General features: G+C 41.8%; 12 protein-coding genes and 2 long non-coding RNA genes across 27 annotated transcripts; 6 read left to right on the top strand and 8 right to left on the bottom strand.

Moving 5' to 3' along the window:
* The first annotated feature begins 3802 nt into the window (after positions 1-3802).
* On the top strand, positions 3803-6882 carry rem1 (RAS (RAD and GEM)-like GTP-binding 1). The gene is made up of 4 exons (XM_076096298.1): positions 3803-4178; positions 5698-5780; positions 6296-6494; positions 6605-6882. The coding sequence occupies exons 1-4, from the start codon at positions 3803-3805 to the stop codon at positions 6880-6882; spliced, it is 936 nt and encodes a 311-aa protein (XP_075952413.1).
* A 5601-nt stretch (positions 6883-12483) lies between these two features.
* Positions 12484-16198, top strand: LOC142955000 (protein SSUH2 homolog). Its single transcript, XM_076096383.1, has 7 exons — positions 12484-12489; positions 12896-12956; positions 13512-13653; positions 14205-14297; positions 14934-15036; positions 15356-15463; positions 16058-16198. The coding sequence occupies exons 1-7, from the start codon at positions 12484-12486 to the stop codon at positions 16196-16198; spliced, it is 654 nt and encodes a 217-aa protein (XP_075952498.1).
* Positions 16199-20417: 4219 nt separating this feature from the next.
* Positions 20418-21694, top strand: LOC142954857 (uncharacterized). 2 transcript variants are annotated; one of them, XR_012955758.1, is made up of 3 exons: positions 20486-20635; positions 21257-21383; positions 21520-21694. It is a non-coding gene; the product is annotated as an uncharacterized LOC142954857 (long non-coding RNA). The 2 variants fall into 2 exon arrangements; XR_012955757.1 differs by having other exon boundaries at positions 20418-20635; positions 21257-21694.
* A 1611-nt stretch (positions 21695-23305) lies between these two features.
* On the top strand, positions 23306-41837 carry st3gal8 (ST3 beta-galactoside alpha-2,3-sialyltransferase 8). The gene is made up of 9 exons (XM_076095697.1): positions 23306-23423; positions 32375-32777; positions 33341-33452; positions 33543-33681; positions 35551-35744; positions 35827-36006; positions 36734-36779; positions 37205-37324; positions 37620-41837. Exons 2-9 carry the CDS (start codon positions 32627-32629, stop codon positions 37785-37787), a joined length of 1110 nt encoding a protein of 369 aa, XP_075951812.1. The 5' UTR covers positions 23306-23423; positions 32375-32626; the 3' UTR covers positions 37788-41837.
* Positions 41838-42965: 1128 nt separating this feature from the next.
* unm_sa1614 (un-named sa1614) lies at positions 42966-60534 on the bottom strand. The gene is made up of 28 exons (XM_076095696.1): positions 59662-60534; positions 55559-55631; positions 55313-55458; positions 54750-54824; positions 54493-54542; positions 53854-53983; positions 53248-53333; positions 53046-53121; positions 51729-51809; positions 51501-51598; positions 51290-51359; positions 51080-51167; positions 50580-50628; positions 50313-50485; positions 49871-50004; positions 49036-49127; positions 48763-48949; positions 47980-48065; positions 47765-47880; positions 47463-47530; positions 47269-47376; positions 46688-46961; positions 46209-46394; positions 45983-46046; positions 44261-44304; positions 43812-43966; positions 43376-43501; positions 42966-43040 (listed from the first exon to the last, which is right to left on the bottom strand). The coding sequence occupies exons 1-28, from the start codon at positions 59785-59787 to the stop codon at positions 42966-42968; spliced, it is 3036 nt and encodes a 1011-aa protein (XP_075951811.1). The 5' UTR covers positions 59788-60534.
* Positions 60535-63023: 2489 nt separating this feature from the next.
* Positions 63024-91371, bottom strand: fer1l4 (fer-1 like family member 4). The gene is made up of 49 exons (XM_076095960.1): positions 91293-91371; positions 90224-90279; positions 87972-88060; positions 87718-87817; positions 87540-87634; positions 86640-86684; positions 86245-86406; positions 86057-86117; positions 84872-85003; positions 83815-83877; positions 83639-83723; positions 83387-83555; positions 82465-82645; positions 81755-81941; positions 81088-81167; positions 79870-79995; positions 79617-79689; positions 78963-79066; positions 78463-78571; positions 77391-77619; positions 76476-76608; positions 76278-76378; positions 76078-76165; positions 75869-75985; positions 75623-75775; positions 75332-75527; positions 74331-74455; positions 73640-73774; positions 73380-73553; positions 72667-72777; positions 72117-72278; positions 71778-71952; positions 71252-71364; positions 71045-71179; positions 70509-70548; positions 69834-69937; positions 69585-69719; positions 69391-69510; positions 68940-69067; positions 68688-68858; positions 68020-68174; positions 67660-67841; positions 66996-67081; positions 66220-66318; positions 65958-66075; positions 65319-65442; positions 64506-64807; positions 64110-64210; positions 63024-63204 (listed from the first exon to the last, which is right to left on the bottom strand). The coding sequence occupies exons 1-49, from the start codon at positions 91369-91371 to the stop codon at positions 63024-63026; spliced, it is 6189 nt and encodes a 2062-aa protein (XP_075952075.1).
* A 2219-nt stretch (positions 91372-93590) lies between these two features.
* On the bottom strand, positions 93591-113287 carry cpne1 (copine I). Of its 5 annotated transcripts, none has more exons than XM_076096075.1 (16): positions 113158-113287; positions 100124-100252; positions 99860-100039; positions 99170-99244; positions 98898-98969; positions 98416-98499; positions 98125-98214; positions 97942-98040; positions 97771-97857; positions 97288-97347; positions 96958-97091; positions 96369-96423; positions 96065-96119; positions 95428-95561; positions 95103-95339; positions 93591-94941 (listed from the first exon to the last, which is right to left on the bottom strand). In XM_076096075.1, the coding sequence occupies exons 2-16, from the start codon at positions 100250-100252 to the stop codon at positions 94822-94824; spliced, it is 1611 nt and encodes a 536-aa protein (XP_075952190.1). In that variant the 5' UTR covers positions 113158-113287; the 3' UTR covers positions 93591-94821. The 5 variants fall into 5 exon arrangements, with proteins under 5 accessions (XP_075952190.1, XP_075952191.1, XP_075952192.1 ...); XM_076096076.1 differs by lacking the exon at positions 113158-113287 and adding an exon at positions 101798-102078; XM_076096077.1 differs by lacking the exon at positions 113158-113287 and adding an exon at positions 101848-102078.
* Positions 113288-114002: 715 nt separating this feature from the next.
* nfs1 (NFS1 cysteine desulfurase) lies at positions 114003-121285 on the bottom strand. The gene is made up of 13 exons (XM_076096079.1): positions 120962-121285; positions 119801-119877; positions 119477-119593; positions 119233-119316; positions 118448-118600; positions 118266-118359; positions 117743-117877; positions 116722-116879; positions 116522-116627; positions 116267-116348; positions 115787-115870; positions 115543-115632; positions 114003-115250 (listed from the first exon to the last, which is right to left on the bottom strand). The coding sequence occupies exons 1-13, from the start codon at positions 121065-121067 to the stop codon at positions 115187-115189; spliced, it is 1350 nt and encodes a 449-aa protein (XP_075952194.1). The 5' UTR covers positions 121068-121285; the 3' UTR covers positions 114003-115186.
* A 2664-nt stretch (positions 121286-123949) lies between these two features.
* Positions 123950-128156, top strand: cunh6orf89 (chromosome unknown C6orf89 homolog). Of its 2 annotated transcripts, XM_076096308.1 has the most exons (8): positions 123950-124108; positions 124864-125133; positions 125636-125801; positions 125964-126112; positions 126246-126397; positions 126554-126689; positions 127346-127469; positions 127705-128156. In XM_076096308.1, exons 2-8 carry the CDS (start codon positions 124945-124947, stop codon positions 127785-127787), a joined length of 999 nt encoding a protein of 332 aa, XP_075952423.1. In that variant the 5' UTR covers positions 123950-124108; positions 124864-124944; the 3' UTR covers positions 127788-128156. The 2 variants fall into 2 exon arrangements, with proteins under 2 accessions (XP_075952423.1, XP_075952422.1); XM_076096307.1 differs by having other exon boundaries at positions 123951-125133.
* An 897-nt stretch (positions 128157-129053) lies between these two features.
* On the bottom strand, positions 129054-134305 carry LOC142954936 (DNA damage-regulated autophagy modulator protein 2-like). 2 transcript variants are annotated; one of them, XM_076096309.1, is made up of 8 exons: positions 133806-134305; positions 132618-132837; positions 132205-132272; positions 131867-132009; positions 131596-131773; positions 131165-131247; positions 130862-130954; positions 129054-130437 (listed from the first exon to the last, which is right to left on the bottom strand). In XM_076096309.1, the coding sequence occupies exons 2-8, from the start codon at positions 132746-132748 to the stop codon at positions 130303-130305; spliced, it is 831 nt and encodes a 276-aa protein (XP_075952424.1). In that variant the 5' UTR covers positions 132749-132837; positions 133806-134305; the 3' UTR covers positions 129054-130302. The 2 variants fall into 2 exon arrangements, with proteins under 2 accessions (XP_075952424.1, XP_075952425.1); XM_076096310.1 differs by lacking the exon at positions 133806-134305 and adding an exon at positions 133388-133787.
* Positions 134306-134461: 156 nt separating this feature from the next.
* Positions 134462-144673, bottom strand: cept1b (choline/ethanolamine phosphotransferase 1b). 3 transcript variants are annotated; one of them, XM_076096306.1, is made up of 10 exons: positions 144467-144673; positions 142801-143109; positions 142037-142211; positions 141082-141229; positions 140864-141005; positions 140263-140347; positions 139246-139377; positions 137546-137704; positions 136851-136976; positions 134462-136581 (listed from the first exon to the last, which is right to left on the bottom strand). In XM_076096306.1, exons 2-10 carry the CDS (start codon positions 142995-142997, stop codon positions 136459-136461), a joined length of 1287 nt encoding a protein of 428 aa, XP_075952421.1. In that variant the 5' UTR covers positions 142998-143109; positions 144467-144673; the 3' UTR covers positions 134462-136458. The 3 variants fall into 3 exon arrangements, with proteins under 3 accessions (XP_075952421.1, XP_075952420.1, XP_075952418.1); XM_076096305.1 differs by lacking the exon at positions 140263-140347 and adding an exon at positions 139672-139756 and having other exon boundaries at positions 144387-144672; XM_076096303.1 differs by lacking the exon at positions 140263-140347 and adding an exon at positions 139672-139756 and having other exon boundaries at positions 144467-144672.
* Positions 144674-146083: 1410 nt separating this feature from the next.
* pth4 (parathyroid hormone 4) lies at positions 146084-148086 on the bottom strand. Its single transcript, XM_076096351.1, has 2 exons — positions 147278-148086; positions 146084-146375 (listed from the first exon to the last, which is right to left on the bottom strand). Exons 1-2 carry the CDS (start codon positions 147361-147363, stop codon positions 146105-146107), a joined length of 357 nt encoding a protein of 118 aa, XP_075952466.1. The 5' UTR covers positions 147364-148086; the 3' UTR covers positions 146084-146104.
* Positions 148087-158801: 10715 nt separating this feature from the next.
* On the bottom strand, positions 158802-238129 carry LOC142954682 (plasma membrane calcium-transporting ATPase 1-like). 5 transcript variants are annotated; one of them, XM_076095854.1, is made up of 22 exons: positions 237661-238129; positions 209470-209900; positions 198154-198351; positions 197215-197466; positions 196853-196978; positions 196254-196409; positions 192751-192786; positions 184779-184961; positions 182754-182968; positions 182324-182566; positions 181951-182192; positions 181617-181854; positions 180408-180587; positions 179659-179746; positions 179345-179451; positions 176773-176964; positions 173473-173686; positions 173124-173335; positions 172130-172237; positions 170240-170422; positions 166849-166938; positions 158802-162606 (listed from the first exon to the last, which is right to left on the bottom strand). In XM_076095854.1, exons 2-22 carry the CDS (start codon positions 209663-209665, stop codon positions 162355-162357), a joined length of 3711 nt encoding a protein of 1236 aa, XP_075951969.1. In that variant the 5' UTR covers positions 209666-209900; positions 237661-238129; the 3' UTR covers positions 158802-162354. The 5 variants fall into 5 exon arrangements, with proteins under 5 accessions (XP_075951969.1, XP_075951967.1, XP_075951965.1 ...); XM_076095852.1 differs by lacking the exon at positions 166849-166938 and adding an exon at positions 235106-235333 and having other exon boundaries at positions 196284-196409; positions 237661-238123; XM_076095850.1 differs by lacking the exon at positions 166849-166938 and having other exon boundaries at positions 196284-196409; positions 237661-238123.
* On the top strand, positions 237976-241601 carry LOC142954683 (uncharacterized). Its single transcript, XR_012955748.1, has 2 exons — positions 237976-238434; positions 239968-241601. It is a non-coding gene; the product is annotated as an uncharacterized LOC142954683 (long non-coding RNA).
* Positions 241602-243560: the final 1959 nt, after the last annotated feature.

Here is a 243560-nt window from a genome sequence, read left to right as displayed (position 1 = left end):
ACGTTGGTGAAGCTCATCCTTAATCTGACTTTAGACTCAGACGGTGACTCTTTATTTTTATTATTATGTTGTGTTTTATATATTGTAATTATTTTATCTGAACTGTTTCATAAAGCCAAACTATGTCTTTTGGTTCAAACAGGAAGTGTCCAAAATGTTCCCGAAACCAACACACACACACACTCACTCCCTCCTCAGTTATCTGTTTCTCCTCTGCTGTCGCTCTGACACACACACTCACACACACACACACACACACACACACACACTCACACAGAGGGGGCTAGATAACTCTGTGATTCCACTGCTGAATTTTTAACGCTGTTGTGGAACTTTTTTTTTCCAGGCGGGTTACTGTGGCACCAGGGTACTGTTACACCGCCGGAGACAGAGAGACAGGGTTCAGTTCAGTTCTGTTGTTTACTGAGGCTGGACCAACACAGGACTGTTGATGGGGTGTACGGTAAGTTTATCTATCTATCTATCTATCCGTCTATCTATCTATCCGTCTAACTATCTGTCTATCTATCTATCTATCTATCCGTCTATCTATCTATCTGTCTATCTATCTATCTATCCGTCTAACTATCTATCTATCTATCTATCCGTCTATCTATCTATCCGTCTAACTATCTGTCTATCTATCTATCTATCTATCCGTCTATCTATCTATCTGTCTATCTATCTATCTATCTATCTATCTATCTATCTATCTATCTATCTGTCTATCTGTCTAACTGTCTATCTATCTGTCTATTTATTTCTTTGTTTTTTAGCTCTCTGTTACAAAAACAGCTTAGTTGTGAAATGTCCAAAAACAAATTCACATTTCACAAAACACATAATTTCCAGATAATAAAATTCACATTTAATATCATGCTATATTTACATCTCGGCACATTTTCAGACATTTTAAGGTATAATTTGTAAATGTTTACCTTTATTACTTGTGCTTTTTTTAATAAGGAGTTTCTGTTTGATCTAATTTTCTTAAAAGCACATGGTGAACTTCATTAACTCTTTTCAACTAACTAGCAGTCATGTACTGTATGACGTTTTACTGTAGACGAGAGACCTCTGACCTTTAACCTTCTGAGTGTCTGGTGCTTCATTCTGTTGTGAAAAGAAGAGAAGATAAAATGTTAAAGCTACATTTATAAGCTGTTACTGTACACCCAGAATAAGTTACAGTAACTAGTTCACTAACTACCCTCAAACACAGGAGCTTTGACTTGGTCTAACGTGCTCTCACTATCACTGACTGTCGTACTTGGCAGCTTTAAATACCTGAATTATTTATCGTAGGAGGTTTGTTTGTGTGTCTGTGCGCTCTTATGCATACTAGAGGTGCATATGATTGGTGCATATACGGTTTCTAGTAACCAGAATTTAATCAAATTCAACATCATGATTAGTCTAATCAGCTTTACTGTTATTTAATTATATGTCAGTTATTTCAACTGATTCTGAGACAGTTTTATTTATTTTTTAAAACAGTAAGTAATGTTAAAAAGCATGAAATCACACTGTACAGATAAAGCTCAGCGCAGCGTCATCATTAATGTAGTCTGTCACAGGAAATGTGTTCCCAATGTAAATATTGGAAAAAAGATTTCTCTGCTCATTAATCTCTCTTATCTCTCTAACATTTTCCATGAAACTCACATTGAGGAATGACTCATACCTGCTCAGAAAGGTTTATTCTATCTAAACGTTACGTCGCAGCTGTCTTGAATAGTGACCTGTTTTTGCTCCCATTCAATCTAAAGCTAAGCTATGTTTGAACACAAAAGAGCTGCATTTAACATTCTGAGCTTTACTATAGCAGCAAGCAGCTATTATCTGTGAGGAGCGAGCGCCACAAAATGACGTAATCACGGCCGGAGTGTGGAGCGAGCAGGCGGCAACCTCCGGTTCTGCCGAGTGAAGCAAATGCGGAAGTGCCTTAAACTTTGCAGTCTCTCTACTGACCAGCAGGGGGCGACTCCTCCGGTTGTATAGAAGTCTATGAGAAAATGACTACCTCTCTCTTCATTTATTCCCTCAGTAAACATTGTAAACATGAGTTTATGGTCTCACTCTCTAGTTTCATGTCTTCTTCAATACAGCATGATGTTCATTTAGTAAATGATGATCCATTTAGAGTCAAACAGACCATAAAGCAGGGTATGATTTAGGGCGAGGCTACCTTGTGATTGACAGGTCGCTGCCACTACCAGAGCCGTACACGTCGTCTCTACGTCACTCCTTCGCATTCCAAATAACTTCTGTTCATCGGTTGCAAAAAAAACATGGCGACGGCTAAAGCTCGGCTAAAACTCAAGTCTTCAAAACGGCAGTCCACAAACCAATGGGTGACGTCGCGATGACTACGTCCACTTCTTATATACAGTCTATGGGTGCGAGTAGGCTCCGTAGGTGGTCGGTGCACTTGATCATACACCTCTAAATTTTTGTAACACGTGACTGTCACAAATAGCTGACAGATAAAATAACTATTTACATGTTAATTGAAGAACGCCAAACAAATTGTACTGTTAGCGCAGTTAGCTCTGTTAGCTATGAGCCGCCGGCTCGCCGTCGACATGTTGAGAGCCGTTGAGAGGCAATCGAAATGCTCCCAATCTTGGATATTGTACCTTTAAACCTAGCTGGTGCAACAGAATGTCAGTTAGTCCTTCATCAGCTAGCTGGTAGACAAATAGTTAATGAATTTGATGCTTCTGCGCCGGCGACGGTTAAGATGATGAAGTGATGACATGTTGGACAGACATGGATGGAAACTGCAACATGACTGGTTGCGGGTTGGCATACAACCTTGAGGTGGTGATTTTAGTTCCAGAGACAGTGTCTTGTACCCCCTGAGGTAGTCTGCTCAAGGCCACTCACTTCTATTGAGATATTAAAACAGAAATCACATGGAATGAGATCTTTACAGAATAATGCCGTTTTCACACAAAACACGCAAGTGAAAGCATAGTTAGTGCGAGGTGGTGTGTAGTGATACACATTTTCTGTCCTGGTATCCAATCCTCTCGGATATTTTCTGCCAGGCTTTTTTTTTTTTACGAAAGTCCCTGAAGGATCAGAGAGTAGATTTAGAGAACTCTGAGAATTCAGCAATGAACTAAATTAACTTTTCTTCTAGTCCAGTAAAATTGTTTTCACTGTAACGTTATAGTGAAAATGCTTAGGGCAAAGTAAGCGTATTTTGGGGGAAATTATGACCCTGGAACCAGGCAGAGAGCATTGGAACTAATTTGATTTATTCTTATTTGTTTAACCTCATTTAAACAGGAAGTCACTTGAGACTAAGACATGGCCGAAATAGCAGTGCACAGTTTAGTGTTGTACCTTCACTGTTGGTGTCCAAACCTTGTGAGCGATCAGTGTTTCAACTGTCCTCTCTGGTTGCAACATTTACAGACTGTTGCACCTGTAAGCACACCTAGTGGTGATGTCACAGTGTACTGACACACCCTGTGGTACACTTCTACGTCACTGCAGCAACCTGAGGGGTTAAACCCATGGAGGGCGGCAGAAGTGATCGCTGCTTTGTCTTGGAAAATGGACGGAAAACGTACCATAATAATACTGAGATTAGATTAGATTAGATTGGAGAGGGGCGGGGCTTCTGCTCTCTATGCCAAAGTAACGCTCTGTGATTGGTCATTTTGGAAGTCAATCAGAAAACCTTTAAAGAATGTTAAAGACCATAGCTAACCAGACTTTTTTCTGATACCTGAATCGTCCCGTCTCCTCCCTCAGGTCTGTCCTGCCCTGATGCCGTTATCGTAGCAACATGACCCTCAACACCCAGAGAGAGAAGGAGCCTCTGCGGCGGCGAGGCAGCACGCCGATTCCTCCCGCCCACTTCTACCGGCACCAGTCCTGGACTCGGGACTTTCAGGACACTCCGCTCCCCGGCGGCACCCAGCCGGAGCCCGAGCAGCCGAACCCCCAGCGCAACCACCTTCCTCTGGGACAGTCGGCGTCCTACCACCCTGGAGACAAGTCCCTCCACTACCGCGCCCAGTGGAGCTCAGACTCGGACGACGACTCGCAGAGCGACTCGGACTGTGTTTACAGAGTGGTGTTGCTCGGCGACCCCGGCGTCGGAAAGACCAGCCTCACAGGAATCTTTGCCGGAATCACAGAGAAAGATGAACAACCCAGAGGTGGGAAGTTAGGTTTTGTTGTTCGATTCATTTATCTAGTTTATCTTAGTTAATACTTAATGTTCTCACTCTAAACAAGAGAAAAGCTTTAAACTAGAAAGAAGTCGATATTGTCTCCTCCACGAAAAGAAAAACTGTTATTCCTCCTACAAATGTTTTTTAAATTTATAATAAACAAAACTGTTGTTTAGTTCAACACACATTTTCTTGGTCTGGTAGCTCGTGGTGGCTAATGTTAGCAAATTCTAGTTAGATACATACTGCTGTAACTGAGTCTGTTTAACAGCTAAAAAGAACCAAGAACTGTTATTGTTTGCAGTTGTTGGATTTCTGTCAACAGCTTCACAAATGTATTGGTTATCATAGTTATATTAGTTATAATACTTTGGGGAGAATGCTTTCTGGGCAGCAGGAGATTTTTGAGCGGGACAAACTTGTGACCGACCTGATAAGATGTGTTAAAGTAAAATTCTGACATTTCGGGAACTGTGCTCAGCAGCTCTCTTGCCATGAGGTTGACGAGAAGATTGATTCTACTCTCATGTCTGTATATTAAATATAAAGCAGCAGCAGCCAGCAGCTAACTTAGCTTTAGCATGAAGACTGAAAACAGCTGTCCAAAGATAACTATTCAGCCTACCAGCACATCAAAAACGTACTAATTATATAATATTATTACGTGTGTCTTGTTTAGTAAGTAGCCAGTTTACCTCCAGGTGTTAAGTTCCTGAACAAGGCACCGAACACTCAAAAACCTCTCCAGGAATGCCGTACTGTGGTTGACACTTTGACCGCTTTGAAAAATACAAAAAGACACACTCCACCTGCACATTGTGTAAAATTAGCTTATTGATTGACGAATAAAGCATCTTTAAACTATTGATGAATAAAGCATCTTTAAAGTACCTCTGCTAAACTAGTCTCTGCTAGTCCGGACCAAGAAATAATCCGGCACTTAACAACACCAACACCACGAACAATGTTAAGGTTAATAAGTGATCTTTAGAGGTGCTGTTGGATTGATTCATATTCAGCGTACAGACATGAGAGGGAAGAACTTCGTCAATGACTTCAGCCATGTTTTCTTTTTTGCGTTCGGTCCTCAGCAGCTCGGTGCTCAGCTTCTGTCTCTGACTTTGTTCTGACAGCACAACCTTGACTGACCCGACATCATTGATCATCGTCTCCTGTGTCACGTGTCGATTGGCCCGAGGCCATGATTGACAACCCGTATTGATCCGGTGACAGTCTGACATGGTGCGAGGGGGCATTTAGCTTTCAGGTCAACTTAACTCAATGTTTGGTTTATCAACTGTGTTGTCATTGTTGTTGACCAGGTGGTTGTTTGTCACTCTATGATCAGAGATACAACAGTTGTTGGTCCATCATGTTGTTTATTGTTTTTAACCGTGCTCGCAACGTTGCTCTAGAGACCAAGATGTTGCTCGTTGTATCTCAACAACTACTGGATGGATTGCCATGACATCGTGAATGTAAGTGTGTTTATTGTTTGTTACAGAGGACTCATACGAGCGGACACTGACGGTAGATGGAGAGGAATCCACACTCATCGTCATGGATACCTGGGAGAACGACAAACTGGTACTGTGTGTGTGTGTGTGTGTGTGTGCGTGTGTGTGTGTGTTGATGAAGTACACTTGTGGAGCAGTAAGAGGTCAGTTGTGAGGCAGACGATTATGGGTACATGGCGTCCTGCAAAGGGACCTCATGATGGATTTCAATTAGATTTCTCTCACTCTTTGCTTTGAATAATTGCGTTGAGATCATCATCATCAGAGAAAATGATCCCAGGAACGTAAGCTTGTTTTGTTGAGATCACAAAATAAAAATGAGTTTCAGGGTTACATTTGCTCAAGTGTTTATCAAGCGATTACATCACCCAATGTGTCCAAATGTTGAAGAGGATCATTATTGACTATTTTGCTCGGTTGCGAACCTGTTTGATCAACGTCCTGTTGCTCCTTCACAATAAATGCCTTCAAAGAACAGGAACATAGTAGGAGAACCAGCTGGTAAAATCTGGATTTTAAAGCTCAGGTGTTTCTTTCTCTCCATCTTTGTGTCCACGACTCTCTACCTGTCAGGAGGAGGAAGAGGACGACTCCTCTCAGGACGACTGTCTGAAGGTCGGGACTGCTTACGTCATCGTCTACTCCGTCACCGACCGCGCCAGCTTCGACGCCGCCGCTGAGCTCCGTATCACGCTGCGACGCACGCGCCAGGCCGAAAACCTTCCCATCATACTCGTGGGCAACAAGAGCGACCTGGTGCGATCCAGAGAAGTAGCTGTGGAAGGTGGGGGGTCAAAGGTCACAAGGTGTACATAAATACAAAATACAAGCAACGTTTGATGGATTCTATTTTGATCATTTGTTCTCTTTCACGCGTGTGTCTTCGTTTCCCAGAGGGCCGAGCGTGTGCAGTGGTGTTTGACTGCAAGTTCATCGAGACGTCGGCGTCTTTGCAGCACAACGTGACCGAGCTGTTCGAGGGCGTCATCCGACAGATCCGCCTCCGTCGGGACGACGCCGAGGCCCTCCAGCGCCGAGGCTCCGTTTACAAGCGCAAAGAGAGCCTCACCCAGAAGGCTCGGCGCTTCCTGGACAGACTGGTGGCACGCAACAACCAGCGCATGGCGGTCAAAGTGCGCTCCAAGAGCTGCCACGACCTGGCCGTCCTCTGAAGACACGTATCCACCAGGAGCGTCAGGTTTAGACCTTCTTTGACTCGTTGACGTTTTTCCTCTGATTGTGACGTCGTGGACGACGGCGTCTGCAGGTTATTCTCACGTTCAGAGAGTCGACAACAAAAATGATTATCAGCGAACGGAGTCAGCGGACAGTTACGTACGTCGCTGTGAACAACTCCGTTTCCTGTTTGGTCTGAACGTTTTTGTGACTTTTCCTTCAGATGACTTAAAGAACCAGACTGTGAAGGATCATCATTGATGGGTTAAAGGTTGGATGACTGTGTGTGTGCGTTTGTTTGCGTGAGAACAGGTGATGTCCTGTAGTTTCCACTGTGTCCACTGTGCTGTTCTCCTGAGGTTATTGTTTTCACTTGCAGAATAAAGTCTAAAAGAAACAGACTCAAAATCATCTTTTAGCAGATGTCTGAAACAGACGACCACCACTATGATGAAACATGGATTCATCCTTTCAGTTCGTTTTATTACTTTTACTTTCCCTCTTTTAATTTTATTATTTACAAGAGCCAGGGATCGAATCGCCGAAGATCGAAGGACGACCCTGCTCTCCACTTAGCCACAGTCGCCCACCCATATTATCTATAATTTACATTTCCCTATTTTGCATTTTTTTTGTTTTGTTTTGTTTGTTTATCATGTGATTTAATGTAAAAATACTCATCAAAACTTTCCTTTCTTTAGTTGTAATCTCCTTTCTGCAGGAGCTGCAGGGATCAAACCTCCGTCTTCCACCAAAACACACAATCATCACAAAACACACAATCATCACAAAACACACAATCACCGGGCCGTAGCTGGATGTTTACTGTTGCCATGGGGACGCGTGGTCCGTTAGCCACAGATGAAGAAGAGGCGGTTTTACTGAGCGGTCGTCATGGTGTCAGGGTTGCATGCTGAACTCCACTGGAGGGTTGACAAAACACAGGCCGAGTGTTTGGCTGATGGATGAGACAGTGTCTCTTAATGGGACTTTCCTGCCCCGAGTTTAGCCTCTCAGGCTGCTTACAGTATACAAAGTGCTGCAGGAATGAGTCCTGAAACGTCAAATGAGTAACATTTTTGCACTACCGGTTCCCTCTTCTTGAAGTCAATGAGTTTTTACAATGGGTAAATAAGGTATGTGGTTACCACAAGCTTAAGATATGTGTCTTGAAAAGCTACATGCAAACAAGTGGCTAAATGAGACGACGTCATGCCGAACATTAGTCCCTGTTTAGCTTTGTGGTGGTGGTGACTGTGGTCTAGTTCCTTTACAGCCTAACGTTAATCTTTTTACTTCTGATGAGTGCACTCGCGCTTCAAAAATCATAAAAGTGGTGTTCATTTGTGAAGATTATCTTGCTGAACAAAACGTGTAAATATCATAAACTTGTGTTTGCCACGGAGCTTATTTTCTGCCATATACCATAATCCAATAGAAAATCCTATTGGCAGCGACTCTATTGGCTTAATTATAGGAATGTTTAATTCTGGAAGTTACATTTGAGCCAGTCTAAAAGTCTTCAGTCTACAGGCTGTACTTTAGGCACAGCGGTGATTTGAGATAGATGTATATTGACTACGTTCACCATCTTTATTTAGCGTGTTAGCATGCTAATATTTGCTAATTTAAAAAACAAACACAAAGTAGCTGATGGAAATGTTTTGCATGTTTTAAGTCATTAACTGAACTATTGGACTAGTTAAGTAAAAAATTCAACCATGACCTGAATCCCTGTTTTAAATGTCATGATATTTCACTCAAAACCACAAATGTCGACCTGTCGGTGGCGTCAGAGGAAACGTTAGGAGACCAAAGTCATTTTTTAATATATACAGTATATAGAATCTGAGCTGCCGTGAAATGACAACAAACTGGTTTAAAATCAGCAGCAGTTTATCTGGAAACCAAATCAGGCACACTGGTTGTCCCAGTTTTTACTGATCAGATATAATCTGCTTATTGATCAGGCGTTTTGGTCACACACATACACACGCACACACACACACACACACACCGTGGTTGTACAGGGGCAAATGGAGGAGGAGTGTTTAACATTGATTTGATGAGGGTAATGGAAAAAATGCATGACTCTGCTTGACCCAGATGACACACACACACACACACAGACAGAGTGATGTGTAAACATCCTCTCAGTGGAGGAGGACCAGAGGCTCAGAGCTGTGAGTTCAACTCCCTCCTGAATCTGAATAGAAACATCAGAAAATCCTCCTCAGAGTTTTCTCTCTGCGGTGTAAAACTTTTGATTTGATGACACCAATTTGTTTTTTACAATACCTGATTGGACCTGCGTTTTATTTCCAGTGGGTGTGATGCATTTTGCATTTTGGCTGATTTTGTTGAGAAGCAGGTCCGGTTACCAGCTTTTGGCTAATGTGGGTACACAGGGACATAGTTTAAACACAATATCAGTAGTAAATTTAGGATTCATTTCTATTAATCTGGTGTGACTCTAAGGTTAGCAGTGAAGTATTTATTTCAGCAGTTCAGTTTACGTGACAAAAGGCCCAATCGGACGGGATTAATTTACAGGAGGAGGTGCGTGGGCCTTTTCCATGGAAGACGTTTTGACTTGTCATAGTTGGAAAAGCACAGGTGTTACTAACAACGCTAACAATGGCTCTGTTCTATTCAAGTGATGAAGTGAAATGAAGAAAAAATTAATACCAAAATAGGTTTTCTTTTTCTCGCCACAGCAAGGCGATTAATGACCAATGGCCGAAAGAATATGTGCCATAATAGCTGATGTTGCACTGTCAGGCTTTGTGAACAGAATATGTTATATTGGATTTTCTAACACAAAATGACTTCACAGTAATAAATCATACCATCCATTAGAGACCCAGGCTGAATGCACATGACTCGTGACACGTAAATTGTTCTTGCATGAGGCCCATTATGTCTTCTGTGTCTCTTGGTTTGGACCAAACGAACCAAACTACAGGTGTGAAAGTGACCTTTGATGATGCAAAGTTAGAAAACATTGTAAACAGCAGCTGTAAAGAAACCTGAAAGCTTCACACAGACTGAGAGAAACTCTCTGCAGCGTCACGGACCTGAACATTATTCTACAGGACATTTTAAACATTTCAAACCCTTTGAGGTGCGTTTGATTTACAGCGAGAGAGCAGAGAACACAGATAATCAAACACCCCTCAGTGTTTATTTGAACTGCAGAGTTTCCTCTCTGACTGTCTGTCAGCACTGTAACTCGGCCTCTTTACTCAACACACTTACACACTCTGACGCTGTCGTGAGAAACAGGAATGTAAACTGAGGCCTCTTTGCCAGCAGCAGTGTGTGTTTGAGTGTGTGACAGACTCTGGCTCCCCCTGCTGGCTGGAGACTGGCTACTCTTTTTTGTATTATTCAAAATAAAATCAATGATACATTACATTAATGAACATAACAAGTACATTTAAAGACATTTAAATATCAATGATACGTGAATGCAACAAAAAATAACAGGTGATGAGCAAAAAATAAAACTAAATGACAATGAGTGTTTTAATTGCAAGACAAAAAAATCAAAGGACAACCGGTTTCCATAATGTATGTGTTTTTTTTCTCTGAAGAGTTTCAACCCACAATCAATGCATGTGCATTCATTCAATGCCTCATTTTCAAGTCACGAGACGGAGGAGGTATTTGAATAGCTGTCATTTCACATTAATTAACAGTCAAAATGATACAGTCACTAGCTACTTGGAAAGTTGTGCAACCAGTGACCAGCAATTCACTGGAAGTGTATAATCAATTTCCTTTGTTGCTTGTGTGTGAAATGGAGCAGAGATTATGGTGTGGTGCGGTGCCTTCAGGCACCTGGTGGAGATATGAAACCCAGAGCTGACAGAACACGCCTTACTCTGCACCCACGCTTTAAAAAATGCTGTCAACAGACGCCCAGCACAGAAATTAATTAATAGACAACGCACCTGATGACCTGTGAAGTATTTACCTCCAGGGGACACAAACCGCCCAAACATGCCTGAGACCGAGAGAGCAGCTCAGGACCTGTTGCACTGATGCCGAAGAATCAATCTGAGATTTGATTAAACACTCACGTGTTGGAACTGATCGTGGGTCAGATCAGTTTCAACCCCATGAGGAGGACAGGAGTTCACATATGCTGCTGCTAAAACGCCACAACACATCTCCACACACAACATTTCTGTCTCAGCAGCAGTTCAATGAATAAAACAATGTTCAGTAAATTCCTCTTATGTTCACTTTGCAGGTGTTCATGTTATTTTGTCCACATACCTGCAGAATCAGTGGCGTCAAGGTACCGGAGCGAAAATCACAGAGGGTACCGTCCGTGTCCTTCAAAATAAAAGCCTGCAGTAATTTCAAATATTGACTCAGTAACCTTTATGTACAGAAGGTGGTCCAGTGTGCACTGTGTGTCCAAGATAATAGATTCTGAGATAATACGTATTGCGATTTTGAGTACAAACAGTAAATTTAATAGAGGTGTTATTTTGTATAACATAATCAACTAATGTGCAGCTTTAAAATGTCAGTGTGCAAATAGTTTCTTCTTTTCCAAATGTTTGATATTAAACGTTTTAGGCCAGGGGAATACAAATCATAACAAAGTAAGCTTGCTTGAATTTAGCAGCTCATTTGTATGTATTGCATTGGTTGTTTTTTTATTGCTTCATCTATTGAGCTGTTTTATCAGTGTTTGAATTTAGTGTTAAAGTTGTCTCTTTAAGCATTGTTATTACAGTAATATGCATGTAATTTGTAACATCAGTGGTAATAATGGTTCAACTTTCTGTCTTGTAATGTGGAACTCTCACTGCTTTATTTATTTAACTTTGAATATATAGGGTGGGATGTAAGCCTGTTTCTATTTTTACAATATTTAAATTTTTAATATATGAGCATATTGAGTACAAAAAAAACGTCTGTATGGTTAAACGCCTGTGTTACTTAAGTAGTAAAAAGTTGGGGTAAAAATAAAATCTGGCCAAGTTAGTTAGACTTTTATTTTTAAAGGATTCCCCGGACGTAGTGTTTTAATTGTCGCTCTCTGGACTGCAGCTTTGAAGTGCGCTGTGAAGCTGACGGAGATTGTCTGGATTCATTACTGGTCAGACAGCAGCAGGATGAGAGACCCAGGTATGATGCGACACACACGACAGAACACAACATTACACGGGTCACCAAACTGACCACAACACCACACAGCTGCTACGATTTTAGTTTCTCAGAGTGAATTTAAACCTGGATTTAATGAGTCTGAGTTTTGGACGCCGTCAAAGACTACAGACTGCTAAACTCTGAGCACAATTCCTTTTGTTCACACTCAAATCAGAAAATCGAAATCAACCAGGACTGAAAGCTGCTGCTGTGATACGTTCACTACACAGTCCATATTGTTTTAAACCAAAGGTTTTCAAAGTTTGACAGTAATCAGCACCAACACCCCTCTATAATTCTTCCCCCCCTCCCCTCTAAATTCTGGATTTACATTCCTGAAAATGCTTTTTGCATTGAGTCAGTTACGTTGCAATGGGCTACAACTTGAGCCGAATTAACTGTTAGCAGTTCTTGTTTGCCACTTACTCATGGATGTACTGACAACTATCACTAGCTTACTTTGATACTGAAGAAAGCTTAAAATGTTATAATTCTCAGGCCAGTTATGAAGACCATCTTTTTTTTTCTGTGTTAAGTGCATTTATGGACATTTATCTGGAGATACTGATATCCTAAAAAACAGTGTAGGTCAAGCTGAATAAAAAATATTCAGAGTGTGATTGGAGAATCAGACTTCTTCTGATTCAGTTTCCTAAATCATTCGATTGTAACACAACCATCGCTGTTACTAATTAGTGTTTATATCAGTATTTGTTTTGTAATGTTGTATTATTGCTGTTACTCTTTTATATTCATACCACTGTTGTCTCTGTCCGCTGACATGTTATTAACACTGCACACACATGTAGCGTCTCTTGAAGTGTGTTTTCTGCTCTGTAGTATCAACTGGAGACGTTCACTGAGACCAGGAAAACTGAGCAGGCCGAAAAACCTTATGAAGGTAAACAAACACACAGACATTTGTGCAACCTGAACCTAATTCTGAGCCTAAAAGGTCCACTGCTTCCTTCACGTTATTTAATTCATGTAAGTGTGGTGACTTTATTGGTACCCTTGCCATAATGTTTTCCAGGAAGTTAAGCTGCCAGTTTCATGGGGCCTTTAAGCCTTAAACTAAGTCTGAACCTTTAAACAGCCCTTTGTTTGTGTGAATTTGATTGTTTCTTGTAATAAAAAGGTTCCCTTCAATAACCAGATCTCACACCCTGGTTGTCGGAGTGTCCTATAGTCCCTACTATAGATCAAAAACTTCAAAACACTGACTCCTACATTTCCCATAATGCAGCTGGAGGGTGTCTTTCATTAGACCCTCTCAGCCTGTTACACACCCACCTCTTGTAGACTTCACACCTGCTTTGTAGTGCAAGTTTTCTGTTATACATCGTAAGTGTCCCAGCCCAAACTGAGATAACTCTTATGACATCACCGAGCCAGCAGGTGTCAGGTGTTTTTTGATTGACAGTTCGCTGTGACGTCTCTTTTGTGTGACTGACAGGTGAGGAAGCTGACTTCAACACCCAGCCAGCCCCCCAGCCCTGGGACATCCCGGCCAAGACTCCCAGCTTCTTCACCAAGCACAAAGAGAAGATCCGCGTGCCCTTCACCTCCTCCATCAAGGTGATTGGTAAACAGAAGTTGTCCGTCAAAGAACGCCTTGTTGCCATGGTTACCTGCAGTTGATTCTACCTTATAATTTACAAACATACAGCTGACAGCCAATCAGAGAGCAGGATTCTCTGAGTTTAGAGTATGGATATTTTTGAGGAGGTTGGAGAGGTCTTTGAGAAGGTTCCAGAGATTCAAGGGTTCACTTTGAGGGTTTTACAGCCTTTTGAGGAGGTTCCAGGAGTCCTTGGGAAGATTCAAAAGACAGGAAAACGTACAACTGTAACAGAAACATGAAACTCACAAAAGTTTATTTTGATTTTCAATTAAAGGAATTGTTGAATAAATGACTCTAGGAGGAAGGAGATCAATCTAAAAAGTGATTTGATACTTTTTCAAATGTTTAGCAGAATATGAAGATAATAAACTATCTAACATTAAAAACAACGGTATGGCCCTTTAAATCACACTGTACAGTGAGTAGCCACCAGATCAGATCACAGTAGAATGTGAAACATGCATCATGTCTGACTGAGTGTGTGTGTGTGTGTGTGTGTGTGTGTGTGTGTGTGTGTGTGTGTAGGTGTATCAAGTGTAATGCTCGGGGAAATATGGATTGTGAAACCTGTGAAGGAAAACGACAAATGCTGTCTTCCATCAAGCTCAAAGTGAAGTGGTGAGTAGGCTGCTGATACTACAGCTGTTACAGTGGTCCTTGAGGAGGTTCCTGGGATCTTTAAGGGGCTTTCAGTGGTCATTGAGTAGGTTCCCTGAGTCCTTGAAGTTGTTTCAGTGGTCCTGGAAAATATAACATTGGTCCTTGAAGAGGAATCATGGGGCCTTAGCTTCCAGAGGGCACTTGGGGTTCCAGAGCTCCTCGAAGACGTACATGCGGTCTTTGAGGAGGTTCAAAGGGTTTCCAAGGTTCTAATAGGCCTTGAAGAGGGTCCAAAATGTATTGAAGATGATCCTTGAGGGTGTTCAACACCTGATCACAAATCTGAACCAGTGACTCTGAGACTGATCAGCTGAAAGCAGCACACACTGAACCATTTTATACACTATTTCTTCAAACAATAATGACATCAAAACAATTTTAATATGATTTAATGGTTAACATTCTTCAAACAGTGGCTTTAATGTAGTTTCATATCAAATGGATTCAGTGGACAGTGGTGTTATGGATCACATCATTGACCTCTGGTGGCATAAAGATAAACTGCATGATGTGAATTTAAATTCATACAAATACGTCTGTACACTGTTTCCAATTTAAATAACTGTGTGTGTGTGTATATATATTTGTGTTTAGGTCTAACCATGAGGAGTACCACGTGGTGCCGCAGAACTCTGGTCTGAAGATCGAACTTGACTCAGTGAGCGGGAAGGAGCTGTTCCAGAACAGCCAGAGCCTGGTACACACACACATACACACACACACACACACACACACACACACTAGTAAACTTCACTTAAATACTCAGTATTTAAGTGAAGTTATATAATATATATTATATAAAAGGGTAGTCATTTCTTCCAATGTAAATGTAGGCACTATTTATTTCAGGCGAGTTGCAGCACCTCCATTATAATATGCTGCAGGACTCTCCTCCGTTTGTTATGTTCCTGAAATAAAACTTTGGGTTTTTGGGGTAATTAAAGGACGTTGCTAATGTTAGCCATCTGTTTTATTGTCAGTACCTTGTGTTAGACTCTCGGTCTGTCTCCTCTCAGCTCTACCTGCTGCTCGGGTTCCCAAACCCGGCCATCTCCGAGGCCTCTCAGCGCATGATCAAAGATCACCAAACCAAATACGGCCAGACCTCCAGGATCCTGCAGCAGGTGAGTCAATCAGACAGATGCATGACTGACGGATTCAAGAGAAACTCAAATACAAGATAAGCATCATTGTAGCTAACATTAAGGCCCTTTCTTTTTTGTAAGTTTTTGTAAATTAAAGCGATTTGTGTAGCTTAAATAACCTAATTAATAATTTAAGTGATTTTGGAGAAATGCAGATATCAAGTCATGGAACATGACTAGGGATGTCAGGATATAACATTTTGATATCATGATTATTGTCAGAGGAAATATCAGTTTTTCCGTTTTCACGATTATTAACCAGAATACTTATAGGCTTCTAGCTTATATACTAAAATATTTATCATTATCATCAACTGTTTCCTTTTACTTTATTAGTCACCTATAGTGGCAATTTGTATGAAACACACAATTCAAATGATAAGGAAATAAAAAATGTGGACATTGGAAGTTTTAATGAAGTAGCTGTTTCCCCCTGCCTCCAGTCTTTATGCTATAAGCTAGGCTAACCACATCCTGAAAGAGAGTTTCCCAAAATGTTGAAACTATTCCTTTAACATTTCTCTCTCTCTCTCTCTCTCTCTCTCTCTCTCTCTCTCTCTCTCTCTCTCTCAGAGGCAGACGGTCGAGTTGATCCCAATCACTAAAGTGAACTACAAGTGGAAGGGCGAAGCTCACCTCTACTACGTCTACGGCAACGAGCACAAAGTCAGCGCCGACAATTACCCAGCAACCTGCTGCTGTGTCATCCAGTAGACACACACACATACACATACACACACACACACACACACACACAAACAGAAACAGTTTTCTTTTTTTATAAAGAATTAATTTATAATTTCTGAAGTAAAAAAAAACCTGAAACTTTCATTCTTCAACATTTTACATACTTAAGTTTCAGTTTTGTAACAAATAACTTTCATAGTACTGGTATTAAAGTATTTGTCTTAATTAGCAGTTAAGTTCGACATTAACTGAACAATTCTGGAGGAATTATTTAATTTCCAAAACTGTCCTCTCACTTCAGACTCTACCTAATAGATAAATAAATAATATCAAGAATTACATTTTATCTAGATACATTTTGAATCTTTCACATCAATAACTGAATATTTGATATCCAAATTTAAGAATGAAAAATGTATATATTTTATGGTTAAACCGGACGGTTTTCTCCCATTATTGTCTCTATGTGTTGACTATCATGTCACATCACAACATGACCACTTAATGGAGATATTTTTTCTGTTACAAAACACTTTTACTGAACCCACATAATGCTAGTAAGTGCCATTTAACGGGCAAATTCAGGTTTTGGTTGGTGTTTTTTTCCAGTCAGCTGTATTGGTCATCTGTGAGTCATTGCTTCATAGGTGCTAGCTGTTAAACCAAAAGTAATTCATAAGTCATAGCGCGTAGCAGGATGTCTTCAAACATGTGCTGTTTAAGGACGTTATGAGATCGAGGGAGAGAAAACAGCATGATTTTGTCTTTGTTTCTGTGCAGGATTTATGCTCATGAATTTAGCAGGATTTCGGTATGTGCAGCGGCTTTAATGCCGGAACTGTAGTTGTGTGCAGACGCCTGTAAACTCCTCTGCGTATCTACACCTAGAAGGGTGTTATGGGTGTGACTGTAGGTCGCAGACGACCCAACGAACACACCACCTGCAGCCTCAACAATGAATTGTGCAGCCCTGCTGCATGAAAGATTTGTTAATCCATCCTCTGAATTCTTTTGTCTTTTCCTTACCAGAAATATACCAAAAAAAATAAACTATGGGCTTGTACATAATCACAACATAGCTACTGATTTAAAAAAAAACTCATCACCTACGTAGATCAGAAGACGCAAATTAAAGTTACTGCTCTTAAAAAAACACTTCTGTTGTGTTTACAGCTGAATTTAGCTTCTGCAGTTTCACCTTACAAGACAAAAATAAACTACCCTTTGCCTTTTAACTGCACTTCTGCAGTACAGCCGAGCTCCAGTAGAGGGCGCTCTGGTGTTTAACACACTCTGCTGACTGCCTTCAGTACAACATGCGTATCTGTGACAAACGAGATAAAGCCACTTTAGATTTGTAAGTTTGTGTGTAAATGACCATATATATTTATATTAGTCCATACTTTCCATTCTGCATTTCATAATATCCATGATGCTTATTGTTTATCTTCGGGGGTGTATCACTGGTACTGTTTATTGTGAGTCTGTGTGTGTCATCGTGGCAAAATGTGGTCATCGAGACGGCCACTGTAACGGGAACTATGACACAGGCGGTTTCGACAGCTGTTGCGGGTCTTTATATTTCTGTCTGTCTGTCTGTGGACAGGTTTAATCGATGCAAAGGTGTCTCACCTGTGCAAGATGCAGTCATGAAACTTTACAGATGTTTAGTTGAGATCAAAAAGAAGGTTGAGTTTTAAGATGGCCGTGGTCCGAGCAAGGGCGCCACAAGGAGGAGGGGAGGAAGTAGGGAAGGGTTCATCGCCCCCCCCTATAACTTTACGCCCTTGGTCCGATTTTAGAGTCGCAGCTGTTGTGATCCCATCGCAAGATGGTCTCTAGTTTAAGTTTCATTTTTTTCTATCCTCAACAATAGTAAAACACTTTTCAGCAGTCAACTGTTTGCTAAATGTTCTTGAAAAACAACAACAATGTGAATTTGCAGTTTATTGTCTCAAACTAAAGTGACGTATGCTGGAACGGGATTGGTTGCTTTATCTGCCATGTAAATGCCTTAAAACCGGGGTTTTCAAAGCCGGAGACTGTGGGCCTCCCCTCAAACAAAGCTTGGAAAAAGGTGCCGCTCATGACTGTTATTTGATCACATAGACTAAGATAGCCTAAAATGTCATTCAGACTACACCAAATACATTTAAAAAAAGTTTGTCCTTAAGAATGTATTAGTTTCTGACTCTAGGAATGTGGGATAAGTTCCCCAACTGTTCAACCAAATCACACACATTCTTTGATCTTGTTTTGATATCTAATGTAATACATTTTCACTTCCATTCACTGAGCCTCTCCGGAATCTGTTAGGAGCGGGCGCCTGTTATTGTTGAAGCTCACCTGCTTCTGTCACATCGCTTCTGTTTACAACTACACATGTGAAAACAGTATGGAGCCACAAAAATGTATCAGTCAAGTCAAAAATATCACTAAATACATGAACAAATACTTGTTAAGTAAATAATTAAAATGGAGTGTATAATGAAATGCAAACCTTTTTACTTTTTCTTTAACCTCCATTCAGATAATAGAAAAATAGCCAATAGCTTTAACTGGTTTCCCTTTACCATCATTCACGTGAAAAATTAATTAAAACTTAATTTTACTTTATTATTTATCTTCCACTAGCTTTATGTTATTTTTAACCCCTTCATATTCCATTCTGTGGACTTCCAAGTAGCATTAGCTAATGTTTTTAGCGTTAGCTTGCCTGATAGTAAGAGGAGCATATAGTTAAAGTGGTTTAATCTGTTTTATTTTACTTAATTGTTTTTACTTGGAGTCTAAATAATGGAATCCTAATCTAATTTTCTCAGTTTTTATATTATTGTTTTGCCGTTGTTGCTGTTGGGCCCTCAATGCCTTCACCATGTGCTCTGAAACAAAGGGATCTGACTTAGGCCTGCTTGTTCAACAAAAGGCCTGATCTGAGTTTGAGATAAGTGCAAACTCCAAGGAATGTTTCACATGGCCTTGGATGCGAAGGCAATAAAACACTGCGACCCCATTGGACAAATAGCCACCGACACCCCAGGACCCCCTGTGGCTCAGCCCTGCTTTCCCTGAAACTACAAAACTCTACCCCAGCTCTCTGCCATTCCACCCACTTCAATTCGCAAGTAAGGAGGCAAGAACAGCTTTGCTTTTAAAAGAACATAGCTTTGCTGCTTTTCAAAGAACACCCTCGGGCAGTCTTACATTTGCTGGACGAATAAAGACTGTTTTGTTTTGTTTTTGGATCCTGAGGCAGAGAACGGATAACTTCTATGCCCGTTAATGTCGACTTTGTGCCGGATATACGGACGAGAATCCCCTTGACTTCCGAAGATATTCTCTGCCACAGAGAGAGTTTATCGCGCACAGCTTGGAGCTGCGTAGCCTGAGTTTAAGAGAGAAACTCAGAAGGACCACTAAGAAGTCATCTCACCGTAACACGTTTAGCTTGGTGTCTGGGCTTAGTTAGGTCATAGTGTTTATTACCTTGTTTGTGTTTTGTTACAAGTTACTGTATTGTTATAACTGACTTTATCATTTAAAAGACCAGAACTGCCGGTTTCTGTGTGATAAGTGAACGGTTTCCGTATTCAACAGCTGCAGTGAGGCTCTGCGAAACTACCCCTCCCCACAACTACATGCATGCACACACACACACACACACACACACACTCTCACCAGATTGTTTGTTGATTTTAGATAGCATGCTCATAAATGTATAGTATTTGTTGTTAGTTTTAGATATTATTTGACCTGATCAATATTATTGGAGTTTAATAAACTCTGTTATACTTTAAAGAGCAGCTTTCTGTGATCACTTTTGTGCATGTGTATTGTGATAATAGCTGGATATGTGGTCTGTTGCTCGAACTCAACCTTCACTTTTCACTCTGAATGTGAAATAGTACTCAGACTATTGACATTGTGAGTGAAAACTAATTATGAGACTTATTTTATAGTTTGGTTATTGGTCCCCGTTCTCAGGGTGGTGCCCCATTAATATTAATAATTGTTAATAATCTTACTGGCATTAATAAATCTATTAATGTCAATAATTTAGTTTTCATGTTTGCTGAAAACTCAAACACGCTCCTTTTCGTTCCCAGCATTGCTATATTTTCAAACACAAGTGGTATATATGTACATGCATGTGCACGTTAGATTGGTAAGAGTCATTCATTGACACATATACTTTATATGTCTTTTAAATATATGGCCTTACAAACACAGAGACTGGTTAGAAATATGTAAGCAGGAAATAAGATATGGAGATATACTGAACCCTGATCTGAAGTTGCTCAGGAAGCTGAAAAAGTGTTCAGAATGTGGAGGTGTTGGAGACTCGAGGAGGAAGCAGATATCGGCTGTCCGTGAAGGAGGAAGTGCAGAGGAGAGACGTAGCCTACTTTCAGTTTTGTTCGCATCCGTGCATGTTTTTATTCTCCTTGTGTTGTAGATTACACAGTAGGTTTCATTTCTCAATACTGTTTTATTTGCAAATACATTTAATTTAGTCCGTTTTTGGAGACGACTCATGTAACAGATGTATTTTGTGTTGTTCAGGGTTGCGATTAAACCCTGTCTGAGCATTAATTTAGCAGCAAACAACTTCATCTATGTAAAGATATAGTGGAGTAATGTCTACTGAGCAGAGAATGAAGTCACTCTCCCTCTGTGTGTGTTATCTGAGCTTCTCTGTGCTTTGCTGAAATAGTCAGGCAAACAGGCGCGCACATGTTAGCACCTGTTAGCGTGCCCCCTGTCAGCACTGTTGCCGTTGTTTCGCTGTTAGCGACGTTAGCTGCGGGCCGACGACTCAGCTGTCATAATGTTGCGAGCCGTGTGGAGGCAATAGATATGCTGTGAATTTCGAATTTAGCACCTTTAAAGTATCAAAAGTAAAAGTAAACAATATGCAGAATGGCTCCTTTTAACAATGCTGTATTATTATAGGATATGATGCTATTTTATTGTCTCTGGTGGTTTGTTTTATTTAACATTCAGGAAATGTAGAGAATAAGGCTGAAAGGTGAGCTGATTCTCATCTCTGTGTCTCTGTTATCTCTTCTCTTCCTGTCTGTGCAGTCTGACATTCTGCAGATGTCACCATCGGATCACTCTGAGATGTCCTTTGTGTCTGCAGCCCATCCCAGCATGCACTGCAGCAACAGTTTGTTGGAGATAAACTACATCATGGTCCTCTTCTCTTATGGTAATTGTCTGCCTGTGTGTTGTTCCTCCTCCCTCTCGCTGCTGAAGGCGAGCGGGTGAGTCTTGTTTCCTGTCAGATAATGAAGACTTGTGTCTCAACTGATCTCTGAGGCTGTTAACCTGTTCACATTTGTCAGATGAAGAACTCCTTCTCATCCATCCCGCGCTTCGCAAGACGTCCAACATGTCCAACGTAGAGGACAACGTCCAATTATCACTGATTTAATTACCCCTGCAAGAAATATTTTTTCATATATTCACTCACATATCTTTTGTTTTCGTTGATTTTAAATAAAATGAATGTTGATCTGCTTGGAGAAATCTCTTCTTTTTATTAAAATGTTCAAGTTTTCTGCCTTAAATTTGGGAGATGACAATGAAGACAGAAATACTGTATGGGATATTGTATCAGACGGCAGCAGCTTTGCTGTAATAGTAGATTTGGGGAAGTGTACGCTGCTGCAACCCCAGCCAATGTTAGCCAAGACTATACTTCACTTTAAGTAGTTCTCATCCTCAAAGGCTTGAAACAAACTGTCAAGCAGGATGACGTTCAAACAAAATAAAATTTAGATTTTTTCCTTATCATGCAATAATACTAGGACAAACTAAGTTTTTGCTTGGGGCTTGTTAGTTTTAGCTTTTAGCTTCTGTCTTTTGGCACAATATCCTGTTTTCTTTAGCTTCTTTCTTTTAGCTCAATATTCTGTTTGCTTTAGCTTTTGTCTTTTAGCACAATATTCTGTTTGGAAATATTAAATAGTCAGCGAGAGACAGCATTTTCAATTACGCATGTTGCTAACGTTAGCCTAATTAGCCTGCTAGCTATTAAATAATAATGTTTGATGCGTATTTGAATCATCCAGTTTAATATCAGTCTGCATCAATGTATGGTGGAAAGTCTTTATTTATGTTAAACACTAAATGCAGGTGCCAGGTGATGGGACATAATGCAGTGAGGCTCTCAAGCGTTCTGTATTGCTTTCAAATATTTATTCTCCTTCAGATCAACTTTTCTCATTTAATGTTATCTCTGCTAAGTCAACACACCGTGTAGGCATTTTCTCTCTTCCCTCCTCTTTTGTGTCTTTAAACCTCTTTAAATGTGCTTGTGGCACCTGTTCACCTCAATGATGAATTAAATTCATCTTTTTTTTTTAATCTATAAAGCTCTGGAATTGATTAGCTCATATGTGTTTCAGCAAGATTCAAGCTCATGCTTAAAACGTTCTTCACATTACAAAAACATATCCCACATATCTGTGTTTTCTGGGAAGTCAGGACATGGTTTAAATATTTCTGTGGAAAAACATTGTTGATATTATGAGAATAAAGTCATAACATTTGAAGAACAAAAGTCGTCCTGCACTATTAAACCCAAACTAACAGAAAATTCTGTCTCTGTGAGCCACATCGGTGACCTCATACTGGCTATATAGTGTCTGCTCCTCTCTCTTTCTCTCTGTTGCGTAGTTCCACTTTAAAGATAATGCAAACATTATATGAGAAATTTGCTCAAATATTGGCATGGGACATGTCCCATACCGTCCATATGCAGACGTATACGCCCTTGTGTGAGTTTGAATCCCAACTGAAGGCGAGGCTCATCTACAGTACAGTGATTGAGAGGTTTGACTAAAACCATTTTCAGATGTGATCCAGTTTTTATTTGTTTATTTATTTTTTTCAGTTGATTGACGGTTGTGATTTATTATAAACTCACGTGAGGCGCCATTTAAAACTGTTTTGGGAATCTGTCAGTTTTTCTTCTTCGCTGAATTTTTTTAAATTTAACTTAATTTATTCATTGGTGAGACACTGCGAACGATTGCGAAACACATGTACACATCTGTACTCCCTCTCTTCCTTCCCCCACATTGTGCCTCCTCTTGCCCCCCCCCCCCCCCCCCCCCCGCCCCGCCCCGCCCCTTCCTCTCCCCCGGTGGGCGGGGCCTCTCAGCCCTGCATCATCAACATGCCCCCACAACTCTGCAGCTTCACAAAGAGAAGAAGGAAAACCATCCAGACGCTGCGTCTTCATGTGAGTCCTCGGTTTGTTCTGAACGAAGCTTTGTACCGTTAAACCGGCTGTTTACCAGGTCACTGTGTGTGTGTGTGTGTGTGTGTGTGTGTGTGTGTGTGTGTGTGTGTGTGTGTGTGTGTGTGTGTGTGTGTGCGCGTATGTGCGTATGTGCGTGTGGACCCGGTACAGCTCAAAGTGAGTGTGTGTGGGTGTGTGTGTGTGTGTGTGTGTGTGTGTGTGTGTGTGTGTGTGTGTGTGTGTGTGTGTGTGTGTGTGTGTGTGTGGTGGAAACTTAAAGACTTGAAAACTTCGGGGAAGTTTCCACCAAACTTCATGCAGGTTTCAGCTGATTTTGTAGCGGGTCGTTCTCGGCTTTGCTCCTCTCTTGTTTGTCGTAGTTTGTTGGGGTTGTTGTGTGTAAAAGATAAATATGGTGGACACCGACAAGAAAAGAGAGAGGGGGGCGTCACAAATTGTCGTCAGACTCTCCGTCTCTCTGACGTTACTTTCTCGAACAACTTCACATGATGTAAAGTGTTTCTACAGTTTGTCTGTTGAGTCTTTGGTGAATGTAACCTCCTATCGTTTCTATACGAGGTGGGACTACTGTACACAGTGCTCCTATGATTGTAAGTTACTTCTACTGTTCCTAAAATACCCGTTGGCTGGTAGCCTGTAATTATCTTATTGGAGCTTATACATAGCGGAGGCTACGGTTTGTTGTAGCCTACTCAGTCTATTTTAACTTTATTTAACTCCTGTAATAATTAGTCAGTCAGTTGTTTACATGTTATTCATTATATTTAAATATTTTTTTATTATATTTATTATTTTTATTATATTTATCAGACATAAATCGTTTGTTCATTCATACTTTTATTTTTTATACTTTTATTTTTCATTAAGAGCTTTGAAATGATACAGTTGAAGTCACGTGAATAAACATGTTTAATTAATTAAAAGAGTATGGACATTTTATTCAATAATATCTTAACAATAGCAATGTCTCCTCTATTCAAACAGCGACTCCCTCTTAAAAGTCTGTGCTTTGTGCAACAATATCATCTTTAATATCACAATCCAAATCATGTCCATAGCTATGGCTGTACTGAATTGACATTCACAATATTAATTTTTTTAAACATTGCGAGCAATAAGCTCGTCCACCTTCCAGTAGCGCCAAGATGTAACTACTTTTCCAACAGCTTATATAGTTCAGGCATGCTGGGCAAGTTAACACGTTATTATCGCGTTAACGCATTAATTAATTAACGCCGACAATTATTTTATCGTGCGTTAACGCAGTTTTTTTATTATTAGGCAGACTTTTTTAACACAAAAACCAGGCAGCTAGCGGTGAACAGCTGTGTTTGTGTGACAATATCAAAATACATATTGTAGTGTTTTTAAATAAACACATAAGCACGAGAGAACAAACTGCTCTTAACTGCAACTCTTTATTAGCTTAACTTCCACGTGCACGTTACTGCCACGGTACAGACTACAGGTTCCATGCTTCACCTACATTCCCCTGGGTCCTAAGTCCCTCCATGTTCAGCTTCTTATCACCGTCTATGTACCAAATACCAGACATATTACGGTAATCAGCGTTACATATGTGTCTGACCAAAATACCAAAAAAAGCAAAAAATAAATGATTCATTTAAATTGTTTTTTTCGAGTTTTTAAAGTGTTTTGTTTGGAATATGTATAATAAGCATATCATTTAGTGATCGCTACTGAGAATTTAACAAACATAAAAACATGACGTAGATAGGTTTGCAGTTTTCAAGGTGTATATTTCAAATTACATCTCTTGGCTGAATATCTATTATCAGAATCATTATAACTACTACTATGCTACTGTGTAAAGGGAATACTGCTGTTAAAAATAACCTTATTCAGCTATAATATTAGTTTCAGGGTACATCAGCAAATACAAAATCACTTTGTCATTTCAAAAGCTTTGCTTATATCTCAACAAGAAAATGGGCGAGATAAAATGGATACATTCCTTTATTTAAGACACTGTGTTGCTTTGTTTACTTTGTCAATAACGTCAGAAAAAAAATACAGTTCCTCAAATGGCCACTTGAGGCTGGCTCCAAAAGCGAATCAATCCCCACAGAGCCCCATGTTAAAATGCCTAACTTCACAGCAGGAATAAACATGTTCACAGCCTGGTACAAAAATGTTTTTGATCTCTGTCGATAATATTCATGACAACTGTACGGGGCAGATTTTTTGTTATAACTCACTTGTGTTTACTAGCTATAGTAGCATGGTTTGAGTTCACAAAATATTTCCTGCCGATATGAAATGACGATGAAGGACGTCGCTCATTTATTGTTTGTCAGATTTTAGATGATCATTTGAGAAAAAGCATCGAGGCAGGATCGAGGTTCAATGACTTCACTGTTTACCATAAATTTGCTGGATTACCTTCACTATCAGTTAAAGAAATAATTCAATAATTAGATTTTGCTTTCCTTATTGAGAAAGAGCATTTATTTCTCGGCTGTCTAAAATATTCCGTTAGTGAGTCAGTTTCTCAGGCCTGTTCACAAATGTTTGAAATTCATTTTTAGTGATAAAACAAGATAAAACAAGATAAAGCTTGAATTGTTTGTCATTCCGAATGAGAGAGAAACAGGGCAATGAACACTGGCTGCTTGACCAGCCCCAAAAAAATGTTATCCGTAGTTTGTCTTCTGCACTTTTTTCCGACAGAAACACTTAAGATAAGATCAAACTATTGATCTTAAGAACTGTTACAACAGCAGCACAAGAAAAAGGGCCGTCGCAGTAAATCTTTACAGACATTTCTAGAATACATCTTCAGTATTTGTTCTGTTTGTTGTACCCAGCTGCTGACAATGGTTAGCCTATCTATCTATCTATCTATCTATCCATCCATCCATCCATCCATCCATCCATCCATCCATCCATCCATCCATCCATCCATCCATCCATCCATCTTTTTGTACTTTTATATATATATTACAGTTTCTCTGTGCTCCTCAGCTGTTCTGTTTAGATTTTATTGTATGTTTTTGTTATTTAATCTCTGACACATTTCCTACAAAAACACTTAAGATAAAATGTATTGATTCCCCGATAAGATGAAGTGTATCGATTCACAGTTAAGATCAAACTTTATTGATCCCAATGAGGGTGCAATTCAACATTACAGCCACACAACAAACAGCAGAGCAGAGAGGTATTAAATATTTGCAGTACTTGTATAATAATTCTTCAGTATTCCCATGATATATTTCTTTTGCACCTTATTAATATACTTCCCTGTTGTCTCCTGTAATATTCTTAAAGTGTTCATATAGAATCACATTCTGTAAAATACTAGTAATAAAACTGGTAATATTTCCATCGCCTGTGGGGTCAATTTTGACTTAACGCTACTCTAACATTTATCTTGTATAACATCTATCTTTTTAACATTTTCTTATAATATCGTTGTGTTATTTGAGGTCTTCTTTATTATACAGTATCTCACAGTTATTAATTTAACTTGGCTGGTAGCAGCTTGTATAGTGATGCCTTCTACTGTTTACTGATATATTTACAGTCTCAGAGTAATGTGTCAATTACTTTCTTTAATTAAATGACAAATCGCTTTGTCTATAAAATATTAAATAAATAGACAAACATGTCCATCACAGTCCAAGGGGACGTCCTCTTGTTTTGTCCAACCAAAAGTCCAAAAGTCAAAGATATTCACTTTTTAATCGTAAACAACAGAAAAAAATACAAATCGTCACATTAGTGAAGCTGAAATCTGAATGTTTGTTTGAAGAAAGACTTTAACGATTACTTGATTATTAAAAGAGTTAAAAATGTAATGTTTTTTTCCATCCAAGGTGATCAATTAATTATCTAAAATAATCATTGCTGCTCTAGTCTGACACAAGACAACATAGTTTGTCTATTTTGATATTCTCTCTGGAACATTTTAACCTTATTGTACTCTTCCATTGTAATACTTTTGTATATTTATCTCTGTTGGGTCTGTTTTAATCTTATTGAGCCCATTTTCTTCTTCCGTATTCTTATAGTTGCTTATAGTGCACACCTCTCCAATGAATAGTGACTTTGTTTTGTATTTAATTTGATCTACTCTTTTGGTCTGTAATGTTCCCATAGTTGCTATCTTGCTTTGTGGTGAATATTTTATTACTTCTGTTTAATATCCTGTAGTATTTATGTAGAAGTATATTTCTGGTCCTTAGTGATGAATTTAGACTATACAGTATATATTTTGCTGTGAGTCTGTAAACATATTTGATTGCTTCCCTGTGTGTTAATAGTAAAGTGCTTGGTGTGACGCTGTGTTTATGATATTTACCTTTGAGGCGAGAACTGAAACCGGATACATGACATAATTATAGATAGTGAGGCTGTGTGTTGGGCTGAGAGTTAAACCTCCACTTCTTTATTTGGAAAGAGATATAATTATAGAGAGCCTGAATCTAAATCTGAAAGACGGCAACGGATTGTTAAAGACTCCAGTCCAGTTTTTATTTCTACAGCTCACAATCACAGAGTTCATTCAGAGCATTTGACCCTTTTTTAAAATCTCTAGAAATCGATTCACGGTATTTAAAAAGTCTACAAAAAACCTTTTTAACAGCGGGAAAAAAGTGAAGCGTCCGAGGAGGGATCCCTCAGACAGGAAGTGGGTGTCGTCTTTACAGAGTAGACGGCTGGATGATGAGAACACTCTAATAAAGTAGAATAAATATTACAGAGGCTCAGACGGGCGTACGAGTCTGACTGTCTGTCTGAGTCAGTATTGTAACTGGAAGTGGAGTGTGTGTTTCTGTGTGTATTTAAAAGTGTGTGTGTGTTACATTTACCCTTTCACAGCTCCACTTGAAGCTTTGAGCTCGACACATTTTCCATTCGGCTTCTGGTCAGCGACACTCGACAGAAATAACAATGTCCTGTTTCTGCCGTCTTCATGGAAACTAAAACATTCATCCATGCCGAGTTAACAATTAAACCTGAAGTCTGCCTGAATAGAAAGACAGGGCTGTGGATTTTGCTTTTGTGTTGTTGTTGTTTTGTTCAAATTTAAAGTTCACCGTTGAACAGGGTGGAGTGATTTGGTCATATCCTTTATATCGAGGTGATGTCTCTTCGTTAATATTCAGTTGAATTTAAAAGGGGCTTTATTGACATGAAAGTTTCAAGAACAATGGACCTCGTGTAAGAACATTTTCGTATTCTTATCATAAGTTTCTCTTACTTTTTTTTAATGCGGTGGGTTCGTACAAGTGTGCCACGTCAGATTCAACAAAAGCTCCTAACGTCAGATAACTGTTTGATCATGAATCCATCTGTGATTAAATGAGCGTGTTCTCATGATAATTGTATATTTGCATAATTAATGGGCCAATAATGCCGCTACACGTCCGGCCCCAGGCGTCGAATATCCATAAAGGAAAGTCTGTCATTTATTAACAGCGTCAGCAGCAGAATTCAGAGACCAGTAATTGGGAAAATAACAAAGGAAATAACGGCTATTGTTATATCATGTTACTTTGTACAGACATTCATGTTAAAAACTAACAGTCTAACAGATAGCAGAGTCTAATTATCGTCTCATCAAACTGTGTGAGCAGATCTAACTAAGTAAGTTGGTAAAAATAGGTTTCAATGTGGTGCATAGCGTGAGAACTGACACCATTCTTCTTCTGTGGTGTCGTTATTTTCCACCTCGTCGCTGTACTCGCTGGAGCAGCTGCTTTCCATTCTGGTGTCAACATAGGTCAGAGGTCACAGAGAAAGAGAGAGAGGAAGAAGGGACTGCCTGGTACTTGGCTTTCTCTGTACAGGAAACCATGTGGCCCCCCACCCCCCTTCCAAACTCTAAGATAACATACAGACACTGACTCAGCAGACAGATAACCCTCCTCTGTCCTCTACTCGTCTCTTACTCCGTAACACTTAACACTCACTATGTTTACATGAAGACTAATATTCCGCTGTTGTACCTTTTTGACTTTTTAATCAAAGAACTACATATTTTCTAACACGGTTGTTTGTCTTTTGTTCTCATGATTCGTGTCCATCCGAGCTTTAAAGTCCTCCGTAGTCCCTCTCAGACATGTGCCTCTTTACATGAATATTCTTTTAACACTCTTTATACCTAGAGTATTTTTAAGTGCATTCTTTTGATAACATAGCCTGAGAGTCCATTTTGTTTTTCTTTTTGTTTTTTGTACGGTTTTATTTAAGAGAAGAAATGAAGGTTTGTTGCTTTTTAAAAGGGCGTACTTGCATTTTTATGCTTTTATATTATCATTATATCAGCGTCGTACAATAATATCGTCTATCGTGATTACTCCTGGGGCAATATAATCTGACAGTCTAACATTTCTCTACCACTTTAAACGCTGCACAAGTTAAATTGATTCAACTATATTATCTCGAAACTAATCAAACTTCTCAAGAGGTGAAGGAGTTTGAATAATGCACAGTAGAACTCATATGTTGACGCCTCGTAAAAAAGCTGTTTGAACTTAAAAACTGGTCTGAGGTGCACGCACGTCTTTGTTTGTCTGATTACGTTCTCGGTACTAAAGAAAATAAAACATCTGTTTAATAAACCAGGAAACGCTGAATGAGCCGATTTGACCCTCGCACACCAGAATATATTAATCAGACCAGCCGTCTCCCTCCTTCATATTTTCAGCTTTCATTCAAGCCACCTGCACGGATGAACACATGAATATTCAGCATTACGCTGTAGATGATGAGTGTGAGCAAACAGGATTGTCTTGTTGCATTGACAAGAATGAGGACATTTGAGTCGACTCTGACGAACTTTGTTTTTATGGTTTTGAGACAGGAAAAAAGTCCAGCGCTCCTCTGTGTACAATGACACAGTAAAAAACCAAAGCATTAGTGTTTCAACTACAATGGGAGTCTCTACTCATGATTTAATCATGTTATGTCGAAATAAAGCTGAAAGGAACATTTAAAAATCACCTCTGTCACTTAAATAGCTTGATGGAGCCACAATGTTGTGTTTTATGGATCTGAAAAGGGCTGAAAACGGGCTACTTACCACTATCTTCAGTTACGGACCTCATACCACTAATTCATTTTTAACAGAGATAGTGATCCATGTGTCCCTGTCTTCTGTGTGGACTTTCACATCCAAACCAAACATCCAGCTGATCACTTTGTTCTGAACTATTTCTGTGTTAAAGCCCTTTGTACCAGGACATGTTTGCACAGTCACCATGACCCACAGGCTGGCTAATCCAGGAGTTTACTGTCAGATAAATGTCACAACTTTTTCTTCTGAGAGCGTTGAACTTTCCCGCCTGGGGAGGATAAACAAAACATGAACAAATATGAGTCAAGTGTGCTGAGGTGTCAGTATCTGTCCTGACTCGTCTGCTCTGGTCTTGTTCCCCCAAATCACGATTACAGTAGTTGTGTACAGTATTGGTAGTACATTTTAGGGTCTTAGCAGTAAGCTAACTGCTATTGTCCGACGATGATTTTGCTTTTTATTGGTTTAAAAGGATCTTGTCAACTGGCTACTTGTGAAACAATCCAGTCGAACACATCGTCTCTGAACTCCAACTCCAGTCTCACATCTCCAGTTGCTAATCGGACTTTAAACAACGAGCAGCACATGGACGATTAAGTCCTGGTCCCGATATCCGTTGGCTATACGGGAACCCCAGAAATATAGACCCTCACCTCCAGAGGCTTGTCCGTCGTCAGAATGAGATTGCTCTTTAGCTAACCCTATTTGAGATACAATATGTAGAAGTGTTAAATCACATCAAGCCAGGTGAAAATGAATATCTCGCATCAAAATACAACATTCATGTTCAGAAGCCAACTTTTCAGTGGTGTCGCTCTATGGATGGTGATGCCGGTCGTTCACGTGTCCCCCAGAATCCCCATCATTTCCTGAAATTGAACCCTCCTTCAGTTTGCTGTACTGTTTATTAAGTTGATTTAATTTGGCCAGAGCACAGGAGGTAACTAAGTGATAAATGTATTTAATCTCTCTCTCTCTCTCTCTGGGTTGAACTGTGTGCTGCAGAAGCCGTTATGTTACCTTGACACATTCAGTTCACACTTGGGTCGTTCTAAAGTGTGACAGAAATGGTAGAGGTCCAGTACAGGTCCAACCTCCTCGTAGACATCACATTTGTGTAACAATGTGCAGGTTTGAAAGGAGATTTAGAGCTGCTAGTTAATGGGAAAGTAAGGCTATTAACTACACACACACACACACACACGGTGAGAGAGAGACAGTGAAGCAGACAGGAGGAGAGCGAGAGCTGAAACAGGAGAAGCTGAACTGAATCCAGATCTGATTGGTATTCAGAGAGTGAGTTTGTCTGCAGCGAGACATTCCTGCATGAGGAGAGGGAGGTTGGGGTGTGGGAGGAGGAGTTTGTTATGGATAAATAGTTTGTCATGAATAGTTTGTTATGGATAATTATTTTGTTAAATTGTTTGTTATAATTAGTTTGTTATAGATAGTTTGTAACAGATCGTTTGTTTTTAAACAGTTTGTTATGGATGATAAGTTTGTCATAAACAGTTTGTTATGCTAACTAGCCTAGTTTACATAGTTGTTTTGGATACTTTGTTATTTTTCTTTATGGATAATACCTGTGTAAAAACACTAAACTTTCTCCCTGTAGCTGCAGACTTTTGGCACTAGTTTAACTCCAAACTCCGCTTGTTCAGTGTTGTTATTGTAATGTTTCAGTAATCATCCATTACAGACATTATGTTCTGAAGCAGGTTTCATGGCGTTAGCTGGATAACAAAGACCTGGTGACCTGGTGTCAGTGTATTGGTCAACGTATATAACATATAACATATATAATTATTAATTTTAAGCCAAAAAAATGTAGTTTCCACTTATTTTTGATGATGCTGATGTCACAGTTTCTTTCTGTTTGAACCAGGTGTGACCATAGATCCTGTCTCCACCAATCGGAAAGCAGCGAGTTGCACCGGACCGAAAGTGCAGGCTTCATGGAGATGAGGCTGAGTGAAGAGATGACAGAACGGTCGAAAATGTCCAGATGACAACAGATGACGCAGTCCAAATATGCTGACATAGCAGGCTGAACGTTTGATTGACAGCTCAACAACGAAAACAACAACAACATCAACACTACCTGTCCTGCTGCCGCCCGCTCATCATCCGTCCAGCCATGTTGTTCAGGAGGAAGATGTGCGTTGCCTTGATAATCGCTGCCATCCTCTTCCTCATGCTCGCCAGTCAGAGCATCCAGAGGAGACACTTCCTGCCTCTGTCATTAGTCCTGCCCATCAGCTGGGCCACGCCCACTGGCAGGGAGACAGGTGAGGAGCTGATGTCGTCATCACTGGGATCGGAAGATCTCCAAACAAACATGTGACAAAACTTAGCAGAAACAGTTTCAATTTACGTTTACGTTAAATTTGTAAAAAAGTAGATTGTCCATAATGTTTTGCTAAACTTCTTTTCCAACCTTTTTTAAATGAGGCATATTTATTAAAAACTGTCAGAAGCAGCTACTAGCACTAGTATAACTAGTAGCAGCATTATAAGTCGTATCCGTAGTAGTCATATTGATAGCAATTGTATTAGCAGAGGTAGTATTAGTCGTAGAAGTAGTACTAGTTGTTGTAGTAGTAGCTGCAGTTGTAGTAGTATTGGTGTTAGCAGCAGTAGTGTGAGGAGTAGCTGCTCTAATAGTAGTAATATTAAAAGTTTCTTTAGTATTAGCAGTACAACACCAGGAGCACTGTCAGTACTAGAAGTACTAGAGCAGTAGTAGTATTAGGAGTTGTAGCTTTGTGATTGATTCATATAGATGCGAACAGTGTTAGCAGAGCTCCAATGACGCAGTGTTCTCTGACTCTCAGTCTGTTTGGGTTTTCAGTAGTTGGACCCACACCGCCTCCTGCTGATCTGAACCCTGACCTTCCCCAGACCCCCCCACCTCCCCACACCACCAAACCTGAAGCCAAGGATAAGCCTGAAGAGAACTCCCAGTATGACCTGCGGTAACATCCAGGAAGTCATGGACTCCGATGATTCCCTTTTCTCTCCATATGTCACTCCTCTGTGTCGTCCTCTTTCAGGTCGTGTGGTTGTACCGAGTCCTGTATTTCTAACTTGGGGGGGTCAGACTGGTTCAGCCGACGCTACGACCCCAAACAGCAGCCTGTCCTCCGAGACACCAACAACAACTTTGACCCTGAGGCGCTCAGATGGTGGCTGGTAAGGACAAAAAGCAAGATTTGTACAATATCTAATAATATTACTGTTGGTGTGACTTTTTAATGTGCAGCACTTGTCTGTACTTGGACGTGGAGCAGGAGAGCTACTCCGGCTGCAACTTGCAGGAGACTTGCATCTCCACCACATGGGAGCGTTTAACAAACGCAGATGTTGATGTCTGCTTTTCAGCCGGTTGACGCAACATATTTTCCGACGCGCACTCTCTGTCCGCTGGTGGGAGTGTGCTCACCTCTGTGTGTGTGTGTGTGTGTGTGTGTGTGTGTGTGTGTGTGTGTGTGTGTGTGTGTGTGTGTGTGTGTGTGTGTGTGTGTGTGTGTGTGTGTGTGTGTGTGTGTGTGTGTGTGTGTGCGCGTGCGCATCGGGGCGGAACTCCATGCCGTGCGCGATACAGAGAGCAGAGGAGAATTGTACACGCGCGACCATGTAGAGACAGAAATGACATGCCGTCTATAAATAAGATAAATAACACGAGGCTATTTAGTTTGTTTAATAAAAGAACACGGTATAGACCTGTGCTATAGGAAAGGGAACCTTAAATGACTTCTGTTGTGATCTGGCTCTATATAGAAAACAAAATTAACTCGACCTTCAAGGGGGGACGGAGGGTGCCGTTGGGCCTATTGGCCTATTATACCATAACGTTATTTTGGCATGCTTTATCATGATTTCTAATGGCATACTATACTATTATATTTTCATGCTATACTATCACTTTTGATTTCATTTTATCAACATACAATTCTATGACTCTTTGTTATATTCTTAGGACATACTATACTATTACATTTGTATCATGTACTAAACTATGTAGTACAAGGGCTACTGAACAGGTGAATCAAAACGGACACAATCAAGTATCTAACAGGAATGGCTTGAAACGCAGACAGACTGAGAAGGAACTCTGATGATGTGGCAGAGCTGTGTCTTTGTAGTGGTGATTATGGGATGCAGCTGGTGAAGCTCTGCTCCCTCTTCGGCACACCCGTCTCCACTGAAGCAATCAACCACACAAAACTTTCTTTATGACACATTATACCATGACTCTTTTGACATTTGTGACATTCTACACTATGGTTTTTTATGGCATTTTTATGACATATTATACTATGACATACTATACTATTGCTTTATTCATGAAATACTATTATGACATTTTTATGATTTTGTACTATTATATTTTCTATCATATACTATGGCTGTACTATAACCTTTTTAGGAAATGTTTTGTGGTATACTGTACTATGATTTTTTTAATGACAGTATAATTTTAAAAATAGTAAATAACAGTAAATAAAGATTTTCAGTTATATTTATTAACATGGTGTTGTACAGAAAATGATTGCAGGCTGCACACTGGAAGTGACTCGTCAGGATTGAATCAATTGTTAAATCAGCTGAATGACACAGATTTTTATTAGAAGACCAAAATATAAATCTGTAATATTCTGGACGATGGTCATCTAATGTGTTTCAGTAAATCGGCAAGACCTTTACAGAAAATAGAAATGTTAAAAGTCTTAAATTTGATTTTGTAACTGTCAGCTGTCTGGATGAAGAGCCAAACGTCTGAGTCGTTTTCCTGCATTTATAGATTATGTCCTGCTGCAGGAACCATTAGTAGATTAAAGGGGGGCAGAGGGGGGTGGAAATGCTGCTAACATCATCGTCTGATCCACAGTACACTGTATACTCTAACATCCAGCTGAAGTTATACTGTAACTGTATGAACCCTTTACAGCCTAAAATAACATGTTTTTTACCAAGCTGTTGGAAAGTGTATTTTTATGGATCTCTACTTAATAAAGCTGTATTAAAAAAATATTGATGATATGCTCCATTTCTCCACAGAGTCTTCAGCGGGCCGGTAACGACCAGTCTCTAGAGGAAGTGATGTCAGAGATGTTTAAGGTAATTTCCCCGCCCACTGTGGACTTCAGGCCCCTCCTCTCCACATGCCGTAGTTGCGCGGTGGTCGGCAACTCCGGCAACCTGCGACAGTCAGGAAACGGCAACCTGATCGACTCCCATAATTCTGTGTACCGGTACGTGTTCACTGTCCACGCACACGTGTGTTACCTTCCTCATCATCATCTTCCTCATCCTCTTTACCTTTCTCCTCCACAGGATGAACAAGGCGGTGACTCGAGGATTTGAGAAAGATGTTGGAAATCGGACAACGTATCACTTCCTGTACCCGGAGAGCGCGGTGGATGTTGCTCGTGGCGTCAGCCTCGTCCTGCTTCCGTTCAAACTCAGAGACCTGGAGTGGCTGACCAGCGCGCTGTCCACCGGCCAAGTCAAGATGTATGAAATACAGATACAAATGTCCTCAAAATCAAGCTGGTATAGAGAGAAATACGCTCAGTTAGGTGTTTCTAATAAACCGATGCAGTCCAATACAACAGCCCTGCAGAAAAATCAAGTAACATTTTTCAGATTGTAGCAATTATTTAGAGAATGTATTTGAAAAAACATCGGGAATATACATAAAGAAAAAATGTATTACAATCCTAAGACACGTATACAACAATATATATTGTACAGAAATGTTGTATGTTACTATGAACACAGATATATATATATGCATGCATATGTATAAATATATACTATATGAATTTGAACCAGATATAAAAACTTGTTAAAACATATTTTTGCATAAAAATACTAATCTGTTCATTGTACGAATGTAAACATACGGTAGATAAATACCTCACAGCTTAAAATGTCTACTCAAAATTATACATATCTACAGAAATAGACCTGAAATGACTGCCGAGTCTGTTTACCTGCACATCTTATTTAAGGTCAAATACAAAATTAATATATGTTTTATATACTCAACAATATGCCTAAATATATTAGCAACAAGTTGAAAATTTACATCAGGCAGGAGAAAATGTGAACTTTTTTGTTTTACTAAACATTAAATTATATACGTGCAAACATATAAAGAGAAACATAAATACTGTATATTCTAATAGGCAAAGCTTGAACTACATTATGAGCTGTTATTATCTCTGTGTGTGTTCAGGACCTACATGAGGGTTAAAGACCGAGTGGAGGCTGATAAAGACAAGGTAGAATAAATGCTCCATCATCTTCTCTGTGTACAGTCTGTTGATGTTATTATAGCTCTCTGCCTCCATTTGTATTCTTATTTTGCTTAATGAAAGAGAAAGTCTTGACTTCACGGTTCAGTCTAGTTTCAGTTCTGGTTTAAATATGTTCGCATTGATTCATTTAAAGGTGTCATGAGTTAATTTTAATATGTTTGATGTTTTAAGCGCACAATGTCTGGAAAAAAAGTAACATTTTAGTTCACATACTGTACATTTTATTACACGCAAATATCCTCATAACAGTTATTGTTTTACAAAGTATCTTTCCTTTGCAACAGTATAGCTAACCCTAAAAAAATATATATAATGCCTCAGTTAAAGAAATTTGATTATTTTCCACAAATATTTTTTTCCATGTTAACACTGTATGTGTGTGTGTGCAGGTTCTGGTGGTGAACCCGGCGTTCTTTAAGTATGCTAATGATCGATGGACTGAGGGTCACGGTCGCTACCCGTCCACTGGCATGCTGGCCATCATCTTCGCTCTGCACACCTGTGACCAGGTAAGGGGGGTGCGGGGGGGGTCTGTATCTTCATCATCTAGGGACACGGAGACATTTAAACGACCAAATTCACATCCTACTTCCATATCCATGTTTTACTATCATTGTCCGAGTATCCCTGAATGAAAACAGTCTTTGCTCTGAAATGCATCATCACGAGAATAGAACGGAAAGTCTTCAGACCTCACTTTAAAATGTACAAACGCAGGACATGTTTAGTGACAGACCTGACAGACATACTTGGTCAAGTAGTGTCTTGCAGTACTTCACGGCATCACTTCCTGTCTGTGTTCAGGTGTCTGTGTTCGGTTATGGCGCCGACCAGCAGGGGAACTGGCATCACTATTGGGAGGAGAATCGCAATGCTGGAGCCTTCAGGAAGACCGGAGTCCACAGCGCCGACTTTGAGACGCAGATCATCCAACAGCTCGCCAAGGAGGGCAAAATCATTCTGCACCTGTGACACAACCACTGACCTACACACCTGGTACTGACTGACCCCCTAACAGGCCTACAGCGCTGATGATCTACTGATGGACTGACCCACATATAGACTTACAGACGAGCCTACCAGCATACAGACCCAAAGACAGAGCTACAGACCTGCTGACTGACCGATAGATCTCCAAACTGACCCGCAGACTGATGGACTGACCTACAGACAAGCCTACAGACCTTTTTGATCCACAGACTAAAGGACTGACCTACATATAGACTTACAGACGTGCTGACCAGCCTACAGACCTAAAGACAGACCTACAGATCTGCTGACTGACGAATTTACCTGTTGACTGACTTACAGGCGGGCCTACCAGCATACAGACACATACAGACCTGCTGACTGACCGATAGACCTCCAGACTGATCAACAGACCTACTGACAGATGAACTGACTGACAGACAGACCTACAGACAGATACATTTACCTACTGACTGAGCGATAGACCTCCAGACAGACCTGCTGACTGATGAACTGACCTACAGACAGACCCGCAGACCTGCTGACTGACGGGCCAATCTACTTCCTGACCAGCAGATCATTCACCTCCTAATTGTTTGTGACCAAGAACCAGTTACATCTCGTCTGGTATCCAGCTGAGTCTGGTTGATTGACTGGTGTCGGCACACGCCGCTGTTGTCTAATTTGAGCCGACAGTGGACCGTGTTCAACTGGCAGCTTGTTTTGGGGAAATCAGACCTGTGTAAAAAATCATCATATTTGCCTTAAGTCAGACATCCAGGAATAGCGGACTGAAGCCGCTGTTGGACAGCCACATTTTTACGCACCTGGATTACCTGTGGACGGTGCCTTCTGGGGATGGGAGGAGCTAAAACCTAGCACCACCTGGTGGGCGGAGCTTAGATATCCTTCCCGTGCAGACTCCTGCTGGTTTAAATGAGTTCCGGCTCAACTTGAACATACAGACTGTTTTTGGGACCCTCCACTATTTAAACAGACAGACTGTCTGCGACTGCAAGGATTGACCACGAAATGTTTGCTGAAAGCGGGAAACAACCACAGCCTTTTAAAATATTTTCTATTGAATTTATAGACATTATACAGGTATAACCTCTTTTTTTGTACTATGAAAGCACTTTGCCCCGAAGAAGAAATGGCACAAAGAGGCCATTTTGTTGCTTCTCTTGTCCAACGAGGTTACAAGACATTTTATATTTTAGACCATTTATAATCCATCCATTTATTTTAACGGACACTTAACGTAATCCGTCCTGATCTGGATTTGAACTGGTTATGGGATGATGTTGTGTAGTTTACTCTCTCGGCTACATTTTTGGAATGTGAGCCGATTCTGTCTTGACCATATATGGAGCTGAAGGAGCCTGTTTTAGGTTTTCATCCTGTGTTTGAGTTTCTACATGTGGTCCATGATGATTCAACAGTCTGCAGGTGTGCAGTTGACTTCACTGATTACAGCAGGGCGATTGTTGTACGTGTAGTAGCAAAAAACGTTAATGGTAAGCGGTAAAGTTAAACTCTACAACGACGACTTTGGATGTAATTCGGTCACAGCTGGTGGGAGCGACAAAGACGAGGAGACCCTGCACGACTTTGAACTAAAGATTTATTTAACAAAACTTTACAGGACAATGTCAAACAATCAGTAACACCACCTGTGTGTGTGTGTGTGTGTGTGTGTGTGTGTGTGTGTGTGTGTGTGTGTGTGTGTGTGTGTGTGTGTGTGTGTGTGTGTGTGTGTGTGTGTGTGTGTGTGTGTGTGTGTGTGTGTCATGGATGAGTGGAAAATGTAGTGCAATGTAAGTCCAACCAAAAAATAACAACCAACCACATGAATGACTGACCAGTCCAGCAGTGTAGTCAGTCAGCTGTCTGCTGGACTTCTTGTTAAAGGGAGACGACAGCATGCAGAGGGCTGTCCCACCTGTACTGTGAATGTACAAAAACTGTTGCTGATTGTCAATCACAGTCAACTGAATGTTCGTTTCAGGACGTTTTCACACTGAGAAAGTTTGAGTCTGAATCTGAGTTTGGTTGTCCGTCCTAGACCACGTTTTACACGATGGCTACTCCACAAATTCTGTGTTTGGAAGAGAAACATATCGGCGTGTCGATCCGAGCATACAGTTTGGCCTGCACATGGATCGTACCCCTCATGGTAGATGATGAAATTTGCATATGGCGAAGGTAAAATTTGGCTTTTAGAACGTATTTAAACAGTAATTAGTTTATTCGTCCATCTTTTCAAACTTTCTTTTCATGCATTTTGTCAGTTTTTCTTTCAAATGTCACTTTTTAATTGTTTTTTACCCAATTTTCACTGTGGAAAAAAAGTCAGAATATTTTGTGGTGGATTTTGTTTTCAACATTACCACAGATATTTATTTTTGGCAAAATCTTAAATTTTGAAGAAAGATATCGCACACTGTCGCTCCTGATTTTGTAGAAGTTATCCTCCGATGCATTGAAGGACCTTTGACCCGTCGCACTAGTAAGCAGCATCTCGTATATCAATGACGTGTTTTTGCTGGTAAAAGTAGGAAGAAACAAAGTAACACAGCTATCGACTAAATGCATCTACAATCTCACTGAAATTTAGATTTGAGATTAACTTTACACAAAAAGTACAACTAAGTTCCCATAGTGTAGAAAGTGAGATTTCCATGTCTGTTTTTGATTATATAGCAGGTCTAGGTGCAACATAAATACTGTGTATTTCTCCGTGGATTGACTGTTTTGATACTTTCAAACAGCCCGTATTTAAACTGTGCCTTTTAAACGAGCCATCATGACGTCAGTATGGTTATGTTATTACTATACATACAGTAACCAGTTGTGTCGCTAAACTCTGTGTCGCTGACGCACACGGCATGTCCTTCAAATGTTTTTTCTCTCTTGTTTTCTTGCTAAAAATGCCACAAATGTGGTCGGGGTTTCCAGTGGGATTACTAATTGTTTTTTCACTGAGCAGACATCGAGCAGATCACCACTTTTCAGGCCGAATCAGGTTAATAAACACCCAAATTTTGCCGCTTTGTTTCCAGATTCAGACCAACTTTCCAGTGTGAAATCGCTCCGTAAAGAGCTCGGTCTGCCTCAAACAAACGTGTTGGTACAACGTCTAATATGAAGCGTTAATAGTTGTTCCCAACAGCCTCACTGGACGGCAGATTGAAAAGCCTCATCATCCTGGCTGCCACCCACCACTTCCCGGAGCTCCGTCCAACAAATCTGTCTTCATGGTGACAAATATGATTAGATGCAGCTGTTGGAAAGGGAGGTTTTAGACGATCCAACAAGCACTTAGTTTGAGGCAGACCAAGCCCTCGATAAATAATCATAAATGCTGAATTTTCACATAGAGGCCGTTGCTCTGGCGGCAACACGGCTGCAGTTTAGAGTTTAACCCGGTTTGTCTGGAACAAGTCCAATAGTCTCTCTTTAAACTGCCGCGTCAACAGAATCGGAAACATCTGCTGCCTGTTTTTACAGGTTTTTTTTGGCTGAGATTTAACACTTTGTTGGCTTCTCCAGAAAAAAAACACTTCCTGCTCGTAAACTGGGAAGTTCTCCGCTTTATGAAGAGAGTTAAGCCATTAAATGACAGAGCAGCAGCCCTCCAGAGGCCTGAGGCGGACTTCACATCCGGATGAAAGGTTTTTGGAATTTGCAAAATGATTTACTTCCTTCACACTGACAAAAGAAATGAAGTTTGATGAAAGTATAAATCCAAAGTTGTGCTTATTATATTCCCTGCAGTCTGGAAATGTTGAGATAATTTCCATTAGGGATGCAGATTAATTCTAATCAACCAATCATGAAGTATGTTCAGTTATTATAGCTTTAATTCAGCTCATCGTGTTTAAACTGACTGTTGATGAAAGAGAAAGAAATGCTTCACTTTTCACTTAAACAACCTGCCGATCATCGATTGATTCCTTTATTCATAGTCACCAAACAGACTGTGATATTTGAAACAAAACATGAAGCCACCGCTGTCACTTTGAATGAAATAAATAAAGAATATTTAAGGTGTTTTTTTGTTGTTTTTAATTAAAAAAAACTCTGGAGGTAAATGTTGACACAATCAAACCCAGGTGAGAAAAAGTTCTGCAGAGAGATTTCTACGTCTATAAAAGTAAAAACGTCGTCATGGCAGTGTATTGCAGCCACCACAATAAAACATTCAGCTCAGTTTCAAGTGAAACTTGTTAAGTTATTACTTTTTTCTACCAAATTATTCTGTTTTGTTATTAACCACAAATCAATTCATTTTTCTATCATGAAACGTCTCGGTATGTTCTCATAACAAACATTTCTTGCTTTAACGAGCTACATTCTGTAAAAACAAGAAAAGATTTGTGATAAGTTACATAAAGGTTTTTTGTATTATTTAGAATGTAGTGATAACAAGAACATATGTCAATATAGCATAAAATGCTATCATGTCAAATATCTTGTTAAATGAGAAACTGAGCAAATACATTTTCGTACCAGTGGCAGTAATTTGCTGCTGTACTTACTCACTGAGGCTCGGTGATATATTTAAGGCAGCTGGAAGCATCAGCTGTGTCCCATTTCAGGCTCCGCCTCCTCTGATGTCACCTGTGTGACTGGTATTTATCCTTTGGTCTTTAGTATCCCACAATCCTTTGTGCTCTGGTCACTTGTTGGACCTTGTTAGCCCCGCCCCTCCAAGGTGGCGGAGCCTGAGATGGGACAGAATCGCTGATTGATCTCCACCAGATCAATTACATTAAAATACGTTACAATGAATTAGAACAGAAGAAAAAATTTGTTTTTTTAATTGAACTTCAAAATAAAAGTACAGTGGATTGTTTTATTTTGAAGTGAAGTGTCTCCAGTGGACTGAGTGCTTTTAATAAAATATTATATTTAATTTTAAATAAATAAATAAAAGTTTTGTCAACATCCTGTGAACTCACAGGATCCTGGAGCTGGTCAGGACCAGATCAGTCCAGTCCTGGGACAAGAACCTGAAAGTCTGACCTGGGGTTCAGCTGCAGCTGCTCAGTACTGATCTGGTGTGGTTCTCCTGCAGCTCCAGGTTCTGGTTCTCCATTCTAACTGATGTGGTCTGGATCTGTACTGGTCCAGGGTCTGCACCGCTCCTGGTCCGGTCTGGTGCAGACCAGGTTCATGTCAGTCTGAGAGGAGCTGGACGAAGGAACACGGAAACAAACCTCTCTGGTCTGGTTCATCCTCTATGTAACCGTGCTGCACACACACACACACACACACACACACACATTTATATTTTTACTGAACATTTAGAGAAACTTGAACACTTCACAACAGATTCTGATTTAGTTTTAGACAAAAATATATTTTGGTTTTAGTCACATTTTGGTAATTTGATTATTTTGTCTCATTTTTAAGGTGTATTTTTTATTTTCATACAGTTTTCTTCAAAGCCTTCTGATGCTTCAGCAGTCGTCATCTTTGTTGTGTACAGTTACATGTTCTTGTCAATTGCAAGGCTTGCAGAAAAAAAGCACCGTTACCTGATAATTGCATTTGCACCAATCACAGAGCAGGATGGTGATACGTACCCACCAATCGCTGTCCTCCTGTCCCAGGACCACCAGCACCTGTCCCTCAGAGAAACTCAGCTCATCGTGGTGGTCGGCCTGGCAGTCGTACAGCGCCTCCACCCGGCGGCTTGTCGTACCCCGAGGCTGATGGACGTGAGCGAATAGTTTGTGTACTTTTACATTACGTAAATAAACTTCAACATAACATACGGTGCATGAAGAGGCAGAAAACATTTGAAGCCTCCACCTAAATAATGTGAAAATGTCCCAATGTTACAGAGAACACAAGATTAAATAGAATAATAAGATTGTGAATAGTGATGGCAAACTATTAAAACAAGACATATATACATATATATCTATATACACATATATACATACATATGCATATAATAACAACAAAATAATTATAATACTAAACACTGAAAAATGTCCTCATGCTACTAGATCTCACCAATGATCTGCGAGGAAGCGGCTGGGGGGCGGGGCGTCGGCTGTCATTCTCAAAGCTCTGAGAGCGCTGATTGGTGGGAGACCCGTTGGGCGGGGCTTTTCTGACAGGGTGCAGGAAGTGGGAGGAGCAACCGTCACTGTCTACTCTCCAAAAACCTCAAAGACAAAGAGACAGAATGGAAATATATTGTGTATGTATTTCAATGTTATTTCAAAGTATTTAATAGAGGAAGTCTAAAAAACACAGCAAACTAAATACATACAACAAACTCATCTGTTTTAAGTATTAAACTAGAGTTTACAATCTAACTTTATCGGCCCCCCAGCTATTCCTCTCCCTCAGTTTAAAGCTCCAGGGCCGACACAGTGAGCTCATCGTAGCTACACATGATAGATTCATCAGGCTCCAGACCGATAAAACAGACGTGTACATTTCTGGATAAGAAGTACCTCTTTCTGGTCGTTCATTCAGCGAGCTGAGAGGAGAAGATGGACTGGAGAGACAAGAAGAAGAGAGGGAGGGAGACAAGTTTAATATCTCAATCTGAATACTCTGAGCTGTAGTTCATCTTCCGTCCACCGGAGGTCAGTAGAGTTTCAGCTGAAGAAGTTTCAGCTTCAACACACACTGATGAGAATAAACTCCTGACTGGTAGGGTTTTCCTACAAACAATGTATTATTATATGTATTATTAAATATCACTTATGACCCTCTAGAATCTGTGTCGTGTCTGTATCTCTGCCTGTATTTTCTTACACTGAGTGAAAGACTAATGTGTTTTTATGGCTCAAACTTTCCATTAAATGAAAATATTTTGAGACACATTTCATCAGAATTCAAGCAGCCATATTTCTGAATCTTTGGACACGTTGGCGTCTCACTAGAATTTAAGATGAAAGTTTGATCGAAGTTTGGACAAACAACACAAGTTTATAAAGTTTATGAAGCCACCGGAGTTTTCTGTCAAGTTTAGAAGAAGTTTTTACAGAGTGGCAGTTCCCCTTTATCGTTTAAATCTTATTTAGGAGGATTTGAAGTAAAAACAGTTGGTTATAAAAGATTAAAGGAACTATTTTAAATATCGTCTCCGCACAAATAATATATGCAAGTAAACAAAATGAAGCCACATTTTGTGACCCAAAAAAAGGAGCTGCTCCCAACTTTGTTCCCTGATGTACCTGAAGAGCAACAGATGAGCTGAAGCTCCTCTTCATAAACACCTGTGTTAATACGTTGACTAAAACCATGAAGAATGTTGATACGGCACAGACACCATTAATAAACACTGACCGTGTTTCTTCTATGGATGGTTTCTGATTGATCTGTTATTGCACAGACCTGCTGTGGTGTCCATAACTTTATATTTAAATAGTGTGAGTTGTGTTTTATGAGTGGACTCAAGGCTAAGAAGGAAGATTGATTTCATAATATGTTATTTTGTTGTAATCCTAGAGAAATCATTCCACTACAGATCCCATTAATGACCTTGTTCCCTTTTATTATAAGTACATTTTTGTTTTAAGTGGCAATCTTAATGATTTTAAATGAATACCTGTTGAGTCCCCGTCTATCCCTGAAGGAGGTAACACAATGGTGATAGAGCCTACGGCCCACTAGGGAATTATTGCGATATTTATATATATTTATATATTTGCAGTTTTATGAACTGGGTGTCTGTGCCGATATTCCAAGAAAAGAAATGCAGTGTTACAGTTTTTCTCCATTTTATACACACATAAAAACTACTAACTACGCACACAATGAAAGCTCATGATTCAACAGAAAGACTGCAAACTCAAACCAATTCAATTGTTTTCACTAGAATAGAAAATGTAAATCAACCAGGACTGAAGTGGTAAGGACTGACACTTTTAGATTTCAGTCCTGGTTGATTTAGAATTCATATTTGAGTGAAAACAATTGATTTGTTTCGAGTGTAGAGCCTTTAATGTTGACACGTGAGCTTCATTTGTGTGGATATTTATTGTGTGTATACAATGGAGCATTAACCCAGTTAGTAATACTGCAAATATATAAATATTGCAATACTTTCATCAGTGGGCTCAATCACCAATATGTTACCTCCTTAACAGACTTAACAGACATCTATTTAAATTAATTTAAATGATTGACAGATTTAAAATCAGTGTGATTGTGTCTCAGATACTCACACACACTTCTTAAAGGAGGAGTCGGGGCCGCTGTAGATCCTGGGACTGGTTGGCAACCCGTAATCTACACACATACACACACACACACACACACACACACACACACACACACACACACACACACACACACACACACACACACACACACACGCACACACACACACGCTTAGTTAATAACACAGCAGCACTTTGACGGATTAATTGCAGCGTGTCTCTCAGATGTTACCGTGCTTGCTGGACTCGGAGCAGCTCCTCTTGTGTCGGACGGCGATGGGAGGGGGAGGCGTTAACTTTCTGTTTCCTATCAGGGGGAAGAAGACCTCCCCTTCTTCCTCCTCTTCCTCCTCTTCCTCCTCTTCCTCCCCTAAACCTTCCCCCCCAGCGGGAGGCGGAGGGGGAGGAACGTTGGGAGCTGGAGGACGAAAAGACAGCAGAGATGGAGGACTGGGTTTTGTCTTCAGAACCTGGTCCTTATTATTGTGGTCTTTATTTATTTAGGAGAGCTATGAGAATAACATGACTTTTTAGTTGTGAACACCATCTTTTATTTGGGAGTTTCAGGTCTAACAGTATCGTACCTAATATCAGCACAAACAACAGAGTGTGAAGGAGAAGAAGAAATGTGTGTTGTTTTTGTAGTCAGGCAGCAAACATTGGACAACAAAAACATTCCAGGTATAATAAATACCTGAGCTCTGAGCTCACCTTTGACCCTGGGGGGCAGTGGAGGCGCAGGTGAGGACGGAGGAGGAGGAGGAGGGCTGGTGGCGCAGCCAGCGGGTCGGCTGTGGAGCTCCATAGCCATGGCGAGCCTCCTCCCGACGCTGAGCAGACCTCCTCCGCCTCCTCCGGCTACTCCAGCGGAGGAAGGGGCGACGGAGGAGGCGGACTGACTGAAGCTGAAGGCACGGGAGGTGAAGGAGAAGGAGGAGGTGAAGGAGGAGGACGAGATGGAGCGCTCCTTCTTCACCGGACCGTTCTGAAACAGAAGAATAAAACTATTGTTAAATGATTATTGTTGCAGTAAAAGGTTTAAACCTCAATGTGAGCAGATGGACTAAACTACATTTTGGTAATCAGAGTACTTTATTGATTAATAAAAGTAAATAAAAGTATTTTTTTGTTTCGATTGTGAGATCTGAGACTCATCATAATAGTAATAATGATAACTATTAACCAGTCGACTGTAGAGACAACACAGGGTGTAATAATCAACAAATATACTCTTTTAGATTTAATAAAGAACAGAGCCGTTAAACCGGCAGGCCGTCAGCTGCCATTGTTACCTTGTCGTCGAAGTCATCGTCACTGTCGTAGAGATCGTCGTGACGAAGCCTCCACTCGTACTCCACGTGGACGTGATGGTCAAACTGGTTGGACTGGGCTTTCTGCAGCTGCTCAAACACAACGCAGTCACAGTTTTAAGCGTATCGCTGACATCAACAGTCACACGAGGAGACGAGTGATCGGAGGAACTCACCAGCGCCTCACACTGGCCGTGCTTCAACCTGCGGCTCACGTCCAGAGCGGTCTCTCCTAACTCGTTCTCTGTTCACACACAAACGGTTAAAGTATGACTGAGACGTCTAAACCATCAGCAGGAGAAGTTAGTGTGTGTTTCTACATTTGTGAGTGAAGATATAAGACTAAAAATGTCTTCACAAAAATGTCCCCACTTTCTAAATTGTTTATGGGTCCTCACATGTACCATGTACAATCGTATGTGTGTGTGTGTGTGTGTGTGTGTGTGTGTATGTGTGTGTGTGTGTGTGTGTGTATTACTCATGTGTGTGTTGGCCCTGGCTCTCAGCAGCAGTCTCACACAGTCGCTCTTGTTGTGCAGACAGCTGTAGTGCAGCGCCGTGTTTCCTGCTGATGTCTGTGCGTCCACGTCGGAGCTGAGGACAAAAACAAACACAAGCAGGTGAACACGCAGGTGAAGACACCAACACACACTGAGATGACATCACTTATAAACGTTGTCAGAGCACACCGACCAGTTCTGAGCTAAGAAGTCCAGGATGTGCAGCGACGTCCTGTCAGCCAATAGGACAGCTAGATGGAGCGCCGTCTCCCCTCTCTCCTGTTGGCATAGAAACAAACAAAAGGTGTGTGTACATGTGTGTGTGTGTGTGTGTGTGTGTGTGTGTGTGTGTGTGTGTGTGTGTGTGTGTGTGTGTGAACCTGTGTGTACCTGCATGTGTGTTTACCTGTGTAAGTTTGTACCTGTATCTGTGTGTGAACCTTTGTGGACCTGCACATGTACCTGTATGTGTGTACATGTGTGTGTGTATCAGTGTGTACCTGTATGTGTGAACCTGTGTGTACCTGTATGTGTGTGAACCTGTGTGTGTACCTGTGTGTACCTGTATGTGTGTGAACCTGTGTGTACCTGTATGTGTGTGAACCTGTGTGTGTACCTGTATGTGTGTGAACCTGTGTGTGTACCTGTATGTGTGTGAACCTGTGTGTGTACCTGTGTGTACCTGTATGTGTGTGAACCTGTGTGAGTGTACCTGTGTGTGCCTGTGTATGTGTGTACCAGGATGTGTGTAAACCTGTATGTGTGTGTACCTGTATATGTGTGTAAACCTGTGTGTACCTGTATGTGTGTGAATCTGTGTGTGTGTACCTGTGTGTACCTGTATGTGTGTGAACCTGTGTGTGTGTACCTGTGTGTACCTGTATGTGTGTGAACCTGTGTGAGTGTGCCTGTGTATGTGTGTACCAGGATGTGTGTAAACCTGTGTGTACCTGTGTGGATCTGTATCAGTGTGTACCTGTATGTGTGCGTGCAGCGGCTGGCTCAGCTCCATCCTCTGAGCGTACAGTTGAATCAGACTGTAGATGTCGCAGCTCTTTGTCGCCTCCTGCAGGCTGAGTCGCAGCGCTGCAGAAGAGCTGTGGCTCCGCCTCACAAAATAAACATCCTGGTACTTTGACAGGATGAAGTCTTTACGCTCCCCCCTGCAAACACACACAACAAATATACAGTATCAACTTTATTAAAAGAAACTATTCTTTACTAGAATAACTAAATCTGTGTGTCTTACATGTGGCTGTGTTGGGAGGGCTTCAGTGATGGACTCAGCAGGTTCGCCTCCAGTATTTCATTAAAACCAGAGTTACCAACATTTCTGGCCAACTGGGAGACAAAGAAGACAGAATTTTCTCTCTACCTGCTCGCTCGTACAAACAGCACATACACTAAAGTTAAGAGCCTTTCAAGAAAGTATCTGTAAGATCTGAATTTAACCTCAAAATTCAGAACTGAAAAGTCAGAACTGACTGAAGAAGAGGGAAACTGCTGACGTAGCTCCATCAGAGGGAAATATAACTTCCTACAACTCCAAATCGTTCTGATTTACATGTTTTGTCTTGTTAGCTGACAAGCTAATCCAACAATAATCCATCCTGTCAGCTGGGTTTATTTAACTGGACCATAATTTACTAAATGAACATCATGCTGTATTTAAGAAGACTTGAAAGTATAAATTGAGACCATAAACTCATGTTTACAATGTTTACTGAGGTAATAAATCAAGAGAGAAGTAGAGTCATTTTCTCATAGACTTCTATACAATCAGACTTCTTTTGTCGCCCCCTGATGGCCAGTAGAGAGAATGCATGTTTAAGGCTTCACTTTACAGAGCCAGAGGTTGCTGCCTGATAAAGAGCCAAAGTTGTGACCGTGGACATTAAATGTAAGGTGAGATGTAAACTACAACTGCTTCAGTAAGAAACATCCAATCACAGAGCTTCAAATGTAGTTGTGTGTGTCACTAACAGCAGGTAGAAGCTAAACATGATGGTGTTTTCTGTCCTAACCCAACTAAACCCAGCTGACTGCAGGATGGATTAGCTTGTTAGCTAACGGGCTGGACCTACCAGCAGGTCTGAGGTCCCCAGACTGTCCAGACTCAGAGACTGGATCCTGGAGACGTGGACCCCCATCTCCCTGTGGATCCCTGAACACTCGATACAGGTCAGGATGCCCAGGTTGGTCGAGAGCCATCCAGGATCTACAGAGAGAGAGAGAGAGAGAGAATTCAGATTTACTGTCGTAGAATAAAATCAGCGCTGCAACTAACAATTACCTTCCATCAACAAATATTCATTTGGTTTATACAATGTGACAAATGACCATCAGAGTTTCCCAGAACCCAAAGTTCAGACTGCTTTTTTTGTGTCACCAACAGTTTTCTGACCGTTAAATAAATCTCAAAATCAATCAAACTTTACATCTGATGTTTTGTATGACGACCCGCTCTACCTCCCAACCCACCGCCGCCGCCCCACGAAAACTAAGATGTATTAATTGATCGATCACCCGGAGCTCCGCAGTCACAGCAGCTGCTGTTTCCTGGCAACCGTCTGATGTCATCAGTGATGGCCCGGGTCAAATCCTCCACGCTGCTCTCACAACCTCCTCCCCCTCTCCTCCCCCCGTCCAGGGCCACGCTGAGAGCCTCCTGCTTACTGTTACTGAGCACCGAGATCCAGCTGAACACACAGATGAACACACATCTCAGTACGTAAAGACAGGACGACACCAGTTATCGGACTTTATCAACAGCTCGTCAGAATAAAGACTCACGCCACACACTCAGCTTCATCCTCTGCCAGGAAGTGGTAGGTCCGATTATCTGGAGGACAAAGTCTTTGTTATATTATATAATTATAGAGCTCTACACAATCGTAACGCGTCTCCCATAACAATCACGGACTGTACAAACATGTCGTGTTTCATCTCTTACATACAAACACAATTATGTGTGTTTTATGAACATATTTACATCACAAAATAATATCATAGAATCATATGTATAGGTATTTGTTAATATTATATTTATACAATTTTGATATTATGTTGAATTTACATTATGATTCTATCAATTATGCAGAAATAAAATGTATATACTAGATCAATATTTCAGATCTACAGCATGTCACTGTGTATGTGTTGTATGTCGTTTTCTCACTTCAATTTCATTATTTTCTATCTGTATTTATGTGTAAAATCTGTGCGTGTGTGTGCGTGTGTTTCTTTGTGTGCGTGTGTTTCTTTGTGTGCGTGCGTGTGCGTGTGTAGCTTACGAGAGATGAGGTCGAAGCATTTCTTGTCCTCCACACTGGGTTTAACCTGACAGGTGAGCAGGTTGAGTCTGGTAGGAGGTTTATTAGGCTGAGAGAGAGAGAGTATAATGATTATAAATTATTATTACTTTAAAGTCAGAGGTTACAGCTAATCACACACACACACACACACACACACACACGCACACACGCACACACAGGTGAACTCACAGTGGCGTGTGCGATCGTCAGGTAACAGTTGTGAACTGAACATTTCCTCTTCTGCCACATTTTCCTCAAACTGAAACACAGACAGAGACACGGGTTTAGTACTACTACAACTACTACTACTACACTACTAATACTACTACTACTAATATTGATGGTCAGTGTTGAGTGTGTCAGTGTGTACATTAGTGTGTTTTTTATTTTATTTTCTTACCCGTCACTCTTCTTGTAGAGGAATCCTGTTCTTTCCGTCCCGTACTGTTTGTCTCCCAGCAGCTGATGCATACTGTACATCTGCTTCGGCAATGAGTCCTACACACACACACATTAACACACACACACACACACACACACATACACACACACACACACACACACATACATTAATTACCAGTACAACAGTATTATAATGTCAGCTGGTGTCAGTGTTTGTGTCTCTGACCTGCTCTGTGTTGACTACCGGCCTCAGCTGATCTCTGAGAGTCACGAGCTGCTTCTTCTCCTCCTCCTGACGCTGCTTCACCTGCAGACAAACAGCAGCAAATCTTTAGATTTAATGTGCTTTTATTTTGAAATAAGGGCAACCTGAGTACGATTGGCTAAGTGCTGGATGCCTCCAAGTAGTAAACCACAGTGTAAAAATACTCTGTTCAAGTAAAAGTCCTGCATGCAACAAGTTACTTAAGTATAAGTACATAAGTATAAGAATCAGACTATATTTTAAGTACCAAAAGTAAAAGTACTCATTATGCAGAATTACTAATTTCATAATGATATTTATTATATTGTTGAATTATAGTTATTGATGCACTAATGAGAACATTACTTACATGTTATTTACTTTATTATACTGTTGGATAGCTTGTGAATTTCACCAAGGGATCAATAAAGTTAATCTTTATGGATTAATGTATTTCTTTCTTACATTGTGTATTATTAATATGAATCTGCAAAGTGACTAAAGGTATCAAATAAATACAGTGGATTAAAAAGTACAATATTTCCCTCTGAATTGTGGTGATGTAGAAGTATAAAGTAGCAGAAAATGGAAATACTCAATCACTAGTACTACCTCAAAACAGTACTTGGGTAAATGTACTTAGTTTCTTTCCATCACTTTATTCTTTTTGTGTGGTTCTGCTTTGTCACTGTTGTTATCTTGTTTTAAATTGTGCTCCACGTTGTTTCACATGCTTCCACACTTCCATTACTTACTAAAAATGATTAAATCAGACAGTGAGTGATGTTGCATGGCCACACATCAGCAGACCATTAATTTATAAACCTGCTCAGATATAAGAATAATAGATCATTTAAATCCTCACAAAGATGCAAGAAGAATTCATACTTTTAGTGTTCTCGTCATAATGTCTCATGAGTCAAGAGATTTTAACTGAGTTTATGTCATTATTGTTATTATCATAACAGATAAGATCAAACTTATTATTATTCTATTGCTTTGTTTTTCACAGGTAACCATTTCATTCTGTAGAGACTTTTATCATATTTAGGTATTTAACTCTTTGTTTTCAGTGATAATTACAGCTACAGATAAAGTCTAGTTTCTCTCTTCTACATCTTCTGTTCTAAAATCATCACACCTCTTTTGTATCTGAGAATTAATTCATATTTGAGGGTTCAGCCTGGAGCCAACATCGTCGCCCACGTCATCAAAATCACAACACCAACAGTCTGCTCGGCCCCCAGAGGCTGCGGTGTGAATTACACACACAATATTAAAGTGTACTTGATGTCGTACCGTGTTCAGAACTCCATTCAGCTCCTCCATGTACTGCTTCAAGCTCTGAGTGGTGGACACACACTCCTGCAGGAAACTACACACACACACACACACACACACACACACACACACACACACACACACAGATACAGTAAATACAGTCATGTCAGTTTACTGCATGCAGGTATGTGTGTGTGTGTGTGTGTGTGTGCGTTCTCACTTGTTGTGGCTGTGGTAGTGTTTGATGAGGTTCTGCAGAAGGTCGACTCCTCTCTTCGTCTTTATCTCGTTGACTTTAATCAGATACTGAGAGACAGAGAGAGGAGTGTAGTCATTAAACAGAGAGAGAGAGAGAGAGAGGGAGGAGGTGCAGAAAGAAGAGGGAGAGAGAAGAGAAAGAGGAGGAGAAGGAAGAAGAAAATGAGGTAGGGGGAAGAGGAGGAAGAAGAAGATGAGGAGGAGGAGGGGGAAGATGAAGGTGCATAAGAGGAAGGAGCAGTGGTCAGATGAAAAGATAACAAGGAGGAGGAGGGGGAAGACAAAGATGGATGAGAGGACAGGAAGAAGAAGAGGAGAAGGAGCAGTGGTCAGAGGAAGAAGAGGTGGAAGAGGAGGGAGAAGTAGAAAAAGTAGAAAAAGAGTTGAAGGAAGAAAAGAAGGATTGAGAAGAAGAGGAAGAGGAAGAGGAAGAAGACAAGGACGACAAAGGGGAGAAGGGGGAAGACGAAGTAGAGAGAAAGAAGGAGGAGTAGAAGGAGGAGGAAAAAGCTGAGGAGGTGAAGGCTAAGAGGCAGGAGGGGTCAAAGATGGAGGCGGAGTCACTGACCTCGCACATGCTTAGTTGGAAGGAGCGCCTCTCCTTCTCCAGCTCCTCTGCAATCTCTCCTCCGCTGACCTCATTCCTCACCATCCCATACTGACGAGCCAACTCCCTCTTCTCCTTCTCCACCTGCTTACTGCGCACACACACACACACACACACACACACACACACACACACACACACACACACACACACACACACACTAGATGTTTTATTGTCTTTTCGAAAGAAGACGTTCAGCATTAAAATAAATACTAAACTTCTTTTTTTATATTATATTTTATTACAAATATTGTTTTTATCCCGATGAAGCCATGCTTTATGTTAAAAACATTCCGTCTCATTGTCCTGTGTGTTGAAGCTCCCAGTTTGAGCTCCCAGTCGGTTGATGGGTGGATTTGTTTTACTATAATTTCACCATGAAGATCATCTTCATATCTTTTATCGTCACATTCTCTTGTTTTCACGACACAGAACTCCAGCAGACATATTCAGGTTCCTCCAAAACATAGAAGAGAACTCATCCTGGTGTTTTGAAACCATAAAGATGATATTTACATGCACAGGCATATAACCAGAATACTGTTGTGCAAGTAAACACTCTCAGTGTGCTTGAGATAATTCAGTGTGATCATCACTCACAATCTGCTCTCGTAGTCCCGCCACGCTTTGTCAAAAGGCTTCTTCAGATCCTACAAAGAGAGACAGTCAGAGGAGGAAACAGGATTTTAGATTCATGGCACTGATGAGGCTGTAAACACTTCAGGGACAGTGACATCCTCGGGCTACCAGGAGCAAATATCATAGTGATAATATGTGGTGAAAGGTTTTATCTGTCCATCCAAAGTCTATATGCATCACCCAGGGGACATGAAAGTAAGTAAAGATAAGGTCCTCACCCCCTTCACCTCCCTCAGGTCTCCTTTAACCACAGAGTCCAGGAAGAAGTTGATGTTGTGGAGCATGCTCTTTAACTGCACACACACATAAAAAAATACAATTATACAAACTTCAACTGTCTACAAACATTAAAAGGGAAATATAATAATGGATAACACCCAGCATGTTGTTAATTCAGCGATGGTAACGTGGGAGGTGGAGACAAACAGCCAGATAGTTTTAAATAGACGTTTTCCCAATGGAGTGTTGAATGGACACGGTAACAACAAATCAAGGGGTTCTTAATTTGAGATATTTTCAATGAAGTTAGAGTGAACCGGTTAAGACCCAATTGGTTTTTAATTAGACGCTGGAATGGACCAGAGCCAACTGGTCTTTAATCAGGTCACTTAGTGTTTGGTAATACCAGCTAAGCTCTTGTTTTAAGGTTTAAATTAGACGTTTTTCCAGTGGATCAGTTGAGGTAATGTCGTCGTGGTTTCAGACTAAACTGGAGGGCGCGGCTGATATCCGGTGCAGGTGTTGTGACCTCTGACCTCTCTGACTGTCACCGGTGACTTACCAGGTTCTTCATGGGCGAGAGGAGCTCTTTGGAGAAGTCGGCCAGTCGGCAGAAGGCAGAGCCGACCTCCGTCTCCCCGTTTGAGTGACAGTTGACCGACATCTTCTCCATCGAATTAATGTACTGCTCCAGGTGAGACACGTGGTCTGAGAGAGAGAGAGATGGTGTTAGTGCAGGAAGTAATGTGTGTGTGTGTGTGTGTGTGTGTGTGTGTGTGTGTGTGTGTGTGTGTGTGTGTGTGTGTACCTTGTCCTGATGTGTATTTGGCTTTAGCAGCTTTCTTCATCTTCTGCAACACCAACCGGTCGCTGTCCAAAACCTGAACACACACACACACACATGCATATTTAATAGTTTGTACATTCAAGTGATGTTTTAAACATCAGTGTGTAAATCTGCTGAATGTGCATGTAGAAGCACTAATTCACCTGCTGACTCAACACACACACACACACACACACACACACACAGAGGACGAGCTTTGTTCTCTGACAACAGGCCGCTACATTCCTGTGTGTGTCAGTTCACAACCAAAATCTCTGTCTTTATTGTTTCTGGGTGAATCAGACCACGGAGGCCTTTTTCACAGCAGACATTTTCACTCTTAGTCATTGTCAAAAAGCACAGCGGTTATTAATAACTGCTAATTAAGGTCTACCAGGACAGTGTGACAGTGGGGCAGCATGCACAATACAAGGACGCTGAAACTGAAGCAGCTAAATGCAATGGAGACATCGTTAATATGTATTATATACACCTGTGATTCACCTGCTGTGACATGCAGTCACAGCAGGTGACATGCAGTGAAACACTGCAGTGAAAAAACATCTGTAGTCTGTAATGTTACAAATAAATCATCAGGTTTGATTCAATCAGATGTTTTCCCGGCGCCTTGCTTTGCAGATTTTCTGGGCACGTCCGTCTGGTAGCAGATCCTCGGGGTCGAGGCAGAACACACTGGAGAGGTTATTTATCTCCTCTGGCCTGGTGACGCCTCGGGATCCCCCAGGAGGAGCTGGACCAGGTTGCTAGGGAGAGGGACGTCTGTGCTCCTTTGTTTAGCCTGTTTCCACCGCGACAAAGCCTGAGCATTTTATCTGTATTGCCCACTCCACTTTCAGACATCAGGGGTTTAATTTATTATTACTGATGTGCTCAAACCACGTGAATCTGATTTATGTGATTGCTTGACGACCCCACAGGTACATAAGTGGAATAGCAGATTAACTAAATCCCAAATTAGATTAGAATTAAAAATAGATTACGTATTTTAATTTTTTATTGTTGTATTTCAGTTTGACGGATAATATATATTTCAGTCGATTGATATTAAATGGTATGAAATAATGGTTCAATGTCACAATCCGATCTTAAGAGTCTAATGCGACAAAACGCAGTGTGAGACTGTATATTTGTGTTATTACCTAATTAATTTATGTGCACTCTTTTTGAAAATGTGAATGTCCCTATGTAGAGGTAGTGTTTGGTTTGTCCTTTCTGGGCTACTGTAGAAACATGGCGGCCGCCTCTGTGAAGACCAACTCCTAAAGATATAAACGGCTCATTCTAAGGACACGAAAACACAACAATTCTTATTTTTAGGTGAATTAAAAAACATATTTAACAATAATATATTCTATTTCTGTCAATAGATTCCCCTAAATGTTTAATTCACTGCACAGCTATTCAACTGTCAAGCATTGCACTGATTTGAACAATAATCAAATTAATAATTTAGGGATTTTATATACATTCTATGGTATTATCTAGGGAAATAGAAGTATCGGATCGGGACACGGTATCAGCAGATACTCAAAGTTGAATGACTCAGATTGGTAATTTCTGTGTATGTGTCCAATCTGTTGTGTTAAATGCAGCTAAATTAAATCATTGTTTCCTCTCCCCATGCTGTATCTTTATCTCTTTATCTTGTGGACGCATCAATGAAACAATTTGATTTAGCTGAGTTTCATAAAGTTCTCAGCTTGGAAACATCTAAAGAGAAAAAGCTTTACAGTGTTTGAAGAGAAGTACAACATTTCAGCTACAAACCTGCACACCGTATCTCTCACAGTCTAACCACATTTCCTCATAATAACTAACTGTATATCAACAAATAAAGTCAGACATAAAACGGGACTTGTGTCCATAAATCCTTTGTCCTGGTGCATGCTGGCAAGCTTTCCTGTACACCTGCTCCTGGACTGTAACGCTATCTTTACCTCATTCTGTGTGTAAAAGAGCCTTTAGGTGCACAAGCAGGTGGATGAAGAACAGGTGAGATGTATTACTGTTCTCTGCGTAAAGCACTTTGTAGAACTTGTTATACGCACGTTGTGATGAATGAGGACTTTGGGATCAGAACAAATGCTCATCAGGGAGCTGGAACCACAGATTCACTGTATCATCATCATGTAACACAATCAGGGTAACGCAGAAAAAGTTTTCTCATAAAAACGTTCTAATGTCCAATTTTCTAGCTTCCCATGAATGCAGCATCTGTGTGCAGGTTGCAGATTAACTCACAAACTTCATTAATATTCATCTCTCTGGCTCCTCCTCATTACCATTACATAACAATAGCAATGAATACTAACGTGGTTTAATCTGTTGGCGGGTAACATATGCCGTCGCTGTTGGGGGTAATGGGGGGGGGGGAGAGGGGGGGAGGAGTTAGAGTCTCTGTTTTTCAGGACAGCCAAGGATCTGAAGTCTTCGGGTCAATGACTCCAGTGACCAACAATTTGTGTATGTGTATGTGTGTGTGTATGTTGGGGGGGGGATTGCTGCCCGCTGGTTTTAAGTGCCCCCCCACCCACACACTCCAACACAGAGAAACAGACATCTCACAGCAGCAGATTGTTCTCAGCTATTAGTCGATTAATTGGTTTGCAGATGGACATAAAATAATTCAACTATTTTGATAATTGATTGTTTCTTGGACTTCAACGTCAACGTGGACTCTGGAGAGGCCGGATTAACACGAGAGGAGACCCCCTGAGGCAGAAATGAGCCATGAAGCGTGTCAGAGTATAATCAGTTCTTACTGGAGGAAAATTCTCAGTGACTCTAACTTGGTGCGACTTTAAAGCCTCTGACGAATTTTATTAACCTTCTTAATTTAGAAAATAACTTTCTATCTCTGGTGATATTTAAAAGAGCTCCAGAGTTCATCGATGACAGTGAGGTCATTAAAAGATTTTTTTTTTTTTTACTCTGTGCAAGATGCAAAAGGAAGATCTGGCTCTTCGCAAACAAACTAAATCCTGACAGCAACAGAGAGAATTCAACTTAACCAACAATTCAAGCAGTTCGAACCAAACTTTTATAGTTTGGTTCGTACCAAACACATACAGCTTTCAGACAACGCTTCCTCAAGCTCCTTCATCAAAATGATGATTCATTATTTATTGCAGCTATTATTACATTTGATTCCCTAACACAGGGCCAGGCCTGAGTCCTGCATGTGGTTTAGTTTAGATTAAACGCTTTGAGTCGTCTAAACAGAACCGTAAAAACCTTCATCGTACAAGTAACAGAAATGCTGCCCATCCCTGATTGTAACTGTAATTATTACCGCTCTAGGGCAGATGACAGCCATTTTGGATTTCCTGGAGTTCAGGTTTTTTACCTTAAAATGAATCATTTCAAAGAGGACACCTTTAGGGAGTTAAGAGTTTATGTTCCATTTTACTTTTTATTTCTGGAACTGTTCTGTAATCTGTGACAGATTACTGGGAAATGTTCTTTATTACAGAAAAAAACTAGTTTGTTTATCATTTGTTGGTGGTTTCTTTATTGGGAAATATTAGATTTTACTATATTTCCAGAAGATGCAAAAGATATTTGTTCAAGAAAGAATATTTTTGTGAATAATAAACTGATTTCCAATGATTGTTACAGGAGAATAAAACAATCACAGGTATAATTTCAATACCGATACGTACATATGTCCCTCACAAGTGTGACTAAACTTTTGACGGCAACTTTAAGTTGTCAGATATTTTCAGTTTCAACTTGTTGCATCTTTTGCAGATATGTTCATAAAAAAAACATTTCTTTAAACAATAATTCAGATTTGTAGAATATAAACTAAATTTCTAGAAGACAGGCTTGATAATCAATCGGATTTGAATGAATAAAAAACTGTATCCTACATAGTGCACACAGAGGGGACGTTAATTGGGGACCCAGCAGCTATTATTTTCTCCAGGGCCACTGAGCAGTTCAGACCGGCCCTGAATAACAAACACAGCTGGTCTCATTCACCAGACAGAACATCTGTTAGTACCGACACTACTACTAACTAGTAACTAGTACTAACTACCGTAACCTCTGTCAGTACTGACCTCCTCCAGCAGGTAGACGGTGTTCCTGCAGCTGATCATCTTGGAGGTGAAGGAGGAGGTGGTGGGCGAGCTCCAGTCCTCCTGAACCTCCTGCAAGAAGTCGGACACCGACACGCACTCCGGCATGGTGCTCCTCAACCCGGGACACACCGGGACAGAACCGGGACAGTCTAACAGAGGTCCTGAAAGATCAATTCCACACAAAAGACCGAGGAAACCGGGCGAGGATCTATAATGATGAATAATAAAATAATGTTAATTCAATAATCCTATTCAAAGGTGAAATAATCCCATCAGCGCTGTATTTACAGTCACGTGAAGAGATATGATCATTAACAGGCTGATACAAAAATAAAAAAAAACGGTAATTAAAGACCTGATCCGGTGATTGTTCCGTCAGTGTGACTTCACCGTGAACCGCAGCATCAGCCGCTTCTTGCTCCGAACAAAAGGTGGTAAAAAAATCCAGCAGGAAAGAAACCCGAACCGCTCCGGTTCTGCAGAAACCTAGAAATATTAAGACGGTCCCGGGTCATTAGCGTGTTAAAAACCACCGAGTCTCTCCCCGGTAGAGCCGCTTCATTCAGAGAGACACCCACAAACCCGCCCGGGTCTCTCCGTGCGTGAACCGGCTGACAAAGAACGGCGCAGCTGAGCGGAGAACCGGAACCTCTGGACACCGGGACCGGCTTCAGATGACGGAATCAAACCGGTCTCTGCTCTCCGCTCCAGAAACAGCTTCAAGCCTTTTCATCATCAGCTGATTATTTTTTTTCCTGCATTTTCCTTCTTTATTCAAACCGCATGGAGAGGCGCGTTCACGGTGCGCGGCGGCGGCGGCGACGGTGCTCTCTGCCGCGGGAGCGCGCCCTGCTGACCGTAATCCCCGTTACACCGGTGTCTGTTTAGTTCATGTCATACCTGCTGACAGTGAGTGAAAACAGGGTTCTACTGTAAATGTTCTAAACCACCTTCAAATTTTACTTTTTTACAATAACAATGAAAGAAAAGATAAACACAAAAATAGGAAAGAAATCTCCATTTAGGGTTTTATTAAGAGACTCTTTAAAGAATAAAGCCTCGGATATACTTTCCACAAGGACGGTCACATGAAAATGAGTTGATGAAGAACCGTGAAGGGGGAAACGTTGGGATATTTTATACTCTCTAACCGACATTCACAAAGCTCCTCAAAGTTCTCCATTTTCTCCGTCAGCGTTCACGTTGTTAGAAAATGTTATATTTGCCCGAACAGTCATCAATCTTCATGGATGTGTGCAGCATGGATCACGCTTTAGGCCCAATTCCCATCCAGTCCCTACTCCCTCTCACTCCGTGACGGGGTAAACACTGTAGTCACACTAACAGCTGAATGAAGCACCCTTCTTCAAGGTGTACATACATACATATATATATATACATATATACATACAGCGGAAAGTTTCGGGACAAACTATCCTGTCTGACTGTGACCAACCTAAGGCTCTGGGGAAAAATAAAACTCCCAAGCATCTTTGGTGGCATTTCTTTTGTTTTGTAAACCTCTTCTCTGAACGGAGTAATGAAGACCGAACCAGTGGGAGGCTGTAGGGGCCCCGGACTGGAACTGGGCCTAAAAGTCGAGACCAATGCAAGCAGCTTTGTGAAGCCTACTTAGACACAGCATCGCTACGAGCTAAATGCTAAAGTGAGCATGCTCACAACGACAACGCTTACATGCTAAGCAGGTATAATGTTCGCCTTCTTACTTTAGCATGTTAACGTTTGCTAATGAGCATTAAATAATGCAGAGCTGAGGTTTCTGGGAATGCTGTTAGTTTTGCAGGTTTTGGGACATAAATCAAAGTATCGTACAAATAAGAATAAAGTTGAATTACTTTAGTTACTTGATGGTCACTTAACCAATTAGAAATAATTTCGTGGGAAAATGTCACAGCAACTCATCCAACAGTTGTTGAGACATTTCACATAAACCCACAAATGTGAACCTCATGGTGGCGCTTGAGTAAAAGGTTCGGAGGATCACCACGGTCCGTGTGGTTCATCCTCTGGGGACCGTGCATGTCAGTACCAAATGTCTCGGCAGTCAATCCAGTAGTTGTTGAGATATCTTAGATTTTAGTTTAGACCAGTGTGGTGTAAAATAACCACCAGTGTTTGTGGCACAAACTGAACCTCGTTCTGGTCGTCTGACATCACTTCCCTTCTGGTCTCCGAGGCGACGAGCCAAAGTTTGTCTCAACATGATCCGACATCATCAGAATCTCACAGGAAACAATCAGAGCGAGACTCTGTAAACACGTTGTTTCCTGTTGAGCAGCCTGAAGACGAGGTTGAAGGCTGACTTTTATTTCACTCCCCTCATCTTTATAAATCAAACTGTGTTGACCCATTATTTCTATTTAATTATCTCAACAGGAGAAAACTGTTTTCTGAAGAAAGAGTCACTTCCTGTGGTCGTTTGTATATTTCTTGGCTCAGGATGCTGATTGGTGACCTGGAGTCCATAGACTCGTATGTCATTATCTTTGCCATGAGATTTCCTGATCGCATTCCTGCTCTCCAGAGGATGATCCCTCTAGATTTGAATGACCACATGACTTGCTAAATCACCAGGATGTTTGTTCATTGTCTGTAATGAGCACTTTATATATGACAAAGTGGTACAAATGAGTAATATCAGCTTCAGATCTGAGTCAGTGCAAAATTCAACCAAAAAAGAGAATGTACTTATTTATTTTATTTACCTTCAAAATATAAAATTTGCAACTACAACTATATTTAATCAACAAAATTAGACTTTTATACAACAGAGTTATGTTTATGTTTAGGAAAGGTGCTGATTTATCCCCTCAGATATATAATTTACATAATAATAAATATGTGATTTAAATCTGCAGTAATAGGTGTCCAGTAATATATTCTTGTGACGGATTAAAACAAAAAATCCCTGATTTTGCTCCCATGACCCAGGATGTGTTTATATAAATGAGGATGCTGGGTAATGTAGTGCAGAGAATCATTCATTGCAACAACTAACCTGATTCTCATGTATTACTGCTTGACAGATCATGTATGCTACTGCCCACTGGTTTCTTTATCCAATTTTTGCTCTCCAAATGTCTTAAAATACACATGTTTAGATCAATTAAAGGCAATTAAAAGCATTTTTAGTAAGCTCAGCTTTTAGACCTCAGTATTTCTAAAACCCTGCATACGACCAGTGTCAACATATAAAATCAAGAGTTTTACTGATCAGCCTTCGTAGTAAATATGACTTCAATCAGCCGTTAAGTGGATCAGTTCAGGATCAGAAGCCTGAGACAGTCTGTGACATCCAGGAGGAGGTGATGAAGATTTCTTCACCCTTTGATGATGAGGGAGGAGATCTGCTGTGGCAGCGTGTAGACGATGAGGCCGAGGAAGAGCGTGAGGATGGCGAGGATGACCAGAGCGATGATGAACTTCTTGAACTTCTTCCAGATGAGGAAGATGAAGGTCTTCATCGGGTTGACGAACCAGGCGAAGCTGGTGGAGGGACGACTAGAGGGAGGACAGGAGACGGTACATTTACTCAAGTATTGTACTTGTACAATTTTGAGTATTTCCATTTTCTGCTACTTTATACTTCCTCCACTTCATTTCAGCAACATAATATAATATAATATAGTTTTCCCTCCTTTATATTTATTTGAATACTTCTATAAAAAGGGGGATTTTTGGGGGGGATTTGACTCACTTTGACATTAAAACGGAATTTTTTCAGACAAATAAATCCTGAGAAAGTAAACTTTGAGACCTTTCTCTGTCTCAACAACACAGATCTTAAAACTAACAACTGACTGTTAGCTGTGTTAATATCTAATGTTAGCAAAAGAAAATACAGAATATAAATAGAATCTGCTTTCATCCATCCACACGGCGTTCGCCACATTTCCAAACGAGGCGGAAGGAGAAGCGAAAACGTCATGACCCTTAGGAGACACTTGGGAGATAGGAAGTGTTTACCATTTCAGACCATTGGCAGAGCTTGTAATGTGGCATCTGTGTTATAGAGCATCTTTGCCTTTAAGTATAAAATCTGAGCACTTCTTCCTCCAATGCAAACAGGTCTTTTGTGTCTGCTCGCTAGCTCAGAGAGCTTTTCTTCCCCCTCTTCAGGATCTCTTTGTTGACTGAAAAGATGTAAAATCCTGAGAATAAAACACCAGAAGGGAGTAAACAGCAGAGAAAGAAGAAGCTTGGAGAGCTTGCATGTTCCCAGCTCGTTAGCGTGATAGCCGTTAGCTGACCAGCTACAGCAGTTTATCAACTAGTGCAGCAGTCACTATGTCACCAAGAACCACATATTTCACAAAGACGCTTTCCCTCTTTCTAGTGTGAAAAAAATGCAAGATCCCATCCTTTAACAGTGTGTGTGTGTGTGTGTGTGTGTGTGTGTGTCGTACTTTGGTTTGTCCAGAGGCTCTGGCTCCTTGCGTGCCCGACCCACAGGGTTGCCCTCCGCCTGCTCTAATGCCACCAGCTGCAGCTCCGCCTCCACCTTCCCCTTCACACACACACACGAACACATACAGGGGTTTAAATTAGAGTTAATATTTAACGTCAGTGCTGTAATAGAAGCCTTTCGACAATGACCAGGACAAACAAATAGAACAACCCTCACCTGAACTCTAATGTCTCACATGTTGAGTTCAGTAGAATGTACATTTCTAAAGCATTAAGTAAGTCAAGACTCATTTCATTCCCATTCCGCGGGGACTTTAAAAGCAAATTTATATTTGCTGTGTCACGGCTTTGTCGTGCAGCATTCGCGTTATTAATATATTGTTTATGTTTTGTACCATTAGCAGGAAAGTGTTGCCGCTGCTGTCAGTGTACTCGATGTCCTCCTTTTTCATGTCACTCCTCTTGTCTTTTGTCTTCTTCTTCTTCTTTCCCTTCTTCTTGGCCTCCTCCTCCTCCTTCTCCTCCCTCTCGAAGTCCTCTGCCGTCTTCAGGCGGGTCAGCGGCCACCAGCCCTTCATCTTCTTGGCGCGAAAGATGGATAACCGAGGGCTGGCCCGCTCCTTCGCCATCTGAATCGTGCATTTACTGGGTGACTTTGCCGCTCGCACCATGTCGTTGAGACGTAGATCTATGGAGCCTGAGGAGGAAGAGGACGTTAGTATCATCAACATTTGCTCTGTAATGTAGAGAGGATACACTGGTGAAGCTGTTGTGTCCCATAATGCACCATGAATCTTGAATAAAAATGCGACGTGAAACATAACTCAGGTCCATGTTAAGGCCACTCTGAAATGTTCAATTTAAAATGTTTTGATTTTATTTGTCCATGTTTGGAGATATGGAGATCTAAGATTTCTGGAGTGAAGTGCCCTTAGAGCTGCTTTTTACGGTGGACCCGAGAGCTCAACGCTCTACAAATTAAAGGAGCAATGTGTAGGATTTAGTAGCATTTAGCACACATGCAAATAGACACAGAAGCAAATTAAGAAAAAACATCTTCGCCGATTTGACAACACATGTGCAGCATTTAGAAAATTGGAGATTGCGCTGAATTTATCAAGACATAAACATGGAGGAAGTGTTTACTTATCATAAGTCTGTTCCAGTAAAGGTAAATATGTGAAATATTTGAGAATTTGTAGTCTAACCCAGGAAGTCGTTGGCAGCGATGCGGTCGTAGTCCCAGACCTGCAGCGTCAGAACAGCCGGCTGTCGAAACTCTGACTCCTCCAGAGAGAAAAAGGACTCCTTCTTCTTAAACACCACCTCTTTCTACGGGACGAGAGGAGCAGATTTACGCTCACTAACAACCAGACTGACTGTTGGCGTCCTCCTAGTGTTCATTACAGCCACATTATGAACACTTATCTATTCTAAAAGTGTAGAGTTTTGTCCTGAGGAAAGATCCTGCGGTCATTAAAATCTAAAAGGTTCATCCTCTGGAGAGCAGGGGTGTGACCAGGAAAGGCGACTCTTGCGGTTGCAAAAAGAAGTCAGATTGTATAGAAGTCTATGAGACAATGACTCTACTTCTCTCTTGATTTATTACCTCAGTAAACATTGTGAACATGAGTTTATGGTCTCAATCTCTAGTTTCAAGTCTTCTTCAATACAGCATGATGTTCATTTGGTAAATTAATTATCCATTTATTAATTTAAAGGTCGCGGTGACTACAGCCACTTCTTATATACAAATCTATTTGACAATGTTCCTGCTGTGGGACTAATAAAGGTTAATCTTATCTTATACAGTCTTTGGGTGTCACCAGGTGTATATGTGTGTGTACCTCAGTGGGAAGGTAGTCGAAGCGGAACACAAATCTCCAGTTGAAGTTTCCTTCTCCGGTCAGAGAGTTGAAGTGGACGTCAGTCTCCTGTTTTTCTCCTTCCAGTCCTTTTATCCATCTGCAGAGATCAGAACAGAATAAAACCCACAGAACGGATTGCAACCGCTGATAGCACCATGACGTTATATCATCCGGGACCGACTCCAGTAATTTTACAACCCTTGTGATTAATCTTGTGTGTTTGTGTGCTCGTGAATCGAACCCTTTCATGTAGATGTCAGAGCTCGGGTCTCCGGTGAACGGGTTGACATCGTCCAGAAACACGTCGTCGGTGTTCCAGATGATCACTCGCAGCTCGTACCTGTCGTCATGGAAACAACAAAGTTTACATCTGTTTTATGTCTACGGGTTACTTATTGTAACTCCTTCTCTACTCTATTCTACTATACTCAAAAGATTAGTTTCCACTCTATTGCACTCTACTGTACTATATAGATTGTATCCGACTCTATGGAGCTCAATAGATTCTATTTGACTCTACTGTATTTGTTAGATTATATTTGACTCTAGTGTACTCAATAGATTCTAATCTACTCTACTGTACTATATATAGATTTTATTCAACTCTACAATACTTGATATATTCTAATCGATTCTACTGTACTATAGTTTCTATTCTTGTCTACAGTACTATATATAGATTTTATTCGACTATACTATGCTTGATAGATTCTAATCGACTCAACAGTACTATATTAAATTAGCCTCTACTGTACTCGATAGATTCTACTTCACTCTACTGTGCTATATAGATTCTACTTCACTCTACTGTGCTATATAGATTCTATTCTTCTCTACTATATAGATTCTCTTTGACTCTACTGTACTATATAGATTATATTCTTCTCTACTCTATAGATTCTCTTTGACTCTACTGTACTATATAGATTATATTCTTCTCTACTGTACTCGATAGATTCTATTTCCCTCTACTGTACTATATAGATTCTATTGGACTACTGTTGGTGTGTGACCTACTGTTCAGGTAGGCGGGGCTTGATGTCAACAGGAGGCGGAGCCGGGATATCAGTTGGAAACATGTCAACCCACATATGAAGGTAACCCTGGGACACACACACATTGCTGATGACGTGCAGTAAACCAGTAGAAGTACAACAACAGCAACATAACAATTTATTTTTCTTTCTTTTTCATGCAGATTACCATATATTTTACATTTCTTTATCGATCACATGAATATGAAACAATGCAAAGGACAGTTTCATTATTAACTGAATTTGTATTGACTGTTCAAAACACAGTGCAGCTGTTTCAAACGCTTTTTATGTAACAGTAACCTACTGTACAACCCTGTGTCAAATACACTATGATACAGTCAAGTACTGTATATAAAACCCAGCTTACTGTAGTTCAAAGTACAGTTAGTCTATAGACTAATTGTACAATGCAACATAGCATTGACTGAGTTGCGGCGAGGTGCAGCAGTACGTGCTTTGGTAGTTCCGTTAGACAATTACTGTAGTTTTAATTTTTTTTATCCCCATGTGTTGTCATGTATGAAAAGACCCAAAATGAACACTGTATGTGGTGTACTTGATTAAAGCACATTACTTAAACAGCATTTGCATGTAAATGATTCTGTCCCGAGCTTTTTGATTCACTAAAAGCGGTTTCACCGTACCTGTGGCAGTCCAGGTTTGTCCTCGTTCAACAGGGACCGGATCTCCACGTGCTCTGGGACCAGAGGAAGGGCTCCGGTGATGAACTCGTTCATCTCCCCCCAGCGCCAGAGCACGCTCAGGGCTGAGTGCTCCTCCATCTCTACCTCCTCCTCGGGAGACCACTGGTTCTTCTTTAACAGACCTGACAACAACAACAACACTCTGGTATAATACAATACTGTTACTGCCGCTGATGCAACTGGAGGTTGCAGAGTATGACGGAAACCCTAGTAGTACTAGTAGTACTGTGTCAGTAGTAGAAGTTGCCTCCTACCTATGACTAGTCTAGTTCTACCTGTCTGTCTGTCTGTGTTAGCTACCTTCAGGTACTGCGTCTGGTGGGATCTTGAAGATTTTGTTGAGTACTTTGACCTCAGACGGTCTGTACTCTGGAGACGGGATGCCGTTGGTCTTGCAGAGCTCAGCCAAAATGGCCGACGGATTCTTCACATCGCGCCATATATTGTAACCCTCACTGTAGAGACACAGTCAAGTAGAGGGACACACAAATAGACATTTAAAGAAACAGGTACTCTAAATCTACTGACAAAGTATTGAACACATACAGCAGTTCCTGTATTAATATTTCATGTTGATACATTTTCATTTAAAATGTCCTCATATTGGTTTTATGGTTTCATAGTTCTTGTTCTAACATGTCATACTGTTTGAGCTCTAGTTCTCACATGTTTTAGTTCTGGTACTAGAGTCACAGTTTTGGTAGTAACATGTTATGTTATGTGGCAGAGGTAGTACTAATGTGTTGTAGTTTTAGTACCAATATGTCCTACTATTTGTACTGTCTTGGTTCTATTTTCACATCTCGTAAAACACACCGTGTCTCATTTTTTAATCATGTCATCGTTCTGGTTCCATCATGTCATCGTTCTGGTGCTCATGTGTGACACTGTTGGTAGTAACGTGTTCTAGTAACTTGTTCTAACACGTTGTAGTTCTGAGACTTTCGTGTTGTAGTTGTGATACTAACGTGTCGTAGTAGAGAGCCAGACCGCAGGCGGCTCTGTGGCGGCTGTAGAATCGGTTCTCTAAGTCGACCCGCGTCTCGCCGATGACGTCATCGGCCCCAATAAGATCGTGGTCCATCACCGTGACAACCAACTCTGTCTCCAGCGGGAAGGACACCGTGAATTCAAACACCCTGAAAGACAGTGTGAGACACGCAGTTGGACAGACAGACAGAGAGTGTTGAACAGGTACAGGTAGCTAGACGGGTACTGACTCTCCGAACGTGGGATTGAGCTGTTTGGGGATGTATCGATCGACGGTGTCCAGACTCTGCTTTCCGGCTCGGACCACCAGATACGGGTCGGCTTTACCGTTCGGGTCTGTGGGAGCCAGAGTGGTGGCCTGCAGGACACAAACAGAGACAGTAGAAGACACAGTAGAATACAAACACTGTAACAACTTTGTTTAAACCCAGTTAACCCATAATGCAGCTGTCGGCAGAGACATTGTGAAAGGCAGAATATGAATTTGGTTGTTTCTGTCATGAAAAGGGTTGATTTTTTGCAACCAAGTCTCACATGTCAGAAGTCTAATCAACGTTGAAGGCCTTGAATGTAACAACCGTTCAAATGTAATCAGTGTAAAGGAGATTTTATAAAATGTTTGGACGGGTTCAAGTGAGTGAGACAAAGACAGTCTGTGGATGGAAACAGAGAGACAAGTACCTTGACGACGTAGACTCTGACCAAGACTTTGAACGGTGAGTTTTTGGGGATTCCCTTGGTGATCTGACAAGTGGTGTCTTCTTCATCTCCTGGATCAATCGGATAAACCAGGAAGGAGCCCTGGAGATGGAGAGTATGGAGTAATGAACACTTCACATCAGAGCTACAAGCAGACAGCTTCCCATCCACAGTACCTTGTATTTTCCCATCAGCCTCTCCTCCTCATCCTCATCGTCATCCTCAATGTTTGCTCTGCCTTTATACAGCGGGAAGGTCTGCAGCCTGTCCTGAAACTGACTGAACTCGGACTCCAGGTCGCCTCCATACAGCTGAACATACGAAAAGACACAGAGGCAGAAACTTAAAATAATGTAACGTTAGTTCAAATCTGTTCTTTGACAGATTTGACAGACTGTAAGCTGTCAATCACAGTGACCTCTCACCGTTAGTGTGGCAATGTTCTTGCGTTTGGGAGGCTTAACCTCCACCACCGCCATTTCCTCCTCCTCATCATCTTCAATATTCGCCATGGTCAGATTAGCCCCATCTGAACAAATACATAAAACACAACTGTTAACATTGTTTTTCATATATTTCTATGTTCATTTTGTAGTATGTCTGTTTTATGGTTCATATATATTTGTTTTGGTTCTCTCCTCATATTTTACCATCTAAAATCTGGTGGAGAGCATTCCCAGAAAAGTGACGGCTCTTAAGGCAGCAGAAGATGCCTTTGGTTTTGGAGTTGCATGTTCAATTATCACATACCAGACACACTACATACATGGCGACATAGTGTACTTGTGTAATTTGAACACTGATTCTAATTATCTGCCCTCAGACTGACATGAGAAGAATGTAAATGATCACCTGAGAGCTTAGCTTTAACTTTTATTAAAACTGTACGTGGTTCCTATTCACTTCAGTACAGCAATAGTGTTATGATTTATCACAGCAGCATCTAGTGGACATTAGAGGAACTGCAGCTGAACACACTTATATCAGCTGTGTGTTGTTGCTCGAAAATAATTAAAATAATAAATAATTTCATATTTTTACTAAATAGAGAAATATGGCAAAATGGGACTGAAATATTAAAGTAGGAGTTATAACTGTACCGGTCTCAGCTTGTTCCTCCTTCTCCTCCTCCTCAGCAGCCTGCAGAGAGCCAACACATCAGACACGGTGATTAAAGAACTGATTTATAAATTATTTTTAGTCTCTTTTTAGAAAACTGTAAAGAAGTTCAGTTTTAACATTTAGTTTGTTCTTCAACTTCTCATTATTCTGTCTTGTTTCACATACTAATTGTTGGAAAAGTCCTGAAACAAGTAATATGCAATTTTCTTGTAATCATGAAACTGAGATAAAGATCTCATAACTACGAGAAAACATCTCCATATTCTTTTTCTTCTTTGTTCTTTTGTGAATGCGGATACTGACCTGAGATCAAATTGATTTATCTCATCATATTCGCTGATTTCTTTAATCTAATTTCTCTTCAGACTTTTTGCACATTGGAAGTAGGTAGTTCTTTATGCTACATGCATTTTACCTCATTCATAAAGTTACCTCTCTAATTTATCCTGTATGTATTCCTGCATTAATGTTTTTAACACATTTATTCAGACAGACAGGTAAATAAGTGTCTCACCTGTCTCTCCATCTCCTCCAGTGAAGCGTAGTATTTCGACCACCAATCCAACTCCTCCTTCTCTGGTGTCTCCTCCTCCAGCTCCCCAACCTTCTCAATCAGCTTATTCAGAGGAATTTTGAGTGTAAACATCAACTCATTCTTTAATCCTTTATGGTTGAATCTGATTGAATCTCTTTTTTTCACAGAGAAGATTAATATACGTACATTAACCAGCTTGATGGGGTTGAAGGGAATCTTTGACTGTTTAATTGACAGGCCGCTGAGTCCGATATTCTTCACTGACATCAGAGGGTTAAGCTTCTTCGTATTCTGCCTCACTGGAGAGACACAGAGAAATCTGTCCATTAAAACTACGAATCCCAGAGAGCATGGTTGTGAGAAACATCACAGAGCTTCTCAGTTATGTGACTGACGGCGTGATGAAGTGACAGATTGATCTTTGTAGGACACATTGGAGGTTTTCAAAACAATTCACATGTGGATTTGGCTCAGTGGTAGAGCAGGGTTGTCATTCAATCAGACAATTAAAATAACCCCAATTAGCCCCCGCAGGCTGTTTCTGCAGTTTGTGAAAGTGTATGAATGATTATACAGTTCTGATGCCTCTGCCATCAGTGTATGAATGGGTGAATGATGATATGTAGTGTTAAAGTCCTTTAAAAGTCTCTATACAAGTACAGTGCATTTACCATTTTACCACTATTATCATGAATACCATCATAGCTCTTACCTTTTGTTTTTGGTTCATCATCTTCCTCTTCTTGCTCCCCCCCGACCTGGCGCGGGGCGTAGTCTATGAGGCTCTGGACCACGTGGGTCCCGACCAGAGCGAGTCGACCGAATGCCCGATGCTCCACCACAAACAGCGTCAGAGGAGGGTGGAGGTATGCCTGCTCCGGCAGCTCCTGATTGGACCGAACACAGGAAGACGAAACAGGAAAGAGAAGGTTAACCATGTCTCTACCCCATATGCATGCAATGGATATTCACCAGATGTGTCCTGCAATTGAGTAAAGGTATTTCTTTAAGCCAAATCTGTGGACTTCAGCGGCCATAACTAGAAACTGACCACGTTGATATAGCGGACCAGCTCTTTGAAGTTGGAGTGAGTCTTGTAGCTCTCGATCTCTTCAGACTCCAGCTGTTCTCCTGCACACTCCACCCTCACCAGGGGGCGCTCCACCTCAAACAGCTGCACCCGCTTCAGCTCCCGCAGACCCCAGAACAGCACCTGAACAAACACACAGGTAGGACCCAGTTACTTCACACACCCAACAGCCTGATGTCCCGAGCATGCATGTCACACAGAGTGTGTGTGTGTGTGTGTGTGTGTGTGTGTGTGTGTGTGTGTGTGTGTGTGTGTGTGTGTGTGTGTGTGTGTGTGTGTATGTGCTTTTCCCATGTTGTGGGGACATTAATCAGTTTACAAAGTCACATTGTGGGGACTCGCCAGCCTTTTGGGGACAAAATGCAAGCTGTGTCCCCAATTTGGAATATCTGATTTGTTTGTCAGTGGTTAATGTTAGGGTAAAGTCTCCAGGAAATTAATGCAAGTCTATGTAATGACCTCAAAAGTGCCCTAAATAAATGTCATATATATATATATGTGTGTTTGTGACCTCGATCCTGAAGGTCTTCAGAACAGGTCGGACTCCTTCTGGGATGATGTAACATTTCTGCTCCTCCAGGTAGGTCAGCTCCTTAGGTTCCACACTGCTGGGGAGACAAGGCTGCAAGGAAAGGAAATGATTTTGTAGTTCACTATCTAGAATGAATTCATAAACACTGTTTTCTTTGTGTGTTATTACAACTCTTTTTGGTTTTGTCCATCATTTCTATCAGTAAACGTAACATCTTATACACCAAGTTAATAGCAGCCATTTGAGAAAACGGCGACATCACTAAAAAGAAATCTGACAAATCAAGAAATACGAGCAGTGAAGTGATCAGTGTGTTGGAAACAAACAACAGTTTATTCAGATTATTTAAACCAGAGCTTGAATGAGTTTTCAAGTCGGGTGGCATCCTGTTTTGGATGACGTAATGCAGTGTTTCCCGTGACAATTTTGTGAGACTGTGTTGGATGTACCTCGGATCCTCTACATTTTGTACGTATTAAAGTGAAAGATATTGGGAGCATTTCAATTGCCTCTCCACGGCTCTCAACATGGCGAAGGCGAGCCGGTAGCTCACAGCTAACGATGCTAACTGCACTAACAGTACAAACTACAGAGCAAGGTGAAACGCCGTAATAACAACGTTATCATTGATAGAAATGATGGACAATGAAGAGGTACAAACAGAGAGACTTTGATTGATCGACAGGTGTCACCTCTCCAAACCCAGAGTAGTCCAGCTCGATGAGCTCGAAGGTGGCCAACAGCTCACCAGCCGGGGCCTTGCCCATGCTGATGTCATAGTAACGGAGGCGGGGCTTCTTGTAGTGCTGCTCCACAAACTTCAACTCCGGCTCGGCAAACGCCCGACCCAGAGGCTTCGGACTGCCCTGCACACACACATACACACAAGCTGTGATGACATCACTGAAACAGCAGCAGAATGTGTGTGGGAGAAGAAGAAGCTCAGCGTCACCATTGCGTTGTAGTCGTAGATGTTGATGATGACGAGAGGCGGGTCTCGTTGGAGTTCCTCCCTCGTCCCCTCCAGCAGAACTCTGTCGAACAACAAACACTCAGACCAGGCTGGAGAGAGAGTCTCATTCAACACCTGAACACACACGCACACACACACACACACACACACACACACACACACACACACACACACACACACACACACAGAATATGTATGAAAACAGTTGTTTAATATTTCTGTGGGCTTTGAGACTACAAATGTAAAACCTGCGTAAAAGCTGGAGATGTGGAGTTTGAAAGACACGTTTCCAGGCAGGAAGGATCTAAAGAAAGACACTATCCCATTGCATTATGGGAAATGTACGATCCAGGGGTATTTGTACCCATACTAGGAATTAAAAGTTATGATATCTCTACCTCTGCTGAACAGATCTTGACCATTTATAATAGAAATGGCAGAATCACTGGAGATATATAAAAAACAGATAAAAAACATCGTTCAAGGTAAATTTTATTGTAAAATAGACAAATACTAGACATCGAAGACTCCTGACTGTTCGACAGCAATCGCAGTTTTATTTTGAAAAACAAATTAGTACAATTGATTTCTTAGAGCAGGTCGAGGCATGTGAATCGTAGGAATGTTTAAACCAATAGGACCTTTTAACCAGCGGGACGGTTGTACCTACCCTGGTGGTCTGGCACTGTGTAGAGAAGAGGACCTTGGCGAAAGGATCTGATAAGCCATTGTCATCGGCAGCAATCAGGCCACGCCCCTGGTACATGTGACATCTTAGCTGGAAGTACCTGCTGTCTGCAGAGAGAGAGAGAAAGAGAGTAAAGGGCCATCCACATCAACAACAATAACTATAATTCAATCAAACCTCATCAAACCTTATATAACTATAAAAACAACAGCAGTGGGGACCGATATTTGATGAATGATAGAAACACTGACAGTCAATCAAAATCTATCAGGGCGTGATGTTCAACAAGGCAGACGACATTGTAAAGAAACTCGCCTCCTTATGATCAATAATCAATTAAAAATCTAGGCTGAATTATCCATATATTTCAAGTGCGGCATAGTGGTGCTGTGCGTCTGTCAGAACCGTCATGGCGGGCGGATGCTGTTGATTTCAACACTTTACTGCTGATAGAAAATATGTTCCGAGACAATTTTACTAATCCACCCCTCTTGTGTGTGAGGAATACAACTTCGTATCCCTGAGTGCAACAGTTCATAAACTAATTAACTTTTTTTTTTTCGATTTTACAAACGAAAAAAGTAAAGTCCTTTATGGATGTTGTATCTGCTGTTTCTGACCAAGAAACCAAAACTAAAGAAATTATGATTATTATAGCCTCCTTGTGATTATAATACAAATAGCTAGCATGTACACGTAGTTCATATAAATGTGTAAAAGTAGGCCGTACATGTCTTGTAACCGTAGATTTTTAACTTCTCTAGGGGACAGAAGTGGACAGCTGGATTGTGCTGCTTTGCGCCACCATTTACAGAACGTTAATCGCTCATCAGCGTGGATACTCCCATCGTTATCGTGAGAGAGGTCTTCCTCCAGCTGACCAGGACAGACTGCTGTTGAGTCCAAGTCAAATTAAAACTAATCTTTTATTTTGAAGGAGAAACGTTTCTCCAATCATTCTGACAACAGATAGAATGACTCACCCTGGCAGGACAGAGTGACAGGAAGCTTCCTCTTCCCCGCGGTGACCAGCCTCCTCTGCCCCTCCTCCTCTTCCTCATAGACCGGCAGAAACTCTTCCGGCAAGCAGTTGGTGACCTCTTTACTGTACTTGGCCAGACCCAGCCACAGGTAGACCTCAAGCTTCGCGAAGATCTCACTTGCTGAACCTCCTGGCGACTGGACATACAGACAGACAGAGAGACGTTTTCAGAGACAGAGCGGAGAATGTCATAGATGATTTTAGAGATGGACTTCAGCATTAGGACCGTTACCTTCATGTAGAGGGTGGTGACTTTGCCGCAGTCCCGCCCCCTCTGCTCCTCCACCAATGAAAAGAGGATGGAGTAGGCGGGGATCCTGACGTAAGCCAACCGCTTGCTTCCACTCAGTAACCACAGAAACGCGTCTGGAATGGTGGTCTGGGGCTGGAGAGAGGGTGGGGTGTCAGACATACTGAACATACTGCAACCTTTGATGTCTTTGTGGTGAGCTATAGAGACCACTTTATGACCTCTGACCTCTTTCGCCAGTCGGCGGAGTTTGCTCAGGAGTTTCCTGCTATCCATCAACCGCTGTTTGACCATCCGCCTGGTGAGCCTCCGCCTGAACCTCACTGCCTGTCTGGCCAGAAAGACCTGGAGACAGGCGGACATTAAGTCAGAAAGACAGACAGGAAGACAGTGAGACAGACAGGCAGGTACATGGAGGCAGGTGAGAGGAGACTCACCAAATTCTTCTTGATAAACTCCTTCCTGCATTTGTCCAGGTTGTTGGGACGAAACGGAGACTTCCTGTCTGCGAAAACATTAAACTGTCTGCAGAGAGACAGACAGGAGGACGGAGAGAGAGACAAACAAGGCAAATCAAATCAAACCAAATCAAACATAATCTATTCTAACAAAAATGATTCAGTAGGAGGAGACTGACTTGCATGAGGCCACCAGCTCCAGCAGCACCTCCACCAAACGCTCCTTCACGTTACTCCTCGGCCTCCTCGAGAGACGTTGTACCTCATCAAGACCGAGCTCCTAAAAGAGGGGAAGGGGAGCAGAAGAGAGGATGAAATGTGACCACAGCTTTTTTAGGCATTGTGTGATAATAAAAAGTAAATTAAAGATCACTCGCCAGCCTGTCGGCCGTCTTGTTGAGCCAGTTCGCCTGATAGAGACGAAAGTTGTGATCTTCAAACTGACTCCAGACAAACAGACAAGGCTTCTGTTTCTCAGAGGGAGGCTGGAGAGGAAGACACTGGAACGACCTGAGAGACAGACAGGTAGACAGGTAGAGAGAAACAGACAGTAGGGCAGACAGACAGCAAGTGGATAGAGTTTGTGGAGTAGTTACTGTAGATCTTACTCCACTAAGAATCGCCACCGTATCATTGTAAATGGTAAATGGACTACATTTATATGTAGTGGCAGTTCACACACATCGATGGCAGCGAGCTACCATGCAAGGTACTGGTCAACCTATTGGGGCCAATTGACCCTTCGCTAAGTCCCGTCCTCGAACACGGACTGGCCAATCATAGCGTAGCATCGTCCATCCAACTTTATGGCTGTGCTCCAGAGACTCTCATGCAGATTTTGTTTTAGACTTCAGATTTGGGAAAACCCAGAGGTAGCTGGATGATGGGGTTTGGGAGAAGGGTGTCTCTTATTTGATGGAAGGATTGTGTCGTAGATAATTTACGTTTTTAGACGTTTATTAAGTCGTGTGCATGGGTAACAAGTACAAAGGTGTCAAAGACACACACAAATCATTTAAACATAACGACATTTAAGTTTTCAGGTTCACTTTAAGTACCATAACAATCTTTCCTTAATTAATATTTCCTCAGTTAGTGTAGCCACAGGAGTTAACCTTGAATGGAGAGGGGACTGAACATATAACTCTGTTCTTGTGATTTGGTGATACGAGAGTTGGGATACACCTTGTTTTATACATGAAAACACTGTACCATACAGCTTTGGCGAGGTTTGCGCCCCCCATGCCCTAACCACATCACGGTTAGTGGTCGTAGGTGCAGTGGTTACATACCTGTCGTACTCAGTGGGCTGGGGTCTGGCGGGAGCAGACAAAGATCTGGACTCGGGTTCGGGACTCAGCACCTCCTCTCTGTCCAGCTCCTCCTCTGACTCCAGCAGGCCCTGCACCTCCTCGGTTAGATCTTCCCTGCTCCTTCTCAGCTCCTCCCTGCTTCTCCTCAGTTCCTCCCTGCTCTGGCTCTTCTTGGATCTCTCAACCTCCACGGCCTTCCCATAATTCCCTGCCAGAAACAAAACAGCTGATGGAGCTCAACGGTTTGATGTTGGAAATGATCTGAACCCCAGGTGGCCAAAAGGGTCCCAAAGCAGGCCCAATGCACTAACTAAAATTGTTTTTGGGGATTTTTTTTATCAGTTATCCCTCGTCCATCCCCCTAAAACTGAGCCAACCTCCAAATGAGCTCCAAATTTAGTCCCCCGGTACCGGAAAAGCATTCTTCATTCACACTCTCTCACAACTACAGTAAGTTTGTTTTTATATTAATTTACAAGTTTTGATTAAATCTCAACAATGTTGTGCTTGAATTTCAATTGCTGCTACAAATAATAATGCCTGCTTGCATTAATACTAGCTATTTTTGTATTAATGCAAGCATGATCCACTTCAAGAACTGTCCTCTTCTCTCTGAACACTTTTATTTATTTTTTTGTCTGTTTTGGGGTTTTTAACCACTTCAGGGTGAAGCTGGGTGAATGTCCTGTTTGACTGTGTTTATGCCAAGTGAAAATATGCAGCAGATCAGGTCAGTTTATACAAACTGGAAGTATAAGGATGTGCTCTGCACAATAATAAATCATATGTCTCTCAATACCATCCAACCGAAAAGCAGTGAAACAGCCCTTTAACTGTGGAGAATAGCCGTTCCAGCTTTTGAAATTGTGAGAGTTTGCCAATTTCCTTAGTCTTGTGTTATAGTAAAAGTAATATCTTTAGGTGCACTGTTGGTCAAGTTTTTAAAGAAAATTACTTTTGGTTTTGGGAAATCGTGATGGATCAGTATTTTCTGACTTAATTTAATAATTGTCCTAGTACAGAAACCCAGGACATAGAATACAATATTTACCTATGGAGAGTTCAAAGGTCAACGGTCTGGTTCCTACAGACGGGTCCATCATAGTGACTTCAAACAGAGACGCAAACAACAGAAAGTCCTCCCGTGGTCCCACGAAACCCTGAGGACGAAAAATAAGAAGAAAATCAGAGAGCTGCAGGACTTCTCTCTCTTTTCTACCTGGAACACCTCCTCTTATGCAACTCTGTCTTGTGGGGTGAAGTCTTGTTCTGCTTCCTCTTGTTTGTCTTGTGTTGTACATCCTTCCACTTGAGCAGGTAATAAGTAGTTTTAAAAGTCTATCTTGTCACTGCTATGCAGATGATATTCAATTATACGTTAGGGATGAGAGGTGAAAATGGAAAATGTTTGTTCAAAAAATAATGAGAGAGCTTTGATATACGGTAGTTGCCTTCAGTCCAAAATGGCGGAGGCGTAGCTGATGTTGCAATGGAACGACCGATTAGATTTCACCTCTTATCAATGTAAGTTTCTTTGCCGGCGGCACTGACCTCAGGGAGTGGGTGGATCTCCTCAATCTCCACGGTAACAGCCTCCGGTACCTCAACTCCAGCCTCCCCAGAATCGTCCACCAATGCGCTGGCAGATGCAGACGCTATGGCAACAACAAGTAAACAAACCAATGAATGAACTACAAACACAATGTGGAGGTCTCCAACCAAGACGTCCAAAATATGCCTGTGGGGCGACTCATGCGAGTCTGTAATAATACGATCAACACTGACAGTGACTGTTTATGCTCACAGGATTTCGTTACTCTGCACTTCTTTAGTAGCTGAAATATCAGACATCACCAACATTTGTACTGTACTATAGCATAATTTCTTCATTTCAACATCCTGGCTTTGAGACAAATCATTTTAAAAGCAACTGCAGTTGGAATAAAACTCAAACATCTGGAAACTCTGTTCTGAGATCCTTCATCTGAGTCAATAAAGGAGATCTCCCCGTGCTTGTGCAAAGCTAAACTAAACATGTCCTTGTCTCTGTACTGGACCCTCGGAGAAGAAACTGATATCCATCCATGTCCTTGAACTAAAACATTAAACTGGTTCTCCTCTCTGTTTCACCAACGTTCTCAAACGACGACTAAAAACCACACCCCCTTTAAAGTCGTTCCTCCTGCTTCTCCTCAGTAGACTGACCTTCCTTATCCTTCCCCTTCTTGATGCTGCTCTTCTTCTTCTTCAGTCCCAGCTTCCCCAGCGCTCCCTTCATCTTCAAAGACACACAATAAAGAGTCGCATAAGAGTCAGTGAGGTCATGTGAGATTCGATGAGGTGATGTGCTGAAATTAGGTGGGTATTATTAAGGTCACATAAATAATGCGACAGGAAAATAGCTGCTGATAAATAGCTGGTTAAAAGACTGCGTTAACATACAATAAGTAGGACGTACCTTTCCTAAGGCGGCAGAGCTTGTTTCTGGGGTGACTGCATCAGGCGAGGAGTAGACTTCTACAAAGAGAGCGAGAAGGATCCGACCGCGGTAGAAGATTCCTTCACCCAGACCCTGGTTCAAGGCCTGGAGAAGAGTGAGGGTTAGTCCAGTTCAGTCTGGATCAGTTTTGTTTAGTTTTTTTCTAATACTGTAGATATTCTATGAATAGGAGGTGGCTTGAAAATGGCAGGTCTAAAACCATAGACTGTATAAAGTATGGTTGAGGTCTCAGTGACGTCACCCATTACTTTCCGAAGAGCTGTTGTGAAGCTCAAAGTTGGTGGCTCCTGGCTGTCACCATCTTGGCAGTGACGACACAGCCAAACTCAGCCTTTGCTAAATGGGCAAAGAGATGGATCGTCGGTTGGCCTGGTGACGCAGCAAAGGACACAGCTAGCAGCTAGCGCCCTCAATTATGCCTGACTTTAAGCCTTAATATAATATATTAAACGGGTGAGTTATCTAAAAATTCATCCCTCTACAGTTGTCAAAAACAGGGATATTGGCTATAGAGACCAAAACAATTTTATTCCAGGCTGTAAACGTGTTTATTTCTGTTATAAAGTTGGGTATTTTAACATGGGGGTCTATGGGGATTGAGTCCTTTTTGGAGCCAGCCTCAGGAAGCCTTTCGAAGAACTGCTGTTTCTGGCAAATCCGCATTGACTTCATTTCTCAGTGCCATAGGTTGCCGCATGGTTACAACCAATGTTACGGGTGGAGAAAAAGCAAAATTTTTAGATTTGACGTATGGCTCAGCCCACACTGGTGCTGACTCCACAAAAGATCTATACCTGCCTTTTGTTTTTCCAGCCCACTTTGGATGAAACCCCGCCCACTCCCATATGATGAAAGCCTCGTCGCAGCATCCATTGTGCAGTGATTGAATGGTACTCATTGCCTCGACGCGTTCTTGTGATTGGATGCAATGCGGAATTATAAGTGACAACTTTGTTCGGCTCCTTTTCCGTAAACAGTGTAACTTTACTATCACAGCACGCGCCTTTTCTGTGAACTTGAAGTTAAGCTATCAGCACATTGCAAAATCTGGTGAATCAGTGTTATTGACTGATTATCTGACGAGGTATCCTCAGAAAGAAAGCAAACAAGGGAATTTTCCAAATTGTTGAATTATTGTTTTAAATGTTAGGTTTGATTTGTTCCTCTCTGGTTTACCTGGTGGACGTCTCCGTGGGTCGAGTTCTTAGGAGATCCGTACAGGTTCAGCCAACTTGGTCCAAAAGTGGGGTTAAACCCTGCAGACAGACAGATATTTTACTGTAAATTCTCAATGAAAAGCTGACGTTCATATAATGGAGTCTGGCTGGTCTCAATTAAAGGCTTATAACACAAATGCAGCATTACATAGAAAATGTACACACACATAATTTCATACCACTCAGCAAAAAAACACTTTCTATTTTGACACCAACACTATTCTCACTTGCTGATTCCAGTTGATTAAACTTACTTTTGATCAAGTTGAATCTACTTCGAATTAAACTCATGCTTCCTTCAGACGTTCTACATTAAAAACCTACCAAGAAAGGAAGGAGTAACTGTACGCCCCTTGAAACACTGAAAGCCTTTTATAGTCAAGTGTTTAAGCAGGAAATGTTGCGTTCATTGAAAAATAACCTCAGCAAAATAGAAGGAACTAGAAATCTGAACAGTAGACAGCATCAAGAGCAAATAAATACAAGAGCAGATCAATTACAGGAAGTCTATTTAAACCTACTTATAAAACAGGGAAATTAGAAATAAAGGCCCGTCTCTGCCTCTGTCAGATGTCTCAGAGTTCCATTAAAGTAAGAATAGTTTGTGTATAAACTGCGGGTCGTACCGTTCCTGGTAGGATCAGAAATCTGCTGCAGGTCCAGGAAGTGCGTTGCCAGGGCGATGTCTCCCATCTTGACGTCATCGAGGACCTGGACTCTGATTCGCTGAGCCAGAGGAGGAAACTGCTCGATGAAGGAGATTTCCTCGTTCCAAACTGGACAGTTGGCGGCGCTGGCAACCGAAGTCTCGCCCTGCAGACACAAACACACAAACACACACTACGATTAGAAAATATCTGACTTGGCGACTCCGAGTTGTAGATTAAAAAAAACATTTTCAAGAACTTTGGAACCAAAGGAACTAAACTAGTAAAAAAAAAGTTCCATTTACGCATTTCGGTTTCGGTTTCCACAACATCTAAAGAATTGTGAAGAAGTTGAAAAAGTACCTTTTTTTGTTCATACTTATGTACTTTAATTAAAGTAGAATTCTGGATGTAGAACTTTTACTTATAATTAAGTATTTCTACACTGTGGTATTGCTACTTTTACTTCAGTAATGGATCTGAGTGCTTCTTCCACCATTGCCAATCAGTGAAGTCCAGCCCTGCAAGCTCCAATCCCAAAGTTCCCCCCAGATTGTTTAGGTAGTCTATGTGGAAATACAGTGCAGGAACTAAATTTAGTTTCCAAGTTTCTCAAAAGTTTCTTGGTACTGGCTGCTACCTGGGGAGAATAAATATAACAGCACATGTATATATACATGTCTGAGTACCTGTTGTCCAGCAAAGGTCACGCGTACGTAGGGATCAATGAAGATCGTCCGGTCAGTGGTCTTTGACATCTTGGCCATTAGCCCCGCCTCCATGGTGGGCAGACCCTCGGCCCTGTAGATCCGAACACGGAACCGAGCCCACGGACGCTCAGAAGCCATACCACGAGGAAGCAGCAGGTTCCTGCAAGAAAAACACAGCGTCAGAACCCAAAGCCAACCGCACCAGCTGTTTAACCTTAGATTCAATATAATGTCATTTGTTAATAAATGCGATGGGGAGGTCAATAGTGGCCCACATCTCATTTTTGTCAAGGCCACAACTATATTTATCTGGCTTTGCCAATTCAACACTGTTATTTGATGTGATAAAAGTAATGATGATTGATGAATGATTTGTATGTGCAGACATGATGTTGACCTCCACCGCTATGCAGATGACACACAACTGTATGTCCCATTAAGGCCTGTCCTGTATTATAATTTTAAATTAAATGTCCTGCAGCTGAATGACTCCAAATCAGAAATAGTCATCATTACCCTCTGTAGCTGCAGCACTAGCAGCATTCATTATCGCTCCTCTAGTCTTGGCACCTTTTCTAACAATGTATTTTAGTATTTTAGTATTGTATAGTATTATAATGTATTTTTAATGTACGCCTCTAACAGTAGAGGCCTTAAACTTAGGTGTCATTTTTGATTCTGACTCGTCTTTTGATGTCTGCTTTGCCAAACTAAGACAGCTTACCGAGATCAGATCACTCCTTTCCTCTGATTCCTGTCTGTGATTTGCTTGAGACCCTTTAGCCGGGACCTACTAAGTACTTTGTAACATTGTTTTTGAAAGGTGCTAAAGGTGTTAAATAAATAAAGTTATCATTATTATTATTATATGACGATGCATTGAAGATGTGTTGTTACTGACTTTTCGATGTCCTCACTGGCTCCAGACAGGGAGGGCGGTGGCAGACTGGGCATGCTCAGAGCCTCTCCCTTCATCAGCACACTGAGGCTGGCCTTGACGTAACCCTTGATCCCTGACCTGGTGTCTGCCGGGTCGGTGAGAGGAGCCCACTTCTGGTAGAAGCGGTGATCTGGAGAAGTCGCAGAGAGGTCAGAGGTCAGTGAGTACTGTGCAGCGTTTGGATCAGTGCTGCAGTGTGAGCCGTTCTGGTACCTGGCTGGTTGTACACGGTGGAGATGTCAATCTTAAAGGTTCCAATGTGGGTCATCAGGAAGGCCAGAGTCCGCCTGTGGAACACCTGAGAGGAGGGGACATTTTGCAGGTGGTCACCAGACCACAGCAGTAGAAACAGAAGAGAAAAAACAAAACAACCAAACAGTAGAACTGACCTTTATCTCTATGACTTTATCCAAGAGGATCTGCGGAGCCTCCTGAAACTCAAACTGGAAGTTCTGAAAGAGAAGAGGAGGTAACCCACAAACTGTACTTCAGAAGCTGTAGCTTTCAGTTATCATGAGAGTGAGAGTGAAGATACTGGAAACATGTGAAACTAGATGACCTTACGAATCCACTTGATCACTGTCCGGCTAGCTTGTCAGGAAGTGGGCTGTACAGTTTTTTTGTATGCAATGCAAATGTGTTATTTTTCTCCTATTCTAAAATGGTGTATTTTAATATTTCTGCATATTGGGTATGACTGGAAAGCTGAGACTCTTATGGATCCAGTTTTAATGTGTGATGATGTAAGTCCACATAGTCACATCGTGAAACCATTTTTTCACATCACTGTAAAAGGCTGACCTGTTGTTACCTATATGATAATCATATGAAAATGTACTACTGAAAACAAGAGACCATGGGTATGTATGGCTTTCCGAGGTTTATTGACGATAAGGTGGTTTCTGAGCACTTTTCGGAACAGAAGCGCTCACCATACAATCGCTAAAAAACATAGTTTTTGCACCAAATTTTAAAAGTTTTTGATATCAAATAACAGCATTATGGTGTTCCTCAAAGTCTTGGTATTATAATGAGATATTTTGTAGGGATTTTTCAGAATTTTGATTAATTCTCGAGTGGTAAGAAATCGTTAAATTTAGCACCAAATCTGTGTAAGATATGGTATCAACTCAAAAACGTATGCAAATGTATGAGACACAAGTGAGCATTGGAATGGCCGTTATATTCTTCCATCATCATGTTCTAAGACCTTTTACACTTTCACAATTTATCCTGATTAACCAATTGATTAACTCAATATACAACAAAGTGCTAAGCTGCATCTCAAATGAATCTTCAGCTTCAAAGCTTTCAGATGATCTATACCACGCCTATGTGATAGATAATGTTATGTGACAGATACCTCTACCCCTCTATTAAAGTACTCTATATTACACTACCCTGTATTGTACTATGCTCTACTGTACTGTCACCTCTCTGCAGTACCTCGTTGTAGAAGGGGCAGTTGGTGGATTTCTGCGTCGCGGTGCGTTTTTTCTGATCCCCCACTCTGATGAAAACTGCAGGGTTGATGTTCACTCCAACCAGCTTCTGAGCCTCCAGGATGTTCACATTCAACTGCACACAAACACAAACACACACACATACACACACACACCCCAATGATGTGAGAAAAGCTTCATGGTTTCCTCTGAATGGCTGTGAAGTTTGTTTGCTAATCATCTCCCCTTGAAGAGCATCAGATAAGTTAGAACTGAGTGAATCCTCGCCACCCAACCCACATCAGAGGAACAGTGCCTGTGGACTGACAGAAGGGGGTCTATCTCTAGAGGGTATTTCATTTAGGCTGCTGGAAAAGAGACTCCTGCTGATTGTTGAACTTCAGCTCAAGGAGACACAATGCAGATTCTGTCCCAGTAGTGGAACAGTAATCAAGGATGCTGCAGGGTTCATGACAGTTTGCACATCCATCTTACATGTTTGGAGAGGGATTATGACTCTCAGGGTGTCTCGCGGGGGATGCTGCAGCTGTACCTCTGTGCTTTCCCTGGTAAACCTGTGTTTAAAGTCACAACGCTATGAATTTTGGGTAACCTAAGTCTGTGAGTCCGTAAATTTGGAGATTGGGATTGGGCTTTACCGTGTCTATCTGCTGTTTGGTGCTGAGCAGGTATAGTGTACAGTTGGTTTTTACAGATTTTTCTCTTAACCCTTTTTAAAAAATCATTCTAACCCCATCATTCGAAGCATTGTAGATCAACATTTACCCCTGAGCCTCTGGGGGTTTTAAGAGGTTAATACCGCCGCCTGTTGCAGAAACGTGGTGAGAGTGAACCAACACAGTAAAGTTGTGGGTCAGAGAGCTAAACAATGAGCTGAAACTCACTTTAAAGCTCCAATAAGTCGAGGTGAGCTGCAGATTCATCTGATAATTTTCTGCAGGTTCATCCTCTCACATAAAGATAAATAAAGATTTAGGTTATAGTCACTTTAATTAAAGGGTTTCAGGGCATGCTGGAGGGATTACACATCACCTCAGGAGCCTTCCAGGAGTAGCTCGAGGATGTGGCCGGAGAACAGGATGTCTGGGCTGCCTTGATTAGCCGGTATGCCACGATAACATGGACCAGCATAGACGCCTCAAAAAAAGGAATACAGGAATAAACTCACCTGGAAGCTCTGAACTCTGGGCATCGCTGCAGCAACACTTCTGTACATCGGCCTGTAACGGCTACAAACACACACACACACACACGCACACACACACACACACACAAACAAACATTATTGACAGCAGATCATGAGATGACAGAACTCAGGTAAACAGACAGACAAGACAGACAGTAAAGTAACCAGACCTCAGCAGAGGAGTGAAGATGACGTCGGAAGCCTCCAAGTCCATAATGTCATCATCAAAATCATCATCGTCATCATCATCTTCATCCTCGGTCCGGACCAGGCTCCGCCCAAGATGCCGAGCCTCTCTATCCAGCTGACCTGAGCGAGCGACAGTCAGCTGACTGACAGGAGAGAAAGAGAGAGAGAGAGTAGTTAATACTGTGTGTACGTTGTTGTTCTGTCAGAAGTAGAGGGGCAGGAGGAATATTTAGTTCCAGGGGATGAGGATCACAATTGGATGTTCAGTCTAGAGTCCCACTGATAGTTCTGCACGTCTAATATTTTGGCAGATGGTATCAGTATCCAGTAACGCTCCAGCTAAGAGGATGAACGTGTGAGTCGTGTAACTTCTCACCTTTCAGGGTCATTAAATCCATCATTCCTGATGACCAGAGCTGATCTGAGGATCAAGGAAGAGAAAAGAATCATGTGTTCAGTCTGGTCAGATCTAGAGGCCTCACACTAATTTTGTTTGTTTTTTTCTAGTTTCCCCTGCTTCCAATATTTGCGTTAAGTTAAGATAAACACGTCCTGGTGCCGCTTTCACAACGACAGACTTTGACTACGGTAAATGGTAAACTTTTTGTAGAACACCTTTCTAGTTTTCCGACCACTCAAAGCACTTTTACACTACATGTCATTCATATGTTGATGGCAGGGGATACCATGTCCTACCATCAGGACTAATCATTCACACACTGAAGGCACAGTCCTCGGAGCAATTTGGGGTTAAGTGTTCTTAACCAACATGGAGCCGGGGAACGAACTGCCGAAATCTTCTGATTGGAAGAAGACTTTAAATGCTGCCAATTTGCCAAAATGTAAACAAATATAGGCTAATATATATATTGATAACTCAGCAGCCAGGCTCAGGGTAGTTTCTTTGGACAAATGAGAAGGACTGACAATATTAATAATGGGTTAATAATCCACTATATTGTTAGCAAAGCACCAACTATGACAATTTCTGAGTTAGCCTGGCAGTTGTCAAAACTGTCCAACTTCCATTTGACTGATCTAAAGGTCTCTGTGAAACCAGTGGATCTATCTCAGCACTGGACACACAGAAATCTTCTCATGCGACTCTGGAGAAGACAGGAAAGAAGACGATTTAAATGAACGTGGGAGTTTGTCTTTAGTGTGCAAATGATAACTAAAAAGTTCTGTTTCCCTCATTTAAACAACGACCAGAGAGTTGTTCTTCAGATATGTGGAAAAATATGTGTTCCGGTTCAGTTTGGACACGATGTCTTACTCATCATTGTCTTCGACTTTCAGGAAGTCAAGTCCCTCCCAGCTTCCTGCTGCTCCCTCAACTGGATGATATCGAATGTCCAACTCGATATAAATCTGCAGAGAGAGAAGAAGAACCCAGATAGATGTCAACCGACGACAAGTCTTAAATATGCGTGTGTTTATTTGTGTGTCCTCACATCAGTCAGGGAGTAGTTGGCATCAGTGAGCGGTTCCCGCAGCAACAGCCTCCCCGCTGTAACGACATGCTGGAGGCTGACGACCAGCTTACCGAGCAGTCTACACACACACACACACACACACACAGACACACACATTTTATATTTGACAGACATGAAAACAATGTGTGTGTGTGTGTGTGTGTGTGTGTGTGTGTGTGTGTGTGTGTGTGTGTGTGTGTGAGAGAGAGAGTGTGTGTGTGTGTGTGTGTTACCTGTTGGAGAAGACTTTACTGCAGTTGTAAACACTGATGGACAAAACTTCATCTCTGATCACTTTACCATAGTGAGGCCACCGGAAATGCTGTGCACACACACACACACACACACACACACACGGGTTACTTTCGTTGTAGAATTGCTCTGTGTATGTCTTATGATAGCAAAGGGTCTCTGGTGTCTGATGTGAATGTCCTCATTGATATTTTTCTCCACCTTTGACTTCTCCCATATATTGTCTCATGTGAAGTAAATACACAGACATTTCACTTCAGTTTCTTGCTCAAAGACACTTCAGAGCCGGGGATTGAACCACCAACCCTGTGATTGACGGCCAACGCATTGAGATACAGCCACTATATATTAACGTCAATATCAGGCAAACTGCTAACTTTTATTAACAACAAAGAAACACTAAGAAGGGAGAGACCATTTCTGTCTTGACTGTGGATATTTCCCATCACAACCATTAATCATCATGTGCTACAGTAGGTTTAGTCACACACACACACACACACACACACACACACACACACACACACACACACAGACACACTCCTGGTCACACCTGAAGAACAAACACAAGCCTTACTCAGAGGCTGCACAGAGAAAAATAACTAAACCTAGATACTAACTGCTGCGTTCACGTCAGTCTGAGCTGTGGGCAGTGATTATGTCAACAAACAAATGCCGATGTAGTAAAGTGTGGAAGCTTCGGTTCAACAAATGTGTTCTCCCTTTGTAAAATCACACAGTGTAATGAAATTTATTTTTTAAGAAAGTCCCGTTGACTTCTGTTCTGATTGAGAAATGTTTTATTTACATTTGTACATCTCTAGACACTACAGCACCCATGAGCCTCAGCGGCTGTCGTGTGGTTCACCCCATCGAGTCACGGACGGTACACCCATTGAAGTACACTGCGGCTTTATGGACGATTTTATGGTCGGTCGGCCACTTTGGTTGAGGCTAAATTATCTCAACAACTATACAATGTATTGCCATAAACTTTGGTTCACACATTCATGTCGCCTTCAGAACGAATTGTATTAAATTCCCTCCTCTTTTCATCTACTGTAGTCTTGTTTAACAAGACTATAAAGCTGTGTCCGAATCAAATAGCAACCTCCGGTGCCATGTTAAAATGCCCACTTTTAAAGCAGAAATTACAGTCTGGTACAAAAAATGGTTTTGGTAGCTAAATTTCCTGTTAATTACAACTGTACGGGAGGTGAATTTTCATACAACTCACCCGTTTAAATTACATCTTATATATCTTATAGTTTGGCATAATTGAGGCTGCTTCGAGTGACAGGTGGGTGCTTAACCAGGTCGTTAGCCGTTAGCTGTCTGATCCGCCTCGGCTCCACCAATAGAGTTCAGCCCAGTTCCACTATCCCCCCTAAGGCCTGAAACCCTGAACCCTCGGGGGCCTTAACTGACGTCACCTGGTAAATAGTTGAGCGTCAGAGGGTACAAGGGCTTGAAATGGTTAAAATACGAATGGGACACCACTTTGCAGCGACATCTTGGCTTACTATGACAATGTCATAACATGTTATGCACAATTGTGGTTTTTATTTTACATTTTTTACTCCCTGATTTGAAGCTCTTCCAGGCTCTTGCCTTTCGAGACGAGAGGTAATTGTCAATTAATCTATTTATTCGTTTTTGTCAAAAAAGCTTCAGTCTGAATCAAACTGACATTGCAATCCATAGAGCCATTATAGTTGCTATATATAATTCCTGCTAAAAACTGTTAATTCAAGAGGATGAATTGTTTTGTTGTTGTGGGGCTCAGTAGAGTGCAGTAGAATAAAATAGAATCACATCTGTAGGTGTGTATGTGTCGAAGGAGCGGCTGTGTGTGTGTGTACTATAGGAGTGGTACAGTTTCCTATCAGCTCCATTAAAATAGTTTCTATCTAAAGCAGACAAACACCTGCAGCTACCTGCTGTAACACACACACACACACACACACACACACAGACACGCACACAGACACAGGACAGATATGACGGAGGTCATGTGATCTGAAATCTCAGCTGCGTCTCATCCTCACAGCTGCTTCTCCCTGAACTGACCGTCTGTAGACTTCACTCTGACATCCCATTCCCTTCAATACCACCAAAGTCTAATTTTAGTGGACGTCAGAGGAATTGCGGCTGGTTTCTAATGATGACATCATCATTCTGTGTTCTGATTGGCTCTGAACGTGTCTGCCTGAAGTGAAGTATGTTTACTGACCTCGTTGAAGATGGCCAAGTTCTCACACTGCAGGGCTTTGGTTTTATGGGTGAAACCTGGAGGACAGACAGACAGACAGACAGACAGACAGACAGGTAATATAGCAACAGCACTGATGTTAACTGGCTGGTGAAACTCACCCAACCATGGAGGCAGTGGTGGAAAAAAGAACTCAGATCTTTAACCTGAGTAAAAGTATCATTACCATATTGTTTAAATGTTATAAGTACAAGTCCTGCATTCAAAAATGTACTCAAGTAAAAGCTTAACCTTTAATAATACATCATACATTATAAGTTTGTTTATGTTTTGCATTAATAATCAGAATCTGCAAAGTAACCAGTAACTTATATTTTTGCTGATGAATGTAGTGGAGTAAAAATGGATGTTATAATTGTACTTAAGTACAGTACTCGAGTAAATACAGCTTCAAAGTGGTATTCAGAGTTAAGTGTAGCCCATAATTCACCACGCTCAGTTGTTGGTGGTATTGTGCAGAAAAGATGGTGTCATTAGATATATTACAGGACAGAGAGGTATCGACAGAGTTTTTCTTATTTTCAATTATATTTAAGAAACTTTTAAGAAACACACACTACCCTTCTTCACTACTACACTGGAAAAAAAACAATGACACAACATGATGATTGTGTGGTCTGAATTTAGATATTCAAGTTAAGTGCTTTACTTAAAATGAAGGTTTTCAGTGTGGTATTTCTACTTTCAACGGATCTGGTGGAAGTGCTCATATCGTGTACTGGGAAGCTTGTGAATAAAGTTTTATCTTTAATATTACATCATCAAGTAACCAGTAACTAGTACAGTAAAAAGTACACTATTTGCCTATGAAATGTCATGGAGTATAAGTATAAAGTAGCATTAAATGGAAATACTCAAGTACTAAAGTACAATACTTCAGTAAATGTACTCAGTTACTTTTAAAGCTGTCCAAAACAAACCATGAAAACAATCCAGAGACCAGAAGTACATTAAATTCAGGGTAGTCCACGTACTTTTGGCCGTAGAGTGCGAGTTAATACAAACAGACAGGTGAGTGTTTGTTACTGACCTCTGAAGCAGAGTTCAACCTTTCTGTCGTATCGTCCTGGCAGGTTGGAGATCTTCCTCAGATTCACACTGATGGACATGATGATCCTGATGACTGTCTGTACAAACCTGTCTACCTGTTCACCTGTCTACCTGTTCACCTGTCTACCTGTTCACCTGTCTACCTGTTCACCTGTCTACATCGTGTCTCTCTGAAGTCGTCTCATCAGCTCTCTTTCTGTCGTCTTTCTTGTGTGTCTGTTAGGGCAGGTCCTCTCTAATGTTTGAGAAAGCAAATAGAGCTGCTCAACTAGTTTCCTCCTTATAAAACACACACACACCCGCGCACACGCACACGCACGCACGCACACACACACACCCGCGCACACGCACGCACACACACACACACACCAGTGGAAGCAGTATTCACAAGTCAAAGTACTGGATTAAAGTTACTCTTTTCTTCACGAAGTCTGGTGTTTGTTTTCATTGACGTCTGTTTCTCTGCTGGAAGAAAGAAGAAAACTAGAAAAGGAAAGTAAAACAAACTGTTTACTTGTTCATTTTACTTAAAGTTTTCTACGTATCTAGAATGTTGTAAACACTACTTACTGGAAAAGACAAGTCAGCTTGAATCACCTCCAGGACACACCAGGAAAAAATACTAGTCTGACAGCCACAGTAAATATTGTTTTCTTTCCCAAAGTTGTTTTTATTATTGTATTCTAACAGGTACAGTCATACAGACATGATGTTACTGGTTACACTGGTTTAGTTATTCTGGTGAGTTAATAGCAGTTAGTTGAATAAGTGAGCTGGTGGTCACATAATGCCGTGGATCAATCAGTTTAACAAACGTTTTTACAGAGGAAAGAGGTTAACAGCTGTTTGATTACAGTGAGCAAGGCAGCACTGTGGAGCAAAGCATTGTGGGAGGGGTAGTTCTTTATGGAGACAAGCTAAGGCAGCATTTTCTCTTGTTTTTTTCTCTCAGTGACAGCAGCTTTTTGAAATTTGGAAACATTTACTCCTTTACTTGATGACATCACAGCACCATGTGACCACGCAGCTAAGGTTGCAGTGACAATACAGCATGACCAGCTGAACTCAGATCAGATTTCTATAATGATAATATTCACTTTGCTGTTTAAAATGAAAACTGCAGCTTTTTGGCTAAAGTTTCCTCCATTCGAATACTTCTAACACTTTAAACCACATTTGTGAATACATAATTTCCCTCAAACAAGTTCTTGGCAACAAAAAAGAAAAAAAGAGGACTTCATGGCAGCCTGAGAGGGACAAACTTCAATCTACAGAATGTAATGCACTTTGGCATCAAAACAAACAAAACAGTCTGAAGTGATGGTCCATTTAATTAGCTTCTTACGGAGCATTCAAGTGCATTTTATGGTACTTTTTGTGTTACCGTTTACGTGGTCAAAATGGACTTTCTCACTCAGAATTTAGAAGTTTGCAGGTTGTTTTTTTATGGAAGATGATTGAATAAAGACATGGTAAAAAAATAAATAAAATGGCGCTGCATCTCTGATGCATCTCTGGATGTTTTCTACAATTTCCCAGAAAGTAATAAAGTTGAATAGGTTGATTGCTAAAAAATGTTTTCTATAGAGAACTGTGATTTAGAAGATCTGGAAAGCGAACCAGTGGTTCCCGGTCACAAAGGGGTCATTTCATTTTTAATGTTTGCTTCTTTTTTTTTTTTTAATTGATGGATACTTTTACCACTCAATGTTTCCAAAATGTGTTCATATAAGACAAAAAAAAAACAAATCATTCTTTGGCCGAATCAACCGTTGACAGCAGATATGTTTGAGGTAAAGTATGAATTGTTCACAAGACATTACTTTGCTTACGAGGTCACAACGATGTTATTCTCCTCAACTGTAGATGAATCTAGAAAACATTTTTACAAATCAACACTTTCATCCTCTACTTCTGGAAGAACTGATTTTGACATTTTGTCAAAAGCATAAAAACCTGACAAATTTAAGATGAGGCAGAAGAAGCTGTAAACTTATTTTTCTCTTCATCATCATCATCATCAGGTAACAGTTTCTATTATTATCTTGTTGTCCAAAAACCAACCAGACACAGTCTGAAGCAGCAGACTGATGGCACCACAGAGGCAGACAGAAGACAAACTGCCGGATACATAAAACACCGCTTCAACTAAAACTACACCAATGATGTGTTTGACAAAATAATCTCCCCTCACTTTCTTAACTTACTAGCTGTTCTTCAAGAGCTTTCAATCGTTATTTTGTTCCCAAACATGAAGAATGAACCTCAGTGCTAGAAATACACAAAAAATGTACTTTAATAAAATGAACCCTGAAAAAAACATCCACAGTAAAGGTGGCGGTGATATAAGTGATTAAAAGTAAATTCTAAGTGATTGCGAAGTGCAGAAGAAGTGTTGGCAATAACTCTTTAATAAGCAATGTAACAAACTGTGGCTTTGCTGCAGTAAACATGAGTTTTGACACATTTTGACACAAGCTTGTGTGTGTTCAGGTCATTCCAGCATTCAGAAGACAGTCTTTGGCAACTAAATAGAGCAGATGTTCAGACAAGACTCTCAGTGTGATGCTCAGGTACTGTGGGATGGCGGGTTACCATAATTGATTAATTGATGATGACCTGTGTGTAATACTGATAGGTGATCAAGTTTGGTCAAACAGGGGCCAGACCCAATGCTTGGTGGTAGAGATGCGTTCTGCGCTGGGAGCCAAGATGGCATCAGCAAACCACTGAGAGTCGTGACAGAACAGTCTGAGAAGGACAGCGAGCAGAAGGCCATACAGGCTGCACTAAAGACTACTTAAGGCAATAGTAACATGTTATGTTAAGGCTGTAGTAAAGTTCTATATTGAGGCGATAGTATTAAAGCTATGATAAAGAGTATATATCATTCATGATACAATATTCCAGCATTTAGTGCAAGAGCAAAGTGCTAAGTATCGATACCCGATCAATAAAGCTAATCAGAGCCACACACTCACACACAGCTAGACCATGGTGTTGGATTGGCAACATGGACTGTGTACGGTGAGTTACCTGCAGCTGCAGTTCCTATAATGTCCACTTAATGCTGCTGTGGTGAGCCTGCATTGAAGTGAAGCCCAATTTGTCTCCACACATACAAAGTTCACTTTGACACTTTTTCAGTGTGTGTGTGTGTGTGTGTGGCTCTGTGATTATTAAACGCATGTTAGTAATGACATGTGATCTGCATAGTTAGTGTGCAAGCAGCAGAAGGAATCAATTATAAATCATCTATCCTAAATTATTATCATCCCTCACATTGAAGAGAAACATTAGAAAATAAAACGACTATAAAACTGTTTAAAAAAAGAAAAGGTTGCGATTTGTGATTGGCTGAGATTCTAGCAACACATCAGGTTGGTCCCCTGAAGGGTGGTCGACTTCGCGAGTGGTCTGATCCTGGAATGAGAAGAGGGCGGGCCTTCAGCTTTGAGGGTGGGCTTAGGGAGTGCACGGGTGGTGTTTAGGCTTTGTGGGTGCACGGTTTAGGATTTGGGTGCAGCTGTAGCTGGTTTAGGTGGTTCGAGGCCTCTCATCTTGAAATAAGAGACCAGCTGGTTGGGAACCTCAGCGAGGACAGACTTAGCCAGAGACGCCTGTGGAGCCTGGAGAGAGAGACAAAGAGAGACGGGATGTAAGAGCCTATCAGGACATTGTTGTTTTTTAAATCTGTATGTATAAATCTGTGTAGATCTTTATCTTCTGTCTATCTTTACAACAAATCACTGAGTCACGCATAGACACACATACACATACATACACTTACATCTTTGAACTGTCTGTACGGGACGAACTGGACGATGTCTCTGGAGACGGCCTCCCCCACTGTCGACTTCAGCACGCCGTCGTCTCCGTCCAGGAGCTCCATGGCCTTAAAGTCCGCCGGCCCCACCCCCACAATGATGATTGACAGCGGCAGCCGCGACGCCCGGACGATGGCGTCCCGGGTCTGATCGAGGTCGGTGATCTCACCGTCAGTGAGGATGAGGAGGACAAAGTATTGCTGCAGAGAGATACAGACATGGGTGAGTGTGTGTGTGTTTTTGGTTTAAATTGTGTGTGTGTGTGTGTGTGTTTGAGTGTGTCCTCACAGAGGCGTTGTTGCTCTGCGCTGCTTGGGTGGCGATGGAGGACACGTGATTGATGATGGGAGAGAAGTTTGTGGGTCCAGAGAGTCTCAGCTGAGGCATCACCATCCTGTAGGCCTCAATGATCCCCTCAATACCTGCGAGAGACAGACGGGAAGCGGTTTAACAGAGATGGAAATATTTCAGACATGCTGAGCAGCTGAAACAATGCAGGCAAACATGGAAACAGAGAAAACAGGCTGTGAAATTAGAGTTGATACGTTTTCAGCTGCATTCATTTCACAAGAAAAGAAGATTAGAGAAAAGTTTAAAAAAATTAATATATATTTACATTTTCCTTTAAGTGTCTCACAACCCCCAGTCTTGTGACCCTTTGAAGGGGGCACGGCCCTTAGGTTGGGAACCTTTGGGCTAAAATACTAAATATTATTTTTATAAGAAAATAAAGTTGATAACTAGCTCCATCTGGACTGGCAACAATAGTAAAATGCTAGTTTCACATTAATACATCAGTACTAGACTCATATAGAATAATATCTCAGGAGCCTTTCTTTTGCAGAAAATACATTTTAATTCAGAACTTTTACTTAAGTAGGATCTAGAATGAGGATTCAGAATACAGGACTGTGTGTATGTGTACCTTTGCAGTAGGGGTTAGTGGGGTTGAAGTTGAGGGCGAACTCGTGGTTTGCAGCCTGCAAGATCAACAACAACGGTTCAATAAACAATGACAATCCACAAGCTCTGATCGGTCGCTCAGAAAACTGATGCTGTCACTTCAACTTTCAGATTTTCAAAATAGTAATTTAATTCAACCAAATCACAAAATCAGGAAATGATTTTACATCGCAGACGTGGTTAAAAATGATTAATGATTGTCACACTTGAGAGAGCAATAGAGCCTCTAGAATGCTGTGTTGTGATTGGTTTGTTGGACAGCTGACCTGGTAGTCTGGAGGCAGTTTGGCTCCAAAACCGAACGCTGGGAAGAGTTTATCACTGAAACAGGAAACGGGAAACAACCACTGTTACCATCACATAAATAAAAGCCCTTTACTGTACGAGGATTGAGAGTTTCTGGTTCAGGATGTGGGGTTTAGGGCTTAGGGTTGAGACCAGGGTGTGGGGTTTAGGGCTTAGGGTGAAGGTGATGGGATGGGGGGGTGTAGGATGTAGAGTGAGGGGTTTTAGGGTGTAAGGTTTAGTGAGTTAAGGATTTAGGGTGTAGTGTGTATAGTTTAGGGTGTAGTGTTTAGGTCCCGGGTGTAGAATGGAGGGTTTAGGTTGTAGGAAAAAGGGTTAAGAGTTTAGCATGTATGGTTTAGGTTGTAGGGTGAAGAATGTAGTGAAGAGGATGTAGAGTTCAGGATTTAGTGTACATATTAATGTACATATTAGGATGTAAGACGTTGGCTAGGGTTTAGAATGGAGGATGTAGGGTTTAGGATGTAGGGTTTAGAATGTAGGATGTAGGGTTTAGAATGTAGTGCATGTAGTGGTTTCTGTGCATAGTTTGTACGAGTGTGTACTAACGTGTCGTAGTCCTGGACCACGTGACCCACAGACCACAGAGCAGACAGGTACTGGTTCAACCCGTCGGGACTCATGTAGTGGAGAGAGTTGGGCGAGCGAGGGTCTCCATTAGAGCCGGTGAAGTCGATCCCCACCTGCAAACATTCATTCATTATTAAAATACATGTTCATTTAATCAAAACGTTTTAACTAAGACTTGATGATTAATAACTGACACATCGTTATCCATCTCTGATCACAAGGAACCCGAAATCAATCATCTCGTTAACAATACATTTTGCAATCTATTATTTTATTTCAATCGTGAACTTGAATGTGATGTTGACGTACGGTGAAGTTGATCTGGCAGCCGCCCATCACATAGTTCAGGAAGGAGTACTGGGTCAACATCTGCAAACACACAGTGTGAACAAAGAACTCATGAGTATATAATAAGACAGACATATGTGGTCTCTGGCAGTATTTTTTTATACCAGCTACTTCCTTTTTTCTCTGATTATCTTAGTGAATGTATGTGATCTCTACATACAGCCATCTATATGTTGTTAAATTATTAAAAGACAACTATAATGGTGGAATAAGGCTTCCAGTCTCCAGTATATTAGAGCTGTAGTGAATAGGGAAGTAAAATCAATGCATATAAACAATGATTTCCTTCTCTATGCGCCTCATAGAGCCAATCAGACGGCTCTGTTCAGGTTACAGATGATACAAATTGATAGAAGGAGGAATTGGTTCTCGGACTGAAAACAAGTTCTACCTAACATCTTTAAGGTTTACAAAGCAGAGAACTCTGGGTAACGTGGTCTCTACCTTGCAGCTCTTCACAGTGACGACTCCAGAGTTCTTGTAGCTCTTCTTCTTCTTCTGTTTCTCGGAGTGGATGCAGTCAAACGTCACCTGGAGGACAACACATTGGACAGATTAATGACCTCGGACCAGCCAATAGAAAGACGTCAAATGTTTTATTGTCAGTGAGCTCACCGGTGAACCACTTCCAGCTTTCTGCAGCTCGGACACTTTAGTGGTGAAAGAACCAATCAGATCGTGAGTTCCATCACTGTCGTAATCAGAGCAATCCACCTGCAGAGGGAGGAGGAGAGTTCATGTTAGTGTTGAAGATTGTATTGGCTGTTATGGCTGAAGGTGGATTCTGATTGGTTGAACCTTCAGCGGTCTGTCGAGGTCGCTGGAGCAGAACGTCTGCATGGGAACAGAGAACTTCTTCCAGGTGGGACTCAGATTGTTCTTCACCACCTACAAAAAAACACCTTCATCATTCATAATGCTCACCATCATCTTCATCCCAGTGAGGACATTTTGTCAACGTGGTTTTAAATCTCAATTATTTCTCTCTAACAAAAACTATTCATGACTACATGAGCAACAATAGCTCAGAGTAGGTAGTACAAACGACTGTGTGTGTGTGAGTGTGTGTGTGTGAGTGTGTGTGTGTACCTCTGTTCTGTGGACCAGCTGCCACTTTCCATCGTCTCCTTGTTTAAAAAACTCCAGGAACGGATCAGACTTCCCAAACGTATCCTGGACAGAGAGAAGACAACATGCTGCCATCTCATTCAGTGTGTTAAGTAACTTAAGTAACCGGTTTACAAATGTATACAGATATAATTAACATAATAATAACAAATTACCAGGTAAGTTTAATAAATCTTTTGCCGCCCTAAAACAGGAAGTTAAACTAAAGCTCATGATGAAGTGACTTCAGAACTAGTAACTGATTTAAATAAACTGTAGTCTTCACTGGCTAAGGCATTCCTAAAGTTTTAATGGTACAATCTGAGTTAGCTAATTATTTACACACAAACTTAGTGATGGATTTATGAAGAGCTGCTTCAACGCAGTCCTGAAGACGTGGAAGTGGAAAGACGAAGATGAGAAAGATGAAGAGCAATATAAGAAGTAATGAGAAGCAGAGTTACCTTCTTGTCCAGATTTTTAGCCTCAAACTCCAACTGAATGGCTCTGTTGTCCTTTATCTCCTCTGCTGTGATCTACACACACACACACACACACACACACACACACTTTACTTGATAGTCACAGTAATGTGGATGTTAATAAGCTTTTGATCAGGATTCTCCATGTATAATATATAACATTTAGCTTTATAATGATAATCTGTCGATATAAAAAAATATATTAAAAGGTTATACTTATAACACACACACACACACACACACACAGTACATACAGTGATGCTTCCTTTCCCTGCAGGTTTGCCTTTCTTCAGCTGCAGAGGTCTGGTCAAGGTTTTACTGGCAACTATCTGAAATTCACACAGAGGAGGTTAGTCTTTGTCTGGATGAAAGCTCTTTATAAATGCAGCGAGTATAAGTCAGAGACAGTGCTGTGATCACACAGTTTGTCCAGCAGAGGACGGTGTGAACCTGAGAAATGATTCGACCTCTTAGTACATATTGAAGAGCTGAAACAATTACATCAATTAATTGGTTTCTATTTTGATAATCGATTAGTAGTTTCAGTTTATTTTCAAGCAAAAGAGACAGAAATTCTCAAATGTGAGGCGTTGCTTCTTCTCTGGGTCAGATATTATTGTAAACTCAATATTTTGGGATATTGGACTTCTTGGATATACAGCGCATTTATGACAGTTTTCTGATATTTTATAGAAAAAAAAGTTGATTCATTGAGAAAATAACGAGCAGATTAGTCAATAAAACTAATTGTTCGTCGCAACCTGTACATAATGATCTAATATGTTAATATTGTTTACATGTCCAATGTTTCTTCATAGAAAATGCTACACTCTAAAGGTTTAACAACCAAAAAAGCATCAGTACAGCCTGAAGAGCTGACACACTGGTCAATGGGGGAAAAACACGCTTCTACAGAGTCTGGTGTGAGTTGGTCTGGTGTGTACCTGTCCCAGTGTTAACTCCACCCCTCCCAGGTAGTCATCATCGCCGAGATCAGAGCTTTTATTGTCGATATCGTAGACCCCCAGCTTCAGATTCTGCACCGACTCAAAGTGATAATCCACTCTGAGACGCTGACTGAAGGACGGACTGGAGCTGTTCTTCAAACGCTCGGTACGAGCCAGCTGACAGGGAGACATTTCATTAGTAAAATATAAAATATAAAATAAAATGAAATAATTCAAAGACCCGTGTATGCTGTATGTTACCTCGGTCCAGCTGTCCTTTCCTGAGCTCTGCAGCAGCACACACAAAGGATCCGACTTTGAACCGACATCTTTATCCAGCAGGTCAGTACAGGAGATACTCAGCTCCACTTTAGAGACACAGTCCGCCATCTGAGGGGGGGCAGAGAGAGACCTTCAGATCAGGATTCAATGCAACAGACAATCAATCAGCAACTATTTTGCTAGTTTGTCACTCGTCAAGCGGAAATCACATTATCCAACATTTGCTTGTTACAGACTCTCGTTTGTGTGCATTTGCGTTGTGTGACGGTAAATTGAACATCTTTGGGTTTTGGACTCTTGTGAGACAAAAACAAGCAGTGGGAAGATGTCAACTTGAGCTTTAGGAGATTGAGATCAACGTTTGTCACCAACTTATAGAGTAAATAATTAATCAAGAAAAGAAGATGTGTGGTAACAAAAATAATCATTAGTTGCAGCCCTACTCTACACCACCAATAAAAACGTATATAAACCAAGAACTACAAATACGGAGCTTCACTGCAGTCTCAACACTGAATCCAAACAGTTTCTTTATGATTCTTCAAACTTTAATCTGCACTAAAACTATTCATGTCATTTACGTCACTGCTGCACCACCAAAACAAAGTCATAAACATTTTGCAGTGAGGGAAGATGAACATGAAATGCACCTCACTTTATGGTGTGTCACAAGCTCTCTGTGACACTCGATCGAGATAACACTGTAGGACAAATGTATCTTCGCCACATGCAAAGGAGGCAGACAGTCCCTCAACACAGTGAATAAAGTGGGTGAGCCACAGCTGAAGCCTCTGAGAATCTTCCTCAACAGCAGTTATAAACTGGGCTGTGTGCATGAAGTTGTGCTGAATAAACTCTCATAAGGAGACGAGGTCACTCACTGATAAACAAGTTGAATATCCAGCCTGAAGTGATGGAAAATACTGAGATAGTTTTGGAAACTTAGAGGATTCTGTTCAAGTAAAACAACAAACATGAATGTAACTTTAAACATTTCATATATTGATAATAAATTGATTATCATTGCATTATTGTTATTAAACAAAGACACCAAATAATACGTCATAATGCCAAACTAAAGTAACTATGTACATTTACTCAAGTACTGTTCTAAAAAGGACAAGTCTGAGGTACTTGTACTGCTTTATACTTTACTCCACCACATTTCCAACAGAAATATTTTACTTTTTACTCCACTGCATATATTTAAAAGCTATGTTACTAGTTACTTTGCACATGAGGATTTTAAAAACCTATAATGAGCAAATACAATACATTTTACACTGTAAATTAAACCACCCAACTGTATATAAAATGGGTAAAATGATCAATGAAACAGAAAGCTACATGATTGAAAAGCCGTTTACATTTTAATGCATCAGTACTTTAATCTAAAAGCATAATAAATGAGAATGCAAGGCAACCTGAAGGCAACACTAGAAGATATGAGTTAAACCAGCACAATAAACACACATTGCGCACGCACGCGCACACGCACTCTCACTCTCTCGCGCACGCACACACTGCTCTCTCTCGCGCACACACACACACCCTCTCTCTCTCGCGCACACACACACACCCTCTCTCTCTCGCGCACACACACACCCTCTCTCTCGCGCACGCACACACACAAATATAAACTTTGTAAATCACCTTATCAGAGCCGCTCTATTTTATCTTCTTTAAACCACACGAACAAATACCTTTGGCGGAGGACTAATAGCTAACGTTTACTCCCACAGTCCGGAACAGGAGACGAGACCTTCTCAGTCAGAGTAAACACACCTGAGAGAACACTAACCGTTACCTCACCACTCGATTAGACTTTTTTACAAAGATTCGCCACAGCTGGAGTTTGTATTTTAGCTGTAACTGCAGCAGAAAACTGTCGTTTTGTTTCCGTTCGGCGGACTAAGCTAACAGGGAGCGGTACACAGACATGCTGACATCTGGTTGGACAGACAGCTACGAAGCCGCGTCGTGATTGGATAAAGTGACTGTCAGTCACGCCCTCTGGGTTCAGCCGTTAGTAGCCAGCAGGAGCACAACTAGAGATACTTCCGACCAAACCCCTTCAGAATAAAAGCAGCACCACAACAAATTCTTTCAAATCCTCCCATACAGCAGAATTGGCTGCAATATAATCAGTTTGTAGCAAGTGCTTTGCTCCTTTTGACAGTTAACACAGGTTAAACAGGCTGCAACCTATTTAATTAACTTCTGAATTAAGTTGCAAGTTGCCACAAAAACAATAAGAGGAGATCAAAACTCCAGCAACACTTGTAGGATAAACAACTTTATTGTTGTCGTTTCCCCTCCATGCACCTTGGAGGGAGGTGAAGAAATCCCTGCTATTCTTCTATGAAGAATATATCCCATATTTTCTATGGTCTATAACACCAAGAAAATAGCACAAAAATAAAGTAAAGAAATAGTAAGTCAGTAGGATAAAATAAGCTCCTTTTCTAAATGACTATTCAAGTCCATGGTCCCGCCAGTCCTTCATGCATATCTTGTAAAACAGATTGCTCTCTCCAGTCTAAAAGTCTAAAAAAGTAGATAATATAATCCAGACAAATAATACGCTTTATTTAATAGATAAAAGGTTAATGCAATAATACTTATTACAGTCCTAGATCTTAATTTTTAATCTTTTTGTCCAAAATGACACTATTGAAAATGTTGTTACAGGTGAATTAAACTAGGAGTATCCTACATTCCTACAGTAATCAAATCAAAATAACTTTGCAAGGTTGTTTAATAACACACCATAGCAGCAGTGTTTGTACATTCAATTTGTTCATGAACAAATATATGCATTGTAAAATGTTTAATTTAGAAACTGCTGTGGCTGGATAATCATCAGCATATTAAGTGCAGCCTTTACAGTTCACATTAACTTCCAGACTGGTTAAAAGGTAAATTGATGTGCTTTTATGTTGAAGGGCAGACATTCAAGCAAGAAGTACTGTTGCTGAAGCACTCAGTGTTTGATGATAAACTGTACAGAGATGGTCAGAGACAATAGAGACACGTTTCAGAAGTATAATGGAGTAAAACAGCCTGATCCAACCTCCGCACAGAGAACAATACACTTGCACTTTATTCATCCTCTGCAGCAGAACCACCGTGGAGTCAGAAAAGGGAGCTGAGCGTCACATCACTGATGAGGAACAGAACAGAAAAGACCAAACCACAGAAAAACACAACACAACACAGTTCTGAGAAAAAGAAAGGGCATCGTGTACAGAACCATAATGTTCTATTAAATCCTGTATATCACATCCACACGCCCCTTCCTCAGCCATCATCAGATCATTCTCATCCGCTATAGATTCACCTCCCTGGAAAAAATAACCTCACATAAGCTTCAATGAAGAGCGAAAAACCGGTTTACACACAACGTGCTGCATGTGATGCTGTCAGACAGACTCGTCTGTCAAGTCTGGAATTAGAATTGAGTTTGTTACCTAAACTACAGGTCTGGACTGAGCTAGAGCTCATATGAGAAGAACAGTTTTATAGATCTTTTACTTTTTAAGATTTGCTTGGAAATAAACAGTCAAACTAATGAAAAAAAATAAATAAATAGGCCCTTGATGCCATCCTCTACAACAGGGGTATTCAATTAAAATTCAACAAGGTCCATTTAGAGAGAAGTTCCTCATGCAAAGGTCTGGAATATCACAATAATGTCTAACTTGTGCTATGATTTAGTCCCATATACATTGAATTAGCCAACAGTTGTATGAACGTCTGTGTGTAGTCAATAACTCAAATCAAATAAATAAAGTTCAATTGAATAATATCCAAACAATATTTATTGTCCGTTTTCAAATTGAACTAGATGAATTATAGATAAATAATCTAATAATAAATCTATGTTATTCTCTTGTGTCGTTTAAAATAAGAGCTGCATTAAACAATATATTAAATTAAAGAACAGAAAGCTTTTGAAAAATGTGCATCTTAAACTAAAGTACTTACTTTTAGTAAAAATGAATTTCCCTAAATTGCCCTGCAGCTTTAAATTCAGTTCGTTCAGGGTGAAGTGATGTCAACCAAGAAAACCACGATATTATATTTTTCTCATCTTCTAAAAAGAGACATTGAATGCTTCCTAGCTCAGGAATAATAGTTTGTTTAGCAATAGTTTCCCTTTAATATGAGCCTTATTAATCGATGTGGGCACTTTGAGAAAAATAGATGATTCATTTAATCCAAATAGAAGACCCTTAAGGTCACAGCAAACTACTTTTACATTCACTTGCAGTACTGCCTTTGATTTGCATTTCTGCAATGTAACAACACCACGAGCGGGGGTAAAGATTTTGAGATTTAAGTTTTGCTTTCTCGGAAAAACAATTACAAACATTCTACCGTTGATGCAAAGGATCTAAAAAAACAAATTAGCAACCCAGCAGCCCTCAGCTGTAGCATGCTGAATATTGATGAGTAATATTAAGTACCTTATATGGCATTGAAGCTGCCGATGAGGTCATCTGAATTCCAAACAAAACCAACCCTGACTTCCAACATAAAGAAATGTCATTCACTCAAATGAGCCCATGAATCAGATCCGTTTCCATTAGACAGTGAAGAGCAGACAGTCAGAGAGAGAGAGCCGAGTATCAGGTCCTTTTATTAGCTAAAGCTAAAGGAGAGTCCACATCACGTATGGTTATACGATCATACAAGTTTGTTCACACTGACAATAGAAACAAAAATGAGCTTTTAAAAAGGTGGAAACATCCAAAAACATACATACAACAAAAAAAAGCTACCAAACTAAAAATAATCTCGACAGATTTCATCTCAGCACTCAACAGTCCAAACAGCTATTGAGCAATGTGCTGCAGAAAGGGAGGGTAAGAAGGTGGCATTGTTCAAACACAGCAACATCAGAAAAGCGGGACAGAGGAAAAAGATTCAGCGGCCAAAAAGTACTTATTTACAAAATAAAACATGTCAGCAATCTGTCCCATATCCTCTATACAACAAAGCAGTGTCGCAACTCAGAATTGTGTGTCAACATTTCACCAAAGCAACAGAATTGATGTTGGTATACTTGTTTTTACCAAAGCAACGGGTCATGTCAACATTTCACCAAAGCAACGGGTCATGTCAACATTTCACCAAAGCAACAGAATTGATGTTGGTATACTTGTTTTTACCAAAGCAACGGGTCATGTCAACATTTCACCAAAGCAACAGAATTGATGTTGGTATACTTGTTTTTACCAAAGCAACGGGTCATGTCAACATTTCACCAAAGCAACAGAATTGATGTTGGTATACTTGTTTTTACCAAAGCAACGGGGCATGTCAACATTTCACCAAAGCAACAGAGCATAGACATTTGATCATGGCAACATAGCTTTTTATCACCATTTTACGACAGCAACAGAGCAAGTGAAGATTTTACCAAGGCAACAAATTGTACCATATCAACAGAGCATAAACATTCTATCATAGCAACACACTCTGGCTTTTCATCATCACTTTACGACAGCAACAAACATGTTAAGATATTACCAGAGCAACAGAGCATTTACATGTTAAACCACAGCGGCAAAGCATGTTTAAGCGCATACAGCAACAATGTCTGTCAACCTCATTGTGCTCATGATGTTACCATAACAAACAAAACAGATGAATATGTTCAGCGTCAACTGTGGACATGACTGCATTGGAAACAGGGTAAGAAAGGACCAAAATCCTGCCAACAACAACAGTTTGTGCTACAAGAGTCAGTGGATGAGCTGCAGAAAAGAGCAAAGTCTGGATCATAGTCACAGGTGAGGGGGGGGGGGGGGGTTACCTGTCATTATCTACACACAAGGGGAGGAGCTTCAGTGATTGACAATCAGCAGCAGGGCAAGGTGTACACTGAGCTGTAGTTGAGTTTGACTCCATAACCCTGCATGGATTATGTTGGCTTTGTGTCACCTGGACGGTTGATCCAGGTAGGTGTAACATGTAGTATCAGTCTGTTTTAAGCAGGGCTTCAACCCAGGCTTATCTTGACCTTGCGTGCTCCAATAGGTCGGTCATTGAGGTCCATAACAGCGGCAGTGGCCTCCTCGTGGTTTTGGAAGGCTACCATGGCCTCGCCCGTCGGCAGGCCTTTCTCACTGAACTGCAGGCAGACTGAGCCCGGCAGCACCTGGTAGCCGTAGAAGAAGTCCATGATCTCGTCCACAGTCACAGTGAACGGCATGTTCTGAAGCTTTACAATTGTCGGGCCAGGAGCACCGCGTTGACTGTTGGGATTGTTAGATCCTCCGGGGGCCGGCTGGTTACGGAGTCCTTCGGTTCCTGGACTGAACACCTGCTGACCACCAGTAGCCCCACCCCCTGGACGTCCTTGGTGGTTGTTGTTAACCCCTCCCCCTCTGGTTTGTCCTCCTCCTCCACCTCCTTTTCTGTTCACATTGTCAAAGGGCACCAACCCTCTTAGCGCATCCTGGCTGAACGGAGCTCCTCCTGCTGCTCCGGATCGAAAGCCCGGTGGCTCCAGCATTGGAGCCCCAGGAAGACCGGCAACTAGTGGGGGGGCCACGCCCAGATTCACCTCCCCCAGGCCTGCTGCCAGAGGAGGGAGAGGAGGAGGGCCTGCTAGCCCATTCCCTGGGGCTGAGAATGGACTCACAAAGGGGGCATTATTGAGGTTCCCCATGGTGTTTCGGAGAAAATTAAATTCCTCCCCACTAATCCCCGCAAATGGGTTGATCTGGGGTTGCTGGGGACTGGGCTGGGCTTGCTGATGCTGGTTCTGGTTCTGATTTGGATTCTGCTGGTTCTGGTTGCGTTGGCCCCTCTTGTTCTGAGGAGGAGGATTCCTCTCAATTTCCTTCATTTGATCAAAGGTCACCAGGTGGACAAAGGCATCGCGGCCATTGAGTTTTTGGCGGTGCAGTCTTTCAGCCTTCCGGGCGTCTTCCTCGGTCCGCAGCTGAAAGACAGATTGTCCTAAACCATTACCATGGGTATCTGTCAGAACCTTAAGGGTGTCCTCGTAAAGCCCCACACCCTCCAGAAAGACACGGACATCCTTCTTGGAGACATTGTAAGGGATGTTGGTGATGTGGGCACAGTTCCTGGGAACTTTCAAGCCATCCTGGTTCTTGCCATCACCCTGTGTTGTTTCACGCTTGCGAATGGTGTCTATTTTTTCAAGCATTCCCTTACGGCTGATTGGGTGGACCTGGATGAAGCGGGTGCCCATATACTGCATGTGAGCTCCCAGAGCAGTCTTGTAGTCCTGTTCTGCTCTGAACTCAAGGAAGCCCTCTCCTGTGGCTCGCCCGTTGGGCCCATAAGCAATGAAGACGCTTTCCTCCATGACGGACAAATTATTAAAGAACTCTTTTATCTGTTTCTTGTCGGCCTCATAGGGCAGGCCCTTCAGGTAGACACAGAATTCCTGCCGGTGCGGAGATCGTGACCTTCCCCGCTGTTCCCTGCCTCCTTGCATGATATTACCCCGGCGATGATGCTGTTCCTGTGACTCGTTGCTGTTATTTGATTTGCTGATATTGTGAGGTGCATGGCTTATCATGCCGTCATGGAGGCTGGCCCATTGCCGCTCAGAGCCTGGAGTGATCTCAATGAACCGTTGGCCCATCATGCCACCTCCCCTCTTCACAGCTTCAAAGCTGTCCTGGGGCGAGAAGAACTTGACCATAGCCCTGCCAGTTGGCCGACCCTGCCCGTCTCGCAGCAGACGAGCCCCTTCCACCCCCAGACCCCGAAAAAACTCCCTGACCTCCATCTCTGAGCAGGAGAACGGGAGGTTCTGCAGGAGGACAAACAACTCATCGGGATGGGAAACTCCAGCTCCGGCCGCTGCTGCAGCAGCAGCAGCTTTCATATGAGCCTGGAGGCCCAGAGAAGCAAGAGGGGAGAGAGGGTTGAACAGCATGGGGTTGGGGGTTCCAAGAGGGAGGCCTGAACCCATTCCTCCTGGGGGAGGTAGGGAGGGGTTGAAGGGAGGCATTGAGGACATGTGGGAAAGGTGGGACATAGGAGGCACTGGATGTCCTTGGGACATGGAGGAGACAGTAGGTAAAGGGGGAAGGGAGGACACTGGAGGAGGAACTGGAATGGTGGGCATCGTGGGCATGGGGGGCATGGAAGGCATGCTGGGAAGTGGAGGGATGGGTGGGGGGCATGCATTGAGCGATGCGAGAGCTGCGGTGATTGAGGGGCCGGAGCTGTAACTGTTGGGGAAGCTGGGCACCACATTGACCGCTCCCTTGTTGCTTGGTGGCTCGTGAGATGAGCTCGCTGACGTCACTGAGACTGGGGCATTCATGAAACCTTGATTTCCATGGCTGCTGCTTCTCCCTCCTCCTCCCCCTTGCTGCACCGTTGGTATGGGGGCAGAGCCAGCTTGTCGATTAACATTGCCTGATGCAGGTGTGACCGTCTCCACAGCACCCGCCCCAGCCTCAAACCTGCGGCGGCTGAGTTCGATCATGTTCTGCATCTCTGTCTTGCTGCTGAGCAACAGCGACACCTTGGAGGTCTTGATGGATCCGCCTGTGCGCATCATCCCCAGCCGAGCGTCTTCGTCGGTGGCAAAGACAATGAAGGCTTCACCGTGCTCACCCCCGACGATGTGCACTCCCCCGTCAGGGATGGTTAGGCCAGAGAAGAAGTGTCTGATGTCCATGGTGCCGGCCACTATGGGCAGACCCTGCAGCCTGATGACTACCGCCATACTGACTGCTAAACAACAGCCCTACAACCTGGGAAAAAAAGCAACACTACCGTCAGATGAAGAGCAAAAGAGAAGAGAGACCAGTGGTTTCCAGATGTTTCCCCAGGGAACTCAGATCTGACTTCGTAGGTCACATAAAGCTTAGCCAACACTGCTAATTCTAACACTGCTATTTGAGTTTCTTCAGAATAACCCCGACACCATGTTTATATTTTTGGGTCCGGACATTTGGAAACCATTGGTATTTAATAAAAGGGGTTTGGGGGTGAACAAATGTGCAGGAAACTAGCAAGAGGGCTTAACTGAAACTGTCTCCATCCATCTGAAGCCTTTAGTAAGTTTGATTAACTTGTTACAGATCTTAAGAGATTATGATGCAGGCAAGACTTTTTGTTAAACCATAACAGAAACAATCTTAAGCAATAACATAGCTCCACTGTTTATTAATCTGTTCAAGTTTTGTGAAAGAAATGCATAGAAATAATGAATACATATGTACATACATTAGGCTTGGGCTATATGGTGAGATTATTGTTCCACACAGTATTGGCTGGCCACTACTAGTGGTCCTCACATGTCCACGTTAACAGAATATTCAATTATGCAAAACCTATTGCTAGCATACCGCAGATACTGTATGAAATTGCAAATACTAGTCCTGTAGTGAATGTCTTTATGTTTAACGTTCAAAACTCTGATGTTTTCGAATGAAGCTTGAATGTCTGTCATCATGATTTACGACATTATCTCCCTAAAAAATGGGGAAAATGTGTTTTTTGTTATTATGGTTGTATAAATATATGTTATGGTGCTGTTAGATTGCTGCTAGACCGCCCAGTTAATACAGGGGCGTGCGGGAAAGTTACATTTTTTATCTAAAATACTGACATTTGTCAATAAAAATAAATAGAATCAATAACTCCCTGAGCGCTGTGGGGGACGGACTTGCCATCCAGTCTGTCTTTTGGTTCGTTCTGCTAAGTGACACATTCAGACAATGCCGTTGTAATTTAATGTTTGAAGTGTACAGATATACCAGACTTCAGTTCAACAATGTCGCCGTACAGTTTGACACAAATCATTGCAAATCGAGCTTTATTAACCCGGCTTACCGTACTACAAACGGCTACAGTTTAAGGAGGGCAAATAGTGAATGTGCTGCCAAAACTTTTTGGCAAAGACTCGTGCTCCAGAATTTCCGTGTGTGCAAATAGCAGACATAAACAGCCGTTTGGGTCACATGGCGTACTGAAAGGATGTCGCGTACCAAACAGAAAGGTTTGGGGAGAATACATGTACCGTCCCCTTTGTGTTTCAGCTCAATGCCACAAAAATGATGCAACTTATTTAGTTCGTCTCTTTGGCTCCTTTAAGTAACCCTGACTATTGTCTACCATGCAGTACAAATACATTGCTTGTAGTCTGAAATAGTTAACCTTCATGAATTTCATGCAACTTGCAACTCACCAATGCAACTAGGCTGTGTGTATAGTTTCACTGTTTAACAGACAGGATTTCTGCAGGATGCTGAAACCTGGTGAAAAGGTCAGATAAAAAAACAAAACATTCCTGTTCAGAACAGTTTGATGGAATTCAACTTTTCACAGAATACACTGGAAGTAGGCAGAGTTTTGGTGTTTTCAGTAGTTGGCAGGCAGAATAACTGACTCATTCAGTTTTAACAGATAATCGAATATTTACAGAGCTTTGTGTGGTGTGTATGATTTCAGCCTTACTCCGAAAAGGTTGTCTTTACGCTCAACACGACACCAATAAAAACTACCACACCCAAGAATCTCAACAGCCACAAAAGGCTTAAAACTAGCAGCAGAAAATAAACTAATCAGAAATCAGTGCAGCCGCTTTCCTGCCGAAGACACACCTGCCTAACTAAAATCCATCATGGCTAAAGCCTGGCAGTGTACCCCAAACATCAAACTACACTCCAACAAGCATCAGAACAAACGGTGAACTAAAGACTGGACATGCTGAACTGCAACCAGCCAGCATGTTCTAGCATGTCCAACACCAAGTAACAACCCAGGCAACCAGCAACAAACAGGTGAGCAGGACTGATGCTTCTGCTTCCTGAATCCTCAAACAGCACCAAATCAGCCGGCACAACTTCAGCAACTTCACACAAGCAACATGTCAACCTGCAAATCTGTTATACATTGACAAAAAAACATCATGAGCAACAGCGGTAACTTGCCAACCAGAGCAATGTCACCAACATTTTTAACAAAAAGGCAAGGTCAGATACATGTAAACCAGAGCAACATTAGCATTATATCAACCAGAGCGACATTAGCATTATGTAATCCAGAGCAACATCAGCAACTGATTGACAGCACAGCACCACAGACAGCAGCTGATCAGAAGGGAAAGCAAACAGAAGTAAGGCGCAGAGCAACACTCAACCATGTTGTCCAACTGAGAAATAGCAAATGGAGCAACGCTCGCTGCAACCACAATCCTCTGGATCTTCAGACACATCTTCAGGTTCTGTTCACCAACTGACCCTGATCCAGGACTGTCAGACATCATGGTCCTGAATGGAGATCTGACTAAACTGTGACATGTCAGGCAGTCAACAAAGGTGTGAGGCTGCTACCTGCAGCAACATGAATGAGGTTATTGCTCAACCTCAGCACAGATAATTCACACCAACACTGACATTTGATTGCCTCATAATGCTTCTTCAAGATTGACTTTTTTATGAATTTCCAACCTGGACATTCACTTGTGATGTTTTTACTTCTGGGTGTCAACCTGCAGACAGTCTGTGAGAAACATCAACAGCAGAAAGAGGATCAAACACAGCAGGAAGAGGAAACAGCAACAGCTAATAATGTCAGAAGCAACCAGAGTACCCAGAGAGAGGTGAAAAGGTTCAACTGAGGCTGAAGTTTGCATTCAACAGAAACAAGATAGAGCTGACAGGGTACAGAAAATAACCGCCTTCAAAACAGCCAGAAAACCAGAATATTCAATACAGCAAATTCAGGATTAAAGAACAAAACACTGCCTTGATTAAAGCTGGAAGACATCACTGTCCACATGTTGTCGTCAACCTCAAAACACAGCAAAAAGAATAGGATAGGACAAGAGTGCAACGACATCCACAGACTTAATAACTCAAAAACAAAGAACAAGGATGAGGGAATCTCCACACGTCAGCCAACTCGGAGCTCAAATCCCAACAGACAGAGCAATGAGAAAGGATCTGTCTTGATAAAAACCTGGAGCACACACAGCCTTGTGCTGCATCTTATTAATACACCTTCAACTACAGCATGTGAACTTCAGACCACATCCATCCATCTGTTTCAGAAGTGACTGATAAAATCTCTGGTTCTGCTTGCACAGAATTCCACTGACCTGCACAGGGACAAGAAGAGAAACAACTGACACAAGAAGAAACTGGAATACGTCTGAATGTGCAACAAAAAAAAAACTCAACATGCAGCACATTGTGAGGAAACAATTACCCCGACTGATACAGGACTTTTGCGGCCTTTACCGGTATTATTTGGGTATGAAAATACTCGTAGTATGATTTATACCAATGCAACAGCTTGTAGTTTTAACCAGGACCTTACTCAAAAGGCATGAAAAGAGCGCATATATTGTTATATATCCATATAGGTAATTGACAATTTATAAAAAAATTAAAACACCGAAATAAAACGTAATTCAACTGCATAATACGTAAAAAATCCATCACATTGTTGAATTATTTTCCAACCATTTACCTCATTTTGTAATGGTTCTGGTGAGCTGGCAGTGTAGCAAAAAATGCAACACAATCTCTGAAACCATGCTGTTTCCATGACAGCTGTCACTCAAATCTGCTCATATCAACAGTTTACGAACTTTACGTACGTTGAACGTTATCACCCAGGGGGCGTGGCCTGTGAACTGCAGCGTAAAACCCTTCTTAAATACAACAAAAACGCAGCGAAATAATTGTTCAAATTCACACATCTTTTCCTACAAACTACAACATGAGGTGACCCGTAGTGAAAATACATAAAAACAGTATTAATGTGTCGGTTAGCCAACTAGCCGTAGCAGTTATGGACAAGACACCATTAAAAAATGTAGCTAGTTTAGCTTCGCTAAGCTAACGCTTCGTTAGCCACCTAGCTGTTAGCTGGTTTTGAACCTCGCTTTGTGTGCGTAGTGTTGGAGCATGATGCACGCGAGCAGGATGCACGCTTTGAGCTCGTGCTCTCCTCGCGGTGTGAGTGTGTCACTGAGCGGGCGGCCGCTGCTGGATTCTTACCGAGAATTTTTTCAACAAACACACTTGAGGTTTAACTCATGAACGGTGCTCTTTTTCTTCTTCTCTCTCTCTGCGGTGGTGGCTCCTGCTGCTGTTGCTGCTGCATGAAATGTCGGCGCAAACACCGCGATGACAGACGTGATCTCGCGAGACTTCTCATTATGCATATATGTTTACTTCATTCCTGTTTACATTACAGTTAATTCACTTTACAATTAGTGTATTTGTATATTTTATGTTAGTTTATCACTAGATTTATGTAAATGTTTGAACAATTTTGCACGTCTGTAATTGTTGTGCATATATATATATATACCTTGAAACTAAACTTTATTTTGTATACACATGGTGCATAAATGTATTTGTTTACTTTACGGTGAAAGAACACTTATATGTTTGACCTCATGAAATGCAAGAGCAAAAATTGTGATAATGGGTTTAATAAATATGATTACAGAATAAAATATACTTACTATACAAATATTGGTTATATACATGTATACTATATAATGTAAAACAAATAGTATGGATACAAATTAGTGAGGTGAAATGTATGTATATTGCTTCTGCTGGTGTTTAGTGGACTGTAACAATAAAGTGATATTTTTGGATAACACTAACACTTATATAACTTACGTATTAATAATAAAGAAGGTGCTTTTTATTTTTTTGTTATGTAATTGTTTTTTATTGTGTGTATATTATTGCTTGTTGAGGTGTGTATTTGTGTTCAGGCCCAATTATAGAGAGGCATCGCAAACTAGCTATAAATGCTGTAGTATGTAGCATTTGTGGTTTGTATAAATAAACGTGATATAAGAGTAAAAAAGGAAACAAAACTTAAGTTCATTGCATAACCAGGAAGCAGCACTTTATTGGATTATAATGATTGTATATCACGAAGAGTAACAGTAGATGGAGTCTAACAAATGTGATGGAACATCCAGGAACACAATACAAGACTTTGAAAACCCAGTTATCAACAGAATATTTCAGATTGTCCTCAACAACCTCAGTAACACGATGGTCTCAGTTAGAATGTGAGACCGGACCTCATCCGTTGTGGTCAAATCAAGTGTAGTGCTGTAGTACGTTCCAGACTTTAACAAAACTAATCAAAGTACTGCGGATGCTAACACTGTGAACACTGCTGATGAACTGACATGATGCTGCGGTTTACGGAATACTGAAACCTGATGAAGAGGAAGCAAAACTGAGAGGAGAGTGTATCACATGTGAACAGAGCAGGAGACAATCTGTGTATCACCAGCTGAAAGATTCTGACTCAAAGACGTATTGGGAATGTTAACTGGGTCACGTTAATGCGGTGCAGAAGTTCAGATCAAAACCCATCAACAGTCCAGTACGCCCCAATCAATCACTGGAAAAATTGATTTGTTATCATTCCTACAGGATCCTGAGAGAGACAAATGAAGTGACGAGTAATAAAGAGCAGTAGAGATATGATTATAGATCAGTAGATTTACAGCCTTAACTTTTAATAGCTGAGCATTAATCCTATAAATAGCTTCTTATTTTATTCTAGTTGTGTGATTATGTCTTTCCCCTTGCAGTAAACCACTTTTTACTGCATCAGTAATATATATATTTCCCTGCAGGTTTCACAGTTTCATCTCTTATCATATAAAGTAGTTCATGGTGTTGTATGTGACAGGCTGCACTTAAGAGATCCTGTTTCATGTGACCGAGTTCAGAGCTGGATTAGTGAACCCAGAGATAACTGAAAGTGAAGCCAGGTAAACCCAAATAAAGACAAAGATGAACTGACTCTGTGATGCAGGACCGCGGGGTCACAGAACGACATACAACAACCTCCGATCAACAATCTCCTGACAGAGCAACAAAGGGAGCTTCTAAGGAGACACGGAGCTGCAGTTACAAACAGACTTCAAGTCAGACAGGAAGTTTGTGCGTGTTTGTGTACAGGAAGGTAAAGCTAGTACATTCCCAGAGTTCCCTGGGAATGTATCGTCATCATCATCGTCGTCAGCCAGGAAGTGGGAGGAGTCTAGTGCTGCGTCCACTTGATGCTCTTCAGATCGATGCCTTCTTGAACCATCTCCCACAGAGGACTAAGAGAGAGAGAGAGACAGAGAGGTTATTGGACAGTTCCCATAACTCTTTTATCATTTATAACACATTACAGATAATATTGCCATTGACGGATAAAGTGACGCACCAGTTTAATTCTGATTTATACAACTTGGGTCTTATTTTCATAGCTTAGTCTATCATCATGTCTATCAATACTAACAATATTTTACCCAATAAGTAAATATCTGAGATCTGGGAACACATCACTCACAGAAATCATGGACAACGATATCGAAATAAGATCTGAATTATGGGTCCAGCTGAACTCACCTCATCTCTCTGAGCCGGGTGACCTGCGTGATACATTTCTCTGCTGTGTAGTCCACCTCTGCTTCTGTGGTGAACCTGCCAATACCAAACCTAACACACAGACACACACAGGTTTACTTTAACCTACATGTGATGCAGAGAATCATCTCCAGCTGCTGATGTTCAGACAGATGTTTCAGTCAGTGTTTCAAGTTAAACTTGATCATAATCAACGGGGTTAAAGTGAGGATGTCAGTGTTTGTACCTGATGGACGAGTGAGCGAGGTCTTCATCTGTTCCGATCGCTCGGAGGACGTACGACGGCTCCAGAGATGCTGACGTACACGCACTGTGTGCACACAAACCAACACTCAGTCATCTTTTATATACAAGAAAAACAAAGTTGTTTCTCATCAAAATACACTCTATGCATCCCTGAGGTCTAACAAACACGCTGAGAGGAAATTCATTCCTCATAAATCATTTGCAAAGAGAGTTATTCAAATATTTAAACTGTGCATTGTTTACATGTTTGCTAACTTGCAGTCAGTGGAATGTGGAATAACAGGCGGCAGGAATGTGAACCATGCTGTCTGCACTAATACATGTGCATCCACATGAACTGTTAAATGAACATAAATAAACATAGTTTGACTAAACAGCTTGAGTCATCAGGAGCACCGGCTCCAGATAAAACTTCAGGCCTGTTTCAATTTCAACAATTCAACACAAGTGTGTGTCTGACCTCCCAGATGACAGAGCGACATCCTTCAGCGCCATCAACAGACTCTCTCCCTCCACATAAGCAAAGGACAAGTTGACACAGCCTGAAAAGCACACAAACAGTCAGATGAGTCCATCTGCCTCGTCTACTGTAGTAAAACGTATTTGACACATAACACAGACCTCCAACAGAAACCTCTTACATTAAACATGTTAGAACATGTGACAGTGGTGTGTTTGTTTATGCACTTCTGTGTGTGTGTGTGTGTGTGTGTACCAGCGTAGCGTTGTTCTGCATCTCCGTTCATGATGACGTCAGGAAGCTCAGACGTGAGTTTATGGACCAGACGATTAGCCAGCATGGACACTCTGTGATGATCATACTGCACACACAAGCACACACACACACAAACACTTAGTCCCAAGATGTTTGGATGTTTGTTGACTCTCAGGATGTTTGGGTGCGTTCGTTTTTACCTCCATCTCCTGCTGTGCAATGCTGCAGGCGGCTCCCAGCCCAACAGCCAGCGGGGTGGGGACGGTGCCGGAGCGCAGCCCCCTTTCCTGCCCGCCACCGCTCTGCAGCGGCTCCATGCGCACTCGGGGCCGGCGACGCACGTACAAAGCACCCACACCTGTATACACACACACACACACACACACACACACACACACACACACACACACACACACACACACACACACACACACACACACACACACACACACACACACACACACACACACACACACACACACACACACACACACACACACACACACACACACACACCTAGATCAGAAAACTCCATGTGACAGTGTACAAACTGTGGGACTGATGTTGAGTTTCATTGGGTCTTCTATCATTATACTACTCCATCAAAGCAACGGTTTCCTCGTTCATCGACTTGTAATCAGTGTAGGTCGAATAGTTGTTCAAATGGTTCCAACTAAGAAGAGCAATGTAGTGCAATATATAAAAAATGTGCTCAAGACACATTCTAGTCTATTTTATTTTTTTAATTCATCATTTAGGAGGATCTATTGGCAGAAATGAAACATGAATGTTTTCTTTAGTATCACCTGAAAGTAATAATCGTTGTGTTTTTGTTACCTTAGAATAAACTGTTTATATCTACATACAGAGTGAGTCCTCTTCACCATGTTGTGCCGCCATGTTTCTACGGTGGCCCAGAACGGACAAACCACACACTGGTGGCTCTATGGAATCTGTTGGTTGCAATCTGCAACTTCACAGCTAGACGACGCCAAATCCTAAACACTGGCTCTTAAAGCTGCTTTCTTCACTTGTAAATGCTATTTCAGCTTTCAGTATTTGTATTTCAATTGCAACTTTAACTGTTTCAGGTTCTATTTCACGTTTCTTTTGGAAAACAAGTCAACAGCCACGTGTGTGAAACGTGTTTCTTATAAACTGCCTCATCTTGTGTAATGAGCTAACAGTTTAGATAGCATCTACGGTGATGCTACGGCTAACCTTTAGGTCCGTAGATCTTGTGGCCGCTGATGGACATCAGATCAACCTTCCAGTCCGTGACGTTGACGGGAATCTTTCCGACAGCCTGAGCGGCGTCAGTGTGGAGGAAGACTCCTTTAGAGCGACAAATCTGACCTGTGTACAGGAAGAGTAAAGATCAATCAATAGCTTTGATCAGAACACTACATCAGAGACTACAGTGGTCAAGGTGGTCTGCTTTATGCATGAAACACTGTGTACATGGTTCAGAAATCAGCAGCCTGTTGCACCAGCTAAACGAAACTTCTCTCTTAAGTTCGGGTCCAAAGTCTCACTGAACGATACGCTGAAACTAGTTTGTTTGATACTGAAGCTTTGTCGATGTTTGGTTGCACACAGCATCAACAATAGGTGAGACAACAACAGTGACGTTGAGTGGTGAAACCGTCAGCTACAATACAATAATATAATATAACAGACACATTACTAGTAACGGGCAGATGAAATTGTAACGTTATAACAAAAATCATGATGCAATGTTTACCAATCTCCTTGATGGGCTGCTTGACTCCGATCTCGTTGTTGATGGTCATCACCGACAACAGAGAGGTGTCAGGACGGATCGAGGCCTCCAACAGCTGAACACACACACACACACACACAGTTTTAATACACACAATGACTTCTGATCTGAATGTGTTCACTCTGTAGGTTCGCCGTGCGTACCTCCAGGTCCACCAGTCCGTTGGGCTGGACTGGCAGGTAGGTGATACTGAATCCTTCGGACTCCAGAACTCGACACGAGTCCAGCACACACTTGTGCTCCGTCTGCGTGGTGATCACGTGACGCTTCTTGGTCTGGTAGAACCGGGCCACGCCCTGCAGGAGAGACGAGGTCAATACTGAGATCACAGAACTGGGTTCTAACACCGTGAGGTGGTTTATTTTTCTGTAGTTTCTCCTGTTCTCACTGGGTTCTCCTTCTGTTCTTCGTGTGTTTCGAAGCTACTTGATCGTTTTTAGTTTTTCAGTCAATCCAGTCTCTCCAAAACATCACTTTGTTTCTTTCTCCTGAGTTCTGTTGTTGTCATTTTAAACTTTAACTCAAGTAAGATACTCTGAGGCCTCCTGACTGTGCTCATTGTATGCTGTCGGTGTTATTGTCCGGATATGGAAACGGAACTTCTGCATTAAAAAAAAGAAGCCTATAATATTTTGAGAGATATTGTGGTAAAAGTTTATTTTCTAAACTACATTTTAGTCCTGTTTTCTGTCAGCAATATTGCATGTTAATAGAGTCACAGTTAGTTGGTATTTTACTAAATGAACACTGGAAGCTATCTAACCAGGAAACTAAAGTAAATGTACGAGGTAAATAAACAGCAAAGAGAAAACAGAGAGAAGATCGGCCGGTTGTTGGTACTGATTAGCTCCAGCCTGCCTGGCTAGCATGTTAATAGTGAGAGGAAGAGGAAGAGGAGGTGTGATGAAGAGGAGAAGCAGAGTGAGACCTTGATAGCCATGTTGTTGGACTCGGTGGCTCCGCTGGTGAAGATGATCTCTCTGGGATCTGCTCCAATCAGATCAGCCACCTGCTGCTCGGAGAGAGAGAGCGAGAGAGAGAGAGACAACACACAGTCAGTGTCTCTCTCTCAGATTCACATTTAATGAAATGAGTCGACAAATTTCCCCTTGGGGATGAATAAAGTATATTTCTATTCTATTCTATTCTATAAAAACCATGTGTCTCTCTACCTTCCTGGCCACCTCCATGGCGCTCTCGCTCTCCCAGCCGTAGGCGTGAGTTTTGGAGTGAGGGTTACCGTAGTAATTCACCTGGTAGGGCAACATGGCGTCCAGCACCCGGGGGTCCTACACACACACACACACACACACACACACACACACACACACACACACACACACACACACACACACACACACACACACACACACACACACACACACACACACACACACACACACACACACACACATACATACATAAGTGTAAGTGTAAATGTAAATATGAAAGTACGTGTCTGACATCAGCTGGTAAACATGGATGGTAAAGGTTACCATGGGCGTGGTGGCCTGGAAGTCCATGTAGAGGGGGCGGGGCTCATCTTTCTCCAGTTCATGGTTCTTTATCACCTCTGCAGCAAAAACAACAACAACAACAGAAAGACCGTCAGCTGGTTTTAATCAGATCTGGATGATGCTGGACTGAAATACTGAGTCACATACTGAGTCATTCGTCAACTGAATCTCTAAAAAACGATTTACTTTACACAGCAGCTGGATTCTCGCGATGTCAGGAGATCACGAGCGAACCCAGGATAACGTAGCATGCGAAAATCTACTTGTACCAATGGACCAATCAGCATCCTGTGAGGAGCTACAGGTAGCTAGGGAGGTTAGCGCAGATGCTAACGTAGATTTTCTTCATTAAAAAGAGCAAAGAACTATGGAAGCCCATCTACGCCACTGTGATGGAAAAATAAAGATCCTGTAAATCATTATTATGAGATAGTATCTCATGAAAATATTTTTAAAAAGCTGGAAACATTTGTCACATCTGTCTGATAAAATGACTTAAACGCTTTATTAATAATAATAATAACTTTATTTGTTAAGTGTCTAATTAGTTGACAATTAAATGTTCTGTCACTCTACTGTTATTATTAATAATAATAATAGATGTATTATCATTAATAATAATAATAGATTTATTATCACTAATAATAGTATTAATAATATAATAAATATATTATTATTAATAATAATAAAGTTATTATTAATAATAATACCTTTATTTATTAAGTGTCGAATTAGTTGACAATTAAATGTTCTGTCACTCTACTGTTATAATTAATAATAATATATTATTATTACTATTATTATTAATAATAATAACTGTATTATCATAAATATCAATAACGTTATTATTAATAATAACAATAACTTTATTTATTAAGTGTCAAATTAGTTGACAATTAGTTTTCTGTCACTCTACTGTTGTTATTAATAATAATAACTTTATTTATTACGTGTACTTAGTTGTAATGCCCTCTTCTAATCTTACAAACGGTTCTTACGTCATAACTTTACGTCAATCGGGTTTATAGGTGTTGAGAAGTTTTCCGTCTCCGTGCTAAACTGCGTCACTTTAAGATTAGCTTGATGCTAACTGCTCCTGTGGCTCTAAATAATCCGACCACCAAATTCTGCTGTTGTTACCTTTGTGCTGAGAGCTAGCGGCTCTTCCGTCAGAGCCCAGCCAGAGAGGAAGCCTCGACATCGGCCTCAGCAGCCGGGAAGAGACGGTCATGCCCGGGGAAAGCATCTCTGGACGTCTGGTTTTCAACTGGAGACGCGCTGTGACCTCCAATAACAACAACACACAACAAGTGTTCACCGGTTTAAACCACTTTAACCTGCTGGTTCCTGTGGAAGAAAATAAAGAAGAGAAGTCCCTATTAATGTATAAATGTTACTATTGAGTTTGAGGTTTCGTTTGAGAAACGTTGCCGCCTGTAGGTTGGATCCAGGTTATAGAACCACTGTCAAGTTATCATGCTAACGAGGAAGAGTTCCGGTGATGACTTTCAAAATAAAATATTTCAATAAAATAGATTAGATTAGATTAGATTAGATAGGTACTTTATTAATTCATTGATGTTATATTTTTTGCTAGTGAAGCATTTTTAGGTAAAGGTAAAGCAAAGCAATAAAAATAGTAAAAAAAAGACATTACATAAAAAAAATGCACAATATATACAATATAATAGAATACTGTTAAAATAACTAAATAATAGTGCAAAGATTTAACAAACAAACAACAACAGTGTAACGGTGTTATAGTCGTGCGAATGATTTGGCCAAAAGTGATTTATTGTAAAGATGTATTAATGAGTCTCAACGTTTTCTTTCACGAAAGTTAAACAAATATAAATGTTTTATCTATTTTTCTGTTTAAAAAATATTTTTAGGTTAATACTAAAAAGTAATGCAAGTTTTGTAATCAAAATAACTTTTTTTTTTTTTTACTTATTCTATTTTATTTTGTTTTTCTGTGGCCTCTCAAGCAGCATTTCCTGTGTCTCTCTGCAACTTGACGCAACGCGGTGTCGCTGCTGTTTCGCTGTTGCACAAGAAACGGAAACAGGGGGCGGGACTTCCTTTGACCAGACTGAGCTCTCATTGGTCGATATGTGTTGTTTTGGGCAGAACCCTTTAAAGGGCTCTGGCTTTGGGCAGATTCTGGTACCTTCCTGATTGCTTAGAGCCGGGAGTTTATGAAACGTGGGTTCAGCGTGGGTTCCTTATAAATCATTGTGTTCTGTTGACTCTCACATTAACTGGTTCTTTAATCCAACACGTAATCCCTCAATCTCCCTGTAGATGTGAGAATGTGCACCTCACTTACAACGTTATCATCTTTTATACCTCGACACCTTTACTGTATTTTAACCTCACTTAAAGTTATTGTTCTCACACTGTACATGCATTTCTTGTTGCTATCGCACACAATTAAAATGTATGAGTACAACTATCTTTTTAATGACTCAGATATACAGTGCGTGTTTTTGATTAGTTACACTGCTTTTCAATTGTATTATGTAACATGTCATGTGTTCCTCCACAAACTCACTCTGTAATTCACATGCAATGTATCTCAAACCAACTGTCAACCTTTGAAAACGTACTTGTATCCAGTGAAGAAGAAGTATATCAATAACTACTTATTATATTTTATCAGCTTGGGTAGCTTGTGAATCTTAATCTATCATAATGCATCCTCATTTATTTGTTGATCATATTTTGTATTATTAATCAGAATCTGCAAAATAATAGAATATATTCATTTATATATAACATAGTACAAATAGTAATTTGCTTACTGCAGCTGCCCTTACAAAGTACGTAATGTTGCGTGCAGTTTGCATTAATTTTGGACAACCTAGTTCGTCAAAACATTGCACCTTGAACTTTGACTCTCTTGCATATATAACTGCTGTGCAAAGGATTGTGGGTCACAACAGCCAGAAAAACAGGCTGGCTTGCATTCTACAAAAAACAACCTTATGTTATAGAACATCCTGGTATTTCTGGCATCCTGCATTTCACATACTATGTATTGGGACATACAAAATATTTTTCTGGCATGCTTAATAGTATGGTAGTATGACTAATGGAGCGCACAGTTAATCTCTGACCCACTGAAATTCACTGCACCTACATTAAATTGAATGTTGCCAACTGCCATTATAACCCCAAAACTAGTAGTAGAAGAAGAAAACTGTAGCCGTGCATTTATGAAAAAGGTCATCAATGTACTTTGCTGCTCCTCAGGACAGGAGTGGGAAGCAGGTATCTTCACATATATAAAGGGCTCTCATGAGATGTGTCTTTGACTATATTTGCTTATAGTTTACATGTCAGCAGCAGAATCAAACCTCAGGAGGTTCAATTCACAGCAGGAGATGGAAAACAGGCAAGAGAAACTCTTTGGCGCACAGTTCAGAACTACTGGATCAGTATTTTTTTTAGACTGTGTTTATATTTGTAGATGTCTCCAAAGATCTTGGTGCAAGGTGTGCAGGTGCAGCAGTTTATATCCCAGTGAGAGGATCACAAACTAAGAAAAGAGTATCAGACCATTTATGAGAATATCTATTTGGCAATATGTTTGGCTCTGCAGTGGATAGAGGAGGGGGAAATAAATAACACGGTTAATGCATCGGACAGTTTCTGTCAGATCATCATTTAGAACTGATATTATAAATGAAATACTCCTTATAATGTACAGGATGGAGATTAAGGAAATGGTTAAATGCTTCCTTTGGGTTTCGTCCAGGTGGATATTATGGCCAAACACTTTCAGCTTGTTGAGCATGTAGACCTACAAGCTGCGTTACTCAAATCTGAAGCCAAGGCATCCATTAGGACACATTCACAACCAGTAAAACAGGAGTATTGGGATGATAATGAAACTGGAAGACAATTTATATTCATAGGACACGTTGTTGCTGCAAGAAATATTAATATATAATAACACAGCAGTTTTAAGGAGAAACGTATTAAGCGAAAAGAAACCACACAAAAAAAGTATTTCATTCATTTATTTAGTTATTTTCCAGCATAATCTCCTGCACCTGCGCTCTAGTCCAGGTGGTGGCGGTAACGCTTCTCTTTGCCAACCGTCAAATCAAACACCAAAGAAGAAGAAGAAGAATAAGAAGAAGAAGAAAGAATTAGCATCTGCATCCGGGCTGTTTGTTTGTGGTAGCCATGCCCCTTCATTAGCAAGCTAGTTTATTTTACAAAATACATTTATTTTCGTAGTTAACGTGATATAGAAAAGACGGTGGATGTCCCTTTGGGGTGAGGCTTTCACGCTCGTATAGTTTTATTTTAAAGGACGTAAACTGGGAGTGTTGTTCAAAGCTAACAAGCTAACATGTCAGCGTACCAACTGTCAGTTAATCAGCTCTGTGGTATTTACGTTTTTTAAACCACATACATCGCCTGTAGTGATCGTGAACGTTACATCGTTCTGTTTTAGGCGATGACTTTGTCGTGACATTGCATATGTCTGATTGTGTTAAACGCAGCAGCCCGGACTGATGGCACGTAGTGTGTTACCCAGTGGTGGAATGTAACGTTAATTGTCGTAAAGTACACGTAGTGTGTTACCCAGTGGTGGAATGTAACGTTAACTGTCGTAAAGTACACGTAGTGTGTTACCCAGTGGTGGAATGTAACGTTAACTGTCGTAAAGTACATGTAACGTTGGTTTTAAAGGCTGCATTACAGTTGAGTGATGTAACTTTCTGAATTTACCAGACTGTTCGAGCTGTTCTATTATTTTCCATTTCCCACGTAGTCATTATATCCACATTACTCATTGTGTAAGTGTTTTTTAAAAGCACCAATGATCAACCCTAAAATCGTGACTTTTGATTTTCTCCATATCGTCCAGCACTTCCTGTTTGTATGAGTGTCTCTTGCATGATGCTTATTGTCTCCACACAAGAGAGAACCACGTTTAGATTGCATATAATAAAATAACATTACATGATAATCAAGCCTTTTAAATGATGTAAGTTATGATCGCTAGCTGGTTTCTGACTTCACAGGCGACACCATGCTCCTGGAGACCGCAGCAGCCGAAGATCCACGCGTTTGACCGAGAGGCCGCCGCCGCCACCGCTGTCATCATGGGAACGACGACAAGCGAGCCGTGCATCTACGACAAGCTGTCGGAGAGCATCGACATCCTCCGGCAGTCGGGCTACCGCTACGGCATGTCGGAGAGGGAGATCGAGAGGTTCATCAAGCAGGTGCTGGAGACCAACGAGCCCCGGAGAGAGCCGCCACAGTTCCCCATCCTGAGAGCCACCATCAAGGTAACTATTACTCTGCCATAATCACGTAAAAGTACATGATACATATGAGGTTTTAGTTGCGTTTTATGCCTTTGTTATTGTTGTTAAATTCTTCTTCAGGTTTTAGTTTTTTTTAGTGTACCCATATCAGACTTTGGTACGAAGTTCTTCTTTGTGTTTGCACTGTTGAAATACTCTCTTTGTAGTACTATTCATCCACTGCAGCTTAGCAATAAAACAGTTGATTACCAACTAAAATGAGTATTATTTTGGATGATCAGATTGGCTGCTGAAGCCTCACATTGGGCTCAAAATCGTGACAGGAAGCGATCATGTGACGGACAATATGGACAGGAGGTGACACTAGAGCTATGAGAAAACTGATACAGATCCAACTAGAAAATACAGATTTCTTTCTTGCTGTAAAATAAATCACTTGCCCATTGTGGAGCATACCGGTTTATTTATGCTTTGAGGTCGGACCCAGCCATCAGCGTCTCACGTCCCCTGTTTGTCTCTGCAGTTCGTGGTGGCGGTGGGCTTCCTGCTGGTGGTGGTGCTGGCCTTCACGTACCCTCAGAGCGGCCCCCAGCTGGGTCTGGTCAACCTGGGCTGTTACAACTGGTCGTCCCCCCTCAGCCACGTCCGCCTGCTGTCCCTGCCCATCGCCAAGAAGTACAACCTGCAAGGTCTGAAGCATGAACACACACACACACACACACACACACACACACACACACACACACACACACACACACACACACACACACACACACACAGTTTTTAATGAGGTATCTAAAGGGTTTGTTTACATGTGTGTGTGTACGTGTGTGTACGTGTGTGTGCTGCAGGTTTCCATGAATGGTGGAGTGCCGGCTCTCTCAGGCAGAATCTGGTCAACTGTTCGGCCTGTGCAGAGATCTCCTCGGTACTGGAGGTCCCGGAGAGCCTCAGAGGGACGGTGGCGCTACGGCGGGGGCCGCAGCTCGTTTTGCTAAAGGTCTTGACTTGAAAGTTTGAAATCTCTTTGCTCTGGGTTATCGTAATGAGGAGCAATGTGTGATAAATGCCCCCCCATCTAACCATTCCTGTTGTTATTGCTGGTTTCTCATTGCCCGTACTGGTCTCTGCAGGGTGGGGAGTCCCTCAGTGTGCAGCGGCAGCAGCTTGAGGAGCTCTACTTGGCCCATTCAGGCTCCATGTCCATTCTGCTGGAGGACGACGACAGTCTGCCGAACCATCATCTGGGCCTCCCTCAAGGACCCGCCAACTTCACTCTGCTCTGGTACATGTTTCTGTTCAAGGTGGAGGTCTTCACTGGTCCACTTCGGTTCTGAGGAACCCAGACCTGCATCATAATCACACTGGGACAATATTTCAGGAAAATCAGTAGTAGATGCAAACGATGTATAAAATGACTGGTGTTGTGTTGGTGGTGCAGGAGGTTCAGCTCTGGGACCAGGGAGAAGGTGTTGAGGTGGCTCTTCCCGAAGGCGGAGCTCTGCCCCCTGCTGGACAGTGCCGGGACCATCGTGCAGCGCTGCCTGGTCACCCACAGCACAAACTCCCAGAGTAAAGTGAGTTCAGACGTCCCCACACGGAGAGAGTAAGCAGCAATACAGAGTTAATGTTACTGAAAGTCAGATCGGGTATCAGTGAGTAACCGAGTCTATATACTGATCTGATAGCACTACACATCTCTGGTTCAACAGTCTCATGCAAACTGTTAATGCTACATTGTAAACAAATGTAGCATATATCTATATATCTATATATATATATCTATATATCTATCTATCTATATATATATATCTATATATCTATATATATATCTATCTATAGATATATATCTATAGATATAAGTGATGGAATTATGACCCAACTAAATTGTTTTATTTTTAACGCACTGGTATCAGAATGGGGAAGGAAGGGGGCGGGTCAACGGTGGTATTTGACGACTAGTGAATGAGAGCGGGCTTCACCTGGCTGGAGGTTACACACCGACGTGGAGCCCGAAGGCTCTTTGCTCACGCTCCGAAACGTCCCAAACACAGCAAAAGAAAAAAAGTCTCTGTAGACACAGAGACCAACACACACCTCTAGTGGGTTATGAGTGATGATTGAAAGGGATTTCTTTTTCAGGAAAATGTAAAATAATAATCCTTTAACAATCTATCACTCTCCTCAGATGAACCCTCGGCTCTAACTCGTGCCTTGCTGTCCTGTGTTTCAGGGCGTCGGGGTGTTTGGCTGGCTGGTGGTGGGCGAGGGGCTTCCAACGGTTCGAGTTCTGCCCGTTCAACGCTGCCAGAAACACTGCAGCTCCTTCAACCTGTGGCTGACGCCCGGAGACATGGGTAACAACTGCTTCACCCGTTTTTAATCCACAAACACATTTAACTCGACAAAAAGACAACTTCACAATGTACAAATACACTTTAGTCTGGTTTCCACAGAATAGAAAAATATCTTACACATAGATTACTTGTGGAAAACCACAGCAGATAGATTTTTATACAACTAAAAAACATATAAATATATTTCCCAATAAGTAAAGTAAGTTGACGGTTGTTCTCTTTAAACCTCCTGTAGTCTACGCTGACACTCGGTACTGGCAGATGGAGCTGTTCCCGGGCCGAGGCCAGAACATCATCTGTGACGGATCGGCCTTTTAAACTTCAGGTGGAGTTCAGGAGGACAGAGTTCAGGACGTGCAGGTCGGCTGTGAATGTAGAATTTCGGAGCTTGCCGGCCTTTCTGTGGCCCCGCCCACTGATGCCTTACAACCCTCCGGTCTTTTTTTTTTTTTTCTGATGCTGCCGTCCGTCAGAAACAATCCTCCCAGCGCTCCTCAAAGAACTGGAAACCAGTGCACACATGACTTCAGTTTGAAACAAAGGGATCTCCATCAGGTTTCGAGGACTGAGAAATGAGTTGATTGACTTTGTTCTTGTGTAATTTAAACTCTCTGCAGCAGCTTTGATGTGCTGTGCTCGTGCCATAGCTTCAAGCAGATCTCTAGCAATTATAAACTATTCATCAAACCTCCGGGTGTGTCTCTCTTTCAGAAGGTACCGGAACACTATTGATTGTTCGGCATCACGCTGGTTCCCGACCTCCGAGTCTCTGGGGTTGTGCTCATTTCCTCATTCAAAGAAAATAGTCGATCAGAGGCTTCGTAGGCGAGATTAAATATAGGGACAGACGCAGTGAAATGTCTTCAGGTGGATACAAATGTTTGCAGCGTTACAGGTTTATTTAAGTCGACTTCAAGGAATAACAAGTCTTACTTTTCTTCAATCCACATGTCAAACTTTAAAGTTCAGCTCCCTTCCAAACAGAAAACTGCTGACATGATATGAGGCTGAAGAGAAACAACAAGCTGCAGTTCACGAGGTGCAAAGTCTTCTTGCATTTAATCAACTTATAAACCAAACTATATTTAGAGCCACATGGAGCTTTGGCTGATTCATTCATCCAGTCAATGAGCACTCACTCCTTTTTGCAGTGCATTCTGGGAACTTTCGATTGATATTTCGGTGTCTGGACTTGCTGGATGTTTACCACCTGTATTTATGAAGACACACCTGTGGCTTCAGCTCTTCATCTGTAATAATAATTAATATAATTTGGCTTATTTCTAAATAAACAAGCCCACAGGATGAAGGTAAATAAACATCACAGGACGCTGAATGCTTTGGTTTTGGACATATTGTCATTAATTAGACATTTATGTCACAAACGGATCAGAATGTGTGTCACGTTGTTTTAAAGTCAGACCTGTTGGAAGCAGCTGATCAGAGAACAGCTGATGACGACCTGATGGCAGAAGAACCTGGAACATGTCGGAGTGGCGAGTAAATCAACTTCAACCTAAATCTCAGTTAAATCATTGAGAATATCAAACATTGATAAGTGCAGCTTCAATAATTAAAAAGTAATTACATAAACATGACATAAATCTTTATTAGTCTTAACATGAATAATGTACAAAGTACAGTAGAAACTCTTTAGAAGTTATGAAGGTTTGTATGTGATTAAATACGGTAGATATGTTATCAGTCAACAGACAGCAGTCTGGAGTGAGCCATCAGAGTAATTCGACTTTTTAAACTAATTAATAAATTGATAAGTTTATAAACGTGTTGATGTAATTCAGAGGCGGTACCGTGTGGAGTTTTTGACCATTATTCCGGTGCCACACTGCAGCACTTGTTACCACAATCTGGTATTCATCAGGCCGCTGATTCTTTAATTATGAGACTTGTAAACCTGCAAAGCAGCGACAACTACAGGAAGCACATACAGTGCTTTAAGGATTATGAAGGAAGGCATCTGGAATATGCATCTGGCCTTTACAGCAACATTATTCAGGTATAACTTATGACAGAGTTAAGTGCAGTGGGAGAGTTTTAAACAAAGGTATAAGTGACAAAGTGCAGAGACAGAGAGAGACTGTTGCAGTTTGAGGGAAAAGCCTCATATTTGGGTTAAAAGGGTAATTTCACCCAACATACAAAAAATAAATCCCCCAATTCTCCTCGTACAGAGTGCTGCAGGATGACCCAGACGTTAGCATCACACTAGTTCCCTCAACAAAAAGCAAACAGGATTTTTCGATTGGATTTCAGATTATGCAGAAAATCAGCTCTGTGGGAAACACAAGTTTATGATACTTACACGTTTTGAAAGCAAGTTAATCTTCCCAAATAAACAACTTTCAATGCAATCGGTAGAAGTAGAAAGCTAACGTTAGCCTGTAAACAAACAGCAGTCTCATGAGCAAACGCCTTTTTTAAGACACTTACAAGCTTCAAAATTCCAGAGACTGCCGACTCATTTTATATTGTGGAGCAAAGTGTTAAAATCTCTTAAACTTGTGTGAACCACAGACCTTATTTTATCTTTTAGGACTCATTCCTGCAGAACTCTATTATCTCCTCAGTCTGATAGTTTAGATTTTATTTGTCATGTTTAAATGCTGCCAAAACTCAATTTTAAAACTATATATTTTATTAGTAAATAATGTATTACTAAATGAACCTGTTTTGTTTTGGAGGCAGAAATCTCTCCAAACTATGTGACTGGACAGAAACCAGTAAAGGTGAAGGGAGGACATGTTTTTTGGGTGTACTGATCATTTAAACATGATTAGAGAAAGTTAAAAGCAGCAGGAAGCTGTGCAGCCGGTCACGTTCCTCCGGCCAGCAGCAGAGACGACTCGGAGGCGTCGTGTTTGAGATGCGGCGCTGCGGCGCCCCCGTGTGGCCAGGCGTCGTACAGGTGGCTGCTCTGCAAATCTGCTTCTGCTCGCAAAGTTATTTTCTTCATAAAAGAAAGAAAGACAGAGAACATAAAAAGTGAAGACATGTTCTCCATTTGTCAACCCAGATCTTTAATAAGATCTTAAAAAGGAACAGCTCAACATTTTTAGGAAATCTTATTCTCTCTGTTTCAGATAATGAGATAAATGAATATTAATCTCATGTCCATGTGTTAAGTAGCTTAGCATAAAGACTGGAAGCAGAGGGAAACTGCTAGCCTGTCTCTTTTCAAAGTTAAACATACATTTGATGGGTGTGTTCCCTCCCTCAACACCATAAACTATATTTATATAAACACAAAAAATAATCAGATGTAAGCCAGCATGACGCTACTTTTCTCTTTAATACGCTACAACAATGCGTTAAAGTTTTGAGAAAGCAAGAGAGAAAACTCATAAAATGTGTTGCTTAACTGAATATAGTACCTGAAAATCTCTGATGTAGGTGAGGAAGAAGCTGATGAAGGAGAAGGCCAGAGACCATTCAGACACGGTGCTGATAATGTGAGCCGTGTAACCCTGAAAAAGACAAACTATCATCAATGCAATGCTGCTAAAGAGCTGCGTTACCAACCAAAATGTGTAATTATTGTTATTTAGATCATGTTCTTGTGTAGCTGCTTGAGTTTAGAAAACATCTGAGAAGTTAGAAACATGTCAAACTTGGATATCATATCAGCAAGAGTACTAAAAAAAAATGAAATCCAGCTCTAATGCTGCAAAACTGACCGTCTCTCCAGGAGTCCAGTGCAGTTTCTGAGGGACGTCCACTCCGGGCAGACTGGCGTACATGATGACCGATGACACGAACACTGAGAGGAAGCTGTTGAGGACCACAGAGCGCTGCTCCAACACACGTTAATACAACGCGCGGCGTCAATACAGTCAATACAACGCGCGGCGCCAATACAACGCGCGGCGCCAACACAACGCGCGGCGCCAACACAGCGCGCGGCGTCAACACAACGCGTGGCGTTTTGAATATTCACCAATAGAAAAAATTCCTTAATATATTATAATGAGTATTGATTTTAAATGAATGAGGAAGTATCTTATAATAACCCGTAACTCTGAGCTTCCTTAACCTGAATTTCTATATATAAGAACCTCTCAGGTTTGGACAGCAGCTCTGGACCGGCCGTCCCCGTGTTGAAGGATACTGCTGATGCTGCTGCCCACAGTCCAGAGCCCGATGCTGAGCCGCAGCAGGTAGGTGGTCCTGCTGTGGATGTGAGGCTGCATGTGGAACGAGAGCACCGTCTGGACCAGGATGTAGAGAGCCCCCACCCCGAAGGTCAGCACCGCCCCCACCAGGTGCATGGAGAACAGCGTGGTCTTCTGCGCTCACACACACACACACAGATTCACTGCTGACACGCTCAACACTTCACACACACACTGCACAGGTGTGAACTGATCAGCAGCGCTCACCTGGAAGTTGGCGACCACGGCCATCCCGAAGGAGCTGATCAGGCCGAGCAGCAGCCCGAAGCGGTTCAGTCTGTTCAGCTTGAGCTCGCCTTCACCCGTCAGAGCCTCCACCTGTTTGTACCGCACGTACACTGTGGCCATACCTGCACACACACACACACAATAATAAATTAAAATTCTCTCTCTCTCTGTATGCATTTATGAATCCAGTAACAGTATTCCATGAAACACTATTTATATTGACTGCTCTCCAGACTCCCTGCACTTCTTATTCACTTTAATATATATTATTGATTAAATAATCTTATACGGTCTGAGAGTGAGTGAGTGTGTTTTACCTAAAAAAGCGGACGCATCCAGCATGATGCCGAACACACACCTCTCTGGTGCCATCGTTCCTGTGTCGCTGCAACACAAAACAAAGTTCATTCAAAAAGAGTTTAAGGATAATTTTACTGGTGTATCGGTTGATTCTGGTGTCATTGCTGAAGATTTTAAACTATTTTCTAACATTTGTTAGACTAAACAAATGGCCTTGTAATTCATTTACACAATTGCAGACTTACAAAATTAAAAATTAAATTATAATTTACTGCAGCCCGACATTCAGCTGCATTTTCATGGAAACATTGGAAAGAAAAAATAAATGTAATATCACAAATTAGCTCATTTTAAAAGGTGTGCAGACCAAATCAATTCTACATATGGAAGACAGTGTGTGTGTGTGTGTGTGTGTGTGTGTCTCTCAGACCTGATGTAAGGCACCAGAGGATCCACGTGTCTCAGCACCACCGCTGTGATGTAAGCAAAGACGAAGGACGCCGCCGTCCAGACGACCAGCGCCGCAGGCAGGAAGCACAGACCCTGCTGGAACCACCACATGGTCTCCGTGTGTGTGTGTGTGTGTGTGTGTGTGTGTGTGTGTGTGTGTGTGTGTGTGTGTGCGTGCGTGTGTGTTGGTTCACTATAGCCTGTACACAACACACAAACAGTGACACACACATTGTTACACACAGCAGCCATCACCATCATCATCCTCCTCCTGCTGCTTTCTCATTGTCATCTTGAGCGCATGCCACAAATATAAAAACTAAATGACCAAATTAAAGATCTTTTTTTGATTGTCGATGCTGACGTTAATGTATATTTTAATGTTTTCATTTTAATGTTTTGCTGTAGAGAGAATCTCTTTGGGTTTTAAACTGTTGGTTGGACAAAACATCTGAAGACATCTGGACTGTTGGAAACTGATGTTTTACTATTTTCTTACTTTTATTAAACAAAACAATTAGTTAATTAATTGATAAAAAGTCTGCAGAATTAATATCCTGATTAGTCACAGAATATCAACTATAACACCACCATTAATAAGAGACCGAGTAAGACTTTGACAGAGGCTGAATTAATCTTAAATGAACCTAAAAAGAAGCTTCACCTGGGACAATGTACAGCTAACTTAAAGTAATACAATTATTGTAGTAACTTTACAATGTGAACATCTGTTCAGAGAAGTGTTCTTACTGAGGAAGTGAAGCGGAAAGTCAGTCAAATGAGCCGTTTCACTGTTGTCGTTGATGAGGAAGTCTCTCACACACCAAACTCCATTAAACAAATGTGAATTTAACGCTTTTTCTAGAAGTTTGCTTGTCTCGCACTCAACCACTGGAGAAAATACATTTAAAATATATGCACAGGTATACAACAAAGAGTACAATTACATTAGCGTTAAGCTAAGATAACTGGTGAACAAATGACGGATCAATACGTGTATTAATACCACAAAGAAGCAGCTAGCTGGTGGCTAACGCTAGCTACGTTAAATAGCACTACACGTAATATTGACGCTATATTTTACCGTTTTTACGTGCTGCTATACTGACTAAATAACATCACGTGAACCAGCCGCACTGTAACTACAACTGAACATAACAACACTCACGTTTTTAGAGTCCTCCTGCTTCCTTTAATCACTTATTTCCAAAACGGGACTCTGGTGTTTCAGATCTCGGGTCAAAAACGTCAAGAACCGTCGGTTTACTCCAGAGGGTCGTGTGCAAACACTTCCATTAATTAAATAAATCAAGTTTAAAAAGTTGCCTACAGAACGGTTGTATTCGTTCAGTCAAGAAAAGGCGAAGTGCGCATGCGCCGGTCAACCAGTCAAAAATAAACGGCTTGGCTGTTTTATGTCCCGAGTTCTGCCTCAAAGGCAAATCTGAAATACAAACCGGAAATAAATGTGTCCTCAGTTGACACTGCAGAAGGTGAGAGGAAGATCACATCAAGTGTTAACCATTATTTAATGCTATTATATTGATGATTTCAGGATACCTACTAGAGGCTACATATAGAACCCAAATAGAATTTTAAAAAAAGTCAATATTTTGCAAAAAAAAATAACGTTTATGGTCATGAACAGTGGTGGAAAGTACATTTACTCAGGTGCTGCTCTTATTTGTGTATTATTCTTTGGAATATAACTACTTCAATCTTATAATATTCAAAACTTCTTCAAAATACTGTCTTCATTGTTGAAACAATAAATGTATTTTTCACCAATAGCAGTAACGTTAAGCCTTTCAGAAACAACTGATATTTGACATTCTTCTCACTTTATTTTCATTAAAACCTTTTTCTTGATAAGTCCAACTTTATATGCATGACTGTTTGTTAAATCATAACCGACTTTATTTTAATGATATACAACTTTTGTTCTCAGAATATTACATCTTTATTGTATAAATCTCATATTTCTCTAATATTCCATCCTTAAGATACCGCAAGGCATCGATGAACAAATGTTTTGTGTGATTTCAGTGAGCAGCCTCTAAATAAACACTTGTGTGGACGATAACTGTGGTTTACGACTAAACCACCATGAACCTGAACTCCACACTGAAGCTTAGTCGTTAATGACTACAGTCAACACATCGTAGACCTTCTTGAACATATTAAACAAACTGGAAATTAAAAATAAACAGGCACAAAATGCAAAAGCAATAAACTAGTCTGTTGTTATGAACAAACATGTTCTCCACATTAATACAAGTTATCTTCAGAAGCAGCGATGAGCTCGCTAACAGTATCAGATCATGTTGGAGGCGGAGTGAGCAGCAGCCACTTCAAATAAAAGTGTTGTTTTTGGGGGAAACACAACGTCGACCAGATTGTGTTATTAATGGACATAAATAACAGTCATGGTGGCAGGTAGTCGTTCATTTAAAAGGTAAAGTCTGGTGATATTGTTTCTTATTGTCAACAAATACCATGAAAACTCATCAATGAGTGTCACTGTTGCAATGAGTTCTTTCATTAACATGAACACACTGTAGTTTACTTTGACTCACTCACACACACTAGAGCACCACATGTGGATTAATCCGCCAATGAAAATAGTTCCAAACAAAAGCACCATTTCCTCCTTGTTTGAGTGACGTTTGATAAGAATCTACAGTGACCAGCGGCTTCAGGACATTACTGAATAACTACATTCTTGTGAGGTGGGGCGGACACATTGTCGGTTTTGGTCTTTTCATGGGATTTGTTGACAATAAGTAAAATATAGAATAATAATAATACAAGTTGCAGATGTGACAGAAAGCCGAGTGACAAAATAAGCGTTAAACATGTTGAATTTTGTACCAATCAACTGCACAATGTGGTAAAATGTGACGTGAACCTTCGTACCAGCGAGCTGCATCTGACTGCTAGTGAGCCGAACGCTGAGGTTGTTAGATGTGTGAAATAAATCTGACCGAGACTGTCGAGTCTTTCCCTCAAGTGCGTGACGTGTCTTAATCGTATATTAGAAAATAACATTAGACGCGACAGTAAACACAAAATTCCCTACTCGGAGAAAAGCGCCGAAAACAAACAAGTGGTTTCATTTGACAAACGAAATGAAAAACATTGGCAGTGAATATTTCACAGCTTTGTTCAATAACATCGTTTTTGTCGACAATGAGTTTCCTCCAAAAACAATTTGTTTTTGCTGAACAGTTGCAGTTTCGTATTAATGTGCAGGAGATAAAGTTGTGTTATAAAATCATATACATGAAGGTTTACAAACGTGTCAAAGCAGGATTTTTTTTAACTTAAAAGAAAAGCACAGACATCTGTAACAGTTTGGTATTTACAATAGCAAAAAGGTAAAGTTATGCAAATATTACAAAAATTATATTCATGAAAAGCAAAGAGTTTGATTCGCTTCCTTTTTAAATTTTCTTTGCACACAAACGGTTGTGAACACATCGACGTTTCTCTCCTTGAACATAGCGAGTAGCACCTGTGCTCTCCTCAGATACTCGTTCGTGAGTTTCTCAGAAGGAGAATTCAGAAAATGAAGCTGGTTAAAAATTCAAGTTCTGCACCGGTGAAAAAGAAACAACGACAGTAATACTCCGGTTTCTCAATATATATTATTTGTCCACACATTCAGTTGGCAGAAGCACATACTTTTTTTTTTTTTTTTTTTTTTTTTTTTTTAACATTACGTCATCCCCTGAATCTCTACGTGGAAAACAGAGGGGAGAACAGATGAGTGCGACTAAAGATGGGGGGGGGGGGCAGAGTCAGTCGTGGCCGGCGTGTCCTCAGTGAGGAGCTGAACTGAGCAATGAACAAGGCTTGATTTTGAAAACAAAAATGTGAAGATGGCAGGCAATCTGGTTGCAAACACTGACACAGTAACGCACCAAGTCGAAGAAGGAAATGATCTGCGGGAGGAGAAAGAAACGGTCGTCAAACAGGAGCTCTGCACACGCCGAGGAAACGCGTTAGAAAGGGACTCATCGTCTCATCAGATTCACCATTTTACTTACAAAATGTAAGGACAAAATGTAAGCACTGTATTTCCAGAATGAGGTTGATTTTTCTGAGCTTTAAATAATGAAAAGGCATCAAACCAATCACAATTACACACTTATTATACAACTAGATTACTTTATAGTAATGTATCCAATGCTAGCATCATCTGTGTACTTACCAATGCAATCCACAGCACCAGGTACTCGTCAATAAAACTATTGAAATACTGATCCAGGAACAGGAGTCCTGGTCCCAGGAAGGCTAAATCGTGGAGATGCATCTCACTTTTTGTCATATGTGCCACCTGAGGACAGACAGAAGAAAAGAAAACACAACAGCTTTAATGTCCGGGAAGTAAAATGTCTGCTAACGTTGAAGTTAAAAGATATGAGAATAAGGGAAGTTATGTTCCACTTTTACTCACACGTTGTGTAAACTGTGCAAACTTTCTGTATCAAACCTGTGAGGCTCTAAAAGACGTACATTCTCTGAGACATCATCACTCTTTCCCTACTGCAAAGTACATTTTGTTTTTAAGCTTATCTCTTATACTTATGGTGTAATTTGTACTTTAATGTCTCTTAATGAGATGGCTTTATCTGTCCGTCTGTACAAACGCATGAAAAGCCATTATTTAAGGTTCTAAAAGCTATCTATGGTGACTACTTCCACTTCTTATATAAAGTCTGTACATTAAACACAACATGGACCTCAACGTTTTCATATTTTACTCGTGAACACCAGTCCTCCAGGATAAAGCAGCTACCATGTCACTTCAGGCAGTACGAAATGATTTTTAGATTATTCCATCAGTGACCACAGCATCATGTCCGACTTCTCTTCGACACAGAGGAAAAAGTAGGTTTGACTTACAACTAATTTATTGGTGATTTTGGCAGAGACGCAGCCAAACGCCAGGATATACAGACACGGATGTTTCTCGAAGAGCTGGACAGCAGACTTCTTGTATATCATCATCGCCAAAATTATAACTGAACCAATATGTAAGACTGGAGAGAGGACGCTGGTTCCCTGAGGACACAGACACAAAGACACAGACGGTTAATGTACAGCAGTACAGCTAGTATAGTATGCAGTATACTATAACAGAATCTGTAACTTTGAACTGCTGGTATTTGATCCATAAGAATTAGAATAAATCAACTCAAGCGTGTTACGTTCATACAGGTAAATGTTCAGTACCACAATATTCAGCAATGACCGCTGTACTCTGTTTTCCAAATAACAAAACGATAGCGTGTGGTGCAAACAGACACAGGCTTGTTATGAATGTTCAACCAGACGATTTAAAATGTTTAGTTTAGATGAATAACACAACGAATGTTAATTAACTACAGCGAATAAAATGTAGACATGAGAAACCTGCTAACGGCTCTGACAACTGGGTGCAGGGAGGTGTGACGGGACACTGAAGGTATAGTATTTATATAGTATTAATGTAGTATTAATATAGTATTTATATAGTATTAATGTAGTATTTATATCGGCCAGTCTATGTGTACAAATAATCAAAGGGGAAAAATGTTATTGCTACAAGATCTTTGAAGGAAGATAAGAAAATAACAGATAACCTTTGTCATTATTTGAGAAACAGTACAAGTAAAGTTACCTGTTGATAAAGTATCTGTTGCTCTATCTCGCTAACATCACCTGCTGTTTCTTTGTTACACTACACAACTATTCACTCCGATCTAACAAGGAGGTTTCCCTCTCTGGTTATAGAACATTTCCACCCATTACTTTTGCAATGTGTGCAGGTTACGGCAGTAAAACAAATCTCTGTTATTCTGGTTTGTTTTCTACCCGCCTGCATGTGCACACATCTCACAATGACTACGTTTACATGCACACTAATATTCAACTAATATTACGAATATGACAACTTTCTGAATTTGATCCGGGTCATGTAAACAGAATATTGTGTTTGGATGTTCTAAATTAGGCCTTATTCAGAGTGGAGCATTTGACATGTGGGGTATGCAGATATTATTCTGGTTTAGGATCATTCTTCAGAAGATGAGTTTCAATGGTTTGTTTTTACCGCAATTTGTGCCTCACAGCCTCCTGCCTGTTAACGGTCGGCTCTGTGCGTTGAACACTCGTTAAACACAAACCAACCAGCCAACTGTTTGCAGAGATGAACGCCCAAAAGAGAAAGCCCACACGTCTGCCCAGAAGAAGAAGCCCACCTACTTTTAAAACTTGTGAAAGATTTGGATATCAAGAGGTTTTTTGGATATGCACACATATCTCAACGCCCACCTTTTAAAGAGGGTGTTGAAGGAATGAAATAGGGACAGTGTGTTCTCACGGCTGCACAGGAATATATTTATTTGTATTAGCTTTTTAACCAAGGCTACTAGGAATTTTGTCTTTTTCGGAATAAGGGAATATTTTGAGCACGTAAACGTAGTTAGTGAAGTAACTTGAAAGCATTATTTTTCTGATTTATCATGCAAAACCCCCCCCCCCCCCCCCAAAAACACAACAATATCCACCCTCCGACATGCTCCGATGAACACCGCTCTGTTCTTTGAAGCTTCCAGACTTACTGCTATTGTGGATCCGTTTTTGCCCACTCCTCCCGTAAAAATAACTCTGAAGTAATTAGTGCAGGAGAAGATGGCTCCCAAGAAAGTGCAGATGGCCGGAACCATTTTCATCTGGATATTTAGGATCGGAATCTACCAATCAAGACATTAACAAAAACACACTAACATCAAGTAACAATACAACTGAAACATTCACAGTAAAAGATGTGTTGATCAAACTTCCAGCTGTGAGTTCACAATGAAAACATTAGAGAACGGTAAAAGCCTTCTGAGAGACAAAGAGACAGTCTTTGTATTCCTGATAACAATTACAGCGACAACAGTCAAAACAAGAATGTTAGAGCAACATAACACAAACGTCATTACATAATTCATCATCAATCTCATTAGTGTAAATCTGTAGGAAGTAGAACCGATCACAATTACCAGTGACTGCCAAAAAGCAGATCCTCCCACGGCGGCCAGCAAATACATGATTATAATGAAGATTTGCACCTCAGTCACATCAATGCTGAGTGGGAGGAGAAAGCAGAGAGTGGAGGATTAGTGACGTCTACCAGCAGCACACCGTCGTCCTGCGGCCTTCCTCCACAACACGCCGCTGGACCTGGAGCTCAGGGGAAGTCTGATTCGGAAGATTCAACAGGAAAGTAGCTGCATTTAAGATGCAGTCAGTGATATTTCACTGGCTCTTCTCTTTGATAACCAGAGACTCCAGGAAGTCGCTGACGTTTTGTAATGAGATACAGCGTGTTGTGCTAAGCTAGGCTAAACTAACCACAGAGACGTGAGATTTAAACACCTCACTCTCAGACAGACAGAGAAGACTGTCTGGATTTCTGTTTGTTACGGCTGCAACTGTCAAATATTTACATTATCAATTCATCTTTTGATTCTTTTTTTGTTTTATTAAAGTGTCTCAATAAGTGGTTTTTAAGCCACGTGACTCCACGGAGGTCAGTGGCCATTGTGGAAGCAGGCAGCAGGCAGCCATGCAGCAACAGCCAGGAGGTTTACCATCATGTTCCACAGACAGGGGCCCACAGTGGCTGTGAGCATCTGTAATCCTGCTAGACAGATCTGCACCTCTGTCTTGTCAAATCTACACACAGAATACATCAACTCTTAGTAACCGCTAATGAAATCACTACCGCTGAAGTGTAACTAGATCATCCTCTCTTTAATAAATCAAGTGAACAAAATGTGTTTTCAGATTCAATAATGAAAACCTCTAAAACATTAATGCAGCAGGTCTGTTTGTTGAGGTGATTAACGACCAGTCGATGCTTTAATGTCCTTTTTTCGGCACTTCATGCTTCTAGTCTGTTTTACTCAAACTTACATGAGTCACTGAATTTGGCAAAATACTTGTTTGCCTTTTTGAATATTTAGTGACTGAATGAATCAATGCATACGTATAATAACAATGATTCAGATAGAAGGATGATCAATATTTTAAAACAGATATACTGTACATATTCTTATTGTTATGTTTTATTTCTATTTTCATGGTTCTTGACTTTTGCAGTACTTACTCTTTTGTTTTTATTTACTCTTAGTTCATTTTGATCGTTATGCACCAAAACACAAAGAAAAACAAGCAGCTTAGTTGACTCACATGCCGAAGCGCAGCGTTCCTGACACGTATGTCTGCCAGTGAGCACAGTAGAACATGAACATCCCAGCGAAGCAGCAGAAGAACATCCAGTCAGGGTTGGTGCCCATCTGCACTGCTATACTGGTTCCCAACACCACAAACACTGCAGAGACAAACACAAAAAAAAGACTTTAGATTCACTGAGACAGAGGAACAAAGTCAAACGTGAGGAAACTGACCCGTGGAGAGGGAGTCACAGCCGTGGTCAAACAGCTCGCCCAGCGGAGAGCTGCTGTTGGTGCGTCTGGCCTGCTTCCCGTCGATGGCGTCCAATGACTGGTAGATGAACAGACCCACGGCACACAGCAGGTACGCCCAGAGAGGAGCCTGAAATAACACGGTCGTATGCAGCAGAAACACAACGAGTGAATCAGATCTCTTTAAGGTCAGGTGACCCTGAAAGGCCTTCAGCAAAACAAAGAGATCACAGTTCATATGGTGGGTCACTACCAGTACGTCTCGTATCTTCAGAGATGTACATGGAACTAAATCATAGCGCAACTTAGACATTACTGTGACCTTTGCATGAGAACATTTCTCTCTAACTGGACCTTTTTTAATTGAATACCCGTGGTCTGTATAATCAGGGGTCTCTTGCTGTGATCAAGATCTGTTTCCCTGAACGGCTACATTATTAATCAGACGTCCCCGTAATCCGATACGCCCCGAGCGGACTGCTGAGCTGTACAGAAAGAAGCTCAGGGCAACGACGGCCCTAATTATAAAGAAACCGTCAATAAACAACACTGGGATACCTGCAGACAGTAGAGGCAGAAGCACCTTCACCTGCTGGATCAAACTGAGGATTAAACTCTGACCTCTAACTCGAACCCACACTTTAGTTTGTTTAGTTTTAAACCAGGCCTTCATCTCCTTTGTAATTTCCTAATATTTGATCGTATTTGAACAAGAAGCCTCCGTGTTTTATGATCTTCTTTTGTTTTTGATTTGCCGTAAATGCAAATTTATATTCTCAATACTCTGCTGCTCCTGCTGTGTCAAAAATACAGCTTATTCATCAATTCATTTAAATTTCTTCTCTAATGAGTGAAGGAAAACATGAACTCTAGCGTGTTAAATATGTTTTAACATGAAAGCCGTGCGCTATAACGTTGTTTCAGAGTGATGACTAACCTGCTCAGTGGCGGTTGGACAGTAATAAATGAGCACGAGGGTGGTGAAGACGTTGGTGGCCAGGCCGATGATGGTGATGAGGTTGGGGGCGATCCAGGAAGGGACTCGTCCCACCAACCATTCCCAGTAGCGCTGCATCAGAGGCTCCAGCAGGGAGCGTCCAGCACTGCTGTACCTGCAGAGACCAACAACAGCCAGGTGAGGATCTGCTGACTTCACTCTGGAGGTTTACCTGCCTCCCAGAAACAATGATGGTGACGGCACAATATGGGAGTCACGACAAAGGGCTGGGTGATGATTAATGGGACTGTTGTTGACTTTCATTGGGGCTGAAAAATCGAAATCGAAAGAGCGAGCTGAGAACTTTGTCTGAACAAGTTACAGTTAAGTTTCCACGAGAACAAAAAGTAAATCCTGGTTGTTGTTCTGGTAACGCGCTCCCAGCAAGTCGAAGCCTGTACATTTACACTTGAGCAAAGGCACACAGAAGAACAGAGCTCTGAATCATTTCTGTTACTCAGAGCGCTCAGGAGTGGGCTTTGTCCCTTTGAGCTTCAACAGCATCTCTTTCACACAGCAGAGCCACAGACGACGTAGCTCAACGCACACTGAACACATCGCTATCAGACTGCTTCACCTCGGGGCGGTACTCATTAGTTCTGTACATTCCGCTGCTAAACCATAGAACTAGATAAACTCACTGCACATAACATTAAATAACTCCACATCAGCCTTTACTTCAGTGTGTCTCAGAGGAGTGTTACCTGTGCTCCTCCAGTCTCTTCAGCTGGTGTCGTGACAGCGGGGGTGCGGGCAGCTCGATCAGCCTGCGCAGCACTCCGGGGGCCAGCCAGCAGGCCGCCTCCATGCCCATGCCCGGCCCGGGGTCCTTGTCCCGGACGAGGCTTCGGCGAGAACGCAGGCCCCCACCTTGCTGCTGCTGCTGCCCCGTCGCACTCATGGAGCCCTGCTGCCTGCTGCTCTGGTCCCCGATGGCTCTGCCTCTGCCTCTGCCACTGTCCTGCCGGAGGGGCTAAAGATCCACAGTGGGGCCGGATGAGGCTGGACGAAACCTAGGAAAACAAGAGCCCAATATCACAATACTGTCGTGTGGAAATATCACAATATACTGTATTTACACATCTTCACAAAACTCATGAAGCATTTTACTAAAGCTAGAACCCAATGATTATTTTATTATTATGACAGAAATGGATAAAAAGCAGCTAATCCTCACATGGAAGGAATTTTGCAACAAAATGTACTTTAAATACAAAAGTACACGATATACAGAATGGCCAATTTCAAATTAATGTATATTAAAATATTGATTATAATTATTGACGTATTCTTATGTAGATGTAATGTAATCAATTAAGTCCAAAAATAATCTTTTCAAAGAGGAATGCACATAGAAATAAATAAATAGCAATAAAATATTAAATCCAAGATGTAGACTGAAGATTAAACATATTATAACTTCCCTTTAACATAGTATACATTCTTAGAAGCAGCACTTTACTACTAACGCTAGGTCAATGTTATACAAAAACAAAACAAAGTTAATATACAATAATAATCACACCTCATACATTTTATATGTTTATGAGTTATTAATCTGAATCTACAAAGTAACTAAAGTTATCAAGCAAATGTAGTAAAGTAAGAACTTCAATATTCCTCTCAGAATTTTTAGTGTAGAAGTATAAAGTAACACAAAATGGAAATACTCCAGTAAAGTACAAGTATTTCAAACTATACTTAAGTACAGTAAATGTACTCGTTACATTCCAACCAAAAGGGTAATAAAATGCCTTGAACTGTTGTCACGCGTGTGTTATTGATGGTACCCTTCATTATATCAGCAGAGTACCAACCACGTGACTACAAACATCTGTGAACACATGAATACCAAACATATCGTTACATGCCGACATTCACAGGGTTATAATCAGCTAACTGTTGCTAAACAAATCAAAGACAGTGTGAAAGATTCACTCCGTGGAATCCCGTCTGTGTTACTAAACTATTTATTGTGACTGTCAGCAAGAACATGAGCTACTTACGACTGCAAAACAACAACCCGCCTCGGCGGTCTGCTAATGCTACCTAGCATACTCGCAGCTAGCTAGCATGCTAGCTATGCTAGTTCCACATCAGTACCGCTGCTGCTGAGGATTAGCATTAGCTGCTAGCTGGTAGCTACGGAAGACGTCAGTCAAGAGTGGAAGTTTCAAGTCTACTCGCTTGCTGTTAGGCTTGTTATTACTTCTTCATATTCACATGACTGAAAATACCACCGCCCATTAAAATACATTGACGAAGTCCGAGCGTACTACTGACACCTCACCTGGTGATTGCGGCTACTTTAAGTTAGCTTGATTAGCTAACCCCGAAGACAGCTAACTGACGGATGTAACACCGACTGACCTGGCCGATTAAAGGACGAGAGCCGCGGACAACTCCGAGGGGGGCGGGTGAGAGGGCGCTTCGAGGATCCGAAAGACAGGACCCCTCTGTGGGCGGATAGTGTTTAGAGTCGCTCTCTATGACAGTTAGACCACCGTAGGGACGTTCGCAGCTGGAGGTGGATCACCGCGACCCGGTGACTGTCACTGTGGTTGTCACAGCAAGCTAGTTCACGTTCGTTCACGTTAGCCATCACGTAAATCTCGCGTAGTTTCCTTTTCTTTTTTTTTGGTGAGACGACTGTTTGCACTATGGAAGCCCATTTCTGCAGCAAAAAAAATATATTTATATATAAATAATTGAATAAAAATAAAAATATATATAAAAAAGATGAATAGTTAGACTTGATAATAAAAATATGAGATAGAAAGTCAGCAAAAATGAATAAAAAAATTACAAATAAATAAATAAACAAAATTACAAATAATAATAATAATAAAAAAGATGAAAAGTTAGACTTGATAATAAAAATATCCAAATGGTAAGTCGATATTATGAGATAAAAAGTCATAATTGTGAGATAGAAAGTTGAAATTATGAGATAGAAAGTCAAAATATAAGATACTTAAAACAACAGTCATAGAAGCAGCTCTTTGGCAGTTACCCTACATTTGACATATAAATGGATCGTGAGTACATTGAAGACTACTTTAAACGTGGCTTTACAACAGATGAAATACTTCACTTGATTGCTGTTTCATGTGGGGTTGTAGCTACTACGCAAACCCCTTGAGAGGATTTTAAGCAGCTCTGTCTCCTGGGTAGGATGGAAAAGGCTGAAGAGTGAAGGCAGGGACACGAGCATGCGTTTCAAACTGCATACTTTTTATTTTTTACTTTTAGTACACACTGCTTCTGTTCTAACATGTTACGTACGGTTAAATGCAGTATTTACATTTATTTAATTGCACCTTGAACCTAAAATACACTTTTACAAAAGATAACACATTACAAGCTGTCAATGGTTTGAAATGGTTTACACTTCCTGTCTCCTAAGTAATGGTAAATGTACTTGACCACTGAAAGCGCTTTCCACTTCTTGTCAACATTCACCCTTTCACATACATACACACACACACCAAGGCTGCCATGCAAAGTGACAACGTGCCCAACTAATGTTAATATTAATTCACACACATGAAAGCAAAATGTGTTATATTTACATGATGTATTTATATTTATTTTTGAAGTAACATTATATATTTACACAGTTAAAAGAAAATTAATTAGCATTTGCAAACACAAGATCTTGCGAGATCGTGTCTTGCTGAGATGGAGAACACCTGTAATGTTATTTTGTACTTTTTTAATCAAGGTGAAAGCTGGTTTCACATTTTAAGAGATTGCTATCCATTATTGCCATTTGTTTTAATGTTATTATCATCAGTGTGCCATATTAACATTGAAGTTAACACCGAACAATTATGACACCACATCAAATTAAAATAATTCTCTTCATACTGATCTGATTTTAACTCTTGGAGACATTTGGACACGTCTGCAGCTCACAGGTTGTCTAAAGACAAACGATGGACACCAATCATTATTTTTATTATATTTATGTGTACAGAGGCTTCATGTGTGTGCATTAAAGGGATGTTAGGCCTCTCTGTCTTGCTGTTGAGTCAGGTAGGGATTAAAGAAGTCTCTCAGGAGGCTCTGCACCCGGTCGGGCTGGGGGTTCCCAGCAGCAGGGACCAGCGCTGGATTCAGAGCCAGGTTCAGGACCTTTGACGGGTTGAAATCAGAAGACCGAGTCTGGGCCGTGTGGAGACCCTCGATGGCGCTGGACAGCCAGATGAGTCTCTTGAGACTCTGGATGTTCCGGCCGCGGTCGTGCATCAGCTGGTGTTCGGTCACAGCTCGGCGACTACAGGAAGGAGAGAGACCGGTGCACCCTCAGTACAGGTCAGACATCACACTTTCATTCTTTAAATGTAGTTAAATAGAAATTAAAAGCTAAAAACAAGAACCCCAAAAAAGGACAAATAAAGGTAAAGAATAGGCAGGACTATTATGTACACAAGTGGAAAAATAGGTGTATACATACAAATGTATATAAGCACCAGACAAACAACAAAAATAAAATGTCTGGACAAGTGTTTCTGTAAGTTGTAAACAATATAAACAGTGCAAATAGATAACTATTGAATAGGTGATTATATACAGTGTATACAGCATGTATAGGATTCATTTAGACAGTGACAGTGCAATGATATGTACCCGTTAAAACAGTTTGAGCTTTAACTGTAAAAATATAAATGTAATGGAAGTGTTTGATAATTTGAGAACCATCTGTCGAAATGAATGTTGCTTAAAGTTTGTAATTTCAAAAACATCAGCAGACATGAATCAAACATCCCCCACATACATACACAAAGTGATATTTCTATAAATCACATTTCATCATTTTTACATTTCTCTGAAAAATTTAATTAGGGAGAAACTTTCTTTTGTTAATGTTCTCAGCTACACAGAAAAAAAACTGAATCTGGATGCTTTAATGCAAAATATATTTTCAACCGTTAGAGTCAATTTGTAGCACAAGTGAGGTGAGCTGTGATGTTTTCCTTCTTTTTGGGAGCAAGAAATAGTTTTTCATTTTGTTGTTTTGCTGTGATTCTGTATCTCCGTATATTTCAAAGTATTCCTTTAAGCCACAGCTGATGCACATTAAACATTTTCCCACTGCTACTTTTACTAATTAACTAAATGATTCAGTTCTTTGCACCACTTAAAAATGATAAAATTAGGCGGGAACGAGCGTCTCACCTCTCATTTTGTTGACACTGGCTGGTTGTGAAGACAACGAGAAGCATGACAGAGAGCCACTGCACCGGCCGGAGTGACGTCTGCATCTTCTGGAAGAAAGAACGGCAAGAAACACGTTAAAAACTCTTCATTTGAGAGAAAAGAATGGATATCTACTAATATCTACAAGTCTACCGCTTGTGTTCAAAGAAAATACATTTTTCTTTTGCTGTATTTGAATAACTTTTTAGTTCAATTAAATTTATTTTTACAGCCCAAAATCACAAATTGGCCTCAGATGCTTTACAATCTGTAGAACCTACGACATCCTCTGTCCTTTGACCCTTGCATCTGAAAAGGAAAAACTACCCCCCCCCCAAAAAAAAACAAGTTCTGAGGAAGTAAAATCAGAAAGAGAAGAAAAGAGCAAAACATTTGAGAAGAGTCAGGAAAATAAATATTCGTTCATAAATAAGTGCCTGTAAAGAGAAGCTCCTTACAAGTTTCTTGGCCAAAATTTTCATCCATTTCTTCCATTTTTCCGCACAAAACCTCAGTGTTGTCCTTTAGTAACAATGACAAACACAACTTGACTGTTTAAAGCCTAAGAAAGGATGAATATCCTCCTCCATTGAATGTAAATATACTAAATCTGCAAAAAGAAAGAAGCTACGCATATATTTTTAAATGTTTCAACTTCTTCCAGGGCGCTAAAACTCCCGGGCCAGATGTTTAACAGTCAATGTGTGTTGTTTTCTGCATGTTTCTGAGAATCATTTTCCTAAACGCCGGAGGACCTGAAAGCAGTTTGTTCCTCACAGACAAACACGTTGAACATTAATCACCACATTTACAGCAGTAACTCTTAACAGAATATAAGAAAACAGATTACAGAAGTAACTAAAATAACTAAACTAAAATAAATCACAATCACACACACTCGTTTAGTTGTGATCTCTCTACTTACATTGACCTTGTAGGTGACAGCAGCTCCTCTAATGATCAGACACTAAACTGACTTCAGGTTCGACCTCCAGACCTTTTTATAAAGCCCCCTGACACACACACACACACACACACACACACACACACACACACACACACACACACACACCTCCCACAGAATTAAGACTCTCAACAGACTCAAAGTGGGGCGTTTGATTTGCTTGTGAAACTAACGTCAGCACCGCCATCATCTCTCTGACACGTGATTCTTGTGTCTGCAAAAGAAATCAAACATTCTCCGGGTAATTTGTGAGGATACAATCCGAAGCAGCCTGCTGCACCTCGGTGTGACAGGGGCGGGGGGGTTTACACACTCGCACATGACTCTTTACATAATCAGGTGTTTTTGAAAAGGAGGATGAAATTCAATTGAGGGATTATCATTTTTCTATTTTCTGGTCTAATCCATCCGGTTCCTCTCGGAGAGATTCAGGAGTCTGACAAAGAGGAATTTATAAAAATGGGTTTTTATTGACGTTTGAGGGTTCAAACACACGGCAGTGAGTCAGTGAGGATAAACTGAACGTCAGCAAACTGTCAGCTCAGGTTTAAACTTTTGGTAGCACTTTGTATGACTATAAACATACTTATAATACATACATACTGTTTACTACACTGATATTTAATGCATTATAATCTGCCTATAGCACTGGATGATTATAGCTGTAAGCAATCATAAATATCCATAATGCTTCATCAAAAATAATCACAAATCATGATAAAACATTTTAGACTTATTAGGTCAATAATCATAATACTTTACAATTGCTGGTCATAGTTGTATACACTATAATAAATCATCAATTCATTATAAACACTGTTATAATACATTATAATGTGATCATAACTTATTCTATAAGTGGTCATTGTTCGCTTTTAAATAAACATTAATTTGATTTTTGTTACTTCTAATCTTTGTATAATACATTATAATGCCGTTATGATGCATTATAATGTGATTACACAGTTACTCTCGTGGTCATTGTTTGTTTTAAGTAGAGTAAACATTCATTTTACAATTCTTTGTTTGTTGTTCTTGCATAGGTTTCATATTTTTTTACCCGACTTAAAGCAAACAATGACCATTTAAAGTAACTTATAATCACATTATAATGCATCATAACGTGATTATTATGCATCATACAAATAATACAACTATGGAAATTGTAATGAACTATGACCCTTGTAGAGACCAGCAATTAAGAAATATTATGATTCTTGACCATAAGTCATTATAAAATGCTTCACAAGGAGTTATGAGTATAGTTATAAAGCATGTTCATATTGTAGAGTGCGTATAACTATGATATATAGTACTATAACCCGATTATAAGGTGGCATATGTTCATAATGAGTTGACATTGACGTCATAGAAAGTGTGAACAAACTTGTGTGGACACGCAGTTCTTTCTGTGGTTGAGAAGCTTGTTGCCTGGAGCTCCTTCACATTGAAACCACCACCTCCACCTCCACCTCCTCCTCCTCCTCCACCTCCACCTCCTCCACTAACAAACCGCCGGTAAAGTGAAGTCCCTGGTTGCCGCGGTGTCATCACAGTCGCCGTTAGAAACTCAGTCGTCTTGACAACACCTTCCAGGACTCAATCCCCTCCGTGACAAACGAAGGCTGCCGCCGAAGGCTCGTGGGCGGAGAGAAGCCGCGAGGACAAGTGATTTAAGCCATTAGAGAGTAAATGAAGAAAGTCAAAGACAAACGACGATGGACAGAGAAGAAAGAGAGATCTGGTGAGAAGGAAAAGAAAAAGAGAAGAAACTAATCAGCAGATGGAGGGAAATATGTCTCACAGCATGAAAGCACAAAGCCCGACACAGAGCCTGTATTCATACAACTTATGTTTCTACTTGCACATTTAGGAAAAACAGCAATTTATCACATTTCTTATGACTCTTATTAAATCTCTGAAGTCAAGTGAGATTAGATCCAAGATGGCCGCAGTGCAGAAACACCTTCTGACACGTTTTAGAGTAAGTGTGTAAAACATCACTGGTCGTGATGAATAAAACAATATTATGTTCATTTAAATTAAGCATTTCACAGGATGTTACATTACTTTTCTTTTTCCTTTTTATCAAATTAAGCTGCTTTGATTTAGTTTCAAATCACTTATCTGCACTACTCAGATCTTTTAGTACATATAGTATTTACATCAAATATAAACTCATGCAGAATGGCCCATTTCACAATCATATATATTATATTACTGGATTATAATGATGCATTAATGTGTTCATCACTTTGATGTTGCAGTGAATCTGCTTAGCTCCTCCCCTTTGCCACGTTCAGCTTCGCATGTCATACCTGGTGCTCCATCACACTTTTTCTGGGGACCAGAAATGTGGTCATTGCCTCTCTGCTGCTTTCATTTCCTTGTTCTTTTGTCGAGCCCATTTTGACTGAGCTCGTCCGGCTGCAGCTCACTTTACATCTTCACATTAGAGGCACATCTTGGGGATGATAAAAATAACATTATTTATCATGTATATACATATATAACTAGTATTGTCAGTGATTTGTCAGTAAGTAAATTGCTGTACTTGATCCCATTTAAGAGTCAATCTTTGCGCTGAAGAGTTTGAAGCTCTTGATTTACAAATCTCATCCACATTACCGGCTAAAACGCTGAGAGTCACAGAGTCAGAAGTAGTCCAGTAGTTCAGCATTTAAGAGTCTAAAATCTGTGACATTCTGTCAAAGCTGATCAGGGAGCTCAATGTCTATCACGTTGATATTTGTTGCCATCAGCTTGGTTGATTTACAGATTAAAATGTCATTACTGCCCCTCATCATCCAGAGTCAGCTGTGATCTGTAAATGTGGTGCTCTTCAGCAGGAGGCCCGTCTGGTGTAAAGCAGCGAGTGTCCACGTGGTGGCAGTGCTGCACTGAGCAGCTGATGAAGAAGGTTTCACCAGAGCTGCAGGAGACTAAAGACATATTTGTCTTGATATGTATAAAATGCTGATAGACAGCGCTCCCTAGAGGTGGAGCTGTTCATTACAGCCACTATATTCCAAGAGCCTGACCAGTAACAGAGCTAAAGATGACAAGTGTGCCCTGACAATGGCCCCAAAGGAAAGATCATGGAGTCATTAACATCTAGAGGAGGTACATACAGGTATGTATATACATATGGTACAAGTATATACTGTATATATGTATATGTATAGCAGTTTCAAATGTCCAGTTCCCCTCATTAGCAGCTCTTTTAGTTGGCTCTTTTGTCCCGAGGAGAGGACCAATTGGTGCCTTGACACAGAGACCTGACCCAGAACCAGGGTCAGGCCAGATCCTCATGATATTCAGTCTAATCAGGTCTGTTAGTCTCCCGTTGTGTTGCTGCAGGTCTCAGATCTGTGTGTCAGTTTACCAGATCTCTCTCTCTTTCAGTCTGTTAAGATCCACGGCTTTTAGAATCGGGTCTATTCCTCCTCAAGGGCCGTTTTGATTGAATCTGACTATGTAATAATTAATACACATGTATTAATCTTGCCTTGAAAAGCACCAAGTGTGGCCGAAACATCGAGCTTAGCGTGCGGCCATCTTCTTCTCAATACATGACCGACACCTTTTCTTCGGAGTGCGTTCACCAGACAACCTTTACAGCTAAGCCATATTACCTCGTGACCTTTTATCAAAGGTTGCTCATGTCATCTGTCACTTCAGACAAACAGTGATGCTCCCTCCACAGATACTGTACCTTTTACAGGAATGAAGAGGTACAAATATCCAGAATCTTTATAAGAAAAAGCTCAAATTCGGGAAAGGTCGTATGAAATAAACTTTTTTTTCCTGGTGGATTAGAACTCACATTATCAGTGCTTTTTGTTAATCACTAGAGGAAGGACCTGTGGACATTAAGAATATCTATATCTGGCATTTAATGGCCTCCAGGAGTATTATTGCTCATTATGTTGTCGCCATGACTGATCACAGCTGGGTTTACATGCTAACGTAGTGATGACCGAAGACGTCCGGCACATTAATGTGATTTCTGGGTTTGAATCCTGCACAGAAAGTTCTCTGCTGGTAATCGTGGCCTTCAACCACCTCCCTGTGAAAATAATATCGATACTTTCTGAACTCTTGATTCACTCTCGACAAAAACATACCTGAAAACAGAAACACTTCAGACTTTTCACAACCTTTATTAGAAATCCTAGTTTCTGGGAACGTCCAACTGGTAAGAGGCCCCCGGGTTAGACCCAGGACACGCTGGAGAGATTTTATATTTTGGCTGGCCTGGAAGTATCATATCAGACTTTTGAAAACTACACAATACCTATCCATACATATATTTGTATATATGTGTGTATATACCTGTAGTCACTGTTGGTTGAGGTCTTTTCATAGGATTTGTTGAGAATAAGGAATATTAAACCTTAAATTGGACATATGAAAAACTATTGTGCTTGTTCACACATTTGGGTCAACCCAGTCAGATTATTGTGGTTTCCCTAAATCATAAAACATTGATTGACTCAGCAAGCCAATGAGATCTGGCTCCTCTTTATACGTCACATGCAGGCTCATTAAAACATAACGCCACAGTCTGAGGTGTGGCATATTTCTATCAGAGCAGACTGACGGTTCAGATAGAGACGATGAATACAAGTATATTCAGACAGACAGTATGAGAACAATTAGGTGTTTGTTTTAAAACATTAAAGCATGTAAACATGTTCTGGTAGAAACCCAGAACACAAGCCTAACGAGCACAATATGTCCTGCTTTAATACTTCATCATAATCTCTTGAAGCTGCTCTCTTAAAGGACAAGAAGTCTAAAAGTATTCAAACTGTTGCTCTTGACTAAAGCATTCTGGGATTTCCAGTTCAAAGTTATTCAATGTTAATAATAATGATTTATGAGGCGTGATGATCATTCCTCTCCCAGAAGAAGCCATTCATTCAGTACGTAAAAGAAAAAAAAGAATCTAAATAATAAGTCAATTTAAAATCTGTAAAAATAAATCTTTCCAAAAAAATCACAAATTGACACGGATGTATTTCAAATTCCAATGGCTTTATTTTATGTATATAGATTTGTATATATTTATATATATTATATATATATACTTATGTGACAACTTTTACTCAGTTGCTTGATTATCATCTTTTGTTCAGCTTAAGTTCAAACGACATGACACTAAGACCAAAGGCATTCCACATGATCATATCTTACAAAAGAGTAAAGAAAACAACATGACACACACACACACACACACACATACATACACACATCAATGTACAGGTATCGTGGTTCTGTTTGTAGAAAGAATTGAAAAATAAAAAGCAGATAAAGAGACGAGAGACAAGCGGACAGAGTGAGAGTGTGAGGGAGAGAAAGTGAGAAACCAGATGAACCACTGGAGCCAAACTGGAGGATTCTGTTGCATAGATTGAAGCAAACAGGAGGAGGATGTTTGATCGAAAGGGACAGGATGAGAGTGACACACACACACACATGCACACACACACATATGCACACACACATTCTTAGGGAAGCACAGGAAGTTTTATTTTGTCTCCCAAACAAATCACCGTGAGGCTCAGAATCTGCCAGACAGGACGACTGAAGACATGGAGGTCAAGTCACTTTGAGCTAAATGCTAACGCCAGTATGCTAACGTGCTGATGTTTAGCAGAATATTTACCATCTTAGTTTATATAACACATAAGCACTAACTAACTAGCAGGCTGATGGCTGATGGGAAACAAAATGAAGACTTTGACCTGATGATGGCGCTAAATTAAGAGTCTGAGAAATGATTTATGAACCTCATGATGGCGCTAGAGGAAGAGTCAGCGAATCACCAAAGTCAGACGGATTCATCCTCTGGGGAACATGAATGTCTTAACGAAATTTAATGACAATCCGTCAAACAGTTGTTGAGATATTTGAGTCCAGACCAAAGAAATATTTTGACTACTTTGACGCTAAACTCAAGTGAATAAAGGATTCACTTTGTCCTCATCAGAAGGCTTTGAAACGACATTTAGACGTCCGTGAGGAATAAAATGTACAGAAAATATAAATTATAAATGAACCGATAGCTGAATGGTTGAGGTCCAAACCAAAAACTTGGATTCATGGTCTCAGTGTTTCTTGAATCCAAGCGTCTCAACACACTCGGTTGCACTTTAACGTGACCACAAAGTCCAACATTCACTCACACATCGAGGCAAAACTTTAAACGCTGAAAACACAGTGGCCATGACGGACATTTCTACAGCCGAAAGAAAAACCAAAAGGTCAATAAATACATTTGTTAGGTTATGTGATACAGATTTCTAATCTAAAGAGAACTGTTACGTTACGATGAAGTCAGAAGTTTGTATCCAACAGATAAACTGACTTGATGTACTCTGGTAGATTATCACTCACTGTTCTTTAAATCCTCGTACCGTTTAATACATTTCATGAAATACTCTTGTTCTCCGTCTTTCCTGTGTCCGAGTCAGAGATATGACAAGACCATGTTTAGCATAGCTTAGCACAAAGACTGGAAGCAGGGGGAAACTGCTAGCGTATCGCCATCAAAAGAGAGAAAATCTAATCCCGCTTGATTTAGAGATGTAGGAATAGAAATAGAATAGAAATCTAAAGAGGAGATTTTGTGGCTTCGGCAGTTTTTTTCTTGGTGTCTTGTGGTTTTTGTGCTGTTTTAGACTTTTACATCCCGGCAGGATTAAAACGTTTTTTTGGCAGTGAATAATCAGATTCAAATGTGTCGTCAGATCACAACGCTGCTCTCAGCCGTCTGACAGAGATGTGAACTAGAGCCCGATCGATAAAATGAGTTTGAACACATGAATACGGAAACACATTTTTATAAAGATCACGTAAATTTGGCTATTAAAAAATTGTAATGAGCGGGATATTTTCACTGGAGCTAAAATGATAAGTCAAAATAGATGTTCGTGTTAATTTTCTGTCAATCAATTAATCTGCAACTATTTTGATAATCAATGTCAAACTTTTTTTGGATTTTAGCTTCTTTAACGCTGCTTTTATTCATCACATATGAAGATACACTGAATATCTTTGGGTTTTGAACACATGGAGTCATTTGCCACATTTTAGACAAAACTATATATTGATAAATCCAAAAACAATTGGGAAGAATGATCAATATTGAAATGAATTCTTATTTGCAGCCAAACACACTACAGTTCACTCTGGTGGACAAACTAAACTTCTAAATTAAAACGTCCTATCAGCCGACATATTGATCCATACACTGATTTATCTGTGACAAATAAAATCAGCCGACATATCGGTCGCGCTCCAACACGATCAGACATTTTTTCAGGTGAGCAACAAACTCCATTATCCCCCCTTTTTTTCCCAAAAGCTGGAGCAGCAGAGAGAAGCAGGACGATAATGGATCATGGAGATCAATGGATGTGATCGGTGAGATGATGACCCCTGCAGAGCAGCAGCCCACCTGAATGTTTCAGGCCTGTTTAACTGTCATCGTCTCCCTCCTCCTCCTCCTCCTCTCACGGCACAGATGAGTGGGTGATGAGTTCAGGAGAATCCTAAAATCTCTGTGTTTGTGTGCGTTTGAGGACGGGAGGATGAAACAGTGAAGGATGAGCCGACAGATCCTTTACAAGTTATTCAGTTTCTGGATAAATGAGACGATGGGAACAAAAAAAAAAAGAGAAGAAGAATCTTCCATCTTTCATCAATCCATCCATCAGAAGTCACACAGTTTTAATTTCCTCAGTGTGTTTCACCTCACAGTGCAAATACAGGTGTGTGTGTCTAAGTGTGTGTGTGTGTGTAATGTTGCATGTGTTTGGGGGCGTGTATTTGAGATTCATTTGGTAAAAACAAGTCAACGTTTTTGGGATGTTTCATTCCATACTAAAACATGCAGAACACAGAACATTGAACACATATACTGAACAGTTAGTTTTATCCAAATGCAGTTTCTCTTTTTGTTTTATATATATATATATATATCTTTTCGCACAGAGTGGCTTTAGGCTACACAGAACACGACAGAACCAATCGCACCAGGTTGGACATATTGCTTTAAACCACCAAATTTTTGTATATATGTCATGCATGCCACATAGATGATATTATGTTTATACAAAAATAACACCAACAGCCTATTACTGTGTATCATAGTAATTACAGAAAACTAATCTTTTTCAGTCTTTTTTGCAGTGAAGTTCAACTGAGAAACCATATACATATATATATATATCTATATATTCGTATCCAATATATACACACACATGTACATATATACTAGCTATAAATATATAGAGAGAATATATATATACATATATAGATATATATGTTGAGTGGTTATGACTTTTCCATTTGTGATATTCCAGTTAGTTTGAACCATTTATTTTTTCGTGATTGTTGAAGTGGATGTGAAGGTTCTCCAAATAATTCCTTAAGATCCGACAACAGGAAGCTGTTCTGAGAGAAACAAGGCAGTGCTCTGAGGAGGAAGCAGTCAAAAATGCAACAATGACTGGATAAGAGGCGAGTTCCTTCTCCACACAGAAGTCCGGTTGGAAAACTGAGATCTTCTGAACTCTGCGTCTCCGATGGCGGGCCTGTACTGTGCACCTGGTGTGAGAGATATACGAGGGCAACCAGTCCATGAGTCGACCACCACAGCCACAGAAAGGCCATGGCAAGAGCAGAGGGACAATCTTATCCAGGTGGCAGGAGGGGGGGGGGGGGGGGGGGAGGTCATATGACTGCAAACTTTCTAAAAACAAACTTGTGCAGAAGAAGAAAAGGAAACAACTTTGGCAGAACATCCTTAAAGCTTTGCTGGGTGATGATTGGCTGATTGCCTGCCTGCCCCCCCGTCCTATTTCCTGTCACCCGACACAGACAGCAGGTACACTTCATCCCCTTATATGACAATATTTACATTGTACTGACTGTAGGAGCACAGCTGTTCTATATCTGTTCAGCAGTTGAACCCAAAAACAAAGAGGAAAAAACGCGTCATCGTTTTGGAAAAAGGTGCGTCTCGTTTAGACGGCAGGAAGAGGAAGTGATGTCACGAGCGCCTTTAACAGTCCTGCTCTCTCTCCCGAGAAATGTTTCTGAAGTCGGTGGTGTAAAAGTGTCATCTGTGATTGCGGCTGTGTCCCGTCACAGGCTGCGCCTCCTTTTAACGTCCAAATTTCATGACCAGATCCAAAAAAAAAAGTTCTTGTTCTTTGGCCTAAATTTAGACGACTCAACCTGAGGTCCAGGGCCGCCCCGAACCTTTTTGGGTCCCTAGTGTTAATGAGACGGACCCCTAACCCCCCCTCTATATGCAAACATGTACAGCAGCAGTTAACCATGACAGAAGACAAACATTTAAATGAACAAAAACTGTTTGGCTGTGAAATACAAGAAAAATACCCAAATTTAAACCTCATGGCAACCCCAAAACTTAAAGGTATCACAGCTGCTGGTCACAGTATTTAAAAGCATCTTTAAATACCGACATGACGTTGACAGAGGAACTCAGAGAGTGGCCCATGTTAGCGAAGGTTCTCATGGGTCCAACTGGTTTCTAGCAACCGAGACTGGACCCGAGACGAGCTGGGTTCAGATTATATTCAGTCTGGTCGGGTCCTGTAGCGCCCTGCTGTGTTATAGTCTAAGGGCGCTTTCACAAGCCAAAGTACTTTTGGTTGGACCGAATCAGAGTAACATTGATTCAACTTTTTGGTCTGTTTTCTATTTAGTCTGGTTCGCTAATTAAAGCAGAACAATTAAAACAATACATGTTGCTGTTGCTTTGAGTCGGCACGGATCTGCTGTGAGCACAAATCTCTTCTCCAGTTTATCTTGAGTGACTTTAAAAAACATGTTTGGACTTTGTCCAGCATATTCTGCATGTTCTCTTTGGCCCAGATGTCAGTGAAACATTGGTCGGTCATCTCCCAATCATGTTAACCTGCGCAGGTCGCCTGCTTTCTTTGTTCACTTCACTGCAACCGAACCGCACTTGGGCTCGATTGGTAACAGTCCGAGACCGCCTCTTGCTAACAGCCTGTACCGGTTGTTTTGGTTTAAAAAGGACCAACTCTTGGCTTGAGAAAGCGCCCGAACTGTCCTTGAGTCCCTTTTTTTTTTTGGGCTCGGTGCCCTTAGACCTTCAACGGGACTAAGATCGTCTTAAGATGCTGTTGAGAAACAGGGACCAGGCCTCTTTTAAAAACAATAAGAATTAAGCTCGTTGGGTTCAGGTTTTCTTTTCATGGGTCCACTTCAAAGACCTCGAGGGAATTTTTTTTAATGATTCGGTCCGGCTCTGCTTTGGTCCTCAGGTTGCTCTCTCAAGTTTCGTGTCCGTAAAGACACACCTTCAAAGGCCACGCCTCCTTTCAACAGAGGCGGGGCCTGAAGCGGGACACAGCCGTCATCCTCTTTCAAAGCAGTCAGCTCCGACACCAGTCAGTCGGAAAACAGCATCAGTCCACTCATTCAAAGAAATCAGTCGTAGTGGCTTCAAAGTACAGAAACAAAGAAACCCAGAGGTTGGATAAATAATTATACACTCCCATTTAATGTTTGATACAGTTAGCTGTATTCACGTTGCATTGGCTGCACTCTAATAGAGTCGGATAACTGCGAAATCACATAGCGTGTAGTGTGACACAAATGTTAGATAAAGTGAATATACTCATGTAAAAGGGGGCTGATGAGACTAGACTGTTGAGATTCCAATTGAGCGGCCGACAGGAAGTAAACAAGTCACTGCAGGTTTCTGAGCCCTAACATCAGGTGACCAAGACGACACACGTGGCATAAATATTAGAGAGCTGTAAAAAGACAGAGTCCACGTTAGATTCATCTCATTCATGTACTGTACTGTCACCAAACTCTTCAGCCTATACATATATATTCATATATCTCCAAAATATTAAAAAGTACTTAATATAAAAATACAGAAGAGTTGTAAAAAATGAGCAAAACATTGAATTTTATATGAAAACCATGCAAGAAAGATTCCCCATTCAGTTAAATCGTAACTCTAAGATTCAGGAAAGCAAGGGAATGAAAGGGAAGCGGTCGAATGAGAGAAGTGCAGGCGAACTGCCACCCACTTGCTTTTCATGTAAACATTGTAGAGGTCCTTTAAACTTGGTTCGGCAGTGACGACTGAAGATTTTCTCCTTGCTTTTTGGTCGTGTTTGGAGTAAAGGGCCAGGGCCGGGGGGTCGAGGGGTGAGAAAGTCCAAAGGAAACCTCGATAACAATGAGATAAAAAACAATACAGACAACCTATAAAATATGGCTCTGAGTTACATAGAAAAAGCTCATCAGAGGGGAGAGGAAGAACCTAGTCATGACAAAAAGTTGGAAATATGGCAGTAGTAGCACACAGGTTGATGGCTGCTAGTCAGACTAAGAGGGGGTTACACACATCGCTGCTTCTGATTGGAAGATGATTCCTTCCTCTTTTAAGACAGTAATCTGCAGGACAACGGCAGGCAGGAAGTACTGAGCGGCGGACACACGGTGGATTGAACTCTACAGGCTGACTGGTGACATCATCAGTCTGTCGCCTGTCGATCAAACACAGCACAGTGGTAAGATGCATGATGATGATGATGATGAAGAAGATCAAACATCTTCTCTGCTGCTGGCTGTGTGACGTCACCGATTTCATTTCTGTTCGTAAAATCTGACAAACGAGGGAACGAGAAACGTGAGAACTGGTACCTAGATTTGTCTCAAACGCAGACAAGACGGTGCCGACTCTGTTCAGAGACCCGTCAACTTCCTGTCTGTTCGGACTGAACGTCCTGCACCGTGACCCAAAAACAGACTCATCGATACTGGAGCTCTGCCAACTGAGACTCTCGATCCATCAGTCGATCTACGTTCGGATCTATGGTCACGAGCTCTGGTTAGTGGTTTACCTCTCTGTCGGCGTATACTGGACACTGGTCTAACTGGGAGGAAGCCCCCCAGCAGACCCAGAACACACTGCGAGGATTATACATCCCAACTGGTCTGGGAACACCAAGGGATTCACCAGGAAGAGCTTCGAGATGTGTCTGGGAGAAGTCAAGATAAGCCTGGGATACCTTTCTAAGTGTCTAACCCTTTTTTATGTGACATCACGAGAATCAAGCTGTCGGGCGAGGTCATCTGTAACCCAGATCTAAACGAGCAGAATGGATCGAACTCTAGGATTAAAGGAGGGCTTTTATTTTGAAGAGAGACAGGGATGAATGGCAGTAGTGTTCAGGCTCAGTTTGAAGAGTCCAATCCGGAAAGATGTGAGCTAAATGTTTAGTCGACTCTTAACCAAATTACAGTTAGCGGCACAGTGGGGCAGTGTTTAGCGAGGGGGGGGGGGGGGTCGCCTCACAGTGTCACGGTCACAGGTTGTCACTTTTGATTGGTTGTCACACTTCAATATGAGACTGTCAGAGGAGGGGAGGAAGGAGACAAGAGAGCTTGAGACAGTGAATACGAACCCTCATCTCTGAAGTATTCTGGTTTTAGTTTCTGTCTTTCTTGTTTCTCCTAAATGAACTGAAGCCAACGTCGAGCTCATCCAGGCGACGAGCGGAGCGGCAGCTGGAATATTTCAGGTTCTAGTTAAAGGCTGCATCCTTTCTTTCTGCTGAAAGTTAAGCATATGTTGTGGCCTCATGTTCTCTGCTGTGACACCAGCAAGAAAGGCACCACAGGCCGACTGGGAGAACCCGCCGTCTACCCGATGAGAGCTGGGATTGGATCCAGCTCCCTCCTATTCATGGGTGAGTCAGATCTAAGACCACACGCAGAGCACGGAGACCGCCACTGTAGTATGTGAACACTGATGGGTCTGTTTTTGTCCCGTAGTGCTAACAGGAAGTTCAGTCGTACAGACAGGAGGTTAAAGTTGCTCTGAAATGACGCTGCTGCAGACTAACACACACATAAGGTCGTCGAAACAGAATCCCAAATATTCATTCCTAAATTATCATGCGACTCAACACGAATGAAACATAACATGCATCCTACAGAACAAGAGCCACGCTCCTGTTTTCCTATCGACACTGTGGACGTAGTGGGGGGGGGGGGCAGAGAGAACCAGAACCCGGACTGGATGAGATGAGGTCGGAGCCCCGCTGAGCAGAGAGCCAGCCCTCTCTGGACGCCGCCATGTTGGATATTTTAGGGGGGTAGTAAACATTCTGTCCTTCCACATGCAACACGGCTGATTAAAAGAGAAAAACCAACACATACAGACACGATAAAGGGAAGAACATTTCTTTTAACAGTTGAACCTTGAACACTGTAGTGTCAAACTCACAAGACATTCTCAGACGCTTGAATCAATCATCAATTAACATTCGTCAGAGGTTTAAAAACAAACAAAAAAAAAAGGTTACATTTTTGCATTTGCCTAAAAATCTTCTGATCACCAAAACCCCGGCTGTTAGCTGTGTAGAGGAGCGGAAAAGCGTATGTACACGAGAATCACTGCACTCTTTGAAAAGTTCTGTGCCGCTTTTGAGAGAGAGAGAGAGAGAGAGAGAGAGAGAGAGAGAGAGAGAGAGAGAGAGAGAGAGAGAGAGAGAGAGAGAGAGAGAGAGAGAGAGAGAGAGAGAGAGAGAGAGACGCCGGAATGAAGCAAGTACAGAACACGACATGCTGCTGCGAGTCCTGCGAAGATCGAACCCAACGAAGTTTAAATGCTTCTCAAAAAAGGATCGAGTAAAAAATATACATGAATGGACAAAGACGGGCCTTCCAACGGTGGATAACTCTGGACTCCACCCTCTGACACGAGTGTGTGTGTGTGTGTGTGTGTGTGTGTAGTGTGTGTGTGTGTAGGGTGATGTTGGTGGAGGAACAAACTTACAGGCAGAACGATGCCACAGTCAGTATGAAAGACACAATGTGGCAGGAATGACTGAGGGGGGTGAAGACGATGTGAAGCATATATGTATGTGTGTGTGTGTGTGTGTGTGTGTGTGTGTGTGCAGGATGACGGGATGCAGAGCGACTTCCCTCCTCAGTGCGACAGTTCAGTTGGTGGGATGACAGATGATGCTGATAAAGAGGAGGGAGGAAGAGGAGGAGGAGCTCAGATGGATGACTCGCAGCTGCGTGGGAAAGCGCTGGGCGGCTCTCCTCCTCCTCCTCCTCCCGTCGCCCCGGAGGAGGCGCTGGGGAGGGGGTCGATCTCGTCTCCAGTCTCCTCAATGATGGGGGCGCGAGCCTCCTCCTCGGACAGGGGCACGAACTCAGGATGGGCCATGAAGCTGTGGATGGAGCTACGGGACTCTGGGCTCTCCATCGGGTACAGGGAGCTACGGAACGCGTTCACCACCTTAATCTGAAACAAGAAAAAGAAGCGTCAAGAGGAGCGAGCGAATCAACCGCTACAGGCTGTAATGAAAGGTGTGATGTCAAACAGGCAGTGGGGGTTGAGTGTCTCAATCCGGGCGAGGAGGTGCAAAACCACAAAAACACAACGTTAACACGAGGTCGGCTGGGTGAGGACATGGTGGGAGAACTCAAAACTGAATGCCACAAAACATCAACACAAAAAGGTAAAAAAAATAGTTCAGGAAGACAAACTGCAACGAAAGAGTCACCAGCAGGTGGCTGAATGTGGAGGGGCATCAAACCACAACATCACACACAAGTCAAACACACTTTTATATCCCAAATTATGTTAATTAGACTCAAAGTCAGAGATGTTATTCCAAAGCCTTAATCTGCTGCTTTAACTTTCTCCTCTCTTCTAGATTCAGTCTTTCCACCAGATGTCGGGGCCTAACAAGAGCATCAGTGACATCATGTTCCAGCTCATCCCAAATGTGTTAGCTGGTGTTGAAGTCAGGCCTCTGTGCAGACCAGTCGAGCTCTTCCACACTGCTTTGTGCACGAGGACATTGTCAGGTTGAACGTTAGAAGCAGATTGTTTACTGGAACATTGAGATTTATCTTTATTGGAGATAAGGGACACAAACCAGGAAATACACACCCCGATCTGAAACAGGATGGACCGGACGTCCACATCCTGGAGCCCTTTATTATTTAGACACTTTCCTTCAACCTTTCTCCTACCACTTAATGATTTCTAACATTACCCAGAATGCTTTTTGACAAACAAACACCTCAAATTAAAGTTCAGTCTGTGAGGACGGACTCTTCTGTCCTCAGAGGGAACATGAGTCAGGTCAACACGCAGTAAACACAAAAGATTTTAATTAAAAGGAGGATTTAAATCATTGAAGTCAGTTGTTTTTTTAACTGTATTCCTGTGTCCTCAAACACTAACGCAGCATTCACATGGAAACAGGCAGACTATTTCCTGTCTACTATTCTATGTAATTATTCTCGATAAGCTTTAAGCTATAAGTTGCAGCTTTAATAATACTCGACTGCAAACTTTCTTCAGTGTGAGAGAGCTCCTTAACATCTCGTTTTAAATTATGTCACCTTGGACGACAATGCTGTTTACCGCGGCCGGTATTCAAAATGACTTCCAGTTTACCGTCTGCCTGAACCCATGTGAATGCAGCATAAGCATTGGTACTAAACGCCGACACTTTTTTGGTTCGGACCAAAATTAGATTGAAAAAAATGTTAAGTCAGATTCATTATCATGCTGACATTATCTTTGATTTTTATATATATATATATATATATATATATATATATATATATATATATATATATATATATATATATATATATATATATATATATCTCGACATTGGCACCCGCCCACCTGCTAAATGCGGGTGGAATTCGGCAGTGGTGGTAACGCAGTGACACTTACTCGCCACTTTGGTGGGTGGAACATTCTGTATTTACATAAAGTATAAATACAAAGTATTGTCGTCTCCTCAAAAGGCATCTGAAATTATTCACTCATTGAAATGAGGTTCGTCCATTCTTCCGCTATTGTCTTTCGCGACAACTCTCGATAAAGACGAGAAGGGAGCGAGATGACTCACTCTTTAGTACTCTTTAGAAATAAGCTCTTTTTTATGCTTTTGTCTTAATCAGCTGCACGTCGTCCTGCAAAAGGAGCCGAACACACAACATCAGAGCTGAATATTTGATCACTGCAGTGATATACGTGTTATGTAGTTATGATCAGGGTGTTTAAAGTGGTCGTTTACATTTGAAATGGTTTTAAAATCTAGATTTTCAAGTTAATTGTATCTCACAATAGTCAACTTTAATCAAATAAAACGTAACTTACCAACAACACACTGGTGGCAAATGAAAATGCTGAGTGGCAAATAACTTTAAAAAACTACTAGCCACAGTGGCTGGTGAGCAATAAGTGAATAGCCCTGTGAGCAGTGTTAACTCGTGTACTATGCCTATAATTGCAATGTGCAAATTCACCAACACATTTTCCATTAATCAAATTTTGATGCATATATAAATATGTATCAATACTAACAGCCAATTTACATGCAAGAAGACTGTGACTTCTGGGGCCTCTGGGGTGTGATGCTCGCTTTAGCAGCTAATAATTCAGCCCTGATGGTGTCACCAGTACAGAAGACGTTCAAACCATCCCCGTCCCCAGTAAACAACACACACACACTTGGGAAACACAACAAACACATGCACACTGTTAAGTATTTATAATCACACTCGGGGCCAGAATCATTTTGTCCTCTAGCTGCTCTCTTCTCTCTGCCTTAAGTCGTTTCCTCTGTCATGAATCCACAGAGGCTGCAGCTGATCACACTGATTTATACGCACCAGCAGACACTCTTCATCATAATTAATAACCCTGCAGTTCAAAGCTCTCTATTACTGAACCACACGAGAGCTGCAGGCTGAGCACTGCAGCTTAGAGCATACATGCAACCATCACAGACACACACACACACACACACACATGCGCGCGCACACACACGCGTGGAAAAAAAGCTCTTGGCTGTTAAACCATGAGACTTGCTGAGCCTGACAGTTTTAACCCTGCTCAGGATTAACCCATAATATTATCTTGGTGCCCAGGCTGTCGCCTCAGAGAAGAAGAATACAAAAAACAACAAAGAAAATAGAGCAGGATTATTTTTTTTAAGCTTCTTTCTCTTCTCGTCGGCCAACAGTTGTGATCTTTCGTCGACCCGTCAGGCAGCAAGTCACATCAGGGTTAATAGACGCATGTTCAAGAGTTTAAATCTCCACAACATGCAGGAGGACGAGAGGCAGCAGGCTGAGACGGAAGTGATGATGGATAATTAAAAGAAAAGAGGAGAAGCAGATTAAGATCAGCAGCAGGAGGAAGGTGAAGTGGGAAGCACAGTGTGGAGTTCAGAGATGGAAACACAGATCAGGTGATCAGGCCGTCTGCAGGTTCACTTTTAGTGGATTTAGATGGTTTATAATAAAGATGGCCGTGACCAACGACCAATCTAGACCAACGATGTGTTGATACGTCTCTCTGTACTCTCTCACCGGTTTTGTACAGATAAAACATGACACGACATGTTAATTAGCGAGCTTTGTTAGGTGCATTTGTTTTACTTTGAGAGCCCGGCTAGCAGTTTCCCCCTGCTTTCAGTCTTTATGCTAAGCTAGGCTAACCAAGTCCTGACTCCAGCTCCACACCAGACACACGCATGTGAAATAAATATCCATCTCTTAATCTCACTCTCAGACAGAGAGTGTGGAACTATTCCATGTGCAGCTGTCAGGACTTTAGTATCTTCAAACTGAATCTCTCTGGGTCTCATTACTGCTTAATTATTGCTTCCCTACAGCTGTTTCAGAGGTCCATCTTATGTTTTAATTACTGCAAATGCAAACTGAGCATTTCCTGCTTCACAATAAAAGCTTTCTGCTGGAAAACCCTTTGTGAGGCTTTTATTGTGAAGCAGCTGTAGACGATATAAATTAGCAAACTCAGAGATCGGTGGAGCTTTAGGCTATTTTTCAACAATAACATGTGACGTATTTGTTGCTACTTCATCAGCGGACCACTTTTAAATGTTTTCAGCCAGCTTGGCTTGGTTCCCACTATAGAAAAATACTACTCAACGTCTTTTGACCTGCAAATTACCAAACTATAAGAATAAAACATGGGGTCCTAAACTGAAATTATGTAATGATTAAATATGTATCCTAATATGATGCTAGTTTTACTGCTCAGACGTTGTTTCAGCTCTTCCCAAAGTCAAAATGTAGGTGAGTACAGTTTTTCCGTTCAGACACAGCGGCTGTCACGTGCGAACTACCCTCCCTGTTACATTAATCACCCCGAACAACTTGGACGCATCAGTCACATCATGTTTCATCAGTTATTGATAATAATAGCACGGATGATCATTCAGATGTTTCAGATTAGCTGAGGATGTGCAGACAGCGGCTGATGACAGAGACGGTGTTTTAGTGTTGGTGAGTCATGCAGAAAAAAAAAAGAGTCCAGCCGGGTGAAGCGAGGTGTTAGCTGGCCTCCGGTCACCGACTCACTGCCTGCAGTGGAGGAGGAAGCAGCAGCAGCAGCAGCAGGGGGCGGGGCCCCGGCCGAGTTGGTGAGAGAGGAGGAGGAGCTAAGCCCTACGTGGGTGGGGCTAGAGAGAGTTTTGGCGGCGGTGGCGTCATTGTGCTGGCTGACGACGGACGGCTGGCGGCGCAGGGCACCGGGCACCGGAGCCTGGCCCGTCTGGAAGGTATAGACCACATCCATCTGAAGGAAGGACATCCACAACACACCGTTAGAGAGCAGAGGGACAGAGCGAGGAGACAGGGCAGAGGAGACAGGGCAGAGGAGACAGGGCAGAGGAGACAGGACAGAGGAAAAGAGGAAGGAGGGTTAAAGAGGGTTTTTAAAGAGGCAGGACAGTTTGACAGTTTTGAAGGTCAGTAATGATATCTCATGTCTACAGGGACAGACAGAAGAAGCAGTTACCCATCTTCCCATGAAGTAACCTACAACACATAATAACGGGCTGTTCTGCAGCAGGAAGACATTTCTCATCAGGTTGATGGACACAGAAGAACATGAGACAAAGACAGGAAGAAGTGAACGAGGGAGAGATCAGGAGCGAGGAGGAACGTTTTAGAGGAAAAAGGGCATAAAGAGAGAGAGAGAGAGAGAGCTGTCATTTAGTCAGTGAAAGACAGAATGGGAAGAAGCTCAGATAGAACGAAGGGATGAAGGAAAGAGACGCAACAATGAATAAAGAGCTTTTTGAATCCGACTGAAAGCACTCTGGGAGGAGGAAGGAGCGGAGAAAGAGGAGAAAATGTGTCACTCGGAGTGACTGATAAAGTTTCGGCGGCGAGGTGCTGCTTGTACCAATTATTCCCACTGTGTGTGACTGTCGAGGCGTTGAGCGGCAGAACGCTGCCCACCAGGATTAGAGAGGAGGAGGACAGGAAGAGGAGCGTGGAGGAGATAAGAACCTAATTAGCCTGCAGCCTTTCGTTGCCTCCCCCTCCATCCCCTCCATCCTCCCATCCCAGGAGGATGACAGGCTGATAGTACAGATACACAGACGTGGTAGAGAAAAGAGAGAGCTTCCTCTTTTCTCTACAGCGTGTCTGATGGTGCAGAGACAGAAGAGCGGCTCTGTTTTCTCCTCGCATCGCTTCCTCCGTTCACGACGCCCTACGGCTTCTCGGAGGCCGGGTGAAGGTTATTTTCTGACATTAGAGTGCCCCCCCCTCTCGTCCTTTTAGGAGCCTCTGATCGTATCACACGATCTTAATCAGCAGGTGTTGTCAAGGTGCCATTGAGTTGCAGATGGATTTTGTTCCGAGCGCTTTAAGGAAATCCAGCTCCTACCAATTGTTTTATCAACTAATGTTTTCCAGGTCAAGAACGAATTTTCAAATTTTCAATAAAAAAAAAAAAGAGGTAATATTTAGTAATATATATGACAAAATCGTACAAACTTTATGGCAAACGGTTTCATATTTACTCATCCAGCAGTTACGGAGCAACACTATCATTCACTGCTCACTCTCTTGTAGCTCTGCTTTTGGTCTCCTCCAACTAGTATAACTATAAATATCTGTCTCTTTAGCTGCTAAATGCTCCACGGTGTTCACCAGTGGGTCTCTAACTGTGTCTGCTGAGCAGGTAGTGAGCAGTCGGCTCTGACAGCTTTCTCTCTGAAAACAGATGCACTCTGGTGAGAGTGGACCAGAACAGTGAAGTTGCAGCTGGTCAGATAAACAAAGAGCTCAAACTCACCATGAAGCTCTGTAAAGCTCAACAGAGCTGCAGATTGACCCATTTCATTTTGTGATTAGATATATATTGATTATAGCCGCTCTAAAAAAGAATATATCTCTATACACACACACATACATATTGTATAAGATAGTGTTGGTTGTTTCTGGAAAGTATACATTTAGAACAATGCCAGAGAAGTTTGTTAGTTTGAGTCTATTCAGAAGTCAAACAGAAGAAGATATCAGTTATTATTAATTCAGATGTGTTTATCCTGCGGCCACAATAAGTACAAGTTAGTCCACCGTAGGGAGGGAAACACCTGGCCTCTCTGACTGACTGTGTGTGTGTGTGTGTGTGTGTGAGAGAGCAGAGCGTTGGCTGCTGTTACTGTAGGTGGGTGTTAGCATCGAGGCTAATGAACCCCATAGGGACTGAATAGGACTGCCTGTGGACATGTTAATGCTCAGTGAGTGTAGATGTATCCTGTAGGAGGAGGATAACACACACACACACACACCAGAGTCCCAGACTGTGAGATGAGTCACAGGGGAAGACGACGCTGTGAAGGTGCTGCTGTTTAGCTCCAACACCGACTGAGCGAAGAATAAAAATATCCAATAAGCTTTTTGTCCCACGCTGCATGCCGTCTTTAATTTCTGCACTGAAGCTCTGCAGCAGAGTGTGAAATTAACTGGACAACAATTGTTGTGTTTGTTAAAAATCTCCCATTCAACCTACACGGTGTCTTAATTTAACACAAACATGTTGAACGGTTTCCGACATTAAAGCTCCACTCAGAGACGCGAGCGACCAGTCTGAACTGGATTTTAAATATGATAACAGTGTTTATCGCCTCCGTTTGTCTAACCAGAGACAGATGTGAGCAGCGAATATAGAAGGTGAACATCAACAAACAGAATGTGTTTGTGTTTCCTTCAGCAACATGAATCCACACTAAAGTAGTAACTTTAAACCAAAAGACATTTACAGTTTTCATTCTCCCTCCGCCTTCCGTTTCATAAACTGAGTGGAGACATTTTAACAGCGGTTTATGTATAAAGATTTATACGTTATGTGATCAGATAAATCCCAGCAGGATATTTTGTTCTAACGTTGAGTTTTTCTTGAACATATTTGCTGGTAGATTCAGAGATTTGCAGAAACTATTAAATCTGCTACTTTTTAGTTTGTATTAACAACTAAAAAGTCGTTTTTGTGCCTTTATAGTAACATTCATTACTAAGATATTGTGTTTATCCGTTTATCTGGATAAATGAGCCCAAAACGGCTCACGTTTCAATCTAATTACCTAAAGTAGCTTCTTACAGCAAACTACTGTTTAGATCTGCAGCTCTTAGAAATTAACTGTCTGAAATGTTTGTAGAGAAACCTCTCCTCACCGTCCTGATGAAACAGTTCTTTACCTCCTGTTGTTTCTGGGACGTTTGTTGGATTTTGGGAAGATGAAGGCGAGGGGGGGGGGGATGAGGAGGAGGAGGAGGGTGCAGCTGGAATTTGATTTTAAGTTTCTTTCTTTCGCAGACGACAGCGATCAGCTTCCCGGGTTTGAACAACACTTCACCAGTGAGACGACTGACAGCAAACAAACAAAAAATAATAAAAAATAACTCTAATCTTTCTTCCAGAGCCTCCTGCATCACCATGGCAACTGATGTTTTCTGCAGCTCTCTTGACACAAACAGATATTTGAGTCACCACCTCGGAGACCTGACATCAGAAAAACCTTAAAACAAAGAGTGAAGTTAGAGACTCCGCGGCGGGCTGGGTGTCGGAGCGGCGGGCGTACCTGCGTCTGGATGCGGTTCAGACCTCTGAACCAGAGGATCTGGCCTCTCCTCAGCTCCATCTCGGCGTGGTCGATCTCGTCGGCGCCCTCCGTCAGCTCCTCCGCGTGCATCTCCTCCTTCGTGGTTCCGTGACCGGCTTCCATCAGGAACTTCAGGCGGTGGGTGGGGATGGCCGAGATCAGCTGAGATTGAAAAAGAAGAAGAAAGTTAAGGGATCACTGTCACACATAAAGTTCAGTTTACTGGTCATAGTTAACTCTAGACAACCATAGATGCCTTACAAACTGGGGGGAAGTTAAAAAGACGTGGGGTTTTTACCAGGCAGGGTTTAACAAAAAGATGCTATCCAGTTGCATTATGGGAAATGTAGGATCTAGTGTTTGTGGCGCTTGACTTCTTCAGTCAAGAACATCTCGCAGTCTCTGGCTGTAACGAATGTCTTTACATTCAAATCTTCTACTGATGTTTTCAAATGAAGCTTTGAATGTCTTTTTGAAAAAACGACAAAATCCTCAATTTGAATGAAGCGATTGATAGGATTAAATAAGTTACTCTTTTGTTTTTAATTAAATCAACTTAATTTAGTGAACATAGCTCGTCTGTGCTGCCTCCCTTTGTGAGCGGCAAACGTTCTTTTGAACGCTCTGGAGTTATTGGAAATGTTTGCATCAAACAAGTCTGAACCGATCCTACACAGAGCAACCACTGGAGTCTATTTATACAAACAGAATAATACTAATTACTACCGAGCCGGTTTTAACCGACTACGTTATCTTATCTAGTGTGGAGAGGCTGAGCCCCGCACTCAGGGAAACAGCAGAGCAGACGATATTAATGATCGTGTGGTGCGCCGCTGCGCAATGATTAAAGGCAAACACTGATTAGTGAAGCCTAATCTGTATCTGCAACTGTGCAGGAATACCAGGTTTAATAGACACAGAGTGAACAGACACGCAAAAGAAAATAAAAAAAGCTGCGCAGGATTCGAATGTTGAATTTAGAATTTGAACGTCAACGTTCTGAATGAATCTTTGAAGCTTGAGTCCAAATAAAGTCTCTAAGTCTTTAAGTCTCATATCGCTGGTGAGTCCCTTTAATAACTTAAATAAACATGAGAGGAAGTTCTTCCTGAATTTCAGGGAACGTTTGACAGCTTAGATTTATGATCAAACTCATGAAAGCTCTTTATAGATTTTTTATTTATTTTTTTACTGTAGAAATCCTGTCAAATCAACTTACAACTTACAAAATTCTTCATCTTAAACTGAACTGAAGCTTGATTCATTTTTAACAGACAACACTAATGGAAACTAAAATAACACGATTATTTTTCTGTACGTATTTAGTTCTGCTCATTTATTTCCGTTGCTCTGATTATGTCACACTATAAGTTACATTTTATTTCATCAGTGATCACACGTCCAGCCTCCAGCCGCACATCATCTTGTTATAGTCGTGTCACCTTCTCTCTCTGTTAGAAACTAAACAAATCACAGACCTCAGATCAGATCCGTCTGCCCTCCAACTGAACCCAGCAGGCTTCTTGTGACTGAACTTTTCTTTTCTATAAAATGTATGCTTTCTAAGCCTGTGTGTGTGTGTGTGTGTGTGTATGCGCACAGAGGGACTGACACGCTGGGTTTGTTTTCCCTCGGCGCTCGTAAACAGGAGTCGCGCTGCTTTCATGTGCCGCGCTCATTACCATGGCGATGGTCGTGATAGCAACGCTGCAGCAGCAGCAGCAGCGCGAGTGCGACAGTTTGCTGCCTCAGACCTCACGCATCCACCTCTCCATCTTCTCCTCACTACATGATGTTTATTCACAGAGATCAAGACGCCGTGTGTTCGGAGCAGAACTCCTGTGGTTCTGGTTCTGGTTCCGGTCTCACCTGTCCCCACAGCAGCTCTCCCACGCCGATGAAGATGCACCACAGCCACTGGTCGATGGTCAGAGCCGTGCAGGACAACGGCTTCCCTCCGAACTGAACGATGGCGATCTGAGGAGGAACAGAACCACACGGGACGTGTTAGCCGAGTGGTGCCGCAGTCTGAAAGGATCAGACTTCTAGATTTGTTTAGTTGTAAAAAAATCCTTACGCGTAAACCAAAACAAACAATTTACTGATCCACTAACAAGCATGTGGATCCAACGCCTTCTTACTCTGTGCCACAGAGCGCTATTGTTGTCCAGAAACTATTAAAAACTCATCAATGAGTCTCACTGTTGCACTGGGTGACATGTTCATTCATCACCATGCACACGCACACGCACACGCACACACACACACACTGTTTACTTTTGACTCAATCACACACACCGTCCAGCAAATACTCACTAGAGCACAACATGTGGATTAATCCTCCTGTTTGAGTGACTACAGTGAGCAGCTGTTTTAGGACATGAAACTATATATTTGTTAACGGTTTGTAAGGAGGAACCATAGGGCTCGTGGAGAAGTTTGTGAAAACACAAACACAAAGACAAGAAATATCCACGCCGACTGTCGAACTAACTTCAGCCGGGTAACTTTGCATGAACTTATTTACTTGGTTTTCACGACTAAAAACAGATCATGACACATCTCGTCTGATCAATTTAGTTAACAGATTGCATCGGTAAGTTTTCATGAAACTTGGTGGAAGGGTGTAGCATGGGCCGAGGAAGAACCCTTTAACATTTGCAGCGGATCCGAGTCACGGAGCGGATACACGCATATTTTTCACATATGGAAACGTCCTTCGCGGAGGCCAGCGCTCTCCGAGTGACGTTCCTCCATTTTATATGAATAATCTAATTTTAAAATGTTTACGTTTTCATGTTAATCTATGCATCTTTAAAAGAAGAGTCTGAGAGAAAAAGGTTGGTGGTGACGATGGAGTTACCTGCAGGGCGAAGGTCCCCACCACGACGCTGCAGAAGATGGGGTTCCTGTAGATGCCCTCGAACACGTTCCTCTCTCCGTGGATCTTCCTGGCGTTGATCTCGTTGAAGAGCTGCATCATGACGAACACGTTGAACACGATGGTGTAGTGCTCCGACGGCGGCGAGTGCAGGGGAGTGTTGCGTCCGTTATCGATGTCGAAGATCGACTCGCCTGAGAAACAAACAAAAAAGTAAAAATCTCTACATCCGTGAATCTCCTTTTGAAATGGATTCACATGCAGAGCAAAGTGATTCCTCCACTGAGGTGAACCCGTCTGGTTTCTCCAGTCTGAAGTGTGTTTGACTCACCAGCGAAGAGCAGGGTGAAGATGATGACGAGCTGGTACACGGCGTGACCCAGGATGTTCTTCATCATGGTCCTGGAGATGAGAGGCTTGTTACGGCCGTACGGTCTACGGAGCAGCAGAGACTCGGTGGGCGGCTCGGTGGCCAGAGCGAGAGACGCCAGAGTGTCCATGATGAGGTTGACCCAGAGCATCTGGACGGCCTTCAGAGGGGAGTCCTGGAGGAGGAGGAGGAGGAGAGGTCAGGAGTTTAATGTACAGGAAGGAATGGAAATCTGAGTGAGCAAACGATAAAAAATATGAGAGTCCATCCCTTAAGCTTTGGCATATGTGCACAGTTGCACAGTAGAATGCAACCAACCGACACATCTGCCCTGTGCTCAGCGTCTAGGGCCAGTGTTTGGTTTGTCCATTCTGGGCTTCAGTAGAAACACGGCGGTGCAACATAGTGGACTCCGTAAAGAGGGCCTGCTCCGTATACAACGGCTCATTTTACGGGAACAAAAACACAACAATTCCTTTTTTCAGGTGATGATACGCAAAAGAAAACATACTTATTAATATCTTATTCCATATCTGCCAATAAATACCCTTAAATGCTTCACACTGGCTCTCAAATCATTTTCAACTTGCACAAACGCTTCGGTTCACCTCGAGTCCTTCAACAGCGGGTTGCATTTATACGCATTTCACGTTCAGTGTGAACACACTTTGAGAAAGTCACCTCAGGACGACGTGTCTGCAGACTGCAGCGCCTGGCGGAGTCCGCCTCTGGACTCCAGCCAGGCGGACACAGAGAGCAATTCAATGTCACTACCTATTGTTTGCTGCTCCGCCCATCAAAGAGCATAACGTCCACTGGGACATGTACCGGTGGACGTTGTTGAGTCCGTAAGCAGCCACGAGATCTGCAAACGCTGAAAACTAAAAATGCCTTCTCTGCATGCTTTTCAGGTAAAAATGTTAAATTCAGATTTCCATTTACAGGAAATGTTCTCCTGAAAAGATGCTGAATCAGTTGAAGATAAAAGGAAAGTCTCTGTCTTCTTCCTTGTCAAACCCTGGCACCTACATTACCCACGATGCACCAGGATGTGTTATGCTAACAGCAGCTACTGGTAATGGTAAGCTCACTCCTTTCTCACTTCTCACCTCCATATATATTTTTTTTTCTATTTTAAAACGTGTCGGCTTCAGCACCAATCGACGCCGACTCAAGTGACATCACTCGAGGCAAGTAATCAGACTTTGCCGCTCCGACAAAGAACATTTTTTAATAAAAAGAGTAAAAATAGATCTCCTGTAGTTCACAACATGTTATGTACCATAATAATAAGCAATTATTTGATAGTGTGTTGTCTGCCAGACTGACTTCAATGCATATAAAAGCATTTACACACATTTCACTGGACCCCCTCCACTTGTGACACCAAACCTACGCTCCCGAGACGTTCCTCTGTTCACACATTAAAAGACACACATCGGTTTACCATCTTTTAATGATCTGTGCCAACATGTCGGTGGCCGAACAGAGAGCCAGCGCTGGATGATCAGTGAGTACAAACACAGCGCAGAGACCACAGACCTGCTGAGCCCCGGTTACATTACAGGATTATGACGGTGACGTGTTGCCATGGATCCAGGCTGTATCTTAGCCTACTTTGTGCTCCGTGCTCCGTCGCCGAGTTAGTTATCTGTCCTGCCAGCTGTGAGCCTTTCAATTAATGCACAGCCGCAAGTTACTTTTATTTTTTATTGTGTCAGGAGTTTAGTTTCCTGATTAGAGGCACGTTATGAAACAAAACAAAAAAAAGTGACACGGCTTCTTCGCCTCCGCACAGCGCTCAGACGGTCGCATCAGAAAATGACTCACTGTTTTACTTGTTTCTGTGGAGCTTTGATCAATAAGAAATTTAAAGAAGCCTCAAAATTCAACACAGCCATTAATACACAAGCTTGAGCTCATGTTTAAAATCCACAGAGAAGGTAGAAATACTGAATCTCTAACGGCTGAGTGTCACAGCTCAGGTTCTCTTTCAAACGTGTGCCTCCTGAATGTTGAATCAGCTGACTGACGACAGGGACGTGGCACATTTAAACCTGCTGATATTAAAGCTTAAAATCCGTGGAGGACAATTTGACTTTTTATCTCAACTGTAGGGAGTCAGCCTGAGCTTTCTGTTCTCATCAGAGTAAAACGTTAAGAGGCAGTGGGGTCATATAATGTAGAGAATAGCATAGACTTCCTGTTCTCTTGCTTTGAGCTATTGCTAACGTTTACCAGGTTTAGTGTTTACCTCGTTCACTTATGTCTTAACTTAGTAAGTTAGCATGCTAACATTTGCTAATTAGCAGTAAACACAAAGTACAGCTGAGGTCGATGGGAGGGTCATGAGTGGAGCCGGTATTTAGTCATAAACAAAGTGACCTGATGTTGGAAAGTCATGAAATCACCAAACTTCTTACAATTCAGACATAAGTGGAACGTTAACGTCTGAAACAAATACCATGAGGATCCATCAGATAGACCTGGAGTAGTGGACCGACCAACGAGAGTCAGACCGCTGATACAAAGAAGACCAGAGCTGCCAATATTCAAATGAAATAAACTTATTTGTCTATTTATGTGCACATGAAGTATGACAACACAACAATACAATTATTTAAATTATTTAAATCTAAAAATGCATAATTCCTTCCAAACACGGACATTATGATGATGTAATTGAATGTGACAAGGACGCTTTCAAAATGGGAAACTTGAACTTGAAAATGAAACTAAACCCGACTTTTACATTTGAAATTTGAATTCTGTTTTGATTTGAGTTCAGTTATAATGAAAAATTAAGTGGAAATATCCTTTTTATGGTATTTATGGTATTTCCATGTGACCTGGTGTTCACTGGATCGCACCAATCACAGGACACCGTGTCCAAATTTAGGCATGTTTGTTTCTGAAGAGTTATGTGAAAATGAAAGATAATTACACAAATATTAAGTTAACAATGGGATTTTGAAAATGTCTTTTATCATAAATTATGTGCACAAAAAAGTACAACGGAATTTAAATGAATGAATTTTGACTGAATGATTTCAGGATGATACTGGCGTCCTTGGACTTCCATATAAAAACCATAAAGACACTGAATGTTCGGTTATAACGACGATATGAAGGAGTTGATTGTTTTAAACAAGCTGGTTGATTTCAGCGTTAACAGCAGATGTTAACCGGTCCATCATATTCATCCTGGTGTTTAAAGCGCCGACACCATGAGCAGTAATCCCACGTCGGCCTTCAGCCTACCTGTGTGATGCAGGCGCCGGTGAACGCCACGATCACGGCCACCACGTTGACGGTCAGCTGGAACTGCAGGAACTTTGAGATGCTGTCGTAGACGTTCCTCCCCCACATGACGGCCTTGACGATGCTGGTGAAGTTGTCGTCGGTCAGGATGATGTCGGACGCCTCTTTGGCCACGTCTGTGCCGGCGATTCCCTGACGAGAAGAAAGATGGAGAGGTTCATTGTTTAAGACTGAAACTCTGAATAATCAGACAGCAGCTTCACAGTTGCACTCGTGATGTTCCTTCATTCCCCTGAACACACACACACTAAAGTGTATTTTGACTCAAACCCACTGGGTCGGGACCCTCAGGGGGGTCACAGGAGATTTTATTAGGGTCGCCAAATAAATGTGCAGAATTTCTTCCATAGTCTTTTAGCCAGTCTTTAATCTTAGAGCCTTTAAATCTCGAGGGAGCCTTAATGTTCGTATTGTTCTGATAATTGTCGCCTACTTGAATCTAATATGAAAGGCTAGTGAACATTCTGTTTGTTTCACTGATGAGAGGGAAACAAGGATGAGTTTAACATGTGTATCTGTTTAACACATGCATAAAATAAAAATAAAAAGTCATGATTTATAAAACATGTATCTCTTTGAAACGGCTGGTTTACCGATTCAAGATCATTTACAGTAGGTTGAGGCCGAAATGGCATAAAAAATGATTTACGCATTAATTCACTCTATAGATGAGGTCTATTGGGAATTAGGGCGCAGTGGATCTTATTTTTTTTTTTTAATGTGGATCCCCAGAAAAAAGTGTGATTTAATCCGCCTCTGAAAATAGTCTCATCTCCCACCGTTTGAGTAACGCTTGTCAAAAAATAAAATTTCTGAGCCTTCTTTAAAAATGAAACTCTATTTTGTGAGCTGTTTTCAAAGATTTACATCTTCAGTTGGAACCAATGAGTTTGGGGCTGAGAGTCACCGAGAGAGGAAGGCGCTGGGAGACGAACTAACGTGATGCGTTTTAATGAGATTTGTTCAGAGTAAGAAAAATCCAATAACAAAGCCGGACTGGTCGTCTAACTGAAGACACGGTACGTGTGATGAATCTAAATGGAGGAATCAGTGCATGAGATTCAGCATCTTTGATATCTAACGAGCGTCACTGAATCACTTGGAGGTCAAACATCAAACAGTTCCTGCTGCTCCAAAGCTAAAAATTAATTAAAATACATTTGTGTTATTTGATTGGAGTATCATCTGTTCCACCAATCACAAACCGCTTTCTGTAAGATGAACCTAACGCGCTGGGAGATGATCTTTAAGGTAGGAAAGTAGAAACACAAATTCTTTGGTTTTACAAACAGTGGCGGCTCACTTGAAGTACCAACTATATGCTGGAGGCTTGTTTTTACCCACCTGACCAGCGGCCTCTGGTTTTAAGTATAGTGCAGCTAAATATTACAGAGCTTTAAGTCACAGTATTGTTAACGTGTCAGCGACAGCGACCGCTAAGAAGCTGTGATGGTCGCTGTGTCTCTCTGCAGAGTCAGACTCTCCCAGACAGACGGAAGTGTGTCGCTCTCCGTTTTCCAGCCGAACAGGTGATAATTGAACTGGGACACTGGGGTGTGAACTGAAAATATTCCAAATGGGACACATTAGGACTGAAAGGTCAGTGGATTAAATCCCCACACTGCCTCTGTGGTGCGTTTAGGAGCAGTAGGTTTTGTCAGAGGGCTGTTTGACTGCTCAGCAGCACTCTGGTGTGCGGATGACTTTCGTCAGTAAACAAAAAGGTCACAACCACACACAGAGGAGGCAGCTGACGTTGCCGAGCTCTTCCACAGGCAATTTACTGGGCCTTTAATTCATCGGCCACAATATCAGCTGATCATTTGGTTCAGTGCAGCTCTTTGTGCTCGGCCGTGAGAAACCAAGCACTGTGAGTATGTGTGGATCAGCAGCAGCTGAAATATTCATTGATGATAAACACTGATAGCGGAGCTGCTTCAGGTTTCTATCTGAGACTCACAATGCTGCTACTTTATTTAATTATTCAAGCAGGGGAAGCTGATGATTTGTGATTACCTTATTATTATTATTATTATTTAAGAATTATCACAAAAACAAAGATGTGTCATATCTTGTTTCTTAACATAAATGTGAGGTAAAGTGATTCCGGGATAATATTGTGAATATACAATTGTTTTGGCCTTGATAATCGTGACATGTCTGACAGACTCTAAGAGGCAGCACCAGTCACAGACTGGTGCTGCCTCTTAGAGAGGGACTCTGTGAGCTGGTCTCTGGAGAAGCAGCACAGGGACCCCTCTGTGCTCACGAGCATCCAAGCTCGACATTTATTGATTTATTTTTCCATTTCACAGCTATCTTAATGAATCCACGGCATTAAAACTCCAGAGTTATTGAGGATGACGTTTAGAGATAATAGCATTTTTCATGGCTGCATTAGAAATGTAATTAACTCAAAGGCTTTTTTCTTTTCGGTCATGATGCGGAGCAAACTGGAGCAGCGGATGAGTGGAACAGTGAAGAGCTGTGGAGAGGAAAAGGTGAAGCCTACCATGGCGAAGCCAACATCGGCTTTCTTGAGAGCGGGGCCGTCGTTGGTCCCGTCTCCCGTCACGGCCACCACCTGCCGGGTTTCAAGCACCGTGCTGTCGATGATACCTGATCAACAACAACAACAACAATTCTCCATTTAAATGAGTGGAAGAACATTTTAACTCGTTCATTTAAAAACAAACATTCCTCGAACTATTTACCGTAGCTCAACTAGAGTTCAACCAATATGAGATCTCACCTCCACACAAGGACAAAAATGTAATAAGCAGTAAAACATGCTAAACAATAAACATCACATAATACTGAACCCACCTTTGACCAGAGTGTGTTTGTCTGTCGGAGAGGAACGAGCCAGAACACGTAGTTTGGGCCAAACTTTGTCCAGACGCTCTTGTTCCACCTAGAAATGTAACACGAGGAAAGTAGAACAGCAGCTTCATGTACCAAAGACTGTGACGTCACACACAGTAAAGAAACCATAACCACCATCACATACCAGACTGACATGAGACAGAGAGTAAGAAACAAACTGAAGTCTGCTGCAGCAGATAAATATTATGAGCTCATTGCAGATACGTCGGTGTGTGTTTTGGGGAGGAACAAGAAATGGCAGAAATCAAAAAGCCCATATTAGTATATCTTATTAATATATCTTATATCTTAGTGACAACTCTTTAAACAAAACTCATCTAAAAGGATCTGTATTAAGATTGTTTGTTTAAGAGTTATTTTAAAGAAAATATTTACTAACAATTGTTAACAGACCTTTTTCATTTTAAGTAGTTTATGCTTTCTTGTGGGAATTTGCCAAAATATGACACGGAGTGTTTGTCTGTTACCTCATTAATAAAACACAACGATCATTTATTGATCGGTTCTACAGTGAGTCGGACTGTAAATAACATCAACAACATAAGTCTCCTGAAAACCTCCATGTTGGCGTACAAATAACCAAAGTGAAGCAGAACAAGGATGTAGTTTGTCACAAGATGTTCTATCATTAGTCACATCAATTTTTCTGTATCAATGACAAATCCTTTCTTTGTCTGCGTTAAACTCACCTCTCCCTGGTCGTTTCTGATCTGCTGGTTGAACTCTTTGCCCTCCAGACACAGGAAGTCCTCTCCGGGCAGCAAGATGCCACACTTGGTGGCGATGGCGCGGGCGGTGTTGATGTTGTCCCCGGTAACCATACGCACAGTGATGCCTGCGCGCTGGCACTTAGAAATAGCCTCGGGTACCTGGAAGAGAGAAAGACGTGTCATGAAAACCTGAAAGATGAGCACAGACGTACAGAGAAACTCGCCAGCTTCTCTTCCTCATCTATAAATCGGTTTAAAGGAGATTTAAAACACGCTCACTCATCTTGAGTTTTTTTAGTCAAACAGATCCAGAATCACATTTTCAGACCTCAACATATTGGACTAGACTCAGCCAACAACAGCAGCAGGTTCTCCACTGTCGCTGCTCTTTATCCAAACGGAGACCTCATTCATCTCAGATAATAGAGTGAATAAAAAAGAGATACAGACAGACATCTGTGAGCAATCACAGAGCTGCTGGCTACTTCCTCTGCTCAGCAGGAGGCTCAAACCGGCATTTGAAGGAGGCCGACAGGAGTACTGCGTCTGCTGACGAATACAAACACACATCCCATCTTTGATTCACTCAGAGGGGAGCCTTGACCATTGGGACGTTTTACCTGGGACCTGTTAGCTTTAGCACAATATCATGTACATACCATCTATAAACCTGCCACTGTTTCAAAAGTGGTGATTTATGACGGTAAATCGGAGAGAATTGTAAACTACATGTGTGCTGCACTAGAATGGAAAGCTGCCAGGCGTATGGCAACAGAAACAAGGGAGGGGTTTAGGAATGTTGTGCCTAAAAGCTGAAACCTTGTGAAGGCTTTCGTCCATCACATCACAGGTCGTGTAGCGATGTACCCGATGCCTGCTGCTCTCCAGTTATTTCCATGCGGTCTATGTTCTTTGTGCTCCGACATTAAAGCAGCAGGCAGCAACGCCCTGCTGCGTGAGCTTCATGACGGGCTTCATTTAACACTTCAGAGCATCTGAACACCTGACACTCCACTGTTCATATTGTTCCTTTATCTCAACTGTTGAATGTTTTCAACCCAACATTTTTCCTTTAATGTAATTATGAGCAGCCTGTCGGATCAGTCGGTTGAAGTTTCAACCATTGAGGAAGTATGAGGTGTAATGACGCTCCTATAATAACAATTAAAGATTCAATTTCCTCTGTACCTCGGGTCTGACGGGGTCCTCGATGCCGACCACGACGATGCAGGTGAGGTCGTTCAGGATCTCGTTCTCGTTTTCCCAGTTGGGCTCCCCGGCCTCGGCGGGGAAGTCCCTGTAGGCCACGCAGATGGTCCTCAGACCTTCACACGCCATGGGCTCAATCACCTTTCGCACCATCTCGTCACGGTCCTTCGACTTGAAGACGCGAGGATGACCCTGGGCGTCCAAGACACGGCAGCATCTGGAAAGAGAAAATGAGAAGTGTCACCCATTACGCCATCCACCCGTTCCCTCTGGCAGATGAACACTTTTCAGTTGACTTGATCTCTTTTCTTACTTTCTGAGGACAATCTCTGACGCTCCTTTGCTGTACATGCGATAACCTCCGTCAGCGTTCTTCAGCACCGTGCTCATGGACTTGCGGGAGGAGTTGAAGGTGTAAACCTTGTAGAGTTTCTCTTCGGGGATCTCATCTCTGATTGGCTGGTAGTCCCTCTTCAGCGCCAGCACCAAACCCAGCAGAGCGCACTCGGTCTTGTTGCCCACGTGGCGAGGCAGGCCGCCCTCTTTCTCCGGAGGCTGAGGAGGAGCAAAGGGTTTGGATGAGAAAAGAGAGGTTAAGAGGCACAGAGGCATCTGATTGAGAGGACCAGCTTTTGACTTTGAAAGTGTGAACAAGAGATTTGGTTTAGGTTGTCGGTGGTTCTCACCAGGATCTTGGTGGTGTACGCCGAGTTGATGGAGATGCTGTTGATCATAATTTCCAGAGTCTCAGGTTTGATGGCGTCGGGTTCGGGCACGGTTCTGTAGTGCGTGTCGCCGACGTACGCCTGCACCACCGTCATGCGGTTCATGGTCAGCGTGCCCGTCTTGTCCGAGCAGATGGCCGTGGCGTTGCCCATGGTCTCACAGGCGTCCAGGTGACGCACCAGGTTGTTGTCCTTCATCATTTTCTGAAATATGGAGAAGCAGGGCAGAGCTTAAGGTTTGCTTTAAGACGTAGTTTAGGGAAGTACATGACTTAAAGGCCTTAAAGTTGAAGTGTAAGTGATAAATATAGTTATCAAAACCTAAAAATGATTCAAAAAATCCATGGATCTTATATTTCCCACAATCCCCTTTGTTCCCCATCCTGCTCACCTTGACGGAGTAGGCCAGAGAGATGGTGACGGCGAGCGGCAGCCCCTCAGGAACGGCCACCACCAGCACTGTCACGCCGATGATGAAGAACTTGACGAAGTACTGGATGTAGATGGAGGTGCACTCGGTCACCCAGGAACGACCCTGGATCGCGAAGGTGTCGATCACAAAGTAGAGGATGAGGATGATGACGGTCGCAGCCGACATGATCAGACCTGGTTAGAAGGAGCCGAGTTTAAAACACAAGCACACGTCCTGTTGGTGTCAAGTCCGTTTTATGGATTTGGAGGCCACTGGGTTCCACGGCGTGGAATATGAATTATATACTGGAGGTAGTATCCTATTACAGCAACCAGCCTGTGTTTTTGTTGTGGCAACACTTACGGTGGTGCTTTCAGGGACAATCAGATGTCCAATAACTCCAAGAAAAGAAAGTAAGTACTGTAAGTAAACATATGGTTTGGTTGAGGCTATCAAAATAAATTTTGTTGGTTGGTTCAATTTTGAATTCCATGCCTTTCTATGTTTTCTTTCTGTCTTTACTATTAATTATCAAATAGTCATAGTCATAGTCATAGTAAATATATATAAGTAAAGTTTTCATGTTGGTGAATGCATTTATCCGTTAATGTTTAACTCGACTGACTGCTGAATGCACTTTGAAACATTTGCATATGTAAGGCTTGTAAAACGCACTGAAATCACAGACGGTGTATCTGATTAAACCAAAGGCAAAAAGGTTTCAGGTGATTATTCACTAAAGAAAACATACTTATTAATATCATATTCCATTTCTTCCGATAGATCCCCCTAAGTGCCACACACTGTTCCTTTTTATGAGACAAAAAAAGTTTTTTGTCTCATAAATATTTGCCTCTGAGTCAGACAACCCCCCCGAGTGTAGCATCAGAATCAGAGGAGACCAGGTGGAACAGAGGAATCCAGTGCTCGTGTCTTTCTGCTTCACCTCTCCCGTCAGTCACCTTCTGTCAAAGTGTTACGGCCCAAAGTGTTACGGTCCTGAAAGCCCCTCCGTGTATTAAGGTCAATTGAAATAGCACCGAAAATACCTTCAACTCCGGGATGAATCATGTTCCCAATAAAACTGAGTGCATTCTGACCCTCTTCACTGCCTGATCACTTTGCGTGCTATTAAAGGATCCGTCCCACATATCTTGGTCTTCCCCAGAGTCCGATATGAAGGCGGGCGTCAGGTTCATCTTTGTGCGTCTAGTCAAAGATAGCCCTAAGAGGTGTTAGCCTATAGCTTAGCCTAGGGGGGAATCTGCTAGCTCCACCAAAAGAACAAAAAAGCTGTTTGATTTACATGTTGTATCTCGTTAGCTAACATGCTATCAGCAATCAATCCTGTAGTCAGCTGGGTTTAGATCCTGGGTTTGAGTCCCCTTAATTATAATTTGATTACATTGTTGCTTGAATATTTTCCATTAAACCTATTTATTTTCGTTGCCCCTCGCCTCACATTAACCCTTTCCCCCTCCCAAGTATTAAGGCTGATTTTTAGTCTGCAACCAACACCATCACTTACGTGAATGTGCATTTATTTATTTATTGTTAAATACTGCAAAGTATCATGCACGGTTAAATGGAAATGCTAGTGGAAGAACAATCCCCTCATCCCTTTTTGTTACTGCCACTTTAAGAGTTTTAGATGCATAATTGTTGTCTGTGTGTGTGTGTGTGTGTTGTCTTAAATGCCAGTGCCAAATACACATTTCCGTTTAGTGCATATCTAATGGACAATAAAGTAATCTAAATCTGAAAGCATTTTGATGAAATCAATACTGTTTTTAAATGTGCTCTATAAATAAATTGACCTGACTTCACTTTGAAGTTGTTGGAAGGTGGATTTCCTCTTTTGATGGAGCCAGGCATCAATTTCCCTGCTTCCAGACTTTGTGCTAAGCTAAACTGATATGATGTATGTGTGTGTGTGTGTGTGTGTGTGTGTGTGTATGTGTGTGTGTGTGTGTGTGTGTGTGTGTGTGTGTGTGCGGTCCTCACCAGCCTTCCCGATATTTACAGTCAGTTTGGTCAGTTTGCCCTGCAGCACCGACTTCTCCTTCTTCGTCACGTTGACCTTCTTCACTGGTTTGACCTCCTCTTTGTCCTCCTTCTCCTCCGACTCGGCGGCCTCCTCGCTCTTCAGCGGCTGGATCTCCAGGGCGATGCCGTCCTGGGTTTTGGCTGGGAGGGGGAGGGAGGGGTTGATAAGGTGGTGGGTCGAGGGGGGGGGGGGGGGGGGGGGTAAAAGGAAGAGGAACAGGAGGAGGAGGAAGGTGGGACCGGGGGGTTTGGAGAGTAAAAAGAGATGCGGAGGAGGAGGTTTAGGAGAGGTCAGGAAAAGGTTTGCGATGAAGAAGAGGTGAAGATGATGAGGGTGAGGAGGGAGAGAGTGATGAAATATTTTGAAAGAGGCAGACGGGTGTATTTTAAAGAATGACGATGGAAGAGAGGAAAGTTTTCAATATGATCGGGAGCAGAGGACGAGGGAAGGAAGGAAGGAAGGACGGGTTGACAAAAGGTGAATGAATCAAATCAATAAATAATAATAAATTCCAAAACAAAAAGAAGGAGGGAGCAGGAGTGGTTTGGGGATGAAGGGCAGAGAGGCAGAGAAAACGTTACAGATTCAGTCGGAGGGGAAAGCTGAAAACGACCGGACGAGTTTTTCTCAGAGATCAGAAAAAGACCTCTGACTCTTTATGAACTTTAACATCTTTAGGAACATGGTGACCCTTTGGCTGAATGCAAAGAGTCGCGTCTCATCAATGTATGATCACAGAACAGTCATGAAAAAAAGGTCCAGGTAGCTTTCAGAGAGACGAGTTGGGAGCAGCAGTTCGTAATGAAGAGCAGCAGACAGAACAGAGAACAGCAGATACAACAGAGAGGATTTAACCGGGGGCTGTCAATCACACACACACACACACACACACACACACACACATACACTGTGTTTGTTTCACATCAGAGTTTGGAACGAGGCTGTTATGAAGTCTGGTTTCACGTCCTGCTCGGCGGCTTTGCTCCCCATTTGCATAAACAAACTGCGTATTTGCGTTTCACTTCATCAGCTGGGATCCTGTTTGGACTGTAGTAGTGTAACGTGGATCTGTTTGATCTCCGCTGAAGAGAGCTTACACTGAATTCAGCTGCACTCCCTCCATCCACGGCTGTTTGTCATATTTCCATACCAAAGAAATGTGAGCTGGTGCTGAATGTACACAGAGCAGACCTACACTGATCTGACACGCCGGGTTTTGATGTGCCGTTTGCCCTCGTGAACAGCTGAGCTGACAACACTGACTGAAACTGGGAGGATTTCTCGACTTTAAATAGTGGAAATGTTCTGATCCATCAGCTAACTCTACAGTGTCCCTTAGTGAACCCTGTTGAGTCACTGCTGGTAACGTCAACATCACTTCTGGAACCAACAGATCATGGACATAAAGCAGGTTTAGATTCCTGGATGACCAAGAAGACGTTTCTAGAGAACGAGAAGAAACTCTGGCCGTGATGTATAAAAATCTAATCAGGGAATTTAAATACAAATCAAAAGTGATGAGGCAAATGTCTGTTGGAGAACCTGTTTGGAAACCTTCACTGGAAGCAGCCAAAAGCAAAATAAGTAATGAATAATAATCATGATATTAATAATCTGGACTGTTTGGGAGTGTTAATAATGTCTATTGTCTAATAATAGTGTCTTTTATTTTGTGCCGTTTCTTCAGTGAGTTTTCAGCAGTAGGTTGAAGTTGAAAAGTATTAAAACAAACTGACGGATTGGACCTCATGCAAGAACAAACAAACAGAAAAGAAGAGAGAACTTTTTAAACTTTCATGGATTTAGCCTGTTGTTTAATTCATGTACAGATAGACGGAGAGATGGATGTGTAAGAGGCTTACTGTGTTTTGTTTATAGCGTGAAGGTGGGAGCGCTGTGAGGTTTTAATGGTGTTAGGGTGATATTTTTTACATGTAGATGTGTTATTGAGTATGTTTTTATTCTTCTAATGATGCGTTAAGGGGTTGTGGCTAAAGTGCTAATGTAGACATGGGAACCTACGCTCAGTGGCCAATTACGTAACTTGGTTTTAATCCTTTAAAATCCTTTTTGTGTGTGTCTTTTGATCTCGTCTTATTATATTGGCTTGTGTCTCAGTGCCTTTATTTCTCATGTAAAGCTCTTTTGAATTGCCTCGTTGTTTAACGGTGCTACACAAATAGATTTGCCTTGCCTGTACAATCCAATACAACTGTTCTGGTTCGAGTACAATAATACAATAATAAAGTCAGAGTTAAAGTGGTGTTGCACTGGACTACATCATATTGTGTGACAGAAAACACCCTGAACATTACAGGCATCATAAAAGTCAACTTTATGACAGCGCAGTATTATTGTAATGGCATGCATTAAATTGTACCTAATAAAGTGGCCACTGAGGGTATTTCATCATCAAAGCTAATGCATTATGAACTGACTCCTAGTTATGTGGTGTGACGATCATTCTAGCGATTTATGTGCTAAATTTGTGTTTTTGTCTGCTAATTTATGACTTGAAGCGTGAAAGTTATTCTTTTCACTCTTGGGGGACATCTTTTGTAAACAAAACTTCTCTACAAACGCAGCAGAGCAGATTGCCTCATAAAGCACTTTGGGGGTACCGATTAGGCTAATGACCAAATCTCACGGAAGTACACCTCGTAATGAACAGGTGGTATCCATCAAGTGAAGACGAAGGATTTACAACGAGGGAACCTGATGGAAAAAAAAGAGGATAAGACGACGAAAATGTTCTTGCATGGGGCTCAACGTCGCTGACAGAAGGAATCTGCTACGGTGACCAACATCTCCTCACAGCTCACTGTTCATGTTTTGTTGAAAACATCCACAGGGAGTTTGTGGAACGGGAGCAAAAGCAGGGAGTGCATCTTTAACATGAAGTTATGTGTTGTTTCTTTGGACACCTTTATCCCCAAAACTGCCTCACCGAGTTTCATCAGAAGTCATTTCGTGACAGCATGACCTCAACGAGACATTTAGCCTGAATGTGTGGATGAGTCGGTGTCAAACCAGGAAGCTGTGGAGCTTTATGCACATGGTCCACTCTGAAAACAAGCCACAACATAGAACTAACTGACACAGCTTCACATGAACAGGACTGAGACCCACTGACCAACCACAGAACTGTAAACAGGCGCAGCACTGAACCATGGGAGAGAGCGCACGGCGGGCAGAGGGGAGGGAGTGTCTCGACAGTCAAAAAGAAGAAAGCAAGTCAACAAACAGAAGACGAACTCAAAGGATCACCCCAGAAAAAAAGGAAAAAACGACAGCGATGCAGAACCACGACAGAGATAGACAGGTGGAGGTAGAGGAGGCTGCAGAGCTGTGGAGGCTGCAGGAGACTTCAGCAAGACAGAGAAATAACAGAGAAGAGGGAGAGAGTCAAACAGTGATTACGAGACAACATGAAGTCCTGAGCAACACCCTGCAAGGAGGCAACAGTGAGAGAGCTGAGAGGAGTCAAAAAGGCGAAAAGAAAAGGAACTGAGGATACACAAACAGAACAGACGACAGCCCACAGCCCACTAATACTGCAAGGGTGCAACTCCCACACACACACTGACAGCCAAAAAAAACATCACGGCACTGTTTGGATCAGTTGACAATCACATTCATCAGAACATAATGGATGTGGGGAAATGTGTGATGGGGGAAAACATTTTAAATCCTTCACTAACTCAAAAACAATGAGGCCTGTTTTTGATTTCTCTAAACACCTCCTGCACAGATGTTTCAAATTAAAAGCCTTCCAGCAGCTCAAAGGACAAATACCACCTTTCCTGGAAGGCTTTTAATGTGAAACATCTGCAGGAAGTTTCATTAATGCTAATTTAACAGTAATCGAAAAAAAAACAAAAAAAACAAGGCAACAAAGAAGTGACCGAGGGAATGAAAACAGTATTGGCGTTAAAAAGAGAAAGTGAGAGCAGCAGAGTGGTGAAATGACATGACTCTGCTGTACTTGAATTGATTTTAAGAAGCTTCCCTGTTTTCTGATTTGCTCTCCTTTAATCTGTTGTTCACACAAACACTTCAGCACAACAGGAGTAATTTCACCACTCTGCTGCTCTCATTATTCTTAACACCGATATTGTTTTCATTCAGTCCAGTTGCTTCCACTCCGCTGTTATTTCTATCGCTGTTGTGTTATTTTCTGCACAGATGTCTCCCTTTAAAAGCTTTTCAGAAGCTCAAACAGCATAATTTCCCCGCAAACAATTAGTTGATTTATCAACCAGCCCATTTACGGAAAATTGAACTGCCAACCATGTTGATAAATGATTAATTGCTTAAATCAAGCTTGTCCCAGCTTATGTTTGTGAGGCTTTTGTTGCTTTAGTCTCATGAGATAGTAAACAGAATATCTGTGGGTTTTAGTTTGTTGAATTTAGATTTTGAGATGTCAAATTGGGCTTCAGGAAAGTGTGATGGGCGGATCAATAGTCAAAGAAAATAATCCCTAATACTCCCTTTTTCCAAGCAGGCTTTCATAGTGAAACATCTGCAGGAAGTGATAGTAGCTTAACAGTGATGGGAAAAACAGTGAAGTAGAAGCGTTTGAAGGTATTAACCAACTGCGAGGGTTTGATTTAAAGCTGCAGTCATTGTTTTTTGGCCACTAGGGGGCAGAAAAACTCCACCGTAAACTGACGGAAACATAATTCTGACACAATATAAAGTATAAACAGCCGTCTACTTCTACAGCCAGCAGACACAAAGAAATATTAACAACTCATCGAAGCTGTGTAAAAAAACAGCTGCTGGTGCAAACATTGTAAATGAGAGAAACGAAAAACATACAGAAACCAAAACTAGGAGATAAAATGAGCTAATGAGCTAAACAGAGCAGTGAGAAATGTTCCACTAAGTTACCAAGAGTGGAATGTGACTGAGTACATTAACTCAAATACTGTACCTAAGTTTGAGGTACTTGTACTTTAATTGAGCATTTAGATTTTATGCAAATGTATACTTATGTAATATTTTACCTTTTAATCCCCTTCCTCTTACAGTATCTCCAGATGTGGTGATTTTGAATTCAATTATTTATGGATTTAGAAAATTCTCCTAACTCTTAAATTACATAAACTATTAAAAAACCTTTGAACAGCTGGAAAATGCCTCATCACAAAGCTGAAACCATCTGATAATCTTATAGAATATGATGCATTGCTGTAGATTAAACTACAAAACGGTTTGTAAAGGAGTTAAAATTAGCGTAACATAACAAAATGCAACACACATATTAATGCAGCAGTAATATTAATCCAGAAACATCATATATAATCGTAAAATACTGTCAGGGAACATTACTGCACGATCAATACTTTTACTTTACTTTTACTTTTCATTCTTTAAGTAAATTCTGCAATTCCAACGTATATGAGTAATTAGTTATTTAGTAGTGATGTTGATGGATTAAGGTCTTAATCTTGACATTTAAGCGCCAAGTATTTCAATTCTACATATTGTGTTTTAAATATACATAATGACTCTACAGCAAAAAAAAAAAACGTACTATAATAGTGATAAGCGCTAGCATTAGCACTAGCGATTAACATAAGCTAATTGAAAGGTAGATGGCTATCATGAACGGTAAGTTGGAAACAATAAAGTGCGGCTACACATTAAAGGAACATAGACTGAGCTCAGCAGTTCATGTGCTGCTTTTTATGTTCTGTAACTGTAGCATGGTTGAATTATCAAGCTAGCTAGCTAACTAGCCACCCGCTAAATGAGTCAAATTTAACAACTTCATGTTTCATCCACACTGTTCTCACAGCTTACCCAAGCACATTGCTATCGCCAGATAATCGGAAATGTTAAACTCTGCACATGTTGATACTGTTTTCATGCTCAAGAGGCTTTTTTCGTATTTTTTAAATATCCAGGGTAGAGGCCCTTTTAGTTTAGGGTTTAGTTACTCTTCAAGTAAACAACCTGAAAACTTCTTCCACGACTGAAAAAACTACAAAGTCGTCATTCTGACTAAAGGTGTTTGTGCGGATTTCGTTCTCTGTGTTTTTAGTGGAGGTCATCTGTGACTGCAGCTCTGCGAATTATTCCTGTGTGCAAAAGTGTGATGAGCGTCCAAGAGCAAGGAGTGTGTGTGTGTTTCTGTGTACATCAAGAAGCATTCTGTCCACAGCAGATGCTCAAACCATGGGAGGTCAGGAGGAGGGGAGCTCTGTGTGTGTGTGTGTGTGTGTGTGTGTGTGTGTTGAGACAGCTTGCAGAGGAAGTTGGACATATGTTGGATCACACGGGACATTGAGGACGGATGGCTGGTCGAGTTTGGAGGTGGAGCGATGACGTCATCGACTCAAACACACAGCAGTGAAATCCCTCGACTGTTAAATATCGAGGGAAGCACCGAGGGAGCGCTTGATTTCCACACAGCGTCACCCGTGAAGGACACCTCAGAGGACAGACTGGCATGTGACGGTGCCCCTCACTGGTGGAGCTACATTTGTGTCTCAATTCTCAGAGCGCGATGGGACATTTGGGTTTATGCAACAACATCATCAAATATATTTTGTGGAGAAATTATTCTCAAAGAATAAGTTAATTTGTGCAAACAAAATTAGATTTTGTACTCAATAAATATATTAACAACCTAAGCACACAATGATAACCTCTTTCACTCCGTTGTACACATTTACTCCCTCAACCAAAGCACATACTAGTTTTCAACAACCTTCATCAAATTCTGTTCTGGAAGTTAATGTGTATTTTATTAGCTTGTAACCTCGTTATCTCTGTAGCTAGCTAGCTAACTAGCCAGATAAGATATAGCAGAATTAAGCTAGTTGGCTAACATGACAAAGAGAAAGCCTTAAGTTTCATTAAAGTAGTTAAAAATAACGGAATTGAGTGTAATATTTATATAACTAGCTGACTTACTGAATACTTTCAGCCACACTAAGGTGCCAAGTAAGAATTATTTTCACTATCAATTTACTTGCGATTACTTTAGCGATGAATCAGTCTATAAAATCAGAAAATATAAATAAAATTTCCAAAAACCCAACATGACATATTAACAATATGTATGCAAACATTGCTTGTTTTTAGTTAGCATCATAGAAGACCAAGAAGGACGACAAAATATTCATATTAGAGAAACTGACTAGTTGAGTTTTGGCACATTTTTGGCATATTAGCTTGCCTTGAAACAATGACTACTGACAATTAACTGGTAATGATACATTTTTTAATCAACTGACAAATCAGTTCACCTCTAACTCACCTTATTATTAAATTAAATATATCACAGAATAATAATATTTTAGACTCAGATTCAGAGGCAGTTTATTTTGTAACTGTAACTACATCAATGATTTTAATTATTTGGCTAATTAGCTGGCAATTAAAACAAGTTGGTTTAAGAGCAACTGACTAAAGGACACAGATAGTTACTTTTGTGTGCCAACGTGAATAATATTAAACTCATGCACTTATTGAGCAAAACATGTATTTTAGTTCTCTCAAATTAAATTATTCTCGGGTAATTTCTCCACAAAATAAAATGAATGTGATTTTAAAAACGAGTGTCTTTTGCTCAAAACATCCCAACACGGTCTGAGAACGTAAAGCACAAATATGAATCCCATCATCACCCTTATGACAGTATGAACGCTGTGATTGGCTGTCAAAGACTTGAAGGTTGAGAGTTGCACCCTTTTACAGGTAAAGCAAGGCGAGAGAACGTCCCCCTTTATACAGCAGAGAGAGAGAGAGAGAGAGAGAGAGAGAGAGAGAGAGAGAGAGGAAGAGAGAGAGAGAGAGAGAGAGAGAGATGGACTGGACACTCCCCTCCTGCCGCTGAGTGGAGGGTGAGGAGAGGGTGAGTAACAGGGAGGATGGAGAGACAGAGAAGGACAGATGGATGAATGGAGGGGTTACCTTTGTTGCGATTTTCGGGGGGTCCTTGTTTTTTACCTGTTCGGACAGAGAGAGAGGGCGGAATGCTGATAAGATGGCTCAAAAGAAAAATAAGATCAAATCAAACTGAGGGAGAACACAAAGTTCAAACTGATAGAAACCCATAGGTGTGTGTGTGTGTGTGTGTGTGTGTGTGTGTGTTGTGGGCAGGAATGGACCAATCAGAGGAGAGAGACACGCCACTTCCTGCTGTGGAGAACCAACAATGTTTGACGGCAGAGCTAATCAGTTCATCAATATATCAGTGATCAACATACATAAAAGTTTGATTCAGGAATTTGATGGAATGTCAAACAATAACGTATGAAACAATTACACATTATTATCTTGAATTGAATTGATCAATAATCCAATTCAACATGTTCATATATTTCTAAATCAGGTTTGTTGTGGTCGTCTCAGCACAAAACGATTTAGCCGTTTTCAGTTTTTTGAAAATAATCTGTACATTCTCTACAGCCATTGGTTGGACGTTTGAGCAGATGGTCAGTCTGAAGGGTTAACATTCGTGGTGTTTGTGTCACCCTGGTGGCTAAAGGTAAAAGTAATAGTTCACTCAAAAATAATATTAATTGTATATGGTACTCACCTCCCAAGGCTCTCTATGGCCCCAAAAAGTTATCTTTCAAATAGTGTTAAAGAGGGCGGAGCACGTGAAAAATGATGTATTGGGAGGTGAGTACTATTCCTTTAAGGTGCTGGTTCAGGTCTGGCAGGGGCAGCAGTCTCTCTCTCATTTAACTTCCTGTCGTCTCTCTACCGTCGACCTTTGTCAATGTAACGATTGGTCAACAATTAGTCCTCCGACTTACACACTTATTGTGGAAAGCTTTCGACAAAGCTGCAAGTGTTCTCCAACAGTGTGTGGACCGGTTCAGGTTGTGTTTATTTGTTGAAGTGACTTTGATGGATTCTGTTTACTTCCTTGTCTGCATATATCTGAACTGGGATCGTTATCACTGTCAGCTGTCATGTATTGATCAGATAAAATGACAGGTGGAGGTCGGGGGATTTTCCTCCGCAGGGGCATTAACTTCCTGTTGCCCTAATATGGAGCAATCTGCTTTTATAGTGAAAGGAGGTTTGGCAAGGTCAAAGCCAATACACACACACACACCCACACAAACACACACAGACACACACACACACACACAAACACAGCTCTTTGTTATTCAGCTCGTGGTTTGTGATTGATGACAAAGACTAAACTGCTGCAAGTGTGTTTGTGTCTGCGTGTTTGCACACACACACACACACACACACACACACACACACACACACACACACACACACACACACACACACACACACACACACACACACACACACACACACACACACACACACACACACACACACACACACACACACACACACCTGCGACTTACATGAATACATGAATGTGTGGGTGGGTGTTTCAATGTGTATTCCTGTGTGTTAAGTGGGTTGATGCAGCCATGTGTGACAGTAAAGTGTGCCGTCTGTCTGCTGTTATCAGAGACTCGAGAGACGCACAACAGCACAACAGTGTGCGTTCTTGCACTTCTGTCTTTGTGAGGACCAATTAAAGTCTCAGACTTGGCGGGGAAAATACTAAAAGTGAGGACATTTTTTGGAAAATGAGGCCAATTTTGGAAAGCTTAAAGGGTTGAGGTTTGGTTTTAGGATCACGGTTAGAATTAGAGGGGCTTGGGAATGTATTATGTCAATGAAGGCCCTCACATGTGTGAAGTGCTGATATAAAGGATCTCTTTTTCTGCTCATTTTCAGTTTAATTGGAGTGGAATCTAAAAGCTTGTCTTGTGGTCCTCTTCATTAGGAACTCATTACTGGTTTGGGTTTTTTTTAAATGAGTGACTGGAGGCCGAAATGTGAACCCGAGCGTCTCTCTCCGCTGAGCTGGTTCATTCAGCCGGTTGACAATGAATGCCTGACAAACTCAAACTTTAGCCAGTAAAACAAATGATCAGACAAAAACAAACTAAAGAAAGAGACATGAGTAAAAGGGGGTTAGCATGATCACAAGCAAATCAAAAGCAATAGAGACCGACTGCAGAAGCCTGTTGGTTTGCATCAAACTGCTCTGTGATAGTACGAGCATCGTCTGGACTTTTTGAAGGGTTCCACTTCAAAAATCCACTGTATGTAAACAGGGGAAGGGACGTTTTGCAGTTTTAACCAACATTACATCACTGTCAGATCAATACCTCAGTGTAGTGGCCATTAACCTCAGTGTAGTGGCCACTAACTACCGTGAATAAATGAGACCAGGACGGAGTGTTTGCTCAGGTGACCAACCAAACAGATTTGTAGTATTTTGGAGGATTATTTTGTCTTTTTTAAGGTAATTTCAAGCGTCGACTGACTGAAATGTTCACAATGATGCATTTATTTGCAACTGTACAATAAAAATCTAAATTGATTACAAGTAAATCTACCCATCGAGCAATTATTCAGTTTCCAATAATAACAATGGAAGATTAACCATTAGAAATATTAGTACATTAAAACAATAAGTCCTTGATTTCAGACAAAAGCAGCCTCACTTCTTTTCCAGTGACTGAAACAACAGAACCACTGTCAGATTCCATCAGCTCCAGCTAGCTCGCTAGCTAAGGTTAGCTCCCTTGACTTACTTGAAAACTCTCATTTAAACAATAAATAAATTAAATGAGAATTTAATGGTCACATAGATATTGAGGCTAAAGCTACAGGTCCTGGTGGGGAACAGCTATTTATCCCTGGTGTTATCATAGCACAGTTTAACAAGACAAAACATATGAGCAGATGTTTCTCTCAGGCACAGCCTTGATCACAACTGTAGGTGGTAAGCTTGTTAGCCAGTCATGCTAACCGTCAGCAGCTTACGTTAATTACCAATGACGCCACACTACAAACTCTTCGGATGCAGAGTGTATCACGTACTACAAACCCCATTCACACCACTTCAACATGTGGAGAAATCCAAACTCTGACCGGCCTGCTGTGCCTTGTTATGGTTGCTGAACTATGATTGGACAATCACTGTTTAGGGGAGGGGTTTAGTGAACGGTCAATTAAAAAGGTGCTGTTGTACACATCCCTTTTGGTACTTAAATCTTATGTCAGTTGTGTTTAGTTGTTGTTCATCAGATATGACCACTACCGGTGAACTCATCCGTGGTCTCATTTATTCACTTTAGTGATCAATAACTTATGAATCTATAGTTAGACCCTTCAAACAGCTCTGCTGTTATCAGCTCGGACTGGATGAACTCTACCTGTTGACAGAGTCGTTCTAGTGCGACAGGAGAAACTTCAAATCAACACCAGCTGATAAAAAAAACGTGCAAATATTTCCAATCTGCACTGTTCAAACAGGAGAGTAGAAATATTCAGGAGCGGACACGATGAGAGTTGTCTTTCTTTTCTCCACACACTTCACACACTTAGTGGACTCGTATGACCGTCAACACTTCAACGACGAGTGGGATCGGCTTTGTCTCGTGTCTTACTTTTCTTGACCTTCTTCACTTCGTCGTGGTCGCCGGCGCCCAGCAGAGTGAAGATGATGCCGGTTTGAGAGTTGAGGCCGACGGCTGACACCACCATCCGGCCGGATCCCTCCATCACATGGGTCCCTGAGGAGAGATTCAAGAGACGGGAGTCACAACTGGAGCTCGTTTTTTTTTTTTTTTTTTTTTTTACTGTCACTGAAGTTTAGGTGTATAATATTTTATCCAGCTGCATATTTAAATACTTAAAAAAGACCCCTGTCAACCTTTTTGTTGGACTTTAGCAATGCAATTTGCTGATATTATCAATTTGGAGTAGAGTACTCAGTACTCTGAGTTGCAATAAGTTGTATAAAATGTGCTACACAAATTACACTTATCCTCACAGCTGGTCCGCTCTGATATGGATATACAGCATATTGATTAGTTATGAGATCTGATTCCACATCCTACTTCAGAGGCAAGAATCAAACAGTCAGTGAAAGTGTTTTTAAGGGTCGTGAATATCAGCAGAATCCACAGAGAATCCTCAGTGATGGTCCGTGTCATGAGACTGAGCAGGCACTCACCGGACAGCAGCATGGGGTCCTTCTCCAGAGACTTTCGGACTTGATCGGACTCTCCGGTGAGAGAGCTCTCGTCAATCTTCAGGTCGTTGCCTTGGATCAGGATCCCGTCAGCAGGCAGCAAGTCTCCTGCAGGCACAGAGTTCAAGAGGGTGCATTTCATTCATTTATCCAAACAGCTGCAGTGTAAACACATTCTGGCTCTTTGCTGCAGTCCTCTCATACTCTGATGAAGGACTCTCATACTCTGATGAAGGAAATCAATGTAGCAACAATCAGAATTAACATTAAACAGGCGGAAAATGACCCTCCGGTTATTGACATCACAGGTTTGATGTTTCCGTCTGGCCTCTGTGGTCTCGTACCGTATTTGATCTGAGCGATGTCTCCCACCACGAGCTCGGCCACGGGGATCTGGATGACCTGGCCTTTGCGAATGACGGAGAACCGTTGCTCTTGCTCGATGCGACTCTGCAGCCCGCGGAACTGCTTCTCCTTGGACCAGTCGTTGAAGGCCGTCACCAGGACGACGATGCTAACCGAGAACAGGATGGCGGCGCCCTCGATCCAACCGGCCTGGGACTCGCCCTCGTCGCCACCTGCAACCTTGCCGCATGCTGCGAGAGGACAAGGGCGAGTTGAATATTTGGCTTTCATCAGATAAATATGTGCTCAGTCCAAACAGACTGAGCAGCTTTGTCAAGCTAAAGCTGTGCAACTTACAACTTCCAATGGTTTTAGAGAATAATAGTTTCAGAAAACAAACACACGGCACAAACGCTTTAATGTAATATCACACTTTTCTACTTTCCTTTTCTTGTATATTCAAGTTTATGCTAATTATTACCATTTGTAGACATACCAATATTTATCATTTTTTGTTGGTTCTTAAACATGGCAAATTATATTACCGATAGGTAAAGAGGAAAAATAAATGAATATAAATAAATAATGAATATATATATATGCTGTACATAAGTTAAGAAAGGATAGAGTGAATACAATCAAATTAATATAAAAAAACTAAATATAAAAACTAATAATGGGAAGAAATGCTTAAAAATTTAATGAAAGTGAATGCAAATCAATATATAAAAATGTCCTATACATAAAAGATTGGATTGTTAAAATAAAGTCAAATATAAAATAATAATAATAGATTACAATAAGTTATATTTCCTCAACATGAAGGTCTAATTAGTTTTAAATATTAGAATATAAACATCCCCCAGGTTACAAATTGACCCACACAAAAATACAACAATAGTATCTCTGGCTTCAGTTCAGACGGTGACTGTACCGACCTTCACTGTTGCCCCCTGGTGGATGGTAGAAGGACAGGACCAGCGAGATGATGGCAGCGATTTGCAGAATAATGAGCGTGACGTCCTGCAGAGCCTCCCTCACCAGCTGCAGGAACGTCTTGGCCTTCTTGGGGGGGATGAAGTTCTGGCCGTACGCCGTGTGACGTTTCTCCAAATCGACGGGGTTACCAGACAGACCTGCAGACACGACCGCGAGACATTAATCATCACATCGATACGGAAAACTAACGAGAGCGTGTCTTTGCTTTATAAACAACAAAAGGTGGAAATGCATTTATAACAAAAAGTCACACGTAATGTTCAAAGGAACATCCAAGTCCCTCTGAGTAAAATAAATAATTCTGCACAGCTGACGGTGTTGAAGTAAATATTGAACACAAGACAAAACACGACACAAGGATTCGATTTCTGGCTCAAAACTGAATCCTGAAAGTAAAAGACTTTATATTGTGTGTGTGTGTGTGTGTGTGTGTGTGTGTGTGTGTGTGTGTGTGTGTGTGTGTGTGGTTAGCTCTCTGCAATCTGTAGCTGTGCACCTACACGCAGTGAAGGCAGAAGTGCTCTATAGTTATGAAAAGATTTCACAGAGTTCCATAAACAGTAGTTCTGCAACATGACCTACTTTTGTTGCCATGAAAGACTGCAGTATTCCATATGCAGTATTTATTTGGGCGAATCCCCAACACACATTTGTTCCACCCAAAGAAATGATGCATTTTCTTATTCACCGTTTCCTCCTTTCTGTCTGGAGATCCAGTTAAAAAAGAAAAGGTCAGGCAAATGGTGCGTTCAGGTGCAGCCACACGGATGGTAAAAATGAGCATCGCTAATTCCTGTCTGTTGTATCCAGCAGTGGTTCCCAGTTTATGATCAGTTCAACCAGTGAAAAGGTCATTTGATTGGTTGATCATTTTTGAAGGTGTGAAAAGTTAAATTAACTTAAATTCACAAGAAAAAAACCATAACTCTAGCTTTATGTTTTCTGTGTGGTTAATTATCCTGTTCATTATCCTGCGACCCGTCAGAGTTCTCTTAAAGATCGTTTAACGCATGTTTGTAAATCAATAGTAGAAAAAAACAAATGAATGCAATAAAATTAATGAATAACATAAAAAATAAATGAATAGATAAAATAAAATCAACAATCAAACAACAATAAAAGTGGAATAAGTAGGTTTAAATCAATTAAATGGAGTTCAGTATTCTTTCCTATAAACCTCTTTAAATCACATGAAGTCACAAGATTTCTAAAACCAATTAATGAGAGAAATCTGTCTGAGGTTTCTCCTCCCGTCCCTCTGCAGACACATCTTTTACAATCCGCTGCTCTCTGAAGACCAAACAATATCCGAGTTATTGATTCCAGAGCTGTGACTGTCATTTTCCAGCAGTGACTCATGTCCGACTGGACTGGTTCATTCTCCTTATAAAGACAATGACAACACAAAGATCTCTCCGTCCACCCGGATGCTCCCGAAGGCAGCAGAGCCGGAGCTCGGTTGGTTTTATTTATTTATTTATTTTATTAAAACTGGGTGAAAATCCAACCTTAAAACAGCATTTGCTGTTTGTTTATCATCAATTAATAAAGAACACAACAGGTCGTGTTCAGGGTTTTCTCGTCACCACAGGACCTCGTTAACGTTAAATTCAGCACACAGTGTTTATTTGCAGATACTTCTGGGAGCGCAGGGACGTGTCTGGATGAGAACTAGTTTCACGGATTCTTTTTTTATTTTTGAATGAATCTGGGTGTTTTGCAGTAAAACCTGAAAATCTGTAACTTCCTCTGCACGGCTGTGTGGGCAGCAACATGGCTGCTGTGGATTCTTGGTGGAATTGGGAGATGTGCAGTGGAACGTGATCTGAATGTCAACAGACCGCACCGCCAGCCATTTCTCCTGAAGGAGAAAGTCAGCATGGACAAGTTTCCGCCTCCATGTGTTTTAATAACGGCCTGGTATTCCTTCCTTCTCTAATGTTTCTCTCCTCCTCTTCCTCAATAATCTGACTCTCCTTTTTCTTTGGACGCAGTAATCAGGTAAATATACTAGATGATGGCTTCTGCCATTTTGAGTGTTAAGCAGCCACGACATAGAGGTACTAGTTTCTTCATCACCTACAGTAGGTCCTGTAATATTAACTAGATGGCTTCAATAACAGAATCATTGAAGTTAAAGATAAAGACGACATGGATGAGATAAGATGAGAGTAGCAGAAGTGATGTGAAAGGACATGAGGGGAAGTGAGATGAGTTAACGGGGGGGTTAAGTGATCTTATGCGAGGTGTTGATGAGATGAAATGAGAACGAGGTGATGTGAAAAGAGAGGAAGCAAGATGAGAAGAGAAGAGCTTAAATGAGATGGCTCGAGGTGAGAGGAGATGATGAGATGAGATTTAATGATGCCAGGTGAAAGGAGATGAGGTGATGAAGATGAGATGGGATGTGAGCTGAGATAAGGTGAATTAGGATGAGGACAAGAGTGACATTAAATGAGATTAGGTGAGGCCATTTGAGGCAAGATTAAATTAGGTGAGAGGAGTTAAAACGAGACGCGGTGACGAAGGTTTAAATGAGGTGATGTGAGACGAGATGAGATCAACTGGGATGAGATGAGAGACGATGACGAGGCACAATGGACAAAAAAGGGTGAGATGAGAAGAGAAGAAGAGATTGTGCCTGATATGAGGGGGAATAAAATAAAGCGAGAAGAAAAGGAGGTGAGATGAGGTTGAAGAGGTTCTGGGTGAAAATGAGACGAAGTGAGATGATGTAAGAACAGATGAGATGAGGGGTGAGGATGTGATAATAGGTGAGATAAAATGAGGAGAGGAGATAGCGAGAGAGAGATGTGAGATGAGGTGAAATGAGGAGCAGTGAGAGGAGTTGAAGTGATGGTAGGATGTGAGATGAGGCGAGATAAAAGGAAGTGAGTTGAGGATAATTAAATGAGAGGAGGCAATCTTTGGTGACATCATGTAATTTGATATGAGAGATGTAAATAAACTCTTCAGTATTTACTCAGCACTCCATCACAGACGAGTGTACCTGAACAAATTTATGTGTAAAAGCAGCAGCGCGGCTTCCCGACACGTCTGACTGAGTATCTCCGCGGTTTAGAGCAGAAGCAGAAACATCAGAAGCTGGAGCAACAAACAGATTTTAAAAATACACACCCGTTGTCAAAGTCATCAGCGGCTATCTTTCATCACACTGTGGTTTAGTTCAAAGTTGGGTTTGATCATTTTGAAGCCTGTGATTGATGCTGAAAGCTGCTGTCAAACTAAAATAAAGGACAGAAACAGAAGCACAGAGCACCTTTACAGGCGGTTTGATCGATACAAGTCTGGCTTTTTTTTCCAATTCTGGTTTATTGCTGTGATTGTGGCGGCGGGTTTCATCTGGCGGCGGCTCGTTGTGTTTGTGAACGTCCCCGTGGAGATGCAGATTAAAGCTCTGCGATGATGTTCCAGCAGCAGCGGAGCAGTCAGCTGCACACTCGCCTGTCACACATGTTTATGAAACTCAGCTTCCAGCAGAAATGAACTTCATTGGTCCAAAACGAGGTCTCTTCCAATTCACGGCTTTATCAGCCAACACGCAGCTTCATCTTTTTACCCACACGACGCTCTCACTTCCATTCATTGTCCCTCTGACTGATGACACTACGGCAGCAGGGATTAATGTCCACTCTCATTGTTCTGAGTGTTTGATGTCCACTACAAAAGACAGAGGACAGATTTCTCCCCCTCTCTCCTCCATGTTGTCAGGACCGCTTCCAGTTAGCTTCATCATCTCTGCAGTTCATCCATCAGTTCAGTCTTTCTATCATCCTCCAGTGTTTTATTCTGTCACAGCTGTCCCACAGTCGCTGAAGTAAGGCCGATGACTTCAGCTTCAGCTCTGACTGAATCTGATCAATTTCAAGAGCCAAAACCGAGAGTATCACCCGTTAAGATGTGCTCAGTTAGAACACAGAGTAAAGGTCGGAGGCAGTGCAATGGACCCGTTCCCGGAGTCACGCGTGTGAAGAGAAGACGCAACCTTTCAAGTTGAAAATGTTTCAACTTTGGCCCAAAAAAAAGGCTTTATGAATCAAATTCATAGACAGAAAGAAGTGGGGTTTCTGGTGAGTTCTGGGATCAGTCAAAGTCACAAAAAATGAAATATAAATACAGTCTGAAACTACAAATATAGAAATTGTACATACAATTTGGATTTATGAGGTTCAAAATCATATTCATCAAATTAAATCTGCACAGAAGCCGTCCTCTCAGCTGGTCCACCCCGTTACTGTGTGAACACACTGTACACTAACACATAGTCACTTGGGTTATTGTACACTTATTTCCATATATGTAACCGTCTATAATTTGTTCTAACGCAAACATCCGACCCAACAGAATTATTCTGGCAACGATTCCTCTAAATAAAATGCTCTTTTTCCTCCGATGTTTTCTTTGGTCTTCCTGGAATCTAAAGCCCTTTCCGCTCTGTTTGAAGATGCATGAAGATAAGTGGCGTAATAGCAGGCAATGGTGTGCGGTGACACATAAGTCACGCACATTTACACACACACACACACACACACACACACACACACACACACACACACACACACACACACACACACACACACACACACACACACACACACACACACACACACACACACACACACACACACACACACACACACACACACACACACACACACACACCTTTGAGCCTTCGAGCATCACAGATTCAAACAAATATGTCCCTGGTGATCTTTGAACAATTACAGCTGTAATGAACATAGTTCCAAAATCCCCAAAGACTCTTTTTTACCATCCGCATGTAAACATATTCTGTCCTCTGCGCCATAAATAACATTTATTACCAGTTGCAACTGTATTTCCTCTTTATGTAGCTAGAAATGACATATACGCTGGTCCTTTATGTAAAACACGAGCCAAATATAACACATTATTTTGTAGTAAAATATTAAATATTGGAAAGGTTTTCAGACAAATGGATGCTCAGCTTTGACTCTAATGTATTGTTAATACACAAACTGGGGCTATTATACAACAACGAGCGAAGTAAATCGATGATACACACAAGTTCCAGATTATAAATTCATACTGTGAGATTATTACAGCTCTGCAGTCGTCCTCAGGAGTCCTGAAGTCCATCAAAGATCTTAAAACATTTTACAGCAGAACCACATTTCCTCTGGATTATCAAAATAAATTAAAGTCTCGGCTGCAGGATTATTACAGCGAGTTCTCACTGTTTGTCGGCTCATCTGCAGCCTGCAGTCAGACTGTTGCTTTTCTCACAGTATTAACTGTGAAGTTATGGAATAAATGCACCCAGACGATATAGTCAAAATTCATAAATCCTCAGGCAAATAAAACTGAAACCATTTACACAACAAATCTACATATATTTCAGATTTGTATTTCTCTGGCTCTGTAATCGACTGGCGTACCCCGCCTCTCGTCCCAACGTCAGCTGGGACTGGCCCTCAAGGAGCAGTGGGTCTAGCTAATGGGTGGGGGGGATTTTCTTTTTTTAATTATTTCTCAGCTCTTTTCAGGCTTCTGGCAAGTCTGGCGAGAGAATTTCAGAGCGTGAGATGGACTACAGATAATAGCTCATTTTAGTTCACTGTAAGAGACGTGACAGAGCGAGAGAAAAGAAAAGAGACGTGAAGATCGTTGCATGTCTTGGTGTCTTTCTCCCTCTTGCTGATCACTAAGAGGAGCTTTCTACTTGAACTGGCAGAGACATGGATGACCTGAGGCTGTGTGTGTGTGTGTGTGTGTGTGTGTGTGTGTGTGTGTGTGTGTGTGTGTGTGTGTGTGTGTGTGTGTGTTAGTTACAGTGAATGAGACTCGGGTCACGCAGCTCCAGCTGACTTCTCACACCACGGAGCTCGAAGGGATCCGACACGCCAGCAGGCCGAGAAACCTCTGAACCTACTTACACTACCACTGTGTGTGTGTGTGTGTGTGTGTGTATTTATGAACTGGTTGACAGCTCTGACTGATGATTTGCTCAGTACATCTCTTGGTCGCTGTTCTTAAAGAACATTAAAGGGAAGAAACTACTATCAGTTAGAATTGTGCTACATCACTAAACTCCTGTTGTGGTCTGTTGTTAGTTAAAAAGTGTGACAACTTTCTTTAACCTGTGCTTTGTCGTCTTCACTGTTCATTGGCTGAGCAGAGACATGAAGGAGGAAGCTCACGGCGGACCAAACTGACTGATCACACTTCTTATTGGCTCTGTGTCGTTACATTTGGCTCCGAAACAACAAGTTAATTAATCCATTAACCTGCTCCTGTTTTATAATGCAGGACGAACACAGCAGGAGTGTGCAGGAGCTGCTGATGAGCAGCAAGTATTTATACCAGATATATACAAGGTAATGGTGCTAATGCTAATGCTAAATGGACCTGCATTTGTGTAGCGCCTATTATACTCTTCCGTCCATTCAAAGCACTGTGTCAACATTCACCCACTCTTGTTAGAAAGCTAAGCTAACTAGCATCCACTTTCTCCCCAATGATGAGTATTGTAAATGAAACCCAACGGAGATTTGATCCGGGGCCAGTAGAGGTGCAGTGTGAACCATAGAGCACTGTTTAGGTTGATAATGTGTGTTTGAAAAGGGTCTAAGGAAAGATTCCTGGGCTGAGATTATGGAGAGGTATAAGCCGATATGTGGGGACAATAGGGGGGAGAAATTCTTGTTTCAATGCTCTGAGGATAAACAGTAGGATGTTCTCCTGTCTGCATTACAGGTCAACGACCTATATCTGTTTTTCTCTCAAAACTGTACCGTAAACGAGCCAAATAATATTGACTTCAGCTGTTTAAGCTTCGTGTTTCTATAGAATACCATGAAAAATGCTTTTCATGGTTGTAGATAGACAGACAGACAGACAGACAGACACAGAGACAGAGAGAGACAGAGAGAGAGAGAAAGATAGAGAGAGAGAGCTGTAAGCCACAAACTGCTGTTTCTACACCTCAGTCTGCTGATTTTAAGAGGAAATCGTTCATAAGTTCAAAATATATCTGGCGCTCCGATTGTGCTACGTTCTTACGTGAGTGATCCGATTAATAAATGCATTTTTATCGATTTTGAAACCGTAGCATTATGTTGTTATTTAGCCTTTCTGAGGCTGTTGAAAGGTTAAATCAATTCATTTTATTTGATGTTAAAATTGCCCCCCTCACAATTTCATCCTGGTTGTTGGACTAAAAGAGTGTTCTGTTACGTTACTCAATACTCCTACATTAGTATTATATGCATACGTCTGTTTCCATACATCTGCCCCCCCCAAAATAAATATCTGTACACGAGAGAAAGGTCACAAAACGTCCACACTGAGCTTAAAATCTCCATAAAAGTGAACATCTGATGATCAGCTGATGACAGTTTGGATCCATTTTTAGCTCTCAGTCCCAGATGTTTGTCTGAGGATACAAACACCTTCACATGAGGGAATAAAAGTGACATGACAGAGACAAAAAGAAGCCGTCTCATGTCTTCTTCTCACCTGAGCAGTGACAGAACACGCTGCTGATCGTTAAGCTATTATTCCTAAAATAGTCGTTTTATTTTTAGGTCCGTATGTGTCTCTTTGTGAAGCTCTTCGTCACCCAGGTCTTGTTTTAAATAAAGTTTACGTCTGGTTGTGTGTGGCTCCCGTGTGTCCTATCAACATGAAATACACAGATTTTATGAAATGATGAGGAGGGCGATGAATGACCTCCAAAGAGGCAGCAGAATGATTCATCAATACACATTAACCAGAGGGGGGGGGGGAAGGACGGCTGCAGCTGAGCCCTGTGTGTGTGTGTGTGTGTGTGTGTGTGTGCGCGTGTGTGTCAGCTTGGCGTCCAATCAGCGGCTGATTTTACAGGCCGAGCGTAAAAGCAGCTGAAGAAGAGACGACTCATCATCACAGCCAGAACAGAGAGCTGATACAGAAACACGGCTAAATATAACCGTGTGAGGTCGCTAACCGCTACCATAACGCTTCTGTTGCGGAGCTAATCGGGTTTGGCTAACAGTCGACCGGCTATCAGACAGAAGAGCAAACTGTGTGAACAACTGTTGTGTTTGAGGAACGTGGGAAACACGAATCATCGCATCAGCTTCAGTTGTGGACGGACACCGACTGTGTTTACACGACCACAAGAAAGCCGATCAATGTGATGAACCAGGTAAAGGTGAGGATCAGATAACCGCCGTGGGAAACCCGGGCTTCATGCAGGTTTCACTTCATCCCCAGAGACTCCACAACGTAAACAACAACACTGATAATCAAGTTATAATCCTGAGGAGATCATTTCAGTCCCATATTTTTAATACTTAATACTTCTGTAATTACCTCTATGTACTGTTGTTTGTTTGTTTAAATCTTTGCACTATTGTTTAGTTAGTAGTAGATTAATAAAGTAAGTAACTATCCATCTATCTATCTTTTGTTGTTAGTGGCGGAGTCCGCCTCTTCTACAGACTCAAATGATCTTTATCGCACTAGAGATTCACAGGAAACTTACTGCTAAAGCAGAGCCACCATTTCATGCTGCTGCTTCACACTGAAAGTGTTGAACTGGTTAACTGGTCATAGCTGACTGCCACTGAAGTTGACGTCAGAGGATCATCTTTAATGACCTGCTGAGAGCGAGCTGTGTGATGTAGAGCTGCAGATGACAGACTTTTTGAGAACACCTCCAACACATCAGCGGGGTAAACAAGTCCTTTCTACCGTGCTGTGCACAGCATGAAATCAGGCCAATTAAAAAGGCCAAAGGCCAATTATTGACTTCCTCTTATTTCATTAAAACAACATGAGGTGATGAATCCTCTCAGCCCCCATTTTGTTTGGCTGCACTGTAAACAGATGAACCGGTTCTTCTTCGTCTGTTGCATATTCTGACAGCGTAGCAGCTCAAAGTGTATTTGGGGCCGTAGTACTAAAACACACTTTTTTTCCAGAGCTTTCAACCGTATCATACAGTCTTCAACAGTTGTCAAACTTAATTCACTGATTAAAGGCTGTATAATATGGTTAAAAGCTCTAAAAAGCTAAACCCAAAGTCATAATATCGGCCTCCTGATGCATCAATCCGCCTGTATATCCATAGTGTGATTATCTAGAACTCATTCAGCCAGTGTAACTTACATGAATCCAACACTGAACTATAAATCAGTTACAGTTCAGCGTTGAGAATCATGAATACTAATTTAAAGGGCCACTCCACAGATTTCACATGTCAAAGTCAGTTTACTAGTCGTGGTTTGTTCTTCAGCTGTACGATGTCTTCTGTGGCTCTGGAGTAAAAAACAAAAACAAACAACCCTGATGACGTCATAGTGATGTCATCAGGGTCCTCTGCGCTTGAGCTTTGAGACTATGAGTTGTAAAGCGAAAGCCGGCATCTCAAACTGGAGGTGTGGAGTTTGAGCGGTTGTATGTAATTCCAGCTGCATTGTGGGAAACGTTGGATCCAGTGGTTTCTGGGGCTTTTATCTGTACCTCACGAGTCAGATAATTTCATGGAAGTGAAATACTGAATCACTGAAGTACTATAAAATAAAAGTAAACTCAATGAATGCTGATGAAGGATAGATGAGAAAAGGCAGCATCTGGATTGAAAGACTTGTCCACGATCACTACAGTTACCTGAAACAGTCAATTACGAAGTGTGTGTGTGTGTTGGCCTTTAACCTTACATTGATCCCACCCCCCCCCCCCCCCTTCCCTCCATGATGCTGTGAAAATATAATTACACTTTCTTCATTAAAGTGAGTAATTTCTTGCGTGAAAGACACGACTACAGCTGTCCTCTGATTACTAAATGGAACAGAGCAATGATCTATGGAGCCATTAGGGGAACGGGCTGGAACTAATTTCAATCCTGGAATGGACCGATGGGGACACACACACACACACACACACACACACACACACACACACACACACACACACACACACACACACACACACACACACACACACACACACACACACACACACACACACACACACACACACACACACACACACACACACACACACACACACACACACACACACACAGATCAAAAGACGAGAGAGGGGGAGTTAAATAACAAACAGCAGTGCGTCGGCCATTTGCTGCCTCACATGAAGCTCTGACGGAGATCCAAACGGATCATCGATCTCCAAAGTACGGAGTGTGTTTGTTTGTATTATTATGACACCGTCGCGTCCTGATGCGTGTGTGTTCGTTTTTCACATAATCATCATTATTACTGGTGCATTTTCAGTGAACTAAGTAGTCTACATTTACTCAAGTACTGTGCTTAAGTACAATCTTCAGGTACTTGTACTTGTATTTCCATTACTTTACACTTCTACTCCACAACATTTTGGGGGAAGATTTGCAATACTTTTTACTCCACTACATTTATCTGACAACTAACTTTCTGACAGCTTTGATTACAAATATACTCAACAAACAAATCAAGAAATACATATGTATTATGTATTATTATAGGTTACGATAAGACTTTATTGATCCGTGGGGGGATAACATAAGACCTGGTTAGTAAAGGTTTCATCTATTAGAGGCTTCAGGGCAAAGAAACATTCAGTTGGGTCCTCGTTAAGAAATAAAACCAGATGTGCAGTAAGCAAGAAAAGGCAGCATGTGTTAGTCGACCAGTTGAATGGCGCGTATTGTCAAACACATTTACACATAATGGACCGACTGACACGCAATTAACGTTTTGGGCTTCTGGGCCGCTGCCTTATACGCCTGGTTGGTAAATTAACTTTGACCAACGAACCCTCGTATTGACAGGATGACATTCAAATCGGCTACTCACACGACAGATGTTTCAAACCGCTGACTTCAATATTGATTAATAGAACCGTACAACGCCGCGGATCATTCGCTACCGACCCAAGAACAATTAGGTAAAAGAAAAGTTATTCGGCTGTAATTAGGCTCATTATAAATACGGCTAATTGAACTGTCTGGACTGTGCCTCTCCTCACAAATCCCTGTCACACACACACACACACACACACACACACACACACAACAGGATATTGCTTTTGAACTAAAGCAGGCACATCAGTCATCATGCGGTTTGACGGAGCTTTGATTGTAGATAGAAGGCCTAATGTGTGAGTTTTAATATCCCAGCAGTGTTTTTGGTATAAAAAGTAAATCTAAGTTGAATCAGTTCTTAACTGCTGTGATTGTTTTGTTTTTGGTGTGTTGTGACGCGTCTCACCTTCTATAGGGGATGTTTTCAGGCGGCGACAGATGCCCTGCACGTCTCCGTGCGCTTCCTGTATCTTGGCCACGGCTTCGGAGCTCCGCAGCTCCATCAGCTCCCTCAGCTCCATCACGGTCACCCCAAAGTCCCCGTCATGGTTGCCCTCCGCGACCGAATTCCCCGGAGGGTGGTCCGCCGTGTTGTTGGCCATGTCGGTCCTCTTCACAGCAGTGTCGTTAGTGTTGGTTTTGTCGTTTTTTTTATTCCTCAGAGTGTCTTTTTTTAATCGATCTAAGCGTTAAGACTGGGCCGTCAGTTCACAGGAATTGTGGGTAGTGTAGTTCTCACAGGAGGCAGGAGATGAGCGCTGAGGTTAGCTCCTGACCCGGACGTGCGTGCTCCTCTTGGGTTACCATGGAAAAAGGGGAGTAAACATGTTCTGGTCTCTGCAGAGGAAACACAAACAGGAAAAACAGGCGTTTATAAACCAGATTCAGACAGGAAACGGTCTGAACATCATCGTCACAAAGATCAGCTTCAGACTCTGATTTTCACTAATTAATAGCACAGAGACTAATTGGGCCAATTAGAGGAGAGTTTCTCATCTCAGATTATTAAAGGAGTCCACTGACTCACCGAGGTCGTTAAGATGTAAACGGATTATCGCTTTGTGCCGCTCCTCTGAGACGCATGATTGGATGGTAAATATCTGCTGCTCTCCATGAACCGTCTGCTCTGAGGTTACGACTCGGATATAGAAACGAGACGGATTTCATTCTTAACAACAAACGTGGGAATTACCGGAAAACAAAACATCAAGTTCAATCTGCTAAATTCAAGTTTGAAGAAGCCAGAAACCTAAATGTACACACACATTAACAGTCGCACTTATATCAAAGGTGTCAAATTAAAAAAACGAGCAAAGAAAATAATTAAAATTGACGGAAAATGGAGGAATTTCTTTGATTGCTACGTGGAAATAAGAAGTCATTGTGTGAATATATTACAGCGAAGACCTCTGCCAAGGCCCCTTCCATAGGATGATGATGTGTATCCGCCTGATTTGGATCCGCTCCAAACGTTGATGGGCCCTTCCACCAAACTACATGAAAATCAGGTCAGTAGCTTTACCGTAATCCTGCCGACAAAACTATCCGAACCGCAAATAACATTGATAAGAAATCAGAAAGAAAACACACGAGACACCGTGATGAAGACAAAAGGTATTATAACACATGCATGAGTAGCTGGATTACTTTGTCCTGCAGGGTGAACACACTGCAGCTCTGAGAGCCAATCAGCATCAAGCAGAGGACAATAAAAGGAGAACTACACGGGGTCAGTGTGTGTGTGTGTGTGAGTGTGTGGCCAAAGTGTGACATTCCAACCCATCACCACAGATTATGTAAGTGCACTTCAAAGGCTGTCCTCCATTTTTCACTGTTTAGCGGCCCGTCATCGACACACACACACACACACACACACACACACACACACACACACACACACACACACACACACACACACACACACACACACACACACACACACACACACACACACACACACACACACACACACACACACACAGTTAGAAAAGACTGCAGTTGGTGGAGTCAGGGTTTGTGGGACTGGTGACACTAGGTCAGTGGAAATGGCAAACGCTGAGCCATTTGGAGAGCAAGTACAGTGGAAAACATTAACCGCGTAACACGGCTGGTTAGAATAATTACTTTATTTTGCCTTTCAGACCAGATATCTAAAGAAACGGCCGAAAGCTGCTTGTATAATATTTGGCACTCAGTCCACAGGAGGAGCGACATCACTGCGGTTTCACTGAGATGAAACGTTTTAATGATGCATTTTTAAAACTTGCACTGAGTGGTCACTTTATTAGGGACACTTGTACAACCTAATCCAGCATAACACAACCTGCCATAATAACTGGCCATAATATCTTCACCAAGCTCACAATGTTCGATTTAAGGGGATTTTTTTCTTTCGTCCATCTCTTTGGCAGCCGCATAAATACTTTGATACCAATGAGCTAAATGAGCTCAAACATATTGTGGTATTTGATTTTCCTCCATGTTGGCCAAGCCACACCTGTCAGTCACTTAACATCATCTATGGAGAACATGAACTCTTCCTTCTGGAACCAGGTTGAGCCTGAAATCCCTCACTTCAGAACTCAGTACCTATAGAAATGTGCATAACTTCATACTCTCCGCTTGTATCCATTAAAGAGAAACAAAAATGCACTTTTCTTTTTGCATTTCTAAGTAGCCGGATGTATTCAGCAGAGGCTCTGAGTGAGACATCCGGGACCGTCACTCTGAACTCTACAGGGTTCTGTTGGTTTGTTCCACCGTATCCGTTCAGAGCCTCTGTGGCGTCTGTGACACGGTTCTCTGGAGGTCCCTCGGGCTCTAAACCCCCGGAACTGAATCAGGAACCAGAGTCAGGACTCATTACCTCTTCATTAACTAGACTCAATAAACGAGACGTGAACCCAGGCACTGAACGTCGCATTCAGCTCGTCCATGTTTGTGCCTCCAGTGGAAGTCGGGTAAATTAGACCAGTAGAGGATTATTAAGTGTCACTTTTGATTTTTTTAGGGGGACCACAAGACAGCAACAGATTTATTGTGTCGTTCTTTATTTGCTGTGCATGAAAAGGTTTCTAGAAATTTGAAAAATTGCCACAAGGAAGCCAATTTGTCTCCGTCTGTTAACCTGTAACCGCCTCTGTTATTTTCAGGTTCAAACTGTCTTTTAGATGTTTCATAATGTTCCTCACATCAGGTTTCACACAGTGCTGTGTGTGTGTGTGTGTGTGTGTGTGTGTGTGTGTGTGTGTGTGTGTGTGTGTGTGTGTGTGTGTGTGTGTGTGTGTTGAACAGACCAGAACAACGAATGCCCTCTCTCTGTGTTCACTAATTATCCGTCTGTTCATCGACCAGAAGTCGAGTCATTATTACGAGACAACAGAGGAATAAAATGAAATAAAATGCCCACAGACGTCACCGCATTAATGTTTGTTGTGCACTATTACACAAATAGTCGGTGATGTCATTGTGATGGAACGTGTTAATTATAGACGATGAGATTTAATTACACGGGCACTAAGAAGAGGGACTGAACAAGTATTTCATTAAAACAGAGCAAATAGGTGCATAATTCTACATGAATGATTCGGATTCACATTGGAGCAACAGAAGCCTTTCGTCTAAAGTTAATAAACATGAAACATGAGGCTGAACAGACACTTTATCTCACGTCATATGAAGTAAATACAACAGTGTTCTGGCTGGTCTTCAACATGTGACTAATTCTCCCTTTTTAGGATTGAAAACTCTTTCTACTCTTCACTTCACAACATAAATATTACTTTATATCGCTATTGCACAACATTTTGGAGACACATGAATGCATCAGTAACGAAAGTCCTGAAATATAAATATAATTCTGCTTGCAAAAGAAGTACTTTTACTTTTGGTACTTAAAGTATATTATAAGTATATATTATTTTTTACTTTTAAGATTTTGAATGTAGGACTAAGCTTCTTAAACTTGCGTTCTCTCTACTGTCCATCCGGGGCGACTCCTCTGGTTGTATAGAAGTCTATGAGAAAATGACTCTACTTCTCTCTTGATTTATTACCTCAGTAAACATTGTAAACATGAGTTTATGGTCTCAATCTCTAGTTTCAAGTCTTCTTCAATACAGCATGATGTTCATTTAGTACATTATGGTCCATTTAGAGTCAAACAGACCATAAAGCAGAGTATGCTTTAGGGCGGGGCTTACTGTGATTGACAGGTCGCTACCAGAGCCGTGTACGGTGGTCCAGGGCAAGCTGCAGTAATACTGGACTCGTCGTTTTAAAACACAGAGGCAAAGAAAAGCATTGGAATGATGTTCAAAAACAAAAACAACATTCTGAAGTTTAAAAGACACGATAAAAGTCAATCAAATACTAATAGAGACTAGAATACAGAGTTTACTAGTGCAGTAAGAAGTTGTAGTAGCTAGTCGACCTACTGGAGCGTGGCTAGTTTATGAGTGCAGAGTCCATCGACGCTGATGCATTTTACATGACATGACATCACTTTCTCACGGGTCAGCATTAACTCCGGTTAGTGGTAATGTGGAGATGGTGTGGAGACGGGTGAGTGGTGCTACGGACGTGTAAGAGCCCCGTGTAACCGAGCTGCGGTCCTTCGCTATTAAGTCCTAATGTGCCTTTTAACGTACTAATACGCAGCAGAAAACACTCGCTACAAAGCTCTTATGGAATCTGTGCACCGGAACTCAACGTTACCTGACGAAGTGAACACAAGTGTGCAGGATCTTCTGCTTCTTTAACAGCTAACGCACAAAACAAATCAGAGTCGACAGAATCTCAAAGAATTTAAGACTGCATTTAAGCTCACTACTGTCTTAGACCATTAAAAACCACCAGCCTGCTTTAGTGTATAGTGTATCTGATGGTAGCTCAAGCAACACAGCTTCACTATACAGCTCACCGTCTTTAAGTATCGTAGTATTTCACCATTTAACACAACGTTTTCCAACACAACAGTCGTAGCATAAAAACGTGATCCTACTGTGAGCTGTGGGAAGAGTAGAAGAAGAATTATGAAAGAAAGAAAAACTACACAATGGGCACGTTTTGGGTGCAGTTACACAAACAATACACACACACACACACACACACACACACGCACACACACACACACACACATCTTTAGAGTTTGTGAACTGCACCACCACACCCACTTTAGTCCAACGGGGAGCATTCCTACATTTAGAGCTGATAGACACACCTGCTGACACACACACACTGACCTTTTCCTGCCCTTCATGTGACTCAGTGTGTGTGTGTGTGTGTGTGTGTGTGCTTTAACGAGCAAGTGTTTGATTAACACAGACTAATACGTGCACATACACACACTGATAAAACACACACACACACACACTCCACCAGCTCTGCCACACGGTTACTTAGCACGTAGCATTGGATATTAGATATAGCGATTGTTCTACAGGGTGATTTGTGACGACAATACGAACAGAGAAACAGTTGATCTTCATGTCACACTGAAGAACTGCTTCCTGTTTTTATGGCTTCTCTTTTTCAGTCCCTAAACTCTCGTCCTGTAAGTCAACCTGGGTTTGTTGATGGTGATGTTGTCGAGCTGCGTTAGTCACACACACACCACGGCCCACTGCCACCAGATGAGCACAAGTTTCACTTCACCACAGAAAAAAAAGACAATGAGAGACTGAAATGAGTTACAGAAGCTAGACAGGAAGTGATGTCAGGACTTTAGCCCTTTCTATATATAGACGGAGCATCTATGCCGCCATAAGACCAGCAGAGAGAGCGTGTGTGTGTGTGTGTGTGTGTGTGTGTGTGTGAGGGACAGTGAGTCTGTTCTCTGTCCATCTTATCCGTTTGTTATTGACTCCAGATGAAATTATGCTGCCGCCACCATGTTGCCAACCACTCAGCTTGTGTGTGTGTGTGTGTGCAGAAAGTGACCAATAAAAAGGCCAAGCGGAACTGATTTATATGGTTGAGGGTGAACCAGCAGAGGGGACAGTCTGTAATGCTGGACCTGGTGTGTCTGGGTCTGTCTGTGGGGTTTTCTTCACAGGATTTTTGCAGAAATGATTCAACATTGTGTGTGTGTGTGTGTGTGTGTGTGTCTGTGTGTGTGTGTGTGTGTGTGTGCGCGCTTGCTGTTTGATAACATAAACCAGCAGGCATCCTGTTTCATGCTGTGTTCGTATCATTTGGAGATGGAAAGATTCCCGTGTGTCTGACTTGTGGATGTTTATTGTCATTGGGTTTTCCCTCCATACTCCGACGCTAATGTGGAGCAGAGGCTGGCGGAGAAAGCCGAGCAAGAAGAAGAAGAAGAAGAAGAAGAAGAAGAAGAGGAGATACATTTCTTTTGTTTGGGTGTTTTTAGTTTGGACAGAAACATTTTTGATAAACACCTGAAAATGTTCTCACGTTGTTTCACACGTAAACAGTTTTCAGAAATAATCTGCCTCGGCGAGGACGTGATGTGTGTTTTGGCAGAGCGCTCGGCGCGCTCGTCAGGATTACATTTGGTTAAACTAAACAAAAAGCGAGAAGCAGAATGAGTCACACCGACGAACATCACATCCTCCATGTTGATGCTGTGAGGGAAAGAGATGTATACTAACATGGCAGAACGCTGGACCACTCATTTAAACATTTTACCGAAAAGGCTTTTAGCTTTTGTTAAATTCTCATGAGGGGCCGCATCAATCAGCTGTTGTCAATAATCCAACACTCAAAGCTAATCCAGCACCAGAGAACGTCTTACAGTAAAGACTTCTCCATTAACAACCACCGGTCATCATGTGACTGAAGCTCCACACTCAAAATCAACTGAACTGGTTCCATTCGCTGAAAAAGGCCGTGGTGATGTGGTCAAAAGCTCTGGAAACAGGCCAGTAAGTGAGCCATGAGCGAAGGCTTTCCACAAAGTTGTAAATTATACAACCTCTTATCAAAATGTCTCTAATCTCTGTCTCCCTCTTCTCACTCAACGCCCCTCCTTCTCTGCAGCTTGGACTATTTCATCATCACGCAGTTATGAAACCAGGACGTGAACAAACAAGATTTAGTGAATGGGAGGCCGGACACACCTCCTGGTGGAGACGGTCACGACGTCACTGAAGACAGAAGACAGACGGTCCCATTCACCAACTTTACAATATTATACACCAAAGAGACTGCACTAACCGACTGCATGAACATTAAAAGAGGAAACACGTGACCGTCACCCCTCTGTTCAGCTGCCGTTATCCTTCCTCCTCTTCCTCCTCTTCGCCTCTGCAGACACACCTGCTCTGCATACTAAAGCAGCAGCCTGCACCTCCCTCCTCCACACACACACACACACACCTCACTATGCAAACTGGCTGCTGTCCACACCCTCCACACAGAGAGGAACTTTTTTTTCTTGTTGCACCCAGCAACAGATCTCACACACACACACACACACACACACACACACACACACACACACACACACACACACACACACACACACACACACACACACACACACACACACACACACACACACACACACACACACACACACACACACACACACACACACGTCTACATGCAGAGCACGTCAAGCAGCCGACACTGAGCTTGTGTGTGTTTGGTCTAGACAATGATGTATGTGTGCGAGAGAGAGAGAGAGAGACAGAGACAGAGACAGAGAGAGAGAGAGAGACAGAGACAGAGAGAGACAGACAGAGAGAGACAGACAGAGAGCGAGAGACAGACAGAGAGAGAGAGAGACAGAGAGATACAGAGACAGACAGAGAGAGAGAGAGAGTGTCGCAGCATGCCAGACGGAGTAATAAGAGAGCGCAATAAGCCAGGAATGCAGGAGACCACACCCATATCTGCAGTCATGTGACCAGGGTGGAAAAAGGAAATCCCCACACTGCGTCGTTTTCACAAACACACACGGCTGTTTGTCTCAGTTTAGTTTGTGTCAATGATGCTCATTGTATGGACAATTACAGATGATCATACTGCAATGTGCAACCCCCCCCCCCAGACACACACACACACACACAAATGATTCACAAGCAGAAATCAGGTTATCTAGGATTTTTAAAATGTCACTATCCTTCAGAGAGAAAGGGAACTTGACAATCCTCTAAAGACTTTTTTATAAAATCTAGGCGAGCCCAGGTAGAGACGTCGGTACAGGTGTCATGTGATCAAACTATCTCGCGAGTGCGTTTTGGACCAAACGACCTCTTGCTGCTCTCACAGGAAGGTCAGAGAAAAGTGCACTGCAGCAAATCAATTCTGGATGTTCTGATAACTTCTACTGGATTTAATGGGATTGATCTCGGACACGTTACGTAAATGGAAAAATGGGTGAGAGTGGGTTCAACTTTTGATCATACTCTGGATGCTCAACCCCTGACAGCAGCTCCTCTCTGCATCCTGATTGGAGTGAAAGCCAGAACAGAACTGGAGTCGCACCGGTTGAGCTGCTGCCAGTGTTTGCTCAAGGTTCAGCTGGTGTCTGAGCGATCAATGTTTCTTCAAGCGCTCTCGCTGGCAAACGTGATACGTACGATGAATGATGAAAGTGAGATCATGTACAGCTGTATGAAAATAAAAATCAATCTCCCCCCGATGTTTACGAACACACGCTGAAGGATACATACAAGAAGACGTGTCTAAGATTTTCAGATATGGATTTACATGCACAAGGTTTGATCTTAGAAGATCATCTGAAGTGCAATCACATGAATATTGATGGTATATTCTCTTTAAAAATGTCTTTCATCTGTTTTCACAAACGCAGTTAGACACGATCAGTGAAAGTCACAGTGCGATGAACTCAGAGGGTTCAAACCTTTCTGTGTTTTCTGTTTGTTTGTATTTTTTTGTTGTTTTTGAACCCCAAACACAGCAAGCTGAACAAATCTTAAAATCCAGACTGAACAATCAAGTACAGCCATGATCACTTTAATCTCACAACAACAACAAGCAGAGATTGGAGGAACATTAATGCGGCGCGTTGAGCGACAGGAAAGGTTGCAGATCTGCAAAATAACAGCGAGACTGCCACCGACACGCCATCAGGTCTCCTCATAGCTGGAGGTAGAGGGACCAGTATTTTATCCCTTGTTCCGCTTCCTACAAATTACATATCAAACCACTTCTAACATCTGGCTTCTATCCAACAGCTGTGAAGACAACATGGAAGCCGTCATCACAGGAACGTGTTTGATGTCAATAAAACTGCGGCACACGTGGGTCAACCTGTCACCGTCTTTGCTACGCCACGCCTGACAGGAAATCTGAGAGTCACCCTTAAAAATCACAAGTTATGAAGACGTGATGCGTGGCTACGGGGATACACATGACCGACCCGTTACGAAAGCAAACACCCGAACCCACCGACACCCGCAAAGCGCCAACTTTAAGCATTATAGCAGCACAACAGTGAAGAGGAGGACGGAGCATCACGGTGCTCGCTGTCTGTTTAATGGAGAGAGTGACACAGGGAAAAGAAGGTGTCTGAAAGTTATTGTAATTGTACTATGTATGGCCTATATATTATCATTTGATTATTGTTACTGATTGCAGGAGCTTAGAAAGTAGCATTCAAATAAAATAAGTTTAAGTCCTTCACACACATTAACCAGTAACCTGCTTACTGAATGCAGAGGGCAAAGCATAGAGATGCTACGAGGGATAGAAGAGACATTTTTAATTTCCTAAGTTAGGTAGATATCAAATCAAATTCTTTAGACCATCTCAGCATTGGTACTGTGTCCTGCATTGTCCCACACTTGTTTTGTGAGGAACTGGTCACCCTATAGTCAGAGAAGGTGAGGACTGATGGACGTCTAGAAACAGAGCTGACAGACGAGGGACATCTAAAAACAGTGTGGTCATTCAGCGTGCGTGTGCACACACACACACACACACACACACACACACACACACACACACACACACACACACACACACACACACACACACACACACACACCTTTGGTTTCACGTAGAAAGCTCATTCCTGGGATTCCTGACTGACTGGCTAGCTGGATGACTGGACAGTTTAGACAACCTGAGGCCCCACTGTCTATTGTACTGCTGTGTGTGTGTGTGTGTGTGTGTGCATGTGGCTCCTTGACCGTTTCAGTAGCACATAGAGATAAAGCTGAACTGTCCTCTGTCTTCAGTCCTTCCCTCTCTGCAGCAGACAAAGAGGTTTCTTGTTCCCGTTAGAGACCTCATGTTACATCTTTACACGCAGAGTCACTGCTCGTTAACGGAATCTTCCAACGTTAAAATCTTGTTTATTATAATGTCACTGTCCTCATCCAAGTGGCTGCAAGGGTCTACGTTATTTAATGAGTCCTTGATGTTTCCATTGTCATTAGCTGCCACTACCAGGCCCACACTGTTAGGACTAAGTGCTACTGAGACATGTTTAATAGCCGACTCAAAACTCTGGAATTTACTTCCTTCTATCGGGGTTTTCAATAATCCACTTCCTTGTTGTCCACTTCCTTGTTTTCTTGGAGTAAACTGAACATCGTTGGGTTTCAGACTGCTGGTCGGACTCCGATGAAGTCGGAGTGACAAAGAGGCGTCAGGAGAGACGCTGCTGAGGGCCGATACACTCTAAACTCAGAAGGACAAAGGAGACGGCAGCACAGAGGAAATGTGCTTCATCCAAAGAGCGTCACCAGGGAGAAGTTAGATCTGAACCGAGCAACATCTGGAGAGCATCCAGAGGTTTGATAATCCTGTTCGCAGCCTGAAGCTCAGTCTGTTCTTCACTGCGGAGTCCTGATCCGCACTGATCACAACCCAAATCCAGTGAAACGGACCTGCAGCAGCCTCTTTGTGTTGGTCCCCAGGTGTGACTGTGCAGGAGCAGCAGTCACATAAAAGCCTCCATTGTTGCAGCAGATGAAGGAAAACACACACACGGTGCTGGTTGAAAGATTTAGAGCACTGTCCCTTTAATGTTTGGGCTTTTTCATGACGCAATTTTGTCCATTTGGTTTTGTTTTTATGTACAGACCCTTTTACAGTTTGTGAACAATGATGAACGATGAAAGTGTGTCACACAGTTTAGCAACGGAAGTAGGCTACGGCGGAGTGTCAAACTGTGAAAGGTCACTAACCACCAGATCACAAATGTGACCAAAATAAAACAGACTTTCCAGACCCGTGTCGTATCAGTGAGTGAGTAGAACACGTTATGGCCGGATATACACATCGCTTAACGTTGCAGCAGCGAGACATTACGAGCATACAAGTACCTCGATGGTTACAACTACACCAAGACATAGACTCAAAAATAGGTGCTACAAACTCGAGAGTTGTGTTGTGTCCTGTGGTACTTAACACAGCTGGCAGCCGTAGATGCTGCCGGTGTTTTAGTTTAACGAGTGACCGTGTTAAGTGGTGACTCCCAGCCGAAGTGTGTCCACGGTTGCTGGGGGGGCAGCTGTTGAAAAACATGTACAGAACATGAAACCTGTGATTATTGAAATGCCATGTTAAGCACGACCAGTTTGTAATTTGAGCGTTGGTTTGTAAAGACTGTGGCTGATGAGTCAGCCACAGACAGGTGGACAGGTCAGACAGGTGTAACTTTATTATTCCTTTCAACCTTGACAAAGGCAGCACAAACCAGATCCACTCCTTCATTCTTAACTTTCACAATAAAAGCCAAGGACATACAATACTCATTCATCATGCTATGGGTGCGAAGTTCATGTGTCCACATAGTTTGCAGTATGTGATATAAGCTCTGCAGAGTTTTAGAGGAATTAAATACAACTCAACTACAAATGATTTTAAGTATCAGTATTCAACATAAAGAAGCAGTGACTGGCCACTTTTCTCCAGGTTCCTTCACTCTGCTCTGTACGGGAACTCACAGTCAAACTATTTAGCATGAATTTATGCACATATATTCATGTTCCCTCCTCCTATTCCCACTCTGACCTGCGTGCTCTTTGAAGGGGAACTCCTTTGAAGTGCGTCAGCATCTGTGCAGCAAAGACCAGCTAACGAGCTCCGCAGGGCGTCCTGGCTTTGATATGGCCCAGGTGAAAGCCCCTGCAGCTGGGGTCCGGAGGCGGCTGACCTCCTCTAAGCTGCATACTGACAGCAAGAGCACCCCGAAACCAAAAACCCCACCGAGGCTTCAAACCAACACTGAGAAGTCTGATCTTCCATTGACTCGTCTTTTTCTTCTACCATGAGCAAATAGCTTGAAGAGGAAATTAAATACAGAATTCTTTTGAACAGATCATTATAATCTGAATATTTTATTCCCTCGACACGGCACGGTAGTTTGAATAAAAAAAGATATCAGAACCATGACATACAGTCTCTTTGGAAACTGAAGGCAGTTACATGTCTAACCTGCAGTGAGACTCTTAGGCTGTTTCTGTGTGTGCATACAGTCGGCTGTGTAACACAATATCAGACTATAAAAAGGGAAGGAGTGAACGCGAGAGTGACGGCAGGTTGTGGAACATGAGACAAAGCAAACGGAGGAAGGAAAAAGACGCTGATTGCCGCCCTAACAGCTCAACATTTCCCTCTTGATAAGCAGCAGAAACAGTCGGCTGCTGATTGACAAAAAGGAAGCTGCTCCCAGTACAGTGGATGTGGGGGCTTCTGGTCTGTGGTCAGGCTAATACAGGGTTGCTCTTCAAAAAGGCTGAGATAAACTGCTTCCTACAGCTGTTTATGAATCAGTAAGGTCTGACCTGAACTGCAAGTTTAAGGCCAAGCGTACATGGGGCAAGTTCGCCCTCAGGGCTTTCTGCCAGGAAGCGTGTATTTCAAACCGACACAAAGTACATCCATTGTTTTAAATGGCCGACTCAAAACCGGCTGTCAAACTGAAGGCCGACACTTCAAAGTTTCTGTGAAGCATCTGCAGACACAGTATCTGTTTGAAGAGAGCTAAAAGGAATAAAACGCAGAGGATTTTTCCCCAGAGGATGATCTGTTGTTCACGATCTTTCATTAGGCTGACCCAGACTCTTTAAAAATGACCCAGTAGAGATATTTAACAGGTGTTCAGACGTTACCTGTCGACATGCAGCTGAACAGGCTTCTCCTGGTGATGTCACACACTGTGGGCGTGGCTTTTACAGCCAGAGGTCACCTGACATGTTGACGTGTGGAAACACTGACTTCTGACATTTAGAGACAAAGTGAAGTGTGAAGTGTGACACACTTTGTCCTGCACTTCTCAGACCGTCACATGATGCTGACTGCTCTGATATCTGCACCATGCCGGGGCTGTTCAGTCTCTCTGTCTGTTCACCATGTTTGCAGCCCTGTGCTGACATATTTTTAGTTTCTTCTTCTTCTACATTTACCTCAGGAGGAAAACGCTGTCGTGTCCCACTCGGTGTGCCCTGCTTATCAACGAGCTGCAGACAGCCGCTGTTATCTAACGTGTGAGATAGACGCGCCATGTCTCTCACACTCACACACACACACACACACACACACACACACACACACACACACACAACCGTGTTAAACATATTTGATGTTGTTAAAGGAGAAACCGTTCTCGTTCATCGTGATTTAAAGTCGGTGTCATCGTCTGTTCTCATGTTCCGTCTCAATTCAAAGTCCACATTTAGAGAAGAACGCTCCAAATGCCTGAAGACACGATGATCTCTCTCATTTTCACCAAACTTTATCGACACAAATCGCTCAGCAGCAGCCTGCTGCTACTAAACAAACAGCTGCTTCAGAGCACATAACGGACTGTCACTTGTTGTTGGTGGTGAGTGTCACTTTGTTTCTTAGTTTGAATGGTGACATTAGGATTATTTGTTGCGCTGCACTCAATGCCACCAATCTTATAAAAGCAGCTCCACATGTACAGGGTTTCCTACGTCTTAAAGCAGGGGCTCGTGGCCTCGCTGAAATAATATATTTTTTCAGAGAAGAGGCACTTTACATCACACAGCAAATGCTACGTATTTAATGAGAGACAGTCTGGTGGAAATGTGAAAATATAAATAATGACGAGTTTCCTGCAGGAAACATGGAAGTAAGTCATGTTATTGCTTCATATAGATTCATTTTCTTAAATATATAAAGTCTGGGTGGAAATCACAAGAGGCCTCGTCATACAATATGATCGCGATTGCTACCAACAGGTTTAATTTATATGTGCAATATTAATAGTTTATATACCAAAGAATTGATGATTGACGTCCGTGTATAGATACAATATTGACACGCAAAATATGGCGATACTAAGCTGTATCATGGCCATGTTTCTGAGTTGTTTTCTTAACGATGCAGAGTTTAGTCAAACACAATGAGTCCTGCTAAAGACAGAGCAGGACAGCTTTGTACACCTGACCAACTTGGTTTCTCTTATGTCCGACTGTGTGTTAGATCTCAGTGTAGTCTTCACAGGCCGCCGTTCAACTCTAAAAAATCTCCTGCTGTCTTAAAACTACAGACGTGGATCAAGGCCTTCAGTATCACCGAGCTCTCTGTGGAGATGCAAATCAATATAAACAACGTCGTTTCCTTCCTCTAACTCCTCATGGAGCCAAATCTAGAGCTATTTTAACCTGAGCATTTCTGATGTTCCTCGGAGGTCGGACACACTTCAGTGGAGCTTACACAGCGCCAACATCCGATCTCATATCTGATGTGAATACGAGATAAGTCTATTGTTGTGAAAGCAGCCCTGAAAGCCCCCAAACCTCATCACAGCGATCTCTGCTCTGTCTAATGACATTCAGGTGACAGGATTGTTGTTAACTAGAGAACATATACGGCACAGACTGTAAGAAAATATGTACAAAGCAACATTATTCCTGTCAATCTGAGCAGGTAAAAAAAGCTCAATGCGAGCATCAGATGACGGGCTCAGGTCTCCATCAGAGCACAGGAGTCATTATGACGACCATCATTCATCTGTACAGTGACGGAGCGTCCAGCTCGGCCTCAGGAGAGTCCCGCTGTCCGTTTGATTGATTCTGCTTCAGTCCACGAGTCAAACTGAGATTCACAGCAAACACACTTTATAACCGTGAGGAGGAATGTTCCATCATCGGAGCTCCATTGTGTCTCCGTCAGCCCTCCTCCACTGCAGGAACACAACGCAACACCCGCCGGCCTGTTTTTTTTAAATTTTGGCAAATTTGCGCCATACCAAAAATGCCGAATTAGTTATTAGCAGTCCCTGTTTGCGATGCACGCATGTCTGTACATACAACTATGACTGGATTACTTTGACACTGGAGAAAGCCTAAAAACGAGAAAATTCTCAGGCAAGTTCCGGAGTTTTTTTATGATTTCTAAAACACAATTATGGTCGCACTGAACCTGAATACGTAGCATGTAGCATGTGCTGAGATTTGATGGAGTTATGACATCGTTGAAGTTAATAGCTGCAATCGGGCACTAAGTGTTTTAAAGTACCTTCATTTCCTCCGCGTGCCACAGCCGTCGAGGCGGCTGCTGCTTGATAAGTGGGCCAAACTGTACAGTAACTTCCTGTTGTTTTCAGACACTGGCATGTACCTTACCCTCTCACTTCATGCAGTGCCTTAGTGTCTTAGTCTTATTGTCTCTGGTTCAGTTATTTTATCCCACCGTTACCTCGCCAGCCTTTCTAAAAGACCCACATGTTTCTGTAAAGTTAAGTTCCTGCCGTAGAGAAGGAGCGGAGGTGTTGTTTTCTGATTTTAAATCTGACTTTTACACTTCCTGGAATCCTAACACCCATCAGCCTCCTCCAGCCCTCCGCAGAGAGAGAGAGAAAGGAACAACATTACTCAGCCTGTGATGACTGGTGGCGGAGCATCTTGTGACTGAGAGGCAGCGTGGAAAGAAAGCCCCTCACAGTCTGCTGTTTGTTGGGCTGAAAACCAGTTGGACAATGTGACACCAAACATTCCTGGGTTTCTACGAAAAATAACTGTTGGGCTGTCGGAGAGCCGAGTAGAAAACACAAGCTGCCATTTATGTGGACGGATGGGGAGGAGGTGTATCTCACCGTCCAATCAGAGAGCAGCTGAGCGCTACAGGGGCGTGTTCGGAGGAGGAATGTTGACGTGAGGAGGTGATAAAAGGAAACACGTTTCTCTCTCAGTGGGTTGAGGATCTACAGCATAAAGACAGGAGTCAGAGGGTCCTGCAGGAACCCAACCTGAGGATGCATGGTGCCTGTTTAAAGGGCTGGTGATGGTGAGAATGGTGTAAATATGCAAAGATTTGATCAACACATAAAAATGAAATCATGAGTAAACAGGACAAACAAAAAGAGACAAAAGAAATGTCTGGTGTTCATTTGCAGTAGATTGATGTATTTTCTGCACTTTTTGTCAGGGGGGTCATTTTGAAACTTTAAATGGACACATGAACACATTTTACTGCCAGATTAAGCAATAAAGCTTAGCTTGGTGAGGGAGAACGGCTCAGGAAACGCCACATCTTATTAACCACTTTTAAAAACTGAAGTTAAAAAACAGCACTGGAGGAGCTATACGCTGTTGTTGAGCAGATTTGGTCTGGAAAAATAAGTAGTAATGCTTAGAGAGGCCTTTAGTGTGTGTGGACGATGAGTGCAGCATCAGCTCAGATCATCACAGCAGATCAGTGCATTTTGTCAAGTCTGCACAAACCCCAAAAGCACAAAAAACTGCCATTCCGCAACAATAAGTGATCTGTTGTTCACATCATCTTACGCACAGTTTAGTTTCGACACAAAGAGGTTTCCAGATTTGACATTTGATTGTCATTTATCTTACAAATAGATTAATCAAGGTGTTGTCTGAGCACCACTTTCAGCTTTAACTCCTTTTAACACTTCAACTTCCATCAGTGCTTCAACTTCAGCTCTTACTTCTGCAGAAATACATTTTCCAAACCCAAACCCACTTTCACCCCAAACGACGAACATTTTTCTTTCACTACCAACACACATCTCTGTGTCTTGCTCGCGGGTCGAATTAGCAAAGACAAATGGCATCGTCTCTTCCTTCCCATACCACTGAAAACAGAACAACAGCTCGACACATTCAAAGCCGCATGACAACGTTGTGAATGTGAAACCGTGCCGCACGGACGACCAACGCACGCACGGCTCTCACGTGCCTCTCCTGCTCGGTTTTTTTTCCCCTCTTGTGAACTTTGAAATGAAAAGCCACTTCAGTTTCATTGAGCACATGATCCCACAGAGCCGAGGCTAAAGGATTGCTGAACTGTGAAAAACACAACCACAGGTCAGACAGAACAAACCTCCAGATCTGATGCCATCAGTTATAATGTCATGTAGAGTTCAGGAAACAGCTGAGAATCAACTCAGGCTTCCTCCTCCACAAACAGCAGAGGAGCAAGCAGGTCCCTGTTCCTTCTTGAGGTTCTCTTTTTTAATCTTTTAACAGATTTCATGTTGTCCCAGATTAGAGCGTCGTGGCTGTGACAGCAGAGAGAGTGTGTGTGTGTGTGTGTGTGTGTGTGTGTGTGTGTGTGTGTGTGTGTGTGTGTGTGTGTGTGTGTGTGTGTGTGTGTGTGTGTGTGTGTGTGTGTGTGTGTGTGTGTGTGTATAGGCTGTGATGAGTGGCTGCATGCCGATTGTGTGCAGTTCACCGTGATCCAAGCGGAGAACCACGCCCAGCTCTCCAACACAAACGCTGCATTCCACCCAGCCCACTCCTCTCTCACACACACCAGAAACCAGGACCAGGACCAGGACTGAGGTCTGGGCAGTATCCAGACATGGTGGATGGAGGTAATGTGCGTGTGTGTGTTGCAGAGTTCCCTGTTGGCAGAGCTCCCGGTCATCACACTGACACAGTCTGAACAGGAACCAGGACCGAGTGTCAGCAGGGATTCCCCATAAAACTGTTCAGCCACCCAGATCCTGACTCATCTCATCTCTTGACCAGCTTTAGTGGTTTTAAAAACATGTGGGAAACCATGGCAGCCAAAACAACAAGCACACCAATGTCATATATAACCTTCCTTTTATGATTTGAAATATTTGAAATGCACTGGGGAGGTGTGGGGGGGGGGGTTCCTGAAAAATACATTACAGGAATGTGTTAGAATATGTTTTGTATAAAAGGGTGTGTACCCCCCCCCCCCCCCCCCCTCTTGAATACACATCTGGTGCACAAGCAATACGAAAACAATACAGATGCAAAACATTATGAAGCACTGCCGCTTGAAGTTATTTTTCTAGGTCATGAATTAAACTGCATGACTTCGGCCTAACTGGATATGTCCTCATCTTAAGTAGTGAAATGCCGTCTTCTCCATCAACGGCACTAAACATGGGCAGTGATGCCCTGGAGCACCTTTTTGCCGTGTCTCCGAGGAGGAACTTGTTTCCACTAAACGGTCAGTATCAGCCGTCTAATTCTGTGTTTCTCTACAACGGTGTGTGGACACAATGTCCTTGGAAACAAAACAGTGAACAGCTTCAGTTACAAACGGCAGGAGCTGGAAGACATTGCATCGGTTACACGCTCCTGCAGATTCCTGCTCTACAACATCAGGAGGATTCGCCCCTTCCTCACTGATGAGCTGGCGCAGGTGCTAATCCAGGCTCTTGTCATCTCCCGCCTGGACTACTGCAACTCACTACTTGCCGGAGCCCCGGCGTCGGCCATCAGACCGCTGGAGCTTGTCCAGAAAGCTGCAGCTGCAGGGCAGTGAAAGGAACAGCTCCTTCCTATCTCCAGGCCATGGTCAAGCCCTACACCCCCGCCCGACCACTTCGCTCTGCTGCCTCGGGGCGATTGGTTGCCCCGTCGCTCAGAGGTCCCTGCGGCCGATCGACCCGGTTGCGGCTGTTTTCTGTCCTGGCCCCACAGCGGTGGAATGAACTCCCCACTGAGGTCAGGACGGCGGAGTCGCTGCCCATCTTTCGGCGCAGGCTGAAAACTCACCTCTTCAAGAAGGCCTACCCTGAGCCTTCCACTTAGCACTTACTTAGCATCTATTGTATTCATACTAGCTTATTGCACTTATTGTATTCATCTTAGTTTGTGGCACTTATTGCATTAGTTTGTTTCTGCACTGTACGTTGGCTCTGGTTTATGCTCTTAGATGCTTGTTTGAAGAGAGGACATGCACTTCTGACTTCTGGTGACTAGTAGTTCTCTCGAAAACCGATGTTGAATACACTTATTGTAAGTCGCTACGGATAAAAGCGTCTTCTAAATGCCTGTAATGTAATGTAATGTAATGTGTTGTGTTGATAGTGGTTTGTGGTGCCACCGGTAGATTTTAGGACACACTTGGATTTGGCACAGGGTTCCTGACAGATCTTTGGTTGTATACGACTCTTCTTTCAGTTGTCCAAAATGTGCCTGTTAATCTTTTCTGGCACTGCGACACGCTGCTCGGGGTCGTTACTGGGAAGTGGACGAACAACGTCAACAATCAATAAATCACCTGCTCAGCTGAAGCAGACAGATCCTAGGGGTGTTACTACTTATGACCAATAAATGCTAGGTCGTTATACAAGTTTTAAAAAAGCTATAAAGCTGAGTTCGGAGGAGCCTCTTGTTGGTCCACCTTAAAGGTCAGTCCACCTTAAGTGAGCCTGACCCCCTTCAGTTTAAATCAGCAGGCTAGCAAGACATGGGAACTACGCTTAGTCCTTGAGGAGTTGTAGCATTAGCTATGCTACTGCTAACTTCGTACCCATCGTCACGCACACAGATGGTCGCCGGGCTCACGCTACACTGATGGGAACCCTGACACATTACACCGGGCAGACACACAGCCGACAACCTCACATCTGAACCAAATGATCCGATGGAGAAACTCTCCCAGACGGGTGAACTGGGGGCTCTGCTGCCTGTTTAGCACAAACGCTGCAGCTGGAGAGTAAATGACGGATTCAACCCGTCTGTGCTTCGACGATCGCTGCAGCAAGGCAGCAAGCTCGTCGGTTAACGGTTAACGAGGGTCACTATTGATCAGATCTTGTTGTCAGTGTAGTAAATTGCATCACTCATTAAATGTATGGCCTGTGCTGTGTGATGTGGCTCCACTGCTCCTTTTCCCTGAAGCCTAACGGGCCTAACATTATTTTTCATATAGATGAGATCATTTCTTCGGATGTAAACGGGCGCCACCGCATTAAAACATCAATAAAACATAGATTTTTGACCATACCGCCCAGCTCTATCACAATCTGCCCTCTAGCTCCCTGCAGACTGGGCGGCGTTGAACCAACAAACACCTGGATTATGGACATAAACGGCTTCCAGAGGAGCTGCAGAGCTTTGCAGAACAGTTTGACAGAAGACTAAATCAGAAGACAAACAGAGAGGTGTACTGCTGTACAGAAATAAGTCATTTTCATCTGACTCATGGTCCAGGAAACTGTCTCTTTAACACTTTTTAAAAAACACACACACACACACACACACACACACACACACACACACACACACACACACACACACACACACACACACACACACACACACACACACACACACACACACACACACACACACACACACACACACACACAGCACCTGTTGGCTGTAGCACAGGGAAGTGAAATCCTGACTGTTGCCAACACAACATGAGGAAACCATCGAGCCCTCACTTCCTGTTGGCTCTCCATCCGCCCTCCATCTGCTCACTTCTTCCTCCTTTGACCGATGCCGTTCTCTGGATACCACTGACATACACACACACAGTCTTCTTCAGGTAAAGAGAGTGTGAGCACACCTGTGCGTACAGTTTGTGATGAGTCATCACATCTCCTCCTGATTAGATCACTAATAAATGAACTAAAGGACAATATGTTCAGTCTTCAATGACCAACATACAACATTAAATGCAACGGTGCACGTACACAAACAGACAGACTTAGTTTAGGACGAGAATAGAACAGATTTAGGGTGCTGGATTTCTAAAAGTGTCAGTTTAGACAGTGATGAAATAATGAACGGTGTATTAGTTCTGCAGGCTTGTTGCTAAAAACCTCTTTGATTCTCTCTCTCTCTCTCAGCATCGCTCTCTTTATTCTCTCATCTTTATCAGTTGTTAACATGCTGCAAAGGGATGCCAAGTAAGCTGCCAGCTTTAAACACACACACAATTATGAATTACACAGCTGCTCAGTCGTGGAGCTGAGACACTTTACTGCAGTAAGTTTAATACTTAATGTATAAAGTTACAATCTCAAGCATCTCAGTTTCGTTCTCTTTCGTGGCCCCGATGGCGATAAGCGGTAAACTCAGGTGTGCAGATGGAGAGACGGGACAGATGTTATCTTTGTCCTAAACTGACTGAATATCAGCTGATAGAGCTCAGCAAACTGATAACTATTGATTCTCACAGCGACTCAGCACTGTTACAACCCACAGAGCAGCAAATACACGCATGCAACACAAACACACACTCGCATGCAACACAAACACACACTCGCATGCAACACACTCTCACACAGCTCAGCTCACTGCAAATCATCACATTCACAACAAGCTTCAACACCTCTCTGCACCCACGGCTTTATCGGGATTAAGGCACACGCACGCACACACACACACACACACACACACACACACACACACACACACACACACACACACACACACACACACACACACACACACACACACACACACACACACACACACACACACACACACACACACACACCTTCAGGAGATGAAAAAGTTAAAGCAAGAGCACCGAGAGGGAAAAATGAACTAAAGAAAACGAGACACGATTCCCAGAAATCCTCCTCTAGGGTTCAGATCGACATGATGAATGAATTATGATAATAATTTACACAAAGACTGCACCATGTTATTTATCTTATATCTTTTATATCCTATGATCTGGATTGCCATTACAGCCGTGACGTTATTTAGTCCATCGTTGTATTTTCCTACTCCTCGTCCTTATGATGAACTTGCTATTAGCTCTTCATGCTGCAGAAGGGAGGATGCGTGAAGCCATCAAGCAACCGCACCCTTATTACATCTGTAATCACACAATCACATGATTTTATATTTACTGTAGATTGATCGTTGCTTTGTCTGCTCATGTTCAGACCAGTTTGTGTCAGAATGTTTCCACTTCATTTGAATGTGGTAAACAAAACTGCTCATGCTGCTTGTGTTGACCTACATCAATGTAAAACACGTTGAGTGTAGTTGATGGTTGAGTTGACACGACTCTGAGGTCGACTCAGTCAGGTATTTGTGTGAGCGACGGGTCGGGCACAAACAGGTTTGGTTCTGACAGTCGGCTTCCTTTAGGATTCAGCTCACAGTTTTCTAAATATCTGGATCCTTTAAGCGCCGGTGATCATCTCTTATCAAACCCTCGCTCTTCTTCATCAGCAAAGTGAAATGTACGGCGTTGGAAGATTGTATCGGCTGTAGATAATTAACGCTCACTCCATATGGTTAAAAGTGTGCTCAAAGAAGAAGCACCGCTCCGTGACCATCACGTGGGTCTCAGGAGGATCGGACACATTTCTAATCAACAGTTCAGGTCCTCTGCTCGTCTCATCTCCAGGTTGTCAACATTAATTAGACCACCAATTAAAATCAATAAATAAATAAATGAGTCTGGTTTATCAGCCAACGAAGGTGATTACAGATCCAAATTGAATCTTTGAGTTTTAGTTATTTATGACTTTTGTTACTAAACCTAATTGGATTTGATGAACTCACCAATACAGAAGGAGATTCACTTCATCCTTTCTAAAACAGTGTGGAGGAAAATGCTGTTGTTGATGCCTTCTTGTCTGTCTCACTCACACACACACACACACACACACACACACACACACGTTCCCACCCACTTAACACCTGCCAACTACACTCACACATGCACACAGCTGTTATGTAAGTGTGTGTCAGAAGGACACTCTCAGATGGTCACAATCATCAATCCTGCCGACGCCTCCACATCGTCTGTGAGGATATTTACCAAAAACGCAGGTGCAGAGCGACAGCGAGGGGTCTCCATGTCAAACATCCAGGAGGAGGCATTCAGCACCGCGTCCATTATCGTCTCTACGTGGAGCATTGTGAGATTCATTATCGTCACTTCCTCCATGTCCACTGACCAGGACAATCCTCCTCGGGATTCAAATGTTTTAAAGTGTGTTTGTCGTCAGTTTAACCCGCGGTGAGCTTAGCTTCACTCGTCAGGGAGCCCGAAGCATCAGTGCACGTGATGCACATTGTGCTGGTGCACGTGATGCACATTGTGCTGGTGCACGTGTTGCACATTGTGCCTACCTTGACCAGGTACACTCGTGGAAAAGGAGGTTTTTATTCTCAACCAGCGAACCTCTAAAATGAACCACTTAATATTACCATTTAAGAAAAGCTACACACATAAAACATCACACAGGGTCATAGGTCAGCAGTTCTCCGTTGGTTTGGGGTGAACCCTCTTCTGCCAGCAGGGGTTATGAAATAACGATAAAGGCCAACAGCTCTATTATAACCATAAACACTGAGCAGAGAGCTCCCATATCTTAAATATAACACCGAGCCATTAATAATTGATGTTGACTTACGTAAGAGAGTGGATCTGGATCACAGGCAGGGATTCCGTCTGCAGTGGGGTTTCCACATTTCACTGACTTAAAAAAAATAAAACTGGTGTCCACACGAGCGCAGCGTCCAGCGTGTGTTTGGTCAGTTCGCTGAGCTGTGAACGATATCGTACTCTGGCTGCTCTAGCGTGACCCTCTGGATCTCACACAGTGTGACCCGGGTATCATCTCACAGATTAGGGTCAGCTCTGATGTTCTGTAGACCGTTATGTGTAAAACGGTCACTCCGTTTGTACAGAGGACTGATTTTATCCAATGTTATGCCTACATCTATAAAGAATAGCGATAATATTCAATTTGCTGGAATTTTGCATGGATGTGATGAAGTACTTTGATTGTACAGGTGTAGAAATCCACTAGAATAACAACAACAAAAGACATTTCTGTTTAGCTATTTTGCCTATGAACGGTTTCTCAATCAAGTTTGAAGAAAATGTGTACGAGTGCGTCTGTATATATGTATGTATGTATATATATATATATATATATACATACATACATACATACATACATACATACATATATCAAGTTTGTCATTTCAACTGGAAAAAAATAAATAGTCTAAATGAAATATTGTCGAGGATAAAAACGGACTAAATGTTCAGCAGAACATAAAAGCATCAAAGCAAAAACATTAGTAATACAAAACAAGACATGTTACAAAGTAATGTATTGATATGAACTAAGATGAAGTAGCTCAGTATGCTACAGAGCCTTTCTTCTCATTACTTTATTGTTGTACGCTGTCCCGGTTGTATATGTAAAAAAAGAAGAAGGTCCCGTGTGGTTTAGACTCCATCTGGGGTCTGAAGGTCTGAATCACTGAGATCACACCAACACACGTGTCTGCAGCCTCATTGTCAGTGTAGCAGGTCGGTCTGAGGTGTTAACACAAACCCACTTCCACTGAAAACCACATATGCACAAAGAGAGCTGGGTGAATGCCTAGATGATGCCTACTGAGGGCCGCCCAAAAGCACAAGTAGGGTATAAAATGTAATGACTCCAGAACAGTGGATTTAGAATCTGAGCGCGAGGGCTTCTTAATAGAGCTGCAGCCATTTTGAAAACCAACATTCGACAATCACACGGGGAGGAATCCATCAGCCACGAGGAAACGCAGCAACCAGTTCCTTCAAAAGACAACAGCCTCGATCGCCCACAATCCACTGCAGCCACACATCGCATCATGTGCTGTCAGGGGTGCAAAAAGTCCCGTTTTGAATCTGACTGACTGAAAATAAATCAAAGTGACATATTAAATCTATTCTTCTTGTTGCTGCTGATGGGGACCCGAACCTCCTGCAGGACATTAGGAGGACAGACAAAGACACGCTGAGTCAGCATCCGTCTCTTCCTGTCGTCCTCTGGACCTCAGCAGCAGCTCCAGACACAAGCAGAGCAGTACACACCCGACTGTGTGTCCTCGGCTGGAGGCCGGAGAGATGATTTTCACCGAAGCTGCTCTCTTTTTTTCTACGGCATTGTTTATGAGGATCATTCCGGCAGCTTGTAATGAAATGTTGGATCCATCCATCTATCATAAATACCCATCCATCATCCTGTGCAGGGCGTCTGAGGCTGTGCCCAAACCCAGCACCCAGTGCGGCTCACCTGGACCGGTTGAGGTCTCGATCAAAGCTCATATCTGTACTATAAGTTCTCATATTTACAATTCTAATAATGGCAGCCTCAAATAACAGCACAAACAAATAAAGACCAGTAGAGGTGAAATGAACACAGAGGTTGGAGTTACAATGAAACATAACCCTTAATGCCAGTTTCTCACATTAAAAGCCAACCAGTTAAGGGAAAACTGAGAGACTGGAGTTAAACCAGGCGGCAACCTCCGGTTCTGTAAAGTGAAGTCAATACTGAAGAGCCTTAAACCTGCATTCTCTCTGCTGGCCATCAGGGGGCGACTCCTCTGGTTACAAACACAAGTCTGATTGTATAGAAGTCTAATGAGAAAATGACTTCTTCTCAGTTCCTTTTCACCGACTGCATGACCCCAATGCATGATGGGAAACGCCTGGCTAGATCATGATGGGAAACGCCTGCTTATTTATACAAAACGAGAAGTGTTTCACAGGCAGACACAAAAAGAACAAAGGATAGCATACAATGCAGAAACACGCGCGTTTCCACAGAAATATATATTTACAAACACACATGAATAAATCTTGAGGTCTGTAAACTACAAGCAGCCTACAGATCGTATCTAACAGGATATAACTATTTCTGTGACTTCCTGTGTATTCTTTGAAGGCGGCTGAAAACTGTCCGACTTGACCGCAGTTTTTTGTCAACTGCTGCTTCCACCAGTTGATCTCGAATGAGCCTATTACCTGAGTAAACATTGTAATTATGAGTTTCAAGTATTCTTCAATGCAGCATGATGTTCATTGAGTAAATGATGGTCCTGTTTAAAGTCAAATAGACCATAAAGCAGGGTATGCTTTAGGGGCGGGGCTACCTGGTGATTGACAGGTCGCTACCAGAGCTTTATACTCCGTCTCTACGTCACTCCTCCGCAGTCCAAATATGGTCACTTCCTTTCAGTGGTTGCAAAAAAACAAGATGGCAACGGAAGCGAGGCTTCAAAACCACAGTCCCCAAACCAATGGTTGACGTCACGACTTCTTCTTATGTAGAGTCAAAGAGTGGAAGCCACACCCACCGGACACGTAGTCAGGAAACAAATCTGAAAGAATTAGATTTTATCAATGCGACAATGACAAATTTGAGGAGGAATTTAATTTCCTATGTCCTGCCAGAAGAACTTGAGGCAGTTCTGTGGTGAAATGTACAATCAGCTTTCTTCATTAGCAATTAATCTGGTTGATATTTTCTCAATTAATTGATTATTAGCTTGTAAAAGGTTAGAAAATAGTGATCATGTCCATCACAGTTCAACCAGCACAAAAGGTGAATTAGTCCGACCAAAGCTCAAAAACCAAAAGAAGTTTTCAGTGATATAAAACGGAGGAAAGCAGCAGATCGAGTTGGCTAATGTTTGGCCATTCCTCTTGAAAAATGACTCTGGACTAATGGCTTCACGTAGTTATAGAGGACGTAGGCCGCCTTGCCTGAAGCAAAGACCACCTCTGCAAACTTCATGAAAAATAAATGTACTTTAAATCAAAAAATGACAACGTTAACCTTTAGGGGAAAAGAGCAGAGGTGCCATTTCTCACACATTATAGGGAGTGTAGCGACCGTTAAGGCCGTCATCTATTAACTAACTAACATCACAGGACAAGGTGATGCTTTCTTAATTAATATTAACACATTTTGGTAGCAGATGACAGACGTGGACTCACACGTGGTGAGGTACCATGAATCCATCAGAGAAAACAAGCTCCTTTCATCAAAACAAGCTCATTTCTTTCCCTTTGGATTCCAGTAAACAACAGAGTCGCCGTGTCATCATCGCCCTCCTCACACTCAAACCTATTTCAACAAACAGACGAATCAAAGTTTTCCTTAGCAACTCCATTTTCTTTTGCAAATAGCAGCAGAGGAAAACCTGAAGGAGCAAATGCCCTCGTTTGGAGGTCACAAGCTGAGGAGGAGTCACCATTGAGCCAAGATGCGGGATCCCCCCCTCCTTCCTCACGCAATAAGGCGGGACACACCCAGATAGAGAAGGGAGGAGGAGATGGATGAAACGAGAGGAGAGGAGAAGGAGCTGCTGCTGGTGCCCATCCGCCCATCTTTGCGGATGACGTAAGGACGGAGCTTAATTAAAATAAAAACGAGCTCGCTAACGATTTTCTTTCTTCTTCTCCTCCCTCTCGTTCACAGCCATTATAAAACAGCTTCCCTGAGAAGCTGAAAGAAGTCCTACTGTATTTACAATTAAGTCTTAAATGTGGGCAAACCACTCCAACAAGACCAACAAGCTCAACCCGGCGAAGAAAGCCGCATTCGTGACGACCGAGTCACACATTTTAAATGTCAAAAGCAGGAGCAACTGCACCGCAGCAACCAGTGTTCTCCAACCACGAAGTTGCCAGAGGACCGTGTAATGCACCGGTGACACAGAAGGAGGGGGGTTCTTTCTGTTACCACGGGAAACGGAAACATGGTAGCAAATTGTTTCCAGACACTCGGAAAGAATGTCCGCAGGCTTTGGTCTGATTCCTGCCTCGCAACCACTGCAACGGTCGATATACGTGCCCGGGGAGACCCGGCACAACACCCCATTCACAATCTCACTATCCCAACAACATTCACCATTTAAGTAGCGGGCGTGAACCTGCTTATGGATACTAAAAGCCTCGCTATGAACCAGTGGAAACAGGTGTTTAATTCGGCGTGCCTCCTGCTCACGTACGAACATCGTGTGTCACTGTAATTAGAACTTGACTAGCGGATCCGCACAGCGGCGGGCGACCGAGACTCGCAGCGAAAGCACTGCGTAACATGAGTAAAAGTTGATATTTCACCGAAATTAAGAGCTATTCGATGTATTGTAGATGTGTTCATTTCCAAACCATCGCGCAATGCTGCAGTGTATGTTTTAACCGGTGTTTTTGATGTGTCGAAAAGCGTTTTAACGTCCACATTTGTTTTTGAATGGAGACCTGACAGCGGTGACCGTTGAGGGAGGCACGTATCGGGTCAAACTGTCGGAGAAACGGGGGTTAGAAAACGAGCCTCGAGGTTTGTGAGACGCTGCGGAGATTCATCTTTGAAAATACAGGTTATGAGCAGGATAATCGTGCGCTCACACCTCTGGGGAAAACCCCAAAATGTGCCCGTTTAGTTGCTGGTAAGTCGGGTGTCAAGGTAACAAGAACACAGCCGTTGAGAACGTGAACGTTAACTTACCCGGATGTTAAAGCAGTGCGGTGAACCGGGAACACGACAGACTCCTTTTTAAAAAACATACACACACGTTTGACGACGTTTTGTGTTTCTTGTCTATCAGCCACAAGTGAACGGGAAAATAAATCGGACATATGTTGAATACAGTTATATATATATATATATATATATACACACAACAAAATAAATAGACGTTACCTCCACTCGAGGTGTCCTTGTCCAAATCACGTCCTGCGGTTGGTGTCGTCTTGGCAGTTTTAGAGGGGTTTGTCCATTTCTCCCAGCAGGGCTCCAACTTGACAACTGCAGTGGTGGAAATTTGATTAACAGACCCGGATGGTGAAGAAAAAAGATCTTCAACGTCCCTTTTGTTCCGACGTTTTAAACCAGTTTATTTGACAGTAGCATCAGCTCTCTGGTCCTGCAGCGGCAAACCCCCCCCCACCAACCAAGAGAGGAAGGAAACAAATCCAGAGAATCAGTCAGAAATCAATCCGGTTCAAAAGGGAGAAATAAAACTCCCCCTTTCTCTCTCGCTCTCGCTCTCTCTCTCTCTCTCTCTCTCTCTCTCTCTCTCTCTCTCTCCTCTAATATAAATCAGAGGAGGGTTAAAGGTAACAAAGAGCAGATCCAGTGAAGGAGGACTGGAGGGGTCCGGCACATTCAAACAGTCGACCAGAGGAAAGACCCAAAAGTCCGGGTCGGCGTCTTTTCCTGGCTAGGAAAGGAGGGGAGGAACTGAGAGAGAGGGAAGTGAACTAGTGCTTAGTGGAGACCGCGAGAGAGGGAGGGACCAGCCCGGGATTACCCAGTTTTTAAAGTGGATCTATGAATTAATTAGGTAATCGGGCAGAAACAGTTCCCCCTCGGTACCGAGAACATCAGCCTCAGGGTGAGGATCCATGAAGATCTGGAAACTTGAGAGGAAGAATCCTCCGAGAAGAAGGAAAGGAAACACACATCTGGAGCGATGTATGGAGGCTCATTCCTGCCCACTGCAGTTTATTAATGCATAGTAGGCTATCTCCGGATTGTATTGTTTTTATTGTTAGGGGAATACTTTAGAGAATAAAGTTAGAATACATTGAGAAAAAAAAGCATTATACTTCAAGATTGAAATCAGATATTTCAAGAATAAAGTCATCATATTTTCAGAAATATTTCCAGGTTAGTTTTTAAAATATTTCTAGATTAAGTTCCCGTAATAATCTTGAAAAAAATATTTTGACATATTATGAAATATTTTTCAAAATAAAAAAATAAGAAAGAAAGCAATACAAAAATCAATATTTGGAGAACAAAGTTGTTATATTTAGAGATTGAGTAGGTCTACACATATGTTGTGACTTGTACCTCAAAATATTATTTCAAGAACAAAGTTGTGATATGTTATGAATGAAGTCATAATATTTCAAGAAATATTTCACATAATTTCCAGAAAAAGGTCGTAGCAATTACAGAAAAGCGTGATAATATTTCTCGTTAAAGTTGTAATATTTTAACAAATAAGAAAAGTAGTACTATTTTGAAAAAAAACAATACAAAATTGTAATATTTTGAGAATGAAGTTCATTCTGAAATTGAGTATATATTTCAAGTTACAAGTTGTATTTTGCGAATGACGTCATATTTTAGATTTTGAGAATAACGTCGAAATTTATTGAGAAAAAGTCATAATATTTCAAGAATAAAGTCCTTATATTTCAAGAAAAAAAGTTTTAATATTTAGACAAAGCAGTAATAATTCGAGATTAAGTCTACCTACTATGACAAAAAAAGCTCCTAACATTTTGAGATAAAAGTGGTTATGTTTTGTGAATTCTTGGTCAGACACTGTTGAAACGTTGATACTGGAATACACAAATACAGTAAATTGGACTTGATGTGATTCTTAATGTGGACCGGAGTATGGCGGCCCATTAATACCAGAAAAATGAATTAACAGATGAAAAGTATGGACTGCTGAAAATATCACTAAATATCAATGAAAATGTCACACACTTATGACAAATATAGTTTATCATGATTGTGACTTAGTACCTTATAATTTCGACAAAGTCACAATTTCATTTTGTATTTAATACTTCAAATAAAACGGTAAATGTGTTTCTTTCATTATTTAGCTACCTACAGTTTAAACTGAAACACTTTAATTCAACTATACAATAACAAATATCAAATATAATCTCAGCTGAGTCCGATAACAAAAAGTCTACCTTGAATAGCGGTGTATTGAATATTGTGTATCTTGATATGTATTAAACCTTCGGAGACCAACAGATACATTTTATAGGTTGATTGGTTTGTTTAACGTTTTTTTTGTTTGTTAGCTGCTGTTCTGGTAAAAACCTGCAAAATAACTCCTATGATATGATCGAAGCCTTTTAATATGTAGCGATTCAGAGCAAAGGTCACATCATTATCAGTAAGAGATGAAGATTATACTTTGCTGAGACTGTTTGTACTCAAAAATGGTGATTTTTTTTTTTTCTGGTCCAACTGCAGAACACGAACAAAGAATCTGAAAAGAAATTTCTCTCTGACTGCCAACTGGCCACTCAATCAGCTCTGCCTCCTACGCTATGCTAATGACAGAGAGGCAGAGAGGTGGTTAAAGCTGCCATTTAACAGCACAGTGCTTCACTCTCAACACAAACCGACTGCAGAAGAAGGAGAGCTACTGATTCTCATCACTGATCCTAAAGTCACCGTCAGTCACCACCAACCACAGCTGCTCATCCTCACAACTGTATTTTACATACAGTCCTCTTTAGATACTGTTTCTGCAGTAAGTACACGAAACATCAACGTACTTTACTGTTCAACACATCCTTCTCAAGATGATGTTTACTTGGGATTAAATGCTGTAGTTTCTATTTTGCAAGGATTTGTAATATATTATTAAAATGTCTGCCTGAATTACATTAATATCTGTTCTTTTTTATTGTGTATTTTGAAAGGGTTCACGATTTGAGAGGACCTAAAGATATTGATATTTTTAAATGTAAACTGAAAACAATGTAGTGTTTCATAGTCTTTGTGGTTTTATTATTTTGTATTGTTCTATTATCATTTCTTCAATCAAAGTTACTCTATTGTTTTATCGTAGATCATTATGAATCATCTTATTCTATTTTATTGTATTTACTTTGTACTTTCTTATCATTCCAAGTGTTGTCAATGGCTTGTAAAGCATGTTAAAGTGCATTTGATTTGTTCGAAAGGTCCTATATAAATAAAGTTTGATTGATTAATTGAAGTTCTTCAACCAGAAAGAAAAAAAAGAGCTCATATAAGTGAAATGCATGAAGGTGGTTATGTATACTTTCCATATTAATAGTATTATAACAAAATATGAATGTTCATTTCCTGTATTATTAATGCAATGAGACGTAATACTGTTTTTGGCCACATGGGAGCAGCAGAAACAAGCTGTAAACATAACATTGACATATTATCTCCATGTAAATTGGATATACGGTGAATCCGTTAGCAAACTGATTTATTTACACATCCAGCAGATACACAGCAGCATTATCATTTAGAAATATATCATTTAAAGTAGATTGCACTCTCTTTTAGCTCTGTTTTTGGTCTCCACCAACTCCTGAGTTGCTTAATGTTGCACGATGTTCACCAGCTGGTCTCTAACTTCGTCGGCCATTTGGTGCTGAGCAGGTAGAGTTCACTGAGTTTGAGTGCTGCAAAACATCTGCTTGTCAATTAAAAAAATGTTTCCTCATAAAATAATTCAGATGTATTTGATGCTGCAACAAAGTACATAAACATAATCTCTAGGACAGGTGGTCATTTTATCGTCTGTCTCCACAATCACCAGTTCAGATTCAATTATTTACGTTGCCGTTTAGGAGGATTTCCAGTCATAAGATACTTTGTAAATCTGACCTCAGAGGGGTCCCACCGCTCATTAGTGGATGTTCACCATGCTGCCATCTGGCAACAGATACACAAATATCAGCTGTCTTCAGATTTCAAAGTATCTTCTTCCCTCAGAGACTCAACTTCATGTATAATATAGTGTTGCCTTTTTCCTCATGAAGCAAAATGGGACTACACTACATCTGTTTTGCACAATCCAGTGTTGTACAAAGACAATAAAGAAAAACCTTGAACCTTCAGTGTTTTGCAGACTGTTGGCTCTTCAATGCACACGACTGGTCACCTCTGTTATCGATGCTTTGGGTTACAGTTAGTTCAAGTTGTTAGCGGTTCATAGTTGGGAAAAGCTTGCTTAGGTCTTAAGACGGCAGATGGTGAAATGTGAACAAAGCACAGAAGAGATTTAAATAGTTGAATAGTTTCTACAGTCAGCTCACAGAGATTCTCATCATTTGTTTGTAAAAGTTGTATATAACAGTACAACAGTCACAGGGGACATTACTTTCACTCAAGTATCAGTTTGCAGTGTATTTGTACTTTCCCCAAAGTAAAGGATCTGTTTCCTGAGTTGATGTAACATTTAGACCCCTCCACCCACATTGGGCCGTCTCAGGACTCACCTGTCTGATTCGCTGCAGTCCTTCTCCTCCCCTCCTCAACACGCTGTTGTCACAACACGCCTGTGTATCTATTGTCAATACATCACTGCCGAAGTCTGTCCGACAAATGAAAAGGCAGGAGAGGAGCCCGACATTTAATCTGAAGAGATGCTGACCACAAAGACTGAGGAGACAGAGACCGACGGACGTCCACCAAACTTTAAATAAACTGCAGGAGATAAAACATGAAGAGGAAACTCGTGTGATCAGGGTTTAGATGTTTGGTGTGTTCCATCTGTAGTCCCAAAAACACACCAGGTGACGACCATGAAATCAGCTTTATTTATTAATTTATTATAGAGGGTGATGATTCAATCTCAGAAACCATCGGCTATCGGTCTGAGGACGGATAAGCCTCTGGAGGTAAGGTGATGTATTTCTTGGGTTCACGGTGTAGCCGGCGGATATCAGGACCAAGACTTCATTTTACTGCTCATTGCTTGGAGTCCAATTAGTAGCTTGAGATGTGCGACTGGAGTTGAGAGACAACACGTACGACCGGATTGTTTCACAAGTAGTCAGTTTACAAGATCACTTCCAAACCAATAAAGATCTAAATCATCGCCAGGCGATAGCTGGAAGATTTCCCAGATTACATTTTGGCCGATGCCTTCTGCTTCTTTTGCTTGTTTACCGGCATTCAACCAAAGACTGCTCCGACGTGACAGGTCAGCCAAGGACCTGATTGGTGCGTCACCCAATCCGACTGGCCAATGACGAGAAGGGACGCTAAAGGCTGGAGTATAAAGGCCGGGCCGAGGCTTCACTTGGGGCGGGCTGTTGTTACTCAAGCACGCCACCTGTACCTCATGACTGACTGCACAGTGTCTTTGTTGTAAATTTGTAGGTACTAGTCAAACCCAGGGGACTGGGTTCCCTTTAGTGTCAGGTTCTATAAAACTGCTCTGCTGCCCATTTTTGTTAACTCCAATTCCCCTATGTTTAACTAAATAAATCCTACATCTTTCATTTTGTTTAATTAAAACCATAAAACATCCGGTTTATGTAACTTCCTCGTCCGTAAACGAGCCGGGTCGTACCACAATACGACTCAGACTACAAACGGAAATCAGAACGCATCTTATCCCAAAATCTTCTCTCGTTGCCTTCAGATTCTGCATATAAATGTTTAAAGAGATTACTGAATATTTGATAGAAACCTAAAGGGACAATGAAAAGGAATTCCCTTAAAAAACATTGTAAAGACTGATACAGAAATCCTCACTTATGACCCACTATAGTGTTTGTGTCTGCAGAGATGCTGCCCACTGCCTGTATTTCATATTTTGCTGTGTTCTGGGCGTCATCCTCTTTAAAAAAAACGGAGCGACCATCCGAGAGGAAGCTACAAAAATGGCGCACACAGCACAGAAAAAATGCAAATAATCAAACAAAGCTCGTTCCAAACTGAGAGTGAATCTGGGGTTGTTGAGCCGGGGAGGAGGGGCCAACTCTGAATGTGATGTAATTAGTAGAGAAACCTACAAATTGTGCCTTAAATGAACTGTTGGTTTGATGAGAACTTTTAATGGCGGAGAA

This window comes from Anarhichas minor, unplaced genomic scaffold, assembly GCF_050575085.1.
Source record: "Anarhichas minor isolate MPS153535 unplaced genomic scaffold, ASM5057508v1 ptg000021l, whole genome shotgun sequence".
NCBI lineage: Eukaryota > Metazoa > Chordata > Actinopteri > Perciformes > Anarhichadidae > Anarhichas > Anarhichas minor.
Note: the sequence above shows the minus strand (reverse complement) of the source record. Positions and strands in the feature narration are given on the sequence as shown.

Coding starts and splice junctions, on each gene's coding strand:
- cunh6orf89 (XM_076096307.1), top strand. CDS start 124,834: ATGATCGCTAGCTGGTTTCTGACTTCACAGGCGACACCATGCTCCTGG. Junction 126,690..127,345: donor GCACAAACTCCCAGAGTAAA/GTGAGTTCAGAC, acceptor CCTGTGTTTCAG/GGCGTCGGGGTGTTTGGCTG. Junction 127,470..127,704: donor GCTGACGCCCGGAGACATGG/GTAACAACTGCT, acceptor AACCTCCTGTAG/TCTACGCTGACACTCGGTAC.
- st3gal8 (XM_076095697.1), top strand. CDS start 32,627: ATGTTGTTCAGGAGGAAGATGTGCGTTGCCTTGATAATCGCTGCCATC. Junction 33,453..33,542: donor AAGCCTGAAGAGAACTCCCA/GTATGACCTGCG, acceptor GTCCTCTTTCAG/GTCGTGTGGTTGTACCGAGT. Junction 33,682..35,550: donor AGGCGCTCAGATGGTGGCTG/GTAAGGACAAAA, acceptor ATTTCTCCACAG/AGTCTTCAGCGGGCCGGTAA.
- rem1 (XM_076096298.1), top strand. CDS start 3,803: ATGACCCTCAACACCCAGAGAGAGAAGGAGCCTCTGCGGCGGCGAGGC. Junction 4,179..5,697: donor GAAAGATGAACAACCCAGAG/GTGGGAAGTTAG, acceptor TGTTTGTTACAG/AGGACTCATACGAGCGGACA. Junction 5,781..6,295: donor CCTGGGAGAACGACAAACTG/GTACTGTGTGTG, acceptor GAGGAGGAAGAG/GACGACTCCTCTCAGGACGA.
- LOC142954682 (XM_076095854.1), bottom strand. CDS start 209,665: ATGGCCAACAACACGGCGGACCACCCTCCGGGGAATTCGGTCGCGGAG. Junction 176,965..179,344: donor CCGATGTTGGCTTCGCCATG/GTAGGCTTCACC, acceptor TCTTCTCGTCAG/GGAATCGCCGGCACAGACGT. Junction 166,939..170,239: donor TGAACCGCATCCAGACGCAG/GTACGCCCGCCG, acceptor TCCTTCCTTCAG/ATGGATGTGGTCTATACCTT.
- LOC142954936 (XM_076096309.1), bottom strand. CDS start 132,748: ATGTGGTGGTTCCAGCAGGGTCTGTGCTTCCTGCCTGCGGCGCTGGTC. Junction 132,273..132,617: donor CCTCTGGTGCCTTACATCAG/GTCTGAGAGACA, acceptor TTTGTGTTGCAG/CGACACAGGAACGATGGCAC. Junction 130,438..130,861: donor CCTACATCAGAGATTTTCAG/GTACTATATTCA, acceptor TCTTTTATGAAG/AAAATAACTTTGCGAGCAGA.
- LOC142955000 (XM_076096383.1), top strand. Junction 14,298..14,933: donor ATCAAGCTCAAAGTGAAGTG/GTGAGTAGGCTG, acceptor ATTTGTGTTTAG/GTCTAACCATGAGGAGTACC. Junction 15,464..16,057: donor CCTCCAGGATCCTGCAGCAG/GTGAGTCAATCA, acceptor TCTCTCTCTCAG/AGGCAGACGGTCGAGTTGAT.
- cpne1 (XM_076096073.1), bottom strand. CDS start 108,869: ATGGCGGTAGTCATCAGGCTGCAGGGTCTGCCCATAGTGGCCGGCACC.
- fer1l4 (XM_076095960.1), bottom strand. CDS start 91,371: ATGTCCATCAGTGTGAATCTGAGGAAGATCTCCAACCTGCCAGGACGA. Junction 82,646..83,386: donor GCCAGTGAGGACATCGAAAA/GTCAGTAACAAC, acceptor TTTTTCTTGCAG/GAACCTGCTGCTTCCTCGTG. Junction 74,456..75,331: donor TGTCACTCTGTCCTGCCAGG/GTGAGTCATTCT, acceptor CTCTCTCTGCAG/ACAGCAGGTACTTCCAGCTA.
- cept1b (XM_076096306.1), bottom strand. CDS start 142,997: ATGAGTGCGACGGGGCAGCAGCAGCAGCAAGGTGGGGGCCTGCGTTCT. Junction 142,212..142,800: donor AAGAGACTGGAGGAGCACAG/GTAACACTCCTC, acceptor TGGTCTCTGCAG/GTACAGCAGTGCTGGACGCT. Junction 136,977..137,545: donor AAATCACCAATAAATTAGTT/GTAAGTCAAACC, acceptor GTCTGTCCTCAG/GTGGCACATATGACAAAAAG.
- pth4 (XM_076096351.1), bottom strand. CDS start 147,363: ATGCAGACGTCACTCCGGCCGGTGCAGTGGCTCTCTGTCATGCTTCTC. Junction 146,376..147,277: donor CAGTGTCAACAAAATGAGAG/GTGAGACGCTCG, acceptor TCCTTCCTGTAG/TCGCCGAGCTGTGACCGAAC.
- unm_sa1614 (XM_076095696.1), bottom strand. CDS start 59,787: ATGCCGGAGTGCGTGTCGGTGTCCGACTTCTTGCAGGAGGTTCAGGAG. Junction 54,825..55,312: donor TCTCGCCCATGAAGAACCTG/GTAAGTCACCGG, acceptor GTGTGTGTGCAG/TTAAAGAGCATGCTCCACAA. Junction 46,962..47,268: donor ACGATGACTTCGACGACAAG/GTAACAATGGCA, acceptor CTTCTGTTTCAG/AACGGTCCGGTGAAGAAGGA.
- nfs1 (XM_076096079.1), bottom strand. CDS start 121,067: ATGCTTTCCCCGGGCATGACCGTCTCTTCCCGGCTGCTGAGGCCGATG. Junction 119,317..119,476: donor CCATGGAGGTGGCCAGGAAG/GTAGAGAGACAC, acceptor CTCTCCGAGCAG/CAGGTGGCTGATCTGATTGG. Junction 118,360..118,447: donor ACGGACTGGTGGACCTGGAG/GTACGCACGGCG, acceptor GTGTGTGTTCAG/CTGTTGGAGGCCTCGATCCG.